At 38.6% G+C, this 236,644-nt stretch overlaps 1 protein-coding gene across 1 annotated transcript; it reads right to left on the bottom strand.

Annotated features, from left to right (window-relative positions):
- Positions 1-228: 228 nt before the first annotated feature.
- COL6A5 (collagen type VI alpha 5 chain) lies at positions 229-155,196 on the bottom strand. Its single transcript, XM_060011480.1, is given in 40 exon segments — positions 229-275; positions 278-319; positions 1,666-2,355; positions 26,945-27,153; positions 32,819-32,909; positions 35,841-36,494; positions 37,040-37,133; positions 40,058-40,545; positions 43,639-43,650; positions 52,960-52,996; positions 53,116-53,151; positions 55,481-55,543; positions 57,470-57,532; positions 59,235-59,270; positions 59,358-59,408; positions 60,847-60,909; positions 62,214-62,276; positions 63,468-63,530; positions 65,172-65,234; positions 65,730-65,765; positions 68,953-69,006; positions 69,438-69,503; positions 70,146-70,208; positions 72,085-72,138; positions 72,229-72,273; positions 72,386-72,412; positions 72,747-72,818; positions 74,942-74,995; positions 77,419-77,511; positions 78,096-78,238; positions 80,743-80,824; positions 80,937-81,277; positions 83,057-83,632; positions 86,256-86,831; positions 88,904-89,458; positions 96,655-97,215; positions 102,251-102,883; positions 106,329-106,919; positions 107,852-107,947; positions 155,094-155,196. Coding segments are annotated over 39 exon segments (7,554 nt in total). The 5' UTR covers positions 107,919-107,947; positions 155,094-155,196.
- Between the last annotated feature and the right edge of the window lie 81,448 nt (positions 155,197-236,644).

Genomic DNA, 236,644 nt, shown 5'->3' on the forward strand with positions numbered 1-236,644 from the left:
ATTGGAAACATGGTTCTTTCGAATATGGATCATATTCTATGTACTATTAACACCAGATCTGTGGTGTTGTTACAAATCAGGAATATTTAAAACACCCCCCCCAACACACACACCCATACACCCCACAACCAAACTTGCATCCTGAAAACTAAAATGCCATTTCTTTCAAATTATTTTCTTAAGGACTGTTTCCAGTGGTAGTATTACCCAAATTGTGAATTTGTCAACTCACAATACAGTGTTTTCTGTGCCACCATTCTCTGGGTTGGGAGAACACATTTGGGTCTCATATCTGCAGGGGGATATTTGTTGATGGCACCTGGAGAGAGAGTGGGTGGTTAGTCTAAATTTTACCCTTCCACATTCTATCACCCAAAGTCAGTTCATCTTTTCCTGTGGTTGGAGGTGTTTCCAAGAGCAAGTTAATTTTATAACGGACTCAGCAAAATATGAACCTTCTGACTTTGCAATACCTTGTTGGCAAAGTCAGTGAGATATAGCAGTGATTGAGTCAAAAATTTTCATGCTCTGTGTGTCACAGGCTTGCAATATAATTCAAAGATATCTCTTAATCCCTTATGACATCTGGTTCTCTCACTCTAAAAGGAAGATATTTCTAGAAGACAGCATTAACTATTGAAATTGGCTGCCCTATTTATCTTGAGGTTGGAAGAAGGCATCATTTTTTTGCAAGTGACAAGCTTGCCACTAAATATAAATCCTGAGTGCCAAGATGCTGACAGTTCCATGAGCCCTGGGCTTTATGAGTGCCAGAAAATCTGCATCTCTCTGATTCCCCATTAAACTTGCAGGAGCTACAGACAACCATTCAGGGTGGCCTCTGTCACACTCCTAATTCCCGGCACAGGCCCGGACTTGCTTGATGCTACAAGATCTTAGGTTTGCTACTATAATCATGTCTGGAATTACAGTACATGGACAGAGGCTGGGAAGCCTCTCTCAAATGCCTACTGTGAAAAAACTCCCTTAAACCCCTTGCCTGGCTGTCGCTGAGCCAGCTGTCTGAGACAGAGGCTCTAGAAGAGATTTGTCCCCATGGCTCTTAAGAATTCAAGTCAGAAGCAAAGTTGATTTACAGTGACAAGATGAAACAGAAGTCCTTGGAGTGGGTGGAGGGTGGTGGCAGTGGGGTATTATTTATTACAGTGATACCACTGTAATACTTTATTAAAGCTTTAGTAATTGATGTATCATTTAATGGATAAGAGCACAGCTCTGGGGTCAGAATGCATAGGATTGAGTCTAGAATTTGCCAACTATTAACTGTCAGATTTTGAGCAGTTGATTTAATGTCTGTGAACCTCAGTTTTCTCACTTGTAAAATGGGGATAGTACTACTTTCCTTAGAGGGCTGTCCTGAGGATTAAATGATACAATCCTTTAAAAAACTTGGCACATAGTAAACACAGATTAGGGTTAAAAGACACTTTTCACTTTCTGGCAAAGACCCTGACAGTGGGACAGCAGAGCTCAAGGTCACTAGGACCTGGGATTTTCTCTGTGGTTTTCTCATTGCCTCCTACTGACACCTAGACTCCACCACTCTTGACTGAAGTGAGAATCATGTTACTAAGTCAACTGGTGTATTGTGCAAAGAGGTATCTATTGGAAAAGCAACAGAAGAGAAAAACTTTAATGACTTACGTCTGATTGAATGAACAAATGGCTTGACAAATTTGACGACATAGTTCAAATCTGGCTTGTGGGTTCGGCCAAGCTGGACTAAGTGATGATCCAGTGGGTGGCTGGCTAATTCTTCTAATTCCTTGTCATTGTGTAGAGGACCAAAGGAAAACACAAATATGGAGTAGCCCTGACACTTGGCTCTCAGAGATACATTTCTTAAGACTCCCCTGTCTAAAGGGTTGGTTTCACCAGCAGATATAACAAAGATAACTTTGTTTTTCCTCAGGTTGGGGGTTCCTACAAAGACATTGTCAATTGTCCACTGTAGGGCATGGCCAATAAAAACATCTCCATTGAGCTGTTGAAGGGAGTCTTGGAGATGATGTTTCATTTGGTGTATATTGTTATAAGTAACCAAATCAAATTCTAGGTAGATGGGGCTTTCTTCTGTGTTGGGCATATAGCCTGGAGGAGAGTAGGTCAGGACTGCCACTCTGTCTCCCAAGGTGGAGATCAGTGGATCTGGGGCCAAGTGAAAGTAATCAAGCACTGAGGTTATAAAAGCTTTCACTTCCTGAAACTCATCATTTCCTATTCTTTGGGAAGCATCTATGAGAAAAGCCACATCCATGTAATATTCTTGAAGAGAGACATCTCTGAGTTCATAAGTAAGACCTGGTTCTTCTTTTCTGCCATGGCTTTCCTGTCCTGCAATAGAATAACTCAAGTCACTACTTTTAGTAGAAGGGAAACCTTGAAACTCCTAGCCAAGAATGGCAATACACAGCATGAGGTGTTGTCATACTTCATTCTCACACCCATGGCATATGTTACTAATCAATATCAGTACTTGTTCCCAGATGCATTCTCTAAGTACATCTCTACACAGTATGCGGAGAGCCATTACCACTTGACAGGTATTCTCACATGTGAAGAAACCTATTTGCTACCCCATCTTTGATCTTTGTCAAAGGATTGATGGATCCTCCAGCTATTTTCGTATGCGAGGTGAAAAACATACAGCGATTTTTAGTGCACCCTACATGGTTACAAAATTTGGAGTGCATACTGCATGAGATTTCATTATATGTAATGACCCTAAGAGAGAAGTAAATATGTCAAAGTCACATTTATTGATGACATCTTTATATACATGCTTAAAATATGCACCATAGTATGATGTCATGAGAAGTAGTATAAATGCTGACTTTAGAATCCAAATTCTGTGTAAGACATGACATACTTTAAGACCTTGGTACTCAAAGTACCAGTCCTCAAACAGCTTATTGGCCCATGACAAGATAAGAAACTTGCACCATGATATAAGTCAACTACATCACTAAGCACACAAATTATTTCATCTGATTTTATTTTATTTATTTATTTTTTGTATCAAGACCTTCTCAAGGAAGGAAACAATGCCCCAGTTACACTCTGATGCTACCTTCTTATCTTGTTGGAGGCCAGCACTTCAAGTGGCTCTGCTCCAAAGGGTCATGAAGCCATGTCTACAATCATAGGGACGATGGCTGGTTGGTAAGGTCACAACAGGAAATGGCAGCTCAGAAAGACAGGAGGACATGGTCAATGTTCATTTTTTTCTATGAAAGAAGTATGTTTGTGGACCTAATCAAGCAAGAAGTAGATTCCTAATTGGCAAAAACTTATTACTGTCCAATTGTGCTTGGCCCATTATTCATGCTTTGCATCTATTACTTTATTTAATCCTCACAGCAACCACACTCACAAATGAATTGATTAACCTGTATAAATGCCACAAAAATTTAATATTGAAATAGAATGCAGAAAAACAACACCACGGATAACGTTATTAACAAGGCAAATACTATCAGATGACTTCTGAATGCTCAATGATCTCTGCATTCCTGGGGTCAACTCCACATTATGTTTTTTTACCTATTGTAGGATTTTCTTCTGACAAATACAATTTTTATATATTTAAAGTGTACAACGTTCTTCAAAAAGTATACAAATAAGAAATGCTAGAGAGGGTGTGGAGAAAAAGGAACCCTCCTACATTGTCAGTGGGAATGTAAATGGGTGCAGCCATTATGGAGAACAGTATGGAAGTTCTTTAAAAAACTAAACATAGAAATACCATATGATCCAGTGATCCTACTCCTGGGCATATATCTGGAGAAAACTATAATTTAAAAGGATACATGCACCCCAATGTTCATAGCGGCACTATTTACAGTAACCAAGACATGGAAGCAACCTAAGTGTCCATTGATGGATGGATAAAGAAGATATGTTATATATACACAATAGAACAGTAATCAGCCATGAAAAAAGAATAAAATAATGCCACTTGCAGCAACATGGATGGATCTAGAGATGATCATACTTAGTGAAGTAAGTCAGACAGAGAAAGACAAACATCATATGATATTGCTTATATGTGGAATCTAAAAAAAATGATACAAATGAACTTATTTACAAAAGCAGAAATAGACTCACAGACACAGAAAAGAAACTTATGGTTACCAAAGGGGAAAGGGAGGGGGAAGGGATAAATTAGGAGTTTGGGATTAACATATACACACTACTATATGTAAAATAGATAACCAACAAGACCTACTGTATAGCACAGGGAACTATACTCAATATCTTGTAATAACCTATACTAGAAAAGGATTTTTAAAAGAATATATAGATATACATATATATGTATGTATAACTGAATTACTTTGATGTACACCTGAAGCTAACACAACATTGTGAATCAACTATATTCCAATAAAAAATTTTAAAAATTGAATAAAATAATAACAAAGTGTACAATGTTTTGATATAAGTATACCTTGTATAATGATTGCCACATCAAGCTAATATTGTTGGATTTGATTTGCTAACATTTTGTTTAGAATTTTTGCATTTATGTTCTCGAGGAATGTTGGTCTGTAGGTTCCTTTTCTTGTAATGTATTTGTCTGGTTTTGGCCTCAAAGAATGAGTTTGGAAGCATTCCTTCCTATTTAATATTCTGGAAGAGTTTATGCAGAATTGGTATTATTTCTTCCTTAAATGTTTTGTTGAAGCCACCAGTGAAGTCATCTGGGCTTGGAGTTTTCTTTATGGAAAGTTTTGAACTACAAATTCGATTTCTTTAATAGGTTTAGGAATATTTAGGTTACTTCTCCTTGAGTGAGGCTTGGTAATTCATGCATTGCAACTAATTTGCCTATTTCACCTAAAATGTCTAACTTATAGGCAAAAACTGTTTATAATATTCCCTGATTATCCTTTTAATATCTGTAGAATATTTCTCCTCTCTCATTCCTGATATTGGTAATTTGTGTTTTCTCTTTTTTACTGGTGAGTTTGACTATGGGTTTATCAATTTAATTGATCTTATCAAAAAAACACTTCTGGTTTTATTGATTTTCTCTTTTCTATTTCATTGAGTTCTGCTTTAATTTTATTACTTCCTTTCTTCTCCTTACCTTAGGTTTAACTTGTTCTTCTTTTTCTAATTTCTTAAGATGAAAGTTGAGGTCATTGATTTGAAACCTTTCTTCTTTATCAGTATAGGCATTTAATGCTATGAATGACATCCTAAGTACTGCTTTAGAGGAATCTTACAAATTCTAGTATATTGTGATTTTATTTTCATTCATTTCAAAATACTTGCTAATTTCCCCTTTGGTTTTTTCTTTGACCATGGATTATTTAGAAGTGCTTTATTTAGTTTCCAAATACTTGGGGATTTTTCAAAGATCTTCTTACTATTGATTTCAACTTAATTCTGTTTTGGTCAGAGGATATATTTGGAATGATTTGAAACCTTACAAATTTTGAGAATTGTTTTATGGTCTACAGTATGGTCTATCTTGGTAAATGTTTCACATGTACTTGAAAAGAATGTGTATTTGCTATTTTGTGTGCAGTGTTCTATTAATATCAATTAGGTCAAATTAACTGATACTGTTGTTCAGGCCTATGATATTCCTGCTGATTTTCTGTCTATTCTTTTGTCAGTTATTGAGAGAGGTATTGAAACCCACTGAGGGTCTTTTTTTTTTTTAAGTCTTTATTCTCCTTGAGTTTTATTTTGGATAATTTCTATGGCTATATCTTCAAGGTCACTAGTCTTTTCTTTTACCAAATCTAATTTCCCATTAATCCCATCCAGTGTATTGTTCATCCTAGGCACTGCAGCTTTCATCTCTACAAATTCTATTTAATTTTTTTTTTTTTTACATTTTCCATGTCTCAACTTTTTAACATATGGAGTATAGTTACAATAACTGTTTTAATTTCTTTGTTAATTCTAACATCTTTGTCAGTTCTGATTTGGTTTTCAGTGATTGTGCTTTTTTGATGATGGGTTCTTTCTGCTTTTTATGCCAGACATTATGAAATTTGCCTTGTTGGATATGGGATAGTTTTATATTCTTATAAATATCCATATGATTTGTTTTGGGAGGCAGTCAAGTTACATGAAAATGGTTTGATCTTTTTGGGACTTGCTGTTATGATTTGTTAGGTATGTCCAGAGTGTTACTTAATTTAAGGCTACTTATTCCCCACTACTGAAGCAAGATCTTCCTGAATTTTCTTCCCAGTACTCTATGAATTATGAGTTTTTCCAGTCTCTCTGGCGGTAACAGGCACTATCTCTGGCCCTGTGAGCAATGGGCATTATCCTCTAATCCTTTCAGAAGAATGTTCCCCCATGCTCGGGTCATTTCCTCAATGCTCATGCTATCAGCACTCTGATGAATGATGAAGAGGCATCCTCTTCAGAGCTCTGGGTGTCTCTCTCTGCACAGCTCTTTCCTCTCTGGTGTTCTGTCCTGTGAATTCTTACCACCTTGGTCTTCCTAGACTCTCAGCTCTGTTTCCTCATCTCAAGGAGTGCGCTGGGTTCCACCTGAATTCCCCTTCCTGAACCATGGTCTGGAAACTCTCTTTTGGCAGTAAGCAGGAGAAATCACAGGGTTCATCTCATTGGTTTCTCATCTCTCAGGGATCATTTTATTTCCTGAAGTCCAGTGTCCTGACAATTGTTGTTCCATTTCATATATATATATATATATATATATATATATATATATATATATTCTTTCAGTTATTTCAATTGGTAGGTAAATCCAGTTCCTCTTACTTCACCTTGGGCATTTCTAATACATGAGAACTAACCATCTTGTTTGAGATATTCCTATGTTCTCTCCCTTCTTACAAAGGACTAAGAACTGGTCATTAATGTACCAGACTATTCCTTTATTAATACATTCATAGTTATTGAACAGGATGTTACATTTCATGAGCTGTTTGAAATCTATGCACCTCCAATCCTCCATCAAGAACCTAGTTTCAAATTCTTAGAATTTTTGATAAATATCAAGATTCTTAATTGCTAAATATAAAACTGGAAGTGCAGACAAAAGCATAAATATATTTGTCTATGCAATGGGTGCTATATAATATACTTTAGCCCTAAAATACTGCCCAAACCTCTTCTAGAGTTCTTGGCAATAGTGTATCAGGATGTGTGAAGATTAGTTAAATGGACATTTCTTTCCTTTTGAGTTTACAATCCTGGAATTTATTAATCATTACCTGCTCTGCCACCAGGATCTCCATTTTTGTTTTTTAAAAAAGGCCAATCAACACACTTTGTTAAAACATAAGGAAAAGCATTTCATAAATGTTCTGGTAGAAGAGGAAGGGGTAGAAATGAAAACAGAGAAATTACAACTGATATCACAGAGACACAAAACATCATAAGATTCTACAATCAATAGTTACATGTCATACATACTACTATATATAAAATAGATAACTAATAAAGACCTACTATATCACACAGGGAACTCTACTCAATACTCTGAAATGACCTATATGGAAAAAGAATCTAAAAAAAGAGTGGATATATGTATATGTATAACTGATTCACTTTGCTGTACAGAAGAAAGTAACACAACATTGTAAATCAACTATACTCCTATAAAAATTAAAGAAAAAACCCAGTTACATGTCAACAAATTAGACAACATAGAAGAAATGGATAAATTTCTAGAAACATACAATCTTCCAAGACAGAATCAGAAAAAAATACACAGTCTGAACAGAGTGGTCACTAGTAGTAAAATTGAATTAGTAATCAAAAAGCTCCCAGCAAACAAATGTCAGAACTGATTAGGTTCATGGGGGAATTCTACCAAACATACAACAAAGTGCTAATACCTATCCTTCTCAAACTATTCCAAAAAATTGAAGAGGAGGGAACACTCCCAAATTCATTCCAGGAGGCCAAAATTACCCTGATACCAAAGCCAGAAAAAGACACTACAAAAAAAAAGAGAATTACAGGTCAATATCTCTGATGAATATACATGCAAAAATCCTCAACAAAATAGTAGCAAACCTAATTCAACAATATATAAAAAGGATCATACACCATGATCAAGTGGAATTTATGCCAGGAATGCAACAATGGTTCAATATTCACAAATCAATCAGTGTGATACACCACATTAACAAAAGGAAGGACAAAAATCACATGATCACCTCAATAGATGCAGAAAAAGCATTTGACAAAATTCAACATACACTCATGATAAAAACTTTATAGCACAGGGAACTATAAATATTTTGTAATAACCTATATGGGAAAAGAATCTGAAAAAATCTATATATATGTATACAACACACACACACACACACACACACACACACACACACACATAAGTGAATCAGTTTGATCTACACCTGAAAATAACACATTGTAAATCAACTATACTTCAATTAAAAAAAATAAATTAAAAGCAAACAAAACAAAATGAAGCAAAAAATGTGGATATGCAGGAAACATATCTTAACATAATAAAGGTCATTTATGACAAACCCACAGCTAACATCATATGCAACGATGAAAAGCTGAAAGGTTTTACTCTAAATTCAGGAACAAGACAAGGATACCCACTCTTGCCACTTCTATTTAACATAGTATTGGAAATCCTAGTGACAGTAATCAGACAAGAAAAAGAAATAAAAGGCATCCAAATTGGAAGGGAAGAAGTAAAATTATCTCAGTTTGTAGATGACAATATACTATATATGGAAAACTCTAAAGTCTCCACCAAAAAAACCATTAGAACTAATAAATGAATTCAGTAAAGTTGCATGATAAAAGATTAATACACAGAAATCTGTTGCTTTTCTATACACTAATAATGAACTATCAGAAAGAGAAAGCAAGAAACAATCGTGTTTAAAATCACATCAAAAAGAATAAAATACCTATAAATAAACTTAACCATGGAGGTGAAAGACCTATACATTGAAAACTATAAAACATTGTTGAATAAAGGAAATTAAAGATGATACAAATAAATGCAAAGATAGCCCATGTTCGTGGATTAGAAGAATTAATATTGTTAAAATGTCCACACTATCCAAAGCAATCTATGGATTTAAAGCAATCTCTACCAAAATATCTATGACATTTTTCACAAAACTAGAACAAATAATCCTAAAATTCATGTGAAACCACAAAAGAGCCTGAAGAGCCAAAGCAATATTGAGAAAAAAAGGACAAAGCTGGAGATACCACTATCCCAGACTTCAGACTATACTACAAAGCTACAATAATCAAAACAGCAAGCTACTGGCACAAAAACAGACACATAGATCAATGGAACAGAATAGAAAGCCCAGAAATAAACCCACATACTTATGGTTAATTAATCTACAACAGAGGAGGCAAGAATATACAATGGAGAAAAGAGCCTCTTCAATAAGTGGTACTGGGAAAACTGGACAGCTACATGTAAAGCAATGAAATTAGAAAATTTCCTCATACCATATACTAAAATAAACTCAAAATGGATTAAACGCTTCAATGTAAGACAGAAACCACAAAATTCCTACAAAAGAACATAGGCAAAACACTCTTTGACATAAATTGTAGCAATAATTTTTTGGATCTGGCTCCTAAGGCAAAGAAAAAAGAAAGCAAAAATAAAGAAATGGGACCTAATGAAACTTAAAAGCTTTTGCACAGCAAAGGAAACCATTGACAAAACAAAAATACAACTTACTGAATGGGAGAAGATATTTGCAAATGATATGACTGATAAGAGGTTAATATTCAACATATATAAAGGGCTTGTAGAACTTGTTATCAAAAAAACAACCCAATCGAAAAAAGAGCAGAAGACCTGAAGAGACCTTTTTACAAAGAAGACATACAGATGGCCAACAGGCACATGAAAAGATGATCAACTTTGCTAATCATCAGAGAAATACAGATCAAAACCACAGTGAGATATCACTTCACACCTCTCATAATAGCCATCATCAAAAAGTCAAAAATAACAAATGCTGGTGAGGATGTGAAGAAAAGAGAACCCTCCTACATTGTTGGTGGGAATGTAAATTGGTGCAGCCACTATGGAAAATGGTATGGAGGTTCCACACACAAAAGAACTAGAAACTGAACTACCATATTATCCAGCAATCCCACTCCTGGGTATGTATCTGAGGAAAGTGAAGACACTAATTTGAAAAGATACATTAGATTTTGTATGATACATGAGATTTTGTACACACCTCTCCATTTCACACTGCCAACCCAGGCCTGTCTGGTGAGGCCACTGGCCCAATGTTCATAGCAGCATTATTTACAATAGCCAAGATATGAAAGTAACTTAAGTGTCCACCATCTGATGAATGGATAAAGAAGATATTACACACACATACACACACACACACACACACACACACACACACAATGAAATATTACTCAGCCATAAAAAATGAATGAAATTTTGCCATTTGCAACAACATAAATGAACATGGAGGATACCATGCTTAGTGAAATAAGTCATACAAAGACAAATATTGTATGTTTTTACTTTTATGTGGAATCTAAAAAATAAAACAAATAAATGAATGTAATGAAACAAACTCACAGATACAGAGAACAAACCAGTGGTTACCAGTGAAGAGAGGAAAGGGGGGCAAGATAGAGGTAGGGGATTAAGAGGTACAAACTACTATGTATAAAGTAAATAAGCTACAAGGATAGATTGTACAGCACAGGGAATATAGCAAATATTTTATAATAACTTTAAATGAAATATAGTCTATAAAAATATTGAACCACTCTGTTGTACAACTGAAACTAATATAATATTGTAAATAAACTATACTTCATTAAAATAAGAGGAAGGGTTGACTTACCATGTTAGTAGAATATTTTTTCATACATTTCCCACACCAGAAATAGTACACTTTTTTTTCCAGTTTTCTCTTTATAAATGAGCAAAATCTCAATCCTTTTCCAAAGTACCCAGCAGAACTATTTTCTAAAGAGGTATATTTTACCTCTAAAATCTCTAAAAATAGGTTCTCTACCTATTACAGGATTAGCATGAGAATCAAAGAAGTTAAATGCTAAACTTTAAAATTCAGTCAAACACTAAATAATCACCTATGATTATTCTTCTTTGAGTCTAAATTATCTTATTAGGAAAGATTGGGCCTTTAAAAACATTTTCCTTCAAGAAAATCTGGCAGAAGTGTGGATAAATGTTACCCACAGCTCAGAGCAATGCTGTGTATTTTCTGGAAATGTCACCATGCCAAATTCTTATCTCCAACTCTGTGGGAGAATTTTCTCAGAATGGCAGAGGAGGAAGGGCTTGCTCACTTGTTATGACTTGAAGGGAATGAGGGATGCAGCTGGATTTCCAGGAAAGTGCCCCAGGGATTAGCCTAATTTCAGCTGAGATTTAAGCCACAGGGCCAGGTGTGCTCCAGTAACTTTTGGGAGAAGCGGAGGTGGAGAGGGAATTGAGGGAGATTGAGCCATCTGGACTGGGATTGCATATGCTGTGGAGCTATGGTATTTGTGAGAAATCTCAAGATATGCATGAGTTATCTTGTGGTCTGCCTTGGAATTTGTACAGGGGCCAAAATTAGCCATGTGTTCTCTATAGACAAGCTACATGGACAAATGTGGCTACTTTATATGTACATTTCTGTCCACAAGGACTGCAGCAGATATTTTTCAAGTTAACCTCTTTTATAAGACTTCCTATGAGTCTTGCAATGCTTTCTTTTTCAACTTTTCCATTTTCTCAGTATTGAATTGAGCGTCCAGGATGTTTCAGGTCTTGTGCTCAGCTCCATGCCTATCTCCTCTCATTTAATATTCCACACAGCACTATAAGGATAAAATTATCATTGTGCCCATTTTACAGATGAGCAAGCTGAGGCTTGGAGGGGGCAAATGACTTGGTCAAGAAAAGACAGCCTGTAAGTGGTAGAGGCAGGATTTGTACCCAGCTCTGTGTAACACCTTCAGAAGAACTGCTCATCAGATTTGAGGGTGGAACAGACACATTAAGGGACACATTAGCCCCCTTGCCAAAGGCCCAGGACCTGGTTTGAAGAACAAGGTTCTCAGTCAATGCTATTCTTAGTGATTGAAGCTACTAAGAAAGTTTTCTTCCAAAAGTAGACAAATAAAATTTGCAGTATTTTCTTCTCTAGGCATTATGGAACAGTGGTTATGAGCAGAACCTTAGGAGTTTGAGGTGAGTCTATACCATTTGTTAGCTCTGTGATTCTGAGTCTCTCCCATGCCTCTGTTACATTATCTAAAAAATTATAAAATTGTTATAATAAACTATAACCTTATAAGTTTTCTGAGAGAATTAAATAAAAATTTCACAGTGCCTAGCGTATCCTAAGCACTCTAAAATTATATTTTTTAGAAGGAAGAAAACTGAGAAAAGTCTCAGATATCTGAAAATCCTACCCATGATACTATATTCTGTAAACCAGAATTTCCAAAAAAATGCAAAGTCAGCTGATATTAGTGGAACACAATGGACATGCGTACAAGCTCATTCTGTTGCATTTACGCATACTTTAACTGCAGAGGAGTTGGAATGACTTACGCACCTCTCCATTTCACACTGCCAACCCAGGCCTGTCTGGTGAGGCCACTGGTCAAGCTCTAGGCTGGGGCACAAGTCTCTTATGGTCTCTTATGTGTCTCTGACTGTGTGTCATTGATTTTATGCCAAAGGGAAATAGAGACATATTTTTCAATCTCTTGTTTTGTTAGATGCGTTCCTCTCTCCACCGCTTGCCTGAACAAGTAGGAGTCACTGTTTAAAATCGACTTCATCATTTTCCCCAAAAACAGAATAAATATCTTTCTTGGCCTAGGCTTTTCTAGGTGGCACTTGGTCCAAACGACTCACTCTTGCCACCTATGTCACACTCTGAAACAACAATCTACAGAAAGGTACCAGCACACTGAGAAAAGTGATGCATGCCTTAGGAGTTATTTATACCCAGACCACATGGATCTTTGTTTTCTTAAAATTTTTATTGAAATGTAGATGATTTACAGTGTTGTGTTAATTTCAGGTGTACAGCAAAGTGATTCAGTTATACATATATATATTCTTTTTTAGATTCTTTTCCATTGTAGGTTATTACAAGATATTGAGTGTAGTTTCTTGTACTATACAGAAAGCCCTTGGTGTATATCTATTTTATATATAGCAGTGTGTATATTTTAATCACAAACTACTAATTTATCCCTCCCACTTTGGTAACCATAAGTTTGTTATCTATGTGTGTGAGTCTGTTTCTGTTTCATAAATATCATTTGTGTTGTATTTTAGAGTCTATATATGTGATATCATATAATACTTGTCTTTCACAGACTTATTTCACTTAGTATGATAATCTCTAGGTCCATCCATGTTGTTGCACATGGCATTATTTCATTATTTTTTATGGCTGAGCAATATTCCATTGTATATATACATCACATCTTCTTTATCCATTTATCTGTTGATCGACATTTAGGTTGTTTCCATGTCTTGCCTATTGTAAATAGTGGTATTTTGGTTTTGATGGTGTTAGTTTTTGCTCTGGCCTCTGGATGAGTTTATAAGCAATTTATAAGGCCAATCTATTCTGGTCTTATGTCTTCTAAATGAGTTATAAGCAGGAATTTCTAAAAATTAAATTAAAGAGACCTTCAATATGGCAGAGGAGTAAGATGTGGAGATCACCTTTCTCCCCACAAATACATCAAAAATACATCTACATGTGGAACAACTCCTACAAAACACCTACTGAATGCTGGCAGAAGACCTCAGACCTCACAAAAGGCAAGAAACTCCCCACGTACCTGGGTAGGGCAAAAGAAAAAAGAATAAACAGAGACAAAAGAATAGGGATGGGACCTGCACCTTTGGGAGGGAGCTGTGAAGGAGGAAAAGTTGCCACACACTAGGAAGACCCTTCACTGGCAGAGATGGGGGGTGGGCATGGGGGAAGCTTCAGAGCCATGGAGGAGAGTGCAGCAACAGGGGTGCAGGGGGCAAAGCGGAGAGATTCCTGCACAGAGGATTGGTGCCGACCAGCACTCACCAGCCTGAGAGGCTTGTCTGCTCACCCACCAGGGAAGGCGGGGGCTGGGAGCTGAGGCTCAGGCTTCGGAGGTCCGACCCCAGGAAGAGGATTGGGGTTGGCTGCATGAACACAGCCTGAAGGGGGCTAGTGTGCCACAGCTATCCAGGAGGGAGTCCGGGAAAAAGTCTGGAGCTGCTGGATAGGCAAGAGACCAATGTTTTGGGGTGCGTGAGGAAAGGGACTTCCTGTTCTGTGTGCCCATAGATGGCAGAGCACGACCTAAGTGGGCTCCAGAGCCAGACATGAGCTGCGGCTATCATCTCGAACCCCAGAGATGGGCATGGACTGCTAATGCTGCTGCTGCTGTCACCAAAAATCCTGTATGCAAGCACAGGTCACGCTACCACACACCCTCGGGAGCCTGTGCAGCACACCACTGCCAGGGACCTGTGAGCCAGGGACAATTTCCACAGAAGAACACATGGTGTGCCTCAGGCTGTTGCAATATCATGCCAGCCTCTGCCGCTACAGGCTCGCCCCACATTCCAATTATGGCTATGGTGCCCCTCCCTCTCCCTGGCCTGAGTGAGCAAAAGAGACCTAATCAGCCACTGCTTTGACCCCCTCCTGACTAGGTGGGGAACAGACACTTGAGGGTGGCCTACATGCTGAGGTGGGGCCAAAACCAAAGCTGAACCCCAGGAGCTGTGCAAACAAAGAAGAGAAAGGGAAATTTCTCTGTGCAGCCTCAGGAGGAGCAGATTAAATCCCCGCAATCAACTTAATAAACTCTACATCTGTGGAATAACTGAATAGATAACAAATGTTCCCAAAATTGAGACAGTGGACTTAGGGAGCAACTGTAGACTTGGGATTTGCTTTCTGTGTCTGATTTGTTTTTGGTTTCATGTTTATCTTAGTTTAGTTTTTAGTGCTTATTATCACTGGTGTGTTTATTTATTGGTTTGGTTGTTCTTTTCCTTTTTTCTTTTCTTCTCTTTTTGTGAGTGTGTGTGTGCATGTTTCTTTGTGAGTTTGTCTGTTTAGATTTGTTTTACCATCAGTTTGGAGGTTCTATCTGTTCGTTGTTTTTTTTTTTCTTTTCTCCCAAGCCGTGTGGCTGGCAGACTCTTGGTGCTCCAGCCGGGTGTCAGGCCTGGGCCTCTGAGGTGGGAGAGTCGAATCCAGGATATTGGTCCACCAGAGCCCTCCTGGCCCCACGTAATATTAATCAGTGAGAGCTCTCCCAGACATTTGTCTCAACACTAAGACCCAGCTCCACCCAACCTCCAGCAAGCTCCAGTGCTAGACACTTCATGAGAAACAACTAGCAAGATAGGAACACAAACCCACCCATTAGCAGAGAGGCTGCCTAAAGTCATACTAAGTTCACCGGATTCGGCCCTGCGGATTCGGCCGATTCGGCCCTGCACACAAGAAGGACAAGATCCAGCCCCACCCACCAGAGCACAGGTACCAGTCCCCCCCCCCCCCACAACACGGAAGCCTACAAAAGCCACTGAACCAACCTCAATCACTGGGGGCAGACACCAAAAATAACATGAACTATGAACTTGCAGCCTGTGAAAAGGCAACCCCAAACACATTAACTTAAACAAAATGAGAACACATAGAAATATGCAGCAGATGAAGAAGAAGGTAAAAACCTACCAGACCAAACAAATGAAGAGGAAATAGGCAGTCTACCTGAAAAACAATTCAGAATAATGATAGTAAACATGATCCAAAATCTCAGAAATATAACGGAGAAAATACAAGAAACTTTTAACAAGGACTTAGAAGAACTAAAGAGCAAACAAACAATGATGAACAACACAATAAATGAAATTAAACATACTCTAGAAGGAATCAGTAACAGAATAACTGAGGCAAAAGAATGGATAAGTGACCTGGAAGATAGAAGAGTCGAAACAACTGCCGCAGAGCAGAATAAAGAAAGAGAATGAAAAGAATTGAGGACAGTCTCAGAGACCTCTGGGACAACATTAAATGTACCAACATTCGAATTATAGGAATCCCTAGAGAAGAAGAGAAAAAGAAAAGGACCGAGAAAATATTTGAAGAGATTATAGTTGAAAACTTCTCTAATATGAGAAATAGTAATATTAATCAAACTATCAAAAATTAAACTCAAAGAAAAAATACTAAAAGCAGCAAGGGAAAAGCAACAAATAACACACAAAGGAATCCCCATAAGGTTAACAGCTGATCTTTCAGCAGAAATTCTGCAAGACAGAAGGGAGTAGCAGGAAATATTAAAAGTGATGAAAGGGAAGAACCTACAACAAAGATTACTCTACCCAGCAAGGATCTCATTAAGATTTGACAGAGAAATTAAAATCTTTACAGACGAGCAAAAGCCAAAAGAATTCAGCGTCACCAAACCAGCTCTACAACAAATGCTAAAGGAAGTTCTCTAGGTGGGAAACACAAGAGAAGGAAAACACCTACAAAATCAAAAACAAAACAATTAAGAAAATGGTAATAGGAACATACATATCGATAATTACCTTAAATGTAAATGGATTAAATGCCCCAAACAAAAGACATAGACTGGCTGAATGGATACAAAAACAAGGGCCGTATATATGCTGTCTACAAGAGACCCACTTCAGACCCAGAGACACATGCAGATTGAAAGAGAGGGGATGTAAAAAGATATTCCATGAAAATGGAAATCAAAAGAAAGCTGGAGTAGCAATTCTCATATAACACAAAATAGACTTTAAAATAAAGACTATTACAAGAGACAAAGAAGGACAAAACATAAGGATCAAGGGATCAATACCAGAAGAAGATATAACAATTGTAAATATTTACGCACCCAACATAAGGCAAATGCTAAGAGCCATAAAAAGGGAAATCAACAGTAATGCAAGAATAGCAGGGGACTTTAACACCCCGCTTTCACCAATGGACAGATCATCCAAAATTAAAATAAATAAGGAAACACAAGCTTTAAATGACACAGTAGACCAGGTGGACTTAATTGATACTTAAAGGACATTCCATCCCAAAACAACAGAATACACTTTCCTCTCAAGTGCACATGGAACATTCTCCAGGATAGATCACATCTTGGGTCATAAATAAAGCCTCAGTAAATTTAAGAAAACTGAAATCATATAAAATATCTTTTCTGACAACAACATTATGAGACTAGATATCAAGTATGGGTAAAAAAACTGTAAAAAATACAAACACTTGGTGACTAAACAATATGCTACTAAATAACCAGGTGATCATTGAAGAAATCAAAGAGGAAATCAACAAATACCTAGAGACAAATGACAATGAACACATGATGATCCAAAACCTATGGAATGCAGCAAAAGCAGTTCTAATAGGGAAGTTTCTAGCAATACAATCCTACCTCAAGAAACAAGAAACATCTCAAATAAACAACCTAACTTTATACCTAAGGCAATTAGAGAAAGAAGAAGAAGAACAACAACAACAACAAAAAAACAAAGTTGGCAGAAGAAAAGATATCATAAAGATCAGATCAGATATAAATGAAAAAGAAATGAAGGAAACAGTAGCAAAGGTTAATAAAACTAAAAGCTGGTTCTTTGAGAAGATAAAATTGATAAGCCATTAGCCAGACTCATCAAGAAATAAATGGAGAGGACTCAAATCAACAGAATTAGAAATGAAAATGGAGATGTAACAACTGACACTGCAGAAATACAAAGGATCAGAGAGACTACCACAAGCAACTCTATGCCAATAAAATGGACAACCTGGAAGAAATGGACAAATTCATAGAAAGTACAACCTACAAAAACTGAACCAGGAAGGAATAGAAAATATGAACAGACCAACCACAAGAAATGAAATTGAAACTGTGATTAAGAATCTTCCAACAAACAAAAGCCTAGGACCAGATGGCTTCACAGGTGAATTTTATGAAATATTTAGAGAAGAACTAAGACCTATCCTTCTCAAACTCTTCCAAAATATAGCAGAGGGAGTAACACTCCCAAACTCATTCTACGAGGCCACCATCACCCTAATAACAAACCAGACAAAAATGTCAAAAAGAAAGAAAACTACACTGACGAACATAGATGCAAACATCCTCAACAAAATACTACCAAACAGAATCCAAAAGCACACTAAAAGGATCATACACCATGATCAAGTGAGGTTTATTCGAGGAATGCAAGGATTCTTCAATGTATGCAAATCAATCAATGTGATAAACCATATTAACAAATTGAAGGATAAGAACCATATGATAACCTCAGTAGATACAGAAAAGGCTTTTGACAAAATTCAACACCCATTTATGATAAAAACCCTCCAGAAAGTAGGCATAGCGGGAACTTACCTCAACATAATAAAGGCCATATATGACAAACCCACAGCCAACATCATTCTCAATGGTGAAAAACTGAAACCATTTCCTCTAAGATCAGGAAGAAGACAAGGGTGCCCACCCTCACCACTATTATTCAAGACAGCTTTGGAAGTTTTAGCCATGGTAATTAGAGAAGAAAAAGAAATAAATGGAATCCAAATTGGAAAAAGAAGTAAAATTGTCAGTGTTTGCAGATGACATGATACTTTACATAGAGAATCCTAAAGATGCTACCAGAAAGCTCCTAGAGCTAATCAATGAATTTGGTAAAATAGCAGGATACAAAATTAATGCACAGAAATATCTTGTATTTCTATACATTAATGATGAAAAGTCAGAAAGAGAAATTAAGGAAACACTCCCATTTACCATTTCAACAAAAAGAATAAAATGCCTAGGAATAAATCTACCTAAGGAAACAAAAGACCTGTATGCAAAAAATTATGACACTGATGAAAGAAATTAAAGATGATACAAATAGATGGAGAGATATACCATGTTCTTGGATTGGAAGAATCAACATTGTGAAAATGACTCTACTACCCAAAGCAATCTACAGATTCAGTGCAATCCCTATCAAACTACCAATGGCATTTTTCACAGAACTGGAGCAAAAATTTTCACAATTTCTACAGAAACACAAAAGACCCCAAATAGACAAAGCAATCTTGAGAAAGAAAAATGGAGCTGGAGGAATCAGGCTCCCTGACTTCCTATACTACAAAGCTACAGTAATCAAGACTGGCACAAAGACAGAAATATAGATCAATGGAACAGGATAGAAAGCCCAGAGATAAACCCACGCACATATGGTCACCTTATTTTTGATAAAGGAGGCAAGAATATACAATGGAGAAAAGACAGTCTCTTCCATAAGCGGTGCTGGGAAAACTGGATAGCTACATGTCAAAGAAAGAAATTAGAACACTCCATAACACTACACACAAAAATAAACTCAAAATGGATTAAAGACCTAAATATAAGGCCAGACAATATAAAACTCTTAGAGGAAAACGTAGGCAGAACACTCTGTGGCATAATTCACTGCAAGATGCTTTTTGACCCACCTCCCAGAGAAATGGAAATAAAAACAAAAACAAACAAATGGGACCTAATGAAACTTAAAAGCTTTTGCAGAGCAAAGGAAACCATAAACAAGATGAAAATACAACCATCAGAAGGGGAGAAAATATTTGCAAATGAAGCAACTGACAAAGGATTAATCTCCAAAATCTATAAGCAGCTCATGCAGCTCAATATCAGAAAAACAAACAACCCAATTCAAAAATGGGTGGAAAACCTAAATGGACATTTCTCCAAAGAAGACATACAGATGGCTAACAGGCACATGAAAAGATGCTTAATATCACTAACCACAAGAGAAATGCAAATCAAAACCACAATGAGGTATCACCTCACACCGGACAGAATGGCCATCATCAAAAAATCTAGAAAGAATAAGTGCTGGAGAGGGTGTGGAGAAAAGGGAACCCTCTTGCACTGTTGGTGGGAATGTAAACTGAGACAGCCAGTATGGAGGTTCCTCAAGAAACTAAAAATAGAGCTATCATATGACCCAGCAATCCCCCTACTGGGCATATACCCTGAGAAAACCATAATTCAAAAAGACGTGTACCACAATGTTCATTGCAGCACTAGTTACAACAAGCAGGACATGGAAGCAACCTAAGTGTCCATCAACAGAGGAATGGATAAAGAAGATATGGCACATATATACAATGGAATATTACTCAGCCATAAAAAGAAACGAAATTGAGTTATTTGTAGCGAGGTGGATGGACCTAGAGTCTTTCATACAGAGTGAAGTAGGTCAGAAACAGAAAAATAAATACCATATGCTAACACATATGTATGGAATCTAAAAAAAAAAAAAGAAAGAAAAATTGGTCATGAAGAACCTAGGGGCATGACAGGAATAAAGACGCAGACCTACTAGAGAATGGACTTGAAGACACGGGGAGGGGGAAGGGTAAGCTGTGACAAAGTGAGAGAGTGGCATGGACGTATATACACTACCAAATGTAAAATAGATAGCTAGTGGGAAGCAGTCACATAGCACAGGGAGATCAGCTCGGTGCTTTGTGACTAGCTAGAAGGGTGGGATAGGGAGGGTGGGAGGGAGGGAGATGCAAGAGGGAAGAGATATGGGGATATATGTATATGTATAACTGATTCACTTTGTTATAAAGCAGAAACTAACACTCCATTGTAAAGCAATTATACTCCAGTAAAAACGTTAAAAGAAAAAAAAAGATGTGGCACATATATACAGTGGAATATCAGTCATGAAAAGAAATGAAATTGCATTAATTTGTAATGAGGTGGATGGACCTTGAGTCTGTCATAGACAGTGAAGTACGTCAGAAGGAGAAAAACAAATACCATATGCTAACATATGTATATGGAATCTAAAAAAAATAAATGGTTCTGATGAACCGGTGGGCAGGGCAGGAATAAAGACACAGATGCAGAGAATAGACTTGAGGACACAGGGAGGGTGAAGGGTAACCTGGGACGAAGTGAGAGAGTGGCATGGACATATACACACTACCAAATATAAAATAGCTAGTGGGAAGTAGTTGCATAGCACAGGGAAATCAGCTCGGTGCTTTGTGACCACCTAGAGGGGTGGGATGGGGGGGGTGAGATAGGGAGGGTGGGAGGGAGATGAAAGAGGGGGGGGATATGGGTTTATAAGTATCCGTATAGCTGATTCACTTTGTTATACAGCAGAAACTAACACAACATTTTAAGGCAATTATACTCCAATAAAGATGTGAAAAAAAGAATTAATAAATATTTATGGCTTTATTCATGTATGGTTTATAAAAAAGCATGAGAGAAAAATAATTAAAATTTAAAAATTGAATTGTGCCACCAAAATTGTTTTTAAAATAGGGCTTCCCTGGTGGCACAGTGGTTGGGCGTCCGCCTGCCGATGCAGGGGACACGGGTTCGTGCCCCGGTCCGGGAGGATCCCACATGCCGCGGAGCGGCTGGGCCCATGAGCCGTGGCAGCTGCTCCTGCACGTCCGGAGCCTGTGCTCCACGACGGGAGAGGCCACAACAGTGAGAGGCCCACGTACCGCAAACAAACAAACAAACAAACAAAAAAACAACTCCCCCACTGATGACATGATGATCGTCAAATTTGGTGCTGGATATATTTCGTCATTTGAAAATGCAGACAATGCCCTTGCCAGACAACACAGCCTACATTGTTAAGTTAACGTTTTTGTGGAAATGGGCATGGATTTGAATCCTGGCTCTGCCGCTTACAAGCTGTGTGATGTTGCTTGAGGATCTTAACCTTTGCATCAGTGTCCTCATCTGTAATATGTAATAGTCATTATAATAATAATAATAGATTTTCGTGGTAAGGATTAAGTTAAATCATGTATATAAAGTGCCTGGTGCATAGTTGCACTAAATAAGTGGTAGCTTCTGTGATTACTATTATTTCTCATGCATTGTTTGATCATCAAGTGAGACAGTGAATACAATGCTGAGATGAATACTGGTCCCCAAAGCATTCCACCTGCACTTTTTTTTTAACATCTTTATTGAGTATAATTGCCTTACAACGGTCTGTTAGTTTCTGCTTTATAACACAGTGAATCAGTTATACATATACATATGTTCCCATATCTCTTCCCTCTTGAGTCTCCCTCCCTCCAACCCTCCCTATCCCACCCCTCTAGGTGGTCACAAACCACCGAGCTGATCTCCCTGCACTTTTTATTAAACTGAATACTTTCTTACTTGTATTAAGCTTTCTTTTTTTTACTCAGAGTATACTCTGATTATCAGATTACAAGCTCCTTGACGACAGGGCCTCTGTCTGAATCTTTTTTTTTTTTTAATCTCTCTAACCCCCCCAAAAGACTAGCATGGGGCTTAATTCAGAACAGGAGGTAATTACATATTTGCTGCATGGATATTCATGGGAAAATCCATGTAAATGCTTGGCAGAGTCCTTTCCTATAGGAAGCCCTCAACGAGGGCTGCCACTGTTTTGTCGATTGCCACCACCACCATCACCCAATTATCACTTCAACTATCTATGTTTTATTCCATTAGCAAAGGGTCCCCATGAAAAAAAGTGTTGCTAACACTATAGAACATTGCTTTAGTAATTGCAACAAATGATTGCATGAGACCTACAGAAGCAGTCTCCATGAAGTCAAATCATCCACATCCCCTGAACTCACCAGTTCACATTAGCTCTGCCTCATGCAAAATCTTCAAGGAAGACACCCAAAGTATAATAACTATACAATAAATTCTCAAGCAAAAGTGAATGTCACAACCTCAGTCCACAGCTTAAAATGAACAGAAGACTCAGTTTATCCCCCAAAGAGCATCCAGATGGTTGGGATTTCCTAAAGTATTCATGAAACATGTCATTACAATTCAGACATGATCCCAATTCTATCACTGACTTCTTTAGCATGTGTACAGATATGAAAGTAGGACATTCAGCTGGGGGACTGCTCTATTGGGTGACTCAGAAGCCAGTTCTGCTGCATTTAATTCCAGTACAGATTTAAATGTAGCAGAAGATATATGTCTTCAAGTTCAACACGTGACAGCAAAAATTAGAAGCAAGCTAAGTGTTCAACAACAGATAAATAGTTAAATACATTCATTCATTGAAAGTAACATTATGAGAACACAAAAAAAATCAGTATGAAGCTTGCAGCAATATGTAAAATGTATAACATATGTGAAAAGCAGGATATGAAATTGAATAAAACTATGTAAACCTATATGCCTCTGGAAAAACCAAAGACTGTACTCCACACAAATAGCTCAGTCTGCTAAATTGTGTGATTTGTGACTCTGTATTAAAATGTTATATGGTATGATAGTACTTTTACACTTTTTTAAAAATTAGCAGAATCCTAAGGGTGTACTGGGAAATAGTGGACAGGGTGTAGAAATCTTGAGTCCTTATACTGAATTTTTTAGTTCCCTGATCTTGGGGGCTTGAAGTTTCTTCTAAAACAGGGTTTCTTTCACTATTGACAGTCTGATTGGATAATTCTTTGTTGTGAGAGGATGTCCTGTGTGCATTGTAGGATGTTTAGCAGCATCTGTGGCCTCTAGATGCCAGTAGTACCCTCCAGTTATGACAACTAAAAATGTCTCCAGACATTGCAATATTTCTCCTAAGGTAGAGTAGGGTGGAATCATCCCCAGGAGAATTTGCAAAAGCTAATCACTAAATACCTTTCCAGCTCTACTACCTTATGATTGATTCAAAATCAAAATATACACTGGCTTAAAAAAACAAAACTGATTGTAGATCACAATCAAAGTTATCAAAATAAAAATGTAAAACAAAATCCATGCAAATTCCCTTGAGCACAACTCCAGCCTAGTTTGAAGAGAGAAGTGTTGCCTCTTAGTTCTTAATAAAATTCATTGAAAAGAACATCAGCTGAAATTATCCTAAGGCCAGGGAGTGCTTAAAGCTATGAGTGTGCCCTAGGCTGAGTTTGGGTTGGCATTTAACATTCATTAAAAATTATCCTGTCCCTCTTTAATCTTGACAATAAACTAACGGTATCTTAAGTATTAGTTAACATAGCAACTTTGATGAAAGTGCTAGGCTCACCATTGGGTCAACAGTTGCAATTTAATTAGAATTAAACCACCCATTTTTTATTACATAATTCCAAAGAACTATGTGTATTCCATTGGTGAGTAATTAAGAGCAACTGAATTTTCCAAGGAATTTTTATATTGTGGATGTGTGGTCAAAATGCATAATAGTATCTCTGGATAACCCGTACATATTTGGATCTAAATGTCTTGTTAGATAGATCTTGGATGAATAGATGGGTGGATGAATGTTCAGTGTTCTTGGATGAGTAAAATAAAATTATAATCCAGTTTACCTGGATCCCTTTGACAATAGGAATTCTTCTGTGATACTAGTTACTCAATTGCTTTTAGCTGAGAACACAGAGCAAATCAGGAAGCACACCAAAGTGGTAGCATGCACAGTAGTTCTTAAACTTCAGCCTGGATCAGATTTTTTGCTTGTTAAAAATCAGATGGTTGAGCCCCACCTCCAGTTTCTACTTCAGTAGGTTCAGGATCAGTGCATTTCTAACAAGTTCTCAGGTGATGCTGATGCTGCTGGTTTAGGGACACACTTTTTGAGAATCACTGGGATAGTGGATCTGAAAAATGAGGACCTACGAAAATCACCTATGGTGGTTTTAAAGCTTGTGGCTTTTTCCTGGCCACTCATACCCCTAAATATGAAGCAGTAGTACTGAGAAGGGCTTAGGAATCTATGCTTGTGAAGGGCTTCCAGGTGATACTGATATAAATTGTCTTTGAGCTGCTGTAAGGAGTGGAGAGGGCCAGGAAAGGTGATGCAATTAAGGATGAACTTGGAAACTGGAGTAGGGAGGAAGAAGCAAGGGAGAGGCCTAGGTAGAAAGATAGTGGTTGTGTTTCTTGTGAAAGAGAGTGATACACAACTCATTGCCAGCCCACAGTACTCTGGGAACTCTAAAAATTTCTTAAATGGTTAAGATTCTTGACTTCTCCAGGACTCTCCATTTAAGGGCACAAAAATCAGCCCTTGGCCATAAGAATCACATTATAAATGAGTAATAAGCATAGCATGTGGAAGCTCTTATGGAAGTTATCAATCTCTTTATTTGTGCTATACATCTGGAACGTGTATCAAAGCTCATCTCTTAGCGACTGGATAAAATATCTGAACTACAATTTACTCTCCTTGAGGATGGCACATTATACAGAAAGTTCTCAGCGGCTTTTGACAACTAGCTAGCAATGATTTTAAAAAGAAAAAAAAAAGAAAGAAAGGAATAGTATGAAGTCCCTAGACAACACTGATGATCTAAGACTCAGATTTATTGTAAAGGATAAAAATATATATATATTATCCTTAGATCTGAGACTCTGTTTCCAGGCAATCACAACTCAACATAATCCTCCACAGAACTCCCAACACTTCAATCCACTGCAAGAGAAATTGGGTGTGGTGGGTGTAACAGCAAATTGACATTTTTTTCCTATAGAGCCATGCAACAATTATTTCTGCAGCCAAATTGACCCTTAAACTGGTTATGGGTATCTTGATATCCAGACATCTGAAAAACCAAATGAAAAGTATTTCTATTGCTATTGAACAACGGTCATTAAAGATGGCTGCAAAGATGAGTTTCTCCTTTGTTCCCTTAAATATCCAATTAATTCAGTCTTTCTTGAAAAATTTCACACTTCTAAATTATTAGAATTTAAAATGCTTACTACTAACAATACTGTCACAAATGACAATTTCGTATTCCAACTCTGCCAAAATAACTTCTCTTTTTCTTTTATTTTTCTTCCAAAACCAAACCATAATAAATTCCTATGCCTTGAGGGCTGTTGTAATTCCCATATCGTTAAAATGAATACCCCAAATTAATTGCATCCATTAAGAAGAACAAATTTTGTATTTTCTTCAAGCTATGTCTATATAATGATGAAAACCTGTTTTAAATAAGAAATCACACACTTGAATGCCTTAATGCCAAGGAACTACATACATCCAGGTTTACTTCATTACTTTTTTTTTACTAAAAAAAGTCTTATTTTTCAACTAATGATTGACTCTTTAATTCTCAAGTCTAGCTTCTATAAAGGAAAGTTTAGCTGCTTTAAAGACCAAATTCAAACATGTATATTTCAGAAATGGGGGGAAATATGGGGACATCAGTGTTGAACCCAAGGAAAAGAACATTTATTTATCCAAGGAAATTACTAAGAATGAATATTATGAGATTGGCCGCCTTTTCTTTCAAACTTGCATATTCTAACATCACACATGATACTTACGACATAATGCTTTAAATGCTGGCATTCTGGCCAAATGAGCATTTTGGGAGACTCTAGATACATAGATGGAATAGCTGAATAGTGTGTTTAGAATGCCCACCCTTTCAAATGAAAATACAGCCAAAATTCTATGATCTGATTTGTTTGAAACTATTAAATCCTGACAAAAAGCATTACTGCTTTGCCATTAAAATGTATAGAGTATAGAGTGGGGTAGTTTATTTTATTTCCAGTTAAAAAACCTTACACCTTCTCATGCAATCACAAATTCTGGGGCACTGGTCAGGCCAACTTTTAAAAGTTCCTCCTTTGCTATGTTATTCTCTGTAGTACCTCCTTCTACATCACACTAACCTAAATTGTGGTTTCTAGAGAAACCTTAAGTTTGGTGAGCATATCAGTGACATTTCTTAGAGCTTATCAGTGATTTCCAGAGTGGTGCCTGTGACCATTTAAATCTTCAGATCAAATAAAAGCTGCAGTTGTAGCCACCATCTTGAACTTGAAGAAAGTTGCTTTTTACACCCACCTTATTTATTTGATTCTCTATTAGTGTTAAAAGATGAGGATCCAGTTATTTCTAAATTACCACTATAACTTTTCATTTCCTTACCAGCAGTGAGACTTGCAATTTTTTCAGAATCCTGATCTTTTTCATATTTAGTTGTTAATTTCTGTGGCATAAACATTTGGCTTGGAATGTAAGCCAGATGGTCACTTCCACTGTCTTCCAACACAAAAGATGAATCTCTGCCCACACTAAATTCTTGGCCAATGAAGCTGTTCTCTCCTGAAGAAATATCTTGTTGCTCAGGGGTAAATCTAGAAGATAAAAGGGAAAGTTTTAGGTGAACCTATATAACTTTGGGAAATACAACTAAAATATCACAAAAATTTAATATAGTTAATTATTTCTTAGAAGAAAGACAATTGGGTGATAAAAATTTATTTCAATCAAATAATTTATTATACTACAGGGGAATTCTACTAAACATGTAAAGAAGAACTAATACCTATCCTTCTCAAACTATTCCAAAAAATTCAAGAGGACGGAACACTCCCAAATTCATTCTACAAGGCCACCAGTACCCTGAAACCAAAACCAGACAAAGACACTACAAAGAAAGAAAATTACATGTCAATATCTTAGATGAGTACAGATGCAAAAATCCTCAACAAAATATTAGCAGAATAAATCCAAATCCGAATGTATTAGAGGATCATACACTGTGTCAAGTTGGATTTATTCCAGGGACACAAGAATGGTTCAACATACATAAATCAATTAGTGTGATATGCCACATTAAAAAAAGGAAGGACAAAAATTACATGATCATCTCAATATATGCAGAAAAAGCATTTGACAAAATTCAACCTCCATTCATGATAAAAACTCTCATCAAAGTGGGTACAAAAGGAACATATCTCAACATAATTAAAGACCATTTATGGCAAATCCACAGCTAACATATGCAATGGTGGAAAGCTGAAAGGTTTTCCTCTAAATTTAGGGACAAGATAAGGCTATTTAACCACTTCTATTTAACAGTTTTGGAAGTCCTAGCCACAGCAATCAGATAAGAAAAAGAAATAAAAGGCATTCAAATTGGAAGGGAAGAAATAAAACTGTCCCTATTTGCAGATGGCATGATACTTTATATAGATACCCTAAAGTCTCTACCCAAAAACTATTAGAACCAATAAATGAATTAAGCAAAGTCACAGGACACAAGATTAATATACAGAAATCTGTTGCTTTCCTCTACACTAATAATGAAATATCAGAAAGAGAGAGTGAAAAACCAATCCCATTTAAAATCTCTTCGTGGGCTTCCCTGGTGTTGCAGTGGTTGAGAATCTGCCTGCCAATGCAGGGGATATGGGTTCGAGCCCTGGTCTGGGAAGATCCCACATGCCATGGAGCAACAGGGTCCATGAGCCACAACTACTGAGCCTGTGCATCTGGAGCCTGTGCTCCGCAACAAGAGAGGCCACAACAGTGAGAGGCCCGCCCACCGCGATAAAGAGTGGCCCCCGCTTGCCACAACTAGAGAAAGCCCTCACACAGAAACGAAGACCCAACACAGCCAAAAATAATAAATAAATAAATTTATTAAAAAACAAATCACTTCGAAAAGAATAAAATACCAAGGAGGTAAAAGACCCATACTCTGAAAACAATAAAACATTGATAAAGGAAATTAAAGATGATACAAAGAAATAGAAAGATATCCTGTGCCCTTAGATTGAAAGAATTAATATTGCTAAAATGACCATACTACCCAAAGGAGATTTAATGCAATTCCTAACAAAATATCCATGAAATTTTTCACAGAACTAGAACAAATAATCCTAAGATTCATATGAAACCACAAAAGACGCTGAATTTCCAAAGCAAGGTTGAAAAAAAGAACAAAGCTGGAGATACCATCCTCCCAGACTTCAGACTATACTACAGAGCTACAGTAATCAAAACAGCAAGGTACTGGCACAAAAACAGATACAGAGATCAATGGAACAGAATAGAGAGCCCAGAAATAAGCCCACACACTTATGGTCACTTAACCTAGCTATGACAAAAGAGGCAAGAATATGCAATGGAGAAAAGACAGTCTCTTCAATAAGTGGTGCTGGGAAAACTGTACAGCTACATGTAAAACAACGAAATTAGAACACTTTCTTACACCATATACACAAATAAACTCAAAATAGATTAAAGACCTAAATGTAAGACCAGAAGCCACAAAATTCCTACAAGAGAATATAGGCAAAACATTCTCTGACATAAATCGCAAGCAATATTTTTTTTTTGTCTCTGCCTCCTAAAGCAAAAGAAATAAAAGCAAAAATAAAGAAATGGGACCTATTAAACTTAAAAGCTTTTGCACAGCAAAGGAAACAACTGAAAAAACTAAAAGACAACCTATGGTGTGGGAGAAAATATTTGCAAATGATATGACTGATAAGGGGTTAATATTCAAAAGAGATAAATAGCTCATACAACTCAATATAAAAGAAAACCAATTAAAAAATGGGCAAAAGAGCTAAATAGAAATTTCTCCAAAGAAGACATACAAATGGCCAGTAGGCACATGGAAAGATGCTCAGCATTGCTAATTATCAGAGAAATACAAACCAAAACCACAATGAGATAGCTCCTCACACCTGTCAGAATGGCTATCATCAAAAAGTCTACAAATAACAAATGTTGGTGAGGATGAGGATGTGGAGAAAATGGAACCCTGTACACTGTTGGCAGGAATGTAAATTGGTGCAGCGATTATGGAAAACAGTATGGATGTTCCTTAAAAAACTAAAAATAGAGCTACCATATGATCCAGCAATTCGCATCCTGGGCATACATCCAAAGAAACACAAACACTAATTTGAAAAAATATATGAACCCCAATGTTCATAGCAGCACTATTTACAATAGCCAATACATGGAAGCAATCCAAGTGTCCATCAACAGATGATTGGCTTAAGAAGATGTGGTATATATATTAAATAGAATATTACTCAGCCATAAAAAAGAATGAATTATTGCCATTTGAAGCAACAGGGATGGACCTAGAGAATATTAAACTTAGTTAAGTAAGTCAGAGAGAGAAAGACAAATACTGTATGATATCACTTATATGTGGAATTAAAAAATAATACAAATGAATGTATATAGCAAAACAGAAACAGACTCACAGATACAGAGAACAGACTAGTGGTTACCAGAGGGGAGAGAGTGCGGGGGGAGGAGCAGGTTAGGGGTAAGGGATTAAGAAATATAAACTACTGTGTATAAAATAGATAAGCAACAAGGATATTTTGTATAGCACAGGGACTTATAGCCATTATCTTGTAATAAATTTTAATTGAGTATAATCTATAAAAGTACTGAATCATTCTGCAGTACTCCTGAAACTCATATAATATTGTAAATCAACTATACTTCATTTTTTTAAAAAAGCATATACTGATACATTTGTGTAAATTCCCATTTATCCTTCCCTTTCTTGCCATCTGCTTATAGCCTATGAAACACTACTTTGGACTAAATCAAGTCTGATTTGTCACAGAGTTTTAGATAAATGACAAGAAACTCATAGGTTACTTGGGACAAGCAAATAATGTGTCTCAGTTTGATATCAATCTCCACAGAAAATGTAGAAAATAGTCATTTAATCTACCATCAACTTCTCTGAGAAGAATAAAACTATATAAAATATATCTCATTGACACCATGCTTCCTGAAATGGTGTCTACATTTGTATTCTTTGGAGTAAGAATGATAGTTTGAAAATATTGTGTTTTTATATAGGTGACGGTAAAAAACATATTCAATATAAGTTTATTCTTATTCTATTAATGCACCTTTATGCAATTTCAAGTCCATGTTTATGTTTGCATTAATACTGTTGTTTGGCACCTGGTGGTACTACTTTAACTGTTGAGAGTTAATGAGGAAAGGAAATAAAGTCAGACATAATATTATCAACAATACATTCACACCAAGTAAAAGCCAAATGATACAATGACTAGAGTGGGAATGATCGTTTTGCAGTAGTGCAGGTGAAGACAAGTGCTGGGGAATCAAGCACTCACAGAACTGAGTGGGCAAGCTGAGAGCAGAGGTGACTCTGCAGCATGCATCATGTTTTACACATTTTACCAATATGCACCATATTATTAAAAAAATTTTATTGAAACATAGTTAATTTACAATATTCTGTTAGCTTCAGGTATACAGTAAAGCGATTCATTTATACATACATATATATGTGTATATATACACATATATATGTATATTTTTCAGATTCTTTTCCATTATAGGTTATTACAAGATATTGAGTATAGTTCTCTGTGTAGTCCTTGTAGTTTACCTATTTTATATATAGTAGTATGTATATGTTAATCCCAAACTCCTAATTTATCCCCCTCCCCTGAACCTTTCCCCTTTGGTAACTGTAAGTTTATTTTCTAAGTCTGTGAGTCTATTTCTCTTTTGTAAATAAGTTCATTTGTATCATTTTTTTAGATTACACATATAAGCAATATCATATGATATTTGTCTTTCTCTGTCTGACTTACTTCACTTAGTATGATAATCTCTAGGTCCATCCATGTTGCTGCAAATGGCATTATTTCATTTTTTATGACTGAGTAATATTCCAGTGTGTGTGTGTGTGTGTTTTTGGCTAAGCAAAATCTGCTTTTGGCTAAGCAGAATCATCTAATACATTAAATTACTGTTTTAAATTTGTGCCTTACTGAGTTTCCTTGGGTTTGATGTACGAATTTATTTTTGTTTGATAGTTGCATAGGAACGATACACGTATGGTATTTGCAGCTAGATTTGTGTTTGTACATGTTAAAATATTATATTAAAATGTAGTCCTGTAAGAATCAATTTTCCTTTAAATAAGAGTATTGTTTATTCCATGTTGGGAAACACTGCTTCACAGGACATCAGTGCCATATTGTCCTTCAGAAGGTGTGAGCTGCTGGACGCTTCCTTGTTAAACTACTAAGTATAAATGAAACCTGATATGAGAGGAACATGTATTTGCATGAATTCTGAGGAACATTTCATCTTGCCATTTTGGATATATGGGATTTATGGGAAAGACCGCATCTATTTTGAGAAGCTCTTTGCTTAATTGCAATCTGATGGGACAGGGCCATTATGGGCTAACTCTGGGCTTTCACAGGCTGTAGTCAGGGATCCAAGCTTGGTGAAATATAGAGAAAAGCACAGAGCAACCAAATGGGCCATTCTCGTTCTGTTTGAGGTTCAAGTCCATTCAGATTAATTATTTATATTTTCACTCAAGATAAAATTTTAAAGAAAATTATTTACATGTGCAATGATATTGTGGGGTCTTTCATGCTGTTTTGGGAATGAAACAATGAATCACATGGAATCCCATACTTCAGTAAGACAAGACATAGGGATAAACTGTAATAAGTGCCTCAGCAGAGGTGTAAAAAGTTATTAAAAAAGGAAAAAATGTGGATTTTGACTGAGTGTAAAGATGGGCTTTGAAGAGGAGACAGGTTTAATCAGGGCCATGAACAATGGGTAGGGTTTCACTGGAAGAAACAGGATCCCAGGCAGTGTGACCAGAGCTCCAGGAGTGTGAACTCCTGGACCTCTGATCACACAAGGCAGACAAGAGTCCAGTGTGGCCGGAACTCAGAGCTTATGATGGGGAGAGATGAGAAGTAAAGTTGAGGTGGGTTGAGACTGAATTCTGGGGTAAATTTCAATATGGAAATTTCTGAGGAAACCATGAATTTTAAAGCAAAATTGTAATAAGCTCATGAGGATGTTATAAAAACATCAATCCTGAAAGCATGCTTGTGTGCAACTTCTGCTACAGAAAATGGAATACATGAAGAGCCTTTCCTTCAGGGACCTTATCTGCCATCAGGCAGTTACACACCCCTCAGTCAATCCATAGTCACTTGTAAATATCAGAGCTTTCTAACTCACAGGAGATTGATACTTTGATTATCCTCTTCCTTTGAATTGATGAGTCTGCAGATATTCTCAAGCATCAGTGGTGGGTACTGATTGAATCCTCCTATTGAGAGAGGAAAATTATAGTTAGATTTTTAAACTAGAAATTGTATTTGCTAGGGAAAGAGAACTCCAATAGGAATCTTCTTGAAGCAATAAATGTCACTAAAGTATTTCAGCACAATTTGGCTTGGATGAGAACAGAAAATAGTAGCAACTAGAAATAGCATTCAGAATTTGATTTTAACATTTTGCAGCCAAAAAATTACTGGGATCATGGAAACAGACCTCCTCAAATTGTTCATTTAAGGGTTAATTGTGATGCAGAGACACGATTTCCATATGTTCAGGATAACATAATTTTATTCTGATCCTATAATACTTTTTCACTCAGACTTATGCTAATAGAAAAAGTAATATTTTAATACATGATGCTATTTCTGTGCTTCTGCACCAATTAACACTGACTTCCTAGGAGGAAAATAATCACAGGAAAGATTTTAGCTAACTGACCTAAATAATATGTTCCTTTACCTCTTTCTATTGTTGTTCTATAAACTGTGAAATACTGAGAAATATATAATTTTCCCCTCATTCAGGAAAATAAATAGGTTTTAGTGAAAGGAAATCTTTGACCATTGAATGATTGAAGACTCTGTGAAAATATCTCACAGAATGTTTATGGTTTTATAATAATCATATTTCTCTTGTTCTAAGATGAGCATTTTTTTCTATTTCTCTGAAATGAGACTATGTCTTCTAATCAATTGCAGTTGACAGTTGCTATTGGTGAGGAAGGAATCGTGATGCCATTGTTATCGCCTGTACGTGTGGGAACAACAAACGTGCCAGCACCAAAACTTGTAGAATTGGGGTCAGCAGTTTAGAAAAAATTCCCGGAAGTATTAGTAAAGGAGACTTTTAACCTCTACAAACCAAGTGGTTATGGGAAGACAGTGAATTGGATGTGTTTAACAACATTGCTCAGATGGAAATCAAAAGTAAGCTAGCTCTAATAATTGCAAAGCCTAATTTAAGAGCCTAGCAAGACCAGTTTTGTGTTATTTCATAGAGTCTTTTTAAAGTACTGCTCTATTGGAGTGCATTGACATATACACACTACTATACATAAAATGGATAACTAATAAGGACCTACTGTATAGCACAGGGAACTCTTCTCAATACTCTGTGATGACCTGTATGGGAAAAGAATCTTAAAAAGAGTGGATTTATTATATGTATGGCTGATTCACTTTGCTGTGCAGCAGGAGCCGGCACGGCATTTAAAATCAACTATACTCCAACAAAAATTAAATTAAAAAATAGATTTTCTAAAAAAATCCATCATCGATCTTGATGGTATAAAGAAAAATATTGCATGGGAAAAGATGGATATCAATGACTCTGAGTCAAGAAAGAACTCACAAAAGTCAAATTTTGACTAGAAGAAGTTTTAGGAATGCCTTAACCAAGTGTATTTCACATATATTCCCTTTTTATGTATGCACGAGAGTGACATATCATAGTCTGTCTAAAAGAACTCTTTTGAAGACTATAAAATAAAAAAACTCTAACAGGAATGTCAGTATCAACATTTAACTGGAAGCACTTTTTCTTTCATTTTTCATAATACAATGGTGCATTATACAATGGAAGGCATTTAGAGTTAAAGAAATAACATGATATTCCCAAAGGGGTAATTACTGGATTCTTCAGTTGAATATGAGTCACAGGAGAAAGGGGAAACTCCTTCTGCAATGAAGAGTGAACTTCCAAGTGAACTTGGAAGAGTGAACTTCCAAGACGTTGTCACTATGGTGGTATTGAAGATTCCTTGGTGGAATCTTCCTGGGGTGGAAGACTCCTACGGTGGTGGGATTGGTTCCAACAGAACCTAACTCTACACTTGTCAGATTCCCAGAAAGAAAAGGTTCAGCTCTGATTCCATGGGATCCTCTAGAGCAGGATTTCTCAACCTCAATGCTATTGACATTTTGGGCTGGATTGTTCTTTGCTGTGGGGGGCGCCCTGTGCATTGTAGGATATTTAGCAGCATCCTTGGTCTCTACCCACTAAATACCAGTAGTATCCTCTCTCTTAGTTCTGACAACCAAAATTGTCTCCAGACATTTCCAAATGTCATCTGGGGGGCAAAATCATCCCCAGCTGAGAACCACCTCTATAGAAAGAGCATTTCTCACACCACTTGCGGTGAAGGACAAGGTATTTTTATTTCTAGCCTTTTGCAGACTGATACTTTTGGTTTATATCTTGTTCAATGAGACAATGTCCACTGTTTATACACTTGTATAATGTGGCAATGTCACATTGCTTTAAAAGTTTCTAGATGCTTATTCTCAGTTTCTGTATTTCTTTCTACTCATCAGTTTATGGACTAACATGGTCCAATGGGTAACACTTTGTAGTGCATTGGCCTAGAACCTTTCTACTCAAAGTGTGATCTGTGGACCAGAAGCATTGACATCACTGAAGAACCTGTTAGAAATGCAGAATATTAGGCTCCATCCTACAGATACTGAATCAGAACCTCCATTTTAACAAGATTCCTGTGTGGTCTGTATGCTCAGACTCTTTGGGAGTAGCACTCTCACACAGGTCTCCAGGGTACTCCAAGGTTGGAAATAAACCAGATGTAGCAGGGAAAACTTTTATTTAAATGCTCAACCTGGAGACCACCTAAGAGCTGCTAGAACTTCTTTACGTTGAGCAAGTGAAGTTCAGGAGATCTCCAGTCACTCTGTTCCTTCTAGTGCTGAGATTTTGGCTAAGAGACATTATATCATGAAAAAGGTCTCACTGCATTATGACCAAAGCATAAACAGGGTATAACCAAGATGTGTCCTATTCCTGTCCCCTTTTCACCATCTAATTCACATATTTTGGTTAGCTATAGATACAGAGGTATGTTAGGTTATCAATACTACTAACAAACACTAATTTATTAAAACAAAGAGAAAACAAAATAGTGACTTACGTCTAACTGAGTACACAAATGGCTTTAAAAACTTCACAGCGTAATCCAGGTTTGGTTTATGAATTCTCCCAAGCTGTATCAGATGGTGATCAAGTGGGTGGCTGGCTAGCTCCTCCATGTCCTCCTTATGTGTAGAGCCCAGAGAAATCACAAATATGACATAGCCTTGACACTTGGCCCTCAGAGCCATCTTCTTTAAGAATTCCTTTCTCTCATGATTTCCTCCAGCAGAGACTACAAAGATGACTCTATGTTTTCTCAGTCTGGGTGTTCCTGGGAAGAGATACTCCACAGCCCACAGTAGGGCACGGCCAATGGTGGATTCTCCATTTAGTTGTTGGAGGTAAGTCTGGATGTGCCTCTTCATTAGAGCTTGATTGTCATAAGTTGTAAACTCAAACTCTGTTTTTACCGCATCTTTCTTCCTCCCATCCCAAGGAGAGTAGCTCAACAAGGCAATCCTATCACCAGAGTCTGAGGTTACAGGGTCTGAGGCAATATCAAAGTTGTCAAGCATTGAGCTTACCAAGGCTTTGACATCCTTAAACTCATCACTTGCTATATTCCTAGAATTGTCTAAGAGGAAGGCGACATCCATGTATGAATTTTCAGGTAAGAAAATCTGTTTCTTGCAAGTATTTGGAAAGCATTTATCTGAAAACACATAGAGACTTATCATTGGTTCAATGTTGGCACAAGAAGACACTGTTGTTTGAGATCTTCAAGTGAAAAGGGACTGATTACCAAAAATTAATCATCTGATCAATACCTCTTCAATCTCACATCATTTAAATTAATAAGGAATTTTCAACATCCCCATAATTTCTGTGGCCACTAGCAGACGATTTGGGAATGTCTTTGTTGAAAGCAGATGTAAGTAAGATGTATACTTAAAGTGTATAAGACATGTCCAAACTCTTTTAGAAAATATTTTAAATATTTTAGAAGCTTTTGATACAAACTATCAAATTGTCCCCAGGAAAAGCCGAATCAATTGGGATAATCTTCTAAACCAATTTTCACATTCTATGGAAACTTCAAACATTACAGAGATTGAAACTCTGACATATGGTGTTGAAAGATCGGAAAACTTAGAATCTACAATCAAAAATATAATTCTTTGATAAAGGTAGATTTAATAACTCACCCAGAAGGCATTTAAGTGTTTCAGCACAATAAATTCTTCTCATTAGTCTTACCATAGCAAAGAGTACAGTGCCGAAGTCTTTCTAATGGTTCATATTCCCCATTTGGAGGAACAGGAAGCACCTGAAATGTTCCCGTGTTGTCAAACTGCATCGAAAAAGAAGTATATGCTTACTTGCTCATTTTCTTTAGTCATCATCAGCAATACACTGTGCACACACTTTAAGAGTTTGAAAAACACCTAACTAATCACCATCACCTTGCATTGTAGCCCATTGCTCTATTCAGTGCAACTTTATGCATACACACACACACACACACACACACACACACACACACACACACACACACTATCTCCCCTTGATCCTAAACATAACCCAAGGAAGCATATAGAACAGGTATGAGCAACCCAATTTTATGATGAGGAAACTACCACAAGTTAACCACAAGATTCACCCACTGGGGTAGATATTAATATCTCATTCTTATCTCCAAACCTGTAATTCTGCACTGAATTTTCACACACCTCTGATTATGCACCAGCTGTTTATGTACTATACATCAGTTTCTGGGGTTGGGTCTTGCAGAAATTTTACATTCACAAGTTTCCTTTAGCCTCTTTAAGTAGTGATTCCAACTATTTCCAACCAATCACACTATCTAGAAGAAGGCATATCTTTCAGATGTCAAGTGGATTTCTCCAATCACAAATTCCAATCAAAAGTTTATTCCATATTACTCAGCCATAAAATAAGTGAAATAATGCCATTTGCAGCAACATGGATAGGCCTAGAGATTATCATACTAAGTGAAGTCAGAAAGAGAAAGACAGATACCATGTGACATCACTAGTGGAATCTAAAATATGACACAAATGAACATATCTACAAAACAGAAATAGACTCCCAGACATAGAGAACAGACTTGTGATTGCCAAGGGGGTGGGAGGGGAGGGATGGATTGGGATTTTGGGATTAGAAGGTGCAAACTATTATATATAGAATGGATAAACAACAAGGTCCTACTGTATAGCAAAGGGAACTATATTCAATATCCTGTGGTAAACCATAATGGAAAAGTATATAAAAGAGAATGTATATGTATGCCTATATATATATATATGTGTGTGTGTGTGTATACATATATATATATATAACTGAATCACGTTTTGTACAGCAGAAATTAACACAGCATGTAAATCAACTATACTTCAAATTTTAAAAGTTCTATTCCAAAAGGATGTAGACAGAGGACACTAAGTCTATTCAAAATTCTTGGTAGTACACTGCCTGATTTTGTCTGTTTCTTGATTATATTTTTGCTTTGATACTCACTGAGATGGGCAATATATAGCATTCATTCATTCAGACTCAATAACTATATATTGGGCATTTACTCTGTATGAGGCACCATGCAATACAGACAATTTAATTACAATAATAGAAATCTATAATTCCCAGGTGATGAGGGGATCTCTCAATCAACAGAGATGCTCATGCTTTTGTTCTTTCTCCCTTGTGAAATTAAAAGGTAGAAAAACCACCCCCTCTGTTTTTCTGTAAAGTGCTGACTGAGCATTTGGTAATATTTATTATCATCCCAGCCTTATAGTTAGAAAGTAGCTACTACATTCCTACTCTCTAGTTTTTATGAAACTGGATACTTTGGGTGTCATTTTGTGTTTGACCTTGTTGGTCCCCCATGTAAAGATTAACTGCAACCTTGGTAATCAAGGAAGTTTATTCACAGGGGTCAATCACATGCTCTTCATTCATCCATGCATTCATTCAACAAATATTTATTGAATGCCTACAATGTTAAATAGGTAATATTCTAGGTGCTGGGGATACAGAAATGAACAAAGCAGATAAAAACTCTATCCTACATTCTAGTGGGGAGACATATACCATAACAAAACCAATAAATAAATTATCTATGTTGGGAAGTAATTATTTTTATAGAAACTACTTCAAATTCCTACAATCCTTTCTGTCAGGATCTATTCTCCCTATGACTCCTATTTCCAAAATATTCATGGATATCTTACGATTATTGACTCTCTTCATGTTATAGAGGGCTTTTCTTTTTATAGTAGACATGTGTATTTGTGTAAATATAGACCTTTATAGGGCTTCCCTGGTGGCGCAGTGGTTGACAGTCCGCCTGCCAATGCAGGGGACACGGGTTCGTGCCCCGGTCCAGGAAGATCCCACATGCCGCGGAGCGGCTGGGCCCGTAAGCCATGGCCGCTGAACCTGCGCGTCCAGAGCCTGTGTTCCGCAACGGGAGAAGCCACAACAGTGAGAAGCCGCGTACCACAAAAAAAAAAAAAAAAAAAAAAAAGACCTTTATAACCTCTTGGATGACATAATGATTCCACCCAGGTCCAGGAGCATGTATTTCATGGATAATGAGTAGATTTTAAAATAGTTGAACAGTAGATGGAGAAGTTCTTCAGTTTGCAGGGAGAAAGAGGGAAGCACAGATCCCATGAGAATCTGTGAATCCAAAAGTGATGGAACCTCTCTTGGGAAAAAGGTTCATACTCATCAAAGTTTTACACCTTAAGGGTTCAAAAACCCCATAAACTTCACCCATTACAGGTTAAGTCCAGCTGTTCAATGAGATTCAGCTAGCAGATGACAGATTTGAGAAACACCAGGTTGGCAGAGAGCTGGTAAAGCATTATACTGATAGCCCTATTTCAAATCTTGATTTAGCCACTTAATAGCTGTACAAAATTGAAGAAGTCACTCAAACTCTCTGGGCCTCAGTTTCCTGATTTTTAAATGGAGATAACGTGCATTTACTTCAGAGGGTTGGCAAATGCCTGAGTGTTTATGTAAAGCTCTAGGGACAGTGCCTGGTGCCCAGCAGGACCTGAACAAAGGTGGCTGCTATCATTGGCTACTGTGCTTATTAAAAATTGGATTTCAGACCCTGGCAACAATACAGCTGTGAAAATTGCAAAGGAGGTCAAGAGGCCACATCTGTCCCCATACTCCCCAGTATTCCTGTCCTGCCAGTACTAATATCTTAAAAATAAATACGTTGACCAGGGAAGTACTTACCTCAAAAGCCTCCTCAAGGGAAACTCTTTCATTAAAAGCAAAGACTGCAGGGCTGATATCCAAGGCACTAAACTCCATGGTGGCCGTGATGATGGATGACCTACTGGCAGATTGTCCATTGCTAAAAAACACAGCGACTCTCTGCACATTGGCTCCTGCTAACATCCGCTTGAAGATGTTCCGAGCCACAAACTTCATCGAGTTACCAATGTCTCGGACTTCTCCGGAGTTTTGATATTTAATTTGGGAAAGAAGCTGGAGGAGTTGCTTCTTACTATGGTAGTCAGACCCACGGATGAGGTAGTTGGTGTCTAAGTCGAAGGAAACCACGACAACTCTTGCTCCCACAGGGCAATTATTTTCCCTGATGTGAAGGTCATTGACAATAGAAATGATGATGTCCCTCGTTTCATTAAATCTCTGCTCTGTGATATCGTAGGACTGGTCCAGGGCAAATACTAGCTCTGTTGGATACACTGGACACTTTTCTACAAAGATGAGAAGCAAAAGTATTAAGTTATTTCACTGGGTCAAAAGCCTTTCCCATTCCCTTTACTCCAGTGAGATAGGTTGACACTGAGGTCTGGGAAAATGCAAGTGTCACGTAAACCCTAGAACCAGAGGTACCCACATGTAAAGGGAGGAAAAGACTCTCCTTTGTTAGCCTGAAGGTGTTACCTAAATACAGAGCAGTGATATTTTGCTATATAATGCTCAGACTTCACTGCCCACCATCATTCTACTATTTAAAAAGAAATTGGAAGGAGTATTTGAGCTGATGGAACTTGCTGTATCTTGATTGTGGTGGTGATTACATGAATCTATGCATGTGTAAAAACCGAACAAAAGAGTGAATTTTACTGTATGGAAAATTTTTAAAGGAAACTATGGCTTATCAGAAAATCTGAAGGTAAGGTAACCCTCTTGCACTGTTGGTGGGAATGTAAATTGATACAGCCACTATGGAGAACTGTATGGAGGTTCCTTAAAAAACTAAAAATAGAATTACTATATGACCCAGCAATCCCACTACTGGGAATATATCCAGAGAAAACCATAATTCAAAAAGAATCATGTAACACAATGTTCACTGCAGCTCTATTTACAATAGCCAGGACATGCAAGCAACCGAAATGCCCACTGACAGATGAATGGATAAAGAAGATATGGTACATATATACACTGGAATATTACTCAGCCATAAAAAGGAACGAAATTGGGTCATTTGTAGAGACGTGGGTGGATCTGGAGACTGTGATACAGAGTGAAGTAAGTCAGAAAGAGAAAAACAAATATTGTATATTAACACATATATGTGGAACCTAGAAAAATGGTAGAGATGACCAGTTTGCAGGGCAGAAATAGAGACACAGATGTAGAGAACAAACATATGGACACCAAGTGGGGAAAGTGGTGGTGGGGGGTGGTGGTGGTGTGATGAATTGGGGGATTGGGATTGACATGTATATACTAATATGTATAAAATGGATAACTAATAAGAACCTGCTGTATAAAAAATATAAAATTCAAAAAAAAATCTGAAAGTTTATTCTCTTCAAAAATCTTCAGAAATGGGGCTTCCCTGGTGGCGCAGTGGTTGAGAGTCCGCCTGCTGATGCAGGGGTCACAGGTTCATGCACCGGTCCAGGAAGATCCCACATGCTGTGGAGCGGATGGGCCCGTGAGCCATGGCTGCTGAGCCTGCGCGTCCAGAGCCTGTGCTCTGCAACGGGAGAGGCCACAACAGTGAGAGGCCCACGTACCGCAAAAAAAAAAAAATCTTCAGAAATGATCTACTAATAATGATAAAGTCAGCTGGAAGATTTTCATCCACTTATGTGCAAACATTTATTGAGTATCCACCATGTGAAATGCAGGGTAACATGTGCTGTGAGATACATATGAAGATGAACAAATCCAAGTTTGCCCTCGAGGAACTTGTCTGGGGAAGATCACGATATTGAAAGGTAGAGAGTGATTATTATTCTTCACAGGGATTCAGAGGACAAAGAGGCTGTTTCCAGAGAGAGAGGATTTCAGGGGCTTTGGGATGACAGCGAGGGTGGCAGGAGGAAGGGGGCAGCACAGTGGACCATGGCAGGCTTTCAACAAGCTATTATAAAGATGGGACTGTCTGTAATCTCCAACTCAATCCTAATAGTTTTATGATGACTGCACTTTGGGAATTTCATAGGTAATCTGCCCTATGTATCAAACCAAACTTTTCAAAGTCCTTGTTAAAGTCTGAACACAGGAAGAGAAAATGAAATTATTTAAAAATTAAGCACCCCCTCATCTACATCTACTCTCCCCAACCTAGCTAACTATCAAAATGCATAAAACTCAAAATATAGCATCTCCCCACCATTGTTACCAGTAACAGAAATAGAAGAGGAAGTGTTGATTTTGAGATGTATTTTGAATCAAGACATTTTGCTGTGAAGAAATTTTTAAAATATGCAAGCCAATAATGAAAAAGAAAATGAGAAAAATGGACTATGCCTTATTTCTTAGCCCTATACTAAAAATGATTAATGAAGTGGTAGATAGCATCTTCAGACCTATCATCACAGATTTTCCTAGAAGGCAGCACAAGTTTCCATTTATTTTTAATCTCTCCCTTTCTTAGTGCCCAGTAGGGTACCTGATAAATTTAATTCAAACCCCTGAAGTTTTACTGAGTGCTTAGATTTACTAAGATTTTTTTTTTTTTGGAATAAAGTGAATGGTGCCAAACTTTGGGATGAGCTCAAAGATCCGGTGGATCTATGTCAGCAGGCCTCTAGGAGACCAGGAGCTCTTGGAGTTGACTTAACCGGCTCAGGGGTGACATCATCCGAGGGGTCTAAGGCACCACAGAACACCGACTGTAGTCTAGGCCCCAAGAAGACCATCCTCCATGCTCTGGGTCAGGCTGACGAGTGGTGGGCACATGGAGGTGAAAGCTGTGAATGGAGGTCAGAGAGAGGAAAGGAAACATCACCCGTCCAAGGAGCCAGTGTCCACGGACTCAGCAGCAGATGGAACAACAGAATGGGTCAGGCAGCGAGCAGCCCTGCACTGAATTGCCCAGCAACACAGGACCTACCCCGTGAAGAAAATTAGTTGGAAACTGGCAGGACCTGGAAAGAACAGCAGTGTGAAAGATCTGGGAGCTGGCGGTCAGCATTTTATAGTTAAGTCCAAACATGACACTTAAAATTATAGTCATAATAAGTGTCTGCACAGAAGGAAGAAGTCTCTTTTCCCATGGGGATGAGAGTTTCTTTTTTTTTCCTTTGTGAAGTGTTTATTCAAATATTTTGCCCATTTACTTTTATTTTTTTTTATTTATTGAAGTATAGTTGATTTACAGTGTTGTGTTAGTTACAACAAAGTGATTCAGTTAGACATACATATATATATCTATTTTTTCCCAATTCTTTTCCCTTATAGGTTGTTATAAACTATTGAGTATAGTTCCTTGTGCTATACAGTAGGTCCTTGTTGGTTATCTATTTTATATATAGTAGTGTGTATATGGTCTTGTCAGAATGCAAGAATTATTTCAGCAAGCTGCATAATATGGTAAGAATACTCACCTTTCCAACAAGCTATAAAGAGGAGAGAGAGAGAAAGAGTCTGTTACACTTTTGGAATGCTGACTGAAAATAATCCAAAAAATAAAATTTCAACAAAGTTTAATATTCTGTTTAACTCTAATTGCAAATGGGGCTAGTTTCTAGTAACAGGAAGCCAAGGTTAAAGGATGGAGGAGGGTGGACACAGAAGTTTATTATTTTGTGGATCTTCCTGACCTTTCCTCCTTGTGAGCTGTGGCCAGCAGACATTAGCAGAATTCTGGTTGAAATTTGAATCACTGATCACTTGTTTTAGAAACAGAACAGATGAGCCTCTGATTAAAAGGTAAGATAGCTAAAATTCAATTTGTTTTGTCTCTATTTTACAGCCTTCTGAGAGCCATTCAACAAGGCAGGACTAAAATACGGGGTCTTATTTTCTTCCCTGATGAGCACCTTGGGAACCTCTATTTTTCTGCAGAGCTGTGGAGATTTCCAAATGAACTTCGTGTCTGCTAAAAAAAATACAGCTCCTGTGTTTGTGTGATCTTGTATCCAGACTGAGGGAATCCTCTGCTTTCTCCCGAGCATCTGGTTTCTCCAAGTGATTTACCTGGTAAGCATGAGATGTAACAGGGGGAACTATTGGCAAATCTTGAAGAAAGCACAGGCCTGACAATTTCCATGTTCATTTTACTCAATTCCTAGGAAGCAAATGAAGCACTCCGAGACAATAAAAGATTTTACTAGCCCTGTCAACAAACTGGTCATCCATCCTGCTGGCCCACAGCCCACAAACACCCTCACATCAACCCTAGGAACATTTTTGTTTGTCTTCATCCTACAGTTGCTGAGATGCTGACTGCCAACAGAGAGCACACAGAACTCACGGCCTCCTCTGCATCTCAAGGCCTGAAATAGATCTCTCTTCCTGACTGAGAAGTCCCATTTGTTAACTTCCAGCCCAGCTGTGAGGCCAGAAGAACAAACTCTAGAATTAGGTGCATTTGTCTGAGTTTCAGTCTGGGGAAACTACTTGACCTCTTTTAGGGTGTTTCTTTTTTTTAATTTAGTTTTTCCTGAAAATTCTCTTTTTTATGTCTCTCCTTCTAAGACTCCAATTACTTGGGCCCTCCTGTTTTATTCCCAACCTCCCTTTCTCTCTCCTTTCTCCCCAGCTTCCTAGATCTCTTACTTTATTCTGGGGGAAGTTCCCACCCACCATCCCAGGGCCCTCATGCCAGTGCGTCTGGAGCTGCTGTAGGGCTGAAGAACAAACATGGTGCAGCAGGAGTCCAACCTTGCAGGGCATCTGAATTAGCTCCAAAGGCCTGTCACCCAAACCCCTATCTCAGTTCTGCATTCTAGAGTTCCATGCTCTCTGATCAGCACCCTGTCTGGTTATAGATTCTGCCCACTCCACAACAACCCCTTAATTTCTTGGCTAACTCCTTTCATGCAGTGTTGGAAAATGCCCTCACACCCCAAATCCTCCAAGATAGGTATTCACCTCCCTGCCCCTTCCACCCCTTGGGTCTTCCCTGATTTAGATCACACACTCCTCTCCCTACAATAGCTCTCCTCTTGTCCTCTCCCTGTGCCCCAGGCTGGTTCTCACCTCCTCCCTGTGCTGGAGAGCCTTTCAGCTCTCAAGTGACATCTTTGACATGGGTTCCCCCACTCAACATTGGAGTTTTCTCCACTGGCTGCTTCTTGCCTCTTTCCAAGTTGCCCACACTTGGTGGGATTTCCTCATCTCTGCAGTGCCATTTTTTCTGGTGTTGGGCCCACTCTTTTTGCTAATGCATCTCCCTGGGTTCATCTCTTGGAATTCTATTTCTGTCTCTCTAGTTTCACATCCTTTGGAAGCTCATTCATCCCTGCGGCTCTAAGGATGTTAGTAACTCCAGCTTCCATTCTGCCTGTAGATCATTTCACTTTAGGGTCTACACAGCATTCCTCTGCCTCTAAAATGTTTAAACTCATCACTTCTTCCTACCAATAGATTTTCTTCACAATTCTTCCTCTGCCTTCTCATCCTCAGTGGTACCAAACCTCTCCCGCTGTGGTCTTAGAGTTTTTATTTATTTATTTATTTTAAATTTTATTTTAATTATTTTTTTTATACAGCAGGTTGTTAGTTATCTATTTTATACATATTAGTGTATACATGTCAATCCCAATCTCCCAATTCATCCCACCACCACCTCCTCCCCCCGGCTTTCCTCCCTTTGTGTCCATATGTTTGTTCTCTACATCTGTGTCTCTATTTCTGCCTTGCAAACTGGTTCTTCTGTACCATTTTACCAGATTCCACATAAATGAATTAACATACGATATTTGTTTTTCTCTTTCTGACTTACTTCACTCCATATGACAGCCTCTGGGTACAACCATGTCTCTACAAATGACCCAATTTCATTCCTGTTTATGGCTGTGTAATATTCCATTGTATATATGTACTACATCTTCTTTAGCCATTCGTCTGTCAGTGGACATTTAGGTTGCTTCCATGACCTGGTTATTGTAAATAGTGCTGAAATGAACATTGGGGTGCATGCATCTTTTTGAATTATGGTTTTCTCAGGGTATATGCCCAGTTGTGGGATTGCTGGGTCATATGGTAATTCTATTTTTAGTATTTTAAGGAACCTCCATACTGTTCTCCATAGTGGCTGTATCAATTTACATTCCCACTAAGAGTGCAAGACGGTCCCATTTATTCCACACCCTCTCCAGCATTTATAGTTTGTAGAGTTTGCCATGACGACCACTCTGACTGGTGTGAGGTGATAACTCATTGTGGTTTTGATTTGCATTTCTCTAATGATTAGTTATGTTGAGCATCTTTTCATGTGCTTCTTGGCCATCTGTATGTCTTCTTTGGAGAAATGTCCATTTAGGTTTTCTGCCCATTTTTGGATTGGGTTGTTTGTTTTTTTAATATCGAGCTACATGAGCTGTTTATATAATTTGGAGATTAACCTTTTGTCCATTGATTCATTTGCAAATATTTTCTCCCATTCTGAGGGTTTTCTTTTCATCTCATTTATAGTTTCCTTTATTGTGCAAGAGCTTTTAAATTTCATTAAGTCCCATTTGTTTATTTTTGTTTTCATCTCCATTACTCTAGGAGGTGGGTCAGAAAAGACCTTGCTGTGATTTACGTCAAAGAATGTTCTTTCTATGTTTTTCTCTAAGAGTTTTATAGTGTATGGCCTTACATTTAGTTCTTTAGTCCATTTTGAGTATATTTTTGTGTATGGTGTTAGGAAGAGTTCTAATTTCATTCTTTTACATGTAGCTGTTCAGTTTTCCCAGCAGCACTTATTGAAGAAACTGTTTTTTATTCATTGTTTATCCTTGCCTCCTTTGTCACAGGTTAATTGACCATAGGTGTGTGGGTGTATCTCTGGGCTTTCTATCCTGTTCCATTGATCTATATGTCTATCTTTGTGCCAGTACCATACTGTCTGATTACTGTAGCTTTGTAGTATAGTCTGAAGTCTGGGAGCCTGATTCCTCCAGCTCCATTTTTTCCCCTCAGGATTGTGTTGGCTATTTGGGGTCTTTTGTGTCTCCATACAAATTTTAAGATTTTTTTGTTCTAGCTCTGTAAAAAAATATCACTGGTAATTTGAGAGGGATTGCATTGAATCTGTAGATGGCTTTGGGTAGTACAGTCGTTTTCACAATATTGATTCTTCCAATCCAAGAACATGGTATATCTCTCCATCTGTTTGTGTTATCTTTGATTTCTTTCGTCAGTGTCTTATGGTTTTCTGAGTACAGGTCTTTTACCTCCTTCAGGAGGTTTATTCCTAGGTATTTTATTCTTTTTGTTGTGATGGTGAATGGGATTGTTTCCTTAACTTCTTTTTCTGATCTTTCATTGTTAGTGTATAGGAATGCCAGAGATTTCTGTGCATTAATTTTGTATCCTGTTACTTTATCAAATTCATTGATTAGCTCTAGTAGTTTTCTGGTGGCATCATTAAGATTATCTATGTATAGCATCATGTCATCTGTAAACAGTGACAGTTTTACTTCTTCTTTTCCAATATGTATTCCTTTTTCTTCTCTGATGGCGGTGGCTAGGACTTCCAAAACTATGTTGAATAATAGTGGCGAGAGTGTACATCCTTGTCTTTTTCCTGGTCTTAGAGGAAATGCATTCTGTGTTTCACCATTGAGAATGATGTTTGCTGTGGGTTTGTCGGATATGGCCTTTATCATGTTGAGGTAGGTTCCCTCTATACCCACTTTCTGGAGAGTTTTTATCATAAATGGGTGTTGAATTTTGTCAAAAGCTTTTTCTGCATCTACTGAGATTATCATATGGTTCTTATCCTTCAGTTTGTTAATATGGTATATCACATTGATTGATTTGTGTATATTGAAGAATCCTTGCATCCCTGGATAAATCCCACTTGATCATGGTGTATGATCCTTTTAATGTGTTGTTGGATTCTGTTTGCTAGCATTTTGTTGAGGACTTTTGCATCTATATTCATCAGTGACATTGGTCTGTAATTTTCTTTTTCTGTAGTATCTTTGTCTGGTTTTGGTATCAGGCTGATGGTGGCCTCATAGAATGAGTTTGGGAGTGTTTCTTCCTCTGCAATTATTTGGAAGAGTTCAAGATGGATGGGTGTTAGCTCTTCTCTAAATGTTTGATAGAATTCACCCAGGAAGCCATCTGGTACTGGACTTTTGTTTGTTGGAAGATTTTTAATCACAGTTTCAATTTCATTACTTGTGATTGGTCTGTTCATATTTTCTATTTCTTCCTAGCTCAGTCTTAGAAGGTTATACCTTTCTAAGAATTTGTCCGTTTCTTCCTGGTTGTCCATTTTATTGGCATAGATTTGCTTGTAGTAGTCTCTTAGGGTGCTGTGTATTTCTGTGGTGTCTGTTGTAACTTCTCCTTTTTCATTTCTATTCTTATTGATTTGAGTCCTCTCCCTCTTTTTCTCAATGAGTCTTGCTAATTGTTTAACAATTTAGTTTATCTTCTCAAAGAACCAGCTTTCAGTTTTATTGATCATTGTTACTATTTTCTTTGTTTCTATTTCATTTATTTCTGCTCTGATCTTTATGATTTCTTTCCTTCTGCTAACTTTGGGTTTTGTTTGTTCTTCTTTCTCTAGTCCCTTTAGGTGTAAGGTTAGATTATTTATTTATGATTTTTCTTGTTTCTTGAGGTAGGCTTGTATTGCTATAAACTTTCCTCTTAGAACTGCTTTTGTTGCATCCCATAGGTTTTGGATTACTGTGTTTTTGTTGTAATTTGTCTCTAGGTGTTTTTTGATTTCCTCTTTGATTTCTTCAGTGATCTCTTGGCTATTTAGTAACTCATTGTTTAGCCTCCATGGGTTTGTGTTTTTTACGTTTTTTTTCCCTGTAATTCATTTCGAATCTCATAGCGTTGTGGTTGGAAAACATGTTTGATATGATTTCAATTTTCTTAAATTTACCAAGGCTAATTTGTGACCGAAGATGTGATTTATCCTGGAGAATGTTCCATGGGCACTGGAGAAGAAAGTGTGATCTGCTGTTTTTGGATGGAATGTCCTATAAATATCAATTAAATACACTGGTCTATTGTGTCATTTAAAGCTTGTGTTTCCTTATCAATTTTCTCTCTGTATGATATGTCCATTGGTATAAGTGAGGTGTTAAAGTCCCCCACTATTATTGTGTTACTGTCGATTTCCTGTTTTATAGCTGTTAGCATTTGCCTTATGTATTGAGGTGCTCCTATGCTGGGTGCATATATATTTATAATTGTTATATCTTCTTCTTGGATTGAACCCTTGATCATTATGTAGTGTCCTTCCTTGTCTTTTGTAACATTCTTTATTTTAAAGTCTATTTTATCTGATATGAGTATTGTTACTCCAGCTTTCTTTTGATTTCCATTTTCATAGAATATCTTTTTCCATCCCCTCACTTTCAGTCTGTATGTGTCCCTTGGACTGAAGTGGGTCTCTTGTAGACAGCATATATATATATATATATATAATATATATATAATATATATATATATATATATATATTATATATATATATATCTTGTTTTTGTATCCATTCACTAATTTGGTTGGAGCATTTAATCCATTAACATTTGAGGTAATTATTAATATGTATGTTCCTATTACCATTTTCTTAATTGTTTTGGGTTTGCTTTTGTAGGTCCTTTACTTCTCTTGTGTTTCCCACTTAGAGAAGTTCCTTTAGCATTTGTTGTAGAGCTGGTTTGGTGGTGCTGAATTCTTTTAGCTTTTGCTTGTCTATAAAGCTTTTGATTTCTCCATTGTATCTGAATGAGATCCTTGCTGGGTAGAGTAATCTTGGTTGTAGGTTTTTCCCTTTCATCACTCTAAATATATCATGCCACTCCTCCCTGGCTTGTAGAGTTTCTGCTGAGCAATCAGCTGTTAACCTTATGGGGGTTCCCTTGTATGTTACTTGTTGTTTTTCCCTTGTTGCTTTTAATAATTTTTCTTTGTCTTTAATTTTTGTAAATTTGATTACTATGTGTCTTGGTGTGTTTCTCCTTAGGTTTATCCTGTCTGGGACTCTCTGTGCTTCCTGGACTTGGGCAGCTATTTCCTTTCCCATGTTAGGGAAGTTTTCAACTATAATCTCTTCAAATATTTTCTGAGATCCTTTCTCTCTCTCTTCTTCTGGGACTGGTATAATGCAAATATTGGTCCGTTTAATGTTGTCCCAGAGGTCTCTTAGGGTGTCTTCATTTATTTTCATTCTTTTTTTCTTTATTCTGTTCCATGGCAGTGAATTCCACCATTCTGTCTTCTTCCAGGTCAGTTATCCGTTCTTCTGCCTCAGTTATTCTGCTATTGATTCCTTCTAGTGTATTTTTCATTTCAGTTATTGTATTGTTCATCTCTGTTTGTTCTTTAATTCTTCTAGGTCTTTGTTAAACATTTCTTGCATCTTCTCAATCTTTACCTCCATTCTTTTTCCAAGGTCCTGGATCATCTTCACTATCAATATTCTGAATTCTTTTTCTGGAAGGTTGCCTATCTCCACTTCATTTAATTGTTTTTCTGGGGTTTTATCTTGTTCCTTCATCTGGTACATAGCCCTCTGCCTTTTCACTTTATCTGTCTTTCTGTGAATGTGGTTTTTGTTCCACAGACTTCAGGATTGTAGTTCTTGTTTCTATAGTCTTCCCTCTGGTAGATGAGGCTATCTAAGAGGCTTGTGCAAGCTTCCTGATGGGACGGACTGGTGGTGGGTAGAGCTGGGTGTTGCTCAGGTGGGCAGAGCTCAGTAAAACTTTAATCTACTTGTCTGGTGATAGGTGGGGGTGAGTGCCCTCCCTATTCGTTGTTTGGCCTGAGGTGACCCAGCACTTGAGGCTACAGGCTCTTTAGTGGTGCTAATCATGGACTCCAGGAGTGCTCATGTCAAGGAGTACATCCCAGAACTTCTGCTGCCAGTGTCCATTTCCCTGCAGTGAGCCACAGCCACCCCCCACCTCTGCAGGAGACCCTCCAACACTAGCAGGTAGGTCTCATTCAGTCTCCTATGAGGTCACTTCTCCTTCTCCCTGGGTCCTGATACACACACTACTTTGTGTTTGCCCTCCAAGAGTGGAATCTCTGTATCCCCCAGTCCTGTTTAAGTTCTGCAATCAAATCCTGCTAGCCTTCAAAGTCTAATTCTCCGGGAATTCCTCCTCCTGTTGCCGGACCCCCAGGCTGGGAAGCCTGACATGGGTCTCAGAACCTTCAATCCAGTGGGTGGACTTCTGTGGTATAATTGTTCTCCATTTTGTGAGTCACCCACTCACCAGTTATGAGATTTGATTTTATTGTGATTGCACCCCCTCCTACCATCTCATTGTAGTTTCTCCTTTGTCTTTGGATGTGATGTATCTTTTTTAGTGAGTTCCAGTGTTTTTCTATCAATGATTGTTCAGCAGTTACTTGTGATTCTGGTGCTCTTGCAAGAGGGAGTCCTTACAGTTGTTTTAAACTTGTTTTTGTTGTTGGTCTTTCCTGGCCATACACTTGCAATGACTACATTTTTATCCAGTCTCTTATAATAAGTCTTTCTGATTTTCCCATTTTCCATTCTTCTGACTGTGATTGTATAGGCATGAATATAAATTGAAACATGAAGAAAGACAAATCACCTAGAATTCTACCACCCTAACACAATACATGGTTACATTTTCCCAATTCCTCTTCTAGTATTTGTTTCTATGTATATATATTTACCTATATGTAAAAATGAAGAGTCAATTTAATTTTCTAGCTTTTAATGACAATATTTTTCATATTTGTGTGAGTCTTCATAAAAATCATATCTGCTTAATATTTTATCAGAGCATGATGGACTATAACCCAATTATTCTATAAGTATAAACAGTCTACTTATATAGTCATTTTTCTCTAATGAATAATATTTCAGCAACCTCTGTACCTATAATTTTTTTTTCCTTTATTTCCTTAGCATAAATTTCCAGAAATGAGATCACTGGGTTTCTTTCTACTTCATATTCTCCTTGATCATAATGAAAGACAACCTCTCTCTTTGTTGACCCTGCTTTATTCCTTTGTTGAAACTACTATTTTTCTTTAAAAAATTATTTTATTGAAGCATAGTTGATTTACAATGTTGTGTTAATTTCTCCTGTACAGATAAGTGATTCAGTTATTCATATATATACATATACACATTATTTTCCATTATGGTTTATCTCAGGATAGTGAATATGCTTCCCTGTGCTACACAGTAGGACCTTGTTGTTTACCCTTTCTATATGTAATAGTTTGCACCTGCTAATCCCAAACTCCCAATCAATCCCTCCCCACCCCCCCACCCCCTTGGCAACCACAAGTGTGTTCTCTATGTCTCTGAGTCTGTGAAACTATTCTCTTGCTGCTTCCCATCATTTCCTATAACCAGATTCAATGACTTCCATTCAAGCAGCCTTCATTAATTAAGTAGCCAACCAATCCCAGATCCCCATGTCCATCCCTTTAACACCATGCCCTCCAGGCCTTTGTACATAATTGTTATACTAGTGTGAGCTGAGTCACACACCTTTTGAGTTGGTCACTGATTGTTTCCCACAGGCATGTTTTCTCTCCCTCTAGGAAGCACACCTCTGAGCTAAGGCATGTGCCTTTTCCTTCCTCCTTTGTTGTGAGCTGTTCCCACAGCAGGCACTCACAGCAAGCCTGCTGCCAAGGACATATGGTTTCTCCACCAGTGAGTTCAGCCTACTGATTCCACATCCCCACACTGCCTTCATCCTAAGTGCCCTCACTAATCAATGATGCTCTACAACACACAGATACTCACGACTATGGTCCTGCATGAACTGGATTAGATCACATTGCTGTACATGAAAAAGGAGAGAGAAAATAAGAAACATGAACACAGTGAATTCCAAGTGGCCATATTCATTTCCCAATGAACAGGTTGCATTTTTGTGTGTGTGAATAAGATGATACATACAGAATATACCCGCTGCCCTGCCATGCCTTTAGGGCCCTAGGAAAACAAAAACAGAGCAAGTTATTGGTATGTGAATTGGAGTCTTCAGTGCTCTTCCCCCACACACTGAGGGTATAAACCTTTCTGTTTCAGTGTTTGATCAATTAAGCTAATGTCTACCTAGAATGAACTGAATGACTTTTCTAGGACGACAAGAAGGAAAGAAACAAAAGTACTTTTTAAAGATACTTGTACTGCAGACAGAACATTTAGAAGGCATTTCTCATAATAATACTTAAAATTATAAACAGCAGGCTTCCCAAAGAGTAGCATGAAGGAGAGACATTTACTGAAGTATATTTAAAACACTGGCAGCAGCACACAGCCTCAACATATGTGAAAAAAAAAAGACAATTACATAGCCAAATGGACATTACACAGAAGGAGAGCATACACATTAAGCTCATAAATGCTGAAGGTGATGGAGGAAAGGAATACAGATAATTGGGTGAGATGAGTCAGGGAAGGCGCTAAACACAGTCAGCTGCCTTTCTTGACAGTGTGAGCTTTTCTCATTTTCCTTTTAATTCCTTTTTATCAGGATCAGCCTTCTTCTTGGCAGTTGGTTCTCAATGTGTTTGCACATATGAATCCCTTTGGGCAGCTTTTAAGTATTATTATGAGAAATGCCTTCTAAATGTTCTATCTGCAGTACAAGTATCTTTAAAAAGTACTTTTGTTTCTTTCCTTCTTGTCGTCCTAGAAAAACCATTCAGTTCAGTCTAGGTAGACATTAGCTTAATTGATCAAACACTGAAAGTTAGGATGTTTGCTGGCTTCAGAAAATGCTGTCACATGCTCATGATTGCTGTATGATTTCACTGACTCCTCAGAAGCTCATCCATGAATGTCAGTGTAAGAACCTCTGTTCTAAATGACAACTGGGCATCTGTCCATCCATCCATCTATCCATCTATCCATCCATCCATTCATCCATCCATTGAACAGTTAAGTGTCTGCTGAATGCTGATGTGGCCCACTGTGTGCTGCTGGTATTAACCAGAACTGTCATGGCATCCATGATTCTACCCACTGCGGGCATATTTTCTTCCTGACCCAAATCAAGAAATATGCATCTCACTAAAAGATTCAGAGTCTTATTTTTCCATTTACAAGAGACAGCAGAAAACAGAAAAAAAATGCACAGCCATTTAAACAGAGAGAGGAAGAGTTTCCAGCTAATGAATAGAGTAGGCAGCCCACATCCTACAGAAGATCAGAACTGTGGAGAGTAGGTTCCAAAAGACTGAGTTTAAGAATAACTTAGAGCAACTCCTTAAGGAGAGACTGAGGACCACAGGCATGAGACAGAGAAACCATGGTATACCAGACCAGCATGGCCAAAGACAAGAGCAGGAGGATATGGGACCTCCAGGGAGAGCTCCAGAATCTGGAAAGGAGGCAAATCCAGACCAGTCCAGATTGACTCAGAGACCAGATTCTCACCCACATGACTAAGAATAGTCACCAGTTCCTTAATTCAAAAGAAAGAAAAGATTGTACCAGAGTATCCTTTACAGTGAGTTGATTATCATTCTACTACAGATTCAGTTTTCCGCAAAACATCCATGTTTTTGTTTTCTTTATAAAGTTGCAAGTTAAAGAACCCCTCCAGGTAGTCAGAAAACAATCACAATACACAAAACAAGAGAAGCAGTTTCTCCTGTCCTTACACAATGCTTCCTGCACCTCACACACAAAACACAGATGCTGGCAACATTTAGTTCTTATTTGACTGTTCTCTTTAGGGGAGAGAGACATGTTAATGTCATCACAATAACACATAAGGCACTAAAATAGAGATATGGATATCTTGTCAGTGGGAGATGTGCCTGGCTCTGTCCAGGAATGCTTCTAGAGGTGCCATTTCTTTTGTAATTGAATCACAGTGGAAAGTTGCAATTTTATTTCCAAATCTCCCCAGCGTCTATATCGTGAGGTCAGGAAGGCAAAAATACTGGTTTGGGAAATCCTATCAACCTGTCAGGACACCTTAATGAAGCTTATGCATTCTCATCCCTATTTTTTTCCTTCAGTAAAAATTAACAGTCACAGCTCATATTTGCATTGAACTTTATAGTTTATGAAGAGCATTCACATTTGACTATCTGATCCTCACAGCTACCTTTTGAGGTGTTTCCAACAGGACATGTCATTCCCATTTTAGAAGGAAATTGAGAGACCCAGGGACTAGTCCAAGTGCACCCAGGTAGCAAGAAGCAGAGTCTGGACTTGAACCAGTGATTCTGCCTTTAAATTCTGTGCTCATTCCAGTGGGCACCCTAGGAAGCAGCACATGACCCTTAGTTCTAATGAGTGTACTTACTCTCCGTCCAGGAGGGCCTTGACGTCCTTGAGAGCCTTCCTCACCTTTCAAACCTACAGTGAGCTGCAGGTAGAAATATACATGAGTTTCCACATCCTCTACCCATGGAGACTACCTCAGCCTTAATGTGACTTTATAATTTAAAAAAAATTTTAGCAAAAGCAACTATTAATTCAAGTTAAGCAAATTCCTTATGTGTAATATAGATAGCCATTCTTTTTTCCCACAGAACTCACAGAAAAATTAATTTTTCCAATAGTTCATTGTTAGTGTATAGAAACACAACTGACTTTTATATATTGGTTTTGTATCTTGAAACTTTACTGAATTTGTTTATTACTTCTAACAGTTTTTTTTTTAACATCTTTATTGGAGTATAATTGCTTTACAATGGTATGTTAGTTTCAGCTTCACAACAAAATGAATCAGTTATATATATACATATATTCCCATATCTCTTCCCGCTTGCATCTCCCTCCCTCCCACCCTCCCTATCCCACCCCTCCAGGCGAGAGGGTGTGGAGAAAAGGGAACCCTCTTACACTGTTGGTGGGAATGTAAATTGATACAGCCACTGTGGAGAACAGTATGGAGGTTCCTTAAAAAGCTACAAATAGAACTACCATATGACCCAGCAATCCCACTACTGGGCATATACCCTGAGAAAACCATAATTCAAAAAGAGTCATGTACCAAAATGTTCTAACAGTTTTTAATGAAGTCTTTAAGATTTTCTATCTATAAGATCATATCATCTGCAAACAGACACTTTTACTTCTTCCTTTCCAATTTGGATGACTTTTATTTCTTTTTCTTGCCTAATTGCTCTAGCTAGGACTTCCAGTATTATGTTGAAAAGGAGTAGTGAGAGTGGACACCTATGTCTTGTTCCTGGTCTTCGCAGGAAAGCTTTCACCCTTTCATTGTTGAGTGTGATGTTAGTTGTGGATTTTTCAAATATGGCCTTTATTATGTTGAGGTAATTTCCTTCTATACCCAATTTGTTAAGAGTTTTTATATTGAAAGGATGTTGAATTTTGTCAAATGTTTTTTCAGCATTTATTGAGATGATCATATGATTTTTATCTTTCATCCTAAATAGTAATTCTTAATTATTGGTAAACATCCATTTCCCTCTTAGCCTCTTCATTTAGTGATATCTTTTGCTCTGGCACTGGCTGTGCATTTAAATCTAAATTAGTCATAAGCTAGAACTGGCGCTTTAAACAAGTGAATACACTATAGCACACGGAGATCTAATAAAAAGCTGCCATCTGCAAAGAATCAAATAAGAAAAATAATTCCCCACATATATAAGGACATGGGTTGGCTGTATCATTCCCATAACTCAAGGTGATGGATATAGATACTAATGAAATTTGTCCAGTCAGATGTAAAATATCTGTTGAATTGCATCTCTTTCATGCTGGTAATGACCTTCGATATTACACTGAAACTTTAAAATGAAAGGATGCTTGTCTTGGCATTTTGGTTTTTTAATAAGTATAACACTCTACTCTGCACTTTGCTATTTAGAACATCTCAACAGCTTTCCTTAAAATGAATACACCAGGTGACCTTGGCTCTGGGGACTGGAACTGTCAGAAAACGCTCCAGGACAGAGTAGGAAGATGTCAGCTTCATTTCCACTCACAGGGTTAATATTCTGGGCTTTAATATGTGCCCTAGAAAAGACTGGAAGACACTGACACTTTTTAGAATAGCCTGTTATCAATCTGTAAATACTTAAAATAGTTCAGATTCATGGAAACAGAATTTTAGAGCTGAAAGTAGCTTTTGTGTCATTAAGTTTAACTCCCATGTTATAGGAATAGAGACCTTGAAAAGATGTGTTGAAGATCACACAGCTAGGAAGTGGCATTTCAGATGACCCTGGGTTGGATTGACAATCCACATTAATAATTACAACATAAAAGCCAGAATCTTCCAAAGAAACATTTATTATTTCTGGAATTATAGGTCACTTACTGTTAGTCCCCTAAATCCTTTGGGTCCAGGCCCCCCAGGAATTCCAGGATCACCAACAACACCCTAAAGATTCAGATATAAGAAATCAAGATATTAAAATACTTGCTATGAAAGAATAAAAGTAATTCTCTCCAAACCAAAATCTAATTGATCTTATAACTATATCATATATTAAATATTAAATGTCATTTCTTCTTGTCATTTAGAACTAAGCCACTGATACACCTAGATATTCTCCAAACTATTTTAATTTTTTTGAGAATACAAATATTTATGCATCAATATCAATACAATGGCTATCCAATCAGTTACTAAAAATACCTAAAGAAAAATGCTTGAAAATCAAGGAAAACATATGGGGTATTGACTACATAAAGTACTAACTAATGAATTACTTCCTAAATTCATGAATCATTCCTCAAAAAGTTGAAGGTAAAAAGAAATTTATTCTGACTTTGGTGGAAAACTAATTTAACACTTATCAATATGCTAATTTACCATTTATCTGTAAATTGGAATATGCTAATTTTCTCTCTTTATCAGCAAATTAGAAAATTGGTCCTTTACAATGAGAACTCCTATCCTAACAGTTATTTATATAGTCCCTTCTTGAACCCTTCTCCACCTAAGGAAAGAATCTCTTTTGGTAATTCATCAATTAAAAGCACTCTTAAGGGAATCAAAAATTGGCTATTTTCCTATACTGTAGTTGATTCAATTTACTTACATTCTATTTTTTAATCCATATTTTCTATTTTAATTTGAGCATCAATGATTGGAAGATATACAAGATACTTTTATGTAATTAATTTTTATTGATGTATAATTGATTTACAGTGTTGTGTTAGTTTCAAGTGCACAGCAAAATGACTCAGTTATACACACACACACATATAATATATATATATATATTATTTTTCAGATTCTTTTCTTTTATAGTTTTTTACAAAATATTGAGTGTAGTTCCCTGTGCTATATATACAGTAGGTCCTTGTTGTTTATCTATTTTATACATAGTAGTGTATGTATGTTAATCTCGAACTCCTAATTTATCCCTCCCCCCTTCCCCTTTGGTAATCATAAGTTTGTTTTCTATGTCTGTGGGTCTATTTCTGTTTTGTAAATAAGTTCATTTTTAAGGATGCTTTTTTTTTTTAGATAAATCTTATTACAGAATTCCAGTGTATAAAACAGATATAACCTGAGCTACTCTGGTTGAAATGGAAGGAATGTCTTGTCGTAGAGCTTGGAGGTGAATTTCAGGCTGGTAGGCAATGAGGAATTCTAGAAGATGATTGACCAAGAGAGTAACATAACTAAGTTATACTTTGGGAAAAATCAAGAGAGTAGTGTTTGGGATTAACTGAAGCAGGTTAAAGTTGCAAGTAGGAGACTAATGAGAATATGGTAATCTTCCAGGTAAGAGGAAGTGAAAGCCACGATAATGAAGGGCAAAGTACAATAGCAGAAGGCAAGAGTTTTGCATGAGATCACCAGGGTAGAGAAATCAAGAAAAGGACTAAGGACTAAACTTGAGAGGGTACCTAGAGGTAGGGTTTCAAGACAAGGGACATCAGGCAGTGAAGGACAAATTTTCCAATTTAAAGGTTCATAGGAGTTAAGTATGGTCCTTTCTTCATGAAGCTCAGGCAAACCGATTGTCTTGCTTTTTTTTTTCCTGTTTCATTCAGATCCACAGACTTATCTTAATTCTCAAGTAGAAGGTCAAGATCATGGTAAATTTGACAAGTTATATGCACAATACCTTTTGACCCATATCTCCAAGGAATCCTCTTTGGCCCTACGATTTTCAGCAGAGAACATAAATAAATCAACACACCATTTAATTGATTCACCAATTAAAGAAATAATTGTTTTCCATATTTACCTTTACTCCTTTTCGTCCCATAGGACCATAGCCCGGAATGCCATAATCACCCTGTGAATATATCAGTTCATTTCAATTTCTCAAGAGCGGAAATTAATTGTAACCTATACTGGGGAGATTATGGTGTCAGGATAAAAGCACCGGGGACTTCCAGGTGGAGGGGGCCTGATGAACTTGAACTCTGGGAATATTCATGCCGTTTAGTTTTCCACACTTCCTGGTATATGCCCTGGTATTTCTTTGCTCAGCTCTTGTGCAGACATGACAGGAGGCAGAGGTATGGTCATTTAAGACTAGTGGAGTCAGTGGCAGTTACTTGCCTGGAAAATTAGGAGCTGGTCCAAAGAACACTGGGTGAGGAATTTCCCAAAAAGGAATTGTAAATGGACAATAAACATAATGAAAGATGTTATCCTCACTAGTAACCAAAGAAATGCAATTTGAAACAATAATGAGACATCATTTTTGGTCAGTAAAATTGGTAAAGATGAAATAAAAGAAAGTGACAATACCCATTGTTGGTGTGTATGCCCTGAAGTGAGCACTCTTCCTGCACAACACAAGGGTACATACATCCTTGGAATTTTCCTAAGGACACTTTGCAATAGAGTTCAAAGCCTTAATTAAACATGTACATATTCCTTGAACCAGCTATGCTACTTCTAGAAATTTCTATGTAGAAATTAATTTTGGTTTTATCCAAAAACTTAGTTACATACAAGAATATTCATTGCTGTGCTATTTTAAGACAGTGAAAAACTGAAAGCAAACTAAATATCCAGTAATAAGAAGTTGGTCAAGTGAACTAAGGTATATACATTCAGTAGAATATTTTGAAGCTATTGAAAGTAACTTTGAGGGAAAAATGTAATGACATGGAAGTATGCCCATGATACATTGTTAATAGGGAAAAATAATTTTTTTTCTGTCTCCAGGATATTAATAATAAATATTTCAAAATGGTGGGATTATGGGTAATTTTTCTTTCCCATTTCCCATGTTTTATGCTTAGTCAATTTTCTACGATATCTATGCCTAATATTTGTAATAAACATTATTTTTGAAAAGAAATTAATTTTTTTCCTATTTTTTTCTTATATTGACTGTTTTATGAACTGAGACTCTGGTACAGCCAGAGCAACTAGAACAGATACCCTGTTTCTTGATCCTACTACCCTCTTGTCACTCTGGAGTTTTACAAGAAGTCACCTGAGTTTCAACTGACATGGCCATATAAGTTGTTAAAATACTGAGCTCATCCATTATTCTCTCTGCATTCTCCTTTCCCTCTTGCTGTTCTCCCTTTGTTTTAGCAGACAGACTAGCTATAGAATGAGTGCTTCAGGGAGCAGGAGGAATGTCCCTACATCTTCCTAGGAGGTCCCAAAATACCTTCAGGACCCCAGGTGCTTAAGCTAATGGTGTCAGCCCCCTTCTCTTTACTGAGCCCTTGGAGCTGCTAAAGGGTAAGAGTCCTAAAACCTCATACTTGCTTTCCTTGCCGTCCAGCTTGCCCCAGTGGCCCTGGATCTCCAGGAATTCCAGGTTCTCCCTAGTGAGACAAGGACAGCTTCAGATCAGTAAAAATCAAACCTGGCTCCCACCATAGGATGTTCTGTCCACTAGTTGGGGACACTCAGGGTTCTCAGTGAGGGTTCAATGCTCAGCAAGCTAGGGAGTGTAAGAAACAAATAACAATCTTCCCAAAGGCAAGCAGGAAATACCAGCACAGCCCAAAGCTGGACTCAGCACTGCTTTCCCAGTGCTATAGAAGGACTAAAGGAGAAGAGAAAGAGTGGAAAATTTACTCCAGGGAAAGTGGATTCATTTGCTGATTTATTCACCCATCCAACAGTTATTTATTGTCCTGGAAAAGGAACAGTTGAACATGACTGATGTGGTCCTGCCCTCACCAAGAATACTCTGGTTAGAATGAGAGAAAATCAGGCAATTCTACACTGTGTGATAAAGTTCAGGGTGCTGTGGCAGTGGAGAGAAGGGGACTCTTAAGTCAGATTTGGTGGGGCAGGCAGGCTGGCTACCTGAAGGAAGGGAGCAGGGATGCTGAGGCTTAAAGGATAAGTTGTGTGAGCTGGAAGAAGGACCGAGGGAGGAGTGAGAATGGAGGAGGAAGGCACAGTGAGAAGCCTGGGCAGGCACACAGGAGGGAGATGAGCTAGGAAGCCTTAGAATTAAACAGGGTCAAAGGGTCTTCTAAGCTACTGGAAAATTTGGAGATTTTCTTAAGGGTCATCCGAAGGTAAGACCAGTGACATAATCTGTGGGACTCAAATGAAATCATGGGCCCTTAACTCAAAAGCAAACTTTCCAGACTGTGATAGCAGAGCTTGAGGCCAAGTAGGGGCGCCTTCTAAGCAAGGGCCCCTGTGTGACTGAACGTGTCCCAGGCCCACGAAGCTGGCCCTGGGGGAGGGAGCTGCTGAAAGGTTTTGAGCAGGGCAGTGAGATTCTGAACAGGCCAACAGTCTGTCTCTAACGATCTCCAATAAGGACATTTCTGAGAAGGTAGTCTGAGTTAGACCTAGAACTGCATGCATGAACAGATCTGAGTTCTGACATCCCCCATGCCCCTGGCCGACTCTACCACCAAGTGCCTTGACACATTCACGAAACCAGCGAGTTGAGTTTATCAGAGTTGTTTCATGATAGGTGAATAAACCTTGTCTCTCCCAGTGAAATGGGGCAGTTTCAGAGAGGAAGGAAAAGAATATTGGCAGAAAGCTGGTGAGTGGTTGATTGTGCCTGGATCATGTGAAGAATTAACATGAAAATCAAGGGAAAAAAATGGAGCTACTCTTTCCTCAGTATCTGAAATCTGTAAGAGATAACACTTACCTTTTTCCCCAAAAGTCCAGGCCTTCCAACACTCCCTTTATCTCCCACTGGCCCAGGAGCACCCTGAAAGAATATAGGAAACACAGATGTTGGTGCTACAGCAATTTGTACAAAACCTGTTAGATTAGTTTCGCTTTTCTTCGTGTCATTTGTAGCAACTTCTTGATGCCTCCTTAACAGGAAACTCAGCCTGAAACCAGGTGACTCAGGCTACAGTCCTGGTTAGAGGACCCCAAGTCTTCATTGGCAGGGACATCGCTAGTCCAAATGGGGACTTAGTGAGAAATAAAAAAGGCACTCTTGACACAACACGTTATTTCGTTAGAACAAGACATTGTGCTGTCATTGTCACTTTTGTGCTCTGTGTCATCCACACATATAAAATGGGATGTCAAATGTGTTTCAGTTTCCCGATCTGCAAAGGGGCAAAACGGTCTTTCACAAATATGCTGGGAAGATAACTGAGCAAACATGGGTATCACTTGCCTTCTAAACTCTCACTATCTGAGCTGAAAAACTGAATAGATTCAGAACATTTTTTTTTTTTTTTTTTTGTGGTACGCAGGCCTCTCACTGTTGTGGTCTCTCCCGTTGCGGAGCACAGGCTCTGGACGTGCAGGCTCAGAGGCCATGGCTCACGGGCCCAGCCGCTCCGTGGCATGTGGAATCTTCCTGGACCAGGGCACGAACCTGTGTCCCCTGCATCGGCAGGCGGGCTCTCAACCACTGCACCACCAGGGAAACCCAAGATTCAGAACATTTTTAATATGAATCTCTCACCATCCAAACTCTCATTACTTACTGTCAGAAACTTGGGAATCAAGTAGTTTCAGAGGGTGAATTCAAAGCTGAACTTAAGAATCAAATAAATTTGGGTAGCGAGGGTTCTTTGCAGAGTCCATTTCAAATATCTATAGTCAATGGAGATAGGCATGGCACCAATAATTTTTAAAAGTTAGAAAAAGCAGAATAATGTATCAGGTTTTGAAATATTCATGGTCAGCAAGATGTGCATTCTTCTAAAGGCTTCCTTCAGGCGGATAAAGTGGGTTTGTGCTTTCCAAGTCAAACTCCCAGGAAGGAGAAAGGCGAATGTACAAGGAATCTGAGCTGTGCTAAAGATTTGTCCCAAGTTAATCCCCAAATGAAATACTCCATACCAGATAATGTAAAAAAAACTCTACGTGAAGACGTCTTTGAAGCAAGAGGAAAATGAAGGTTGGAGACCACTGAGGTACCATCTGAGTCACGCACCTGAGGTCCTTTGTGCCCCTCGTTTCCCTTCTCTCCTTTCCTGCCGCGAAGTCCATTTGACCCCTTGGATGGTAACAAAAGAAACACAATACAATGAAGTAAATGAAAACTGACTTTCTTTTTGGGCCTCTCACTGTTGTGGCCTCTCCTGTTGCGGAGCACAAGCTCCAGGCGCACAGGCTCAGTGGCCATGGCTCACGGGCCCAGCCGCTCCACAGCATGTGGGATCTTCCCAGACCAGGGCATGAACCCATGTCCCCTGCATCGGCAGGTGGACTCTCAACCACTGCGCCACCAGGGAAGCCCAAAAACTGACTTTCTTCATTAGTGCTTTTGAAACACCTGCACGGAAAAGCATCTATCCAGCCCTTCAAGCAGCTTTAACACTGAGATTAAGCATGTCTCAGAAGAGGAGTTGAAAGGAGACCCAGACTCAGTGGAGCAGCTCTTATGAAGGAATATCCTGCCTGAGTGTAAGACCTCATCCCTCTGTGGCAGGGAGAAATGGAAAAGAGACTAAAAGGAGAAATAAAGCCCATAGAAGAAGGAAGTGAGACATAAACAATAGGCAGATGGATTCCTTTGATGGGGCAGGTTGCCTGGGCCAAAGTGCATCAATGTGTAAAAGAGAAAGCAAGTTAGCACAAAAGGACATTTTAGCAGCAGATCCCTATCAGAGGAATTAAAGCATATTTTTTTTGTCATATTTCCCATCAAATGCATGGTTCTCATATGGTTCTCTCACACAGAAAGAAAAGCTGGAGGTGCTGGTATTGTTTCTCATCACCAAAGCAGCAGCTGTAAGATGTCCTGGTTGCCCAGTGCAAATGGTGGTTACAGCCCCTGGGCTGGCCTTGTTTCACAGCCTGAGCATCAAAGGGACCCTGGAGGGGCTGAGGTAATGTCACCCCTCTCTCGACAAAGTCTGGGGATGAATTTAGGTTGGTCCCATGGTTACTCATTCTAGAGGACACCAGAACCACTCAAGAGAATTCCAAATTCAGACTTAGTATGAAGAATCTAGAACTTTCTAGAAGAAAAATGAACTCCTGGAAAGGTCTTAGGATGAACACATCTATGTAGGCAGATCCTTCTAGACAAGTTCAGGCTTAAAGTAGACTCCATCAGGTGACTATGTACCCATGTGTTGCAAACCATTCTCTAGGATGACCCTGGCGTATTTCTGACATGGAAAAGAAACAGAGATGTCCTAATTCCAGTGCCCATCTCACTAATGATATGACCAAGAAAAAATGCAGATGACTCACATAGAGCCCTATCGGTGATATTCCAGAGCACTGTCACCCCCTATAGAGTCAGCTTTGGAAGAGGTGAGTAATAGTTGCCAATTCCTAACTTTCCTTCATTGGAGTCTGCGTGCAGAACCTCACTTAAGAAAAATCAATTTGTTGATCTGGATACTGATTACTAACATAGTATTAAGGTCTCAATAATTCACTATGACTAAAAGGCAGACATGATGCCAGGTATACGCAAGAGCAAGCCTTTCTTCTATCAGTGAGCTGCAAATTTTGACAGAGCAAAATCACCCACCCTCAATGGGAAATGTAGAATCCCAGAGAAATGTACCATGGAGGAGGGCGGGGGCAGCTTCAAATTGTCTCAGTTTATTTATTTTTATACAGAACTACATCTTCCCATCAGAATAACAACATTATCAGTATTACAAATATTCCAACATACCTGTGAGCCTTGTAATCCTTCGGCTCCTGATGCACCTTTAAGTCCAGGGTTCCCTGGTTCCCCCTGATGGATGAGTTTTCAGTGTTAAGATTCTCTTCACATGGTTTCCATATATGTTTTCTCTTCATAGTACCTAGTGCTTCAGGGCTTCAGGGCATGGTACCCAGGAACTATCTTGTCTCACTCTTGGCTCATGCCCTACTTGGCCTAGGATTGTACTCTTCCAAACTGTTTGAGAATCGAACTCCAGGTAATTTCTTACTCTAAGACAGAATTTCACTCTCTTGCAGTCAATGCCCAGGGTATGTGAATAGCACAGCCTTCAGGGCTGCACAGGTCCCCTGTCTCTGAAGTGTCTGTGAAGGAGGCTTGCCTTAGGTCAGGCCTGTCCTGTGTCTGGCAGTCTAACTGATCCCCTAGTCAGTGGGGCTCATGTCCAGTGCTCAGCCCTTCCTACAGCAGCCGCATCAAACGCTAACTCATTGGCAGTACCATCTGCCTGTGGGACATCTCCTTGGCCTCACCTCCCACAGAGGACGTGGGGGAAAGGATACTCACCGAGGCACCCTGGACCCCCCTCTGGCCTTCTCTTTCCTGTATCAGAAAAGACAAACTGTTAGTGTGTGAGTGTCTGGATGGAGACTCCTTAGAGGCAACCCGACCTGTCTTGTCCCTGACAGACAGAGTAACGAGCAGCTCGCAGAAATGTTTTCCCCGAATCGCTCTCCAAAGACAAGTTTACACACTGGGCATTTAATTACCAACTAACATTTGGAGGATGGATCGCAAACCAATCCAAAAGTCATTACAGACCTAGCTCCAGTCTGACAACCCTGACAATTATCCGGGAGGCTGTTTGGAGAATGAAATCATCCTGAAGCACCTGTCTGATACCTCCCCTCTCCAGCAAATCCTACAACGTACTGTCTGCTGATCAGAGGTTTCCTGCATGAGAACAAGCTGTGCCATATCCGTCTCTCTCTGTCCTGGGTCCCTGATCGTATCTTAGGGGGGAATACAAACTCGTTATACACAGTGCTTCCCATGAGCCCGCTGGGGTTAGACTCCATGGAATTCTCCAAGGAGGAAATGGCTGATGGGGTCAGGTCAGCTCTGTGCTGGTCCAAATGCCACCAGAAAAGCTGGTCTGAAGCTAAAATCTGACAGCACCTCTCCAGAAGCTACCTCAAATTGCCAGTGCAGGCTCTCCACCTAGTGGCTGTCTCTGCTTTCCAGAGGGTAGCCAAGCGGGAAGAAAATCCAAGCCCCAGATCCTAACTTTCTCCCTAAATAGCAATGATGAGTCTACTCTCACCCCTTACCTCCCACCTCTGCCTCATTGAGAGAGCCGCAGAACATCTCATCCATTGATCTACTTTGTGTGGTGATAAACAACTATGATTATTTTATGTACAAAACAAATATTTAAAACGTTTTCCTACGTTCACTTGGAAAGGTAGCCATGGAAATGATTTCAGAGCTGCTGTTTTCTTTCAACTGCCCAGCTTCTGAACCTCCTTAGAATAAAACACCTGACCAAATATCACCTCCACCAGTTTGGCTGATGATTAGAATTCTTCCACGGAGGTTCTACCCCTCGATTCAGGTACTCTTTGCTTTTAAAATGCAAATACCCTTTGGGAGAAGTTACCCATTGTAACTTGTCAGCCGTTTGTACATTGATGTGACTCACAGAACTCTTGACAGATGAAAGAAGAGCAGAAACAGTACAGTTTGAAGCCACTGTTTCCATGATGTCATAATTCTGTCTACATTAAAAAGCAAGGACAAAATAGCATTCCTATTTTAGTAGCAGAATGGTTAGGGACGTGTCGTCAGAAGTCAGACAGTCTTGAGCTCACCCCTGCCCTGTAAAGCCTGGGTGGCACAGAGCAATTGCACAATAGGTCTGAGCCTGGCTGATTAGGAGTGAGACTCCCTGGGTTCAAACCCCAGCTCTACCATTTACCTATCCTGATCCTGGGCAACTTGTCCAAGGTTTCTTGCTTTTTCTCATCTGTAAAATGGATATAATAATAGTATCTACCTGATAGATTTGTTATGAGGATTAAACAAAGTAGTATTTGAAAGTGATTTGATTGGGACCTGGCACAAAATACGTGCTCTAGAAGTATAAATACTATTATTTATATGTATTCCTTGTGCCTGACAGGCCAAAGGCAATGGGCCTGGAACATGGTTTCAAATGCTCTGGTTCTTAGTACATGGATCCGTTGCTTTGTCAATAGCTGGGGCAACAATTAATTTACACAGGTTGAAATTCTGTCATGTGGGAGGAGATGTCTTAGGTTTGCTTCTGTTTTTAGAATTTGTCATCCATTTAAGATCCTCTGACCATCATAGAGAATTCTAGCCTTCACTGGAAAGGTGAAGGAGGGGGTAGAAAAGCCATTGTTTTATATCCATCCATATTGATTTGTTTAATTACAAAGGAGGAGATGGGCAGGAAAGTGGGTGAGGATGGGGGAGGGAGGCTGAGAGCCTCCTGTGCATGGAGTGACTTAAAGTCATTGGCTGGTTTGTCCAAGTAATAATCCCCTACCCCACCCCACTCTTTTTTAAAAAGTGCCTGATGGATGATGACAGCTATAAAGCTATTTCAAACTAAAAGTATTTTCTCTTAAACCAACAAAACTACATATTTATCTTTAAAATTTATAGCATTTAGTTCATCTTGTTGCTCTCCTGCTTCCTCTGATTAATTTTAATTCTCTTGTATGGAGAGGTGGGCAAAGTCCCAAAGAATTTCACCAGAAGCACTGGGAGGCCTAAGCCATCCAACTGCAGACCTTTCCCTTAAGAACTATGAGTCAAGATAAACAAAGGCAAGAGGAACTAAAACATTCATCCACTATCTCTCCCAGAGGGGGAGGCAATCAGCCACAGCTTTCAAAGTGGTGAGAAGATTCCAAGTTTGTGACAGAAAAGGAAGCCATGTACTGTCAGTGTCCTCGTGAACAAAACTCAGGGCCAAATCTACATTTGGACATTATTCTCTTTTGATGATCTCCGTGCTGAGTGCATGATGAAAGGGTTTCTAACCATCGTAAATATCCTCTCTAACTTTGGTAGTCCACAAAGGGAAAAGTGATTTCTTGGTTGTTCCTTAAAAAGAAGCAGAAATCCAACATTTCTGTTTCAGGCTTGATATCACATGGGATGCTGTAAAATTACCACAGCATCTTCAGGTTGCCACTGGTTTGACCCTAATCGCCAATGTTTTGGTTTATTCAGGAAGAATTTGTCTGTAATTCTTCTTTCCCTTTGGCGACATATGAGGAGGAAGAGAGCACATTTACCTATTTCTTAATATTCTACAGAAGCTCAAATATGCTAAGCTACTGGAGGAAGGTTTTTATGTGAAAACCACTGGCTCTCTTCAAAGACATTTAAAAGTCTCTGGAAGGTGGAAAGGGAAAGGCAGACTGTCACAGCAGTTCTCAACCAGGGGCAATTTGCCTCACCACCGCATCCCCATTACCCCCGACTGACATTTGGCAAGATCTGCAGGCATTTTTGGACCTCACAACTGGCGAGGAGTGGGTGCTACTGACATCTAGTGGGTAGAGACCAGGGATGCTGCAAAACATCCTATAATGCACAGGCTAGCCCGTCACAACAAAGAATTACCTGGCCCCAAAAGACAACACTGTCAGTGTATCTGCCCTGGATCAGCTAACTGCAGCGACACGTATTCTGAATGCCTCTTGGCATCTCCAGGTGCTAAGGAGGGGAAATAAACGTCCACGAAAATACTTACACTGCTCCCTCTGGAACCAGGACTGCCTTGTGTCCCCTTCGGGCCGGTTCTACCCTAGAAACACAATTGTTCCCCCAAGATCATAAGGCAAAAGATTCTGAGTAAATGACAAAGACATCAGCATAAAAATCTCAAGCACTATTAAAACAGAACAAATGTGTCATGCCAGAATGTTTCTGCATATTAACCCTATTGGGTATATATCCATTAAAGAGGAAAATGGTATAGCAACACGCACTGCTAATGACCAATTTTCCCATATAATAATATCACCTGCTAGAAACTTAATAACTTTGTCCATTGAGGTGTAACCTACTACAGGCATACCTTATTTTAAGAAAATAAGGCTCTCTTAAATGGGAAATTAGGGGTGATTGTTCAGTTAGAAAAACTGTTATGTATTTTACTAAATAATTAGACTTTAGGAAAGCCTCAGCTCAAAAACAGAATTAATCAACTCATATATGTAAAATAGATCCAATTACTTGTCTTCCTTGGTTTCCTTTGGAGCCCTTTTGTCCTTTGATGTTATTGCTTTGTCCTGGATTACCCTAGGGGAAGATTTAAATAAAAAGTACTTTAGAATCAAGAAATATCAGCTTTTTTTTTCTCTCAAAATGGTACAATATTAAGAACTAAACTAATTTGGGTTAAGTAACAAGAGGTGTGAGAAAATTCTCCATATTTGAAACTCACAAATTAAAAAAAAAAAAAAGAAACAATATTTCTCCAAGTCTGAAGGAGGCTTAGTGATAAATGAAGAATTAAAAGAGTGCTTGCTGAAGCTATGGCAATTTTCCTTTCTCTGTACTGGCAGCTTCACTGATGCACTCATCCAAACATGCTTATGCCAGTCTCTCAAAGGTGTAGTAAGATTCCCCTATAATCGAATCTTCAAATAGGGAATCAATAATGTTAGAAACCCAATAAGCAAAATTATGGAAATTTCATTCCCAAAGGAACTTGAAAGTCTCAAAATACATAAGGATGAATTAGATGGAATTTTAGTTCCCATCTCTGAATTTTTGACATAATCAGCCCAAATCAGATGCAGGTTTTCCCCAAACCAATAAGCCTCAGTCAACACCTACCACCCCCTCCCAAGACATGCCTTTGCCTACAGGTTAGCAGGAGACACAAGAAGTGTGGAGTAAACTACACAATTAAGAGCCACTTGGGCCCCAGTAACTTACAGGATCCCCTGGGAAGCCCTTCTCCCCGTATCCCCCAGGAGGGCCTCTGGAACCTGGGCTGCCCTGAAAAAAATAAAATGAGCTTCTGAGTTAGCTTGTAGGAGAGTGTTAAAATGTCAAGCATCGTGGTGTTTGGAGGGGAGAAAATCAATCAGACAAAATGATCCACGTTCCTCTATCCCAGCCAGATTCCCTTTGACCTCTCAAGCAGTACAAGGTCCAGTTTTAAGCCTATAGTCAGGATTATTTATAAAAAGGCTGGGAAAAGGGAAAACTTCTCATGGTCTAGCAGAGTACTGCCCAGCAGAACTTTCTGCAGAGATGGAAATGTTCTCCATCTGCCCTGTCCAATATGGTAACCACTGGCCATAGTTGGCTGTTGAGCACACGAAATGTGGCTAATACAACTGAGAGCAGAATTTTTCATTTTAGTTAATTTGAATTTAAGTAGTCACATATTGCTAGTGGGTATCGTATTGGACATCCCAGCCAGTCTAGCAACTTCTGACATCTGTAATTAAATTGTCCACTGGAAACCACCACTGGGATGTTCCATTGTCATCTCAAACTCAACTGTTCCCAACTAAACTTGCCCAAGCTGGGATCCTTGCAGGCATTTTGACTGGCTTCTCATTCCCTGCTTCTTTGGTTACCTGGAGATCTGATATCCTGGAGTCAGAACTAGGGTGAGAAAAACAAGGTACCTAGGGTGCAAAATTTAGGCAGGTACTCACACTTTGCTTCACTCTGAGAATGAGTGCTTCCTTAAATTTTGCACACTAGATCCTCACTCCAGCCTGGACCCTGTTACAACCTTCATGGGTCTTGTGTCTCTTGCTTTACTTGAAGGCTTCATCACTTCTCACCCTGATTATTACAGATCTGCCTCTCATATTTGCCTTGCATCTATGTCATCCCCAATGCATCGTCCACACTACTGTCACGGAATATTTCTAAAATGCAAATTCGATTGTGACCCCCTTACTTACAATTTTTCTAAGGCTCCCCATTCCTTAATGGCTAAAATCCAGACTCCTCCTCCATGGCTCACCAGTACCTTCACCAGCTCTTCCCACCCGCTCTTGAACCTCACCTACCTCCACCTGTACCCTAAAGCTCACACCAAGCAGAACAACTTGCAGCGCCCCCAAGCCTCCAGGTCTTTGCTTATGCTGTTCCCTCTGTCTGGACTGCCGTTTCTCCACGTCTTACTAATTCCTATTCATCTTCAGCTCAGGGATCATTTCCTCCGGGAAGGTTTCCTGCACTCACTCCCCACCCTGCAGAGTTAGGTGCCCTTCTCTGGGCTCCCACCTAGTTACCTATAACATGACCCCCAACCACATACTGTGTCATCATTAGCTATTGATATGTCTGTCTCTCCAACTACACTAGGGGGATCCTTGAATACAAGGACAGTGTGGTTCATCTCTGAGTCGTTAGCACATAACTCAGTGCCTGACACATGCCAGGTATCCAGAAGTATTTGATAAATAAGTGAATCAGAACATAAAAGGAGAGCCGCTTGGAACCAAGGAGGCACACATTAATGAGTGTCAAAATGAATCGAAAATAAAAAAATTTTTCTCTGTGATTTGCTACACCAAGGCCACCAAAATAATTTTGTCTCTTTCTCTTGCTTTTTATTTTTTTCTGATACAATAAAGAGAAGAAGTAAGCTGCTAACAGGCAAATGCATTCATTTGCAGGCTTCTGAAAAACATGCTCATAGAACATCCTTGCAAGTCTTGAATCTTTCTAGCTGGAAATTCTTGAAAACTGCATAGTTACCCACTTGCCCCAAATGGGGATGTAGCATCTATTTGGTGGTAATAGGCTTCATTACTGTCAACTTTATTCCTCATAACCTGTGACACACAACAATGAAGACTATCTCTAACACCAAATTCTCCTTCTTTGATGTACTGAAAAGTGTTACCTGGGACCCTGGATCACCCTTTTCTCCCTTTTTCCCAGGAAGTCCATGAAAGCCCTAAAAGAAGACAAGGCAAACAAAATTCCCATTAAAGAAATACACCAACCTCATGACGATTTTATGGTACTTGAGGAAAAATGGCTTTACCTCTTCCCCATAGAGTCCATCAATCCCATCGTCTCCATGTTCTCCCTGAAAGACAAAGATGGGCAGCAATCAGGTCAAGGGAGATCTCTGCCACGTGCTTATCAGTAAACTAAGCCCATTAGGAAGTGAAATTTGACTTAAGAAGTAACTACAGTACCTTATATCCAGCAAATCCTTTGGCTCCCTGTAAAAGGTTAAATATCTCTCACTGGCATGTCAAGGAGAATGTGGATTCAGAGTCTATTGGGGTAGGAAGGGGCTGCCTCTGTTAAGAGAGTGATTTTGTATTTCTTTAGTAGCTTCTGGGTTTCCAACCACAAAGAGGTTACAGGTGGAATTTAATAATGCTCAAAATTTCTTGGGATGACTAAATAGACTTACTCTGCAGAAGAGGAAACTAACATGCAATTGGAGAAAGGGAAAGTGGGAGGGGGGGATGGAAGAGAGATCACAGAAGAGGGAGGGGATGGAGGAGAGACGGAGAGGATGCCATAGAGAATTTAAAATACAATATTTACCTTTTGACCCCGCTCCCCTGGACATCCTTCAATCCCTCTATTTCCTTGGGGTCCAGTGTCTCCTTGTCTTCCCTAAGAAAAGGTACCCAAACAGGTATCCAAAGTGACTCTTTTGCCAGAAGCTGCCAGCAGTTTACTTTTCAAGAGTGAAGCCAGAGCAGCTGGACACTCTGAGCTCTAGACAAAGCAAACTCTCCTGCAAATTCATTAATTAACTCTGGTTTTCCCTTCGATTCAAGCATTTTCCCTTCAGGGCTTTCTTACAGATCCAAGATCACACAAAGGTGTGGGATGGGCTCACTTGTTTTCCTGCCTTTATCAGAAAGCACAGCCAAAGGTTTAAAGTCACTTCACTTTGCAGCCCCATTCCCAAAGCTCCACTGATACATCTTGGCCCTAACATCTTGCCCAGGCCCTAACACTGGTCTGAAAAACTCAAAATTGCTCATGGCAGAGAAGCAAGTTTGTGTCAGGGGACCAGAACTGAGCAGAAGCAGTTGATAGGAAATGACATTGCCCCAAGCCAGCGCTCACGGGAAGGACCACCAGGTTAAAGATCCCCAAAGTTAGAGCATCCACACAGGGAAGAGAACTCAAGATCAATGACATGTGCCTCTCCCGTTAGTCTGCCTTCTCCCAGGAAATATTTAAATACAGGTAAGGGCTAGAATAAAATGAGTCTCAAGAGAAGAACAATATTGTGTTTCCTGAGAGCAGGAACCTCCAACTGTCTCTTCTCCCGTTGTGTCCCTGGTGCCTGGCTCAGATCTGGGTGCACAGAAGGTGCTAATGGTTGGCTGTGTGGATAAATACTCATCTAGCAATTAACTTAGTTCTTGCTTTCCTGGTAGGTGAGGGGAGAGGTGATTTTCCTTTTGCTGCTTTGCTTTCTTTATTCTGAGGATTGTTCCCAGTAAAAGCAGGAGGCCTCACCTATGGCCACTGTTGCTGAGAGACAGCTGTGGGCTCACAGTCAGGCATTGGGTGACACTTCCCCTCACTCAAACCCTAGCTGGCTCAGTAGGCTCCATGACCTCTCTGCAGGTACAGGGTGGGTAAATTACAGTCTTAGAGGAATTTATAAGTGTTTACAGATGAGGAAACCGAGGGTCAAGAAGTTACATATCTTGTTAAGGTTTCACGTCTAGATCAGCCCTTGACTGTCTGATTTGGGACAGTCAATAAATAAAACACATTTATTTATTTATTTATTTATTTATTTATTTTCAGATCTCAAAAATGATTTTATTATTCTTTTTCTTGAATTTTAGAATTTTATTTATTTTTTTATACAGCAGGTTCTTATTAGTTATCCATTTTATACATATTAGTGTATATATGTCAATCCTAATCTGGGAGCCTATATATATATATATATATATATTTTTTTTTTGGTACGCAGGCCTCTCACTGTTGTGGCCTCTCCCGTTGTGGAGCACAGGCTCCGGACGCTCAGGCTCAGGGGCCATGGCTCACGGGCCCAGCCTCTCTGCGGCGGCATGTGGGATCCTCCTGCACCGGGGCACGAACCCGTGTCCCCTGCATCGGCAGGCGGACTCTCAACCACTGTGCAACCAGGGAAGCCCTGGGAGCCTATACTTTTAATCACAACTTGCTGTGCAGATAAGGATTCTAAGGGGATGGAGATGCAGGCTGGATGTCTCCTAAGCTTCTCTTATCCCAATGGAGCCACCTAAGTGGTTTCAGTTCCTCCAAATCCATTTTTATAATGTGGTGAACCAAGTGACAGTTCTGGTTTGGGGGTCAAAGATTGAGATTCGAAAACCACACGTGGCTTGGGACCACAACACCGTGTTTAGGGGGTGCTTTGCCGGCTTCTATTTCCATGTCCGAAGCACTGGACTGCAGGTCCAGAGAGAGCCCCTCGCAAATAATCCAGCTTCACCCTGTGCAGGGGCAGGAAAGAGGATGCCTAGCTCCCTGCCACCCACAAAACTGTGCCAGGCAAAATGTAGGTGAGCCTGCTCCCTCCTTCTCCCAAAAAGTAGGTTTAGCAAGTGCCTCATGATTAAGACAAGGAAAAGGAAAAAAAAAGAAAAACAACCCATTCCCCCTCCCTCCAAACTACAAAAACTATATAAACAAAACCCCATTATCCCTTCTGGAAAATAAAGCTTCTTTTATGAAAAAAGGAAATCAGTAAGTATGGTGGGCAGTGGGTCACAAAAACTTACAGGGTCTCCCTCCTCTCCCCTGTGTCCTCTGCTGCCTTTCAGACCTGGAAGACCCTGGGAGGAAAGAGAGAAAATTCAATCTTAGTCATCTTCCATCAACTCAAACTTGTTACATTAGGCATTTTAGGCAAGACCCTCCCTCCAACCTGGTTGTGGTTTTTACAGGTGTGGCTGTGAGTGTGAAGAGAGTCAGACAAGTTCTAGGGCTGGCTTTTGTCCTTGTTATTGGCTCTGAAGCCCTCTGCAGAGGTGGCCTCCTGATGCCTACAGGAGGCTGAGTTTGGAACCCAGTGCAGCTCAGGGCTTCAGGGTCAGCCCTGTGCCAGGGGGGGTTGCATGGAGGACAGTGGTGACCACCAGGACCCTTTCAGCAGGCAAATTGATAACATTGCCAAAGAGATCATTTTACTTTCTTCTGCTTTTTTGAGAGCTTAAAAAAGAATAAGCCCTTCAACAACAAGGTTATGCATATTTAAGTTGCTATCATCTCTCCCTCTGCGTTTAACTGCCTCATGGTTTATTTTTGGCAAGGATTTCCTTTAAGGTTTGCTTTCCTCACCCTCTAACACAGGTCCGCACTGTCTGCTCAGTATACTGGGGAGTTTTGCTCTTGGAATAGAATTCTAGTACCAAGCAACATAATAAGAGACGAAACTGTGCTAAACAAAACACTGTAACTTAGTAAAAAGTCAAGGGGAGGGATAAATTAGGAGTTTGGGATTAACATATACACACTACTGTGTATAAAACAGGTAAACAACAAGGACCTAAAGGGAGGTCCTTGATCAATTATCCTTTCACAAGGATGGACAATGCAACACTGAGGAGCAAGAACTGTGTTTGAGTTCTTAAAATAAAATAGCCCAGACTCCTTTTCATTGTGATATCTGAAATGCATTTGAAAAGTGCATAAAAGTAAATAAAATATAAAGGTACAGCTTAATTATTATGAAGTGAACATCTGTGTCATCACCGCCCAGGCCAAGAAATAGGACATGGCTGGTACCCAGACACAGCAGCTACCCCAATCACAAACAACTCCTCACTCCTCCCCTGGGAACACACTCCTGCTTTTATGATAATATTTCCTGGACTTAAAAAAAAAATACTTCACTACTTAATCATTCGTCCCTAGACACTATGGGTTAGTTTTGCCTCTTTTCAAACTTTTTATAAATGAAATCATACCATACGTACTTTTCTGTGTTTTGCTTTTTTTGGCCATTATTGTGTTTGTAAAATTTATCCCTGTTGTTATGTGTAGCTGTAGTTCATTCATTTTCACTACCTTAGAGCATTCTACTGAATTAAAATACCACGATATATTTATCTATGCTATTGCTGTGTAATTGATCTTCCATAATCTTTTTTTAAGGGCTATTAGTCTGCAGTGCTATGTTCTTTTTGAAGTTCAATCACGTATCATTGCTGATGAAGCACAACTTTCCCCACCATTTCTAACACCTCTTGACACCTTTCAAACTGTCTAATGTGCAAAAGTGTAAACTGCAAAGCCAAGGAGCAACAACACCAAGGATACATAAGAGAAAAGGGAGTCATTCTTAATAGTAGCATCAAAAGTGAGCCTTCTGAACGCTCCTACACTGTTGATGGGAATGTAAATTGGTGCAGCCACTATGGAAAACTGCACGGAGGTTCCTCAAAAAACTAAAAATAGAGTTGCCATATGATTCTGCAATCCCACTCCTGGGCATATATTTGAAAATACTCTAATTCAAAAAGACACATGCACCCCAATGTTCACAGCAGTACTATTCACAATAACCAAGACATGGAAGCAACCTAAAAGCCCATCAACAGAGGAGTGGATAAAGAATATGTGGTATATTTATACACTGGAGTATTACTCAGCCATAAAAAATGAAATAATGCCATTTGCAGCAACATGGACGGACCCAGAGATTATCAGACCAAGTGAAGTAACTCAAAGACAAATATCATATGATATCACTTATACATGGAATCTAAGAAATGATACATATGAACTTATTTACAAAACAGAAATAGACTCAGACATAGAAAACAAACTTATACTACCAAAGGGGAAGGAGGGAAGGGATAAATTAAGAGTTTGGGATTATCTTATACACACTACTATGTATAACATAGAGAAACAACAAGGTCCTACTATATAGTACAGGGAACTATATTCAGTATCCCATGAAAAACCATAATAGAAAAGAATATGAAAAGGAATGTGTATATATGTATAACTGAATCACTTTGCTGTATTGTAGAAATTAACACAACATTGTAAATTAATATTTCAATAAAATATATATTTTTAAAAATGTGAACCCTTCTGATCTGGCTCCTACACCATAGAAGTCACACAAATGGCCCAAAGTAATTACATCAGTATCAAGCAAAGGTTGCAAACCCAACTACTCAATCTCAGCTCCACCTACACCAAATCAAAGCCCATTAGGTAAAAGCATGTCACAACTCAATGGCACCTTTAAGGCTTGTGGTCCTCGGATCCCTTGAGGTCCTGGAGTCTGTGAACATTTGCAAAACGTACAGCAGCAAGTCCTCTCTGCAATGTTTCCCTGGGAAAAAGAAAAAATGAGTGAGCAACTATGGTGAGGAACTTCATCACATAAGAACTGAATTGACATAAATCATAATTCACCACCTACAGCCTGTCCTCTCTCATTGGGTGAGGGGCTGCGGAGAATAAGAGGTGCTTTTTGACTTAACCCTGAAGAAAGAGCACCAGATCAGCAACTGCACTGGCGACATACCTTTTCCAAGGAAATGACCTCTATTTATAGAAGAGGCACTCACTACACAGATGGCCACAGGCCAAGTGTGCACAAGACTGGTTGGTTCTTAGTTAACAGCTTTTGTTTCCTTGGATTTCTGCAGCATAAACTGTTGGGGGCTTTTGATTTGATTAGGGGTTGGTTGGATTTTAGCTTCCTCTGCATTCATTTGGCGAGATGACAAGGGATGAAAGGGCATGGCGAAGCAAAGAACAATGCTCTGGGCTTTCACAATTTTTCATATGCTAAAGACCATGTAACTGAATTTAGGGCAAACAAGGGAATCTTTGGGAATACTCATCAGGATTCCAATTCCAATGTTCCCAGGGCATTTTGAATAATGTTTTTTTTTTTCTTCAGCAACTCACCAGATACTGTGATAACATATTGCCCAATTCTTTCATTCCAATGGTCAGGTGAATCCTGTAATCAAATCCTTTTCCAAATTCAAAGCTGGAAAACTCATCATGAGAGGTTGAGTTTAGGGAAACCACCAGCAAAGCGTCAAGTCCTAGGCAGTAAATACAACAGATATAAAACCCCAGGAATTGTACACAAAAAAGAAGGAAAGCCCATCTTATTTCCATTCAGTGAACATGAATGAAAGAATCAAAAAGGGGTGAAAAATAAGAGAAAGGAGTGTTCTTGATACTGAAGAACCCAACAGCGCTTTGCCTGCATCTTCAGTACACACATGAGGCAATGGTTCCTGACCTCAGCATGAAATCTAAGAAATCTTACAGAAAAACACTAGCAGAAAACTGTGTTTGATTCCTCACCACCAATCTTAATGCAGTTCTGGGGCATTTGAAAGCAATTTTTTAAGAAAGGATATTGTTCATCTTCACAGTTCTTCTGAATTTTTTTTTAACGTGGTAGTTAGTAACTTTTTTAAATTTATTTTTTACACCATTTTTAAAAATTGAAGTATAGTTAGTTTACAATGTTGTGTTAGTTTCAGGGGCACAGCAGAGTCATTCAGTCATATATATATATATATATATATATAACAGAATATATATATTTTTTCCATTATAGGTTATTATAAGGTATTGAATATAGTTCAATATCTGTGCTATACAGTAAGTCCTTGTTGTTCATCTATTTTATACATAGTTGTATGTATGTGTTAATATCAAACTCCTAATTTATCTCCCCCACCACTATCCCCTTTGATAACTATAAGTTTGTTTTCTATGTCTGTGAGTCTATTTGTGTTTTGTAAATAAGTACATTTGTACCATTTTTTAGATTCCGCATAAAAGTGATATCATATGATATTTGTATTTCTCTGTCTGAGCTCCTTCACTTAGTATGATAATCTCTAGGTCCATCCATGTTGCTGCAAATGGCATTATTTCATTCTTTTTTGTGGCTGAGTACTATTCCACTGCATATATATACCACATCTTCTTTATCCATTCATCTGTTGATGGGCATTTAGGTTGTTTCCATGTCTTGGCTATTGTAAATAGTGCTGCTATGAACTATGAATTTTTCTGAATGTAAATTAATTACATTAATTTGTAAATTAATTACAAAATTTGTAAATAGAATGTAAATAGCTCTCAAATCATCTCCACTGCCAAACACCCTGGCAGCTGGGTGGGCCCTGGAAGCTTGAGGAACGCCCAGGTGATTCCAGTCTCAACTGAACTCCTGGCCATACCCAGGAATTCATTTATTCATTTATTCACCCATTCACTCACTCATTAATTCATTCGCTGGTCCATTTACTCTTTCTCTCCTTTCATTAAACAAATATTTGCTTATTAGAAGCCTATTATGTATTAATCATTGTACCAGGGAGAGGGTCAGGATGCTACAAAAGTCTGAAGAAGAAGCTCCTAACTCGGTTTTGGAAGGTCACACAAGGTTTCTGCGAAGAACTGATGTCTAGACTGATCCTAAAGGATGAATGGAAGTTGGTCAAGGGAAAGAACCAGAGAAGGGAGGTGGTGAGAAGAACTTGGGGGAAGCTGAGAGTGGGGAGAGTCCCAGGCAGAAGGAAAGAGGATATGCAAGGGTGGGGAGGGTGAGGTTGAAAAGGACATTGGAGGGAGAATGGAAAAAGTTCTGATGCTGGAACAGAGTGTGAGCAGCCAGGTAAAGCTGAGTGGGAAGTGGGGCCAGATCCTGTAAGGCCTCACAGGCCATATGAAGGAATTTGATATTCTAAGAACAGTGGGAATGTATAGTAGGGATTCAAGAAGGGAAGGTGACACAACCAGGACATTTATGGCCCCTGGGAGTTTCCATGGAAGCTGAACACTGGAAGCCACGAGGGCTACACCAAGGAAGCCTCCAATAACATGCCCCACCTGCCGGTCACCTGCCTGCCTCCTGTCTCTGTATGTGACTCTCCACTTCTGCACTTAGCTCCCAGCTCTTCTGAAACTATGACATGGACAGGGGAGGTATAGTGAGAAGTGCTTTTCAAAATCCATGTTGCAATCTTTCCCATGGAAAATCAGACACAGTAGGAAGTGTCTTAGGTTCCCTAGAAGCAGAATCTGAGACAAGAATCTGTATGTAAGTGGCTTACAGAGGGAGAGAGAGAAGCAGGAAAGGGAAGGGGAGGTTGTGAGCAAGGATGTGTCTCAGTAAAGTCCTCACCTGGGTCTGATTCCTGAGGGTCCCTGGAGTGTAGGCTATACCAGAGTTGACCCACTTCAGGCAAGAGTGTTGGGTTTCTGTATCCCTTTGCAATAATTACCCCTGCTCTCATCCCTCAGGTGGGATGTGTAACCCCAACTCCCATTCCAAGCATCAGGTCACTGTTGGGTTCAGTCAAGGGCACACATCTATAGAAGGTCACAGGTATAAGAACTTGGCTGTAGTGTTTGCAGCATTTGGGGGATAAGTGGGCAGCTGGTCAAGGGGGTCTGGGCAGGACACCAGCAGCAGTTGCTTCAAGTGGCCAGGCAAATCCCAAGTTCCAGAGCTCCCTAGTAGGTACAGACTTGTTCAGCAGATTCCATGCTTCATCATTTACTTTTTCAATTTCAACTTTACCTGCTTCTCTGAGCCTGTCCGATGTATCTTCAAGCATTATTTTGCTTTCACTCCCAAGACCATCTGAAAAGATGAGTAATACCTAGAGAAAGAGGAAAGCATAGAATGGGATGACATGAGAACAAAACATATAACTGGGAGGGAGAAACCAATACAAGAGCATGGAGATGGGAGCTAGAATGTGACACGGATACCTGTCCTCGGGATGCAGACGTATCGTTAAACGTGTCCCACATGGACTGCATGAACTGTGCATTCAGGTGAGTTGGCCCGTTGACGGTGACTTGCAGTAGGCTGTCAAATATTGTTTCCTGGTAGATTTGGAACTTGGTGGGGAAATTCTGGTCACTGTTCACCTTAAAGGCCATGCTCACCTGTACCTCTGTGCCTGCCCCGCAGCTCACACCCCTGAGGGAGGTAATGTCCTCTAAGATGCCTGGGAGGTATGATTCCAGCTGGGGGTGGCCATGGAATAATGGCTGCCCCATCAGGTGAGTGGAAATGTCGAAGCTGACCACTATGTCCAGAAAGCAGTCTGGAGACCAAGGGAAATAAGGCCAAATTAATGAGCAGACAGGAGCAAGGAAGGGCAGATGGGGCAGGAAAAGGGGAAGCAGTCATGGTCTAGGGCTGGAGGGTCTCTAGGACCCAAAAGTGTCCAAAAAGGAAAATACTGGCTGCTCAGTCAACATGTAGCACAGGTTCACCCTCACCCTCCCCGCCCTTGCATGTCCCATTCAAATGTTACATGTTTCAGTAACTGTTTGAAGTCTAATCATGGTTTAGTCTTATTCTCAGTGGCTGGCCTCATGTGTGTGCGCACATGTGCATGCATATTTTCTTCTTTTAATGATGACATATTATGACTCATATAATTATAACATATTAAATATTTGAATTGTCCTTAGAGTTTATTTAATCCAGAGACCACCAACTCAGATGGTGGCAAAGGCCAGGAGGGTAATATCAACGAGTCAAGTGGGCAGGGAATGAGAAAATGAACACAGAGCAATGACACATCTGTCCACCATTCAGTTCCAGCTGAGAGTAGCCATGTGGGAAATGGGGCTTAATGTGGTTACGTTGTCTGATTTTTCAAAAAGAAACCTGAAATCTGCATTTTAATGCAATATCTCCAGTTTGTAAAAGTTATCAATTAATTAAGAAGCTGTCAACACCAAATAGGACAACCCCAATTCAGCTACAAGTTGTCACTTGGTCACCCCGACCCTGTCCAGTTGCTCATTTTACACACGAGGAGATGGTCATGCATGGCGGTTGCTGCTGCTGAACCAGAGTGGGAACCCTGTTCTGATTCCAGTCCCGGGCTCCTCCACCACTGTCATCTGCCCCCAGTGAGCACCCCAATAGAGAGCTTGGAAAAACCAATGTGTTTTGTAAAAGAAGTCACTTCCATCATAACGAGTCTAGAAACAGAAGCTCTCTGGGGAATTTCTGCCTGTTGTGCAAATTCCACAAAATATTATCCTTCAATGTTGCTCTGTCCTCCCAACTCCCAGCACCAAGTGTACAGAACCTGAGTCCCACACAGCAACTCGCAGCTGGAGCTGAAGAATGACATCCTCATCAGGTGAGCCGTGGCTCTGCGTTCATTTTCTTCACTCCCTGCCCACTTTACTCACTTCCATGACCTACCTGGACTTTGTAGCCATCAGCATTGGTGAACTCTGGAAATTAAATGATCATTAATTAATGATCATTAATGATCATAAATTAAATTAATGATCATTAATTAATTAAATGATCATAAATTAAATTAAAAGATTCAAATCTTTACTATGTTATGATTATATGAATGCCATCATTAAAAGAAGAAAATGTACAGATGTGTGCTGACACATCTGACACAGATGGACAACACACACACACACACACACACACGCACACTGAATCCCTTACAAGATGGTTTAACAAAGTTAAAATAGGAAAATGTCCAGTCAGCAAATGTTTATTTTACTTACTTCCTGTGGGATGCAGGGCATTTCTCTAGGACTTCCAGAAGCAGAGAGGGTAGAAATAGGAGGCTGAGTTCCAGGTGTTAGAGGAGCATAACCACTGGATTACATTGGGGGGCAGGGCTGACCAGGGGACACAACCCAGGGCCTCCTCCAGCCTCTGCACCCTTTCCCCTGTCTCTGAGGGAGGCTGACCGATCTCAATTTCTGGAAACAGAGGAGATGTCTATTCTCACCGCACACGTGTTCTACTGGACTCACCCACAGACACCTTGGGAAATGGACAACTGGGAAGCTGCAATCAAATAATAACAAAGAAAGAGCAAAGGCGCACTCACTGGTTTTCCCGCAGCTCTGGCAGATTTCACGGACCATTCTTTTTTTCACATCCACATTCTTTAGTTTATCAAAGTCTTTAAAAGTGATGATTTTTTCAGAATTGCCTGTTATCGACAAGAGCTCTTCCTTATAAACATTTCCTATGCCCAAAGCCAGAATGCAAATGCCTTCTTCTCTCAGGGTCTTCACTGCCTCTGTCACATCATAGCGGGGACCCCCAGATGTGATAACCACCAAAGTCTGAGGGACACCAGCCTTCCTTCTCCCACCAGCAGATTGCTCAAACATAACGCTCACTTGTTTCAGTGCCAAGTCCATTCGCGGAAGCCCGTTGCTCTTCGTCATAGTTTGAATTCGAGACTTCCACTGGGTTTTAGTCAGAGAGTTTTGCAACTCAATAATTTCTTGGTAGCGGCTCCCAAATTGTGCTATCCCAATTTTCATCCTTTGAGACTGAATGTCAAAATTATCAATTAAGTCTGACAAGAAAGTTGTCATGGTAACAAAGTCTGAATCAGATACCATGTCAGAGCCATCACAAAAGAAAATCACATCGGCTTCTTGAATGTTACAGACTGCAGTTGAAAAAATAAATCAGTTACTGTCCTTGTGAGTCATTCTAAATTTTCCCTTTGCTCAAATATTTAAATTGCTTTACTAAATCCTCACATTCATGGCAAATTGAGATAAGGTAACAGATGAGAGAACCACGATTGGCCCTCAAAGAGAAGAAAAAGTAGTGGGGAGGAGAAAGCTAATAGATTTTGTTTCAAATTTTAATTATTTACATGATTCATTTGAAAGGACACTGAACACTACTCTGAGAAAGAAAGTAAGACATTTGACTAGGTTGAATATATTCATTAAAAGGTCATTACGAAGGCTTGAAATCTCTTCAACATACCCATACTGGAATGTTCACCCAAGCCAAGTACCACTGTACTATTATTAGTAATTCTGTTATTATTAATGTTACCATTTTACATCTGTGTTGAAAGTTATCATTTAAAAAACCTGTTTAGCATATAATAATGGTTAATATTCATGACCACCTTGTGAGTAATTATTCTGTTTGTTAGGTAGAGAAATGGAATTCAGAGGTTAAGTAAGTTGCCTCAGAATACGCAATTACTATGCAGAGGAGCTGGTACCTAGGTCCCTTTTATCCTTAAATCCAGCACTTTTTTATATTACAAATTGTTTTAATAATATCATAACCCAAATATTAAAATTTCATGGACAAGTGTTAATAAACAGGGTACAGGGTCATCTCCCTGAAGTCCAGTGTGAAATGGTCCATAACGAAGGGATGATGCTCGGTTCCCTTCAAATGCAAAGGCTGGGATGGGGCAGCACTAAAGTGATCACTGAAGGTAACTGAGACGACGAAGCATGCATCACTGACTTCTACTGCCTGTTCTTCTTTCCCCCCTTTCTTTCACAGCTGTGCCTCCCTAATAAACTTCTTGCATCCCAAACTCCATCTCAGCATCTACCTCCAAAAAGACAGGTGTGGGAGATGAGAAGAAAGCAGGCCCCATATTCCTAGGAAAAGACTGTAGTCCTAGTAATGTACTAGATTTGGTGAGGACCCAGTGATAAACAAAAGCCCAAGCCTGCCCAAGGAGTTCGTAGTCTTGTGATGGGTACAGATAATGAAACAGCAAGTATGAGTTAAGTGCTACCACCAGGAGAAATAGAAGGTGCAGGAGTTGAGGGACACGGTGGGGACACTGCTGGGTGCTGGGTCAGGAAACTGACAAACAAAGGCTGGATGTGACAGACAAGCTAGGTGCAGCCAAGGGAAGTGGCAGGCTTGTGGTGGGTGGAATGATGCGTGCAAAGAGGGAGGAATTTCAGGATGATGGGAAAGGCTATGAAATGGGGGGCAAGAGATGAGGTGGGAGATGTCAGCAGAGGCTAAGTGGATCTCAGAAGTTTAGAAACTGTAACCTGTGAGCAGATCAGTGATACAGCCCAGTGTGTATCAGAAAGATCACTCCGTGTTAAGGATGGTCTGGAAGGCAACAGAACAGATGGCAAGGGTGGGAGTCTAGGGAAGGACCAGACAGGTGCAAGAATTGAGCTGGCCCCACTCCCTTGGGAAAAGTCATGTTTTCTTAAATACCATTATTCAGTATCTGAAACCAAGAAGCTGAATTTATTGCTTACTTAAGTAAAGTAGAGCTGTGGAGGTCAGAAGTAGTTTCACCCAGCCTAGCAAATGCTGGTCCGACACAGGATATGGGGGGAGGTTTTGTTTGGGGTTGGACTATTTCATAGAGATGAGAGTGAGTTAACGTCAGTCATAGAAACATGATTTGTGTTGGATACAAAAGTAGGTTTCAAACTGGTAGAGAGGAAGGAAGGGAGGAGGAAAGGAAAAAGAGAAGGAAGTCAGAGAAGGGAGGGAAGAGGAAAGAAGAAAGGAAGTTAGCTGGTTGACTGATGCATCTGCCATGTCGGGCGGCCTGGGCTAATATCTGGCCAGGATTCCAGCCTTCCAAGGAGGCACAGAGATCTCCTAGATGACTTGTCAATATCTGCTGCTTTGAGGTCAGGTGGCAAACCCTTTCCGCCCTCAGATGTGATGCCTCCAGCCCCTCCTGCCCTGGGGTATCCCATGGATAAGCTTTGACCCCTTCCCTCCTGGTTCCTAGCAGCCAGTCTCTATTACCCCATTCCTGGCCTTTATCCAGAAAAGTTCACTATACCACTTGGACTTCCAATGGCCCTACAGGATGTTGACAATCCCATTTAGAGGCCCATGGAACTTTGAAGACAAAAGTCTATCTGTTTAAACCATGAAACTCTCCACTTGAGTTTGACCTGAAACTGATACCGAGTAGTTGCACTTGGGGCCATTAAGCAAACAGGCAGCACAGGCAGCCGTGAAATGAGGAAAGGTGAATATTACCCTAAGAAGAGTCCTTTCTGCCAAGAAAAAGGAAACAGGGAGGCCAGATAGCAAGGACTGCTTCTGAAACCTTCTTGTATAATGTCTTCAATATGGTGACAAAGGACCTTTAGACTCTTGCTTAATCAATAATGCATTTCTTTCAGAGATGAGAAAACTGGTAGCCTGAGCAGAGAAATGTTCATCCTGTGACACCCAGGTAATGGGAAGCCAAGTTATCATATATTTTTTGTGTAAACTTGTATTGCTATCCCTGTAGAAACTTTAACAGCCCAACTTACCCTCTTGTGCATTGGTACACATACTATCTTGCAGAGGCAGGTAAATATCTTTCAGTTTGTTGAAATTACTGATGTGGATAGTATAGTTTTTATTCCCCGCCATAGTCTCCAGTTCTTCTTGGTCGGCCTTTCCTACACCCACTGCATAGATGATGATGCCTTTGGCTCTTAATTTTGAAGCCGCGTCACTGAGCTGATCTCGGTCATGGGATACCCCATCTGTGATGATGATCAGCATCTGCTTCACGTTTTGCTTGAGACGGCTGCCATGTTCCTCCATGAACAGGTTGTTTGCATGCTGCAGAGCCCTGGCAGTGAAGGTATTCCCTTTCGTATCCCTGGGCCTCCTCAGATGCTCGATGATGGCTGCTCTGTTTGAGTACGTATTGAGGTAGAAGAGAACCTCAGGATGATCTGAGTATCTGAGCGCTCCAAACTGAACTCTGTCCGGGCCAACATCCGATTTCTTCACCAAATGGATAATGACATTGATCATGCTTTCTTGGTCTTGGGGCAGGATGCTGCCTGAATGGTCCAGCACAAACACAACGTCTAACTGTCTAATCCTTTTACAATCTGAAAGGAGAAGAGAGTAGGCATCACAAACTTCCTGCAGTGTGTTCTGCACAGACAGACTAGAAGGGAAGCAAACTACGTTTGCCACGTCCCTCCCACCTGCCAGATACTGCAGTTCACTTAGTTACTGTTGCCATTTTAAAGAGAAAGAAGCTGAGGGCTTAGAGATGTAGAACTTGCCCACATCATGATTCCAAGGACACTGGCACCCTTATCTATGTAACTCTGTGATCAGATTGGTGCTCTTCACGCCTCCCGACTCTATTCTGCTAAATTTCATCAGGTCATGCAACACCTTTTGCTAAGCAGGCTTTCAACTGGAAGGGAATGTCAGAAGGTAATTCAATGTAGTTCAGTGGTGAGACATGACCAATGTTTGCCAGACTGGCCTGTAGTTTTGAAAGGGTCAGGGGCTCAGTGGATAAACTAGGAGTTTCATCCTGCTCCTTCAGACTCCAGCTGTCTCCTCATCTTCTAGTAGATAAACTTTCCCGTGTGCACCATGCCTCTTTGAATTTACATGTATTCCTTCCCCTGACTTCTCAAATTGGAACCCAGAAAAGCCCATGTAGGGGGAGAGCTAAGTCTCCTGTCACCTCACCCCAGCCCCAAGCCCTCTTCCACATTAGAAGCCAAGCAACCACTCTGGCTCAGTCTCCAAAGTGTGAGCTTGTTTCCACTCTTTTCCTTCCCTAAGTAACTTAAGCACATGTTTCCTAAAGGTTCACCCTCCACCTGCCTATCTTACCTCCAATCCTTATTTCTGGCAATGAACCCTCAAAATTTCAAGTCTCATCCACTGTGGATGAGCCCAGGCTACATCAGAAAAACAACCCAGTGTGATTTGGTGACTAGTCATAACTTGATAAATATTTATGAATTGATCTAATGTATAAATCAGCTAAAAGTTCACCTCATGCTATAGAGAAGGTCTCCACAAACATTACATTTCTCAAAATGAAGAAAGGCCGGAAAGAGCCCTTTGGATTTCAAAGGTGGGGCCGTGGCTTTAAGGTAAGCCTTTCTTAGAATGTGTCTACAATCCCAAGGGTTTGGGAATCACTGCCACTCTTGGAGAAAGAAAAAAAATTCCAGTTAAGCTGTTCCAAGAGAAATCTTAGAGCTACTGCCTAAAGCTCAGAGTTTACACTAGGACACCTTATTTGTTAACTTTCTGAAATTTTGAAACACATAATCCTGAAGAACGAAGTCCAGAGGAGGCCTCTGTTGCCAGAGGAACAATATACAGTTACTAATGCTTTGGTTTGTTCCCTTAGTTGTATCCAAAACACAGATAACAACAGCACATGGTAGATTTAAAAGCACAGGTGCTGTTAACCTTACATGTGGATTTATAGCAAGTTCTTACTCGAGTCATTAAAATTGATGGGCTCAAACGGAAGGTTGTTCAATTCAATTTGAAAAGGATTACAGTTTGTCAGATAAAAGTGATGACCCCAAGCAATTGTTTTAAAAAGAAGTAGCAAATTAAAATTTTACAAAGGGATAGACACACAAACAGCTGATGCATGATACTTAGCTGATAGAGGGTAAGAGAATAATGTGAAGTAATGAAAATATACACTATAACTTTAAAATACAGAGGGTTTTTGTTAGGGGGATACTGTGCTTAGGATATTGGTTTTAATTTAACTAAGAGGAAGATGAATTTGTATTTCTATTTACTGCTTAACAATGGTTATAGGTAGCCAAGAAACAATTTGGGGAATCATTTGGGATTAAAAATTGGCTCTGGAAAATCTAGTATGCAGGTATTAAAGAGTTGGGAATTTAATGTAAAATTCTGAGACCTTCTTAGAATATATTTAAAGTCATCAAAATCAGAGTACATTTTGCCAAATTAGCTGACAAAACTGTTATTCTAGAATATATCTTGGTATTTTGTATATATGTTCCTGAGGTCATGGGTATATTAACATAGCATAGATAAGATCAAAATTTAATATCAAAGTCCAGTTGGAGGCCAAGCCCAGTGTCCAAGTCACTGTTCACCCCACTATAAAGTCAACAGCTCACACCCTTGAGTCCTGAAGGATAACAGGGTCACTTACCATGAAGAGCACACACGTGGAAGATGAGTTTACTCTCTATTGTCTTTAGATCATCGAAGTTCTCAACTTGGAAGACCAGGCTGCCGTCCCCACTGATCTCCTCCAGCTGAGATCTATTGGCCCCATACACCCCCACAGAGAAGATGACCACACCTTTGTCCCGAAGAGCTTTTGCAGGGTCTATCACATCATCTTGGGCTTCTCCATCAGTGATGAGGATGAGAAACTTTTTGACCATTGAACGGCCCCCCTTGGGCTCAGTGAAGTATGGATCCACAAAGGTTAGTGCACTTCCAGTCAAAGTGTTTTTGTTGATGGGAGACATTCTGTTTATTGCATCAGAAATTTCTTTTTGTGTATAGTATTTATCAAGATGGAATTCTTCCCTATTATGATCACTGAATTGAATGACACCAACTCGGGTTTTGTCTGGGCCAATCTGAACCTTAGCTAACAGGTTTTTCATGAAGGTTTTCATTTTCCCAAAATTTTCATATCCTATACTGCCAGAACCATCCACCAGAAACATGATATCGACCTTCATGTATTCACATCCTGCATGTAATCAAAAAGACCAGAAATAAACCAGGTTGGAATTGTCCTCAGAATGTATAAAAGACAGTAAAGCAGAAATAAATCCTTTAATCAGAAAATATCTAAAATTAACTCAAGCAACTTCCATTGCATTTGAAAATTTTATCTGCTTCTTTTGTAGAAGCCTGCTGACTAGAACCCTAAATCAGAAATTCATTGAAGATTACCTAAGAAGTTTTAGAGAAGAAATACAACTTCAAAAGTATATATTTATTCACTCACTTATGCATATATGCATTATGCATTTATTCATTCATAATTCTTGAAGTTTATGAAACAGAAAGCATCAGGCCATACATTAAGGATGCAATGGTGATCAAAAAAGGACAGAGAAAAGTAAGCAATTTTTGTCACTAATATGACTAATATTCCAGGGTTTTATGTATATTCTTGAAACACAAATTTCCAGGTAATCCTTATATAGCATTATTTTCTGGGATAATTTAAAGCGATTTGAGGGGGGACCTTCAAGATGGCAGAGGAGTAAGATGTGGAGATCACCTTCCTCTCCACAAATACATCAAAAATATATCTACATGTAGAACAACTCCTATTGAATGCTGACAAAAGAAAAAAACAGAGACAAAAGAATAGGGACGGGACCTGCACCTCTGGGAGGGAGCTGTGAAGGAGGAAAAGTTTCCACACGCTAGGAAGCCCCTTCACTGGCAGAGACGGGGGGTAGAAGGGGGAAGCTTTGGAGCCATGGAGGAGAGTGCAGCAACAGGGGTGCAGAGGACAAAGAGGAGAGATCCCCTCAAAGAGGATCAGTGCTGACCAGCACTCACCAGCCTGAGAGGGCTGTCTGCTGACCCACCGGGATGGGTGGGGGCTGAGAGCTGAGGTTTCAGCTTCGGAGGTCAGATCCCAGGGAGAGGACTGGGGTTAGCTGCCTGAACACAGCCTGAAGGGGGCTAGTGTGCCACAGTTAGCCAGGAGGGAGTCTGGGAAAAAGTCTGGACCTGCCTAACAGGCAAGAGATAATTGTTTTGGGGTGCACGAGGAGAGGGGATTCCTTCCCTGTCTGCCCACAGAAGGCAGAGCACCACCTAAATGAGCTCCAGAGATGGGTGCGAGCTGTAGATATCAGCTCGGACCACAGAGATGGGCATAAAATGCTAATGCTGCTGCTGCAGCCACCAAGAATCCTGTGTGCAAGCACAGGTCACTATCCACACCCCCCCAGGAGCCTGTGCAGCCTACCACTGCCAGGGTCCCATGACCCAGGGACAACTTCCCTGGGAGAACACATGGTGCACCTCAGGCTGTTTCAATATCATGGCAGCCTCTGCCACTGCAGCCTCGCCCTGCGTTCCAATTATAACTACCGTACCGCCCCCTACCCCCAGCCTGAATCAGCCAGAGACATATAATCAGCTGCTGCTTTAACCCTGTCCTGTCTGGGTGGGAACAGATTCCTGAGGGTGACCTACATGTAGAGGCGGGGCCAAAACCAAAGCTGAACCCCAGGAGCTGTGCAAACAAAGAAGACAAAGGGAAATCTGTCCATTCAGCATCAGGAGCAGTGGATTAAATCCCCACAATCAACTTAATGTACCCTGCATCTGTGGAATATCTGAACAGACAATGAATCATCCCAAAAATGAGGCAGTGGACTTTGGGAGCAAATGTAGACTTGGGTTTGCTGTCTGCAACTGACTGGTTTCTGATTTTTATGTTTATCTTATTATAGTCTTCAGCACTTGTTATCATCGGTAGATTGGTTTATTGGTTTTATTTCTCTCTTCTTTTTATTATTTTTTTTATTTGAATAATTTTTAAAATTATTTAAAAAAAATTTTTCTTTTACTTTTTCTCCCTTTTCTTCTGAGCCATGTGGCTTACAAGATCTTGGTGCTCCCGCCTGGTGTCAGGCATGGACCACTGTGGCGGGAGAGTTGAGTGCAGGACATTGGACGACCAGAGGCCTCCAGGCCCCACATGATATCAATATGCGAGAGCTCTCCCAGATATCGCCATCTCAATGGTAAGACCCAGTTCCATCCAATGGTCAGCAAGCTCCAGTGCTCGATGCCCTGTGCCAAACAACTAGCAAGACAGGAAAACAACTCCACCCATTAGCAGAGAGTCTGCCTAAAATCATACTAAGTTCACAGACACCCCAAAACACACCACTGCATGCAGCCATGACCACCAGAAAGACAGGATCCAGCCCCACCCACCAGAAGACTGGCACCAGTCCCCTCCACCAGGGAGCCTACACAAGCCACTGAACCAACCTCACCCACTGGGGACAGACACCAAAAACAATGGGAACTATGAACCTGCAGCTTGTGAAAAGGAGACCCCAAACACAGTAAGTTAGACAAAATGAGAAGACAGACAAATATGCAGCAGATGAAGGAGCAAGGTAAAAACCCACCAGACCTAACAAATGAAGAGGAAATAGGCAGTCTACCTGAAAAAGAATTCAGAGTGATGATGGTAAAGACGATCCAACATCTTAGAATTACAAGGGAGAAAATACAAGAAACATTTAAGAAGGACCTAGAAGAACTAAAGAGCAAACAAACAATGATGAATAATATAATAAATGAAAGTAAAAATTCTCTACAAGGAACCAAGAGCAGAATAACTGAGGCAGAAGAATGGATAAGTGACCTGGAAGATAAAATAGTGGAAATAACTACTACAGAGCAGAATAAAGTAAAAAGAATGAAAAGAATTGAGGACAGTCTCAGAGATCTCTGGGACAACATTAAATGTACTAACATTTGAATTACAGTGGTCTCAGAAGAAGAGGAGGAAAAGAAAGGGTCTGAGAAGATAACTTGAAGAGATTATACTTGAAAACTTCACTAATATGGGAGGCTTCCCTGGTGGTGCAGTGGTTGAGAGTCCACCTGCCGATGCAGGGGGCATGGGTTCGTGCCCCGGTCTGGGAAGATCCCACATGCTGTGAACCGACTAGGCCCATGAGCCATGGCCACTGAGCCTGCGTGTCCAGAGCCTGTGCTGCACAACGGGACAGGCCACAACAGTGAGAGGCCCGCGTACCGCAAAAAAAAAAAAAAAAAAAAAAACTTCACTAATATGGAAAAGGAAATAGTCAATCAAGTTCAGGAAGCAGAAAGAGTCCCATACAGGATAAATCCAAGGAGAAACATGCCAAGACACATATTAAGCAAGCTATCAAAAATTAAATACAAAGAAAAAATATTAAAAGCAGCAAGGGAAAAGCAACAAATAACATACAAGGGAATCCCCATAAGGTTAACAGCTAATCTTTCAGCAGAAACTCTGCAAGCCAGAAGGGAGTAGCAGGACATATTTAAAGTGATGAGAACAAAAACTACAACCAAGATTGCTCTACCCAGCAAGGATCTCATTCAGATTCGAATGGAGAAAATAAAACCTTTAGAGACAAGCAAAAGTTAAGAGAATTCAGTACCACCAAACCCTCTTGCACTGTTGGTGGGAATGTAAATTGATACAGCCACTATGGAGAACAGTATGGAGGTTCCTTCAAAAACTAAAAATAGAACTACCATACGACCCAGCAATCCCACTACAGGGCATATACCCTGAGCAAACCATAATCCAAAAACAGTCATATACCACAGTGTTCATTGCAGCTCTATTTACAATAGTCAGGACATGGAAGCAACCTAAGTGTCCATCAACAGATGAATGGATAAAGAAGATATGGCACATATATACAATGGAATATTACTCAGCCATAAAAAGAAACAAAATTGAGTTATTTGTAGTGTGGTGGATGGACCTAGAGTCTGTCATACAGAATGAAGTAAGTCAGAAAGAGAAAAACAAATACCGTATGCTGGCACATATATATGGAATCTAAAAAAAAAAAAAGTTTCTGACTAACCTAGGGGCAGGACAGGAATAAACATGCAGACGTTTAGAATGGACTTGAGGATGCTGGGAGGGGGAAGGGTAAGCTGGGAAGAAGTGAAAGAGTAGCATTGACATATATATATTACCAAATGTAAAATAGATAGTTAATGGGAATTAGCTGTCTAGCACGGGGAGATCAGCTCAGTGCTTTCTGACCAGTTGAAGGGGTGGGATAAGGAGTGTGGGAGGGAGATACAAGAGGGAGGGGATATGGGTATATGTATATATATAGCTGATTCACTTTGTTATACAGCAGAAACTAACCCAACATTGTAAAGCAATTATACTCCAATAAAGATGTTAAAAAAATAAAGTGATTTGATAAACTCTACAAATCAATATTAGAAATTTAGGTGAAAAGTTTTTACTAGAGATAATAAGTACATTAGTAAGCACATATCCATTCAACATGGACTGTTCCTTTATTTATACATAAAATTTGTAGATACCCTACTGACTGGAAGTGGACATTTATATGCATATATATGTATCTGTACATATATACACGCATAGAAGACCAATTTCTGTAAGCCATAAAAAAGTGTTATTAATTCATGGTGCAGGAGTTGTGTGTGTATATATATACATATATATGTACCATAGTATATATTTATATCACATATTCTATATATAGTGTAAATATATTTTCTTTAGCATGTATCTCCTTAGTCTTAACGCTTTTGTCTATCTGTTATCACTGCCATTCTTTTACCAGCCCCTCCCTCAATACTCACAGAATCTATCCCATAGTATTTGAAAATGTATCATCATTTTCAAATGATGATACATTTGAAAACGATGATACAGTATCAGCCATAGAAGAATTAAAAGATGCTATCTGTTTTCTAATAACTTGTATAAGGCTCACCAGAGGGTATTAAAACCATCATTTGAGATCCATGCTGCCCTGGAGCCATTTTGAAAGTTGTAAATAGGGAAGTTCCTGAAGACGTCTGTGGCCTTGGCAAAGCCCCAGCTCTGCGAAGTGTGGAAGGTTCTCTTCCATGAACACATGTCAAAAGAGGAGACTTTTACCTGTGGTTCAGTATTCATAGGATCTACCTCCTCATCTCAATTTGTCATGGAAGCCACTCTGGCCCTCTACCATCTCCCACTCTTCCACGTCAATAAAAGAGTTTCAACTAGGCAGATGGTTGCCTAGGTAAAGACTATATTTGCCAGGCTTTGTTGAAGCTAGATGTGGCCCTGTGACTAAGTTCTTGCTAGTAGATATTAGCAGGACTGATTTGGCCACTTCTGGGACTTAACAATAAAACAATTGAGCATGGTGGGCTCCCCTGGCCCTATCTCCCTTTCCACAAATGCAGGGTAATGAACCAGCCTCTTTGCTAGACCTGGACTGCTTACCCTGGACTATTACACAAAAGAGAAACAATATTCTATGTTGTGTAGTTTAGGGTCTTTTTGCTAGAACCACTTAACCTGCTCCTGAACAAATACACAGTGTCATTCCATCCACATGTGCTCTGAGACCAGTCAGTGGTTTCCAGGCCCTCCAGCATAGGGTCCTTAATTTTCCTGCCTCTCTATTCACCATATTATGGCTCATTTCCTTGTCCACAGTTTGTCTCCTCCCTCAGGTGTGCCAGGGTTTTGGCACCTGAACTGCAACTACCTGATCAACAAAAAAACGTACTGTCTTTCTTCAGATTGGTCCATGACTTTCTCCCTTGAGAAGACCTGAAGTACAATCTATTTTAGGTTTCCTGAAACCCTTTTACTTTCCTTGGCATCAACTCCAGGAAACGCCAGGGAATCTGTACTCTTACACTCATTCTAAGACATCCTGAAAACCCTACTCTACTACTGTCCATAACAGGAAGAAAAAAATCAATAAAGTTGTGATTTAGGATTTTGCTGTTAATGCTACTTATTTGCTAGTTTATTTTTATTTGGATTTTAGTGACTCAGAAAAAATTCTAACACATTTTCACTTTTGTAAGTTCAAGTAAGTTAGAATTCTTTTCCTTTCCACATCAGTGAACACCTTGACCAACTTTTAAAATAGCCACGTTTTATGTAGCGCTTACCATGGGCTAAGCCCTCTTTTAAGTGCCCTGCATGTATTAGTACCTTTAGGCTTCACAATATGCCTACACATATGGGACAAAGGCAGGTAGACAGTAAGTAACCCATTCAAGGTCCACAGCCAATAATTGATAAATCTGGGTTGTGAACTTTGATGCTTTGACTCCATCATCCTTTATCTTAATAGTAAGTAACATGACTCTTGGCAGACGATATTTTCAGGTGCTAATACTTGCAGTCAACACACACCATCTTCAATTAGTAAGTGGCTATTATTAGTTTTTAAAATTTTATTGAAGTATAGTTGATTAAAAATGTCATATATACTTTTTCAGATTCTTTTCCCTTATAGGTTATTACAAAATATCGAGTAAAAGTCCCCTGTGCTATACAGTAGTAGGTTCTTGTTGTTTATTTTATATATAGTAGTGTGTATGTGTTAAAACTAACCTCCTAAATTATCCCTCCTCCCCTTTTCCCCTTGGTAACCATAAGTTTGTTTTCTATGTCTGTGGGTCTATTTCTGTTTTGTAAATAAGTTCATTTGTATCTTTTTTTTAGATAAGTGGCTATTACTAATAAGAGAAATAACAATCAGGTGCAGGAATTTGCACATTGTTCTTCCTTACTTCTGTTACTTAATTTTTGGTCAGAACAAAAATGCAAATACGTGTTTCTGTTATAAATAAAAATAAGCAAGGGTTACATATGTCCTAGGTGTGCATTCATAATAGAGAAATAATGGTTGGTGTTTATTATGCTAAACCTATACAGATACTCTGATGTAGGTATTATCCTCATTTTCCAGACGAGGAAGTGCAAGGTTCAAGCAGTGAAGTGAGTTGAACCCTAATCTACTTAAAGCCAGTGCCCATTTTCTTTCCACTGTCCTCATCTGCCTGAATTAGTGTGTACACACACACAAACACACACATACACAAATATAAAGTTTCTTATCCTCCATAGCAGTGGGCTTTGTCAAAGCAACGACATTCTTAGCAACCTTCACACTTATGGCTTTCGAGATGGCCTTAGGGCAGCTGTCTATATAGGGATTCTTCAACCTTGGAAATTGGCTTAAAATGAGGGGCTGAATCCCTCCACAGTTATAAAGGAAGTTAGCAAAATGTGAGCCAGACAACTGGTCACGTCATTCCTTGTTTCGGCCTATTAGTCTGCCTGAAGCAACCAACGAAGTACAGAGAATAAAGCCTTTTACTTTCGCTTACCTTTCTCAGTGCAGATGCTGCGAACAACTTCATTTTTGATTCTTTTTAAAGAATCAAAGTTCTGCCCAAAGTGAACCCTTTCCTCTGCCCCAGCAATTTGTTGCAGTTGTGTTCTGTTAGCCTCACCAATGCCGACCATGTGGATGGTGATGTGTTCAGCCCTTAGTCTCTCAGCAGGTTCCAGGACACCATCCGTGAACTTCCCATCAGTCAACACAATGAGGTAACAGGGTACCTCATTCATCCTCTGCTTCCTTCCCTTCCTTATTAGTGGCAGAATGAAATCCAGGGCTGCCCCAGTAAGAGTTCTGCCTCCAAGTTGCTTGATGTTAGAAACAGCCTTTCTTAATGCCACAGCATTAGGATAGTCATTGATATCAAATTCCACTTCCTTCTTGTGGGAATACTGCACAGCTCCAACTCGGACTTTGTCTGGGCCGATGCTAAACATCTCTATCACCGCCAACATAAATTCCTTGATTTGCTCAAAGTGTTTATTCTGAATGCTGCTTGAGCCATCAATGAGGAAATAGAGATCTGCTTCTTTTGTATCTACACAGCCTGAAGAAAAATGGAAAGCAGAAATTGCATTCTCTGTTAACTATAGAGAAACTGGAGAGAACATTGCAGGAGGGTTTGGAGAGGAGGATGAGGCTGCGAAGGTTCTAAAGAATGAGAGCACTTCAGGTTTGCACGGAGCCTGGACACTTCGCTGCGCACATTCATACCCATTTTCTCCTTTGAAATTTACCACAACCTTCTGAGGAAATTGAAACTGAATGAGGCCTAGTGGTTTTTCTGAGGTCACACAGCCAGTGAATTAAAGAGTAAGGACAAGATTCCCAAGTCTCCAGGCTTTTAGTTAAAATTGTTTTTCTCGTATCGACACCTAGCTTTTTAGTTTATGCCTTATCATTTCCTGAGAAATGACCTTCTGTTCTTACTTCCCCAATAACCTCTTCTGTCCAGGACAACTAGAATAATGTATTTAAAACTAGAACCAGATCATATTACTCTTCTGCTTAAATGATTTATCATTGTATTTAGAATTTAAAAATGAAAAATCAGCCGATCTTTCCCCCTTCTTTTCTCTCTGACCCTATTTCCAGCAATTCTTCATCTTCCTCACTGTGTTCCAGTGACACTGGGCTTCTACTGTACTCTAAATGTGCCCCAGGGCTTTTGCACCTACCTCTTTCCTGGAATATTTTTCCCCCGAAATCTTGATGGCTGGTTCCTTCCCACCTCCTGGTCATGCCAATTCAAATGTCGGCTCTTTAGAAGGGCTTCCCTTCCAGCTAAAGCACATCAATCATTGTCTATTCTATTAACCTATTTTCCTTATGATGCCCATTACTTTCTGAAATTACCTATTCATTTGTTCATGAGCACAGCCTGTCTCCTGTCACAGAATGTCAGCTCCATGAGGGTGAGACTTTGCCTAGTTTTCTGCTTCTGCCCGGTAGGCCTGGTATATCACAGGATTTCAACAGAAAATTGTAAATAAAGGAGCTCTAAATGTTCCTTCCTTTGTTGAGCAGCTTCTCTGAAAAAGTGCTTTAACTTTCCTAATAGTCTATTTACAACTCTATTTAACCATTTTTGAAATTGGGTAGAAGGAAAAGCATACCATTAAAATTTATTTATGTGTACAATTACCTGGTTGAGTATGTGAAAAGGTCTTTAAAATACAACACAATTTAGTCATTTCAGAAATATTTTCTTTCTTGATAGCTTGTTGGCAATATATGGCTATTGACACTACTTCAGGCTATGAGGAGTTGGTCCTTAAGAAATCAGAAATACTGGAAATAAGCTTGACCCTGAGAATTAAACTATAAAATCTACATATAAATATTAGGGCAGGGACTACCCTGGTGGCACAGTGGTTAAGAATCTGCCTGTCAATGCAGGGGACACAGGTTCGAGCCCTGGTCCGGGAAGATCCCACATGCCACTAAGCAGCTAAGCCCATGTGCCACAACTACTGAGCCTGCACTCTAGAGCTCACGAGCCACAATTACTGAAGCCTGTGCACCTAGAGCCTGTGCTCCGCAGCAAGAGAAGCCACTGCAATGAGAAGCCCATGCACCACAACGAAGAGTAGCCCCCGCTTCCTGCAACTAGAGAAACCCCGAAGAGCCAACACAGCCAAAAATAAATTTATTTTTAAAAAAAGTATTAGGGCAAAGGTAAGCAGTTATCTGTAAAAGACAGGGGTGATGCCAGGCCACAAAAACTTGACAGCAACCAGAATGAATTGACTTATATATGTAATAAAGAAGAATGGTGGTCAGTAATGTGGAAGAGAAAAATTCGAGTCCGGGGGTAACAATGGCAATACCCATCCAACTCTGCCTGGGGCTGTGAGTCACATATTGCTATTAAAATGTGAATTTAAACTGATTAAAATTAAATAAAATTTAAAAGTCAGCTCCTCAGTTGCAAAAGCCACATTTCAGGTGCTTAAAAGTCCCATGTGGCTAGTGGCTATTATATTGGACAGTGTAATTACAGAATATATCCATCTAAAAAGTTCAAGTGGACAGGGTTGAAGAGAAATGTGTCTCCTGGCACAAGGTCTCACCTGCAGTTATACAGAGAGATAGACAGAGATGTAGATCTATATATTTGATTTTAAAATAGTCATTCCCCTGATTAAATACCACTAGACATTTCAGTCATAAAACTAACTCCCTTGCTCTGATTCCACATCATCCAGCAGTATTTTAATTACATTTTAGCTTCTAACTTGTCTATATGTCTACATGGAGAGACTATGTTGCTCAGAGGACATGAATGTCTAGGTCCCTGGGCACTAATAGTTCCATTGCAGAGATAATCGTCAATCTTTTTTTATACATAGCCTCTTGGTTTGGTTAATGTGAGTCTTTCCTTGCTTTAATGAAGTTCTATTTAATAAATTAAATACCTAGTGGTGCCAAAGGTGGTGGATACAGCAGGGACTAAGTCAGTAGAGACTGGTTCTCTGTGTCTGACTGTTCTGAAACTACAAAGCTGGCCACCCCACTGTAGACCATGGCAAATTCACTGAGGCAGTGGTTATCAGATATTGCTAGAGTGAGTTTGCTGGGGAGCTTTCTAAAATCCAGGTGGCCTAGGCCCTACTCGCAGAGACGGAGTCATTGGGTTGGGCCACTGAATTATTAGCAAGCTCCTCAGGAAGTCCTGATAAATTTACAGCAGACACTTTTGATGCTCCGCCTGTATCCCCTCAAATCCTTTACCATTTTTGTGTAACCAGTTCCCAGCACTTTCATTCCAATAGCTAGCACCTGTGTCTGTGGGTGGGTGGGCTGCTCTCGGGTTGTTGAAACCCTTTTTGCTTGGTATTAAACCAGAGGTGTCTGGAAATGTACATTCCCTTCTGTGTGCTGGAATATAAATTCTCCAGTTACATTGACCCCTGTCTAGGACAAATCTAAGGTTTAACCCACACTGTCTCTCAAATGGTCCTGTGGAATTGACCCTCCATGGGACTTACCATGGGGCTTATCATCCTGTCCTTCCTGGTCCCATATCTTCCCTTCTCTACCAATCTCCAGTTTTTCCTGGGTATATTTTTAATATAACAGTTTCACATGAATCCTTATCTGACATCTATATCTGAGGAACTCAATCTAAGTCAGGTACCAGTATTAGAGAGCCACTGAATTAATAAGAAGGCACTTACTGAGGCCTTATGGAAGATAAGGATGGCCCTTGTCCTAGCCTTGGTCCCATATCTTCCCATTTAGAAATTCTGTAATGACAATAATAGTTTTTTGTCACATAATTTCAAACTCTTTGAGAGAGACCGTGCTACACATCCCTCCTATGCCCTAAAAGTTGCTACTAGACCAAGGCAGCTGCCACTCTGAGAGACTCCTCTCTGTATCACTCAGGAGGTAATAGGGGACTGGTTTCTTGCTGCTGCCTTGTAATGTATATATGCAAGAGGAAATCAAGGGCTGGCCCAGGATTGCATCCTTAAACTTTCAATCGACTAATCTGAATTTAAAATTAGACTTTAACATCATTGGAGGATTCTTTTCCATGTGAGTGCTGCCAAATTTGAGTTCCTATTGTTTGGAAGCATTTTATCTGCAGGGAAATGTCAGCAGATATCTCAGAATTAGATAAATTCGAAGTCACATCAAGTATCTTCTGGCAGTATGTCCTGGTATCTTTGAAAAGAACTTGGTAAAACTATAGCAGATTCGGTTGTGTATAAAGATATAAATACAATGATGATCCCTGCAAAACTTTTATAAGAGCAAAACATTGGCAATGACCTCTATATCCAACAATTTAGGATATGTTAAACAAATTATGTTATATCCATAGGACAGAATATTATTCCCAACCTAAAAAGAATATTGCCAAAAAAATTTAAGGAGATGGACAAAAGTTCATGTTATAAGGTTGATAGAAAAGTGAATAAGGCATATCATACCGGTTATCCCCAATAGCCATTCTCTTTTCTACACTAATTTAGTCCCCAATATTTGCCTAGGTACTTGGCTGCCCCAAGTAAAGACTATATTTTCTAGTTCTCATTTTTACAATGAAGAGTGACATGTGACTAAGTTCTGGCCAATAGGATGTAAGCAAAGATGGTGAGTGTAATTCCTGGGAATAACCTTGAAGAAAAAGAGAGGGAAACCTGCCTTTTCCTTCTCTTTTATAATTCTTGTTGCTGGATGTGAATGTAATGCCAGCAGCAGTTATCTTGGATTATAATGCTGGGAACAGAGACCACAAAGAGCAGAAAAATAACTTAGAAAGAGACAGGGTCCCTGACACGGTGTTGTACTACCCAGCTCCTTATACCTACCTTAGGACTTATTTGTGAAACAGAAAAAAAGATAGTTTTATCCTATTGAAATCATTGTTATTTTTTCTTTTGTTAGTCACACTCAGAAGTAATTGTAACTGATACAAGTTACCCAACAGTGTGCTCCTGCATGGTCTAATATGACAGCCATCAGCATGTAGCTATTAAAATAAAAATTAAATTAAATTAAAATTAAAACACAGTTCTTCAGTTCCATTAGCCTCATTCCAAGTGCTCAATAGCCAAGATTGGCTAGTGGTCGCCTTATCGAACAGTGAAGATAAAGAACATTTCTATCATTACAGAAAATTCTGTTTGACAGCACTGATACACATAATGTTACATCGTTTTTTAAGAAATGTGTATGCATGTGTTTGTGTGTACATGAGTGTAGAGACAGAAAATAGACTAAAAGATAAGAGAAATAAATGATAAGAATGGCTTTATCTGAAAGATAAGATCACAGGTGATTTTATTTTCTTTATGTTCATCAACACTATCAAATTATTTTATAATTAACATTGTGTATATTTTATTGAGGTATGATTTATAGGCTTAAAACATTCATCCACTGCAATCATTCAATGATTTTTAGGAAATTCATAAAGTTGTGCAACCATCACCAAAATCTAGTTTTAGAACATTTTCATAACTCCTAAAGTTCCCTTACCCAATTACAACAAGTCCTCACTCCTGTCCCAGCCCTAGACAACTGCTCATATTATTTTTATACTATGAAAAGGATTTTTAAAGACATACCAGTTTTATCAAGTTCCATTTGTTCAGCATGAGTTGAAATTTGGGACCATATTTGATTCTGGAGCTTTTTCAAGAACTTCTTACTGTAAATTTCCAAGTCTGCATAGGACTTCATCATGGAGATGGTCTGTCCCGGAGGATAAGATGCTATTTCTTCTAACTGGGTCTTGTTGGCCCCTTGGATGCCCATGGCAAACACAGTTACATCCTCCAGGCGGAGATTCAGTGCAGCCTCACGCACCTTGTCATCTGATGGTCTGTCAGTGACCAGGACTGCAATCTGGGGCACTCCCTGTGCCCTTCTGCTGCCACTTGATGCTGAGAAGCCTTCTCTCCTCATCTTCTCAATGGCAGCACCAGCACTGGATTTCCCAGCCCGCAGAGAAAGCTTCTGGATTTGCTTCTGAAATTCAGATTGGGTTGTGCTTGAGCTCAGAGGAGAAAAAGTCTGAACTCTGTCACTGTAACTCATAAGACCAAGCCGCAGGCATTTGTCTTTCACATCCATGGAGGAGGTGATATTCTTCAGGAAGTTCTGCAGGTTCCTTAGATTCTGTTTTGTCCCAACAGACTCATCCACCAGGAACATGAGGTCGGCAAGCGAATCTTTCTGACAGGTCCTGGGGAAGGGGACTATGGAGGGAGAAAAAGTAGGAATGTTAGTACACACCTCTGGCCCAGACTGAGAAAGGCACTCTACAGATTGTCAGAAGGCATTAGTGAAAATAGAGGCAGTCATGATGGATGCAGTTAGCATTTTTTTTAGTGAACAAAGGATAAAAATTCTCAGCAAAATTTACATTGGCCATTGACTTCAGAGGATTTGCAATGCTCTTCCCTCTGTCTGAAGAATGCTTATTATGATTTTCCTACCACATCTCATCAGCATGTTCTTCATGAGCACCATCACCACCAGTATGACTACCACCACCACTACTACCACCAACAGCAACCACCTCCACCACCACCACCATCACCACCACTACCACCTCTACCTCCACCTCCACTACTACTTCCACCTGTACAACCTCTACCACCACCTCTGCCACCACCATGGTCTTCATGACCACCATCACCACCAGTATGACTACCACCATCACCTCCACCACCACCACCACCTCTACCACCACTACCCCTCATCTTCAGCAACTCCACCACCTGAACTTCCAACACTATCACCACCACCACCTCCAAGTCCAACACTACCAGTATGAACCACCACCACAATCACCACCACCACTTTCAAATGCTGAAATACAGGCATAAATTAGTCGAAATATACCTGACTTCAGGGAGCTCACATTCTATGGGGAGGACAGATAAATAAATTATGCTATTTCAGACCATAATAAATGCTAACAGGGAAATAAAATAGGTGACTCAATTGAGTTACCCTATGTTGGGGATGTGGGATGAGAACTAATTGATCTGAGACATAAAAAGTCAGGGAAGACCTCTCTGAAAGGATTACATTTGGGTTGAGAAAGATGAAGAGAAAGATTGAACTACACATTGTGTGAAAGGAAGAAGAATTCTGGCAGAAAGAAAAGCGAGAAATAGAAACAAGCAAAAGCCCAGAGTAGCCGGAGCCAATGAGTGAGGGGAACAATGATGGATGAGGTCAGAGGGAAGTAGGGCCCAATCATATGGGGCTCAGATGATCTTATTTAAATCTTTTAAATATCACCCTAGTTCCTGAGGGGAGATAATGAATTCATTAAAAAACAATTGCCCTAGTCCAGGAAAGAGATAATGGTTCTTGGACAAGAATAAAGCAGGTAAGACAGAACAACAAGAGTAGTTTTGATACATGAATTAGAGACAGAACAGAGAGGACTTGATGATAAATTAGATATGAGTATTGGGAGACAAAAAGGAAGTGGTGAAAACTCCTGGGGTTTTGGCCTGAACAACTGAGTGGATACTAGTGGTATCTTTTTCCAAGATAGGGGAGATAGTGGGAAGAACAGGTTGGAGGGAGAAGTCAAGAGCTCCATTTCAGACACGCTAAGTTTGGGATACTATTGAAGATGCCAGGTAAGCAGTTGGTTGTATAAATCTGGAATCCACAGGAGAGTATACCACATGCACAGAATGCCCACTCCAGGAACAGGTGGAGGAGCCAAAACTGTGGAGGGTGTAGCCAAGAGATAAGCTCAATCTTGCCAAGAACTATCCACAGGATTGTGAGCTCTAGAAGCCAGAAGGCATGTCTTACTTATCTCTATCTCTCCAGTACCTGGTACCTGGTGGGAGCTCAGAACTATTTGTGGAATTATAGTAATTCTCATAAATCTACTGATGTACTCTGAACCTCACATAGTTGGCTAAAACAAACTTACAGCATGGCCCACTCAGCTCAGTATTTATTTGCAAAGAGCTATTACTATTAATGACAGTAAACTGCCAAAATCCATACAAGTCATCTCACCCATATTGTAAGGTAGATATTAATATCCTCACTTTATAGGTAAGGAAACTGAAGCTCAGAGGTTAAGTAACTTACTCAAGGTCTTTAGCAGCCAAGCCAGGGTTTGAACCCAGACTCCAAAGCCCTTACTCTTAACCTCTAAAGGCAAGGATAGGGTCTTGACAAACAAAACCTTGTTGTACTGTATACTACTGTGAAATAAATTAGGAGGAGTGAGAGAAACACAGATCAGTACACAAAGCCTTCTAAGAAGGTGGTAAAGTCCTATGGTCTTGGAGAGCTCAGGCTACCTACAGGGTTGTAAGATTTCCAAGGTCCCCAGGGTGAAGGGTCACAGGAAAGTTTTTTTCTCTGGGAAGAGAAGCACATGTGCTGTAAGAACTTGTTATTTCCCCCAAGGCAGGAAGAGTGAGGGATGGGAAGAGTGGAGGTAAAAGTACTCCCTGATGCTTCAGGGGGCAGCACTAACTGTGACAGAGCCTTCCAGATACTTACCCAAACCCATTTCCTCTTCTTGCTCATAGGCCTAGACCTGATTTCTCAGCCTCACCTGCCATTAGGTGTGGCCATGGGACTAAGATCTGGCTAATGAAATGTGAGCAGAAGTACTGTGTGTCTCTTCCAAGCTTAGCCCATAAAACCACATCTTGAGTGACGTTCCATCTTTTTTCCCTTCCACCAGCTCTATAACAATTCCCAAGGTACCTTGAAAGTAACATTTGAAGATGAAAGAGCCACCACCAACCTAATTATCTAAATAGAAGGAAGACAACTTGAACACTGGCCTATAGCATTACAAGGGAAATAAATAAACTTCTTATGATTCAGGAAGTCTATTTGTTATTAAGGTCTAGGCTGGTCTGACTGCAAAATCAACCCATAGTGATAGCCAAGGAATTGGTGAATGATAGAGCAGGAAAAAATTTCAAGATCATTCCAACTCTCATATCTTACAAAGGAGGATGCTGATGCCAGGCTCAGAGAGATGAAATCACTTCCTCAAGTTCACAGTCAGCTAGTGGTATTGTCTGGACCTCTTGACCTCTTGACCTGTGGTCAAGGGCACTTTGTACCAAACCAGGTGGCTTCCTCAAGTCTTAGAACAAGATAGCACCCACTCAGAATAGCCCCTCATCAACAATAGAGCACAGAGGCAGCCAGGAAGACCTATTTTGCTGGGGGCTCTTTCTACATCACTCTGGAGACAATGGCTGGGGCCTCTCATCAGTGCAGCGCACTTACTGGGCACCTCCCATGACTGTGTACTGGCCTGTTTCGTCTGTTCATCAACAGTGCATGTGTAGCTTCCTGCTTCACTTTACCCTTTCTTTACTAATGCTTTCTAGGATTACCTCCCACATAAACTACTTGTACTCTAGGGTCTTCTGTTTCAGGTCTTCATGGAGAACCTGCTTAAGACATAAATAAAGCATTTTTCAAATGAGAAGCTGTAAGTCATGGGGGTAAAAGTAGCCCTCCTTTCAGCCTAGGGGATCAAGACTGAAAGTTGATGAGAAGGAGGTCTTCTGCATTTCCACATGAAATACTGAGATTTCTGGTGAGTGGCACCATAGAGATAGTAGGAGATGGCTCTCTGGACCAGATTACATGGGGATGGGACACCTCTTCAACCAAGGGATTCCTTACCTACTGTATGAGAGTGGGCTGCTACCTCCTTGTACTGAGCCGCATCCTTGAGAATCTGCGTCATGTTTTGGGAGAACATGCTGAGATCTTGGACCGTCTGGAGGCTGTAGTGGAATTGGCCTGTGGCCATGGCCTTCAGAGTCTCCTCAGGTGTCCCCTGCAACCCCACTGAGATAATCCTCACCCCGTCACTGTGCAACGCCTTGGAGGCCTCTTCCACGGCATCCTCGGACTCAGCTGAAGCCAAGACCACCAGGATTGGAGGAAACTGTCTCTTGTCCCTCCCGTTTGAGAAGTAGGTCATGTGCACCTCCCGGAGTGCATTCCCAATCCGCAGGGAACCGCCCAGGAACCTGAAGTTCTTCTTGAGGTGGTTCAACATGGGGCCTCTGCTCTTGAAGGTGTTGAGCTGGAATTCTCTGTGGAGCACGTTGCTGTACTGGGCCAGGCCCACACGATACTTATGGGCCTCTATGGGGAGGCTGCTGATCATCTTGTTGATGAATGTCTTCACAAATGGGAAGGATTTAATTCCCAGGTAGTTGGAGCTATCCACCAGAAACACCACGTCGGCATACTCAGGGCCTGGCCCTATCAAAATAAAGTGACAACAAACGCTTTGGGTCAAGAGGGACAGTTTTTGTACTCGCCTATCAGTCAGTCATCAGCTGCAGACTTCTCCCAAGAACTGGAGAGAAGGAGTGGAGGGTTACGGGTAAGGTGGCTCTGGGAAAGCCAAGGGAAAATGTCCTGAGAAAGTGGGGTACAGCCATGAGCTATTACCATTGCAGGCAATATTCACAGCAGCTGGGAGTGGGGGAGTGTGTACCTGCCTCATAAAGAGAGTCTGGACAAGGGGAAGCACCAAGAGCATTGACTTTAGCAGTCATGGTCAGCCACCTCCATCCACCCAGTTAGTGATCTACTGGTAAATGTTTAACTAAGCAGGACATTTCTGTTTAACTAAGCAGTCACATTTCTAGTGACCCTGAAATTCACTAGGAAGTCCTAGGGTAGCACAGTGCAGGGTTAAAAATACTTCTTTGAATGATGTTTTCAGTAATTACAGAAAAACCTAGCTTTCATATTCCATATATGCATGTATGGAATATGAAAGCTTCTATATTACTTTATATATATATATATATAAAATTTCCTCTGTGGTGTTCCTTTTATCGTTTTCTTTCATTTTTTAAAGCCAAGGTGCAAAGTGACCCACAAAACATATGGGTTGACTCTATTCATACAGACATGGAACATCAGGACTTCAGCAAATCAATGAATAATTAAAGTTTTTCTAGCCAGGTGTAGCATAATTCATGCATTTTGCCCATGGCTTTCCATCATCTTTGAGAGCTTACATTTGCTTGATAGAATATATTGCCAACTACAAATAAATGCTGTCTGCTTTGATTTGTTTAGTAAAGAAATAAATTCCTTGTTTCTATTTATTAAAATAAAGATTTGTTGAGACATAAAATATTTATTTTCCTAATAATAATAAGCATAAAATGTACTGGTACCTGGGCTCTGATATGTCAGTGTTTCAGTCCAAAGGATGAGAACAAATACAATTAACAGGATCTTCATTTTGTTAGTGACGTTTTCTTGCTTTTACTCTGTAAAAAATGTTATTTACAATATAAAAAATCTCATTGTCTAACAAGAAATAACTACTGGGAAAGTTGGTTTAGAGCACAATACACTGTAAACACTGTATTTGTCAATAATACCAGTAGTGTTTAAAACATTCATCAAGAGTTTGAGTATTTGTTGACAATAGATAATGCTAATGTTTGCTGAGTCCTTGCCATAGCTCAGATACTTTTCTCAGTGCTTTTTAAGCATTATCTTATTTAACCCTCACAACCATCTTACTGGGAGGTACAACTACTATACCCACATGACAGATAAGGAAACAGGCACAGGTGACTTGGTAAGTGATGGATCCATCATCCTAACCCAGACAAGATGATCACAGAGCCCAAGCTCTTAACCACAGTGCCATGAGGTTTATACAAAATCTTTGGACTCAAAACTTATGTAGTCACTACTTTTAACCATCTATTTTCATGTCAACAATGACTATTTTATATGTTCACAACTTGGCTCAAAAATCCAACAGCTACCCATGTTTCTTTCTTCATTAAACCCTTGTAAGAACTGCTCCCTCATTTCTGGTTATACTCAGTTTTATAAATTACTTTAACTTCAGTATTTCTCTCCATGAGCACACAATCAGAAATCTTCATGGGAATTTACAATCTTACAGAAATTCCACCAAGTCAAAGTTGTTCTCTATTAATAGGGAAATAGATAAAATAACCAAACCAATACTCAAAAATAGAGATACCTTCAATGAGATACCAAAGGTATAAGGACTGGATTTTATTCTAGAGGTGACCTTTCCAGCGGTTACTTTGAAATTTCTAATCATGTGGGAAGACTGAGGGAATCACTGGAAACTAGATTTGGAAGTCATCCTATAGATCATTTAGACTAAACCCTATTTTGCTAAGGAAGAAATTGAGGATCCTCAGTAGTTATTGGCTGAATCATGTTAGCGATAACTTTCAGATCTATACTCATCATATTCTAATATATCATATATTTTACTTATTCATTAATTTTATTATTAAGATATAATTCACATTCTACAAAATTTACCCTTTAAAGTGGACAATTCAATGTGTTTTAGTATATTAATAGTATTTGCATCCCAGCAGCAGTGATTTTAGGAAGTTCATTCTACCACAAGGACACTGGTACTAGTTACTGCCATTTTAGATTCCTCCCTCTAACCTATTAGTGCCAGGGGACTTACCCATTCACCAGACAGTCAACACCCGGCCCAGGCACAGAGGCCCTGCAGCCAGCCACCTGTGACCGGCCTCTATCCACCAGCAGGCCGGCACCAGCCTCTGGACACCATAGGCTCCACAAGTAGCCACTGGGGACCCAGCCCTGCCCAAAAGCATGAGGCAGAGCCTGGCAACCAACTGGCCTGGAGTCCAGCTCTTCTTACCAGTGTGGCCAGTAGTAAGCCCCACCACAACAGAAGGACACATGCAGCCCACATAGGGGGCACCCATAGAGCACATAGCTCTGGTGACCAGAAGGAAGTATGCTGCTGGGCCCCATAAGACATCTCTTACATAAGACCACTCCTCCAATATCAAAAATGTAACTTACCTACCTAATATATAGAAATAAAGACACAGAATTAAGCAAAATAAATGACAGAAAAATATGTTCCAAATGAAGGAACAAGATAAAACCCCAGAAGAAGAGCTAAGTGAAGAGACATAAGCAGTCTACTTGATAGAGTTCAAGGTAATGATCATAAAGATGCTCAATGAACTCACAGGAAGAATGAATGAACACAGCAAGAATTTTAACAAAGAATTAGAAAATGTAAAGAAGAACCAAAGAGAAGAACAAAATAACTGAAATAAAAAATACACTAAAAGGAATCAACAGTAGATATGATCTTCCAGAGGAACAGATCAGCAAATTGGAAGACAGTGGTGGAAATCACACAAGCTGAAAAGAAAGAAGAAAAAAGAATTTTTAAAAATGAGGCTAGTTTTAGGGATCTCTGTGACAACATCACACATACTAATATTTGTATCATAGAAGTTCCAAAGGAAAAGAGAGGGAGAAAGGGACAGGTAAATTATTTGAATAAATAATAGATGAAAACTTCCCTAACCTAGGAAAGGAAACAGACAAACAGATCTTGGAAGCACAGAGAGTCTAAAACTAGATGAACCCAAAGAGATCCACACAAAGACAAATTGTAATTGAAATTGCAAAAATTAAAGATAAAGAGAGAATATTAAAAGAAGCAAGGAAAAACCAGTTAGTTACATACAAGGGAACTCCCATAGACTCTCAGCTGACTTTTCAGCAGAAACTATGCAAACCACAAGGGAGTGGCACAATATATTTAAAGTGATGAAAGAAAAAACCTACAACCAAGAACACTCTACCTGGCAAGGCTATAATTAAGATTTGAATGACAGATCAAGAGTTTTGCAGATAAGTGAAAGCTAAAACAGTTCAGCACCTCTAAAACTGCTTTACAAGAAGTGTTAAAGGGACATCTCGAAGTATCAATAGAAAAGAAAATACCACAACTAGAAACATAAAAATTACAAAGGGAAAAAAATCTCATTGTAAAGGCAAACATACAGTAAAGGTAATAGATCAACCACTTATGAAGCTAGTAGGAAGGTTAAAAGACAAAAGTAATAAATTTATCTATATCCACAATAAGTAGGTAAGGGATACACAAAACAAAAAGATGTAAAATATGATGTCAAAACATTTAATGTGGGGGCTTCTGGGAAGATGGTGGAAGAGTAAGATGTGGAGATCACCTTCCTCCCCACAGATACACCAGAAATACATCTACACATGGAACAACTACAGAACACCTACTGAATGCTGGCAGAAGACCTCAGACCTCCCAAAAGGCAAGAACCCCCCCCCCCCACCACGTACCTGGGTACGGCAAAAGAAAAAAGAATAAACACAGACAAAAGGATAGGGACGGGACCTGCACCAGTAGGAGGGAGCTGTGAAGGAGGAAAGGTTTCCACACACTAGGAAACCCCTTCGCGGACGGCGACTGCGGGTGGCGGAGGGGGAAGCTTCAGAGCTGTGGAGGAGAGTGCAGCAACAGGGGTGCGGAGGGCAAAGCAGAGAGATTCCCACACAGAGGATCAGGGCGACCGGCACTCACCAGTCGGAGAGGCTTGTCTGCTCACCCGCCAGGGCGGGCGGGGCTGGGAGTTGAGGCTTGGGCTTTGGTCGGAGCGCTGGGAGAGGACTGGGGTTGGCAGCGTGAACACAGCCTGCAGGGGGTTAGTGCGCCACAGCTAGCCGGGAGGGAGTCCAGGGAAAAGTCTGGAGCTGCAGAAGAGGCAACCGACTTTTTCTTCCCTCTTTGTTTCCTGGTGCGTGAGGAGAGGGGATTAAGAACACTGCTTAAAGGAGCTCCAGAGACGGGCGCGAGCCGCGGCTAAAAGCGCAAACCACAGAAACGGGTATGAGACGCTAAGGCTGCTGCTGCCGCCACCAAGAAGCCTGAGTGTGGGCACAGGTCACTATCCACACCCCCTTCTGGGGAGCCTGTGCAGCCCGCCACTGCCAGGTTCCCGGGATCCAGGGACAACTCTCCCGGGAGAACGCACGGCGCACCTCAGGCTGGTACAACGTCATGCCGGCCTCTGCCGCTGCAGGCTCGCCCTGCACTCCGTGCCCCTCCCTCCCCCCGTCCTGAGTGAGCCAGAGCCCCTGAATCAGCGGCTCCTTTAACCCCGTCCTGTCTGAGCGAAGAACAGACGCCCTTCTGCGACCTACACGCAGAGGCAGGGCCAAATCCAAAGCTGAACCCTGGGAGCTGTGAGAACAAAGAAGAGAAAGGGAAATTTCTCCCAGCAGCCTCAGCAGCAGTGGATTAAAGCTCCACAATCAACTAGATGTACCCTGCATCTGTGGAATACATGAATAGACAACGAATCATCCCAAATTAAGGAGGTGGACGTTGAGAGCAAGATTTATGACTTTTTCTCCTTTTCTTCTTTTTGTGAGTGTGTATGTGTATGCTTCTGTGTGAGATTTTGTCTGTATAGCTTTGCTTCTACCATTTGTCCGAGGGTTCTATCCGTCCGTTTTTTTTTCCTTAATAATTACTTTTTATTTTAATAACTTTATTTTATTTTACTTTATCTTTGTTCTTTATTTCCTTCCTTCCCTCCTTTAGACAACAAATCATCCCAAATTGAGGAGGTGGACTTTGAGAGCAAGATTTATGATTTTTTCTCCTTTTCCTCTTTTTGTGAGTGTGTATGTGTATGCTTCTGTGTGAGATTTTGTCTGTATAGCTTTGCTTCCACCATTTGTCCTAGGGTTTTATCCGTCCGTTTTTTTTTCTCTTAATAATTTTTTATTTTAATAACTTTATTATATTTTTTCTTACTTTATTTTATTTTACTTTATCTTCTTTCTTTCCTTTTTTCCTTCCTTCCCTCCTTTCTTCCTCCCTCCCTCCCTCCCTTCTTTCTTTCTTTCTTTCTTTCTTTCTTTCTTTCTTTCTTTCTACTTCTACTAATACTTTCTTTCTACTTTTTCTCCCTTTTTCTCTGAGCCGTGTGGATGAAACGCTGTTTGTGCTGCAGCCAGGAGTCAGTGCTGTGCCTCTGATGTGGGAGAGCCAACGTCAGGGCACTGGTCCACAAGAGACCTCCCAGCTCCACATAATATCAAATGGCGAAAATCTCCCAGAGATCTCCATCTCAACACCAACACCCAGCTTCACTCAACGACCAGCAAGCCACAGTGCTGGACACCCTATGCCAAACAACTAGCAAGACAGGAAAACAACACCACCCATTAGCAGAGAGGCTGCCTAAAATCATAAAAAGGCCACAGACACCCCAAAAAACACCACCAGACGTGGAACTGCCCAACAGAAAGACAAGATCCAGCCTCATCCACCAGAACACAGGCACTAGTCCCCTCTACCAGGAAGCCTACACAACCCACTGAACCAAACTTTAGCCACTGGGGACAGACACCAAAAACAACAGGAACTATGAACCTGCAGCCTGCAAAAAGGAGACCCCAAACACAGTAAGATAAGCAAAATGAGAAGACAGAAAAACACACAGCAGATGAAGGAGCAAAATAAAAACCCACCAGACCTAACAAATGAAGAGGAAATAGGCAGTCAACCTGAAAAAGAATTTAGAATAATGATAGTAAAGATGATCCAAAATCTTGGAAATAGAGAAAATGAAAGAAACATTTAACAAGGGCCTAAAAGAACTAAAGATGAAACAAGCAATGAAGAACAACACAATAAATGAAATTAAAAATAATCTGATGGGATCAATAGCAGAATAACTGAGGCAGAAGAACGGATAAGTGACCTGGAAGATAAAATAGTGGAAATAACTACTGCAGAGGAGAATAAAGAAAAAAGAATGAAAAGAAATGAGGACAGTCTCAGAGACCTCTGGGACAACACTAAATGCACCAACATTCGAATTATAGGGGTTCCAGAAGAAGAAGAGAAAAAGAAAGGGACTGAGAAAATATTTGAAGAGACTATAGTTGAAAACGTTCCTAATATGGGAAAGGAAATAGTTAATCAAGTGCAGGAAGCACAGGGAGTCCCATACAGGATAAATCCAAGGAGAAACACGCCAAGACACATATTAATCAAACTATCAAAAATTAAATACAAAGGAAGCATATTAAAAGCAACAAGGTAAAAACAACAAATAACACACAAGGGAATCCCCATAAGCTTAACAGCTGATCTTTCAGCAGAAACCCTACAAGCCAGAAGGGAGTGGCAGGACATATTTAAAGTGATGAAGGAGAAAAACCTGCAACCAAGACTACTCTACCCAGCAAGGATCTCTTTCAGATTTGATGGAGAAATTAAAAACTTTACAGACAAGCAAAAGCTGAGAGAGTTCACACCAACAAACCAGCTTTACAACAAATGCTAAAGGATCTTCTCTAGGCAAGAAACACAAGAGAAGGAAAAGACCTACAATAACAAACCCCAAACAATTAAGAAAATGGCTATAGGAACATACATATCGATAATTACCTTAAATGTAAATGGATTAAATGCTCCCACCAAAAGGCATACACTGGCTGAATGGATACAAAAACAAGACCCATATATATGCTGTCTACAAGAGACCCACTTCATACCTAGAGACACATACAGACTGAAAGTAAGTGGATGGAAAAAGATACTCCACGCAAATGGAAAACAAAAGAAAGCTGGAGTAGCAATTCTCATATCAGAAAAAGTAGACTTTAAAATAAAGACTATTAGAAGAGACAAAGAAGGACACTACATAATGATCAAGGGATCGATCCAAGAAGAAGATATAACAATTGTAAATATTTATGCACCCAACATAGGAGCACCTCAATAAGTAAGGCAAATACTAACAGCCATAAAAGGGGAAATCGACAGTAACACATTCATAGTAGGGGAATTTAACACCCCACTTTCACCCATGGACAGTTCACCCAAAATGAAAATACATAAGGAAACACAAGATTTAATTGATACATTAAACAAGATGGACTTAATTGATATTTATAGAACATTCCATCCAAAAACAACAGAATACACATTTTTCTCAAGTGCTCATGGAACATTCTCCAGGATAGATCATATCTTGGATCACAAATCAAGCCTTGGTAAATTTAGAAAATTGAAATTGTATCAAGTATCTTTTCCGACCACAATGCTATGAGACTAGATATCAATTACAGGAAGAGATCTGTAAAAAACACAAACACATGGAGGCTAAACAATACACTACTTAATAACGAAGTGATCACTGAAGAAATCAAAGACGGAAGAAAAAAATACCTACAAACAAATGACAATGGAGACACGCTGACCCCAAACCTATGGGATTCAGCAAAAGCAGTTCTGAGAGGGAAGTTTATAGCAATACAATCCTACCTTAGGAAACAGGAAATATCTCGAATAAACAACCTAACCTTGCACCTCAAGTAATTAGAGAAAGAAGAACAAAAAACCCCCAAAGTTAGCAGAAGGAAAGACATCATAAAGATCAGATCAGAAATAAATGAAAAAGAAATGAAGGAAACGATAGCAAAGATCAATAAAACTAAAAGCTTGTTCTTTGAGAAGATAAACAAAATTGATAAACCATTAGGCAGACTCATCAAGAAAAAAAGGGAGAAGACTCAAATCAATAGAACTAGAAATGAAAAAGGAGAAGTAACATCTGACACTGAAGAAACACAAAAGATCATGAGAGATTACTACAAGCAACTCTATGCCAAGAAAATGGACAATCTGGAAGAAATGGACAAATTCTTAGAAATGCACAACCCGCCAAGGCTGAATCAGGAAGAAATAGAAAATATGAACAGACCAATCACAAGCACTGAAATTGAAACTGTGATTAAAAATCTTCCAACAAAAACAGCCCAGGACCAGATGGCTTCACAGGCGAATTCTGTCAAACATTTAGAGAAGAGCTAACACCTATCCTTCTCAAACGCTTCAAAGTATAGAAGAGGGAGGAACATTCACAAACTAATTCTACGAGGCCACCATCACCCTGATACCAAAACCAGACAAAGATGTCAAAAAGAAAGAAATCTACAGGCCAATATCAATGATGAACATAGATGCAAAATTCCTCAACAAAATACTAGCAAACAGGATCCAACAGCACATTAAGAGGATCATACACCATGATCAAGTGGGGTTTATTCTAGGAATGCAAGGATTCTTCAATAAATGCAAATCAATCAATGTGATACACCATATTAACAAATTGAAGGAGAAAAACCATATAATCAACTCAATAGATGCAGAGAAAGCTTTCAACAAAATTCAACACCCATTTACTATAAAAACCCTCCAGAAAGTAGGCATAGAGGAAAATTTCCTCAACATAATAAAGGCCATATATGACAAACCCACAGCCAACTTTGTTCTCAATGGTGAAAACCTGAAATCATTTACACTAGAATTAGGAACAGGACAAGTTTGCCCACTTTCACCACTCTTATTCAACATAGTTTTGGAAGTTTTAGCCACAGTAATCAGAGAAGAAAAGGAAATAAAAGGAATCCAAATCAGAAAAGAAGAAGTAAAGCTGTCACTGTTTGCAGAGGACATGATACTATACATAGAGAATCCTAAAGATGCTACCAGAAAACTACTAGAGCTAATCAGTGAATTTGGTAAAATAGCAGGATACAAAATTAATGCACAGAAATCTCTGGCATTCCTATATACTAATGATGAAAAATCTGAAAGTGAAATCAAGAAAACACTCCCATTTATCATTGCAATAAAAAGAATAAAATATCTAGGAATATATTTACCTAAAGAGACAAAAGACCTGTATGCAGAAAAATATAAGACACTGATGAAAGAAACTAAAGATGATACAAACAGATGGAGAGATATACCATGTTGTTAGGTTGGAAGATTCAGCATTGTGAAAATGACTCTACTACCCAAACCAATCTACAGATTCAATGCAATTCCTATCAAACTACCACTGGCATTTTTCACTGAACTAGAACAAAAAATTTCACAATTTGTATGGAAACAAAAAAGACCCCGCATAGACAAAGCAATCTTGAGAATGAGAAATGGAGCTGGAAGAATCAGGCTCCCTGACTTCAGACTCTACAAAGCTATAGTAATCAAGACAGTATGGTACAGGCACAAAAACAGAAATATAGATCAATGGAACAGGATAGAAAGCCTAGAGATAAACCCACGCACATATGATCACCTTTTCTTTGATAAAGGAGTCAGGAATGTACAGTGGATAAAGGACAGCCTCTTGAATAAGTGGTGCTGGGAAAACTGGACAGCTACATGTAAAAGTATGAGATTAGATCACTCCCTAATACCATACACAAAAATAAGCTCAAAATGGATTAAAGACCTAAATGTAAGGCTAGAAACTATCAAACTCTTAGGGGAAAACATAGGCAGAACACTCTATGACATAAATCACAGCAAGATCCTTTTTGACCCACCTCCTAGAGAAATGGAAATAAAAACAAAAATAAATAAATGGGACCTAATGAAACTGCAACACTTTTGAACTGCAAAGGAAACCATAATCAAGACCAAAAGACAACACTCAGAATGGGAGAAAATATTTGCAAATGAAGCAACTGACAAAGGATTAATCTCCAAAATTTACAAGCAACTCATGCAGCTCAATAACAAAAAAACAAACACCCCAATCCAAAAATGGGCAGAAGACCTAAATAGACATTTCTCCAAAGAATATATACAGACTGCCAACAAACACATGAAAGAATGCTCAACATCATTAATCATTAGAGAAATGCATATCAAAACTACAATGAGATATCATGTCACACCAGTCAGAATGGCCATCATCAAAAAATCTAGAAACAATAAATGCTGGAGAGGGTGTGGAGAAAAGGGAACACTCTTGCACTGCTGGTGGGAATGTGAATTGGTACAGCCACTATGGAGAACAGTATGGAGGTTCCTTAAAAAACTACAAATAGCACTACCATATGACCCAGCAATCCCACTACTGGGCATATACCCTGAGAAAACCATAATTCAAAAAGAGTCATGTACCAAAATGTGCATTGCAGCTCTATTTACAATAGCCCAGAGATGGAAACAACCTAAGTGTCCATCATCGGATGAATGGATAAAGAAGACGTGGCACATATATACGATGGGATATTACTCAGCCATAAAAAGAAACAAAATTGAGCTATTTGTAATGAGGTGGATAGACCTAAAGTCTGTCATACAGAGTGAAGTAAGTCAGAAAGAGAAAGACAAATATTGTATGCTAACACATATATACGGAATCTAAGAAAAAAAAATTTCATGAAGAACCTAGGGGTAAGACAGGAATAAAGACACAGACCTACTAGAGAATGGACTTGAGGACATGGGGAGGGGGAAGGGTAAGCTGTGACAAAACGATAGAGAGGCATGGACATATATACACTACCAAACGTAAGGTAGATAGCTAGTGGGAAGCAGCCGCATAGCACAGGGAGATCAGCTCCGTGCTTTGTGACTGCCTGGAGGGGTCGGATTGGGAGGGTGGGAGGGAGGGAGATGCCAAGAGGGAAGAGATATGGGAACATATGTATATGTATAACTGATTCACTTTGTTATAAAGCAGAAACTAACACACCACTGTAAAGTAATTATACTCCAATAAAGATGTAAAAAGAACCCAGATGAATGGATAAAGAAGATGTGGCACATATATAAGATGGAATATTACTCAGCCATAAAATGAAATGAAATTGAGTTATTGTAGTGATGTGGATGGACTTAGAATCTGTCATACAGAGTGAAATAAGTCAGAAAGAGAAAAACAAGTACCATGTACTAACATATATATATGGAATCTGTAAAAAAAAAAAAGGTCATGAAGAACCTAGGGGGAAGATGGGAATAAAGACACAGACCTACTAGAGAATGGACTTGAGGATACAGGGACAGGGGAGGGTAAGCTGGGACAAAGTGAGAGAGTTGCATAGACATATATACACTACCACACGTAAAATAGCTAGTGGGAAGCAACCGCATAGCACAGGGAGATCAGCTCGGTGCTTTTTGACCACCTAGAGGGGTGGGATAGGGAGTGTGGGAGGGCTGGAGACACAAGAGGGAAGAGCTATGCGGACATATGTATATGTATAACTGATTCACTTTGTTATAAAGCAGAAACTAACACACCCTTGTAAAACAATTATACTCCAATAAAGATGTTTAAAAAAAAAAGAAAGAACTGTTAAATTAATTACTTAGAAGCTCCATCAATCCAACCATTTCCATTCAACTGCCTAACAAACCTCACACAGAAGCAAATCCAGGCACTTCTAAGAGCAAAAGCCACATTTTGAGTATACTGAAATGGATAAATAATGCTGTATGCAAGAGAATCAAATTCCACCAGTTTGAGCAGCTATGTGGCAAAGCTACATTGTCAGATTGGACCATTCCAGACAAATACCCTGGAGCCTGCTCTGGCAGCAGAGGCCATGCAGTGTGGACAGTCCTGATTCCACCTTTATAATAAGCAGAGGCTTTCCAAATTCCCTGGGCTTAGCCCAGGGAGGAAGTAGATGGTGCAGGGAGCGAGAGATCAGGCATCAGTACTCGGATCAGTATGTCTTTTAATACAGGCCAGGCAAGTCAGGTGAGCAGTGAGGGGCCAGAGCTTCAGTTCAGTGCCACAAACATTTACTGAGTTACCATGCTGTGTAAAGCTCACTGCAGGCAACATGGGGAAATAAAAATTAAGGTGTAACTCTTGCCTAAAACAGAAGTAGAATCTTTGTCAGGCAAAGTGCAACTCATGATTTAGAACCTAACTCAGCAAAGTTTTCCTTCCTCTGCAATCTTATTGGACTTTGTTTATATCATTTGTCTATATTTATCTATACATGTCTATGCATATGTGTACACATAGGTGTATGTACATCCATGCACATTTCTGATAGATTATTTATTTATATATTCATTCAACAAACATCTCTTGAGTGCCAACTATGTTCTTGGCACTGTTGCAGGCAATCTAGCTTCAGTAGTGGACAAAACAGACAAAAGTCTTCACTCTTGTGAAACTTCCATTCTTGTTACTGACATGTCTGCCTCCCTCTCTAAGTAAACTTCTTTAAGCCGGGACTGTAGTGTGTTGGATACATCTTTACATGCCTAGTGGTTGGTACAGAGTGAGGACTCAGTAAGACCTAGAGATGATCATACTAAGTGAATTAAGCCAGACAGGGAAAGAGAAGTATCATATGATATCGCTTATATGTGGAGTCTAAAAACAATTGTACAATGAATTCATTTATAAAATAGAAATAGAGTTACAGATGTAGAAATCAAACTTATGGTTACCAAGGGGCAAAAGGGGGGAGGGATAAATTGGGAGATTGAGATTGACATATACACACTACTATACATAAAATAGATAACTAATAATAACCTAGTGTATAGCACAGGGAACTCTGCTCAATACTCTGTAATGACCTATATGGGAAAAGAATCTAAAACAGAGTGGATATATGTATATGTATAACTGATTCACCTTGCTGTACAGTGGAAACTAACACACGATTGTAAATCAAATATACTCCAATAAAAATTAATTTAAAAAATTATACAAATGAAATTATATGCAAAACAGAAATAGACCCACAGACATAAAAAGTAAACTCCTAGGGATAAACTAGGAGTTTTGTATTAACATATACACACTACTATATATAAAATAAATAACCAGCAAGGACCTACCATATAGCACAGTGAACTATACTCAATATTTTGTAATAACCTATAAAGGAAAAGAATCTGAAATATATATATAACTTTGTATAATTGAATCACTTTGCTGTACACCTGAAACTAACAGAACATTGTAAATCAACTATACTTCAATAAATAAATAAATAAACAAAACCAAAAAAAGGAGAGAAGGAAGTGAAGGAAGGTCTGCAAATACTTATCAAATGAAGTAAAATGAGGTATCATCTCCAATTAGGGATACACAAAGTACTTGGAAATAGAGCAGAATTTAGGAAAAGCTGCAAGAAAAAGGTGACATTTGGATTAGACTTGAAGGATGCTTGTAACAGCAAAAGGCAAAGGTGATATGAGGAGGCAGTTCTGGTGTGTATGGTGCAGTGACTGCAAAGGATCTGGACAGCAGCAAGCAGCAGTGTGTCCTGGAAGCTGCAGCTTCTGCTCTGGCTGTGGCACAGGATAGGAATGAGGTGTGGAAAACAAGAGATGTCAAGATGATCGAGGGCTTTACATGCTCTGAGGAGCATTTGGGAATGAGACTGTTCCATTGGCAGTTGTGAGCTAATGATGGTTTTTGGCTGAAGGAATAGGGGCAATGAGAAGCCCTAGTGATGCTGAGGAAGGGCTGGTTCTTTGTGTCAAGTGAAGCTTTACTAGAGAGCCCCTTCATGTACTTTGCAACACCAAGAGGTCACATTATACACAAAGAGGAGAGATCAAGGACCCAACACAGTGAGGAGCCCATGGCTAGGGGACACAGTGCATCAGCACAAGGAAACAGATTCTCAAGTTTTCTTATTTGGGGAATGTCTGATATTCCATTCTAAGGACACCTTCATCAGAACAAATCAGATTAAGACTGAAGGCAGGAATTCTTATGCCACCATCTCCTAAAACCAAGACAAATAAGGTGTATCAGAAACATGGGCAGCAACTTAATTAGCAAATCTACCAGCTATCACTCGCCCAGTCAGTACCCAGCACTGCCATGTACAGATCATGGAACTGTTACAGATTCATAGGCACAAAGAGTAAAATGCATAAAACTTTCCCTCCAAGAGCATACAGTCTGCTTGGGGAGCCAGGGTAGTCGTGTGAAAAGATAAAATACAGTGAATATTTCTTGAAAAAATAAATAAGCATGGTACTTTGGAATAAATTATGAAGAATTCAGTTAGAATGAAGTTTAAAGAATAAGATATTAAAAAAAAGAATAAGATATAACACTTTATGAAGAGATAGCAAAAGGAAACATACAAAAACACTTGATATACTCTAAGGGGATCTACAACTTTGATCAGGGGTGGTGGAAAGAATATTGAGGAATCGGAACTTACAATCCAAATCGTGAGTTCCTTCCTGAGACTTGATTCCTAATTTATAAAACAAGAGGTCTGGACTTCACTATAAAATGTCCTTATTTTGTGAATTAGAACCTAGTTCTTCTGGGATTGATTGCAGGCTCTACTGAAGATCTGAAATGGGGTCTACCCATCCCCACAAAGTCTGGACCTTTCAGTCATGGCAGTCATCCTCCTTTCCAGAAAACACTGGTACATCCAGAAGACTCCTCTAAGAGACCCTCAAACATCTGAGATTTATATTTTTCAGGTATTCTTACCCATCCATCATCCAATCCATAAGATTCTCACACACCAGATTTTTTTGAATAAACATCTCCAGAGTGAAAATTGTCTTGCTTATCTTTCTAATACTTCCATTTGCCAAAACTTCCCATGGGAATAACTGACATTGGACTATAGATGCCCTCAAAATCATGAAGCCCAAAAGTTAGTATCGTCTACATCTACATTCTCAATGCTTGATTTTCACTGGGTTTCAGTTTGCTTTAGTGTGGTTGTTTGATCTCCTTGGGGTCTGAGAGTGTGCTTCATCACTGGTGGTGCTGCTGAGAAAACAGAACTTGGCTCTGTTCTTTCTTCTCTTTACAACTTCCTAAAAAGAGAACAGCTCTGGGCTCATGGTATTCAACCTTGACTGCACACTGGAGAGCTACTAAAAAACACTGATGCTTGGTCCCACTCCCAGAGTCTCTGACTCAGTTGGTCAGAAGTGTGGTCTGAACACTGGGATTCTTTTAAAGCACCCCAGGTGATTCTGATCTGGGGCCAAGGTTGAGAACCACCGGGTGAGGCCATCTTGAAGCAAGCCCTCTAGGGAACTCACAGAGCTATAGTCCCAAAGAGAAGAAAGCCTGGACCTCAAAGGCCTTATCTGTAAGTTGTGGTCAATAATGGCTGTGTCACTGTGTTGTTGAGAAGTTTACATGAAATCATGTATATAAAGCATCTCGTAGGAGACATCTATTGATTTTGTTTGACCAATGTTCATTACTTTTCCTGTGGAACCCCTTTCCCCATTTTCAATCCCCATAGTTGCTGGAATCATGATCTCACCCCTAATTCAGGTAAGCACACCTGACCTAAGCAAGCATTGATATGGTCATCATGATTGACCCAAGGATGAGCACCTGACCTAGACCATCAGAGCCAATAAGCATCAGCCAATATATAGGTTTTTGCTAGACCTATTGAAAAAAGAAGTTCTTTTGCTGCTGAGGTTGCAAAACTGGTGGGATATAAGCCTGCAGCTTCTAGGATTATCTTGCCACCACGAAGGAGAACCCCAAGGTCAAGAGAGACATATTTGTGATGACATCAACATCTTGATCAGCCTGACCAATCCCTGGACTTTTATAGGTATCTTAGCCAATAAATCCCATTTTGTGCTTGAGCTAGTTTGAAAATTCACAAGTGAAAGAATGCTGTCCAACATGCACTTGGTAAATTTTGATGATGCTTTGATACCAGACCTGCTGGGAAATCCAAGACTGAGATCTTTCTGATGGTTCCTTCGTGCTGCAACTCTGCAGAACCAGACTCACTGGAGAGCTCTCAAATTCCCAGTCCCTCTATAGCTGACTAAACACCATAGCATCCACACTGTTTTTCTCTCTGCCCCAAGACTGAACAGTCCTTGTCTTAAGTACACATTTAAATTTCAACTACACTTCAAGACCTGCCTAGCCTAGTCTGCTCTTTGACTACTGCAGCCTCATCCACCTTCCACTTTCCCATCTGCCTCCAAAACAGTCAGGTCTATAACATTATTTTTAACAGCCAATGTGCATATTTCATTCAGCCTTACTGTTTATTTCTGTATACATGATTTGTTGTCCATCTTTAGTGTAAGTTTTAAAAGAAGGGACCATATTTTCCTTTACTTTGGGGTTCTCCTGATACAATGCAAAGCAAGTAAATGTTTGCTAAATTTAATTAAATGGATACAGTAATTTAGGAGGTAAAGGTCCAGTTAAGTAGGTAGAATATAATCCCAATTTTTTAAAATGTTAAATGCTTTTATTCCTTGGATATGGGGTTGAGGATATAATATTTAGTTCATTCTTAAATTAAAAATTATTTTTTCCCAAGTAAAGCAACATAAATTTGAGGGGGAAAATATCAAACATATGATGCGGTTCCCCAGGACAGTGCCAATTTATGCCACTTGTCCAAGTGTAGTGAGTTAGCAGTACTTTCTTTCTTTCTTTCAACCCCCTAGGGCTGCCTGTTTCCTGTCTGGCATGTAGGAGCTTGGAAGGCATCACTCCATCCTAACAACAAGTAAGAAGCTGAAGAAACTGAAAGTCATTACCTCTTAGATCCATCAGAGAAGTGAGGTCTCAGGGCAAGCCACTGCCCCAAATTGGTGAGACAGACAGGTGGATAGAGAGAATCATGACTTACCAGTGCAGAAACCCACATGCAAAAACCTCTGTGGAAACTTCTGTGGGAACCAGTGCCCGGGTTGAGGAACTTGAACTATGATTGACAAATTACTGGAGGCTCAGTGTGGACAAATCTGAGAGTTAAAAATTCCAGGGTATGGCCCACAGTTAGAGTGGCAGCCACACTTGTAAGTTTTACCTCCTGTAGCTCTACCAAGTTCTCACAGTGAAGATCTGAGAAAAATTCCCTTGTGCTTCCAGCAGGGAGAGGTGAAAAATAGCCATTTTGAAATATTCCAAACAGTTCTAGTCTTCTTAACAAAACCTACCCTCAGCAGAAACTGTTTTACCAGAGCCTAACCGCATGGGATTTTACTAGAATTTAACCAACAACTTCAAGCCCCTAGTAGCCATCCTCTCCCACCTAAGGGGGTGAAAAACTCCTGAGAATCACCTGTGAAGTTCACAGTTCAGGAAGACAGGCTCACTGAAAGACTGAGACCTAATCACAGGACTATAGCATGCTTCCCGTCCCTCCATGGCTCACCACCACATCACTAAATACTTACTGCAGTTCCTTTTATCCACTAGGTCTTATTCAGCTTTCAGCAAAAAATAATAAGGCATGATAAGAAGCAAAAAACACAGTTTGAAGGGACAGACCAAGCATCAGAACCAGACTCATATATGGCAAGGATGCTGGAATTATCAGAGCAAGAATTTAAAATAACAATGATTTTTTAAAATTTGAAGATCTATGGCTTTATTCAACAATTCATGAATTGTGAAGCATCCCATCTAGTAAATAGGAGGACTCTCTGAAAATAAAAATGGTTAATATGCTAATGACTGTAATGGAAAAAGTAGACAGTTTGCAAGAGCAGATGGGTAATGTAAGCAACAAATGCAAGAGGTCAGAAACACTGTAACAGAAATGAAGAATGTCTTTGATGGGCTCATTAGTAGACTGGACACAGCTAAGGAAAGAATCTCTGAGCTTGAGGATATATTGATTGAAACTTTCAAAAATGAAGAGCAAAGAAAAAATGAAACATTACATGTAAGAACTGGGGGACAACTATGAAACGTGTAATATATGTGTAGTGGAAATACCAGCAGGAGAAGAAAGAAAGGAACAGAAGTATTTGAAACAATAATGACTGAGAATTTCCCCCAAGTTAATGTCAGACACCAAACCACAGATACAGGAAGCTCAAAGAACACCAAGCAGGATAATCGCCAAAAAAACCAAACAAACAAACAAGCAAACACATTATAGAGGAACAAAGATAAGCATTACATGTGACTTCTCAGTAATCACATGAGCAAGATGAGATTGGAGTGGACTATTTTAAACATGGAGAGAAAAAGATCCACCAACCTGGAATTTTGCACCCTGTGAAACTATCTTCAAGAGTGAAGGAAAAATAAAGACTCTCAAACAAACAAAAAAAAAAATTAAGAGAATTTGTCACTAGTGTACCTGCTTTTCAAGAAATGTTCAAAGAAGCTCTTCAGTGATAAGAAAAATAATATAGGTAAGAAACTTGGATCTACATAAAAATGCAAATTTTGTTTTAATCAGATACAGTAAGATGTACAGACACAAAAATTATTGTTATGAAGGAAGAAGTTTTTATTTTACTCACAGCCCCCTAGAAGCAGGAGGCATAGCACACCATGCAGGGCCACACAGGGAAGCACTGGGGAGACATGAGCAGGCAGAGAGAGGAGGGTGAGAGCCTTATTGTGGTTTTCCTGGGAGGCAATGGGCAGGGAAAGGCAAGCAAGCTAAACAGACTTAGAAGTGGGTAGTGTGAGGAATCTCAGTGAGATCAAGGTGGTAGGAGTGGTCCCTAGTTGCCTAGCACATGGTCCTGGGGGGTTAGGAGAGAGGGAAGTGTCCCAGAGTTCAAGAGCCCAATAAGAGGAGGCAGGAGGGGTTCTGGACTCAGGATTCATTGGTTTGTACATCTAAGGAGTGCTTGCAGGCAAGTCCTTACTATTTCTAGGAATTAGTTAATCCTGGGGAAGGGCAGTCCCTCCTTGGGTCAGCAAGGTCTCAGATGCCAGAGCATCAGGAATACAGAACTCACTATTATATATAAAATAGATAACCAATAAGGACCTACTGTATGGCAGAAGGAACTATACCCAATATTTTTAATAACCTATAAGGGAAAAGAATCTATCTATAGATATAGATATATATAGATCTATCTGTCTATCTATCTATCATCTATCTAACTAGCTGAATCACTTTGCTGTACACCTGATACTAAAACAACATTGTAAATCAACTATACCTCAATTAAAAAAAGAAAGGAGGGGGACCTTGAAGATGGCGGAAGAGTAAGACGCGGAGATCACCTTCCTCCCCACAGATACACCAGAAGTACATCTACACATGGAACAACTCCTACACAACACCTACTGAATGCTGGCAGAAGACCTCAGACCTCCCAAAAGGCAAGAAACTCCCCACGTACCTGCGTAGGGCAAAAGAAAAAACAGAGACAAAAGAATAGGGACGGCACCTGCACCAGTGGGAGGGAGCTGTGAAGGAGGAAAAGTTTCCACACACTAGGAAGCCCCTTCCCCGGAGACTGCGGGAGGCGGAGGGGGGAACTTTGGAGCCGCGGAGGAGTGCACAGCAACAGGGGTGCGGAGGGCAAAACGGGGAGATTCCCGCACAGAGGGTCGGCGCCGACCGGCACTCACGAGCCCGAGAGGCTTGCTGCTCACCCGCCGGGGCGGGCGGGGCTGCGAGCTGAGGCTCGGGTTTCCGTCGGAGCGCAGGGAGAGGACTGGGGTTGGCGGCTTGAACATAGCCTGAAAGGGTTACTGCACCACGGCTAGCCAGGAGGGAGTCCGGGGAAAAGTCTGCACCTGTCGAAGAGGCAAGAGACTTTTTCTTCCCTCTTTGTTTCCTGGTGCGCGAGGAGAGGGGTTTAAGAGCGCTGCTTAAAGGAACTCCAGAGACGGGCGCGAGCCGCGGCTAAAAGAGCGAACCCCAGAGACGGGCGCGAGCCGTGGCTAAAAGCACGGACCCCAGGGACGGGCGGGAGACGCTAAGGCTGCTGCCGCCGCCACCAAGGGGCCTGTGTGCGAGCACAGGTCACTATCCACACCCCTCTTCCGCGGAGCCTGTGCAGCCCGCCACTGCCAGGTTCCCGGGATCCAGGGACAACTTCCCTGGGAGAACGCACGGTGGGCCTCAGGCTGGTGCAACGTCACGTTGGCCTCTGCCGCCGCAGGCCCGCCCCGCACGCAGTGCCCCTTCCTCCCCCGCTCCCGGCCTGAGTGCGCCAGAGCCCCCGAATCAGCGGCTCCTTTAACCCCGTCCTGTCTCAGCAAAAAACAGATGCCCTCCAGCGACCTACACGCAGAGGCAAGGCCAAATCCAAAGCTGAGCCCCTGTGAGCTGTGAGAACAAAGAAGAGAAAGGGAAATCTCTCCCAGCAGCCTCAGAAACAGCGGATTAAGGCTCCACAATCAACTTGATATACCCTGCATCTGTGGAATACATGAATAGACAACGAATCATCCCAAATTGAGGAGGTGGGCTTCGAGAGCAAGATCTATGAATTTTTCCCCTTTTCCTCTTTTTGTGAATGTGTATGTGTATGCTTCTGTGTGAGATCTTGTCTGTATAGTTTTGCTTCCACCATTTGTCCTAGGGTTCTATCCGTCCATGTTTTGTTTTTAATTTCTTAATAATTAATTTTAATTTTAATAACTTTATTATACTTTTCTTTCTTTCTTTCTTTCTTTCTTTCTTTCTTTCTTTCTTTCTTTCTTTCTTTCTTTCTTTCTTTCTTTCCTTCCTTCCCTCCTTTAGACAACGAATCATCCCAAATTGAGGAGGTGGTCTCTGAGAGCAAGATTTACGATTTTTCCCCCTTTACCTCTCTTTGTGAGGGTGTATGTGTATGCTTCTGTGTAAGATTTTGTCTGTATAGCTTTGCTTCCAACATTTGTCCTAAGGTTCTATCCGTCCCTTTTTTTTTTCTAAATAATTATTTTTTAATTCAATAACCTTATTATACTTTATTTTATTTTACTGTATCTTCTTTCTTTCTGTCCTTTTTCCTTCCTTCCCTCCTTCCTTCCTTCCTCCCTCCCTCCCTCCCTCCTTTCTTTCCTTCTTGCCTTCTTTGCTTCTTTCTTTCTTTCTTCCTTCCTTCCTTCCCTCCCTTCTTTCTTTCTTTCTTCATACTTCTACTAATTCTCTCTATTTTTTCTCCCTTTTATTCTGAGCTGTGTGGATGAAAGGCTCTTGGTGCTCCAGCCAGGAGTCAGGGCTCTGCCTCTGAAGTGGGAGAGCCAACTTCAGGACACTGGTCAACAAAGGACCTCCCAGCTTCACATAATATCAAATGACGAAAATCTCCCAGAGACCTCCATCTTAACACCAGCACCCAGCTTCACTCAACGACCAGCAAGCTACAGTGCTCGACAACCTATGCCAAACAACCAGCAAAACAGGAACACAACCCCACCCATTAGCAGAGAGGCTGCCAAAAATCATAATAAGGCCTCAGACACCCCAAAAAACACCACCAGACGTGAACATGCCCACTAGAGAGACAAGATCCAGCCTCATCCACCACAACACAGGCACTAGTCCCCTCCACCAGGAAGCCTACACAACCCACTGAACCAACCTTAGCCACTGTAGACAGACATCAAAAACAGCGGGAACTACAAACCTGCAGCCTGCAAAAAGGAGACCCCAAACACGGTAAGATAAGCAAAATGAGAAGACAGAAAAACACACAGCAGATGAAGGAGCAAGATAAAAACCTACCAGACCTAACAGATGAAGAGGAAATAGGCAGTCTACCTGAAAAAGAATTCAGAATAATGATAGTAAGGATGATACAAAATCTTGGAAATAGAATGGACAAAATGCAAGAAACAGTTAACAAGGACCTAGGAGACATAAAGATGAAACAAGCAATGAAGAACAACACAATAAATGAAATTAAAAATAATCTGATGGGATCAATAGCAGAATAACTGAGGCAGAAGAACGGATAAGTGACCTGGAAGATAAAATAGGGAAATAACTACTGCAGAGCAGAATAAAGAAAAAAGAATGAAAAGAACTGAGGACAGTCTCAGAGACCTCTGGGACAACATTAAATGCACCAACATTCGAATTATAGGGGTTCCAGAAGAAGAAGAGAAAAAGAAAGGGACTGAGAAAATATTTTAAGAGATTATAGTTGAAAACTTCCCTAATAAGGGAAAGGAAATAGTTAATCAACTCCAGGAAGCACAGAGAGTCCCATACAGGATAAATCCAAGGAGAAATATGCCAAGACACATATTAATCAAGCTGTCAAAAATTAAATACAAAGGAAGCATATTAAAAGCAACAAGGTAAAAACAACAAATAACACACAAGGGAATCCCCATAAGCTTAACAGCTGATCTTTCAGCAGAAACCCTACAAGCTAGAAGGGAGTGGCAGGACATACTGAAAGTGATGAAGGAGAAAAACCTGCAACCAAGACTACTCTACCCAGCAAGGATCTCATTCAGATTTGATGGAGAAATTAAAAACTTTACAGACAAGCAAAAGCTAAGAGAGTTCAGCACCACCAAACCAGCTTCACAACAAATGCTAAAGGAACTTCTCTAGACAAGAAACACAAGAGAAGGAAAAGACCTATAATAACGAACCCAAAACAATTTAGAAAATGGGAATAGGAACATACATATCGATAATTACCTTAAATGTAAATGGATTAAATGCTCCCACCAAAAGACACAGATTGGCTGAATGGATACAAAAACAAGACCCATATATATGCTGTCTACAAGAGACCAACTTCAGACCTAGAGACACATACAGACTGAAAGTGAGGGGATGGAAAAAGATATTCCATGCAAATGGAAATCAAAAGAAAGCTGGAGTAGCAATTCTCATATCACACAAAATAGACTTTAAAATAAGAACTATTAGAAGAGACAAAGAAGGACACTACATAATGATCAAGGGATCGATCCAAGAAGAAGATACAACAATTGTAAATATTTATGCACCCAACATAGGAGCACCTCAATACATAAGGCAAACACTAACAGCCATAAAAGGGGAAATCGACAGTAACACATTCATAGTAGGGGACTTTAACACCCCACTTTCACCAATGGACAGATCATCCAAAATGAAAATAAATAAGGAAACACAAGCTTTAAATGATACATTAAAAAAGATGGACTTAATTGATATTTATAGGACACTCCATCCAAAAACAACAGAATACAAATTTTTTCTCAAGTGCTCATGGAACATTCTCCAGGATAGATCATATCTTGGGTCACAAATCAAGCCTTGGTAAATTTAAAAAAATTGAAATTGTATCAAGTATCTTTTCCGACCACAACGCCATAAGACTAGATATCAATTACAGGAAAAGATCTGTAAAAAACACAAACACATGGAGGCTAAACAATACACTACTTAATAACGAAGTGATCACTGAAGAAATCAAAGACGGAAGAAAAAAATACCTAGAAACAAATGACAATGGAGACACGCTGACCCCAAACCTATGGGATGCAGTTAAAGCAGTTCTGAGAGGGAAGTTTATAGCAATACAAGCCCACCTTAAGATGGAGGAAATATCTCGAATAAACAACCTAACCTTGCACCTAAAGCAATTAGAGAAAGAAGAACAAAAAAAACCCCAAAGGTAGCAGAAGGAAAGAAATCATAAAGATCAGATCAGAAATAAATGAAAAAGAAATGAAGGAAACAATAGCAAAGATCAATAAAACTAAAAGCTGGTTCTTTGAGAAGATAAACAAAATAAATAAACCACTAGCCAGACTCATCAAGAAAAAAAGGGAGAAGACTCAAATCAATAGAATTAGAAATGAAAAAGGAGAAGTAACAACTGACACTGAAGAAACACAAAAGATCATGAGAGATTACTACAAGAAACTCTATGCCAAGAAAATGGACAACCTGGAAGAAATGGACAAATTCTTAGACATGCACAACATGCCAAGACTGAATCAGGAAGAAATAGAAAATATGAACAGACCAATCACAAGCACTGAAATTGAAACTGTGATTAAAAATCTTCCAACAAAAAAAAAGCCCAGGACCAGATGGCTTCACAGGCGAATTCTGTCAAACATTTAGAGAAGAGCTAACACCTATCCTTCTCAAACTCTTCCAAAATATAGCAGACGGAGGAACACTCCCAAATTCCTTCTACGAGGCCACCATCACCTTGATACCAAAAGCAGACAAGGATGTCACAAAGAAAGAAAACTACAGGCCATTATCACTGATGAACATAGATGCAAAAATCCTCAACAAAATACTAGCAAACAGAATCAAACAGCACCTTCAAAGGATCATACACCATGGTCAAGTGGGGTTTATTCCAGGAATGCAAGGATTCTTCAATATACGCAAATCTATCAATGTGATACACCATATTAACAAATTGAAGGAGAAAAACCATATGATCATCTCAATAGATGCAGAGAAAGCTTTCAACAAAATTCAACACCCATTTATGATAAAAACCCTGCAGAAAGTAGGCATAGAGGGAACTTTCCTCAACATAATAAAGGCCATATATGACAAGCCCACAGCCAACATCATCCTCAATGGTGAAAAACTGAAAGCATTTCCACTAAGATCAGGAATAAGACAAGGTTGCCCACTTTCACCACTCTTATTCAACATAGTTTCGGAAGTTTTAGCCACAGCAGTCAGAGAAGAAAAGGAAATAAAAGGAATCCAAATCGGAAAAGAAGAAGTAAAGCTGTCACTGTTTGCAGAGGACATGATACTATACATAGAGAATCCTAAAGATGCTACCAGAAAACTACTAGAGCTAATCAGTGAATTTGATAAAGTAGCAGGATACAAAATGAATGCACAGAAATCTCTGGCATTCCTATATACTAATGATGAATAATCTGAAAGTGAAATCAAGAATACACTCCCATTTACCATTGCAACAAAAAGAATAAAATATCTACGAATAAACCTACCTAAGGAGACAAAAGACTTGTATGCAGAAAATTATAAGACACTGATGAAAGAAATTAAAGATGATACAAATAGATGGAGATATATACCATATTCTTGGATTGGAAGAATCAACATTGTGAAAATGACTCTACTACCCAAAGCAATCTATAGATTCAATGCAATCCCTATCAAACTACCACTGGCATTTTTCACAGAACTAGAACAAAAAATTTCGCAATTTGTATGGAAACACAAAAGACCCCGAATAGTTAAAGCAATCCAGTGAACGAAAAACGGAGCTGGAGGAATCAGACTCCCTGACTTCAGACTATACTACAAAGCTACAGTAATCAAGACAGTATGGTACTGGCACAAAAACAGAAAGATAGATCAATGGAACAGGATAGAAAGCCCAGAGATAAACCCACGCACATATGGACACCTTATCTTTGATAAAGGTGGCAGAAATGTACAGTGGAGAAAGGACAGCCTGTTCAATAAGTGGTGCTGGGAAAACTGGACAGATACATGTAAAAGTATGAGATTAGATCACTCCCTAACACCATACACAAAAATAAGCTCAAAATGGATTAAAGACCTAAATGTAAGACCAGAAACTATCAAACTCTTAGAGGAAAACATAGGCAGAACACTCTGTGACATAAATCACAGCAAGATCCTTTCTGATCCACCTTCTAGAGTAATGGAAATAGAAACAAAAATAAACAAATGGGACCTAATGAAACTTCAAAGCTTTTGCACAGCAGAGGAAACCATAAACAAGACCAAAGAAAACCCTCAGAATGGGAGAAAATATTTGCAAATGAAGCAACTGACAAAGGATTAATCTCCAAAATTTACAAGCAACTCATGCAGCTCAATAACAACAACAAAAAAACCAAACCAATCCAAAAATGGGCAGAAGACCTAAATAGACATTTCTCCAAAGAAGATATACAGACTGCCAACAAACACATGAAAGAATGCTCAACATCATTAATCATTAGAGAAATGCATATCAAAACTACAATGAGATATCATGTCACACCAGTCAGAATGGCCATCATCAAAAAATCTAGAAACAATAAATGCTGGAGAGGGTGTGGAGAAAAGGGAACCCTCTTGCACTGCTGGTGGGAATGTGAATTGGTACAGCCACTATGGAGAACAGTATGGATGTTCCTTAAGAAACTACAAATAGCACTACCATATGACCCAGCAATCCCACTACTGGGCATATACCCTGAGAAAACCAAAATTCAAAAAGATTCATGTACCAAAATGTGCATTGCAGCTCTATTTACAATAGCATGGAGATGGAAACAACCTAAGTGCCCATCATTGGATAAATGGATAAAGAAGATGTGGCACATATATACGATGGAATATTACTCAGCCATAAAAAGAAACGAAATTGAGCTATTTGTAATGAGGTGGATAGACCTAGAGTCTGTCATACAGAGTGAAGTAAGACAGAAAGAAAAAGACAAATACAGTATGCTAACACATATATATGGAATTTAAGAAAAAAAAATTTCATGAAGAACCTAGGGGTAAGACAGGAATAAAGACACAGACCTACTGGAGAACGAACTTGAGGATATGGGGAGGGGGAAGGGTGAGCTGTGACAGGGCGAGAGAGAGGCATGGACATATACACACTACCAAACGTAAGGTAGATAACTAGTGGGAAGCAGCCGCATGGCACAGGGATAAGGGCTCGGTGCTTTGTGACTGCCTTGAGGGGTGGGATATGGAGTGTGGGAGGGAGGGAGATGCAAGAGGGAAGAGATATGGGAACATATGTATATGTATAACTGATTCACTTTGTTATAAAGCAGAAATTAACACACCATTGTAAAGCAATTATACCCCAATAAATATGTTTAAAAAAGTATAACTATGAATCATAGAATTTAAATTTAGTATGAAAAGAGAAGAATGGCAAACTATATTGAAGCTACGTGGAATTATGTTTATAGACAGCAGGAAGAGAAAATAAAAATGTAAATATTGCCTGATAGAAAAAAATAAGAAAGGAATACAGAACATAAGAAAATACAATTAATACAAGAGCAATGGAGAAGGAACAAGTGAAGTTAAAATAAGAACTTATTTTTCTTATTCTTTAATTAATCTAACAGACAAGAGCTTGTTCAAATTAGTAACTACAACAGTGTATTTGATTATGATAACTTGTATATATTTGAAGTGAATGACACAATGATACAAGGGACAGGACGGAGGAGTTAGGGATACTTGGTTATTATAAGGTACTTGCAATTCCCATGAAATGATATAGTGTCATTTGAAAGAGGACTTGAATTAGTTGTAAACACACATGGCAAATTTTAGGACAACCAATAAAAGAGTTTTGAAAAAAGGATAATTGATACACTAAGAAAGGAGAAAAAAATGGAATCATATAAAATTCTCAATTAATTAAAACATCAAAAGGCAGAAAAGTAGAAGACACAAATACACACAAAGAACAAGAGCAACAATAGAAAATTAACAAATATAGGTAGGTATAGTAACCCAATTATATCAATAATCACTTTAAATGCCACTGGTCTAATTACTTCCATTAAAAGACAGAGATTATTAGAATGTATCAACAAAGACCCTATTATATGTAGTTGAAGCCCACTTTAAATATAAAGACGCATATAGATTAAATGAAAATGATGGAAAAAGATATACCATGCTAAAAGATATAACCATGCTAATAAAAGAAAGCTTTGGTAGCTATATTAATTTCGAAGAGCTGACTTCTGGGCAAGGAAGATTATCAGTGATAAAGAGGGATGTTACATAATGATAAAGGGGTCAATTCTCCAAGAAGGCATAGCAATCCTTAAAGTATATGCACCTAACAAAAAGGCACCAAAATAAGTGAGGTGAAAACCAAAAGAACTGTAAGGATAAATAGATGAATCCACTATTTTAGTAGGAAACTTCAACATCCCTCTCTCAGAATTGGGCACATCTAGCAGACAGAAAATCAGTAAGGAAATGGTTGAACTCAATATCACCATCAGTCAGCTGGATAATTGACATCTATAAAATATTTCATTCAACAATTGCAAAATACACATTCTTCTCAAGCTCACATGGAACATTCACTGAGATAGACCACATTCTGGGCCATAAAACACACTTTAACAAATTTAAAGAAATACAGCTTGTACAATGTTTGTTCTTAGGCCACAATGGAATTAAACTAGAAATCAATAATGATAGTTAGAAAATCCCAAAATACTTGGAGATTAAACAACACACTTTTAAATAACACATGGGACAAAGAAGAATTTTTTTAAAAATTCAAAAATATTTTGAACTAAATAAAAATGGAAAAACAACTTATCAGAATTTGTGGGATGCAGGAAAAGTAGTATCTTAAAGGGAAATCCAAAGCACTGAATGCATATGTCAGAAAAGAAGAGAGATCTAAAATCAATCATATAAGCATCATATAAAACATCTGCCTTAAGAAAAGTTTTAAAAAGAAGAGATAATTAAATCTAAATTAAGGAGAAGAAAAGAAAAAAATTTTTTTGATGCAACAGAAATCAATGACATTGAAAACAGGAAATCAAGAGAGGAAAAAAAACTCAACAAAACTGAAACCTGATTCTTTGAAAAGATCAAAAAAATCTATAAGCCTCTAGCCAGGCTAACTAAGAAAAAAGGACACAAATTACTAATATCAGAAGTTAAAGAGGGGACATCACTTAGATGACATAGACATTGAAAGGACATTAAATTCCATGATTGCAAGGAAGAGCATGAACAACTCTATGTTCACAAATTTATAACCTAGATGAAACGGATCAATTTTTGAAAGACACAATCTGCCAAAACACACAAGAAGAAACAGACAATCAGAATAGGTCTATATCTATTAAAGAAATTGAATTAATAACCTTCCAAAACAGAATGAACCGGGCCCAGACAGCTTCACTGGTAAATTCCACCAAACACTTATATCAATTCTTTACAATTTCTTCCAGAAGATAGAAGCAGAAAGAATATTTCCTAAATCATTCTATGAAGCCAGAATTACCCTAATACCAAAGCCAGATAGAGACATTACAAAACACAACAACAACAACAAAACAAAACTACAAACCAGTATCTTTTATGAATATAGATGCAAAAATCTTCAAAAAAATGTTAGCAAGTCAAAGCCAACAATGTATAAAAAGAATTAGACACCATGACACAGTGGGATTTATTCCAGGAATGCAAGGCTGGTTCGACATTCAAAAATCATTTATATAATTCATCACATCAACAGGATAAAGAAGAAAAGTTACATGATCATATCAATAGAGGCAGAAAAATCATCTGACAATGTAATACCTTATTCATGACTAAAACAAAACAAAACAAACAAACAAACAAAACTTCTCAGCAAACTAGGAATAGAGGGAAATTCCTTAACATGGGCATACAGATTGGGAAGGAAGAAACAGAACTGTCTTTGTTTGCAGGTGATGTGGTTATTTATGTAGAAAATCCTAAAGATTCCACAAAAAACTCCTAGAACTATGGGAGCAGTATAAAAAGTTAATACACAAAATCCAATTACTTTCCTATATTCCAGCAATGAATAACTGGAATTTGAAATTATAAACACAATACCATTTATATTAGCACCTCCAAAACTTAAATACTTACGTATAAATTTAAAAAAATATGTACAAGATCTATATGAGGAAAACTATAAAACTCTGAGGAATGAATTAAATGAAGAATTAAATAAATGGAGAGGTATTACATGTTTATGGATAGGAAGACTTAAGATTGTCAAGATATCAGTTTTTCCCAACTTGATCTATAGATTCAATGCAACCCCGATCAAAATCCCAGCAAGTTACTTCGCGGATATTGACAAACTGATTCTAAAATATATACAGAGAGGCAAAAGACCCAGAATGACTTACACGATATTGAAGAAAAGGAACAAACTCAGAGGCCTGACACTCCTGACTTCAAGATTTTTATAAAGCTACAATAAGCAAGGCAGTGTAGTATTGTTAAAAGAATGGATCAGAATAGAGGGCCCAGAAATAGACTCACACAAATATAGTCAATGATCTTTGACAAAGGAGCAAGGACAATACAATGGAGAAATGATCATTTTTTCAGCAAATCATGCTGGAACAACTAGACATCCACATGCAAGAAAACAAATCTAGACCCAGACATTATACCCTCCACAACATTAAGTCAAGGTGGACCATAAACCTAAATGTAAAATGTAAAACTATGAAACACCTAGAAGATAACATAGGAGAAAATCTGTATGACCTCAGGTTTGATAATGACTTTTTAGACACTACATCAAAGGCAAGATCCATGAAAGAAATAATGCATAAGCCGGGCTTCATTAAAATTAAAAAACTCCTGCTCTGCATAAGACACTGTCAGGAGAATGAAAAGACAAGTCACAGACTGAGAAAAAACACTTGCAGAACACATAACTGACAAAGGACTGTTATCCAAAATATACAAAGAACTCTTAAAACTCAACGGTAAGAAAAAGAACAACCCAATTAAAAAATGGGCAAAGGTCTGAACAGACACCTCACCAAAGAAGATACACTAGATGTCAAATAAGCATATGAAAAGATGCTCCACATCGTATGTCATTAAGAAATTGCAAATTAAAACAATTAGATAACACCACACATCTATTAGAATGGCAAAAATACAAAACACTGACAACCAAAATGCTGGCAAGGATATGGAGCAACAGGAACACTCATTCATTGCTGATGGAAATGCAAAACAGCATAACCCTTTTGGAAGACACTTTGTTGGTTTCTTACAAAACTAAACATTTTCTTACCACACAATCCAGCAATCACACTCCTTAGTATTTAACCAAGTGAATTGAAAACTTATAGTCACACAAAAATCTGCACAGGGATAAGTTTATGGTAGATTTATTCATAATTGCCAAAACTTGGCAGCAACCAAGATGTCCTTCAATAGATGGATGGATAAATAAATTTTGGTATAAATAAATTTTGGTAAAACAGACCATGGAATATTAGTCAGTGCTAAAAAAGAAATGAATTAACAAGCCATGAAAAGACTTAGAGGAATCTTAAATGAATATAAGTAAGTGAAAGGAGCCAATTTAAAAAGGTTACATTCTGTATGATTCGAATTATATAATATTCTGGCAAAGGAAACGTGGAAATAGTAAAGAGACCAGTGGTTGTCAGGGCTTGTGAGGAGAAAGGAATGAACAGGTGGAGCACAGAGGATTTTTTAGGGCAGTGAAACTATTCTGTATGATAACATAATGGTAGATACATGTCATTATCATTTGCCAAAACCCATAGAATATACAACACCAAGAGTGAACCCTAATTTAAATTATGGACGTTTTGGGTGATGAAAATGTGTCAGTGTAGGTTCATCATTTGTAACCAATGTATCACTTTGGTGGGGGGAAGGTATGTGTGTGTATGTATGGGGCCTGGGGGCATATGGAAACTCTCTGTACTTCCTGCTCAATTTTGCTGTGAACCTAAATAAACACCCTGGTTTGAGCATTAGGGATCTTTCAAGAACGATGGAAATACTCTGTGTATCGATTATGGTTACCTGGAAGTACATATTTGCCAAAATGATTCTAATAATACACTTAAAATGGATGCATTATATTATATATGAATTATATCTCAATACAGTTGATGTGCCCAGTTTGGATGATAAATTATGTGATCATAAGCATGATGTACCAAGGGTAAGGTAGTGGGAGTCATCTGGCCTGGAGGTAGGCATAAAGGGGTGCACAGAGACTTTAAAAACATTAATAAAACCAAGCTGACCTGCTTCTTATTATCCCAATGAGCTGGCAATTCTAATCAATGTCAGTAAAAATCTACTCCTTCCTAGCCGCGTGGACCACTTCAACCGCTCCTCCATGTTGGTAAACCACATGATACACATTCCCATCCCTAGAGACAAAACTCATACCAGTTTGGAAATAGATAGTCTTCCAGAAGGCTTCTTATGCATAAATGAGTCATAATCTGTGATAGCTGAATGCCAAGAGTCTGAATCTTAAAATTAAGTTATTTTGGCCTAAGCAAAATAGACCCATCATAGAACAAATTTGAGAGATCCAAGAATAAATCTGAAATTGTATGCCAAATTTGTAAACTATTATTGTTTTCTTAAAACTTTAGTAGCTGAATAAACAGTTGGCATTAGAGTTCAGGAAAAATACGCTTAACACTGTCATCTGCTGAATTATTCCTGTGTTACATTCATGCCACACTAGGCAGATGTTTGTTTGAAACTGATGTCTGAAGAAGAGCATACTATTTGGAGATTCTTTTTCCCTTAAAACTTTCTTCTTGTCCTCATTCTCTTTATTTTTTTGTGATGTCTGGCATGAAGATAATTTAATGTAAATATCAGTTATTTGGTCATACTCCTCTTAAAATTTTTAATGGACATAGTTGACATTCTCCCTTTAATAAGAAGAATTCAAAAATAGAATCTTTTTTAAAAATTTCATGGTCGAGTGGAATTAAAAGTAAAATCCAGTTCATAAAGATAATTTTGTTTAACATCATGAGTGCTAATACACTAAGCCAAGCATCAGCAAATTTTTCCTGCAAAGAACCAGGTAGTAAGTATTAAGGGCTTTGTGTCCAGAACAAATGCTCAATTCTGCCCCTGCAAAAGCAGCTGCAGACAACATGCAAACACACAAGCATGGTTGCAGAACTGCATTAGAATTTCTGTGGGGCCTACCAACTTCTGCCTTATGGGCCCACCCATCATAAAAAATAAATGAAAACTTATCTTTAAATAACTTTAGATACTTGAATTATTTTTTGTTTTAGGCAAAATTTAATAGACTTTTGTGGGTCCTAACATTGCATTTTTCTTTTCTGATGTGAGAAAAAAATTAAATATTTTGACCCTGAAAATTTGGTGTTTTTCCTTCTGACTTTTTAAAGAAATTAAGGCATTTCACGGGCTTCTGTGGGCCCTGTTCACTGTGCCATCTGTACCGAGTGGATAAGTCGGCCCTGTGTGGCTGCATTTCAATAAAACTTCGTTTGACAGCAGGTTGCCAGCTCTGCACTAAATAATTAGACAAGTTTAGTATTATGATTTAATCTCTATTATTCTACCTGGTATGAGTTTTTAAATTTTAAAAACAATTGTTGGCTCAATTATTCTTCCTAAATGTATCTACCTCATTCACACTTTATTAATATTCATATTAGCTGTTAATCTATTTTCTTATTTATTTGTTTGAAAGTCCTTAATAATTGTCACTGGGACTTCCCTGGTGGTACAGTGGTTAAGAATCACCTGTCAATGCAGGGGACACCGGTTCGATCCCTGGTCTGGGAAGATCCCACATGCTGTGGAGCAACTAAGCCCAAGTGCCACAACTACTGAAGCCCATGTGCCTAGAGTCCATGCTCTGCAACAAGAGGAGCCACTGCAATGAGAAGCATGTGCACCACAACGAACAGTACACCCCACTCGCCACAACTAGAGAAAGCCTGTGCATAGCAAAAAAGACCCAATGCAACCAAAAATAAATAAATAAATAAGATTCTTAAAAAAAAATAATAATTGTCACTGACAAGTATGGTCTTACTTTTTGAAACCAATTATCCATTCTGATTGGTCAATGATTGATTATTGTTATTGTTAACAGTGCTCTTGTATCTACCTCATCCTTCTTAACAGTTGTATAGTACTCCACTATACCAATGTATCCTAATTCATTTAGCCAATTCTCTATAGATAGATAGTTAAATTGTTTCCAATTTTTTTCATTATCCTGAACAATGTTGCAATAAACCTCATAGCACCTGGGAGGAGTATTTTTATAGGATCACTTACTAGGAGTGGAAATTCTGTGTCAAAGGAAATGTATATTTAAAATTATGGTCAATATTAAACAATTGCAACAAAAAAGGTGATACCAAATTATATTTTCCCCAGGAACATAAGGGAGTCCTTATTTCCTCACATTTTTATTACACACTTTTAAAGTTTTGGAATCCTGATTGGAGGGGGGAAATTCATATTACCACATGGCTCTCTGCATTCCTATAATTATAATTATAATATATTCCTATAATTATAATACTAGTGAAATTATATTTCCCCTATGAACTGTATACCTAGGATTCTTAAGAGCCATTTCCCCTCATAAATGTTTGCCTTATACTTATCTGGATATACTCTTAACATTTATGAATATACACAGTCCTGGATGCTTTATACTTTTTGTTGTTATTGCAGATGGAATCTTTTCTTCTACTCACTTTACTAAATGATTATTTGTACTGGCCACTTTACTGAACTCTCTTGTTGATTTATTTTGACTTTTCTAGTATATTCTGATTTCAAATGGAAATAATGGTTATTTCATCTCCTCCTTCCTAAATGTCCATATCTTATATTATATTGACCAGAACTTTGACAACAATGTTAAATAATGATATTGATAATGTTCTTAATTTAATGGTAATATTTCAAGTATTTCACCATTAAATAGGATACGCTGGCATTTGATATGTAACATACATTTCTAAACATGTTAAGAAAATATCCCATCTTATTTTAACATAAAATTTAAGAAAATCAAGAATAGCTACTAAATATTACCAATTACCTTTTCAGCATCTACTGTAATTACCATGTATGCTTTTTCTTTTATAATCTAATAATATGTTGAACTTTAACAAAATGTTAGTGAGTAATTTATTAGGGTTCTTAATATTTAACTATTATTGAACAAACCCCACTTAGTCATCCTATATCCTCTTTTATGTACTATTGGATTTTACTTGCTATTATTTGATTCAGAAATTTTGAATCATTGTTCAGAAGTGAGGAACACCTGTGTCTTTTACTTTTTGTGAACTCTCTTTGGTTTTGTATCAGTTCTGCTGGATTTATAAGAATGACGTGGAAGCTTTTCTTCTTTCTCTTTGTTTCTAAACATTTTAAATGTTAGAGGGATTATCTATCACTGCAAGTTTTGACAGGATTTGAGTGCTATCTTTCAGCCATCTCAATTCCTTCCAGTGTTAGAAGTCACGTAGGCTTTCTACTGCTTTTTAGTTGAGTTATCATTCCTGGTTTCTTCTACAGGTTTCCATTTCATCCTGGTTTCAAATTGTTTATGATAAAATCAGATACATTATTTTCTCTACCCTCTAGGGTTATCTCTAATTTTCTCATTCCTAATGTGCATTTGTTTTCTTTCTTTCTTTGTTTCTGGATTACGGCAATTAGTAGGTTATCATTTTTACTGCAAAATTTTCCACAAAAGACCTTTTTGTGTGTATTAATCAATCCTATTTTTTTCTTTGCCTTAATTCTCAATTTTCTGTTTCTATTGTTACTTGGGTTCAATTTGTGTTTACCCCTAACTTTTTGAATTGAATAATTAATCCATTTATTTCTATTATTTCTTTTTTTAGGAATGAAAGTTTTTCGAGGCAATGCATTTTCCTGAGTATAGCTATAGCTCTACAACATGGGCTTAATAAGGGAGCATTTTCTTCATTATTATAGGCCAGATATTCTTCAATTATGGTTTTAAGTTCTTCAAGTGGGTAGAGATTTAAAATTTTGTTTTGTTTCATTGATATTTTTTTATTTTTCAGTGTGGGTGTATCTCCTACTTTGAGTATTTACTTTTGGTTTAAATGCTTTGTATTCAGAGATTGTGTTATGCGATATTTCTTTCTTTTTTTGGAATCTACTGAGGTTTCCCTTGTCACCAACTATAAGCTCACTTTTTAAAAATGATTAATGGATGCTTGAAAAGAAAACATATTCTTCCTGATAATATAGAATTTATTATTAATCTATCAGGTCATCCTTACTTATTTTTGCCTATCTAATTTCTCAAGGACTAAAATAAGGGCACCAACATTTCCCCTACACTATATTTTCATCAGTTCACTTTTATTTCCTACATTTTAGCTTTATATATTTCTGTAACATGCTAATTATTTCCTAAGGTTTGTGACACTTCTATTGTTATCGTGGGCTATATTCATCATTTGTTTATCATTATTATGTGACTTTTGAAAACATTTTGTGTCACGGCTAGATCAGAAGCTCCATCAGAGATAGACATCTGCTTTGGGTCACTGTTGTATCCCCAGACTTTACTGGTTCTTGTCAACAGTTAACACTCAAAAAATATTAGTTTTTAAAAAAGAGATTTAAAAAAGGGAGGAGAAGGAAAGGAAGGAGGTTAAAAAAAAAAAAGCATGAACCAGGCCTGACAGTGTATTTTTATTGCTCTCAATATTATCTTATATAACATTATAATCCCTGTTTTCCCGTGGGTAGCATATCATTAATGTCAATTATCAAATCTCTTTATTTTAGATATTTCTCTGTTAAAGAGAATTTGGCTGGATTCAGCATTTTGATCTGATCAGGGAATCGTTTTTGCTTTTAAGAGGGGAATTTTAACTCTTCATTTTATATTATAAAATATATGCTTGGGCTTACTTCTGTCAACTCTATTTTATATAATATCCTGTACTTTTCCTTACTGTTTCTTTTAACGTTTTTCCTTATCATCTGTTTTCATTTTTTCTACTTTTCCTATATTAATCACTAATTTGGAAGAAAATGTATCAGATTTTTACTTAGAGCAAACTAAGTAAAATTACTTGTAAAGAAAATGTTTTAACTTACATTTCTAAATTCATCAACCTCAGAAATGAAACAATATTTATGATACCCAACAACAAAAGATTTTTAAAATTAGTCTGCTTGAGGGAGGAACACTCCCAAACTAATTCTATGAGGCCACAATCACCCTGATACCAAAACCAGACAAAGATGTCACAAAAAAAGAAAACTACAGGCCAATATCACTGATGAACAGAGATGCAAAAATCCTCAACAAAATGCTAGCAAACAGAATCCAACAGCACATTAAAGGGATTATACACCACAATCAAGTGGGGTTCATCTCAGGAATGCAAGGATTCTTCAATATACACTAGTCAATCAATGTGATACACCATATTAACAATTTGAAGGATAAAAACTATATGATCATCTCAATAGATGCAGAAAAAGCTTTAGACAAAATTCAACAACAGTTTATGACAAAAGCCCTCCAGAAAGTAGGTATAGAGGGAACTTACCTCAAAATAATAAAGGCCATATATGACAAACCCACAGACAACATCATTCTCAATGGTGAAAAACTGAAACCATTTCCACTAAGATCAGGAACAAGACAAGGTTGCCCACTCTCATCACTATTATTCAACATAGTTTTGGAAGTTTTAGCTACAGCAGAGAAGAAAAAGAAATAAAAGGAATCTAAAGTGGAAAAGAAGTAAAACTGTCACTGTTTGCAGATGACATGATACTATACATAGAGAATCCTAAGGACTCTACCAGAAAAATACTAGAGCTAATCAACGAATTTGGTAAAGTAGCAGGATACAAAATTAATACACAGAAATCTCTTACATTCGTATACACTAATGATAAAAAATCTGAAAGAGAAATTAATGAAACACTCCCATTTAGCATTGTAAAAAAAAAGAATAAAATACCTAGGAATAAACCTACCTAAGGAGAAAAAGACCTGTATGCAGAAAAATATAAGACACTGATGCAAGAAATTAAAGATGATACAAACAGATGGAGAGATATACCATGTTCTTGGATTGGAAGAATCAACATTGTGAAAATGATTATAGTACCCAAAGCAATCTAGAGATTCAATGCAATCCGTATCAAACTACCACTGGCAATTTTCACAGAACTAGAACAAAAAATTTCACAATTTGTATGGAAACACAAAAGACCTCGAATAGCCAAAGCAGTCTTGAGAAAGAAAAATGGAGCTGGAGGAATCAGGCTCCCTGACTTCAGACTATACTACAAATCTACAGTAATCAAGACAGTATGGTACTGGCACAAAACCAGAAAGATAGATCAATGGAACAGGATAGAAAGCCCAGAGATAAAACCATGCACACATGGTCAGCTTAGTTTTGATAAAGGAGGCAAGAATATACAATGGAGAAAAGACAACCTCTTCAATAAGTGGTGCTGGGAAAAGTGGACAGCTACATGTAAAAAAATGAAATTAGAACACTCCCTAACACCATACACAAAAATAAACTCAAGATAGATTAAAGACTTAAATGTAAGGCCAAACACTATAAATCTCTTAGAGGGAAATATAGGCAGAACACTCTATGATATAAATCACAGCAGGATTCTTTTTGACCCACCTCCTAGAGAAATGGAAATAAAAACAAAAAGAAACTAATGGGACCTAATGAAACTTAAAAGCTTTTTCAAAGCAAAGGAAACTGTAAACAAGAAGAAAAAACAACCCTCAGAATGGGAGAAAATATTTGCAAATGTAGCAACTGACAAAGGGTTAATCTGCAAAATTTACAAGGAGTTCATGCAGCTCAATATTAAAAATACAAACAAGCCAATCCAAAAATGGGTAGAAGACCTAAATAGACATTTCTCCAAAGAAGATACACAGACTGCCAACAAACACATGAAAGGATGCTCAACATCACTAATCATTAGAGAAATGTAAATCAAAATTACAATGATCACCTCGCACTGGTCAGAATGGCCATCATCAAAAAAATTCTACAAACAATAAAGCTGGTGAGGGTGTGTGATACAGCCACTATGGAGAACAGTATGGAGGTTCCTTAAAAAACTGAAAATAGAACTAGCATACAACCCAGCAATCCCACTACTGGGCATATACCCTGAGAAAACCATAATCCAAAAAGAGTCATGTATCACAATGTTCATTGCAGCACTATTTACAATAGCCAGGACATGGAAGCAACCTACATGTCCATCAACAGATGAATTGATAAAGAAGATGTGGCACATATATACAATGGAATATTACTCAGCCATAAAGGAAATGAAATTGAGTTATTTGTAGTGTGGTGGATGGAGCTACAGTCTGTCATACAGAGTGAAGTAAGCCAGAAAGAGAAAAACAAATACCGTATGCTAACACATATATATATAGAATCTAAAAAAGGTTCTGAAGAACCTAGGGGAGACAGGAATAAAGATGCAGATGTAGAAAATGGACTTGAGGACACGGGGAGGAGGAAAGGTAAGCTGGGACAAAGTTAGAGAGTAGCATGGACATATATACACTACCAAATGTAAAATAGGTAGCTAGTGGGAAGCAGCCACATAGCACAGGGACATCAGCTTGGTGCTTTGTGACCACCTAGAAGGTTGGGATAGGGAGGGTGGGGGGGAGAAGCAAGAGGGAGGGAATATGGGGATATATGTATACATATAGCTGATTAAGTTTGTTATACAGCAAAAACTAATACATCATCGTAAAGCAATTATACTCTAGTAAAGATGTTAAAATAAATTAGTCTGCTTACATTCCCTTCCTCTTCTTTATTCTTTTGCTCCATTTTGTAAGGACAAAGGAAGTCTCCCAATCTATTACCAGGAAATATCTTTTAAATTGTAGGTTTTTTTATACTGCTGCTTTTCTCACAAGGATATTAATTCTTACTTTGTGATCCCAGTGCCATCATTATTTCAAATTTATTTCCAGGTTTAAATAGAATTAATGCACTCTATAAGTCCACATACATGCTTGGGTTCTTTATTTTGGTTCTTCTTTTTGACCAGATCAGCACCATCCAGTAGAAATAGTATGCAAGCCACATAAGTAATTTAAAAAAATTTAGTAGCCACATTGGCAAAGAAATAGGTGAAAGGAATTATATAATATATTTTACTTAACCTGACATATCCAAAATATTATAATCTCAGTGTGTTATCAATATAAAAATTATTAATGAGACATTTTGCATTCTTTTTTCATACTAAGCCCTCAAAGTCTGGTGTATATTTTATGCGTATAGCACATCTCAGCTCAGACTCATCACGCTTCATGTGCTCAATGACCACATACGGTGAGTGGTTACCTAATTGGACAGCAAAATTATACATCATAGTATACACAGAAAATGACAACGTTCTTTAGGGCCAAGGCCTTCTACCCCACCACCCCAGGCTAAGGAGAGCAGTATCTCAGCACAATCCACAGTCCTTGCAACACATCACTTAGGAAGTGCTGGGCTGGGTGACTTTTAAGAAGTGGTTAATTAAGACAGTGTTTCCCGGGGGGCTTCCCTGGTGGCGCAGTGGTTGAGAGTCCGCCTGCTGATGCAGGGGACACGGGTTCATGCCCCGGTCCAGGAAGATCCCACATGCCGCAGAGCAGCTGGGCCCGTGAGCCATGGCTGCTAAGCCTGCGTGTCCGGAGCCTGTGCTCCGCAACGGAAGAGGCCACAACAGTGAGAGGCCCGTGTACCGCAAAAAAGAAAAAAAAAAAAAGACAGTGTTTCTCAAGTTTTAATATGCACAAAAATTACCTGGACATCTTTTTTTTTTAATTTCTTTTATTGAAATATAGTTGATTAACAATGTTGTGTTAAGTTCTGCCGTACAGCAAAGTGATTCAGTTACACATTTATATTCATTCTTTTTTGCATTCATTTCCATTATGCTTTATCATGGGATATTGAATATAATTCCCTGTGCTATACAGTAGGACCTTGTTTTTTATCCATTGTATAAAATGGATCGTATAAAATAGTGTGCATCTGCTAATCCCAAATTCCCACTCCATCCCTCCCCCCGCCTTGGAAACCACAAGTATGTTCTCTATGTCTGTGAGTCTATTTCTGTTTCATACATAGGTTCATTTTTGTCATATTTTAGATTCCACATGTAAATGATATCATTCGGTATTTGTCTTTGTCTGACTTACTTCACTTAGTATGATATTCTCTAGGCCCATCCATGTTGCTGCAAATGGCATTATTTCATTCTTTTTTATGGCTGAGTAGTATTCCATTGTATATATATACCACATCTTCTTTACCCACTCATCTGTCGATGGACATTTAGGTTGTTTCCATGTTTTGGCTATTGTGAATAGTGATGCTATGAATATAGGGCTGCATGTAGCTTTTTGATTTATAGTTTTATCTGGATATTGGGCATCTTTTTAATTAATTATTTTTCTGTATTCCATTTATTTTATTTTATTTTGTTTTATTTTATTTTTTAACATCTTTATTGGAGTATAATTGCTTTACAATGGTGTGTTAGTTTCTGCTTTATAACAAAGTGAATCAGCTATACATATATCCCCATATCTCCTCCCTCTTGCATCTCCCTCCCACCCTCCCTATCCTACCCCTCTAGGTGGTCACAAAGCACTGAGCTGATGTTCCTGTGCTATGCAGCTGCTTCCCACTAGCTATCTATTTTACATTTGGTAGTGTATATATGTCCATGCCACTCTCTCACTTCGTCCCAGCTTACCCTTCCCACTTCCCATGTCCTCAAGTCCATTCTCTATGTCTGATTCTTTATTACTGTCCTGTCTCTAGGTTCTTCAGAACCTTTTTTTTTCTTAGATTCCATATATATGTGTTAGCATATGGTATTTGTTTTTCTCTTTATGACTTTTACTTCACTCTGTATGACAAACTCTAGGTCCATCCACTTCACTACATGTAACTCAAATTTGTTTCTTTTTATGACTAATATTCCATTGTATACATGTGTTAGGCATCTTTTTTAAACACAGGCTCTGATTCATTAGCTCTGGAGTGGATTCTGAGATTCGGCATTTTTAACAAGCCCCTAAAGAATGCTAGTCCTCTGAAAACAGTTTAAGTAGCAAAGGATTGTTATATATACTGAAGTCTGGCAACACTTAGAATGTATTTCTGATACCTTTACAACTTGCCATATAGAGCAATCTAAATCAGTACTATCTAACAGAGATAGAACACAAGCCATATATAGAATGTGGCTATAGATTCTTGGGTCTCATCCATTTCATTTTCCCTCTTAGCTCTTTGTCACTGAGTATTGTCTTCCAGAATCTGATGTTACTGAGATAATTCACATGGCTAGACTAATTTATTTTTAATTTTTCTGCCTGGATAGATTATCCATTATCCTCAATAACACCATGCTAATCTTTATTTGTTTTTCATTTTTCTGGAACATAATGGGACTTTTGATCTGCCAATTCAGATATTCTTTTACTTTGGGAAAGTTTTAATCTAATTACTCATTTCTTGAGTTAAAAGATTTTTTTCACACTTAGTCTTTCTCAAACTGAGAAATAACTTGTAAGTAACATGTTCATTTAATAATTTATTGTTTCCTTTTATTCTCATGAAAACTGTTTTTAAATCAATGGTGCATCTTGAAATTAATGATAGTTTGGGATCAAAGAAATGCAATATATTTTATATTTATTTTCACCTCCTTTTGTTCTCTCTCTCTCTCTCTCTCTCTCTCTCTCAATCTTTTTTTTCCTGGAAAGTCCACATAGTCCTATACTGTTTCTCTGTTATTTGTTTTCCATCACTATTACGCTCTTTAACCTGTTTTCTCCCTCTGTCCTTATCCTCTGCAATCTGTGAAATTTTTCCCAAAACTGTCTTCTAAGTCAAAACTCAATTTTCCACAGGGTCGACTTATATTTAGCTGTTTCTAACTTGGGTTTGGGTTTTGTAATGGTTTTATTTTCCTTTTGTGCTTTTCTTGGCTTTGCCTTTCATTATCTCTTGCATTTCTTTGAGCCTTTTTCTTACAAAACCTGTTTTCTCTAATGCCTTAGAGTTTGGAGTAATTTTCTTCTGTTTCCTGGAATAATTCTTTTTAAAAATTTATTTATTTATATTTTTAAATTTTTGGCTGCATTGGGCCTTCGTTGCTGCACACAGGCTTTCTCTAGTTGCGGCAGCAGGGGGTTACTCTTCCTGGCAGTGTGCCAGTTTCTCATTGCAGTGACTTCTCTTGTTGTGGAGCATGGGTTCTAGGCACACAGGTTTCAGTAGTTGTGTCACAGGGGCTCAGTAGTAGTGGCTTGTGGGAACTTGAGTGCAGGTTCAGTAGTTGTGGCACATGGGCTTAGTTGCTTTGTGGCATGTGGGATCTTCCTGGACTAGGGCTCGAACCTGTGTCCCCTGCATTGGCAGTTTGATTCTTTTTTTTTTTAACATCTTTATTGGGATATAATTGCTTTACAATGGTGTGTTAGTTTCTGCCCCATAACAAAGTGAATCAGTTATACATATACATATGTTCCCATATCTCTTCCCTCTTGCGTCTCCCTCCCTCCCACCCTCCTTATCCCACCCCTCCAGGCGGTCACAAAGCACCAAGCCCATATCCCTGTGCCATGCGGCTGCTTCCCACTAGCTATCTATCTACCTTACGTTTGTTAGTGTGTATATGTCCATGACTCTCTCTCGCCCTGTCACAGCTCACCCTTCCCCCTCCCCATACCCTCAAGTCCGTTCTCCAGTAGGTCTGTGTCTTTATTCCTGTCTTACCCCTAGGTTCTTCATGACATTTTTTTTTTCTTCTTAAATTCCATATATATGTGTTAGCATACGGTATTTGTCTTTTTCTTTCTGACTTACTTCACTCTGTATGACAGACTCTAGGTCTATCCACCTCATTACAAATAGCTCAATTTTGTTTCTTTTTATGGCTGAGTAATTGCACCACCAGGAAAGTCCATTCCTAGAATAATTCTTAACCTTTGTTTTGCATATAACAAATGCTTCCTTCTTTATTGAAAGTATCTTTGCATAAGACCCACACTGGGTGTTTTCGGCTTTCTGTGCAGCCTTTGAATGTGTGTTTGGGGTGGGTGGTGAGTTGGGGCACAACCCAAGGGGAGTAAAGTTAGGATCCAACAGAAGTTGGTCCTACACATTTCACATTTATGGTTCTCAGCTATTTTGTAGTTTATTGCTATTGAGAACACATATTTTCCTCTCATTATATTTTAGCTGTTTGTTACTACTTTATAGAGAAGCTACTGATTTTTTTCTGGATTTATTTTGTAGTCAGCAATCTCAATTAACTCAATTAATTTTTAATTGTTTCTCTTAGCTATGGTCGACCTTGAATAGCAAACATTTACATATTTCTTATTATGTGTCAGTCCACTGTTCTTTGTCTTTATCTTTACAACATGTCTGTGAGGTCAGTACTACCACTTGCCCATAAGACAGAAGAAGATAGTGATGTTAAGTACCTTACCAAAGTTCACACAGCTAGTAAGTGATGAAATGTTGATTTGCTCCCAGGTAGGTGAGCTCTTAAATCATTATGCTCTTTGAAAATTTTTATTATGTTATCTCCCTCTTTCCAAATTTTTTTCTTACCTAATTGCAATGGTTAAAATAAAGTATGCAGAGTCATCTTCATTCTCTAATTTCTTCTATAACGTGTCCCTTCTCCATTAAGGAGATTAACTGGGTATCAGAAAAGCTAAGGTCTGTGGTAGCTCTGTACTAACTGGGCATGTGCTCTTGGGCAAATAATAATAATTTTAATTTTAAATAATTCTAAGCCTCAATTTCCTCATTAATGAAGTGGTAATAAACACATTTACTTTAAAAAAAAACCTTTGGGATTACTGTGAGATTTAAATATAATTATTTTAATAAACTGTTTCAAGACCTAGACCAAGATATCATTATTACTACAATATCATGCCCAAAGTGTTTCTATTTCAGGGCCTGTCTGCTTGACTGGAACATCCTCAAGCCACCTAGTTGCCTTATTATCACACTTTCTCTCTCACTTTCTATTCCTCAATGCACACACGTACCCAACACAATCACTGTCACTTGCTCTTCTCCAAAGAACCATTCTTGTCCTGTATCCATGTTGCAGAGATTTCTAGTTGCCTACCCATTACCCAATATTCCCTCTTTCTTTATCAACAGAACCTCTATATCGATGGATGGGAAACATGCTCAGCTACAAAAACACGTTTCCAAATCTCCTTTGGAACAAACGTTAGCCAATGAAATATACACAGAATGTGGATGACCCAGCAGAAAAGTAGGTCTTTGTGCACTGTAATTATGCCCATACTACTGATGAAGAAACTGAGGCTCAGAGAGGTGGTACACCTTGCCCCAAAACTTGAGGTCTCTCTGACTGCAAAGATGATATTCTCTCCACTGTCCTACACTACGTTTATAAGGCCCTCCTCTCACTATTCTGGTCTCTTCATGTCCTTTATTATCCAAGATAACAATTAGTTAATTATACTAAGGGAGAAGGCTCAAGGTATAATCTTGGCCCTTCAAATAATGTTGAATTTTACAGTGGCTTTTCAGAGACCTAGTCTTGAATTGCAGTATGCCCCCAAGAGTGGCTTGAAGAATCAGAATTCAAACAAGTCAGAGGAATCTAGGGCAGTACCATCAGGCAATGGGGATTGACAGGAGTGACAAAAATGCTGGCAACTGCCACATGCATCACCAGCTAGCTCTTCCTGATAAGGTAGGCATGCATCTTGTTTGTATCTTAGGTCCCAGTTTTGCTCAGTGCCTACCTCCTCCTCCTTTGCACCTGCTCAGAGAGGACCTGGATCAGGATCTTATGAGATAGAGAGGGGCATCCTCAAAGCAAACTGCAATGCCATGAAAAGTACACATCTCAAGTGAATTTCTGTCCTCCACTATTAGAGCTAAAGGGTTCTAGGTAAATATTCCAGGATTAGAAAGTCTTCCCTTTTGGAAGGTGATTTGAACTTGAAGGAAGAAAATCACAACATAAAATAACATGAAAACAAGACATATGTTGTAAATCTTATACTTCCTTACAGAAGGATACTGAGTATATACTTTTTGAGTACTTATGAACAAGCATGTGCAGGCATGATTCTGAGGAACATTTACAGGAGCAAACTTTATTTTCACAAGCTCATGACATTCTTAGAAATGGCTTCCAAATTTACCAACATTTCCAAAGCTGTTTTCAAAGAGAATTTAGTTAGCCTTTGAAATCTGTGAAAAAGCATTTTAGATGTTTTAACTTAAAATGTGCATACATAATTAATTATATAATCATTGCATTAAGCATTTTCTCTTCTTCAACATATTATTAATAAAGAGTCAAATTGTAACTATACACCAGGTGGGGAACTCTGGGGTGATATATTACTTTGGAATAATGCTGGCAAGTGCCACATCAAAACCAAACATCCTGCATCCACCCACTGAAGAGTGGAAAACTGAGAAATATACAGAGCATTTGTTCCAGAGTCTCAGAATGAGTCAGTAGTGGATTTAGACTTAATATTTAAATTAAGCCACCAAAGGAGAAGAATAACACAAAACACAACTGACAGCAAACCATTCACAGAAACTTCATCATTGAATATTTCATGAGTGAGGTTCTCAGCAGTGAAGAAGAACCTGCCTCATCTGTACAGATTGTTCAGAACCTTGGAGAATGAGGTACCACATAATTTGGGTATACATGGCACCCATATTTGTTTCTACAGGTTTCCCTTTCTGGGGACACAACAGATTTCTTCTCAGAGTTCCTATGAGGTAGCTAGCTCTGGCATCGGGTTCATCAGAGAAGGTGACAAATTTTCTCTCTCACTTTGATTCATAAGAAATCTCAGGATCCCTATTTATTCTACTTGTAAAATTCTACTTTGTATTACGCAAACTAATAGGAAGATCAAAGAAGATAAAAAATATGTCCTGCCAACGTGAATCATTTTTTTTTAAGATTTTGTTCAGAACTCACAAACTAAAGACATCTCTTCCAAAATATTCTGGCATTCTGGGTTAACAACAATAACAAAGATTAACTTCAGAAGGAGGACTTAAATGCCAAAAAAAACAAATAAAAATGAGATATGAAACACTACATCAAATTACAAAGATCCTGGTTAAAGAAAAAATATTCCACCAGTTTGGAGATTTTAAGACCTGATAACTCCCTCCTTGGTTTTGAAAGAACCTTGTTTGGAACCTGACACATAGTAGAAACTCAGGAATGTGTGTTAAAGTGATGAATGATGTTTTGAGGAAATTTCAGAGATGGTAGCTCACAGTTTGAAACAGAGTAGAAATTCCCGCAAACCATAAGTGTTTCGAAGTTCTTATGATGCTGTATCTGAATCTACCCCAATATCTAACATCTTATGACTCACTGTGCACCAATTGCTATTTATTTGGGAGTTCTTGCATGGGGTGAGGGGCCCAAGTGTTAGACCCAATTGATCTCTAAGTCAGTGGTTATCAAAGTTCAGCTGCACTATTTACAAAAACCAGGACATGGAAGCAACCTAAGTGTCCATCGACAGATGAATGGATAAAGAAGATATGGCACATATATACAATGGAATATTACTCAGCCATAAAAAGAAACGAAATTGAGTTATTTGTAGTGAGGTGGATGGACCTAGGGTCTGTCATACAGAGTGAAGTAAGTCAGAAAGAGAAAAACAAATACTGTATGCTAACACATATATATGGAATCTTAAAAAAAAAATGTTCTGAAGAACCTAGGGACAGGACAAGAATAAAGACGCAGACATAAAGAATAGACTTGAGGACATGGAGAGGGGGAAGGGTAAGCTGGAACAAAGTGAGAGAGTGGCATTGACATATACACACTACCAAATGTAAAATAGATAGCTAGTGGGAAGCAGCCACATAGCACAAGGAGATCAGCTGGATGCTTTGTGACTACCTAGAGGGGTGGGATAGGGAGGGTGGGAGGAAGTCGCAAGAGGGAGGGGATATGGGGATATATGTACACGTATAGCTGATTCACTTTGTTATAAAGCAGAAACTAACACACCATTGTAAAGCAATTATACTCCAGTAAAGATGTTTAAAAAAGGAAAAACCCTTCAGCTGCATTAGAATCTCCAGGAGGGCTTGTTAACACACACAATCCTGAGCCCCGTCCCAGAGATTCAGGCTCAGCAGGTGTGGGGTGGGGCCCATGTATTTGCATTTCTAACTAGGTCGCAGGGGATGGAGCTGCTACTTGTCCTTGGACACATCGAATAGCACTGCTATTAGATTCTTTCCGATTCAGAGTCTAACCTTTGAGAACCTAGTCTCAATTTGCAAAATGCCTTAGAGTCTGGGCATTCTACAGGTGCAAAATCACCAGACTGTACTCACACCTACACCCCTGCCCTCAGAGCCCTCTTCCGCCCACCTCAGGCCCCAAGCCTTCGCTCCCAGCACTCACCGAGCTTTGCCGGGCTTTGGGGCCCCTTGGAACCGCGGAGACACCCAGCCCCCCGCTCCCCAAGGGCTGCACTGAGCGCCTGGGCACAGGAACCGCCCGCGGCAGCAGAGCCAGGTCCCTGCTCTGCCGAAGGTGGTATCTAGAGCCTCGTGCCCTGGACAGCCCTTTAAAAATGGCCCTGACCCGTGAGCTTGGCCTGGCTCGCCCCGGAGGCTGGGCTATTTACTCCTCTTGGGTTTCTTGTGTGTGTCCGGAGACGTTCCAGCTGTTGGCTCTGTGCACAGCGGCCAGCAGTTTCGGGGGGAAGCCAGGGGCTGCCAAAAAAGAACTTGAGAAGGCGGTTTCTCAGAAACCGAGGGCAATCTTTATCTGCTGAGTTGAGGTCACTGCTTGGGCTGAGGACTCTCCATGTGGCTTCAACGGTTTACTCAGGGGTTTCCTCCAAACCAGCCTGCAAAAGACGAGAGAACTTTCCTAGAGCGGGCAATGTCCCGGAGGAAGCTGAGGTCCGAGAGGGAGCAGAGAGCATACCTGGGCTAAGGCAGCAGGAGCTCCCCAGCAGCTCCCAGCAAGGGCAGGGTTGGGAGGTGGGGCAGGCAACACTAATAAAGATGCAATTTCGCGCGGACATCACAATGAAGAACTTGGAAAGCATTGCCTGTTCTTAGATGAATGGCTTGTTTGCTTGCTTGTTTGTCTTCCACAGACGTGAACTCACAGTTGAGATTTTATAGATAAACACGTTACCAGCTTGTGCCGCTGAATTCAGTCTATCCGCATACCGCTTAGCCTGCCAGCTTCTGAGTTGTCCGTGAAGAGATGCAGAAATTACTTACACTGATGAAAGCTTATTAAAAGGTCAAGAGGAAAGTTTAAAAGGTAAACAGGTCCTTGCTTAGCAAGGATCACTGGGGCACTAGGTCTCTTGATTCTGGAACTGCTTCCAAAGTTAATTAAGAGGTTTCCATGTACGTCTCAGAAAGAATGGGGCTGGAAGGTTGGAGAGAACGAAGTTGAAGGAGGGCTGTCAGGATTTTTTCCTAATAAAAGGAAAAAATCCTGACAGCCCTCCTTCAACTTCCTTCCCTTTTAACAAAGGGAACACAAATATGTGTAAACTAATGACTGGTTTTCTTTTTGTTTTTTACTAATAAGGGGAAAAATGGTTTTCCTCAGAAGGCAGTGTATTTGCTCTAAGCTAAAGATGACCTAAACTTCTGGGATCTACTTAGTACAGTCAGGATCCCAGGGTGTTCCACACAGAGCACTCTAAAGTGCCAGATTTGAGCCTACTTCTGCTTGGTTTGGAGAGGAGGTCTCATCCTGGCCCACAGGGTTCAGGACGCCCTCCTGCCTCACCTGGCCCCTCCTTCCCGAGGTTTTCCTTTTGTGTGTGTTCTGGGGAGCTGGGAGATGTGCTGAGTATTCACTGTCCTTGGCACTGCCCATCATACCTGTTCTGACTGTAAAAGATGGCCCCCCTCAGCAGTCCCCCGGGAGATGTACTGAGAACCAGGAACACAACCCAACAAAAGCAGAATTGGTGGGGGAAGGCAGACCATGCTCACCATGGTGATACACCACCACCCAGTATCACTTCTAGAACATAATCAGAAAAAAACTCAAGATGCCAAAGAATGGTTTCCCCCATTGAGCTGCTCTCCACACCCACCCCAAGACTCATCCTTTAGTATCGATGAGTCTCAGACCCCATCCAGTCTTTGATGAAGGATGTGCCCCTCACCCCAGAGGGAAACACAAAGAGTGATGGTGAGGGCTGGAAGGTCAGAATGTGGCATAGGAAGAAAGCACACTTGCAGTTCTCATTTGGGCCCTCATGCAGCGTACATACACCCTCCGTTGACAAAGATTGATTAGTTGAGATGTTATTTTCCAACCGAGAGTGAAATCCCGCGGGAGGGAAGGAGGCCTATTTCACTTCAGAAGAAGGGTGGGGTTCTTTCCTTACAATTAGTGTAATAGTATTCAAATAACATTGGAGTCAACAGGATGTTGGCTTTTTTGAGTAACTTTTATAGAAAGTATTATTTTAGGAATGTTTTTACTTGTAGTACAATTACAATTTAAGTTTCACAATCACACTATGATATAAAAGTGGCTTTGGGATCGACAGCCTTTTCCACAGAATTTAAGACTTCCTTTTCCTCCCTCTGCTTGTAAAATTGAACCAACGGTTTTCCCTAAAGAAATTATAATGCAAAATTTGTCCTCTGTTGAGAATTACACTTTTTCTACTAAGGATACATTAATATGTTTCAGAAAGTAGGAGTTTTAAGCTAAACTTTGGAAGGAATTTAGGCACTAAAATCACCAAGTTTTCAATTACTTACCACAGAAAATAGACTACTTGGACTTACATTTATCCGGCTTTGATATTGAATAAAAGAAAAGAAATCCAGAATTTCAAAATTGTAGAAAGGGTATTAAATATTTTCCCAGAATTCATCATTAGTTATATTTGCTTTTCATTTACCCAACCTTTACAGTCTGGGATTTCTGCAACTGTTTTAAGTAAGGAGATAACATTAGAATGAGTCATAGCAACTGTCTTCTACTCTACATCCCTTAATTCCTGCTGATAAGTGTTGACGTATTTCAAAAAATATGAGACCCATACTGTTACTGAACACAAGTCCAAGTGCGCAAACAAACTGAAGCATCAGAGTTTAGAGCAGAGAAAGGTTTATTGCCGGGCTGTGCAAGGAGAATGCGTGGCCTGTGCTCAAAAAACCCAAATTCCTCGAAGGGTTTCAGCAAAGCATTTTTAAAAGCCAGGTGAGGGAGTGTTGTCCCAGGGTATGTGACAGCTCAAAAGTGCACAGTTCTCTGATTGTTTGATCGTGATCAATCCTTCGATACCAGAAGGTCTGGGAGCTACATGCTCATGATCATCTAGTGGTTAATTCCTTCCATTTGGTGGTGGTTTTTAGCATCTGAAAAACTCAGGAAATATGCATCAGATACTGTTACCTAGGTATTTCAGAGGGGAGCCTAAAGCAGAGGGTATGGGAGAGGGATTTGTCCCAGGAAGGCCCCATAAGGTCATACCTGTTTACAGTACAAGAAGTGCACAAGATGACTTTGGATCAGAGATGATTTAAATGAACATGATTGACTTTCTCCTTGGTGCAATCAGAATTATTAAAAGAAGAGGGTAAAAGGAAACACTTCTCTCACAAAGTGACTCCATATCACTCTGTCATGCCTGTATACTACTAGGTAAAATTATCAATAAATAAAATGCAATGTTGATAACTAAAGCCAACATACTTTCCTGTCCCTGTATTTAATGATACTGGAATCTGGTATACTTTCTCTATGTTAAGCCATACTGAGAACAAGCAAAAATGACTTAGCTACTTGCTCCAGGAAATATTTGCTCCTAAAAGACAAGACTGTGACTAAGCAAAACAGCTTTCTTATCAATACCAACCAGCTTCTGTGTCAATACCACCCAACTTCCTCATCAATACCAACCAGCCTCCTTATTAATACCAACCAGCCTCCTTACCAATATCAACCAGCTTCCTTATCAATACCAACCAGCTTGCTCAGCAAGACCTGCTTTAACTCTGTCGTCTCTAGGTATCTACCAATCCAAAGCTATATTATATCATAAATTCTTCTCAAACCCAATCAGTCCTCTGGCTGGCAAACCCACCTAACGTTCACCCAGCCCAGGACCTAAACCCTATGAATAACCTGCCCTGACTCCCCTCTGAGACATTAGTAAGATTGTCAATATAGTGTTCTTCTTTACTGTATTAAACCTGATTAAATAGCTATTTTGATCAACAGGTTTTTCTGGTGGTCTTCTGGGGGACCTCAACAGTTGATGAGCACACCATAATCAAGGTTTATTTCATGTTACAGCATCACAGAGGAAGGCAAAGCCAACACTTGGTGGATGGTTGAGGGCAATAGAATCAATAAAGGCTTAATGAGAGCATGACATGAGAGCTGGGTCTGCGAGAGTCCTGAGTCCAACTCTGGAATACTGAGAACCATGTCTCATTAGAAGAAAACCTCCATCTCCAAGAAAAACAATTAGGAGAAATCCCAAGAGTTCCTGGTAAAATGAGTGGCAACCCCCTACCTTCCTAGGTGGTTAGGAAATCTCAGATATGCAACAGATGTGAGAAGAAACTTCTTGTGTCCTGGATAGAAGGGTGAATATGAAGATAACAGCAAAGGGGTACCCAGGGTAGCAGAAGCCCCAAACCTCAAAGCACGAGTTCCTTTGACTTATCCAGCAAGGATCATAGCTGTGAGCCTTTCTAAACAGTCCAAAGCCAATTTCAGTTTTGTTTTTCTACCTTGGTTTTAGTAATAAAAACATGGTAAGGGCTTCCCTGGTGGTGCAGTGGTTGAGAGTCCGCCTGCCGATGCAGGGGACAGGGGTTCGTGCCCCGGTCTGGGAAGATCCCACATGCCACGGAGCGGCTGGGCCCGTGAGCCATGGCCGCTGAGCCTGCGCGTCCGGAGCCTGTGCTCTGCAACGGGAGAGGCCACGACAGTGAGAGGCCCACGTACCACAAAAAAAAAAAAAAAAAAAAAAAAGGTAAAATATCTTTTTTAAAACTTTGTTGGACAGGAATAATATAATATAAAAATAATAACAATTAACTTTCATGTCTATACTGGACATCTATTGTTTTGAATACTTAGAAAAACATTCCCTTCCCCTCTTCTGGGAAACACTTATTCTATCTACATAATTCCAAAGAGAACTAGCATTTTTTTCAAGGTCCCACCTCCTTAGCCATAGTTCTTGGTCTGGGAATAACCCTTGACCCAAGTTTGACCAGTCGTAGGATCTTGGGTTCAGAGAGTCTGAGTTTCCATTCCTCAGCAGATAAATGTGTCTGAAGGCTGATGGAAGCTACATGCCAGTCACTGTAAAAGAAGGCTGTCTAAATATTAGAGCTGACCTACAGAGAAAAGAGAGGAAGAGCCTTCCAGCGGCATTAGAATCCCAAGTTTCAGTCATCTTTAAACCTTGTCCTTCCCACAAGGTGTGCACATTGGTCGGGAAACAGCCATTCTTGGCTGTTTATAGATACACACATACATACATGTATCTCTTCTTTTTCAAATTCTTTTCCCATTTAGGTTGTTACATAATATTAAGCAGAGTTCCCTGTGCTATACAGTAGGCCCTTGTTGGTTATTTTAAATATAGCAGTGTGTACATGTCATCCCAAACTCCATAACTATCCCATTCCCCCACCCTTCCCCCCTGGTAACCATAAGTTTTTTCTCTAAGTCTGTGAGTCTGTTTCTGTTTTGTAAATAAGCTCATTTGTATCATTTCTTTTTAGGTTCTGTATATAAGCAATATCATACAATATTTATCTTTCTCTGTATGACTTACTTCACTCAGTATAACAATATCTAAGTCCATCCATGTTGTTGCAAATGGAATTATTTTGTTCTTTTTATGGCTGAGTAGTATTCCATTGTATATATGTACCACATCTTCTGTACCCATTCCTCTGTGAATGGACATTTAGGTTGCTTCCATGCCTTGGCTATTGTAAACAGTGCTGCAATGAACACTGGGGTGCAAAATGCAAATCAAAACTATAATGAGATTTCACCTTACACTGGTCAGAATGGCTATCATCAAAAAATCCACAAGCCATAAATGCTGCAGCAGGTGTGGAGAGAAGGAAACCCTTCTACACTGTTGGTGGGAATGTAAATTGGTACAGCCACTATGGAGAACAGTATGCTGGTTCCTTAAAAACTAAAAATAGAGCTACCATATGATCCAGCAATCCCACTCCTAGGCATATATCTGGAGAAAAACATGGTCCAAAAGTATACATGCACCACAAGGGAGGATTTTTAGGAGGTCATACACCATTCAAATTTCAAAAAATATGCAATCCCCAAACCCAATGTTTTTGGGATATTAAAACTGGTAACGTTGGAAACAGTTCAGGTCAATTTACTGGTAAAATTAAATCTTAGAGGAGTTGCTATACCCTGGTAAGTTCTGGACCTCACGTTTCTTACTTTTATTTTATTAGGTTATTGGAGAGATCAAACTCTAGATCATATATTCTCAAATTGATTGTATATCAAAATCAATTGAGGATTTTAAAAATACATATGTATAGACTCCACCAAATGCTTATTAAATAAGAATTCCTGGGGTTGTTGCCAGGAGTTTGGATTAAGGCTCCAGAGTTGATTCTTTGAACCAGGCATGTTTGAGTATTACTAGTCCAAACAATTTCACACACTTAAATGCACAATACCCTGATTTACAAACAATGATGCCCATCCATTTCACTGCTTGTTATGAGTAGGACTTCTCCTTGACTTAAATTTGCATGGTCTCCATCCACCCTTCTTAACAACCAGGTTTGGAGAAGCCAAATTATTAAATATGGTTATTGAAGGAATAAAGCAAGAACAAATAAAACTATTGTATGGTCTATGTAGTAACAACTAAGCCTTATACAACTCCTGCTCAGAAGGAGGTCATAATTTAGTGGGGTGAGGAAGAGAAGAGTAAAATATCTAGACAAACAACAGTAATGCATTATGATACAGCTTCATAGAAAAAATACCAGAGTTCTACAATATTGCAATGGAAGTAGCCATCATACTACTTCTGGAGGTCAAGAAAGGCTAAAGTGGGGAGATAACTCAAGGTGACGGCTCTGAAGAATATGTATAAATTCACTAGTTGGAGGAAGAGATGGATCTATGTAGACTTTCATAAAGCACCCCAGTTTCACTGTGGTGACTTAGAATGGGCAGATGAATCCACTTTCCTGGATCTCAGTATCATCATGCATAGAGTTAGGTAATAATCCCAAACACAGGATTAATTTCACTAAGCTTATGAATAGTCAATGTTGTACCTGTTTCTCATAAATGAAGCTGGAAATAAAAATTGCCAAAGCCTAGTGGCCAGATCTCTGTGTTGTACAGTCCTCAATAACTGTCTGCCTTTGGCTTTCTATTTGCAGTTTTTAACATCCTTCTTCATTTCAGCATATGCTCATAATAAATTTAGTTCCATATGTTGCAGAATATTTGTCAACAATAAAATCTAAGGCCAAGTAGTTTCATTTTCTGAAAGTGCCTTATCCTCGTTAGATGTGTATGTCCACACTCTGCTAGGAGGAGTTACACCCAGACAGCTGCAAGAAACAGTAATTCTAAAAATTATGTGGGTATGTATTAATAGCAGTGCCTCTCATCTTTAAATGGGAAATTACATATCTGGCATTTTGCTTTTATGCTTTTGTTTGTTTGCTTTATATACACAGGAATTTAGATACTGGAATATCTAGTTCAACAGCAGACTCTCCACCAGACTGCAAGATCCTGAGGTCAAGGACTATGTTTATATTGTTTATTACTGTTTCTTCAGGAACCCAGAGGATTGCCCAGCTTAGGCAGTACTCAATAAATAATTTTGAAAGTAAAATTGTAATAGAATGACTTAGAGAAATTATAGAGACTTCCTCTGTTTACAAAGGCAATTACCCATCTACATGTTTACCTCATTCATCTATTTTTCACATCCAGATTATTCCTGTCTGGGAGTTTGATTTGAAACTGCTTTCTACTTTACAGGCTTGTTTCCATTTCTACGCCTCATGAATTATACATCTATCACTGTGATAAGTATACATAGCAAATCACTCCAAGATCCAGTGGGGTTGTCTGAGATGTCTCTGCTTCAGTCTGTGAGTAAGATGGGTTTGACTCCAGGCCTTGGGTTTGTATTAGGTCTCCTTTACATGTCTCCATATTCTCCTTAGACCAATGGTTTCCTATTAACATGGACAAACTCATTAATGGAGCAGAGAAATAACCCCTCTGACTCTAGTGAAAGGACTCAGCAAGTCACACGGCAAAAGACAGGGACACATCTAAACAATGATTCAGGTCTACCATAGCCCATACAGATGACTAAACAGAAGATTACCTTTTAAGGATAAGAGGCCTAGGTCATAAACTGCTAGCTTCATGATTACAGTTGACACTCAAACAAATAGGGAACCCATTTGTTTACACCCTTGATTACCACTAATACTATGAATGGTTTGCTGATTTTGGTTTTGTTTTTTTGCCAGTCTCATAGATGAAAAATAATATCACAGTTGTTTGATTGCTGTTACATAAATAATAATGAGGTTTAGCCTCTTTACAATTGTTTTATGCTCATTTATTTATACCTTTTCTGGTTTGAATTGCCTATTTCCACTCATTGCTTAATTTTCAGTTAGATATTTTTCTAATTCATTTGTAGGAGTTCTTTATGTATTCTAGATATGAATATATTATAGTATATAGATATCTAATATATATTACAAATATCTGCTTCCATTCTATCAATTATCTTTTATCCTTGCAATTTGTAGTTCTTTTCATAAAGAAATTTTGCATTTTCATTTAGTCAAATGCATTCAGAACATTTACTAAGATAGACCATATTATGGGCTATTAAACAAGTCTCACTACATCTAAAGGGGTTCAAGTCATACAAAGATGGTTCTCTTTAACACATTGGAGTTAAATTAGAAATAAATAACATACAGTGGAATATTACTCAGTCATAAAAAGAAATGAAATTGAGTTATTTGTAGCAAGGTAGATGGACCTAGAGACTGTCATACAGAGTGAAGTCAGAAAGAGAAAAACAAATACTGTATACTAACACATATATATGGAATCTAAAAAAAAAAAAAAAGGTTCTGAAGAGCCTAGGGGCAGGACAGGAATAAAGACACAGACATAGAGAATGGACTTGAGGAACGGGGAGAGGGAAGGGTAAGCTGAGATGAAGTGAGAGAGTGGCATGGACATATATACACTATCAAGTGTAAAATAGATAGCGAGTGGGAAGCAGCTGCATAGCACAGGGAGATCAGCTCGGTGCTTTGTGTCCACTTAGAGGGGTGGGATAGGGAGGGTGAGAGGGAGACACAAGAGGGAGGAGATATGGGGATATATGTGTATGTATAGTTGATTCACTTTGTAATACAGCAGAAACTAACAGACCAGTGTAAAGTAATTATACTCCAATAAAGATGTTAAAAAATAAATTAAAAAAACAACAACAACAGAAAAGAAAGAAATAACAGAATGATACTATTTTTCTTTTTAACCTGTTAAAGTATTTTAATTTTCTAATATTGAACTATCATTTCATTCCTGGGTAAACTGTTCAAATTACAGTATTCTTTTATTTCTATTCTATACGTCTCTTCTTCTTATATTTAGTATGTGTTCTCTTACCTGAATAAAATGAGTTGGATAGTTTATAATCTTTTTCTACATTCTAAAATAGTTGATATCAGATAGGATATTTCAAAGAATATTGATTGCTTGAAAATTTGGTAGAACTTCTCTATAAAACTATTTGGACATGGGGACATATTATTTGGGAGTGGTGTTGATTAGATCCTCAACTTCTATTAAGTTTTCTTACTTTTCAGGCAGTTTTTATATTTTTCTATAAAATTTTACTTTTAGCCTAATTTTGAGAATAATTGTCATAAGATTTTACATAATGCCCTTATTATTTAATTTCCTCTATATCAATACAACAACAATAATAATAGCTAATATTTATATGGTCACTCTTCTAAGCAGTTTTGCATATAGTCCTTCTGTAAGTTATTTGTTCCTTCTGCTTTTCTTCTTCTGCAGACTTTTCAAAATATTTTCTTTTCACTGGTGTTTTTAAAGAAATAGATATGGTTTATTGATCAAATGTCCTTTTTCTATTTTAGTAATTTTTGCTTCAACATTATGATTTCTTTCATTTTGCTGTTTTCAGTTTCTTGGTATCAATACATTTTTTCCTATCTTCTAAAAATGAATTCATCTAAGGCTACAAACATTTCCTCTGACTAAAGTTCCAGTTGGAACAAAAAAGCTTTTTGTATAGTCTTCTCATTTTCATTCATTTCTAAATATAGTATATTTTAACTTCTGTTTAAGTTTCCTTTTTAACCTGAGTTATTTTAAAGTGTTTTTTTTTTCATTTTTCCATGTATATTTACTACTTTCATGACATAAAATCATTAAGCATGACCTATTTGATATGCGTATTTTGGAATTCATCAAGTTTCCTTTTCTCACTGTAATAGCATTTTAGTTATCTCCCCAACATCTATTCCACTCCTTCCTCACTGTATAGCATTCGTGAGGTTTGGTTGAAACTCTCTTCACCTCCATTCCAGGAATGGAGTAGGAATAGGCTTTGGCTGGTCTAAGACAATCAGGGTAGTCTCCCCTTTGTCACTATATTGGTTCAGGTAACCCTAGGCTGATACAGTCAGTGTCTTATCTTCCTCTGAACATATGAATCAGTTCAAGAATGGTGCAGGCAACTTTACTCTCTAGGATGTTTTCTGGAAATCTCCTTAAATATAGATAGCATCTTACTCTTGATTGTGTGGTATGCTTCTACCAGGAAAGTTAATCTGAAGACAAAAAAGGGATTGCTGAGAGAATTACACAAAATCAGAGTCTGATCAAACCCTACAGGAGTCCTTATTTATCTATTAACTTTATTTCCTTGGATGTAAATTCTTCCTTTATTAGGCTTGATTTCTTCTTAAATGATATTGGATTTATTTAAATATTTATTGCATATAGTCATCTTTGCAGTTGAGATTTCTTGTTGTGTGGTCCACTTAGAGAGGAAGAGTAAACAAGAACTGCTGTCTTTGTTGGTTTATCACACTGCTTCCAGTGAGAATTGGTAAGGAATGGGGCATTCCTCTGTGTCATTTTCAGAGGTCAATCTTCTAAATGTTCTTTCTGAGTATCACCCACCAGTAGGGACCCTGTCACTAAAATATAAGTTTCCATACTCACCACTTCTACCTAGAGCAGTGAGATTCTCCATTGTTGCTGCCTGGCCCAAGATGGAGAAGAACTACATGTGTGTTTTTCCCCAGGTTTCCCCTTAAAACACCCAACTAATCACTCTGTCATTTGTCCCTAAGCCTCTTGCTGCTTAGTTTCTACTTCTCTCAACATAGATCACTCTTGATTCTTCTTCTATGTTTCATAGTAGTATTTTCCCACAAATGGACTGGGCTATTTCAAATTTGTCAGCATCAATCCATCTATTAACCCCTACATGTTCTATTTCTATCAATTTCACAGTAGATGATGGTAGCAGATAATGTTGGCTTCCTACTCAAAATCAGTTATGCCACTCTTCTCCAGTAGCAGGGTCTGAGTTTTGTTCAAGGGTCTACTCTCTTTGTGTCACACTGTACTCAGGGAAGTTGACCCTATTCCTAGATCAGTTTAGCCAGTCCTATTCCATTGGAATAGGAATGGCAGTCCTATTCCTCTTGTCTGTGGGCATGTGACCTTCTGGCCAATGATACACAAGGTGAGGTCTAAACGTTTTCTCTCTTTTAGAAAGATACACTCTCTTTCCTTCTTTGGACATTATCATATTCAAATGAGTTGGCTGATGTTACAGCAGCCATCTTGTGACCAGCTTGAGGATGATGGAGCAGAGTAATGAAAAGAACCTGGGGTTTGGATGATGTCATTGAGCAACTCTAGCTTATAGCAACTCTATCTTATAGCCTATGGCTGACCGTCCCAGGACTTCTTGCTATCTGAGACAATAAATATCCTCCTTGAATCAGTCAGCTAGGTCAGAGTTTTGTGACTTGGTAACTGAAACAATTACTTTGCTGCTTGCTTTTTACTTAAACTGTTAAATCTCAGGCTTCATTCTCCTTTTGCACAGCATAAGTTCTGTTGATCTCACCACTGAAAGATTCCTCCTTTGTCTTCGGGGAGACCATACACTCTAAGTGTTCTTCCTACATCTCATGACATTTCTTCTTTGACTCTACTCCAGCCTCCTACATGTGGCCATATCATACAAAGCATAATCCCTGACTTTCTGCTCTGCTTCTCCTGCATGGTCGTCCATTCTCATGGCCTAATCTCTCAAGTCTGAGATGAGAAGGCTAACACCACAACCCAGGACTCTGCTCAGTTTTAGTTCCACATCTTCCACTGTTTGCTGGACAGTTCTGTCTCGATGTTCCATGGCCATCTCAATATTGACATAGCCACAAGCAAGCTTATAATCTTTCTCAAAGTCCAGCAATGCCGCAGACTCTGTATCTCTCTCAGTACTATCAGTATTCTCCCAGACTGAAAACTTAGTCATTTTTTTTATTGTGCTGTCCTCCATTATCTATAAAGATAGGCAGTCACCAGGCATGAAAAGCCCTCTCAGACTGTCTGTCATCCCTTTTAGACTGCCCTCCTGCCTCTACTCTCATGGGTGCTAATGGACTTGAAATATTTGTGCAAGATCTGCCTCCTATCGACTGTTCGTTGGCCCAGAGATGGAAACCGGACTTAAGCTATGGTTCCAATTATGATTCATCCATGGGAAATAGGAACTGAATCACTCCCGTTCTGGGTGCCTAGACTGAAATTTGGGAGTGGTCAACGACCAGGTTTTCTACCATATGGGTGGGAGAAGTTGAGGAATCTTTACTGAAGAGAGAAAGGAAAAATAAGAATTAGCAAATACAGAGAGAGAAGAAATAAGAAATGGAGAAAATATGTGATGGAGTTCAAAACTTGGTCCCAGTTGTTTCTGAGACCTAACTTCAGTCCTCACCTTGAGGTCTATAAGATATCTCCAAATCCTTACAATAAAATCCCTTTTTAATAAACTAGGTTTCATTTACCCTTGATTAAAAAAAGATACATTTTAAAGAAAATCTTATTGATCTTTTCTTTGAAATATTGGTTATTACATTTCCATTATCCAAACACCTACTCCAGGCTCTAATCCCCTAAACCTCTAAAAGAGTTGGTTCTTAACTGGGTTCCCTGCCTCTAATATCTTTCCTGCTCAATATGCCCTGTGGTCCAATTCAAGGTTAACCTTGTAAAATATTGCTTTGCATATGCCATCCTCTTATTCAAAACTCTTCCACAGATTCCTATTGCTTATGTAATGCATATAACTCAGTGTTTACTATGGTAGATAGCTATGTAAGGTCTTTGACAATGTAGTCCATACTGCTTTCAAACTTCTCCTACTTTTGATAAATGTGAATCCTCTGGCTCAGCTAACTTTGTCTTCTAATTTTTTCCTGAACATGCTTATGAAAAATAAGCAGTTATGAAAAATCTGATAACTATGCCTTTACTTACATTGTTTTTTCTTTCCGAAAGTCTTTCATCCTTCTATTTTGCTTTTTAATGAATATCCTTTCTTTAATGCAGGATTTGTCTTTTGGTGGAATTTCTTTGGAGTGGTAGAGTGCAATATTTGTTCATGATTTTCCTTCCTTACACAACTTTGCCAAGCTCATTGTTAAAGAAGTGTATTTCCCCACTCCACTTATTCTGGGCTTGCTTAGCCTTGTGAGATATATTGCCAATGGAATATAAGCAAACTTGACAGTGTTTATTCCTATTTAAACTTTTAAGAGGTAAGGAGTTTCCCCAGCCCTTTTTTTCCCACATACACACTGTATTTTATTTTTACAAGAGATAAATAAACTGACCAAGCATTGTAAATGAATGACCACAACAAAAGCAACAATGATTGCAATTACCAAACATGAAACACACTCATACTATGTCATAATATTGACATTCAGTCCAGTAATCCTCCACTGTAACAGCTCCTTTACTTTGCAGTGAAAATTGATTTGTATATATTTTGCCTCTTAGTCCTTGTGGGATTTTATTTTTTTTATTCAAACAGAAAGTTTGAATTTTTATTCAAACAGAAAAATTATAATCATCCTCATCAGTTTACTCAGTCCCATGTAATTAATTTTTTTTCATCTTGATCTTTTGTTAGCACTTTTATGAATTCATCAGTGTTCCATTAGAGTTCTGAAAATGCTTATTCATTCAGTTCAGCAGTATAGTCAATTACCAGGAACCTGTATTTGTCAGAGTCTTTTCCATGAATTCCTCGAAGATGAAACCCTTTTATAGGAACATTTTTGCAAAAGCATCAGAGTACACCAAGACCTGTCTGTAAATGACAAAAGACTTACAAATGACCACAGTTAAAGATTTGATAAAAGTTCATAATAATGCAGTTGATGAGGAAATTTAGTTATTTCTGAGATATACATTTAAAGTAATAACTAGAATTATGACTTATAACATTATACCAGAATATATAAGATTTTTAGAAATTTCATGTAATATCTGAAACATTTATATTAACATATTTCCATACAAATAACCCAAAGAAAGTTTAGTATTAGTTGTATTGTTTGTTTGTTTATACTGCAGGTTCTTATTAGTCATCAATTTTATACACATCAGTGTATACATGTTAATCCCAATCGTCCAATTCAGCACACCACCATCCCCACGCCATCACAGTTTTCCCCCCTTGATGTCCATGCATTTGTTCTCTACATCTGTGTCTCAACTTCTGCCCTGCAAACCAGTTCAACTGTACCATTTTTCTAGGTTCCACATACATGCGTTAATATACGATATTTGTTTTTCTCTTTCTAACTTACTTCATTCTGTATGACAGTCTCTACATCCATCCACACCGAAACAAATGACTCAAATTCGTTCCTTTTTATGGCTGAGTAATATTCCATTGTATATATGTACCACATCTTCTTTATCCATACGTCTGTTGATGGACATTCAGGTTGCTTCCATGTCTTGGCTATTGTAAACAGTGCTGCAATGAACATTGAGGTGCATGTGTCTTTTGGAATTATGGCTTTCTCTGGGTATATGCCTAGTAGTGGGATTGCTGGGTCATATGGTAATTCTATTTTAGTTTTTTAAGGAACCTCCATACTGTTCTCCATAGTGGCTCTATCAATTTACATTCCCACCAACAGTGCAAGAGGGTTCCCTTTTCTCCACACCCTCTCCAGCATTAGTTGTTTGTAGATTTTCTGATGATGCCCATTTTAACTGGTGTGAGGTGATACCTCATTGTAGTTTGGATTTGCATTTCTCTAATAATTAGTGATGTTGAGCAGCTTTTCATGTGCTTCTTGGCCATTGCTATGTCTTCTTTGGAGAAATGTCTATTTAGGTCTTCTGCCCATTTTTGGATTGGGTTGTTTGTTTCTTTCTTGAGCTGCATGAGCTGTTTATATTTTTTGGAGACTAATCCTTTGTCTGTTCATTCGTTTATAAATATTTTCTCCCATTCTGAGGTTTGTCTTTTCATCTTGTTTATGGTTTCCTTTGCTGTGCAAAAGCTTTTAAGTTTCATTAGGTCTCATTTGTTTATTTTTGTTTTTATTTCCATTACTTTAGGAGGTGGGTCAAAAAAGATCTTGCTGTGATTTATGTAAAAGAGTGTTCTTCCTATGTTGTCCTCTAAGAGTTTTATAGTGTCCAGTCTTACATTTAGGTCTCTAATCCATTTTGAGTTTATTTTTGTGTATGGTGTTAGGGAGTGTTCTAATTTCATTCTTTTACATGTAGCTGTCCAGTTTTCCCAGCACCACTTATTGAAGAGACTGTCTTTTCTCCATTGTATATCTTTGCCTCCTTTGTCATAGATTAGTTGACCATATGTGTGTGGGTTTATCTCTGGACTTTTTATCTTGTCCCTTTGATCTATGTTTCTGTTTTTGTGCCAGTACCATATTGTCTTGATTACTGTAGCTTTGTAGTATAGTCTGAAGTCAGGGAGTCTGATTCTTCCAGCTCTGTTTTTTTCCCTCTAGACTGCTTTGGCTATTCGGGGTTTTGGGGTCTCCATAAAAATTTTAAGATTTTTTTGTTCTACTTCTGTAAAAAATGCCATTGGTAATTTGATAGGGATTGCATTGAATCTGTAGATTACTGTGGGTAGTAGAGTCATTTTCACAATATTGATTCTTCCAATCCAAGAACATGGTATATCTCTCCATCTGTTGGTATCATCTTTAATTTCTTTCATCAGTGTCTTATAGTTTTCTGCATACAGGTTTTTTGTCTCCTTAGGTAGGTTTATTCCTAGGTATTTTATTCTTTTTGTTGCAATGGTAAATGGGAGGGTTTCCATAATTTCTGTTTCAGGTATTTCAGCATTAGTGTATAGGAATGCCAGAGATTTATGTGAATTAATTTTGTATCCTGCTACTTTACCAAATTCATTGATTAGCTCTAGTAGTTTTCTTGTGGCATTTTTAGGATTCTCTATGTATAGTATCATGTCATCTGCAAACAGCGACAGTTTCACTTCTTCTTTTCCGATTTGTATTCCTTTTATTTCTTTTTCTTCTCTGATTGCTGTGGCTAGGACTTCCAAAACTATGTTGAATAATAGTGGTGAGAGTGGACATCCTTGTCTCATTCCTGATCTTAGAGGAACTGCTTTCAGTTTTTCACAATTGAGAATGATGTTTACTGTGGGTTTGTCATATATGGCCTTTATTATGTTGAGGTAGGTTCCCTCTATGCCCACTTTCCAGAGAGTTTTTTTTATAAGTGAGTGTTGAATATTGTCAAAATCATTTTCTGCATCTATTGAGATGATCATATGGTTTTTATTCTTCAATTTTTTAATATGGTGTATCATACTGATTTGCATATATTGAAGAATACTTGCATACCTGGGATAAATCCCACTTGATCGTGGTGTATGATCCTTTTAATGTGTTGATGGATTTTGTTTGCTAGTATTTTGATGAGGATTTTTGCAACTATATTCATCAGTGATATTGGTCTGTACTTTTCTTTTTTTGAAGTATCTTTGGTTTTGGTATCAGGGTGATGGTGGCTTCATAGAATGAGTTTAGGAATGTTCCTTCCTCTGCAATATTTTGGAAGAGTTTGAGAAGGATGGGTGTTAGCTCTTCTCAAAACGTTTGATAGAATTAACCTATGAAGCCACCTGGTCCTGGACTTTTGTTTGTTGGAAGATTTTTAATCACAGTTTCAATTTCATTACTTGTGGTTGGCCTGTTCATATTTTCTGTTTCTTCCTGATTCAGTCTTGGAAGGTTATACCTTTCTAAGACTTTGTGCATTTCTTCCAGGTTGTCCATTTTATTGGCATACAGTTGCTTGTAGTAGTCTCTTAGGATGCTTTGTATTTCTGTGATGTCTGTTGTAACTTCTCCTTTTTCATTTCTAATTTTATTGATTTGAGTCCTCTCCCTCTTTTTCTTGATGAGTCTGGCTAATGCTTTATCAATTTTGTTTACCTTTTCAAAGAACAAGCTTTTAGTTTTATTGATCTTTGCTATTGTTTTCTTTGTTTCTATTTCATTTATTTCTGCTCTGATCTTCATGATTTCTTTCCTTCTGCTAACTTTGGGTTTTGTTTGTTCTTCTTTGCCTAGTTCCTTTAGGTGTCAAGTTAGAATGTTTACTTGAGATTTTTCTTGTTTCTTGAGGTAGGCTTGTAAACATGTGTTTGTGTTTTTTACGTTTTTCTCCCTGTAATTCATTTCAAATCTCATAGTGTTGTGGTCAGAAAAGATGCTTCATATGATTTCAGTTTTCTTAAATTTACTGATGCTTGATTTGTGACCCAAGATGTGATCTATCCTGGAGAATGTGCTGTGCGCTCTTGTGAAGAAAGTGTAATCTGCTGTTCTTGGATGGAGTGTCTTATAAATATCAATTAAATCTATCTGGTCTATTGTGTCATTTAAAACTTCTGTTTCCTTATTTATTTTCATTTTGGATGATCTGTCCATTGGTGTAAGTGAGGTGTTAAAGTCCCCCACTATTATTGTGTTACTTTCAATTTCCTCTTTTATAGCTGTTAGCAGTTACCTTATGTATTGAGATGCTCCTATGTTGGGTGCATATATATTTATAATTGTTATATCTTCTTCTTGGATTGATCCCTTGATCATTATGTAGTGTCCTTCCTTTTCTCTTGTAACATTCTTTATTTTAAAGTCTGTTTTATCTGATATGAGTATAGCTACTCCAGCTTTCTTTTGATTTCCATTTGCATGGAATCTCTTTTTCCATCCCCTCACTTTCAGTCTGTATGTGTACCTACGTCTGAAGTGGGTCTCTTGTAGACAGCATATATATGGGTCTTGTTTCTGTATCCATTCAGCAAGCCTGTGTCTTTTGGTTGATGCATTTAATCCATTCATGTTTAAGGTAATTATCGATATGTATGTTCTTATTACCATTTTCTTAATTGTTTTGGGTTTGTTTTTGTAGGTCCTTTTCTTCTCTTGTGTTTCCCACTTCGAGAAATTCCTTTAGCATTTGTTGTAGAGCTGGTTTGGTGGTGCTGTATTTTCTTAGCTTTTGCTTGTCTGTAATACTTTTGATTTCTCCATCGAATCTGAATGAGATCCTTGCCAGATAAAGTAATCTTGGTTATAGGTTCTTCCCTTTCATTGCTTTAATTATATCATGCCACTCCTTTCTGGCTTGTAGAGTTTTTGCTGAGAAATCAGCTGTTTACCTTATGGGAGTTCCCTTGTATGTTATTTGTCATTTTTCCCTTGCTGCTTTCAATAAGTTTTTTTTGTCTTTAATTTTTGCCAATTTGATTACTATGTGTCTTGACATGTTTCTCCTTGGGTTTATCCTGTATGGGACTGGCTGCACTTCCTGGAATTGGGTGGCTATTTCCTTTACATGTTAGGGAAGTTTTCAACTATAATCTCTTCAAATATTTTCTCTGGTCCTTTCTCTCTCTCTTCCCCTTCTGGGACCCCTGTAATGCGAATGTTGTTGTGTTTAATGTTGTCCCAGAGGTCCCTTAGGCTGTCTTCATTTCTTTTCATTCTTTTTTCTTTAGTCTATTCTGCAGCCGGGAATTCCACCATTCTGTCTTCCAGGTCACTTTTCGTTCTTCTGCCTCACTTATTCTGCTATTGATTCCTTCTAGTGTAGTTTTCATTTCAGTTATTGTATTGTTCATATCTGTTTGTTTGTTCTTTAATTCTTCTAGGTCTTTGTTAAACATTTCTTGCATCTTCTCTATCTTTGCCTCCGTTCTTTTTCTGAGGTCCTGAGTCATCTTCACTATCATTATCCTGAATTCTTTTTCTGGTAGCTTGCCTATCTCCACTTCATTTAGGGGTTTTTCTGGGGTTTTATCTTTTTCCTTCATCTGGTACATAGACCTCTGCCTTTCCATCTTGTCTGTCTTTCTGTGAATGTGGTTTTTGTTCCACAGGCTGCAGGATTGTAGTTCTTCTTGCTTCTGCTCTCTGCCCTCTGGTGGATGAGGCTATCTAAGAGGCTTGATGGGCAGGACTGGTAGTGGGTAGAGCTGACTGTTGCTCTGGTGGGCAGAGCTCAGTAAAACTTTAATCTACTTCACTGTTGATGGGTGGGGCTGGTTCTCTCTCTGTTGGTTGTTTGGCCTGGGGCAACCCAACACTGGAACCTACCTGGGCTCTTTGGTGGGGCTAATGACAGACTCTGGGAGGACTGATGCCAAGGAGTACTTCCCAGAACTTCTGCTGCCAGTGTCCCCATGGTGAGACACAGCCACCACCACCCCCGCCTCTGCAGGAGACCCTCCAACACTAGCAGTAAGTCTAGTTCAGTCTCCCCTGGGGTCACTTCTCCTTCCCCTGGGTCCCGATGCACACACTATATTTTGTGTGCCCTCCAAGAGTGGAGTCTCTGTTTTCCCCAGTCCTGTCGAAGTCCTGCAATCAATTCCCACTAGGCTTCAAAGTCTGATTCTCTAGGAATTCTTCCTCCTGTTGCCAGACCCCCAGGTTGGGAAGGCTGACGTGGGGCTCAGAACCTTCAATCCAGTGGGTGGACTTCTGTGGTATAAGTGTTTTCCAGTCTGTGAGTCACCCACCCACCAGTTATGGGATTTGATTTTACTGGGATTGTGCCCCTCCTACCATCTCATTGTGGCTTTTCCTTTGTCTTTGGATGTGGGATATCTTTTTTGGTGAGTTCCAGTGTCTTCCTGTTGATGACTGTCCAGCAGCTAGTTGTGATTCTTGTGCTCTCACAAGAGGGAGTGAGACCACGTCCTTCTACTCTGCCATCTTTGTTCCTCCTCTCCCCAGACCTTTATGTTCTTCAAGTCTTTGCCATCAAAAAAGCATGAAAGGGCTTCCCTGGTGGTGCAGTGGTTGAGAGTCCACCTGCCAATGCAGGGGACACAGGTTCGTGCCACGGTTCGGGAAGATCCCACATGCTGTGGAGCGGCTAGGCCCATGAGCCATGGCCGCTAAGCCTTCACATCCGGAGCCTGTGCTACACAACAGGAGAGGCCACAACAGTAAGAGCCCCATGTACCGCCAAAAAAAAAAAAAAAGCATGAAAATCCACGGAGCAAACCCTACTCCAAATTGAAGCCTGAAATATAGCTCAATCTAGCTGAGTCTATCTAAGATCCATTGGACCAGAGTTTGAGTTAAAACTCATTAAAAAGAACAAATATTTGTTGTTTGGAGTCACTGTGATTGTGGCAGTTCCTTGTTACACAGCACTATCACAGAAAAAAAGTCTAACATGTTGGGTCAATTTTTTCTTTCAACTTCTAGAACATTAGTTGTCTTTATTATTGTTTTGTATTTAGAAAATTGTGTCTTCTTTGGGGGACATTTTAGGGTGTTTGTAATAATAATTATCAAGTATATTTTATGTGTGAGGCACTACACTAGATAATTTAAATATTTATATCATTTAATTATCCCCAAAAACCTAGGAAGTTGGCATGAGTATTTCCATAAATTAAGGTGACTCAAAAAGTTAAGTAACTTCCCCCAAAGTGCACAGAAGTTTAATGAAAGAGGCAGGATTCAGATGAAAGGCTGTCTGGATCCCAAATCCATGTTCTATATGTCTTTTCAACTTGGAAGTCTTTGTCAGTTTTTCTAAAAGGTAAAAATCATTAGAGGTACCTCGTCAATTTTATTCAACCAAGAGACCACCAAAAGCATACTGAATTTACAACCTTGCTAAATAAGTGAGTCTATTTTTCTAATTTATAGATGAGGAAACTGGAACACATAGGGACAGGATTTCTCTGTTAGCAAGTCCTCAACTCCTATAATCTCTGTTGTAGGGATACTCTAAGCCAGTCATACTTTGTCTCACTCAATTCTGAGCTCTTTCAAAGGGAAAGAAAAATCTGTTCACCCATGTGTTTTAAACCTCCATCTCCACCCACAGTGTATGCCATATAGGAATTAGAAAAGAACCTGGTCCACTAAAGTTGCTCAATACTTATGTGTTCAATAATGGGAAGAAAAGAGCTGAACTCTGCTCCCTATTTAATGGGAAGACCCTTAGGAGTCACCCTGAGTGACATGCTTTGCATAGTAAGTGAGATTTTAATACTTCCAGTCTTCTACTATCTTTTTCATCCACTGACAGAGAACAGGACTATGTTTATTTCTATTTCAGAAAGCACACAGTTGGTTGGAGAAGGGATTTAAGTTCACTCATTTTTGAGCAAACATTTCATAAACACCTTTCTCTCCAAAGACTAGAGATTTTCTCTAACTGAAGAATCATCAAATTACATCATTAGAGAGGTCCATGTCTTGCCCATGATCCCACATCATTACTGGAAATTGTTTAGGACTACCACATTATTGACGATTACCTTGTTGCTGATGGATCTCACAGAGCACAGCAAATCTCTATGAGGAGACTCTATCATTGCTTCTTCTGGAGAAAAAAACTTTTTTTTCAGTCTTTACCTCAACCCATGGTCAAGCAGACTTAGATCTCTTTTGGAAATACATGTCTTTGTTCAAAATACCAATAGCACAAACCACAGAGAATTAACTAGGGTGGCCATTAAAGAAAAATCTCTCTCAGTTAAGAAGATTCTCAGTATAAAAAGCTTTATTTTTCTGGGGGTACCAAAACCAATTTAACCAGATCCTAATCTACTGGGATATTATCAGAGCCTAACTGACCTGGGGGAAATTCAATTCCAGCTTACTCAATCCTGTCCCACTTAAGAGTGGAGGAAAAACAGTGAGAAGCACTTGTGAGAAGCATTCACAGTCCAGAGGCTCAGGCTCACTAAAAGACTGAGACCTAATCACAGGACTGTAGAATGTTTCCCCTCCCCCCACATTTTATCACCACATTACTAAAACCCTATTTACAGTAATTCCTTTAACACACTACATCATTTCTGGCTATCAGGAAAAAAGTTATAAGGCATAACAAAGGGGAAAAACATAATTTGAAGAGACAGAGCAAGCATCAGAACCAGACATGTCAGGGATGTTATCAGACTAGGAATTTGAAATAACTATGATTAATATATTAAGGGCATACTCCAATATTGTAATACAGTATTGTATTAATCACTTTAGTCTAGCATAAAAGTTATAGGACAGAAGTTTTAAAAATAACTGTATCTTCAGTACTTTGTTAATGGCTATACAATATAAAAAGATATAAATTAGACATCAAAAATGAGATGTGTTGAGGGGTAGTAAATGGGGAAAATTTTGTATGTAATCACAGTTATCAGCATAAAATAGACTTATATCTATAAGATGTTTTATGTAAGCTTCATGGTAACCACATAACAAAAACTTACAGTAGATATACAAAGGATAAAAAGAAGAGATTCAAAGCATATCACTACAGAAAATCATCACTTCACAAAGGAAGACAGCAAAAGAGGAACAAAGGAATTACAAAAGAGCCAGAAAACAACGAATGGAATACCATTAGTAAATTTTTTTTTTCGGTACGTGGGCCTCTCATTGTTGTGGCCTCTCCCATTGCGGAGCACAGGCTCCGGATGCACAGGCTCAGCAGCCATGGCTCACGGGCCCAGTCACTCCACGGCATGTGGGATCCTCCCGGACTGGGGCACGAACCCGTGTCCCCTGCATCGGCAGGTGGACTCTCAACCACTGCACCACCAGGGAAGCCCAATTAGTAAGTTTTGACTTATCAATAAGTACTTTAAATGTAAAAGAATTAAATTCTCCCATCAAAAGACTTAGAGTGGCTGAATGGATTTTTTTTTTTATAAAAGGCGCAACTATATACAGCCTGTAAGAGACTCACTTCAATTTTAAAGACACACATAGGCTTAAAGTGAAAGGATGGAGAAAGATATTCTGTGTGCAAAAGAGAGCAGGCATAGCTATATTCATATCAGACAGAATAGACTAAGCCAAAAACTGTATCAAGAAACAAAGGTCACTATATGATGATAAATGGGTTACTTCATCAAGAGAATATGACAATTGTAAATATTCATGCATCCAACATTGGAGCCCCTAAATATATTAAGCAAAAATTAACCAATCTTGAGGGAGAAATAGACAACAATTTAATAATAATAGAAGACTTCAGTACCCCACTTTCAACAATGGATAGATTATCCAGACTGAAAATCAAGAAGGAAACATGGGACTTGAACTACACTTTATATCAAATGGATCTAACAGATGTATACAGAACATTCCACCCACCAGCAGCAGAATACACATTCTTAACAAGAGCACATGGAAGATTTGCCAGGATAGATCATATGTTACATCACAAAATAAATCTTAGCAAATTTTAAAAGACTGACATAATACCAAATACCTTTTCTTACCACAAAAGCATGAAACTAGAAATCAATAACAGAAGGAAAAAGGAAACTTCACAAATACATGGAAATTAAATAATATTTTCCTAAACAAATAATGGGTTAAAGAAGAAATCAGAAGGAAAATATTAAAGTCTTGAAACAAATGAAAAAAGAAATACAACATAGCAAAACTACTGGTATATATTCACAAGAGGAGATTTAGTGAAACTGTATATATTGAAGAATGATACCTCTAACCACTTCCCACATCAGCCTTCAAGAAAACATTGGAGTCAGGTAGACCTCTCCTGGTCAGCTGATTGCAAGATTCCACACCTGGAAAACAGACCAGGCCAAGAGTAAAACAAAACAAAAACAAAGAAACTTCCAAATATGACTGGTAAGGTCTCCTAAGGAGACACCCAGGCAAGTCAATCAACACCATAGCCTACCTGAAGACTATACACCCCATTCCTTCACAGACACACACACAGAACATCCAATCAGTCACTAAAAAGTAACTTCTTCTTAAATACAAGCCAAGAATGCCATTCACAGGACATTTGATAAAAAGCCCAAACAAGCAGAAAAAAGAAATTAGAAAGAAAGAGAAGGAATGCAAGAATAAAACTGAGGGGAAGGGTAGGAATATGATTGATATTCTCAGAGAACTAACAGAAGATATTTTATCCATTCAGCAAGAAGGGGAAACCATAAAAAAGTGGTTTTGAAAAATAAAAAGTGTTACTAGAAGTTACAAATATGATAGAAATAGAAAAAAAATTAATAAAAGGAATTAGAGTGGAGGAAATACCCCAGGAAGTAGGATAAGTGTATACATAAATGAACAAAAAAGAAAATAGAAAGGGATATTTTGAAGAAAAAAGAAAAATAAAGGGTCAATTCAGGCAGTCCAACATCCAAGTAATAGGCATTTCAGAAAGAGAGAACACAGAAAGTGGAGGGAAGAAATTATTTAAAAAACAATCAAGAAGAATTCCCTAGAACTGATGGATATGACCATCCAGATTGAGAAAACTACCATGAATCCAGCATGTTAAAAATTGACCACAAAAGTATCACATCATTGTGAAATTTTGAAAACTGGTGACATTGTAAATCCTAAAATTATCTAGAAATAGAAAGTGGGTCAAATACAAAGGATCAGGAACTAAAGTAGCACCACTCCTTTCAACAACACTTGAGTTGTTGAGTTTAAAAATCCTAAGGGAATCATATGTTTAACCTAGAATTCTAAACTTACACTATGAATCAAGCATGGTGGGAGTTTCCATGCTATTATTGTTTCAAGGGAAGAAAGTGTCTTTTAAAAGCTGGATTGATCAGCTAGACAAACACTGCTGCAGATAAAATGAGAAGAGAACTTACTGACCATTGGATTTAGAAATGTAGAGGTCAATGGTCACAACTGGAACAGGCAAAAGTCTGACTGGAGAGGTGGAAGGAAGGAAGGAACAAAGGAAGGAAGGAAAGATGAATGGATAAAGAAGGTGTGGTGTACATATGACCCAGCTATCCCACTCCTGGGCATATATCCAGAGAAAACTCCAATTCAAAAAGATACATGCACCCCAATGTTCATAGCAGCACTATTTACAATAGCCAAGACATGGAAACAACCAAAATGGCCATCAAAATATGAATGGATAAAGAAGATGTGGTACATATATACAATGGAATACTACTCAGTCATAAAAAAGAATGAAATAATGCCATTTGTAGGAACACGGATGGACCTAGAGATTATCATACTAAGTGAAGTAAGTCAGACAGAGAAAGAAAAATGCCATATGATATCACTTATAGGTGGAATCTAAAAATGACACAAATAACTTATTTACAAAGCAGAAATTGACTCAGACATAGAAATAGACTTATGGTTACCAAAGGGGAAGGGGGGTGGGGGAGGGATAAATTAGGAGTATGGAATTAACAGATACACACTACCATAAATAAAATAGATAAATAACAATGTCTTACTTTATAGTTCCATACAGGGAACTATATTCAATATCTTGTAATAACATATGATGGAAAAGAATATGAAAAAGAATATGTGTGTGTGTGTGTGTGTGTGTGTGTTTGTGTATAACTGAATCACTTTGCTGTACACCAGAAACAAACACGACATTTTAAATCAACTATACTTCAATTTTAAAAATAGATTTTATAGTTATTACAAAAGGAAAAAGAAGGTGTGGTGTATATATATAGTGGAATACTACTCAGCCATAAAAAAGAATGAAATATTCCCATTTGCAACAACATGGATGGACCTGAAGGGTATTATGCTTAGTGAAATAAGTCAGACAGAGGAGGAAAAATCCTGTATATTATCACTTATATGTGGAATCTAAAAACTAAAACAAATAAATGAATATAACAAAACAGAAACAGACTCACGAATATAGAGAACAAACTAGTGGTTACCAGTGGAGAGAGGGGATGGGGGAAGGGCACGATAGGGGTAGGGGATTAAGAGATACAAACTACTATGTATAAAATAAATAAGATACAAGGATTTATTACACAGTACAGGGAATATAGTCAATATTTTATAATAACTTTAAATGGAGTATAATATATAAATATATTTAATCACTATGTTGTATACCTGAAACTAATATAATATTGTAAATCAACTACACCCCAACATAAGTAAATAAATAAATAAACGAAATAAAAGGAAGGAACACACACCTTATTTCTCAACACAGTGGTATAAAGAATGTGGGAAAGAAAATGGCTACCATCTGAGAAGCCTTCTGGAAGCACAGTGCCCTCAAGATTCCAGCGAGAGTCAGCAAATAAGGGAACATTCATTTGAGGGTGTAGAGGATTTTGCTGATGACTGAGTCCCAGAAGATGCAGTGAGGGGTGGAATAAAGGGTGAAAGGATTAGGGGATGCCTAGAGCCAAATAGGAGTGAGCATCCAGATGATCTTGGGAAAGTTGGAAGTCGTGCTTCATACGGTGGCTAATGTGAGAAGGATAAAGGGCAAGACAGAACAGCCTGAAGGCCTCCAGAGCACCTTGGGGTGGTGAGGCCTTGAGAGCTGGAGGTGAAGGTCTTTCCAGAGAGCCAGAAGCTCTGTGGTCCTCTCACCACTCCTGCCAATGGCAGAGCTCATGAAGGGACCACTCAGGACACTTGGGCACATCTAATATCTCCTACTCTGTATGACCTATAGACTTTTGTTGAGAGTAAAATGAGATACATGACATGAAGTCATTTTACAAACCTAGAGCATTATATATAAGATAACTAAGTTCATTTACTTCTTGCTGATATTAATGAATGAATAGACTTGGCTTCTTAACAGTCATGCATTAACATTCTAAAGCTTGGAACCTGCCATCACCGTTCTGTTAAAAGCAACATGCATAGAACCAGTATGTTAGACCTGTGTGTGACCCCAGAAAAGATCTAGCCCAGGAATGGTAGGTTTCTTTTGAGAACCTAAGGAAGGCATGCTTGGGCTGGAAACTCCTGATCCCTTACTCAATTCAAACAAAATCCTCAATCCCATGTGACTCTTCCTTTCATGTTCTTCCATCTCTTAGTGACATGTTTATGTCTATTGCACCATGCATAAAATGAGGGAAATTGTATCAGTCTTTAAGCACAGCTGTGCATTTATTCATTTTCCTAAAATCAACTCAAATCTTTCTTTGAGTCCCCATCTCCCTGAATTGGTGGACAATTAACTATTAGTTGCTATTGGGGTAATTCCTTTCCTAGAGGAAACCAGAAGCCATGCAGTGTCTTGACATCTGGAAAACAAGGGAAAGCCTTTCACCTCTAGAGCCTTATGGTTTCCCCTCACACTCTCATGTCCCAAACCCACTGGTCCCTCACGGTCTGGAAGCTCCATTTCAGAAGATCTCAATGTGGGTGTGGAATTCTTTGTCTAAGCAGCAAATTTGAGCTCAGGGTTCCATCTTTCTGAGAATTAAACAAAAACAAAACAAAAAAATCCCACTCTTCTAGGAAAAGGCTGGCAGTGTTATAGCCATGGTAACCAATAAACACCAGAACTGGTTTCAAACCTACTTGATTGATTAATGGCTGCTGGGTTCACTGAGCACATAGTTTCATAATTTGGGAGTCAGCCAATCAGTGGTGGACTCACTCCAGTGAATCTACCTCTAAAGCTGAGGTCAATCCACTCCCACCTCTGAAAACAACACAGCCCACAAACACCAGAACCCCATATCAGACCAACAGTTTGCATCAGCCAATGAGACCTTGCCTGACCAGCATTTCTCCCCTTAGAAAGTAACCAGTAAATCAGGCTCTTTGGTTTCAGATATTGAAAGGTGTTCTCTACTCTCAAGTCTTTCTGGATGCACGTTATGCTAAGTTTTCCTTTCTCCCACCTCATTGCCTCAGGCTGTCTTTTCCAGACTGGAAAAACCTCTCTCTCTCCTATCATTACCTTCTAGCAGAAGTTCCCAAATCAAATGTCCTAAAGAGGAAGAGACCGTGTCACACTGATTTCCCCCTGCCTATAGACATTCAAATTAAAAAAAATTAAAGACATTGTGTGCCCTAAAGACATTTCTTGATAGATAGGGTTGGCAGTTCTGTTTTATATACACTTGTCTTCCCTAATTGCCCTTCAAAGGAACTTTGCATAATCTCTTCAATGAATTTAGGCTCCAACAAAGATGTGAAGATCCTTTAGCCTTGCCAAAAACATAAAAGTAAAAAATAAAGTAAAATCCCAGGAATTATCCAGGGCCTGGGTACTTGCTTGAAATAGTAGAAGGATAAGCACAAATTAATATTTTAATATATCACACAGCAATTGAATCTTATTAATTCAGACTTAATGATAATTTAGACACATATCACGGATAAGCAAAGATTTTAAGAAGAAGAATGTTCTTTAGCAAATCCAATTTGTATACAATTTATTTTCTGATTATAAATGATTCATATCTATTCATTAAGGATTGTTCTCATGATCTCTATTACAGAGTCTTGTTGGCTCAGACAATGTTGTAAGTTTAATTTCTTTTTCATTTTAGAGATTCACCAAAATGGCCCATTTTTGCCTTATATATACCACTATAACTACATAAGCCTCAACCCTCTTGTCTATGAAGTTTATAATTGTTACCTCACATAGCTCTATGAAGATAAAATACAAATACAGCAAAATTTGCAAATACAGTAAAACTTACTTTAAAATTTAGGTATTATGTATCATTAAAAAACATGTACTGAGAAGCTATCATGTTTAAGGCACTATGCAAGACCCTGAGGATACAAAGAGATATCTGAAAATACCCATCCTCTAGGAATTTATAGCCTATTTGGAGAAAGAGCATCAGTCCAGGTCTGCAACTTTGAGTTGGGTGATCTGCCCTGGGGCCATGTAGATAACCTCCAATAAGAATGAGTTCCTGATCCTGCATTTTCATGCCTGCACTCCGAGTCTGCATGTCTCTTACTGCCTCCCAGTCTATCTGCTGGCCAGTTCCTGAATCTAGCCTCCCTGCAGTCTCAATCTGCCTGAGCATTTTCAGACCCCTTGGATCTGAAACTGAACGTGAACCTCAGGGACTCTGGGACTAACCTCCATCCCTCGTCAGCCAGCCCTACTTCAGGCTCTGTGTGACCCCACTTCTCTGAATAGTGACTCTAATTGAGGGAGTCCTGTTCCTGCTGAGAATGCTGTCTGTCCCCTGGAAGAAAGTCAGGCACATAATATACTTACAAATAAGGCTGAACCATAAGATAAAGTAATTCCAACTAAGAACCCCATGAGGGACCCACAGACAAGTGCAATAGATGTTCAAGGAGAGAGTGATCCCTGAGAGCTAGACAAATCAGAGAAAGTCTCCAGAGGAAGTGGGATTTGAACTGAAATTTGTTAGGCGTGAGGCACACTGAGAAAGCAGAAGGAAGTAATTACAGGGCAGGGGAAAAAGTCTGTGAGAGGAAACCATCAGCTAAAGAGCAGATTCTTCAAAGTGATTGTTCAATTTACATTAATTTGCTCTTAGTTTGGATATCCTCATATGCACACCCTGAGACAAGGATTTGTGTGCCAATAGTTCATTTGAGAAGTGCAGGAATTACTGATAAAGAGTAGGGAAGTAAGACAAGGAAAGGAAAATAGCCAATAAAGTTTATACCATAGAGCCAAATAATGCTGTGGGCAACTAGAGTTTAGGGTATTAGAGTGAGGCAGCTGAGCTACACTAACTCCCATTGGCAGTGCCTAAGGGCTGCACCCAGAGGTGTTAATTCCCCTGAACTTCTGGCCAGCTTTAGATGTAGAGCAGTTTTCCCCTTGTGGAGAAAAACTCTCAGGCACAGAAACACAGTCACTAGCAGTAGGAAGTTAGTTGGAAAGCACTGTATGAGGCCCTTGTCAAATGCTCAGAAAGCCCAAGTCTAGGATATTATTTTCTTTGTGGCATGGTATGTAATAAGCAGGGGATGATGGCTTATGGTCCTGCCTTTACTATCAATCTGTTCCTTAATCTTTAGCTACACTAACTGCCTGAAGGCCAACAGTGCATCAATCACTGAAAAAGTTCTACTTTATTTAATTTTCACAGCACTAAGTTGTAGCTACTGTTAGTCATTTTACAAAAGAATCTGATGCCTAGAGAATTTAATTCATAGAATTTAAAAGAGAGAATTTGGGTTATAGAGTTAAGGAGAAAAAAGCATTTGAATCCAGGTAATTTTCAGAGAAAATCCAAATACTTAACAAAAAGATCTTGGAAAAATTTATCTGGCTTTTCCAGCTTTAGTATATCATCTATTTATATTTAATTTTAGAGTCAAAATGTTGATTGAAATAGACATATTTTATCATTTATGTGCCTAATTTTAATAGGAAACTTTATATTTAATCCAAATTTGTGAAATCTAAATAAGAGATTTAGTTACTTGTAAATTACTATGAGAATGATTAGCATTACTTATTACTTTCAAAAATCAATGATAAAAGCATCATAGTGCCAAACTAGTAAGCAAAAATACTAAATTTTACCAAATACTAGAAACATGTTCTAAATGCCTAAATATATGTTATCATTAGGGATATGGGGATATATGTATATGTATAGTTGATTCACTTTGTTATACAGCAGAAACTAACACAACATTGTAAAGCAATTGTATTCCAAAAAAGATGTAAAAAAATAATAATAAAATTAAATTAAATTAAAAATAACAGAATGAAGATTGAAAAAAAATTAATGAAGTTTTAACTCTAAAAAATTAGAACTAGGGCTTCCCTGGTGGCGCAGTGGTTGAGAATCTGCCTGCAGGATTCTCACGGGGACACGGGTTCAAGCCCTGGTCTGGGAAGATCCCACATACCCCAGAGCAACTAGGCCCATGAGCCACAACTACTGAGCCTGCGCGTCTGGAGCCTGTGCTCCGCAAGAAGAGAGGCCGCGACAGTGAGGGGCCTGCGCACCGCGATGAAGAGTGGACCCCGCTCGCCGCAACTAGAGAAAGCCCTTGCACAGAAACGAAGACCCAACACACCCAAAAATAAATAAATAAATTTATTAAAATATATATATATAACTGGATTTTTACTTAATATTTTTATTTTATTTTATTTATTTTTTTGCGGTACGCGGGCCTCTCACTGCCGCGACCTCTCCCGTTGCGGAGCACAGGCTCCGGACACGCAGGCTCAGCGGCCATGGCCCACGGGCCCAGCCGCTCCGCGGCATGCGGGATCCTCCCGGACCGGGGCACGAACCCTCGTCCCCTGCATCGGCAGGCGAACTCTCAACCACTGTGCCACCAGGGAAGCCCTACTTAATATTTTTAAAGAAAATATTAAACATAAATAAATATATGCCTTTGTGGAGTTTATATATGAAAATTGTCCAAAAATTTGAGGTAGGTCTTTTGTTTTTGTTTTTACTTTTGATAAAAATCTTGGTCACTGTAAAAAAAAAAAAAAAAGCAGATTCTTCAATGGGTTGATATAATATTGCACTGCTGTTTTATTTTCATCCTTTACCAATACTATCATCATCACAATTTCCACCCCCATCCCCAGGGCCAGCATCACCACCATTACTACAATGAACACATATATGCATAGTCAGAAATACCCACAGGCTCAAATTCTAGAAAAACACTTTGTCTTTCCCCCCCTTTTAATTATTCCTTTGGAATAGAACCAAAGCCATTTTGGATCACTTGTGATGTTCTGTTTTCTTTTAAAGGGCTTAGTCATGAGAACTACTTAGCCTGTTTCCTATTGTCATCTTCACTGTGCAAATATTTTGAAAACCCACAAATACAGCATCATCTGCAATAGAACACATCAGATACAAAATTTCTTACTCTGTAAAAAAAAAAAATTACAGGCCACTATGTAATGTCAGGGTAATTTTTCCAGCAGCTTCCACCATAGGGTTCTCTGGTCTTTTCTGTGGCACAGGATATGCAGTCTTTACATTCATTGCTTTATTCATTGAGTCAACAAATATTTGTTGGGTCCCTACTATATGCTGGGCACAGAACATGCAATGGAAAGCAAAAATGGATTCCCTGATTTGTGAAGTATTTGGTGTTGGGGAAGAGATGGACGTTGTATTGGTTATCTATTATTATCCAATCTCACAAAATTTCTATGAGTAAGGTATTAAGAAGTGGTTTCTTTGGGTGTTTCTTGCTCAAGTTTCTCAAGAGTTGATTTGTTGGCCAGATGAAAGCTTGACTGGAGATGGAAGATTTTCCTCCAAAATGGCTCACTCACATGGCTATTGACAGGAGGCTTCAGCTCTTCACCATGTGGAGTCCTTCTACAGGACTGCTTAAGTGACCTCATGACAGGGTAGCTGACATCCCCCAAGTAACCCAAGAAAGCAAGGCAGAAATAAAACTGTTTTTCATGCTCTCATCTAAGAAGTCACAAACTGTCATTTCCATGAAATCCTGGCTCCATAGGTTATCCTCATTCAATATGAGAGAGGGCTACATAGGGCATAAAAACACAAGAAGATAAGAATCATGGGGGTGGGGATTTTGGAGGCTGGCTACCAGACATTATTAAATGATAACAAAAGTAAATGTAAAATTATGTCTACATTAGGAGGTTTTCATAGTTAAAGATATATTTTAGTCTTTATTCTAAGATCATTGAGACTCCATTAAAATATAACTCGGGGTACAAAGCCTTGGGCAGTATGGCTCACTAGACACTCTGAAAACTTCTCCTCCATTATCATGAAATTGATCAGCTAGCTGCTTAGTGAATTATAACTAATATATTTTTTAATGCATTGCTGGGCTCATAAGGAAGTGCAAGAAATCCCTAAGAGCTAGAGAAAATAAGAAGTAAGTTACAATTACAGAGGTAGGCAAAGATGGACACAGGTGGTGCTTCTGGGAGAAGAGCTGATTTCAGCGGATTCAGAGACTGGGAGAATAGCCCTTAGGCTGAGTCATGTCAGGAATCACTTAGAAGGGATCCTTGAGGAAAAGTCTTACAAAGGGAGCCAACATGGTAAGCAGCTCTTTCTGTTCCTTTTCTGGGTGGGAAAAAATATTAAAATAATAATGATAGGCTTGCAGAGAAATGAAAACTATAGGCTTGCTCTAGTATGAGATTGGGATTCAGATCTATACTACTTAGGCAATCCCTAAAACTAGAAGTTAAAGTGGTTCCAAACTTGTGGTACCATCTGATACCTAGCAAAAGCAAGTGCAAGTTCTTTCTGAATTTTGAATGAGAATAGAAATATTCATTATAGACTTCATTATGGTAAGTTTGCATGTTATGTTTTTAAGACTAATGATTAAAAAAAAAAAGAGAGAGAGAGTGCATAATTTCCAAACCAGTAGAAGGGAATAAATGAAATTAAAAAAAAATACATTATTGTGTCATAGGAAGAGAACAACACTTTGTAATGTACATAGGATAAAATACATTTTTAAAAATAAATGTAATGTACTCTATTTCCTTTTTTTTTTAAGAAGCAATTTTATTTCTTTTTGGTTGCATTGGATCTTCGTTGCTGCACACGGGCTTTCTCTAGTTGTGTCGAGCAAGGGCTACTCTTTGTTACAATGCACAGGCCTCTCATTGTGGTGGCTTCTTTTGTTGCGGAGCATGAGCTCTAAACATGCAGGCTTCAGTAATTGTGGCACGTGGGCTCAGTAGTTGTGGCTCATGGGCTCTAGAGCGCAGGCTCAGTAGTTGTGGTACATGGGTTTAGTTGCTCTGCGGCATGTGGGATCTTCCCGGACCAGGGATAGAGCCCATGTCCCCTGCATTGGCAGGTGGATTCTTAACCACTGCACCACCAGGGAAGTCCCTAAAATACATTTATTATGTTAACCCTGCTTATCTCCGAAGCTACACAATATAATGGTTAAGAAGATGGACTCTGGAATCAGATAGCCAAAGGTCAATCCTACTCCCAGTACTTATTAAGCTGTGTGATCTCAAGGCACGTAATTTTCCTGTCCCTCATCTTTCTCATCTGTAAGTTAGAAGTTATAACAGTACATATCTTATAAAGGAGTCAATGAGTTAATAAATATAAAATTCTTAGAACAGAAACAGGTATAGAGTAAACACTTAAAATGTTTACTAAGATTTGTGTTTTAAAGGGGAAAAAAGAATAACTATTTTTATTTGTTTGTTTATACATATCTCTGGAAGAGTCACAACAAACTAATAAGAGTGGTTGCCTTTGCCTCTTGCACTGTTTGTGGGAATGTAAATTGGTGCCACTATGGAGAACAGCATGGAGATTCCTTTAAGAATAAAAATAGAGTAAATATGATCCAGCAGTTATACTCCTGGGCATATATCCAGAAAAGATGAAAACTCTAATTTGAAAAGATACATGCACCCTTATATTCACAGCAGCACTATTTCCAATAGCCAAGACACAGAAGCAACCTAAATATCCATTGACAAATGACTGGATAAAGAGTATGTGGTACATATATACAATGGAATACTACTCAGCCATAAAAAAGAATGAAATAATGCATTTGCAGCAACATGGATGCAACTAGAGATTATCATACTAAGTAAGTCAGAAAGAGAAAGACAAATACCATATGATATCACTTATATGTGGAATCTAAAGAAATGATACAAATGAACTTATCTACAAAACAGAAACAGACTCACAGACAAACTCAGAGACAAACAAACTTATGGTTACCAAAGGTAAAGTGGGGGGGATAAATTAGAAGTTTGGGATTAGTAGATAAAACTACTATATATAGGGACTTTCCTTGTAGTCCAGTGGTTAAGACTCCATGCTCCCAAGGCAGGGGGCCTGGGTTCTATCCCTGGTCAGGGAACTAAATCCTGCATGCCACAACTGAAGGTACTGCAAGCCACAACAAAGATTTTGTGTGCCGCAACTAAGACCTGGTGCAGCCAAATAAATAAATATTAAAAACAAACTACTATATACAAAATAGATAAACAGCAAGGTCCTACTGTATAGCACAGGGAATTATACCCTATATCTTGTAATAAACTATAATGGAAAAGAATATGAAAAAGAATATATACACATAGATAGATGATAGAAAGATAGATACATAGATACAGAGATGTATAACTGAATCATTTCATTGTACACAGAAACTAACACAATTTTGTAAACTAAGTATACTTCAATTTAAAAAAAAAAAGTGGTTCCCTACAAGGAATGGGGGAGAGAGACTTAACACTGTAAACTTCTTATTCCTTTCGCTTTTGATCCATGTACCTTTGTTATCTATTTAAAAATTAACTTAGAAATATATAAAGGTAGCATATATTTTAAAATATATTTTAAATAAACTATAATTTTTTGACTAATATGCTTTGTTTATTGCAACTCAGTTAATCCAAATTAAAGTCTATTGTGCAATAGATAAGTAGAAGACACTATACAGACTTCCTTGTAATAAGTCAGAACTACTCCCAGTACAAATGCAAGTTTGTGTAATACTATTAAATAAAAGTTACTTAAAACTATTATTTAAAAGTTCTTGAAATTTTTAATAATTATTTCAAGTTTATGTGGCATTTTTCCTTTATGAATTTACTTTAATAATTACTATTACCATGTATATATTGTAGAACAAGCTTTTTTCTTTTTTAATCAGCTACATCTTAAAACTTTTTTTACAATTTTATTTTATTTATTTTTTTATACAGCAGGTTCTTATTAGTTATCTATTTTATACATAATAGTATATATATGTCAATCTCAATCTCCTAATTCATCCCACCACCCCTCCCTTTCCCCCTTTTGTGCTCATACATATGTTCTCTACATCTGTGTCTCTATTTCTGCCTTGCAAACTAGTTCATTTGTACCATTTTCTAGATTCCACATATATGCATTAATATACGATATTTGTTTTTCTCTTTCTGATTCACTTCACTCTGTATGACTGTCTCTAGGTCCATCCAAGTCTCTACAAATGACCCAGTTTCATTCCTTTTTATGGCTGAGTAATATTCCATTTTATATATGTATCACATCTTCTTTATCCATTCGTATGTTGATGGACATTTACGTTGCTTCCATGACCTGGCTATTGTAAGTAGTGCTGCAATGAACATTGGGAAGCATGTGTCTTTTTGAATTATGGTTTTCTCTGTGTATATGCTCAGTAAACTATAAATTTTAAAAGATCACTTATGTATTAGAATAGGTTAACTGCTCTAGCAGACCCAAACTCAACAGAAATTTATATGTTGTTCAAATGTCCTAAGTTACCATACCATTTCTTCTTGCCCTCCTCTCCCCTACCTACACCTTTGTAGTAGGTCCTTTTATTAAACTCTCTTCAAATTACCCAATTTGAGTTTGCCCTCTAAGACTAAGTGAAGAGAAAACCATCAACTTGAGGGGTGGTTGATGTGCCCAATCAGATGTGTCCTTTTTACCATTTCTTTCACATAAGTCCCACACTGACTATCCATTCTCTGGGGTCTCTGGTGGTTAAAAGGACATACACCAGGCTTTCTGGGTGAGTCATGATTTGTGGCTTTTCCCAAATGTGTTTCCCTCAAAAACATAAAATTGAGCACTCACTCAGAAAATTTTAAGATTAAGATTGAAGATCAAAAATTTTCTAAATGTCTGACACTCTTCCATGGTGATCCAGGAAGAAATAAGACATTTTATATGATATGGTAATATATGATATATGCTTTACCTATGTGATATATTTTATACTGTTATAGATCCAGAATAAAAATGCTGAAAGAAATATGTGCATGATTCTTCAAAAAACTAAAGCCAATTTGACACCTTGGAAGAGGTGGGGAACCATTTCAAGTTTAATTGGGGAAGACATACTTCTGCAGAAGCTAAACTCATGGTGCATGTTCACCCAAGGTTAAATGTTTTTAAGTGGGGACATAAAAAAGCCAATGGTGTACAGTTAAGTATGAGCTATCAGAAAAATTTGTATGCTAAGGTTTTAGGCTAAGCGTTGGAAGTTTGCAAACACTATTCATCCCAATACAGCTGAACTAAGTAAGCAATTTAGTGAACAAAAGCGTGGGGTTGAGGGGAAATAACACAAAATATGCTTAGAGAAGTAAGCATGGTCAAGTATTATGTAGGCTTGTTTTGGAGTCTGGATTTTATCAAACACATTGAGAAACCATTGAAAGGTTTTGGACAAGAAAGTGATATGATTTCCTTTACATTTTAGGTAGAACATCATGCCTGCTTTGTGATAACTAAATGGAGAGAATGGAGGCAGAGGACCAAACTGAAGATTATTTCAGTGGTCTAGGTAAGAGGTGATGGGGACTTGAACTAGGGTGGTGACAGTGAAAGTGGAGGGAAGTGGTCAGACTCTAGTTGTGACTTGAAAACAAGATTACTTTGGTGTGGCACTAGATCTGATAAGGGATATGAACGGAAGAAACGGAAGAGAAATGTGAGAGCTGGCCACCACGTTTCTGGCTTGAGTGCCTTAGCATGACAGAAGTTTTTAGTGACATGAGTGAGATGGGAGATGGGAAAACAAGTTGTTTATTCATCACAATCCTAATAACTCTCTAAGAAAGCAGATGCTTACAACTGGAGGATGTTTCTGTTTTCTTAAACCAAACAAAATCATCATCTTCAATATAAGAGATTTCACATACTTGGAATAGGATTAAGTAGCAGATGTGAACATGTGAGATGGAGAGAGCTGAGTCCAAGGTGAATGGATCTATATAGAAATGTGAAAAATTGAGGAGAAGCGAGCTCTGCACTGGGGGGAGATGGAGAAGCCCTTAGCCTTTTTGTAAACAGTAACCAAAGGCCACGTCACAACCCCCCTGGCTAGTGGAGCATGAGCTACTTCAGCTGTGTCCTGCCAAGCTGATATCAGGAAAAGAGGCCAGGATATAGTCCTTAGATGGGTTTAAATAGAACAAGACTGTGGTAAGGGGCCATATTTCTATCCTTTTGGTCAAATGAAAATGGATCTTGAAAAGGAGTCTTGATCTAGAGAAAGAGATGAGAGAAGTTATCCACCCCCATTTGATTCTTGAACACCTTTTTTGAAATCATACCAATATTCAGCAGTACCACTGTTGGGAATTTTTTCTTAAAGCAACTCCATCTCTGATTTACTTTTTTTAAAATTGAAGTATAGTTGATTTACAGTGTTGTGTTGATTTCTGCTGTATAGCAAAGTGACTCAGTTATGCATAAAAATACATTCTTTTTAATATTCTTTTCCATTATGGTTTATCCCAGGACATTGAATACATTTAGTTCCTGTGCTATGTAGTAGGACCTTGTTGTCTATTCATTCTATATATAATAGTTTGCATCTGTTAACCCCAAACTCCCAGTCCACCCCTCCCCACCTCTCCTCCCCCTGGACAACCACGAGTCTGATCTCTGTCTGTGAGTCTCTTCCTGTTTCATAGATAGGTTCATTTGTGTCATAGTTTAGATTTCACATATAAATGATATGCTATTTGTCTTTCTCTTTCTGACTTACTTCACTTAAGTGATAATCTCTAGTTGCATCTCTGATTTACTTTTTAATTAAAACATTGTCTCTATTCCGGCCTTAAGAAATCTAGAAAACAGCTAGGAGTCATCATCTCTGTGAGAATAAATTTAAATTAACACCCTTAAAGACTAATGGAACCCAAAAGTCAGATGTACCCATATGGAGTCTCTGTTTTTTCTCTTTACTGTTCTTGAACACCCAAAACTCAATAGTAGTTGAACTCCCTAAAGAAAATTCACTCATATTGAAAGGATTAATGAGCAGCACAGATTTTGTTGGCGATCTTTGAGTGGGCAACAAAATAAGACTTATATCACACATCACAAAACAATCTAATAAAAATTTTCATTAGACATGTTATCCTAAATCCCTTCTTCTCTCACCTCTTCCTCCTGAGAGTTCTCCTTGCCCTTTCCCCTTCAGGGTGTTTTATTTCTCTGTGCTCCCCCCAAACCTAAATACCTCTCCCATATTATTGGGCTTCCCTTTCCTGAAGTGTAAACTGCAGGTTGCCACAGTTGTTAACAAAAAGCACTCAAAGAGTGGAAGATTTAATCCCATTTTTTCTCACAACTTGATTCACTATTGGAGAACAATGGCTTTTGTTTGGCTTGACTAAATTAAGTACACATGTCATCCTTCCAACTTTCAGCCATAGGTAGTATTTTCTTGCTACTTGATCCCCCTAGAACCAGCACCAGAAAGACAGGCAGGTTCAATCAAATGTATTTGGGGCACCTACCTGGGCTCTTCAAGGAGGCAGTTCCCAACAGAATACACAGCTTGAGGCCAAGTCACGGAGGACTACATCTCAGGAGATGAGAGCCAGAAGAGATTGAGAATGCCTGGGAGTTGCTGATCAAAGCTGGAGATGGGGCTGAATACAAAGACAACAGATGGAACTTCCCTGGTGGTACAGTGGTTAAGAATCTGCCTGCCAATGCAGGGGACATGGGTTCAAGCCCTGGTCCGGGAAGATCCCACATGCTGCGTAGCAACTAAGCCTGTGTGCCACAACTACTGAGCCTGTGGTCTAGAGCCCACAAGCCACAACTACTGAGCCTGCATGCCACAACTACTGAAGCACACATGCCCTAGAGCTCACGTGCTGCAACTACTGAGCCATGTGCTGCAACTACTGAAGCCCGCATGCCTAGAGCCCCTGCTCTGCGACAACAGAAGCCACTGCAATGAGAAGCCCATGCACCACAACGAAGAGTAGCCCCTGCTCGCTGCAACTAGAGAAAGCCCACATGCAGCAACAAAGACCCAATGCAGCCAAAAATAAATTTTAAAAATTAAAAAAAAAAAGACAACAGGCCCAAGATGGATGTCCAAAACCCCAAATCCCAGATATGTCACCACTTTGGGCCATGTATTGGCATCACTGTAGGGTGGATAGTAGCTTGAAAGAGCTAAAATCCCTTCTGGACGTTCTCAACCTGAACACAAAAATAATTATTTGAGTCAGTATTTTCTCTAATCTCCCAAAAATGGTATATAAGTAGTATTAGATACAAAAGAAATAAGCTAATTCATGGCATGCATAGAATGTTTTGGGCCAGTGGTTCTCAGCATTAGTGAATATCAAAAGCACCTGAAGGGCTTGTTAAACCAGAGACAGCTGGGCTCGACCCCCATATAGTTTCTGATTCAAAAAAGTATAAGGTGGAGCCTAAAAATATGCATTTGTAACAAGTTCCCAGTGCTACTAGTCTGGTACCATATTTTGAGAACCACGACCTCAAGGCATTAAGGGATAATTCTCTTGGAGGATTCTGGTTGACAAAGGTCTAACTGGATTAAATTTTGTATAGTTTCTCTTCTGTGTATACCCATTCTGACTCATGATTTCAGTGCCATCCCTTCTATACTGAAGGTTCTAAATGTGACATTTAGAAACCATTATGAAATACTAAGCAGAACTTAGTAGTATGTAGAATTTGCCCTTGAAACTGAGTTTTAATTCTTTCCTCCAAAGTGAGTTTATCAAAGTAAACTTAACACCATGCTAACAGATGATTCATATTTGTAAGTACAGTGGCTTTGAAATATAACAACATCTACTACTACATCATACAGGTATATCAATTCTCCAATCAATTTTAATTAATCTCCAAGAATGTACAAGGGACACATCAGGTGCCAGAGCACAAAAGCAAAGGACACATTTTCTTCCATGATATAGTAGGAAAAAAAAATGATGAACATATAAATACCTCCTACAATGAAGTAGCTTTTTGTTTTTTTCTTTTGCTTAAAGGATCTTAGTTCCCTAACCAGGGATTGAACCCAGGCCCTTGGCAGTGGAAGAGTACAGTCCTAACTACTGGACTGCCAGAGAATTCCGCTGAAGTAACATTTTAATGGCACTAACCTAAAAGGCTATCTGAGGTTGTAAGGGCAAATACAAATATGAATTAAAAATAAGAAAAAAAAAGTCTCACTGGCACACACACATACACACACACGCATACACACACAAAAAAGGAAAGAGACACTCCCCATTTCCCTTTTCTTAGAGAATTTACTTTAGAATATTTATATTTGCAAATTATTTTTCTGCCTTTTTGAGATGTATGTAAAAAATTTTAAAGCTAAATAAGCCTCTTGCCAGCTTTACAACCCAGTAGTGTTTTTCTCAAGGATTTGGAAGGTATCTCTTTAAAATGTAATCATCAAGGAAGATAACTCCTCTATTTCCGAGTTTTCATGGAAGAGTAGAAGCCTAACTTTGGCAGGGCACCTGGCTCCACGTTTCAAAACTTCCTTTTGTGGTAAGGCACAAAAATTTTTTCATTAGATAAAGGCAATTAACAAACACAGATGGCCACCCCAATTACCAGGTGAGTTTGGAATGATCTATGTGTGACAAATGGTGCTGTCATGTCTTCTTACTTGACTAGTTATCATTTCTCTCCAGAAAAAATGTACATCATGGGCTATATCTACTTGGCTAGGCAAAAGGGTGAGATTTCTTTCTGTGTCTATAGCAGATTGTCTGTGATGCACATCATGGTCTGATTCAATGTTTGTTCAATAATAAAACTGTTTTCTGTCTTTCCTATATTTTTTGGAGAGGAATTTTTACATTGGCAGGAAATTTTATTCTTAATTATGTTTCCCCTAGTTCAGAGTGGGGAAATAACGTTTCTCACAAGGTAAATGTCAGATGAGAGGAAGTCTTCTAAAGGAAAGACCTTGAAGATGGGTTAGGACATTGATTGAGGAGAAGAGGGAAGGAAACACTTCAAGTGCAAAAAATAACCCAAGCAAAGGCTAAAGTGGTACAAAGCAAGAATGTCAAGGGAGAGTGGGGAAATCAACTTGGATAGAGTGGTGGCCTGCTCACCTGAATAACAAGACTTAGGAGGAAGGGTCCTGACTTCAATGCCAAAACATTTGTCTTGTCCTTGAATTGTAATCAAAGCATCCATAATTAACAGGACTCTCCAAAAGCAAACAAGTATCAAGCAAAGATAAAAGACTCAATGAATTTCATCAAAATCAAAGAAAATGATATTTCAGTGGAAATGGCCCCATCTTAGAATTTCATTTAGAAAGCTAAGCCAACTTTGAAAGAGGAGATCAAGATGACAGAGTAGGAAGATGTTGGGTTCACCTTGCCTTACAAACACATAAAAATTACAACTACATATAGAGAGACTCTTGCTGAAATTGATCTGGGACCTGGCATGATGGCTCCTCTATAACCAAGGCTGTGAAGAAAGAGCCACATGGAGTCTGGTAGGAAAGGAGGACAAGTGATCCAGTTGGAACCTGCAACCCTCATGGGGACCCAGAAGAGATGGCATATCACAGGCTCAGGGATCCTCCCTTGGAATTGAAGGACTCAAGCCACATATTACACACCCAAGGCCTGGAGTCCAACAACTGGAAAACAAGCTCCCCTAGCTGGTTTGAAAACCAGTGGACCTTACCGGAGGGCTGTAAGAAACCAAGACTCAGCTCTAGAAGAGCATACACACAAACTTGCTTACTCCTGGTCACAGCCTGGAGGAAGCAGATTGAAAACTACCTGGAACTGTAGCCAGCCTGCCAGGACCACCCCAGCATACTCCCTAGCCTGCACCAGGCTCCTGCTTCAGCCCTTCCTGCTCCAACACTGCTCCCCACTAAGGCAGAGGCTGCCATTGCCAAAGAACGTATGCACACTTGAAGGGAATGGAGCCAATTCAGACCCCTGGACCTGCCTCTGACCTGCCTCTGACCAGGGTGGAAGCTGCCATTGCCAGTGCACATGCATCACTGCACACACTCAGGAGGCAGTTAAACTAGTTCTAAAGCAGGGACTACCATTGCCTGCTCACACATTCCTGAGCACACTTGGGAGAGAGCAAAACCGGCTCAGTAGTGTGTCAGCAACACCTATAGCCCACAACCCATCTCTAACCAAGTCACACATACTAGGGAAAAGGTGAAACAAGCCAAGAAGTGCAGCCCCAAGACCTCAGGCCACAGCCATTACCCCAACCAAGGTGGAGACGGCCATCACAGCCAGGAGAAGCCCAACTCCCTCAGGGCTCCTGATCCAGCCCCTCCCAGGCCCTGACCCTGCTCCCCATAGGGCAATGACAGCCAATGAGCATAGGAAAAGTCCCAGAATACACTTGGCTCTGGCTCTAGCCCCTCCAACTCCAGCCCTACCACCCATTATCGTGGTGGCTGCCAGTACACCCCAAAGGAATATGCAGCCTATGCTCATGTCAGATCCAGCTCTCCAAAAAAAACCACTGGGCATGTGTAGACTTCATAGGGATGCTCCCATACAAGAACATGCATTCAAGACCAGGATAGGTAACTGTTTCACCTAAACTCATAGAGACAGAGAAAGTTAAACAAAATGGGAAGACAGAGGAATATGTCTAATGGAAGAACAAGAAAAAACATTGAAAATAACCCTAATGAAACAGAAAGAAATAATTTACCTGATAAAGAGTTCAAAGCAATAAGAATGTAACTGAATCTGGGAAAAGAATAGATGAACACACTGACAATTTTAACAAATAACTAGAAAATATAAAAAAGAACCAGTCAGAGCTGAAGAATACAATAACTGAAATAAAAATACATTAGAGGGAATGAATGGCAGATTAGGAGTTATAGAAAAATGAATAAGTGACCTGGAAGATAGAAAAATGGAAATCATACAATCAGAGCATCAAAAAAAAGTTTTTTAAGTGAGAAATTTTAAGAAACCTCTGAGACAACATTGAGGGTACTAAAATTTGCATTATAGGGGTCCCAGAAGGAGAAAAGAGAGATAAGAGGGTAAAAAATGTATTTGATAAAATTATCATTGAAAACTTTTTAAACCTGAAGAAGGAAACAGATATCCAGGTACAGAAAGCACAGAGAGTCCCAAACAAGACGAACCCAAAGAGAGCCACACCAAGATATATAATAATTAACATAACAAAGGGTAGACTTAAAGAGATAATTTCAAAGGCAACAAGAGAAAAACAGAGTCATATACAAGGGAACACGCATAAAGTTATCAGCTGATTTTCAGCAGAAACTTGGCAGGCCAGAAGTGAGTGGTATATTTAAAATGCTGAAAGGAAAATACCTTCAAACTAGGATACTCTACAGAGCAGAGTTATCATTCAGAATTGAAGAAGAGATAACCAGCTTTTCAGACAAACAAAAACTAAAAGTTCATCAATGCTAAACCAACCTAACAAGAAGTTTTAAGGGGTCTTCTTTAAGTGGAGAAGAAAAACCTACAACAAGATATAAGAAATCATTGGAAGGGGGAAAATCCAACTAGTAAAGGCAAATATATAGTAAAGACTGTGGATCAACAACTTAAATAAGCTAGTACAAAGGTTAAAGACAAAAATTGTAAAATCAGCTATAACTTGAATAAACAGTGAAGGCATAGAAATGAAGATGTAAAGTATGACATCAGAAACACAAAAAGCTTGGGGGAGGAAGTAAAAATATAGAGCTTTTAGAATGTGTTTGAACTTAAATGACTATCAGTTTAAAACAAGATAGGTCAACATATATGAACTTCATGGTAACCACAAATCAAAAACCTACAGTTTTATACACAAAACTAGACAGAAAGAAACACAAACATAACACTAAAGAAAATCATCAAACTATAAGGGAAAAGACTAAAAGAAGAAAAGAATACAGAAGAACTACAAAAACAGCCAGAAAACAAGTAACAAAATGGCAATAAGTACATACTTATCCATACTTATTTTAAATGTAAATAGACTAAATATTCCAATCAAGACATAGAGTAGGGCTTCCCTGCTGGCGCAGTGGTTGAGAGTCCGCCTGCCAATGCAGGGGACACAGGTTCGTGCTCTGGTCCGGGAAGATCCCACATGCCGCAGAGCAGCTGGGCCCATGAGCCATGGCTACTGAGCCTGTGCATCCAGAGCCTGTGCTCCTCAACAGGAGAGACCACAACAGTGAGAAGCCCGCATACGGTAAAAAAAAAAAAAAAAAAAGACATAGAGTAGCTGAATGGATTTAAAAAAAAAACCCAAGACCATTTAGAGACACAGTTCAGAGCTAAAGAAATGCACAAACTGAAAGTGAAGAGATGGAAAAAGGTATTCCAAATGACCAAGAAGGGCATTATATAATGATAAAGGGATCAATACTAGGAAAGGATATAATGTTCATAAACACTAAATATATAAAGAAGATATTAACAGACATAACATTACAATGTCATCATACAATATTAGTTAGTATACTAATAGTATATAGATACATGTAATATTCATATAATATACTTGGTATAGTATAGTATTAGTATAGTAGCAATAATATTATTAAGTAGGAATCTTTAACACTCCACTTACATCAATGGACAGATCATGCAGACAGAAAATCTATAAGGAAACAGTGCTCTTAGGGGACACCTTAGAGCAGTTGGACTTAACAGACATCTACAGGACATTCCATCCAAACCCAGGAATACATATTCTTTTCAAGTGCACATGGAACAATCTCCAGTATAGATCACATACTAGGCCACAAAACAAATCTTAACAAACTTAAGAGGATAGGAATTATATCAAGCATCTGTCTGACCACAACATTATGAAACTAGAAATCAATTATAGGAAGAAAAATGGCAAAAACACACACAAGTGGAGACTAAACAATATGCTACTAGAGAACCAGTGGCAGGAGAACCTACAAGACAGCAGAGGACTAAGATGTGGAAATCATCTTCCTCCCACAAATACATCAAAAATAATTCTACAAGTGGAACAACCCCAACAGAACACAAACTGAACACAAGCAGAAGACCTCAGAATTCCCAAAAGGCAAGAAATTCCCCATGGACTTGGCAGTGTGGCTGACAGGGTCTAGGGGCTCCAGGCTGGTGTCAGACCTGAGCCTCTGAGGTGGGAGAGCCAAGTTCAGGACATTGGACCACCAGAGACTTCCCAGCCCCACATAATATCAATCAGCAAGAGCTCTCTGAGAGATCTCCATCTCAATGCTAAGACACAGCTCCACCAAATGACTAGCAAAATCTCATGATGTCAAACAACTAGTAAGACAGAAACAAAAACCCACCCATTAGCAGAGAGGCTGCCTAAAATCATATTAAGTTCACAGACACCCCAAAACACACCAAAAGACGTGGTGCTTCTCAACAGAGAGACAAGATCCAGCCCCACACACCAGGACACAGGCACTGCTCCCCTCCACCAGGAAACCTACAAAACCCACTGAACCAATCTCAACCACTGGGAGCAGACAAAATGGGATTTATGAACTTGGAGGCTGTGAAAAGGAGACCCCAAACACAGTAAGGTAAACAAAATGAGAAGACAGAGAAATATGGGGCAGATGAAGGAACCAGACGAAAAAAATGAAGAGGAAATAGGCAGTCTACCTGAAAAGGAATTCAGAGTAATGATAGTAAACGTGATCCAAAATCCTGGAAATAGAATGGAGAAAATACAAGAAATGTTTAACAAAGATCTAGAAGAACTAAACAGCAAACAATGATGAACAACACAATAAATGAAATCAAAAATTCTCTAGAAGGAATCAATAACAGATAAAAGAATAAGTGACCTGGAAGATAAAATAGTGGAAATAACTACCACAGAGTGAAAAGAATTGAGGACAGTCTCAGAGACCTCTGGGACAATATTAAATGCACCAACATTCAAATTCTAGGGGTTCCAGAAAAAGAAGAGAAAAAGAAAGGGATTGAGAAAATATTTGAAGAGATTATAGTTGAAAAGTTCCCTAACATGGGAAAGTAAATAGTCAGTCATGTCCAGGAAGCACAGAGAGTCCCATACAAGATAAATCCGAGAAGAAACACACCAAGACACATCAAAAACTAAATGCAAAGAGAAAATATTAAAAGCATCAAGGAAAAAACAACAAATAACATACAAGAGAATTCCCATGAGGTTAACAGCTGTTTTTTCAACAGAAGCTCTGCAAGCCAGAAGGGAGTGGCAAGACATATTAAAAGTGATGAAAGGGAAAAACCTACAACCAAGATTACTTTACTGAGCAAGGCTCTCATTCAGATTCAATGGAGAAATTAAAACAGAAAAGCAAAAGTTAGGAGAATTCAGCACCACCAAACAAATGCTAAAGGAACTTCACCAGGCAGGAAACACAAGAGAAGAAAAGGACCTATAAAAACAAACCCCAAACAATGAAGACAATGGAAATAGGAACATACATATTGATAATTACCTTAAATGTAAATGGATTAAATGTTCCAAACAAAAGACATACACTGGCTGAATGGATACCAAAACAAGACCCGTACATATGCTGTCTACAAGAGACCCACTTCAGACCTAGGGACTCATACAGACTGAAAGTGAGGGGATGGAAAAAGATATTCCATGCAAATGGAAATCAAAAGAAAGCTGGAGTAACAATTCTCATATAGACAAAGTAGATTTTAAAATAAAGACTATTGCAAGAGACAAACAAGGACACTACATGATGATCAAGGGATCAATCCAAGAAGAAGATGTAACAATTGTAAATATTTATGCACCCAACATAGGAGATCCTCGATACATAAGGCAGATGCTAACAGCCATAAAAAGGGAAATCAACAGTAACACAATAATTGTAGAGGACTTTTATCACCCCACATTCACCAATGGACAGATCATCCAAAATGAAAATAAACAAGTAAACACAAACTTTAAATTACATATTAAAAAAGATTGATTAAATTTATATTTATAGGACATTATATCCAAAAACAACAGAATACACTTTCTTCTCAAATGCTCATGGCACATTCTCCAGAACAGATCATATCTTGGATCACAAATATAAGAAAATTGAAATAGTATCAAGTATCTTTTCTGATCACAATGCTATTAGACTAGATATCAATTACAGGAAAAAAAAACTGAAAAAAATACAAATACATAGGGGCTAAACAATACACTACTAAATAACCAAGAGATCACTGAAGAAATCAAAGTGGAAATCAAAAAATACCTAGAAAAAAATGACAATGAACACACGATGACTCAAACCTAAGGGATGCAGCAAAAGCAGTTCTAAGAGGGAAGTTTATAGCAATACAATCCTACTTCAAGAAACATCTCAAATAAACAACCTAACCTACACCTAAAGGAATTAGAGAAAGAAGAACCAAACAACCCCAAAGTTAGCAGAAGGGAAGAAATCATAAAGATCAGAATAGAAATAAATGAAAAAGAAATGAAGGAAACAATAGCAAAGATCAATATAACTAAAAGCTGGATCTTTGAGAAGATAAACAAAATTGATAAACCATTAGCCAGACTAATCAAGAAAAAAAGGGAGAAGACACAACTCAACATAATTAAAATAAAATAGAAGTAACAACTGACACTGCCAGAATACAAAGGATCATGAGAGATTACTACAAGCAACTCTATGCCCAAAAAATGGACAACCTGGAATAAATGGACAAATTCTTAGAAAGGTATAACCTTCCAAGACTTAACCAGGAAGTAATACAAAATATGAACAGTTCAATCACAAGTAATGAAATTGAAACTGTGATTAAAAATCTTCCAACAAACAAAAGCCCAGGACCAGATGGTTTCAAAGAGGAATTCTATCTAATATTGACAGAACAGCTAACACTTGTTCTTCTCAAATTCTTCCAAAAAACAGCAGAGGAAGGAACACTCCCAAACTCATTCCAAAGGCCAACATCACTGTAATACCAAACCCAGACAAAGATGTCACAAAAAAGCAAACTACAGCTTAATATCACTCATGAACATAGATGCAAAAATCCTCAACAAAATACTAGCAAACAGAATCCAACAGCACATTAAAAGGATCATACACCATAATCAAGTGGGGTTTGACCCAGGAATGCAAGGATTCTTCAATATATGCAAATCAATCAATGTGATACACCATATTAAAAAATTGAAGGATAAAAACCATATGATCATCTCAATAGATGCAGAAAAAGCTTTTGACAAAATTCAACACTGCTTTATGATAAAAGCTCTCGATAAAGTGGGCATAGAGGGAACCTACCTCAACATAATAAAAGCTATATATGATAAACTCAGAGCCAACATTGCTCTCAATGGTGAAAAACTGGAACCATTTCTAATAAGATCAGGAACAAGACAAGGTTGCACACTCTCATCACTATTATTCAACATAATTTTGGAAGTTTTAGCCACAAAAATCAGAGAAGAAAAAGAAATAAAAGGAATCCAAATCGGAAAAGAAGAAGTAAAATTGTCACTGTTTGCAGATGACATGATAGTATACATAGAGAATCCTAAAGTTGCTACCAGAAAACTACTAGAGCTAATCAATGAATTTGGTAAAGTAGCAGGATACAAAATTAATGCACAGAAATCTCTTGCATCCCTATACAGTAAAGATGAAAGAGAAATTAAGGAAACATTCCCATTTACCACTAAAACAAAAAGGATAAAATACCTAGGAATAAACCTACCTAAGGAGACAAAACACCTGTAGGCAGAAAACTATAGGACACTGACAAAAGACAATAAAGACAATACAAACTGAGGAAGAGATATACCATGATCTTGGATTGGACAATCAACATTGTGAAAATGACTCTACTACCCAAAGCAATCTACAGATTCAATGCAATCCCTATCAAACTACCAATGGCATTTTTCACAGAAGTAGAACAAAAAATTTCACATTTTTTATGGAAACACAATAGACCCCAAATGGCCAAAGAAACCTTGAGAAAGAAAAACGGAGCTGGAGGAAACAGGCTCCCAGACTTCAGACTATAATACAAAGCTACAGTAATCAAGACAGCATGATACTGGCACAAAAACAGAAATATAGATCAATGGAGCAGGATAGAAACCCCAGAGATAAACCCACGCACATATGGTCACCTTTGATAAAGGAGGCAAGAATATACAATGGAGAAAAGACAGCCTCTTCAATAGGTGGTGTTGGGAAAACTGGACAGCTACATGGAAAAGCATGAAATTAGAACACTTCCTAACACCATACACAAAATAAATTCAAAATGGATTAAAGACCTAAATATTAGGCCAGAAACTATCAAACTCTTAGAGGAAAACATAGACAGAACACTCTATGACATAAATCACAGCAAGATCCTTTTTCACCCACTTCTTAGAGAAATGAAAATTAAAACAAAAATAAACAAATGGGATCTAATGAAACAATAGCTTTTGCACAGCAAAGGAAACCATAAACAAGACAACCCTCAAAATTGGGAGAAAATATTTGCAATTTAAGCAACTGACAAAGGATTAATCTCCAAAATGTACAAACAGCTCATGCAGCTCAATATCAAAAAAAACGAACAACCCAATCCAAAAATGGGCCGAAGACTTAAATAGACATTTCTCCAAAGAAGATATACAGATTTCCAAGAAAAACATGAAAGGATGCTCAACATCACTAATCATTAGAGAAATGCAAGTCAAAACTACAATGAGGTATCACCTCACACCAGTCAGAATGACCATAATCAAAAAATTTACAAACAATAAATGCTGGAGAGGGTTTGGAGAAGGTGGGAGTGTAAATTGATACAGCCACTATGGAGAACAGTATGGAGGTTCCTTCAAAAGTACAGATAGGACTACCATATGACCCAGCAATCCCACTACTGGCCTATACCCTGAGAAAACCATAATTCAAAAAGAGTCATGTACCACAACGTTCATTGCAGCTCTATTTACAATAGCCAGGATATGGAAACAACCTAAGTGTCCATCAACAGATGAGTGGCTAAAGAAGATATGACACATATATACAATGGAATATTGCTCAGCCATAGAAAGAAACGAAATTGAGTTATTTGTTGTGAGGTAGATGGACCTAGAGTCTGTCATACAGTGTGAAGTAAGTCAGAAAGAGTAAAACAAATACCATAGGGTAACACAAATATATGGAATCTAAAAAAATATATAAGTTCTGTTTTTTTTAATAGGGGAAGGACAGGAATAAACACACAGACATAGGGAATAGACTTGAGGACATGGGGAGGAGGAAGGGTAAGCTGGGAGGAAGTGAGAGTGTAGCATTGACATATATACACTACCAAATATAAAATAGATAGTTAGAGGGAAGCAGCCGCATAGCACAGGGCGATCATCCCGGTGCTCTGTGACCACTTAGAGCGGTGTGTAGGAAGGGTGAGAGGGAGATGCAAGAGGGAGGGGATATGGGGATATATGTTTACATATGGATGATTCAATTTGTTATACCGCAGAAACAAACACAATATTGTAAATCCCCTATATTCCAATAAAGATGTTAAAAAGAAAGAGTAAAGGGAACTTAAAGAAAACAAAGAGTAAAGGAGTTTAATAAAAAAGAACCAATGGCTCACTGAATAAAACAAAGAGAAAATCAGAAAATACCTTAAGACAAAAGAAATTGAAAACACCACTTTCCATAATCGATGAGCCATTGCAAAGCTATTCTAAGAGGGAAGTTCATAGCAGTACCGTCCTCCCTCTAGAAACAAGAAAATTCTCAAATAAACAACATAACTTACCATCTAAAGTTATTAGTAAAAGAAGAATAAAGCCAAAATCAACACAAGAATGGGAATAATAAATATCAGAGCAAAAATAAACAAAATAGAGATAAAAAATGAAAAGATCAATGAAACCAACAGCTGGTTTTGAAAAGATAAACAAAATTCATAAGGCTTTGGCTAGGCTCATTAAGAAAAAAGGAGAGAAATGAAATGGAAAAATGAAGAAGGTGAAATTACAACTGATAGGACAGAAATACAAACAATCATAAGAGAATACTATGAACAGTTATATGCCAACATATTGGACAAACTAGAAGAAATGGATAAATTCCTAGAAACATACAGTTCTCCAAGGCTCAGAAAGAAATAGATCATATGGACAGACCAATTAGTAGTATTGAAATTGAATCAATATTTTAAAGAACTCCCAACAAACAAAAGTCCAGAACTGGATGACTTCACAGGGAAATTCTATCAAGCATATAAAGAAGAGTTAATACCTATCTTTCTCAAACTATTCCAAAAAGAATAAAGAGGATGGAACACTCCCAAATTCATTCTATGAGGTCACCATTACCCTGATACCAAGACTAGATAAAGACACTAAAAGAAAGAAAATTACAGGGCAACATTTCTGATGAATATAAATGCTAAAATCCTCAACAAAATATTAGCAAACCTAATTCATCAATATATAAAAAGGATCATACACCATGATAAAGTGGGATTTATTCCAGGTATGCAAGGATGACTCAATATCCACAAATAAATCAATGTGATTCACCACGTTAACAAAATGAATGATAAAACTCACATGATCATCTCAATAGATGCAGAAAAAGCATTTGACAAAATTCAACACCTATTCATGATAAAAAAATAAAACTCCTAGCAAAGGTGGTATACAGGTAACATATTCAGTGTAATGAAGGTCATTTTTGACAAGCCCACAACTAACATCACACTCAATGGTGAAAAACTAAAAACTTTTCCTCTAAAATCAGGAATAAGACAAGGAAGCCCACTCTCATCATTTATATTTAACATAGTATTGGAAGCCCTAGCCACAGTAACAAGACAAGAAAAAAAAGAAAAGACATCCAAATTGGAAGGAAAGAAGTAAAGGTGTCACCATTTGCAGATGACATGATAATTTATATAGAAAACCCTAAAGTCTCCACTGAAAAACATTAGAAATAATAAATGGATTCAGTAAAGTTGCAGGATGCATAATGACATACAGAAATCTGTTGATTTTTTATACACTAATAATAAACTATCAGAAAGAGAAAACAAGAAAACAATCCCATTTACAATTGTATACAAAAGAATAAAATATTGATACCTAGGAATAAACTTAACCAAGGAGGTAAAAAACCTCTACTCTCAAAACTACAAGACATTGAAAAAGGAAATTGAAGACAATATGAATAAATGAAAGAGATCCCATGTTCATGGATTGGTAGAGTTAATATTGTTAAAATGTATATACAACCTAAAGTAATCTACAGACTTAACGCAATCTCTATGAAAAATCCATGACATTTTTCACAGAACTAGAACAAAGAATTCTAAAATTTGTATGGTACCACAAAAAACCCATTCTGAATAGCCAAGGAAATAGTGAGGAAAAGAACAACGCTGGAGGCATCATGCTCCCTGACTTCAGACTATACTACAGAGCTACAGTAATCAAAACAGCACAGTACTGGCACAAAATAGACATGTAGATCAATGGAACAGAATAGAGAGCCACAAATAAACACACACATATGGTCAATAAATCTACAATAAATGAGGCAAAATTATGCAATGGGGGAAAGGTCAGTCTCTTCAAAAAGTTGTGATATGAAAACAGGACAGCTACCTATAAACAACTGAAAGAAGAACATTTTTTCACACTATATAAAAAAATAAACTCAAATGGATTAAAGACCTAAATGTAAGATGGAATATTGTAAAACTCCTAGAGAAAATCATAGTAATAACAGTCTTTGACATAAATATTAGCAATATTTTTTTGGATCTGTCTCCTCAGGAAAGGGAAACAAAAGCAAAGATAAACAAATGAGACTTAATTAAACTTAAAATCTTTTTCATAGTGAAGGAAACCATCAACAAAATGAAAAGGCAACCTACTGAATGGGAGAAGATATTTGCAAGTGATATGTCTGATAAGGGGTTAATATTCAAAATATATAAAGAGCTCATACAACTCAAAACAACAAACAACCTGATTAAAAAGTGGGCAGAAGACCTGAATAGACATTTTTCTGAGGAAGACATACAGATAGCCAAAAGGCACAGGAAAAGATGCTCAACATCACTAATCAACAGGGAAATGCAAGTCAAAACCATGATGAGATATCACCTTACATGTCAGAATGGCTAGTGTCAAAATGACAATACATAATAAATGTTGGTGATGATGTGGAGAAAAGAGAATCCTACTACACTATTGGTGGGACTGTAAGTTGGTACATCCACTAGGGAAAATAGTATGGATCTTCCTTAAACAACTAAAATATTGGGTTGGACATAAAGTATGTTCAGTTTTAAGAAAAAATAAAAGACACATCTGTCATTTTCACCAAGACTTTATTGAACAACATGTTCATTAACCAAATGAACTTTTTGGCCAACCCAATAGTACTACCATATGATCCAGCAATTCTACTACTGGATATATATCTAAAGAAAATGAAAACACTTCTAAAAGATAAGTGCACCCCAATTTTCATAGTAGCTTTATTTATAATAGCCAAGATATGGAAGCAACTTAAGTGTCCATCTAAAGATGAAAAAAATAATAAATTAAATTAAATTAAAATTTTTAAATGGGGAAAAAAAGGGAATTCTCTGGTTGTCCAATAGTTAGGACTTGGCACTTTCAATACAGGGGCTGGGGTTCTTTCCCTGGTTGTGGAACTAAGATACTACAAGATGCACAGTGTGGTCAAAAATAAAAAAATTTTTTAAATAAAAATGGGTAAGAAAGATGTGATACAAACACACACACACACACACACACACACACACACCACTGGAATATTACTCAGCCATACAAAAGAATGAAATTTTACCATTTGTAACAACATGGATGGATGTGGAGTGTATTATGCTTAGTGAAGTAAGTCAGAGAGAGAAAGAAATACTTCATGTTTTCACTTACCTGTGGAATCTAAAATATAAAAAAAATGAATAAGAATACAACAAGACAGAAACATGCTCACAGATACAGAGAACAAATTTGTGTTTACCAGTTGGGAGAAGGGTTGAGGGTGGGGCAAAAGAGGTGAGGGGGATTAAGAGGTACAAATTACTAGGTATAAGATACGAGTATGTAATGTACAACACAGGGAACATAGACAACATTTTACAATACTTTTAAATGGAGTATAATCTATAAAAATATCAAATGACTATGTTGTACACCTGAAACTAATGTAATGTTATAAATCAACTATAATTCAATTTTTTTAAAAATCTGATCAAAACAAAAGCTAAACAATCTCTAAGATCCTTTTTATCAATGTTCTAATCTGAATAATTTAGTCAACAAACTTTTACACAAAGCCTACCATGTGCCAGGTACTAAGCCAAGCACTGAACATATGGATGTAAATAAAAGAGAAATGGTTTCTGTATTCAGAGAGTTTATAAGTCTATTGTATAGGTACAAATCTAATACTTATATCATTAATTAAGCCTCTTTTCTACATCAGACATTGTGTCAGGCACTTACCCAACTACCAAAGTAAGCATTGTTATACTCATTTCATAGATGCACAAATTGAGACTCAGGAAGTTTAAATAAACTGCTCAAGCTTATTTGGCTTGAAGCAGCAAAGTAAGTATATGAATGCAGTTCTGTTGAGTTCTGACCACCACATTCTTTGTATTATAGCAAGTGGTGAAAGCACACATTCTTGCCTTGTTCCCAACCTCAGGAGGAAACAAATTAGTCCTTCTTTAAGCATGATGTCAGCTGTAGGTTTTTTGTAGATACCTTTTATCAATCTGAGGAAGTTCCCTATTATTTCTAGTTTACTGAAAGTTTATATCATCAAGGAATGTTGAATTCTGTCAAATGCTTCTTCATCATCTATTAAAAAGATCATGTTTTTTCTAGTGTATTCTGTTAATATGGTGATTTACATTGATTCATTTCAAATGTTAAACCAAATTTGCATTCCTAGGATAAACTCCATTGGCCATGATGTATCTTCCTTTTTACATATTGTTGGATTCCTTTTGCTAATGATTTTTATTGAGGTATAATTGGCATACAACACTGTATTAGTTTCAGGTGTACAATATAATGATTTGATATTTGTATATGTTACAACATAATCACCACAATAAGTCTAGTTAACATCCATCACCATACAACAACAAAAAAATGTTTTTCTTTTGATGAGGAGTTTTTAGATTTATAGCTTAGCAACTTTCAAATATGCAGTACAGTATTATTAACTATAGTCACCATACATTACAGCCCCATGACTTATTTATTTTATAACTGGAAGTTAATACCTTTTGACCCCCTTCACGCACTTTGCCCATTTGCTATTATTTTGTTAATGATTTTTGTATCTATAATTATGAGGGATATTGATCTATATTTTTCTATTCTTGTAATGTCTTTGAATGTTTGAAATCAAGGTAATGCTTGCCATCTTGCCCAATTAGTTGGGCAATGATCCCTTCTATTTACTGAAAAGTTTGTATTGTCTTCTTCATTAAACTTTTATAGACTTCACCATTGAAATCACTGGGACCAGAGTTTTTTCAGTGGGATAGTTTCCTATAATAAATTTAATTTCTTTAATAAATATAATAGGATGATTCATATTTTCTGGGCTTTTTTGTAAGTCTATGTTAGTAAGTTGTATTTTCCAAAAAATTTGTCAGTTTTGTCTAAGTTTTTTGAATGTGCTGTTTTTTTTATTATCCTTTTATTTTTTAAAGATCTGTAGTTGATAACCCCACCTTCATTCCTGATACTGGTGATTTGCAGTCTCTTCTGTTTTTAATTCATCAGTCTAGCTAAATTTTGTCAATTTTGTTGATCTCTTCAAAGAACCAACTCTTAGCTTTGTTAAATTTTCCCTCTTGTCTTATCTCTTTCAATGACTTATTTTCTTTACTCTATAATGTCCTTTCTACTTACTTTGTGTTTTCTTTTATCTTTTCCCAGATTCTTAATGGAGGATCTTAGTCCTTGATTTTAAACCTTTCTCTTTTTCTAATATAAACATATAAATCTATAGATTCCCTCTGACTGCTTTCTCTGCACCCAATAAGCTTTTATACATTGTACTTATTGTGTCTCAGTTCAAAATACTTTTTAATTTCCATTGTGATTTTGTGTTTGGTCCATGAATCATTTAGAAATGTGCTATTTCAGGGAACTCCCTTGTGGTCCAGTGGTTAGGACTCAGTGCTTTCACTGCGATGGCCCAAGTTCAATCCCTGTTTGGGGAACTAAAATCCTGCAAGCCATGCGGCATGGCAAAAAAAAAAAAAGCGAAATGAGCTTTTTCATTTCCAGGTATTCGCGGTTTTCCTATATATCTTATTGATTCCTAATTTAATTCTATTGTGGTCAGAGAATATACTCTGTATGATTTAAATCCTATTAAATTTACTGAGGCTTGTTTTATGGCCCAGCATGTGATCTATCTTGGTGAATATACTGTGTGTACTAGTAAAGAATGTATACTCTACACTTGTTGTGTATATTGTTCTATAAATGTCAATTACATCAAAGTGTTATTCAGATATTCTGTGGCTTTGCTGAATTTTTTTGTCTAGTTGTTCTATGAATTGCTGGAAGAGGAGTATTATGTGTACAATACTATAATTGTGGAATTATCTATTTCTTCCTTTTATTCTATCAATTTTTTCTACATGTAGTTTGAGGTTCTGTTATTAAAGGCATACATATTTATAATGCTTATGTCTTTCTGATGAACTGTGCCATTTATCCTTATGACATATCCCTGTTTGTTTCTGGTAATATTCTTGTCTTGAAGTCTATTCTATATAATACTTAAAATAATAATTTCATTCTTCTTATGCTTACAGTTTGCATGGTATCTTTTTTGTTTTCATTAACTTTTAATCTTTCTGTGTCTTTATATTCAAATTGTGTCTCCTAGAAAGATTGAAGTAATGTCTTGGTTTTTCATCCACTATGTTAATTATCTGCCTTTTAATTGTAGTGATTATACCATTAACATTTAATATAATTATTAATATGTTTGGATTTAGTCTACCATTATATTATTGGTTTTTCTTGGTCCTATTTTTTTACACTGTTTCCCTCCCACTTTCTTGCTTTCTCTTTAATTATATGAATTTAGTACTTCATTTTAATTTATCTATTGGATTTTGGCTGTATTTCTTTTTCTAGGTAGTTTGTCAAGAAATTACTAAATACAGACCTAACCTGTCTCTGAAATTCTCCCCATATTATCTGGATCACAGGGTCTACTTTTTCTGGTTCCTGGCCAGAAAGACAAGGTTTCTATCAAATATACAGCCACCAGTGCTATTGTAACTATTTTGCCTTTCCATGAAGGGGGACCTTCCTTTAAACAAAGCCTTCATAAAGAAACCCATAAAAAGAAAAAAAAAGTAAATACAAAAACAACAACAAGTATGACACTATGTGGTCATGTCTTCAAGTTTTAAGTCCCTCCAAAACCTGCATCCTTTGGTTTAACTTTCAGATCTCAAAGAGATATTATTTTGAATTTTGTCCATATTGTTTCCTTGTAATTAATGAGAGGAATGGGTTATAGGAAGTTTCCAGAGCAGAATCAGAATGCTTTCTTTAGTTTTTGATTCATTCAATTAACTGGAATACGTAATTGAGAAATTTTCTTAAGAAGGAAAGAGTAATTATTACTTTTCTGAGTTCTTGCATATCTCAGATGCCTCTGACTTTTGGACACTCATAACATTTAATAAAGTATAGAATTTGGGGGTAATTTTTTCTCTCTTAAAATATTGTTGATCTTACTCCACTGTTTTCTGGTATTAAATATTTTGAGGGTGGGGAGATAATCTGAGGCCCGCCTAATAGTTTCATTTTTACATGTAACTTTCCTTGCCAACGTGAATTTTTTTCTTTCTCTTTTAATAGTAAAAATTTTGCCAGGGGCTTCGCTGGTGGTTCAACGGTTAACAATCCACCTGCCAATGCAGGGGACACGGGTTCGAGCCCTGGTCCAGGAAGATACCGCGAAGCAATGAAGCCCGTGCGCCACAACTACTGAGCCCGCGTGCCACAACTACTGAAGCCCATGCACCTAGAGCCCATGCTCTGCAACAAGAGAAGCCACTACAATGAGAAGCCTGCACATGGCAATGAAGAGTAGCCCCTGCTCACCGCAACTAGAGAAAGCCTGCACGCAGCAATGAAGATCCAAAGCAGCCATAAAGAGAGAAAGAGAGAAAGAAAGAAAGAAAGAAAGAAAGAAAGAAAGAAAGAAAGAAAGAAAGAAAGAAAGAAAGAAAGAAAGAAAGGAAGGAAGGAAGGAAGGAAGGAAGGAAGGAAGGAAGGAAGGAAGGAAGAAAGAAAGAAAGAAAGAAAGAAAGAAAGAAAGAAAGAAAGAAAGAAAGAAAGAAAGAAAGAAAGAAAGAAAAGAAAGAAAAAAAGACTGAGACTGTCCAGAAGTCAGACATTGCCTTAAAAAAAAACTTTTTTTTTTGCCAGGACAGTCCCAAGTGTTGTCTATTTTGTTAATTTTGCCAAAGACAAAACAGAACATTTTCAAATTTTAAAATCAAAGTTTATTTAGCTCTGGGTGGTTTTTCCTCACTGTCAGTCAATGCCATGTCCTTATTTTTCTTATTTAATGTATTGAAACAAAATCTCTACTGTCTCTTTCCTATATCCATCAACTTCCTGATCGTCTTCTTCTCTTCATTTTCCCCCTGTGTATTCTGGAATTGTTCCACATTTGTTCTCTGTATCATGACAGAGTTTTCTGTCTTTGACTATCACTGCTGTAAAAGTATTCTATCATGTTTTGGGTTTCCTTATTTTATTTCCTTATATGAGCCAGCACACTTTGCATCTCTGCCTTCACTTTAACTTGTTTCCTCATATATTCACTTTTGTGTTGTAGAGGTTTTATATTTTTTCATCTTTTAGGAAGAAAACCAACAACTATCTTTTAAGAAGTTGTTCTGGGCTTCCCTGGTGGCACAGTTGTTGGGAGTCCGCCTGCCGATGCAGGGGACACGGGTTCGTGCCCTGGTCCAGGAGGATCCCACATGCCACGGAGCGGCTGGGCCCATGAGCTGTGGCCGCTGAGCCTGCGCGTCCAGAGCCTGTGCTCCACAACGGGAGAGGCCGCAGCAGTGAGAGGCCCGCGTAACACACACACAAAAAATAAATAAATAAAAGTTCTGTTTTTTGTAAAAAATATATATATATATTATTTTCAAATATTTCCACTTTTCAGAGTCTTAAAGAAAGCATTTCCTTTCCCCTATGTTGCATTATCTTTCTAGAGTACCCATGGAGGTTTTCCATTTACATACTTTGAAATGAGAGAATTCTGCCTGGAATTAGACAGTGTGGAATGTCCTTAGCTCCTTTTACTGTTCTCTCAGATGCTGGCAGTCTCCTCATCTCAGACCTAGATGTGAATGTCAGGTAAGCCTGGACAGCCACTAATTTAATTAGTGAAGTCTAACTGTGTTCATTTAGGGAGCCTGAGAGTGGGTGCTCTCTTGATCTGAGAGTGGGAGATCTCTAAGTCAGATGTTCACCACTTTTGTTCCAGTGAACGACGTTACATGGAGATTAAATGCTCAATAAGCACTGCTCCTAGAACTCTTCCTATCTCTGCAACTGTTTGGTGGGTTTCTTCAACGACAAAGAACCCTAGGACACAATGAACCTCTGCTCTTCTTCTATTCCTGACATGTTTTTTGTTAGGAGTATTAATTTCTGAGTTAATATAGAAAAACAGGTGTTAATGGGGCAAGGGGAGGGCAGGAGGCTGGGGTTTGGAGTGAGATTCGGTTTTTCAGTGAGTGGACCCCTGTATCCCCTATTTAGGAATGCATCACTCAAAGCCTTCCTTAGTTCTTTGAGGAGCTCTGAACTCTCTATTAGAAAAGGTGGACAAGGAGGTAAATGAGCTCAGACTGTGCTCCTTGATCATCCTAAAACTATGTGTTCAGGAGAAATTCCATTCCAAGTCTAACATCTCTTATCTTCATTTTCCAGTGTGCTTGCCGGTTTCTTTCTTTTTCTGTTTTTTTTAAGCCTATTTTAATAAGAAGTTGGAAGGAGAAATATGAGGTCTGGCTGGCTGGTCTGTCACCATAGTACCCAGGGTCCTCTGTAATTATCTTCTGAATACACTGCTTATTTGGTATGCTTATGTTGATGACTATCGAAGTCATTGGTAAGAAATAAAGCTGTCAGTGTGACAACTTTTCTAAGTCAAAGAATCTTCCACCCTGAGGTTGGATAAAAGCTCTGATTCTCTGTGAGAGCTGATACTTAGAACAGAAATGTTTTATGTGGGCCCTTTGGTGGCTATGAGGAGTTCCTGTCCCTAGGATACCTACTTTTTTTTTTCCTGTTGAAGTAGAGTCAATTTACAATGTTGTGTTAGTTTCAGGTGTACAGCAAAGTGATTCAGTTATACATCTATTTATCTATCTATTCTTTTTCAGAGTCTTTTCCACTATATGTTATTACAAGATATTGAAAATAGTTCCCTGTGCTATATAGTAGGCCCTTGTTGCCTACCTATTTTATATATAGTAGTGTGTATCTGTTAATCCCAAACTCCTAATTTATGTCTCCCCACACACTATACCATTTTGCTAACCATAAGTTTTTTTCTACCTCAGTGAGTCTATTTCTATTTTGGAAATAAGTTCACTTGTATCATTTTTTTTAGGTTCCATAGGATTTCTATTTTCTTCTTCCCATATAGCTCTATTGACTCTCCCTGGAAAGAGAGACAGAGAAGCTTATCAGTTCCTTTGATTTGGATCATATTTAAGACAGAATACTGAAAAATTACACTCTAAAGGCAGGGAGTTGAGTTCACCTTTTAACACTATTTTTCATCTACTCTTTCTCATTTCCTCACCAACGCTCCTTCGGTTGATACATTTATCTTGAGCTCCTGTTTAGATCCTTACACAGACAGACCAACTCATTTTACTATCTCTATTCTTTCTCCTCCAATATTTTATTTTAAAAATGTTCAAATATACAATAAAGTTGGAAGAATTTTACAGTATACCCTCTACCTGGATTCTACCATTAACATTTAATCTACTTGTTTTAATACAGAATTAGCCATCATTTTAGCCATTCATCTTTTTTTTAATGCATTTCAAAGTTGCAGACATCAGTACACTTCCCCTAAATACTTCAACCAATGTACCATTAAGTAAAGTTTAATATTTGCTTATGCTTCTCTTCTTTTGACATAAAATTTGCATACAATTAAATACACAAATGTAGTGTGCCTTTGCTGAGTTTTGATAAGTGCATACACCTCTGTAATCCAAACACCCATCACTATTCCCACTCTTGGCAATCACCACCCTCCAGTTTCTCCCCTACAATTCCCAGGGTGACAGCTTTGCAGCAAAGAGCAGCTAGTCCTAACTAGAGCAAAAGGGCCCGGGGCTCCAGGAGAGATGTAAAGACATAAAAATAGATAAAATAACTGTTTTTGAGGAGATTGGGAGGGAGTTACACTTCTCACAGCATTTGGCAATGAAATAGTGATGCACATAGAAATGATTTTCAGACAAAACAAACAATAAAAAGAGTGACTATTACTCCCAAAGTTGCATGAAATGTACAAGACATGGCTGTGCTGGGAATAATATTTATATAATCATATCAATAGAAACACTGAACATTGATCTCATTTAAATAAATATAATTATTTGGAAGATGTGGAGAAGGGAAACAGATGTGATTAAGAAAACCTGTAGTAAAATTCAATAAAGAATATCTAAAACTCAAAAATCAAGGAAGACTTGTGTAAGAATATTAAACAAAAGAACAAAGTATTGAATATGATTGTCTTTGGAGAGCTTGAATTGAGGAAGTAAGGGGAAAGAAAATTCTGTCCTCTGTAGTTACCTTAGTAGAACACATTGATTTCTTAATCTATGTACAAATAAAATCTTATTAAAAATTAAAGTTAAATTTTAAGCAAAGGAATAAATAAATACTGTGTGGCAGATTTCCAATTCCATTAATATTATGTGCTATATACAGATGTGGGGGGAACCTCTCACTTAAAAACAACTAGAAATATTGGTGAAATACACTAACATTTTAATTCTATACCTGAGTTTAAAGAAAGTGAGAGGAAATTCCTCCCCCCAATAAAACCAAAAAGAAACTGAAAGCATCATGGCATAATTTGCCAATTACAGAAACCAAGGGACTTAAAATTTAATGACCCCTCAGGGACAGGACAAAGCATTGCATCTATATAAGGGGTTGGAATGAGACCCCTACATAAAACCAAGACTCTCAAAGAGATACTCTCTTGTTGAAAGAGGGTATCAGAAAAGAGGGAGATGACAAGGAACTTATCCTCCTTGCTCTGGGCCCTGAGTGGAAGAACTGTGTCACCTGATAATTTATAGGTAAAAGTCCACTCTCACACAGGACAGGGGTTCAAATGTACTATGCATGAACTTGGATCCTCAAGTTAAGAAATTATCATAAAAAGTGTTGGATTAAAAACAACGCTGGGATTCCTGGCAAAAGCCAACACAAATCCTCTTTGGAGAGCTGTATCCTTAACCCAGGGCTCACAGGATTCTGATGGATAAATTTCTGCCTTAACATAGCCCAAAACAAAAGTAGAAAATAAAGTATAAAGCGACAAGACAGGAAACAAATATCAATCTACTGTGAACAAGACCCTTCAGAAGCAACATATGCTAAAATTAGAGTCTCAAAACTTCAGTTAATGGAATTATAAGCAAAATACTAAGTATACTTGAAATTATTAATTAGTTAAAAGAATGACAGAAAAAGAATATAAATATATGTAAAACAATCACTTTGCTATACACCAGAAACTAACACATTGTAAATTAATTATACTTCAATAAAAAATTTTAAATTTTTAAAAATTAGAAAAAAGAAAGACTGACAACATGAGATAGAAACAAGATAGCATCACAAATGATAAAGCAACTTTGAAAAATACATGTATAGTACATCTATATCTAAATGTCAGTGAAATTTAAAACTCTGTGAAGGAGTTATTTTCAATAATACTAATTGAGATCGTCACTCCCATCTGGATTGAAAGAATTGTTTCCTGGAATTTAAGTTATTTAAACTGTCTCAAGAAGAGATAGGAAAAAATGAATTAAATCCGTGAAGGATGTTGACAAAGTTTCCAGAGAAATTCTCTCTTTACACTCTCCCAAACAAACAAACAAGAAAAAAACACAAAACAACAAAAGGTTCAGATATCTTAGTCAATTTTTCAATAGAAGTAAAGTACAAAGAGTTGATACTATTTAAATTGCTTCAGCCCCAGAGAAAGAAAATAAGCTTCCAAATTTCTTCATAAAATTTTTTATTTTTTGTATTTTTTAATACAGTAGGCCCTTGTTGGTTATCTATTTTAAATATAGCAGTGTGTACATGTCAATCCCAAACTCCCAATCTATCCCTCCTTCTCACCCTTCCCCCATCGTAACCATAAGTTTGTTCTCTAAATCTGTGAGTCTGTTTCTGTTTTGTAACTGAGTTCATTTGTGTCATATTTTATATTCCACATACAAGTGATATCACATGATATTTGTTTTTCTGTGTTGACTTCACTTAGTATGATAATCTCTATGTACATCCATGTTGCTGCAAATGGCATTATTTCATTCTTTTTTGTGGCTGAGTAATATTCCATTACATGTATGTATAACACATCCTCTTTACCCATTCATCTGTTGATGAACATTTAGGTTGTTTCCACATCTTGTAAATAAGTGGCTATTGTAAGTAGTGCTGCTATGAACAAAGGGGTGTGTTTATCTTTTTGAATTTTTGAAGCTTAGATAAATGGAACCGTACTGCATGCATGTTTTTGTGTCTTTCTCTTTCTCTCAAAAATATTGTTTTAAGACTCAGCCATGTTACTGAATCTTAATTCAGCTTAATTCGTTCATTTGCTTTGTTGTACACCTTGTTTTAATGTACCACAGCATATTCACCCATTCTACTATTAACAGACATGTGGATTGTTCATGACTTTGGGGTTTTAAATTATGCTGCTCTGAACATTGATCCTGAATGTGTATGTATCCCAGTGATCACACACTTGAACTTCCAGGGAATATACTTAGGAGTAAGATTAATGGTTCAGCATATTTTTGTTTCAATGTTACTAGAAAATGCCAAAATGCTTTCTTGTTTTCACTGCCAGCAGCCACATCTGAGAGTCCCCATTGCCATTTCTCTGTATCATGGAGAATGGGCTTGGTAATGCTGCAGTAACACCCAAATCTCAGTGGCATAAAACAACAAAGGTATTTTTCTCAAGCATGTTTCATGTCCATCACAGAAAGCTGTTGCATGATCATGGCAGAAATCTGGCTGATGGTGCAAGCTCTAACTGTAACATCGCTATGTCATATAACTTTTTACTTTTCTAGATATATATTGATGCCATCTACAAATAGAGATTATATTATTTCTTCCTTTCCAATTATTCTGCTTCTAGATGCTTTCTCTAATCTAACTGCATTGGTCTTTTATATATCTTGAGGCAATATTATTAAATGCATACAAATATAGAACTTTTTCATCTTTAAGAAGCAACCCAAGGTCAGCCACCTGCCCCACACTGGCAGCTGCTGGTGGACAAATGAGCAAACTCGGCAACAAATTTTTTCAAATAATAATCACCTCGAACTTAAGGGATCTGTTAAAACAACAACCATTTATATAACTCATTGATGTGTGTTGGGCTCATTTGGGTGGGTTCTTTTGTCCTCAGCTGACCTTGTTTCTTTTAGCTGCTAAAGATAAGAGATGGGATTTTTTTTTAAAAAAAAAGGTTTAATCTGCATGCAAAATTTAGAGAGAATTTAGAGGAGCAAAAGGTGTTTCTCTCATCTCAATTTCCTCAGCCAGAAAAGACTGAGGCTCATAAAAATGGAATCACTTGTGTAAGGTCACCAGGGAGGCTGGGGAGAGAGCCTGGTGCTGAATTCAAGTGCTTCAGGCTTGGAATTCCCATAACACCATAATGCCAGAAGGGAACCCCAAGATGTATTAAAAATATACCTTTGGGATTGTTCAAAATTAAAGGAATAATTCATCATGAGATCACAAGATGGCAAAAACCAAACAAAGGAGAAACATTGGGAAAGTGCTCAGTCAGCATGACCTCCACTCCAGAGTGCTTGGTAAAAATCCTTGGACTCCACTATACACTTTGATAGATGGCTGGGAACTGAGCTCTGAGCCTACAATCCTAAACCCACCAATTTTCTAGGATCAGCAAAATCCCTTATATGATTAAAAGTACAAGTATTAAGGGGAAATTGACAGTAACACAATAATGATGGGGGAATTTAACACCTCACTACACCAATGGACAGATCATCTAGACAGAAAATTAATAAGGAAACACAAGCTTTAAATGACACAATAGACCAGAGAGATTTAATTGATATTTATAGGACATTCCATCCAAAAACAGCAGATTACACTTTCTTCTCAAGTGCACATGGAACATTCTCCAGGATAGATCACATGTTGTGTCACAAATCAAGCCTCGGTAAATTTAAGAAAACTGAAATTGTATTAAGTATCTTTTCGAACCACAGTGCTATGAGACTAGATATGAATTACAGGGAGAAAACTGTAAAAAACACAAATATATGGAGGCTAAACGATACGCTACTAAATAACCAGAGATCACTGAAGAAATAAAAAAAAATACCTAGAAACAAATGATGATGAAAACACTATGATCCAAAACCTATGGGATGTAGCAAAAGCAGTTCTAAGAGGGAAGTTTATAGCAATAAAATCCTAGCTCAAGGAACAAGAAAAATTTCAAATAAACAATCTAACCCTATACCTAAAGCAACTAGAGAAAAAGAACAAAGAAAACACAAAGTCAGTAGAAGGAAAGAAATCATGAAGATCAGAGCAGAAATAAATGAAATACAAACAAAGAAAACAGTAGCAAAGATCAATAAAACTAAAAGCTGGTTCTTTGAGAAGATAAACAACCTTTAGCCAGGCTCATCAGGAAAGAGAGGGAGAGGAATCAAATCAATAAAATTAGAAATGAAAAAGAAGTAGTTACAACAGACACCGCAGAAATACAAACCATCATAAGAGACTACTACAAGCAACTCTATGACCAAAAAATGGACAACCTGGAAGAAATGGACAAATTCTTAGAAAGGTACAAGCTTCCAAGACTGAAACAGGAAGAAATAGAAAATATGAACAGACCAATCACAAGTAATGAAATTGAAACTGTGATTTAAAATCTTCCAACAAAACAAAAGCCCTGGTCCAGATGGCTTCACAGGTAAATTCTACCAAACATTTAGAAGAGCTAACACCCATCCTTCTCAAACTCCTCCAAAAATTTGCAGAGGAAGGAAGACTCCCAAACTCATTCTACACAGCCAAAATCACCCTGACACCAAAACCAGACAAAGATGTCACAAAGAAAGAAAACTACAGGACAATATCATTGATGAACATAAATGCAAAAATCCTCAACAAAATACTAGCAAACAGAATCCAACAACACATTAAAAGGATCATACACCATGATCAAGTGGGGTTTATCCCAGGAATGCAAGGATTCGTCAATGTATGCAAATCAGTCAACGTGATACACCATATTAACAAATTGAAGAATAAAAACCATATGATCATCTCAATAGATGCAGAAAATGCTTTTGACAAAATTCAACACTCATTTATGATAAAAAAAAAAAACTCTCCAGAAAGTGGGCATAGAGGGAAAGTACCGCAACATAATAAAGGTCATCTATGACAAACCCACAGTAAACATCATTCTCAGTAGTGAAAAACTGACAGCATTTTCTCTTAGATCAGGAACAAGACAAGGATGTCCACTCTCGCCACTATTATTCAACATAGATTTGGAAGTCCCAGCCATGGCAATCAGAGAAGAAAAGGAAATAAAAGGAATACAAATTGGAAAAGAAGAAGTAAAACTGTCACTGCTTGCAGATGACATGGTACTATACATAGAGAATCCTAAAAATGCCACCAGAAAACTATTAGAGCTAATCAATGAATTTGGTAAACTTGCAGGATACAAAATTGTTGCACAGAAATTTCTTGCATTCCTATACACTAACAACTAAAGATCAGAAAGGGAAATTAAGGAAACAAACTCATTCACCATTGCAACAAAGGGAATAAAGTACCTAGGAATAAACCTACCTAAGGAGGTAAAAGACCTGTACTCAGAAAACTATAAGACACTGATGAAAGAAATCAAAGATGACACAAACAGATGGAGAGGTATACCATGTTCTTTGATTGGAAGAATCAATATTGTGAAAATGACTATACTACCCAAAGCAATCTACAGATTCAATGCAATCCCTATCAAATTACCAATGGCAATTTTTACAGAACTAGAATAAAAAAATCTTAAAATTTGTATGGAGGGCTCCCCTGGTGGTGCAGTGGTTGAGAGTCCGCCTGCCGATACAAGGGACATGGGTTCGTGCCCCGGTCCGGGAAGATCCCGCATGCCGCGGAACGGCTGGGCCCGTGAGCCATGGCCGCTGAGCCTGCGTGTCCGGAGCCTGTGCTCCACAACGGGAGAGGCCACAACAGTGAGAGGCCCACGTACCACAAAAAAAAAAAAAAAATTTGTATGGAGACACAAAAGACCCCAAATAGCCAAAGCAATCTTAAGAAAAAACAAAGCTGGAGGAATCAGGCTCCCTGACTTCAGACTATACTACAAAACTACAGTAATCAAGACTATATAAGTGGCACAGCTTCCATCATGAGGGCTTTGTGGCACAATAAATGCTACCAAATTAAAAAAAAAAAAAGACAGTATGTTGCTGGCACAAAAACCGAAATATACATCAATGGAACAGGATAGAAAGCCGAGAGATAAACCCACACACATATGGCCACCTTATCTTTGATAAAGGAGGCAAGAATATACAATGGAGAAAAGACAGTGTCTTCAATAAGTGGTGCTGGGATAACTGGACAGCTACATGTAAAAGAATGAAATTGGAACACTCCCTAACACCATACATAAAAATAAACTCAAAATGGATTAAAGACCTAAATTTAAGGCCAGACACTATAAAACTCTTGAGGAAAACACAGGCAGAGCACTCTATGACATAAATCACAGCAAGATCCTTTTTGACCCACCTCCTAGAGAAACAGAAATGAAAACAAAAATAAACAAATGGGACCTAATGAAACTTAAAAGCTTTTGCACAGGAAAGGAAACCATAAATAAGATGAAAAGACAACCCTCAGAATGGGAGAAAATATTTGCAAACTAATCAATGGACAAAGGATTTATCTCCAAAATATATAAACAGCTCATGCCACTCAATATCAAAAAAAACAAACAACCCAATCCAAAAATGGACAGACCTAAATAGACATTTCTCCAAAGAAGACATAGAAATGGCCAACAGGCACATGAAAAGTTACTCAACATCACTATTAGAGAAATGCAAATCAAAATTACAATGAGACATCACTTCACACCAGTTAGAATGGGCATCATCAGAAAATCTGCAAACAATAAATGCTGGAGAGGATGTGGAGAAAAGGGAACCCTCTTGCACTGTTGGTGGGAATGTAAATTGATAGAGCCACTATGGAGAACAGTATGGAGGTTCCTTAAAAAACTAAAATAGAATTACCATATGACCCAGCAATCCCACTACTAGGCATATACCCAGAGAAAGCCATAATTCCAAAAGACACATGCACCTCAATGTTCATTGCAGCACTGTTTACAATAGCCAAGACATGGAAGCAACCTGAATGTCCATCAACAGATGTATGGATAAAGAAGATGTGGTACATATATACAATGGAATATTACTCTGCCATATAAAGGAATGAAACTGGGTCATTGTTAGAGATGTGGATGGACCTAGAGACTGTCATACAGAGTGAAGTAAGTCAGAAAGAGAAAAACTAATATCGTATATTAACGTATATATGTGGAATCTAGAAAAATGATATGGATGAACCAGTTTGCAAGGCAGAAATAGAGACACAGATGTAGAGAACAAATGTATGGACACCAAGGGGGGAAAGTGGGGCGTGGGTGGTGGGGGGTTGGGATGAACTGGAAGGTTGGGATTGACATGTATACACTGATATGTATAAAATAGATAACTAATAAAACCTGCTGTAAAGCACAGGGAACTCCACTTCACTGTACAGTAGAAACTAACACAACATTGTAAAACAACTATACCCCAATTTTAAAAACAACTACAAAGCAGTCAATTCACACAATGATTAAACCCTTAAACAGCAGAGTGAGCCAAGCAGATGCCAAATCACTTCCAAACACATTTTAATTCTAGTTTTAGGCCACCAAGTGATTCATTGCATGAGATTTGATGTCACTTGACCTTTCTGTCTCAATACCTTCATCAGAAAAATGAATAACCCCGAAGCAATGCGTGATGATAATTAATGAACTGACAGATCTAAGAGAGAAATTTAAAACACGTGAAACTTCTTCCACTTGGCTGATGGGTTACTGTTGCCCTGGTGTCTGAAATAAACATCTAAAAAGCAGAGAGTTTTTCTAGAGCAAGAGATACGGAAGGGAAGAAAATGTCAAGTATTGTTGGGGGAGCATTTCTAACACTCTTTGAAGACAGGCAGAGAGTTAAAAAATCAGAACTGTTGGGCTCTACCTCACAGGCCTACAAGTCCTGTACTTGCCCAGCCTTGAGACTTAAGAAAGAGCCCAGAGTCAACAACAGAGACATCAATGGTTTCATGGATGGGGGAGCTTACATGTCTGATGCTCCAAGGTCCTGGAGCAACATCCCCACCTTGTGCACTGAAGGTGAGCAGGACATGGCTGCAGTCTTCACTCCCTGGGGGAGGGGGAGGTTGCCAGTTATAGGGGGAGTTGACATCAGGTTGGCTCATCAGTTACCAGGGAAACTAGCAGAGGGGCATGCCTCTCACCACTCCTTTGATAAGCTATCATAGTGGAGATGTTCTGGTCTAAAGATTAGATCCATCACTAGCTGGGGCAGGGGCAAGTATGTAAGAAGGTCAGTCATGTGAGTAGGTGTAGGTGAAGCAGGCACTGGTCGAGCAGGGGATGTACAGAGAGCAAGAGAACAGCCATCTTGAGTGGCCTGATCATACAAAAACCAAAAGGAAATGTGTCAGCCCTGTACATGGCAGGGAATTCCAGGGTGAAAAGCCTTATGGTCTAAGGAGATGAATGAGCAGATATTATAAAAATGATGGGAAAGGGGCAAAAAGTGTGTACAGGAAGCCTATAGGATACAATGACTAATTATTTCTTGGAGGGATAATCAGAGAAGTTTTCACAGAGGCAATGAGTGCTGAGTTAGACTTTGACACAGATAATGGACCTGGTACATAGTAGATGCCTATTAAATATTTTTCAAATAAATGAATTAAAGCCATTACCCACAGGAATACCACCAAGGGCAAGAGCATGGATGGATGGAATATGGAATTTCCAGGAAACTACAAGTGATTTATTTAGTATTATTGCTCAAGTGAAAATCTGGAGGGAAAGAACAACTTCTATCATTGGTGAGGCTGGAGATGGATGCAAAGCCCAGATCTCTGAGGGCTTTCATGACATACTCAAGTTTTTTGAGTGTGTCCTGTTGGATTTGGTCAGCTGTGGAAATCTGGAAACTGAATGCAAAAGGACATTTCAGGTGGAGGCACTGTGATGGGCATGGAGATGCACCACCCAGATCCCTCTTCAATGAAGGGCTCATTGTACCAGCTGCTGGTGACAGAGGAAGGGGGCAGGGCACAACCTTTAAAAGAATGATAGCCGTTGAGGATACAACATAAACTGGTTAGAACCAACTAGGTCCAAGATGGCAGATGAGTGACTTCTGCCAGACTTTGAGCCTCAGTATACGCTCATGGTAACACATCAACACACTACATGACACACCCAAAGGCACCATGACAGTTCCAAGGCTGACCATAAAAGGTCAAAAAGTGGATGGTGGCCCAATTCCTGGAAATCCCCACCCTTTCCCCAAAATAGCTGGAATACTCCTCCCACTCATTAGCCTATGAAATTACCCACCCCTATAAAAACTGAAAACCCCATAACCTGACGCCTCTCACCTCCTGAGATGGCCCACACTCTGTCTGTGGGTTGTGTATCTCCCTGAATAAATCTTTCACTTTACTATGGCTCACTCTTGGATTCTTTCCTGCAGAAAGCCAAGAACCCACACTTCACAGCTGTCCCAGGGACTCACCTGAGGCCCAGGACATGACTATCTTCTGGCGCCCCACTCTCTTTCCTGCAACACTGGGAGTGCTGTTGGCAGACAGCCTTCAGCTGGGCCCCTGCAGTGTCTGCCACAGCTGCAGAGCTGCCTCACCCATGAGCATGCCCTTCCTGGGGCAGCCCATATCCAATGGTCATGGGGGCAGGGGATACAGGCCCAACCATTCCACCTTGGGGCAACTGCTCTCTGTGGAGTTGGCCAGGCTGTCATGAGGATTGTCCTGCATCACAGCCCAATTTCCCTGTTTCTCTCCCAGCCTTAGGGCCAGACAAGAATCCCTAAGGGTGGGGGTGGGGGAGCATCTGAGGCAAGGAAGGAAATTCCATCCTTCTGTCTCAGCCCACACTCCTTCCCTGTGGCTCTGACCTTTCAGGATTATCTTGTGGAAGCTAATGTTTGGGAACGAATGGAGTAAAGCAAAAGGAGCCCTAGTGTTGGGGTCAAAAGGAGTTCAAGACCGGATCCTATTATAGGTCTGGGTCAAGCCACTTCACCCCTCTGAGAATGGGAAGAACAAGAGGAAAAATTGGGAAGAATAAGACAAACATCCGAGATTTAGTGATGGAAGTGAGTAAATTCATGAGATAATATGGGAAAGTGCTTCATAAACTGTATATTCATCATTTCAATGAAAACTATCTAAAACATCTGATAATTGTTTCTTTCCCTTGGTCAGATTGTGTCTGTGCCTCAGGGTTTTTCAGGTAAACTTTCTGCAGGGGTCAGAGGAGCTCCATGGAAGGGTATACCACCGCCTTGTCAACGATGGGAGAACTGCAGTGGCCCCTGTAAGCACGCCAAGGATGGGAACAACCAATATCCTTGAACGTGTCCTCTTACTATTGAAGTTTTGCCTTTGCATCCCCAACCCCAGGACACAGGAAGGGCAGGGTAGAAGTGAGAAGTGGAAAATAGATCCCAGCTCAAATTACATCCCATCCTCAGGATGGATAAGCTTGGTCCCTTTATGCCCAGGCAGCTGAGGCCATGCTTAAAACAGAAATGCATACACACCTCGGCAGAAGAGCAGCTCTGCTGGGCTAAAGGGAACACCTGCTGTTTCTTTCCCATCACATAGATGTTTTAGCCAAAATTGGTTACCATGTAGTATGTTAAGGAAGAAAAAAAAACAGTATCCTAGGCATTAGAAAAAACCTGGGTTATACCAAAATGGTTACCTTTGGGAGAAAAGATGATAGGTGATAGTTATTTCTTCTATGTACATTTCTGTGTTTTATGAATTTATTACCATAAACACACAGTTACCCTTTTGTGATCAGATAAAATAATTGTCATAACAATAGATTAAAATTCTCATGTTTCTATGATCAAGCTTGTTCCCACTCCATTTGTAGTGTCAATGGGCTTAAAGGAGGAACAAAGAAATTCTAGAAATCACAGCTTTCGTTACTAAACCAGGAACTTGCCAGAAAGCAAGCTCCACTCTGGATACCTAGGGGCAACCACAAGCTGCTGGTGATCTGTCATGGACCAGATGTTTGTGTCCCCCCAAAATTTGTATGTTGAAGCCCTAACCTCCAATGTGACTGTATTTGTACTTGGAGATATGGTCTTTAGGAGGTAATTAAGGTTAAATGAGGCCATAATGGTAGGGCCCTAATCCTATAGGATTAGTCTCCTTATAAGAAGAGTCAACAGACAATGACTTCTATCTGTGTCTCTGTTTCTCTCTCCACACAGGAAAGGCTATTTGAGGACATAGTGAGAAGGCAGTTGTCTGCAGCCAAGGAAGAGAGCTCTCACCAGGAACAAAATGGCCAACAGCTTGATCTAGAACCTGTAGTCTCCAGAACTGTGAGTAATAAATTTCTGTCCTTTAAGCCACCCAGTCTATGTATTTTGTCATGGCAGCCTGAGCTAATATATGAATGCTCCAGAGGCCCCGCACAAGGCACCCTCAATACCTGGTAGCTCTAGAATTCAATGTAGTTCAGTTCTGCCCTGAAGCTGAATCCAAGTTCAGAGGCCTGGAGAACTGAACTGTGAGCCAGAAGCTCTTGCAAAATTACAGTCATCCTCACTATCTATTGGGTTGGCCAAGAAGTTCGTTCAGGCTTTTCCAGACGATGTTATGGAAAAACCCAAACGAATTTTTTGGCCAAGGCGATATTGCAAAATATTTTATCCAGGGTGAACCTAGACCCTTAGTTCCATATATGTATTGACAAGATCAGCCTGAATTGTTGAATCACCAAGTCTTGGAGGATAAGAGTCATTGTAGTTGATGTCAAAGGATCCATCCCATAGCAAACTCACTGCTGTTTCCTCTCCATCAACTGTTACTTCACAAAGTATAACACAAATCACAGTGAGTGGTATCATACATGGTCTCACACCAAGTGATTTAATCTAGAATGCCTTTATTTTTACGCTAGGTAGTAAGGATGAACTTCACATTAGATGTCCCCTTTTTTAGACCCCTACTTGACTAATGCTTCCATGTTCTCTTTCTTTTTTTCTTTTTTTTTTTTGCAGTATGTGGGCCTCTTACTGTTGTGGCCTCTCCCGTTGTGGAGCACAGGCTCCGGACGCGCAGGCTCAGTGGCCATGGCTCATGGGCCCAGCCGCTCCATGGCATGTGGGATCTTCCCGGACTGGGGCACGAACCCGTGTCCCCTGCATCAGCAAGCGGACTTTCAACCACTGTGCCATCAGGGAAGCCCTTCCATGTTCTCTTAATATAAAAAAGGAAATCAAGTTTCAACTCATTTCCAAATTAGGTTTTACTTACAATGTCAAGAAAATTTCCTTTTTGCTATAATGCCAAGAAAATTTTTAGGTAAGGTCAAGTTCAAGTTTCTTTTTCATTCAGTTTTAAATCATTGAAATAACTTCCAGGAAAGTTTTGGTTCATTTTCGAAACTACTAGAATGCAGTATTTTACAAGTCATCTGGCCAAGCTCTCTCTGGCAGGAAAAACTTCACAGGGTGAGGAATCCTACTTCTGAGGTTGTGGCATGGGCTTCATTGCTTATGAGTTGAGTGGCACTGTCTCAGGAAAGTTAATCTCCATTTCATGAATTATTAAAACAGAGGCAGAAGCACTGACACTCTGCCTGCCTGTATAGGGGAGTTGGAACACACCGAGCCTCACATTCTCACTTGCTCTCGAATCGGTTGGCATTGCCCCTGCAGCCGCTATACCAGAACTGTCGGCAAGCCTGTCCCTTTTCATTATAGGACCATTTCAGGACATAATCCTGGCACTCACTTTCCATTGGATCCAGGGAACAAGGACCTGCAAGAAAATGAATGCAGAGAGAGCTGAATTTCCTGCATGAGCATGACAGAAAAGAAGCAATGGTTTGGCGTTCCAGACCTAAAAATGAATCCTAACCTCACCAAAAACTGGCTCTGTGACCTTCAGCAAGTAACTTACCCTCTCTGAGCCTCAATTTCCTCCATCATAAAAGCAATATTAAAAAAAAAAGCTACATCACAAGTTTGTTGTAAGGTGTCACAAAACATACATGAAAGGGGCAATACAGTTAGAGCTATTATTTTGCACAGTGTCTAGTATATGGCACATACACCAGACAATGTGTAATGAATGAATGAATGAAACAATAAAGCTTTCCTCAATAAAATGCTAGCAAAAACCAAAACAGCACATTAAAATCACCATATACCATGATCAAGTGGGATTTCTCCCTGGGATACAAGGACGGTTCAACATACACAAATCAATAAACATGATCACCACATTAACAGAATGAAGGATAAAAATCATATGATCATCTCAATAGATGAAGAAAAGGCATTTGACAAAATTCCAGAGAACTACTCACTTGCTTATTATGCTAATTTCCTCTTTTTTTCAAACTGTCTCAATCCCTTGCCTGATCCCCAAATGTTCCAGCCTTCTAATGGTCTAAGCAAATCCAGCTAATTTATTACTGTACCCTGACACTAGCCCAAGAAGTTAAGCTATCTATTAAAAGAAAAGCATGATGTTCCTGGAAAATAGCATTGAGAATAAACAAGTTACAACAAGAGCAAGATCTGGAATGCCTATTTTAAATTGTAAATCAGACATGAATTTACCCAGGTCTATAACCTCTGCCTTCTGTGGAGAACAGATTTCCTTGGGCACACTCTATATCGGAGAAAAATATTCTTGTCTTGGGTCGGCCCTACAGCACAGAATGATGATATCTTCCAAATAGTTTCCCCTGGGCCTTCTAAGCACTCCCAAATAAAGAGGATATTGTCTTCAGAAAGCAATTCATGGTCCATTCGCAGGAAGTTGCCTACCCATATCCCATTAGTATAATCAGCACAGACCAGTTTTCTTGAAGGGTTGACCAGATGTGCTAGACCTCAGAGAATGAGATACATTCATGGGAATTGTCTTCTGCCTTGAACAAGCACATCAGAACTGGCCTGTTTCATGACTCCATGGAGGGTGTAAGACAGCAAGCAGTGAGAGCCCAGGAGAAGAAGCCAGAGCAAACGCTTCTCCAAAACCTTGGTGGGAGTAGGGGGGGTGTCAACAGAAAAACACTTCAGTGGTGACCTTTTGACTCTACTCTGTATGTTCAACAAATGGATTTAGGGCTCAGCAATCAGCTGGCACCAACCTCTACCATTACAAACTGATTCCAAATGGACAAGCCAAGGACTAGTTTAAACAAAGCACTCACTTTTCCTAGTGACACTTTATGGCTTTGGTCTTTAGAAGCCCCACCCTTGCCTTTAGTCTGGGAGATAATCAAACAGGGGTTGCTTCTTCTAGATTATACTTCTTAGGGCCGCACTGTCCAGTAGAACTTACTGCCATGAGGGAAATGTTCTATATCTGCCCTGTCCAATACAGTAGCCACTGCTCATGTGGCTGCTGGGCATTTGAAATGTGGCTACTGCAGCCAAGGAACTAAATTTTTCATTTGATACCATTTCAAATTATTGAAATTGAAATGGAAATAGCCAGTGTGGTGCAGCTATAGGTGAGTAAATCCTTACTGCTTTGAACTAATTATCTCTAAGGTGTTCTTTGTAACCTAACACTCAGGAAGCCTCAGACTCAATTTTTTTATCAGTATGATATGGTATCAGGGGACATTTCACCCACACAGTTATTGATAGCTTCCAATTTTACATTTGGTGTTATTTTTACCATGAGTAGTAACTTTTGCCTTTTCAGAAGAACGCTGAAGCAGGGTCAGTTTTACTGAAACAAGTCCATGGAATCCAGGAAGGAAGGAAAGAAAAGGGGGGAGAGAGAGAAGAGAGCTGGAAAGGTATGGAGAGCAGCGACAGGGAAACTGCTGTTTTACCGAGGCCACTTCTCTCTCCTGATGTACGTCTTATAACATAACCCTATCGGGAGGAGAAAACCACAAAATAGATCTGTGCACTCTGGAAATTACACTGAAATTGAAAATATATCAAGATCAGCCTGGCTGCTGGAAAGAGAGAGGACATTCATTTAATTCTTCATTAACAGATGCAGCAAAATGTGCCAGAGCTCCAGCAGAACTTGGCCTGAGATGCAAGGGCACGGGGTGGCTGTGGGAGCTCAACACTACTTGGGGCCAGAGAGGGCTCCCAGTCTGGGTAACACTGGCCTGAGCAGTAAAAGATGAGCAGATATGGTCCAGATGGGCACTGTGGAGAGGATGCAGAGACAGGCTGATGAGGGGAACAATGGCATGGGGACATGGGGTAAATACCAGGGTAGAAAGGCTACTGCAATAGCATGAAAAATGTATGCAGGTCAGTGGCGGCCAGTGAGACCCTCAGGACCACGCAGAAGCCCTCGTGCTCTACCCAGGCACCCAACCATGATCTCATGACAATGGGGGAACCACAGAAGAAGAGAAATCACATGGCCAGATCTGAATTTTAGAAAAAATAATATGGTCTTCAGAATGCAATTGGGAAAAGGACAAACTGGAAGAAACAAGACCAGTTAGAAGGCACTGCAATTACATTTGAGGTGGATGGGAGGGTATGAAGAGGGAAGATGTGGAGAAGGGGATGGGTCCGAGGGATGCTGAGGAGGGCGCCACGCCAAGATCTTGTTCGCAGTTGGGGGTGCAGGTGGGGAGCAGAGAACAACTAGTGATGTGTGGGCTTGGCTTTCCATTTCTGGGCCAGTGTGGTTCCTTCCAGTAAAGGAATAAAAGGAGAGAAGTTTCCATGGGAAAGTCAAGGCCAGTCTGCTTAATTGGGTTTGAGATGACAGTGGGCATGTCCAATGATGTAGTCTGGAGGATAGTTGAACATTCTGGTCTGCAGCTCTGGAGAGAGTTAAAGGTGGAAGACATGGATTTCGAGTTGTTTATACAGAGGGGATAGTTGAAGTCACAGTAGGAAAAGTTGCCTGGTAGTGTGTGTAGACGGCTTTGAGACAGGACCTAGGGAAGGCATTACGGATTTACCATGAAATTAATGAAGCCTAAGCTTCAGGGCCCCTTATGTGCATATACCTCTTCTAAATAAATATTTACTTTCATCCTTAATTTCAATGATTTTGTATTCTTTTTCTTACAGAGGGCCCCCTAAGTTGTATAAACTTCAGGCTCCATAAAAGCTGGATCCCCCTATGAGGATGGACCTGGGGAGAGGAGCTCACAAAGATGGGCTGGTCAGAAGTGGAAGAAAAGATAATGATGTTGTCTCTGAAATGCAAGTTGAAACTACAGTGAGGTACCACCTCACACTGGTCAGAATGGCCATCATTAAAAAGTCTACAAATAACAAATCCTGGAGAGGGTGTGGAGACAAGGGAACCCTCCTACACTGTTAATGGGAATGGAAATTGATGCAGCCACTATGGAGAACAGTATGGAGGTTCCCCAAAAAACTAAAAATAGAGTTGCCATTTGATTCTGCAATCCCACTCCTGGGCATATATCTGGGCAAAAATATAATTCAAAGAGATACATGCACCCCAATGTTCATAGCAGCACTATTCAGAATAGCCAAGACATGGAAGCAACCTAAATGTCCATCAACAGATGAATGGATAAAGAAGATGTGGTACATATATACAATGGAATGCTACCCAGCCAAAAAAAAGAATGAAATAATGCCATTTGCAGCAATGTGGATGGACCTAGAGATTATCATGCTAAGTGAAGTCAGTCAGACAAAGACAAATACCACATGATATCACTTATATGTGGAATCTAAAATATGACACAAATGAACTTATCTACAAAAGAGAAACAGACTCACAGACGTACAGAACAGACTTGTGGTTGCCAAGGCTGGGTGTGGGGTGTGGGAGAAGGATGGATTGTGAGCTTGGGGTTAGTAGATGCAAACTATTATATATAGAATGGATAAACAACAAGATCCTACTGTATAGCACAGGGAACTATATTCAATATCCTGTGATAAATCATAATGGAAAAGAATATGAAAAAGAATATATATATATACACATTGTATATATATATACACATTGTTTTTCATATTCTTTTCCATCATGGTGTGTATATATACACATTCTTTGTGTATGTATATGTGTGTGTGTGTGTGTGTGTGTGTGTGTGTGTGTGTGTGTGTATTGGGTTGGCCAGAAAGTTCGTTCAGGTTTTCCATAAGCTGTTTTGGAAAACCCAAATGAACTTTTTAGCCAACCCTATATATATATACATATAACTGAGTCACATTGCTGTACAGCAGAAATTAACAGAACATTGTAAATCAAATATACTTCAATAAAATAAATAAATAATAAATTTTAAAAAGGATGTTGTCTCTGAAGCCGAGACAGAAGGGAGCTTGAAGAGGAAGGCCGTGGGCAACAGTGGCCCAGGCCCGAGGCACTCCAGTCAGCGAGGTCTGACAGAGCTCTGTGGTCCTTCTTGGCATTCAGTACACCCTTGAAGACAAGAGACAGCTCCTTCCTCTGACTGGAGGGCAGGGAGGAAGGCTGTGGGCAACACAGGGAGTTGCAGGAGCTTGCCCTTGGCTACCTTTATTTGTGAAAAACAAAGTGCTAGAGGAGGAGACGTGAGGAGGTGGTGAAGGCTGAGGATGGCTTCGGGATGCAACCAGAGAGGGAGCCGGCCAGAACCAAGGAGCAGAGCACATGGGAAATGCTGGAAACCTTCAAGCCCCCTTGAGTATGATTGGATTCGACCACCTGGAAGCTCTCTTCCATCCCACTGGCCTTGATTTGGAGGGAAAAGATTCCTTCAGGCCGTGCTTCTCACTCTCCGTTGCTCAGTGGAATCACTGGGTCAGTCAGTCCCACACTCGGAGATTCTGATTGAATTGGTCTGGGATGAGATCTGGGCATTGAGAATGTTTAAAGATTCCCAGATGATTCTAATTTACAGCCAAAGTAATCCTTAGTATACTTGGCATACATTATATACCAAAAACATAACAGTCAACAAGACAAGTTTTTCTGTGTTTAATGTTTAGCCTAAGGAAGTGAAATGTTACTGTCCCTGCTGGGAGTGCCTATTCCTGTGTCTGTCTGGTTTTTTTTCTTTCCTTCAGATATGTGGTTGCTTTGGAATCTAAGAGATAGGACATATCAGCATCTTAACAGCTAACTTGTATGTTTACTGTGTGGCAAGCATAAGAATTATCAAGTTTTATTCTCAAAACAACCCCATGAGGTAGGCAGTCACATAATCCCCACTTTACAGATCAGAAAACTGAGCCACAGAGAGATTAAAATTGCTGTTCCATAGCCACCTAGATAAGAGCACGAGAGAGAACCATATAAGCACATCCAAAAACCTCTGGGTGGTGACCTCCCATTTAATCTAAGCAGGACTGACCACGCCACTCACTAGAAAGTTTCTCAGCTATCTTTTCCCTACCTTTTAGAAACTTCAGCATCAAATCCCGCCATGTCTCTTTCTAATGTGTTTACTGTTTGGCTTAATTTGTTGATCACACATAAGAGGTGGCAATGGCATTGGCTGTAATCCAAAATCTATGCTACAGTTGTTTTAGATGGATCCAAAATGTTCCTTAAACTTGGTCAGAACACACGTGGCCACTCACAGATGAAGGAGCCTTCTACAAGCTAGAGCATTTCCCCTCAAGGTCAGAAGTGCGTTCACGACTTCTACAATAGGTCATTGCTTCTCCACAAGGAAGTACAGACACTGCATGGGGTGAGACTCTGTAACACTCCCTGAGACAGCTTCCATTAGCTCCAGTTTTACACTCAGATAAAAGTCAGTCTTTGTATGTTTCCTTAAACTAGTTTCTTTAGCAGCATACATGAATCTGCATTTGCAAGGAAAGCTTGTAAAAAGCCAAAGTCTGCATGCTAACACAGTGCACAGGAATTTTTTTTTTATGCTAAAGATTTTAAAAAGTACATACAACCCAAGAAGCAAGGAGTAGTTGGGTTTTTACCAAAGGCAGTGCCTAAATTTCTTTCTTTTCCTGTTTCTTTTGGTTTTGTGCGCTTTTCTTGTTCATTTTCTTCAGCA

This window comes from Delphinus delphis, chromosome 4 (assembly GCF_949987515.2).
Source record: "Delphinus delphis chromosome 4, mDelDel1.2, whole genome shotgun sequence".
In the NCBI taxonomy this organism is placed as follows: Eukaryota; Metazoa; Chordata; class Mammalia; order Artiodactyla; family Delphinidae; genus Delphinus; species Delphinus delphis.